This window comes from Bos indicus, chromosome 6 (assembly GCF_029378745.1).
Source record: "Bos indicus isolate NIAB-ARS_2022 breed Sahiwal x Tharparkar chromosome 6, NIAB-ARS_B.indTharparkar_mat_pri_1.0, whole genome shotgun sequence".
Taxonomy (NCBI): domain Eukaryota; kingdom Metazoa; phylum Chordata; class Mammalia; order Artiodactyla; family Bovidae; genus Bos; species Bos indicus.
In genome coordinates this window covers 105,198,644-105,462,951 of record NC_091765.1, presented here as the reverse complement: position 1 = coordinate 105,462,951, position 264,308 = coordinate 105,198,644, and the positions used below count along the sequence as shown (strand labels likewise).

At 47.0% G+C, this 264,308-nt stretch overlaps 2 protein-coding genes across 5 annotated transcripts; one reads left to right on the top strand and one right to left on the bottom strand.

The window, feature by feature from the left end:
- The first annotated feature begins 48,273 nt into the window (after positions 1–48,273).
- On the top strand, positions 48,274–100,485 carry NSG1 (neuronal vesicle trafficking associated 1). Of its 3 annotated transcripts, XM_070791793.1 has the most exons (6): positions 48,691–48,939; positions 49,340–49,495; positions 54,016–54,132; positions 72,194–72,304; positions 79,926–80,162; positions 96,399–100,485. In XM_070791793.1, the coding sequence occupies exons 2-5, from the start codon at positions 49,367–49,369 to the stop codon at positions 80,124–80,126; spliced, it is 558 nt and encodes a 185-aa protein (XP_070647894.1). In that variant the 5' UTR covers positions 48,691–48,939; positions 49,340–49,366; the 3' UTR covers positions 80,127–80,162; positions 96,399–100,485. The 3 variants fall into 3 exon arrangements, with proteins under 3 accessions (XP_070647895.1, XP_070647894.1, XP_070647893.1); XM_070791794.1 differs by lacking the exons at positions 48,691–48,939; positions 96,399–100,485 and adding an exon at positions 48,274–48,383 and having other exon boundaries at positions 79,926–81,769; XM_070791792.1 differs by lacking the exon at positions 96,399–100,485 and having other exon boundaries at positions 48,693–48,939; positions 79,926–81,769.
- STX18 (syntaxin 18) lies at positions 81,050–199,421 on the bottom strand. Of its 2 annotated transcripts, none has more exons than XM_070791791.1 (11): positions 199,254–199,421; positions 126,700–126,767; positions 118,817–118,932; positions 116,916–116,993; positions 116,690–116,756; positions 103,794–103,909; positions 94,314–94,402; positions 87,793–87,851; positions 85,998–86,067; positions 83,325–83,405; positions 81,050–82,657 (listed from the first exon to the last, which is right to left on the bottom strand). In XM_070791791.1, the coding sequence occupies exons 1-11, from the start codon at positions 199,419–199,421 to the stop codon at positions 82,562–82,564; spliced, it is 1,008 nt and encodes a 335-aa protein (XP_070647892.1). In that variant the 3' UTR covers positions 81,050–82,561. The 2 variants fall into 2 exon arrangements, with proteins under 2 accessions (XP_070647892.1, XP_070647891.1); XM_070791790.1 differs by lacking the exon at positions 199,254–199,421 and adding an exon at positions 155,155–155,672.
- Positions 199,422–264,308: the final 64,887 nt, after the last annotated feature.

Genomic DNA, 264,308 nt, shown 5'->3' with positions numbered 1-264,308 from the left:
ATCAGGAGGTGGGGACCAGGCTCCCCTGGCTCCTAAGGGGTGGCCTCAGTGAGCTCACCTGCAGGATCCCTGGACACGTGAATCGGACGCTGACACTGCCTGCCCTCCTCCTTCTGCCTTCAGGACAAAAGAATCCTGTGTCCTGAGCCCCAGAGCCGGCCTCACCATCTCCTGAGAACCCTCTAAGCCGCCTGGGCCTGGCCCATGATGTGCTGACAGAGAAAGGAATTGTGAAAATCCCGTCTCTCTCACAAAACCCTGGCTTTTGAATCTATTGTCTGGCTGCAGAATTCATTCTGCATGCCAGAGTCAAAACACGACCTGGAGCTTTTTCTCTTCACTTCCTCTGTGACATTCCTAACCCCACCCCATCCCCATCCCCACTCTAGGCAGATGTATGTTTTTGATCATCAGGGAGGAAGTTCTCAGAGGCGAAAGAGAAACAAAATGAATAATTTTCCGAATAATATCTTTTAAACATACATGATGCAAAAGTATAAACGTGATTCAGTCTGGGGCCAACAGCAATGCAAAATAATTGTTGTCTATAGACAGACCCTCTCCTGTCCGGCAGAGGTCCAGCTGGCTTCTCCCCTGACGTAAGAAGCCAGTCTTGCCTCCATTTCATTTCAATATTCCTGACCTGAAAATATGTCTGTTCTTTGGATTCTCTGTTGAACCAGTAGGACATCTGCCCAGCTCCCTCCCTGATTAACGTGTTAAATAAAATCTTCAACACGTATTCATTCTCACCTCTCTGTGAGAGGTGTGATTTTTTTCCTTTTTTTTGGAAAATTATTTCTGACAGACTTCAGAAAGAAAAGGTTGGTCCAGACATAGACAAAATTTTCTCTTGTTTATTTTGTGCCTGAATTTGGTAGATTTCCAAGCCTAGAGTGTATTAGTTTGCCAGAGCTGCCAAAACACGGTACTGCAGACTGGGCACTCAAACAACAGAAATTGATTTTCTCCCGGTTCTAGAGGCTGGGAGGCTGAGATCAAGGGCTTGGTGGGGTTGGTCCCTTCTGAGGCCTCTCCCCTTGGCTTGTAGATGGCCATCTTCTCCCTGGGTCCTCACAAGATCACTCTTCTGTGCTTATCTTTTCCTGATCGCCTCTTCCCATAAGGACACCAGTCCTGTTGGATCAAGGCCCACCCATATGACCTCATTTTACCTTAATCTCCTGTTTAAAAGCCCTGCCTCCAAATACAGTCACATTCTGAAGTCCTAGAGGTTAGAACTTCAACATGGATTTGGAGAAGAGGGGATCGTAATTCAGCCCATAACATAGAGCAAGAAACAGGACAGGTTGGAGTTCATGGCATGGAGGGGTGGCCGGGAATCGTGCTGGGTGACGCAGCAGAGGGAGCTGTGCCCTTGCCCCCAGGGGCTGCAGACAGAAGAGTGCTGAGGTACCCACTCCATTCGTCTGCCTGTGATTCCCAGAGACCACAGCAGCAAGGCCAGTGCCAGACCGGTGCTACTTCTAAAGGAGGTGGGTCGTTTTACTTTTGGTCCCTGAGATTCTCCAGTTCCTGGGTGATTTTATCAGGGTCCTTGGCTGTAGACTGCCTGACCCTTCAACTGTAGGAAAAAGAAATGGGACTTATGGGCTTTGAGGACTGACGCTGCTTCCTGCCCGCTGACCTGCTGGAGCTGGTTTGGCTTCAGGGTTTCAAGCAGTCTTGGCCACGAGATCTTTAATCCATCACATGGCAGGTGGATGCCCAACCCACAGAGCGGAAGAAACCGAAACACTTTGATTCATGCAGGGTGGAGCCAGAACCCTGTATGCTCAGTGCCTCATCCTTCTATGCCCCACCAGCCTTGACCCTGAGGGGGCTCCCTGAGATCCCCAGGGACTCCAAGAAGCACACTGTGCAAACTCCTGCCCTTGGGGACACTGCTGGGCGTGTCACCACATTTCCTGCCACCTGAGCTCTGCAAATCAACACAGTGTAGTTCCATTATCTCATTAGTTATTAAGACTTGCCTTGCTTCAAGAAGACTATAGAAATACAAATAAATTTCTAAAATATCCAAGGAGACTGAGACAAAGGGAAAATAGAGGCAGGGGATATGTGTATATATGTTACATACATAGAAGTGTATACCATATAGCATAGAATGTATAACATGTAGTGAATAATGTATATATGTAATATAACAGATAATGTATAATGTTAATAGGTGCTATGAACTGAATGTTCATGAAAGTGAAAAGTGAAAGTCACTCAGTTGTGTCCAAGTCTTAACAACCCCAAGGACTATACAGTCCATGGAATTCTCCAGGCCAGGATACTAGAGTGGGTAGCCTTTCCTTTCTCCAGGGGATCTTCCCAACCCAGGGATCAAACCCAGGTCTCCTGCCTTGCAGGCAGATTCTTTACCAGCTGAGCCACAAAGTCCCCCTTCCCAGTTCATATAATGAAGCCCTGACGCCTAATGTGGTTGTATCTGGGGATGGGGCCTCTAATGAGTTGATTAAGGCTGAATAAGGTCACAGGGGAGGGGCCCTCATCCAATGGGATTAGCGGCCTCATGAGAGAAGAGACACCAGAGAGCTCTCATCCATGAAAGGCCATGTGAGGACACATCAAGAAGACAGCCACATCCACCAAAATTCTTACGCTGAAGTCCTGACCCCAGGACCTCATATGTGACCCTCTTTGGAAATACGGTCATTCAGACATAATCAGTCGATTTAAATCAGATCATACTGGTGTCAGGTGGGCCCTAATCCAATGTGACTGGTATCCTTATAAAAGGAGAAATTTGGAAACAGACACACAGGAAGAGTGCCATGTGAAGATTACAGTTCTTTTCTTTTTTTTTTTAGTATTTATTTATCCATTTGGCTGTGCCACATCTTACTTGCAGCATGTGGGATCTTTAGTTGCAACACTCATAATCTTCACTGTGGCGGGTGGGATCTAGTCCCTGGACTAGGGAGCGAACCCAGGCCCTCTGCATTGGGAGCACAGAGTCTTAGCCACTGGGCCACCAAGGAAATCCTGAAGATTACAGTTCTGCTGCCACGGCTGAGAAGCTAGGAGAGAGGTCTGGATTCCTCCTTAGCACCTTCAGAGGGGCCAGAGTCCTGCCAATACCTTGCTTTTGACTGTGGTCTCCAGAACTGGGGGGCAATAATGTCTGTTGTTTAAGCCCCTTGGTGGTAGTTCTTAGTTATGGCGACCCTTGCAAACTCTCAATACACACACAGCGCTGCGCTGCCAGTTTATACACATGAGCTTCACCTTCAGCCATGAGATTCCTGGCGGCCAAATGAAAGAGGGAATCCGCTACTGGAATCTCAGCATTTCTTACGGGCTAAGAACTGCTGGGGCCAGGACACTCAGCACAGTGCCTGGAAGCCAGGCAGTGCTCAAAAATATATGTTACCTGGCATTTTTATTTTTTCTTATTTTTAATTTATTAGCCACCAATTTCCTTGAAATCATCACGTTGGGAAGCAATAGACTAGAATCTAAGTTTCTCTCCAGCTCTGTGGTTTTAAGGTTTTATAGTCCTCTTGCAGTGGTTGGTGTTGGTTTTCACGGCAGACGAAGAGCTGGTGTAGGAATCCACAGGCTGTGGGCTCAGGCCAAACCACAGGGCCAGGCCAGCCAGGTAGCAGCAGGAAGGAGCCCCGTCCCCAGGCATGTGCCCAGGCCAGGCCAGAGCGTGCCGCTGCTTGCCCGCTCCCCCCGCTCCTCGCACTTGCACTGGTCTGCACGTCCCAGCATTGTCTCACTAAGCTCATGCCGATTTCAGGGTCTTCTCAACACCATGCTCCAGGCAAACCGGGCCAGCCAGACCAAAGAGGGAGGCTGAAACGATCCCAAGCCCTAGAGGAGTGAATGTTCCAGAATTCCATCATCTGTGTCATGGGCATCCAGACCCTGCTTCTTTAGCCTTCATGCTTTCATTCACGGTCTGGTGGGTCTTAGAGCTGGTCTCCGAGTGTCCATCTTGCACTAGTTCGTGCCCTCCTCAGAGTGGACATGTGAAGGCACCTCACAGTCCCTGACACCGTCCCCCACTCGCTGTGTACCCACGGGCCCCAGGCCTCTGCAGGGTGAGGCCTTTCACAGTGAAACCCAGTGTGGTGTTCCCTTCTCTCCTCCAGCCACCCTGCATGATCCCAAGGTGCTTGGAGCATAGTAAGTGCTCAAAAATATTAATACTTAATGATTTCGTCAAATAGAAAACAAATCTGACCTTACACCCATTAGAATCGCTACTACCAAAAAAAAAAAAAAGACAAACGTTGGTAAAGAAGTGAAGAAATTGAAACCTTTATTCGACACAGGTAGGACAACTATTAGGGAAAACAGCATGGAGACCCCTCAAAACTTTTTCAATTCATTAAAAAAATTCTAATTAAAAAAAAATTTTAAATCGACCTCGCCAACCCACTTGTGGGTGTATATCCAAGAGAATTCAAAGTAGACAAGATATTTGCACATTCATGCTCACAGCAATGTTACTCACAAGAGCTAAGAAGTATAAAATGACCCAAGAGTCCAACAACAGAAGAACGAATCAATAAAGTGTGGTCTAGATCTACCTAGGCCATGGAATACTATTCAGCCCTAAAAAGGAAGAGGGTCCTGGTATGTTACAACACGGATGGACACTGAGGACCTTATGCTAAATGAAATAAGCCAGAACAAAAGGACAAACACATCAGGTTTCCACTAGTCCGGGAACTTGGAGGAGACAAGTTCCTAGAGACAGAAAGTAGAATGGTGTTATCAGGGGCTGGGGGAGGGGACGAGGGGGAGTCGTTTAGTGGGGACAGAGTTGCAGTTTTGCAAGATGAAAACGTTCCAGCGATCATGGTGGTTGAGGTTGCGCAGCGACATGAATGTACTTCACACGACCGAAGCGTACACGTCAAAGTGGTTAAGATGGTCAATTTCACGTTATGTGTTTTTACTACAATTTTTAAAAAGAGAAGCACATATTAAAAAAAAAAATCTGGTCTTAGGTAAAAGGAGACTTTTTCAGATAGGATCTTGGCAACAGCAGGAGGGACAATCACACGAGCCAGGCAAGTTGCCCAAGTCGCCAAAGGCCAGGCTGGGTCCTCTCCAGAGAGGTGCCAACACGCCTGGGAAGAACCGGGTGGGTGGGCTGGGGTGGAGTGATGGGCAATAGATCAGAGGATGTCTTTCCTGCCACCAGCCAAGGGTCCTTGGGAGGACATTGGCAGGCGTCATTGTACACTGGCCACAGGCCAAGGGCAGCCAGACTTCAGGAGCCCAGGGGGGAAGGGAGAAGCTTCACAGAGGTTTGGTCAAGTCGGATGAATGGACATGTCCGGGGGGTCAGTGGGAACAAACTGTTCAGCTATTTTTTTTTTCTTTTTGCCTCACTATCTGGCATGGAGATGATCAGGGATGGAACCCATGCTCCCTGCACTGGAATCATGGGGTCCTAACCACTAGACCACCAGGGAATTCCTCAGGTAATCTCTCATGAGCAAAGGATGAGAATTTGGAAGGTCTGGCCTTGTCACTGGTGAAATGGGGGTGTGGAGAGGACCTGTGAGTCGTACCCGAGTCGCCTGGGACGACGGCAGGTGCTTTGCAGTGAGCTGCTTCTGCAGAACACAAAACAGGGAAAGTTTCTGGGTGTTCTCTGTTTTCCGGGAGCAGGTACAATTCAACATCAATTTGCATGGGATGGAACTGGTCAGCACTGGGGAGGACCTGCTTTTCTGGCATAGAGCAAACCCTCAGTAGACACTAAAGTGAACGAATGACTGAGTGAGTGAATGAATGAGTTGGTAGAAGGGAGCAAGTACCGTGGGCTGCTGGGGTCTGAGGAGGCTCCCCAGATAAGGGGAGATCTGAAGCGAGTGTGATAGATGCACAGGGAATTGGTCACCTTGAAAGTGCTAGTTGCTCAGGCATGTCTGACTCTTTGTGACCCCGTGGACTATAGCCCACCAGGCTCCTCTGTCCATGGGATTCTCCAGGCAAGGATACTGGAGTGGGTTGCCATGCCCTCCTCCAGCAGATCTGCCCAACTCACGGATCGAACCTGGGTCCCCTGCACTGCAGGCAGATTCTTTACCCTCTGAGCCACAAGGGCAGCCCTGGTCACCTTGAGAGTCACAGCAACAAAGCAGTTTCAAGGGACAGGAAGGCAAGACCATGGTTCATTATATATTATACGTGAGGCCCTAGGCAGTTCGGTCAGGAAAACAGAAACCTCCCTGGTTATTTCAAGCAGAACAGACAAGGAATTGACTGCTTACAGAGCCAGAGGACCAAGCTTCTAGGTCAGAAACCAAGAGCCCTTCCAGAAACAGACACATTTGCCCGAGGTCCAGCTGTCTGCCCAGCGCGTTTATTGCCATTGGTACAGGTAGACCCTCCTTGAGTACAAGACTCATATGATACAGATTAAGAGGACCAGTCCCCTCGCTGCTGTTGTTCACTAGACCGGATTTCCTGGGCTCAGCTTGCTTATAATAGAAGCCCAGGCCGGAAAGGAAGATTCCTCTGGATTCCTCACTCTGGTAAGGGGGTGCTGACCTACAGAGCCCTTCCAGGAGAGAGGAAGACAGTGAAACCAGTTTATTGAACAAGAGGCCCCATGAAGGGCAACGGAAGCGAGAATTTGCTTTCTCGTGTCTGCCTCTTTCAGCCTGGTCCCCAGAAGTGATCCAGGCAGATCCCACGCTCCCCCCTCCCCCACCCCATCACTCTCTGAGGATGCTCCGTGTACCATTACCCGGCCGTTAAAGAGCCAGTCCCACCGGCTCTCAAGGCTACAATCTAACATCTAATTTATAAATTCCATTGCCCCAGTTCTCAGGTGTGGAGCCGTGCCCCCAACTTGCCCACTGTTCCTCTCCCCTGTTGCAGGTCTCTGCACCCCAGAAGGTATGTGTGGCTCCCCCAGAACGTGTGTTGGGCGTGCTGGAGAGAAGACAGGACAGTGTCCCTTAGCTGGTGGAGCTGGAGTTCACTCTCAGCTGTGAAAAGCCCTGGGCTGTGGCAGATACCAGGCCTGCAGTGGTTCTGTGCCCATGTGTGCGGCTTCTTAAAAACATGCCTATTCCCGCTGCCTGTAACTGGAACCCATAGCTGCTGGCAACACCCGATGCCTTCTGTGTGCGAGGCCCGGGGGTCAGCTCAGCCATGCCCTGGAGGCCTCCAGGTTCTCACCCCTGGACCCTGGAAATGCCACCTTACACAGCAGAAGGGACTTGGCAGGTGTGATTAAGGAACTTGAGATGGGAGCTTAGCCTAGATTTTCTGGATGGGCCCTAAATGTCATCAGGAGGGTCTTTATAAGAAGGAGACAGGGAGGTTTGACACAAAAGAAGGAGGCGATGTGATGACAGAAACAGAGAGATTTGAAGCTGCCAGACACCCCAGACCCAGCGTGGTGACCGGGACTCAGGTCTCCAGGAGATTACCTTTTAGTGGGAGGAGACAAGCAGGCAAACAATTGTCGAGATATTTTTCAGAGAAGGGTCAGTGCTTCGAGGGTCATAGACCAGGGTGACACGTTACCCACGCTGGAGGGGCCGATGTGGGGAGGGAGCCACTTGAATGAGATGTCAACGTTCCCAGGTCCTGAGCCCCTGCAGGTGGTAGGTCCTCAAGTTCACCTTAGCTACATTCAAATGTGAAACGCAGGCAGGGGACAAAGTGCAGGCTCGCCCCAGGGGCCTGGAGCACTCGTGCAAGGATCCTGAGTGGCTTCCCGCCTTTCCCAGTGTGCTGCCGTTCCCTGTCCATCCATTCTTCACTCAGTCACTCAGTAAACAATGTGCTTCCCTTGTGGCTCAGCTGGGAAAGAATCTGCCTGCAGTGCGGGAGACTTGGGTTCGATCCCTGGGTTGGTAAGATCCCCTGGGGAAGGGAAAGGCTACCCACTCCAGTATTCTGGCCTGGAGAATTCCATGGACTGTATAGTCCATGGGGTCCCAAAGAGTCAGACATGACTGAGCAACTGTCACTCACTAAACAGTTATCTCTTGAACACTCCTCACCCGCTCTGACTGTATCCTAGGCATTTGGTCCTCTGTCCCCTCATTCCAGCTCTGTAGCCTCACCCTAGGCCATCTCTCCCACCAGCCACGGGACTGACAGTGTCAGCAAAATGCCCAGCTGTACACCTCCCCCCACACACACACCCACCCCCCACAGGAGAGCCCCACACTCTCAGGGAAGCTTAGTCCCCAGGTGCTTTCCAGGTCCCGCCCCCCGGCCTCTGTCTCTCCAGGTCCAGGTTGAGAATCTAGGAACCTGCAGTCATAACCCACTGCACGCGCGTGTACTCAGTCACTTCAGTCACGTCCAACTCTCTGTGACCCTATGGACTGTAGCCCGCCAGGCTCCTCTGTCCATGGGATCCTCCAGGCAAGAATACTAGAGTGGGTTGCCATGCCCTCCTCCAGGGGATCAAACCCCAAACCTGCATCTATTACATCTGCCTTGGCAGGTAGTTCTTTACCACCAGCGCCACCTGGGAAGCCTGTTGCCAGAGTGCAAATAGGGGAAACGCCGTGTTTCAATCGAGCCTCTCACAATTTGCCTTGCAGCGGGGCTGGGAGGTGGTAGTTAAATGAGATTCTGGTTCAGCAGCAGCTGGGGGAGGGTGGGAGCCTGCCTTTCTAACTGGCCCCCCGCTGATGCCCACATGGCTGGATCTCAGACCAGTGTTGAGGAGCTAAGGGTTACCAGACTATAGCACTTCACCCTAGAGCCCTTCCAACGTGTGAATAACAGCTGCTTTTCTATAGACCCTTCCTGGGAATCTGGGAATGTGCAAAGGGCTTTGCATCAACCCTTCCTTTGATCTAGTCAAAGCCCCCTTTTACAAACATAGGAAACAGTCATAGGAGGTTAGAGACTTGCCAAGTCATGAAGCTGAGTAACGCAAAGCTGGAGCCTGAACCCAGGAGATCTGATGCCAATACTGAGGTGGCCAAGGAGAGATAACATTTCTGGGCAACTGTGTGCATCAGGCCTTTATCCCCACCTCTAATCCTTACAGAGTCATGTGTAGTAGACTTGCGAATGTCTTCAACTTACCAAAGAGGAAACCGAGGCCCGGGGCAGCTCGTAACCAGCCCAGCGTCAGTCAGTGCCAAGTGGCAGGGCTGGGACTGAGCCCAGCCCCTGATGTCCACGCTGGGACCACTCAGGCCGCCCACCCCGGGTAACCTCTGAGCCGAGCACAGAGCTGGTGCTGCTCAGTGACCTGGCCCACGGCCTGCCTGTCACCCCGCCAGCTGTCCCTGCCCAGCCATAAACCCTTTGCTCCTTTCCTGTGGCTGCTGGGACAAATTCCCACCACTGGCTGGCTTGAAACAACAGCACTGTATTCTCTTACGGTCCTGGAGGCCAGAAGTCTGAGGTCAAGGTGTCCCAGGGGCCCTTCCAGCCTCTGGTGGCTCCTTGGCTGAGGTGCCATCACTCTAGTCCCTGCCTCTATCGTCACATGACTTCTGTGTCCAAATCTATGTCCCTTCTCCTCTTAGAAGGGATTGGGTCAGGGCCCACCCCACTCAGCATCATCTCCTCCTAACTAATGACGTTGTGCAGATCCTATTACCAAATAATAGGTTCTGAGGATCCGGGTGACACCGACCAGGGTTCCTGACCTTCCCCAATCAATAAAAATTGACTAGAGGTCAAACAAGAAGTTCAGGCAAGGCTTTCCTGGGGCCCCTGCTGCCGTAGAGAGCAGCGAGCACAAGTAACACATTCCCTGGCTTGCAGGTTCCAACGCGCGGTGGGTGGAGCTGGTTCCTTATTTGGCGTGAAGGTAGGGGTGGGTCCAGGGATTGGGTGGAAGGGGTGGCTTAGGGGGTTTGCCTTTGTGGTGCTGTGTGCAGAGAAGGGGATACACAATACTGTAACGCTGAGTTGGGGGTGGGGGGAGCCTAATCCAATACCTTGCTCACTACTTAGCTTTTTCTCCTGACCCCTTGCTTTTGCTCCTGGCTCTTCAGAAGTGACAGTGGGGCTTTTTTGGCTTTTTGGTATCTTTCGTCCAGAATCTGCCCAACTTCTCACCCACACAGATATTTTTAGTCCCATACAGTTTCTTTGTATTTTGTTGCTCGAGGAGAGGTGTGGCCAGGTGCAGCATTGCAGCGCTGCGGCAAAGGTCCCCACCTGTCTCACGGGTAGTTGGGAATCCGGGGGAATGTTACTCAACCCAGCACAAGCCCACCATCTGCCCTCAGCCCCAGGCTGCAGCACAGAACACGGAGACCAGAGAGGCTGGGGGAGCCACTGGCGGTCCCTGCAGCGCCCAGAGCGCTGTCATGTGCGGGGCCAGCTGTGCCTTTCCCATCCTGACAAAACAGGGGCTTTTGCTCTGGTTTGGTTTGTTGTCCTTTCTAGAATGTTGCCTCCAGGTCTTTTTCCCCTGCCTGTGGTTGGGAGCTGCCAGGCTGTTGCTGTGTAAGAGGTCAGAAGCAAAGGATGTGGACAAGCGACTCGGGGCGGGGGTTGGTGGGGGGCATGGGAGGTGGGGGCAGGGCAGGAATGTCACCCACAGGAGGAAGTGTCACTAGTTAACAAGCCTGGAAATGCATTCGTCCCCTCTGGTGGTCAAACAAATGCAAACAGACACGGGATACCATTTCTTGTCCTTGAAGTTGGGGAAAGTTTCTTGGGTTTGTTTTTCAATGATAATTGTCAGTGCTGGCAATGATGTGTTCAAAGCGGTCACTTTCAAGCAAGGCTTTTAGCCCCTTTTGGAAAGTCACGTGATCATGCTCCCCAAGAACTGCCAAAAGAGTCATGCCATTCTGTGCAGTGATTCCACCTCTAATCATCTCTCCTAAGGAAATAATCAGAGATGTGGTCAAGTTTTTTGTACCAAGATGTTATTACAATGTTTTTAAAAAATCATGGTTGAAAAAAATAAATTGGAAATAGCTTAAATGTCTAACCATAGGGGACTGACTGAGTAAACAACAGCGTATCAGCTTGATAGAACAGTGTTTACAGAGTTTGTACTAACTTGGAAGAATGCGATGCTAAGTGAAACAGGATACACAATTGTATATCCACAGGACCACAAATGTGTACAAAATTGTGCAGAAAGAAAGGGTTTGATGTGCTTGTGATAATGAACGTCTTCAGGGAGTATACTAAGAGTGGGGGAAGAAAAGCGAGTTGGCAAGGGGACTGTCTCTGGTACAGAGATGGGCCCTGGGGGAGGGGAGGGAGGTCACAGCCCAGAAATTATCCCCCACGACAAGCAGCATATGAATGGACATGAGATTTTGAAGCATTCTGGGCAGGTGTCAGCCTACCCCGGCCCCACCTCCCCACTAGTCTCCTGCTCGCCCCACATCCCTCCATCCTGCACCCCAAAGGCAGAGTGAGTTTCCAAAACACAAATCCAGTCAGCTCATTCCCATGCCATAAACCCTTCAACAGCTCCCCACTGACCAAAGAATAAATCCAGGCCCAAGTTGGAAGGCCAGGTGCTTACCAGTCAGCTCACCTGTCTTCCCAGCCTCACCTTTCTCCCCACCAGCCATAAGCCATGCTCCTTCATCCCTCTGTGAGTTTGCTCATAGTCTTCCCTCTGCTCCCAATCCACTTTTCTTTCATTTCCTCCTAGTAAACTCCTACACATCCTTCAAAACCCTAATCAGTTGCCACCTCCTCTCTGACCCTTTTTCTGGCTGTCCCCAAGTGAGCTGGAATTTCCCTCCTCTGCTCCCACAATCTCTGAAGCTCCCACCCCCATCCCAGTTCTCACTTGCTTTTACACTCTAAAGATTCATTTGGCATCCAGTCTCCTCCTCCAGGCTGTGAATTCCTTAAGGGAAAGGGCGACACTTCTTCATCTAGAATCTCCAGAGCCCAACCATGGAGCCAGACCACAATAAAGACCCATTGATCGTTTGTTGAGAAGTGATTACATGTCATGGCTGACCAAGGAAAAAAAGTTCCAGATGAATTTACTCACTGGAACAACTGTCAGAAATAGGAATTAGGATCCTCATTTAATACCCAGGGAAACTAAGACTTACAGTGCTTAGGGAATTCAGCCAAGACAGCAAGAGGCAGAGCTATCGGAATCCAAGTATCTTGTGTTCTTTCTACGACACCTGTATCAGTTTTCCTGGGGCTGCTGTAACAAAGTACCACAAACCAGCTGACTGAAAACAGTGGAAATTTGTTCTCCCATAGTTTCAGAGATCGGAGGTCCAAAGTCAAAGTGTCAGCACGGCCAAGCTCCCTCCGAAGGCTTGGGTGTTCCTGGGTTTGTGGCTACATCACTCTAGTCTCTGCCTCCATCAGCATGGCCTTGTCTCTGTCTCTCCTCTGGGTGTCTCTTAAAATGACACCATCATTGGATTTAGGGCCAACCCAGGTAATTCCATCTGCAAAGGCCCTTTTCCCAAAGAAGGCCACATTCCCAGGTTCTAAGGATTAGTGGGGACATGGAAATCTTGGGGAACAGTCAGCTTTCACTAATTCAATTCAGTTCAATTCAGTTGCTCAGTCGTGTCCGACTCTTTGCGACCCCATGAACTGCAGTGCACCAGGCCTCCCTGTCCATTACCAACTCCCGGAGTCCACCCAAACCCATGTCTATTGAGTTGGTGATGCCATCCAGCCATCTCATCCTCTGTCATCCCCTTCTCCTCCGGCCCTCAATCTTTCCCAGCATCAGGGTCTTTTCCAATGAGTCAGCTTTTCGTATCAGGTGGCCAAGGTATTGGAGTTTCAGCTTCAACATCAGTCCTTCCAATAAACACCCAAGACTGATATCCTTTAGGATGGACTGGTTGGATTTCCTTTCAGTCCAAGGGACTCTCGAGAATCATCTGCAACTCCACAGTACAAAAGCATCCATTCTTCGACGTTCAGCTTTCTTCACAGTCCAACTTCCACATCCATACATGACCACTGGAAAAACCATAGCCTTGACTAGACGGACCTTTGTTGACAAAGTGATATCTCTGCTTTTTAATGTGCTGTTTAGGTTGATCATAACTTTCCTTCTAAGGAGTAAGTGTCTTTTAATTTCATTGCTGTGATCACCATCTGTAGTGATTTTGGAGCCCAGAAAAATAAAGTCAGCCACTGTTTCCCCATCTATTTCCCATGAAGTGATGGGACCAGATGTCATGATATTAGTTTTCTGAATGTTGAACTTAAAGCCACTTTTTCACTCTCCTCTTTCACTTTCATCAAGAGGCTCTTTAGTTCTTGTTCACTTTCTGCCATAAGGGTGGTGTCATCTGCATACCTGAGGTTATTGATATTTCTCCCGGCAATCTTGATTCCAGCTTGTGCTACCCCCAGCGTTTCTCATCATGTATTCTGCATATAAGTTAAATAAGCAGGGTGACAATATACAGCCTTGACGTACTCCTTTTCCTGTTTGGAACCAGTCTGTTGTTCCATGTCCAGTTCTAACCCTTACTTCCTGACCTGCATACAGGTTTCTCAAGAGGCAGGTCAGGTGGTCTGGTATTCCCATCTCTTTCAGAATTTTCCACAGTTTATTGTGATTACATACACCTATAGTGAGTATATTTATGACCGGTTTTAATTAGTTTCATTTCTACACAGAGGGTTTCATCATAATCCAGTCGGTGCTGGCTGGCAGCTACCATGGACCAGGGTTGGTGAAATTCCACAGATGAAGGATGTGGCCCTCATAAAGGGTCCCCACTTAACAAGGGAGCTGTAATGGGGGAGGGTACAGCTAACTCTCTCTGTAGGCCTGGGGTTGGAGTGGGGGTGCCAGAAAAAGAAACTCTTAGGCCCAGTTGAGTGATTATTTAGGAACAGCCAAGGGACCAGCTTGTCAAGAGCAAAGCATCGTAAGGGACCTGGGATGATCAGCCACGGGGTGGGAGTTGGGGTTGGGGTGTCCGGTCAGCCTGCAGTGGAGGAGGCTGGGAGAGGTGCCAAGCAACCCGACTGGAGATCTGGGCCAGCCTTGGTCATGGAGGGCCCCGGGGGCTGGAGGAGCTGGACTCTGTGAACTGGATGCAGCCTCCCCAAGGCCTCAGAGGTCATGGTCAGCTCCTTCCATCCCTGCCCTCCAAGGGCTGCCTGGGCCCGGTTCTCTGTGGGGCTCAGCTTTTTCTCTTGACCTAACTGATGCCCTCAGCTGTGCTGTCCGGTGATATCCTTGGGGCCTCCCCAGAAAAATGACACTGAGTGCCCCGGGCTCACTCTTTACAATGAAGAGAAATGAGTGCTCAGCCCTCAGCATCTTATTACCAGGATTAAAGGAGGGGATGTCGCTAAAGCCTGCCCCCAATGGCCTTGGTTCACACTTGAGCTATTGTGAAGGTCTTCTCTGTTCTTCCCCCTCCAGCCCTCCCTCCCCAGCTTTGTGAATCAGAAAAAACAGTCTGTAGAGACCAAGGGCAAACCCATAAATATCCCTCCTTCCCTGCCTTTGGGCGAATCCCAAAATGTTCCCTGCGTCTAAATTGAGTCCTTTCCACAAGAGCCACGTTTGGTCAGGGTCTCCCTCCCACCCCACCCCCCCAGAACTCCTGGGGTCTGTTTGTTGCTGGAAGCCCAGCTCCCACACTCTATACCTTTGGACCTTGTCCCTGCCCCCATCCCCTCCCATCCCAGACCTGCAGGGATCTTTCTAACCTGGACAGGTGTGCTCTGCAGGGCCTCGAGCTCTGACCCTGCCCCTTCCCTTCTGTGGGGCCCCTTGCTCATCTGTGAAATAGGGATAAGAGTCACTTTTACTCCACTGTTTTTTTTCATTGAGGTAGGGCTTCCCAGGTGGCTCAGTGATAAAGAACCTTCCGGCCAATGCAGGAGATGGGAGTTCGATCCCTGGATGGGGAAGATCCCTTTACTTCACTGTTTTTTTTTTTAAACTAAGGTGGGGCTTCCCTGGTGGCTCAGTGGTAAAGAACCTGCCTGCCAATGTGGGTTCACTCCCTGAAGAGGGAAGATCCCCTGGAGAAGGAAATGGTCAACCCACTCCAGTATTCTTGCCAGGAAAATCCTACGGACAGAGGAGCCTGGCAGACTACAGTCCATGGGATCACAAAAGAGTTGGACACGACTCAGCACCTGAGCAGTAACAACAACAAAGTACATTTAATGTGGAATTGACCATTTAAACCACTTTAAAGGTGTGAGGGACATTCACACTGTTGTATAACCATCACCACCATCCATCCCTAGAACTTTGTCATCTTCCTAAACTGAAAGTCCCCATTAAACACTTAATCCTCCCGCCCCTCCCCGAGCCTCTGGGCCCACCTCTCTGCTTTCTGTCTCTATGAACCTGTCTCTGCTGGATGCCTCATATAAGTGGAATCAGGCAGGATTTGTCCATTGTGATGGGCTTGTTTTATTTCACATACATCTTTGAGGGTCATCCGTGTTGTAGCCTGTGTCCAGTTTTCTTTTTTAAGGCTGAACACCAATCCATTGGTTTGTTTGTCCATTCATTTGTCAATGTGAGCACGAATGTTTGAGTCAGTATCTGTTGAGACTCATATCTGTTTGAGTCTTCACTTCCAATTCTTTGGAATATACATTGAGAAGTAGAGTTGAAAATATATCCAGAGGTGGGATCGCTGGGTTATGTGCTGACTCCATGTAAATTGTCGCGGGACCACCAGAGTATGTTCCCAGCCATTTTTACCTTCACTGCACAGGGCTTTGTGTGCAAATTGAAAGGGAGAGCAACCCTTAGCAAGAACCAGAGGTTGAGAAACATTGACTGTGATCCCGGCAACCTGCCCTGCCTGTTACCTTCCAGATGGTAACAGACAGGGTGGAGCCTTTGGCTCAGGGTGGAGCTGAACTCCTTTACCTGCATCTAAGACCCCCATGGACTGGCCTTCAGCTTCCCCAGCACCACTTTCTCTCAGTTCAGTTCAGTTCAGTTCAGTCGCTCAGTCGTGTACGACTCTTTGCGACCCCATGAATCGCAGCACGCCAGGCCTCCTGTCCATCACCAACTCCCGGAGTTCACTGAGACTCACGTCCATCGAGTCAGTGATGCCATCCAGCCATCTCATCCTCTGTCATCCCCTTCTCCTCCTGCCCCCAATCCCTCCCAGCGTCAGAATCTTTTCCAATGAGTCAACTCTTCGCATGAGGTGGCCAAAGTACTGGAGTTTCAGCTTTAGCATCAATCCTTCCAAAGAACACCCAGGACTGATCTCACCACTTTCTCTGGCCCTTCCCAAAGCCTGGCTCTAGCAAGTGGGACTGGCTGACCAGTTGGGGTGACCCTGACTGGGGCTCCTTCAAGGAGCCCTGAGTCTTAGTTTGTATCAGTTCCTCTGCCTGACCCTCCTGCTTTGCCAGTAGCCAATATTCAGTTTGTCAATATTCAAGTATGAATGTTCATGTTCAATATGAATTTGAATGAAATTCATTTGAAATTGAAAATGAATTTGAAATTCATTGAAAATGATTTTGAAATGGCATATTCAAGTCAATTCATAATCAATATTCAACTATGGATATTCAATAATATATCAATTATTCAATTGAAATATTCAATTTGATTTGTCAATACTCGATTATGTGCCACCTCCTACAGGGAGACTTCCTGGTTGTTCAGACACTGTTATGTTCTCCCTGTGGTCTTCTGGTGAATTCCTGAAGGTCCAAGAGAGGCAGGAAGGATGAAGAAGGTCTCAGCCCCTGGCACTGGAGACCCTGGGTATCGTGCTCATCTCTTGACGCTGCCAAAAGCTGTGTGGGCACAGGGCTGCATCTGGTCCTTCTGTCTTGAAGCCCTTGGTGGGGCTGACTCATGGTGAGTCCAGTGAATGAATGAACGGATGAATGACTGAATGAACATGTGCAGCCGGGCACTCGCTCCAGGCAGAGGTCCCATTCCCATGTATGGAAGTTGGTCAGGAAGGCAGCCTGTTGGGGAGGCTTGGCGTGAGGAGTCAGCATTCTGACCTCAGGAAGGTGACCCACCCTCTCTGAAGCACACACACCTACCGAGATCTTGTGGGTATCAGAAGTCATGCATGTGATCTCCTGCCCGGGTGGTGCCCTGAGGATAGGCCTGGGATCTTGTGCCCTGGAGATCTCATAGGGGCAGCCCATCCTAGGGGCCACTGCCGGTCTCCTTCCAGCACAGACACCTCCACACAGAGCATGCCTCCCTTACCTAGAGAACATCACCCACAGGGGACAAACTACAAACCCAGAGATCACAAAAAAAGGAATAAAAAATGATGTGGATCTGAGCCCCCAAACGAATGCCACAGTCTGTGGGCACTGCTGGGGGAATACAGCTCCCTAGTTCCTCATAAGAACCTTTATTCTGTAGGCCCGGGTATCATGATCTGGTCCAGCCTTCAACAGATAGGGAGTAGTGAGAGCTACCATTTTCTGGAATTTTCATTTTCCCCAAAGCAGGATTCCAAGTTCTTTCACGTTCATTGCCCATTTAAGCCTTCTCACAACCTCAGGAAGTACACAATTTTATTAGCATCTCTATTTGACACACAGAGAGGTCGATGAACTTGCTCAAGATCACAGAGCTGAGAAGAGCAGAGCTAGGATTTGAACCCAGGCAGGCTGGCTCTAGAACTTACACTTTGACAACCGTGTTCTGGTGAAATAGATGCTAAGGAAGCAGATTTGAGAGCAGCAGGATGTGACAGCTGCGGCTGGGGGACAGAAAAGGTATAAAAAGAAAACGCAAGAACTCAGAAGGTTGGCAGTATGGGGGTCTTTGGTGGAAGGGCCTAGAAACATGAAATCAGGCAGGGCTACAGCTTCTTCCTCCCCCATCCCCACCCCCGTCCCCCTCTCCTTGCTGCTCAGAAGGCTCCCCTCGCGCTGACAAGGTGGCCTCCAGTCCTGCTCCCCCAGGCCCTTTCCAGCAGCCCCAGACACTGTCTCTTGCTGTCCCCGCAGCCTGAGATGGATGCTGCCCAGGGAGCCGGGCTCCCTGCAGCTGTAGGTCAGGGGGTGGGTGCAAGTGGGAGGCAGCTACTGGCATCTTGGTATCATCATCAAGCGGGGCTCAGTGGGCCTCAGTGACCTGTGTTAGAGAGGCCAGGGGAGCTGCAGCTAGTAAGACGGTGGGTCTGGGTGCTTGTTTCTGGGTCCATTCCGGCTACCTGGACTCCTCGGCATGAATATCTCAATAAGGAGGATTGCCACCTGCCCCAGGGATGCAGCCTGGAGGCTTTGCCAAGCAGAGTCTGTCCTGCTGGGATGCTCTGACACGGACCAAGGGTTCTTCGGCCACATTGGGTCGCTGTGAAATTTCAGTCTTCTAAGCACGTGCCAAGAGACTTACCAGCCTTACCAGGGCAACAAGGGTAGTAAACCAGGTTCTTCCTGTGTGTCCCGCAGCCACCCTGAAGTAGACACATGCAGGGAAACTGGGGTTCAGTCTGTGTGTGCCTGTGGGGTTCGGTCGCTCCCTGGGCATTGGGCCCAGAGATTCTATGGGACACCCTGTTCCCCTGTACTCCTCGGGGTCTGGCAGAAGCCTCCCCATCCCACAGAGGGGTTCCCAGCTCCAGACCGTAGATGTAGAAGCTCCCCGGAACCTGCCCTGTGCCCCTTCTGGTCTCAATGCCCCCAAGACCCTAAGGTGCTGGGGTCAGCACCACCCCACTGGGAGGGGGCACCGGGAAAGGCCGTCATTCCACCTCCCTTGGCTCCTGCCATGCTGTGCCCCGCCCCAGAAGCCCTCCGGACCCCGCTCAGGGGCCTGGTTAACCCGTGCATCTGCAGGACCCACAGTGCACATCCTCCTCTCTGAAGCATCCCCTGACTCAGCAGTTCACGTGCCCTCAGATAACACACCAGTGAAACAGACACTTGGGTCCTAGAACACAGCGGGCATCTCTGCACCCCACCAGCCAGAAACACTGCCTGGAATACACAGGCACTCAGTGAGTGCCAGACGAGTCGGGGGTGAAGACACGGGGTGGGCAAATAGTGGGCTTAGGATCCCCCCTTATCTAGAGTTTGAACCCCAGCTCCGCCACTTGCCAGCCAAGTGGATGTAGATTAGCGGCTTTACCTCTGTGAGCCTCTGTTTTCCCATCTGGAAAATGGGTGCAGTGACCCTTCCTTTAGGGTTGGTGGAAGAGGGAATAGAGTAACAGGCATAAAGTGTGCAGCACAGAGCAGAGCTGAGTAAGCGCTGGCCCCCGTTCCGTGCAAAGAATTGGGGCATTTTGTAATGTCACCTTTCCATACCTCTAAGAAAAAAGTGTCACAAAATGAGGAGGCTGCTTAGCGAAAGTTCAGAGCAGGGACTCTGACGCCAGGCTGCCTGGGTCCCTGGGTGGCCACTTATAATCTTAGGCAGATAACTTCCGTGTGCCTACCTCAGTTTGTTTGCAGTAAAAATGGGTCGATAATGGTCCCTCCTCACAGGAGGGTCAGAGGGTCAAATGAACTCATCTTAAATTAGGGGTGGCATGAGCTAAGTTTTGTAGAGCAGACGGGACAGCAGATGGTTGAAGGAAGTGCCTCGGAGTGTCAGAGAACCAAGCTTCCTTCCTGGGCATTTGTTGTCTGGGGTTTGGACCTCGCTCTGTGTTTCCCTCTGCAAAGGGAGAAAGACCTCAGTTACTCTTAACGGAGGACCTTTGTTTCACAGATAAGAGTTTGGATGCTTATTTTCCGTGAAGGCGTCCTTTATGGTCTGTGAGGCCGTCACACCATGGGTACCACACAACGGGGAGGACGGATCTGCAGCACTTGAAGCTAGGTCAGCCAGGCCTGCCCATCACGCAGGATTCATGCGATCCTTCTCCAGGAGTGTGGATGTTGAGCAGCTTCGACATAAACTCCTAAACACGGGCTGTAGCCCAGCCCACATGCCCTGAGCAATCTGAATCTTCTAGCTCTGTAGAGCTCTCACCTTCTCCATGACAGTTTTCTCAGACTTCTGTCCACTTACCTTCCATCCCCCCAACAGAGAAAAGAATCCAAAAGATACAGGTTCGAAAACCACTTTCCCTGCTCACTGCTGTGTGACCTTGACCAAGTTACTTACCCTCTCTGAGCAACTCTCATCTTCCTTAAAGTGGGGATAATGCATCATGCTTTCCATGGAGGAGAACCGAGGGGATTCAGTGAGGTCAGGAAGGAAATGGAACTCAGGTCCTTTCTCTGCTTCATCACCAGGAACCGCTGTTTTCTGAGCTGGCCACCTCTGCCTCAGATTCTGGTTAACTTCATGGGAGCTGAGCACCTCCATTCACAAGTGAGGTCCCCGAGCCAGGATTCAGTGGCATCCTCCTTGCATCCCCCACACCCAGCCGTGCCCAGGAAATACTTGCCTTAAGGATGTGCCACCAAGTGACCCATAAACACCTATCAACATGGATCCTCCCACGAGTGGTTTTTAGACATCTTTGTTAAGAAGCAGTGACTGTTTCTCTCTCAGCTTGTTTTATACTGAAAATATGAGAGGAGTCAGAAAACCCTCCTGGGACCCCGTGGCGGAGCTGGGGGAGCAACACGGAGAAGAGCAGGGCCAAGCTAATGGGTGATGTGGCTCTGGGTCTAGGACCACAGCTGTGCAGTATGTGGGGTTGGGTGGGTGTTCCATGAGCACAGTTGGAGCCCGGCAGGGAGGTGGTGACAAAGCGGGTTCTAAGCCAGCACCAGTGCGATGGCTGGGAGCATGGACACGGCATTCCACACCCGAGGACACTGCTTGTGAGCAGGTTGTGGGCTGAATGTTGCTGCTGCTGCTGCTGCTGCTGCTAAGTCGCTTCAGTCGTGTCGAACTCTGTGCGACCCCATAGACGGCAGCCCACCAGGCTCCCCCGTCCCTGGGATTCTCCAGGCAAGAACACTGGAGTGGGTTGCCATTTCCTTCTCCAATGCATGAAAGTGAAAAGTGAAAGTGAAGTCGCTCAGTCGTGTCCGACCCTCAGCGACCCCATGGACTGCAGCCTACCAGGCTCCTCCGTCCATGGGATTTTCCAAGCAAGAGTACTGGAGTGGGGTGCCATTGGGCTGAATGTTAGTCTCCATCAAATGTGTCCACATGCAAGTCCCTGGACCCTCTGTTGTTGTTGCTGTTTATTTGCTCAGTCGTGTCTGACTCTTTGCAGCCCCGTAGACTGTAGCCTACCAGGCTCCTCTGTCCCTGGGGTTTTCCTGGCCAGAATACTGGAGTCAGTTGCCATGCCCTCCTCCAGGGGATCTTCCCGACCCAGGGATCGAACCCCTGTCTCCTGCACTGGCAGGTGGATTCTGTACCTCTGAGCCACCTGGGAAGCCCTCCGAATGCTCCCTTTTCTGGCAAAGGTCTTTACAGATGTGATTAATCAAGGACCTCCAGAGGGGATAATCCCGTATTAATGAGGTGGGCTCTGAATCTGACAAGTGTCCTTATAGGAGGGAGATTTGAGACAGGAGAAAAAGTGGTGTGAGGGTGAGCCAGAGACTGGAGCAATGGGGCCACGAGCCAAAGAAGCAAGGGCTGCCTTTGCCCCCAGAAACTGGGAGAGAGAGAACACGCCACACCCCCTACCCTGAATTCAGACTTCTGGCCTCTGGAACTGTGAAAGAATAATAAATTCTGCTGAGTACAACTGCTGTATGTGTTCCCGCAGCTTCCAGAAACTAACACGTGAGCTTTGTGACTTTGCGGGAATTCCTTAATCTTTTAAATTTCAGCATCTTCGCTTGTAGATAGCACCTAAGTTATACAATTTGTAAAGGATGAACTGAAGTACTGGGCTTCCCTGGTGGCTCAGATGATAAAGAATCTGCTTGCCCTGTGGGAAACCCAGGTTCCATCTCTGGGTTGGGAGGATCCCCTGGAGAAGGAAATTGCAACCCATTCCAGTATTCGTGCCTAGAGAATTCCATGGACAGAGGAGCCTAGTGGGCTAGGGGGCTACAGTCCATGGGGTCGCAAAGAGTTAGACATGACATTCGGTCCCATCACTTCATGGGAAATAGATAGGGAAACAGTGGAAACAGTGTCAGACTTTATTTTTTTGGGCTCCAAAATCACTGCAGATGGTGACTGCAGCCATGAAATTAAAAGATGCTTACTCCTTGGAAGGAAAGTTATGCCCAACCTAGGTAGCGTATTGAAAAGCAGAGACATTACTTTGCCAACAAAGGTCCATCTAGTCGAGGCTATGGTTTTTCCTGTGGTCATGTATGGATGTGAGAGTTGGACTGTGAAGAAGGCTGAGTGCTGAAGAATTGATGCTTTTGAACTGTGGTGTTGGAGAAGACTGTTGAGAGTCCCTTGGACTGCAAGGAGATCCAACTAGTCCATTCTGAAGGAGATCAGCCCTGGGATTTCTTTGGAGGGAATGATGCTAAAGCTGAAACTCCAGTACTTTGGCCACCTCATGTGAAGAGTTGACTCATTGGAAAAGACTATGATGCTGGGAGGGACTGGGGGCAGGAGGAGAAGGGGACGACAGAGGATGAGATGGCTGGATGGCATCACTGACTTGATGGACGTGAGTCTGAGTGAACTCCTGGAGTTGGTGATGGACAGGGAGGCCTGGCGTGCTGCGATTCATGGGATCGCAAAGAGTCAGACACGACTGAGCGACTGAACTGAACTGAACTGAGCCACTAACAGTGATACTGACTGAACTGAAGTATTCAGGTTGAACCACGTTAAATTGCCATTTTTGCAAGTCAGAAATAATTGGATGTTGGCAGTTTTATTTGAGTCAACCCAGTAATCTATGCAAAGCACTTAGAATAGCATGTGGCCCACAGAAGTGTGCACAACTACGGAAACACACTCCCAGGGCCAGGAGAGATGACTCCTCAACTGGGGCTGATAGCTTTCGGTGAAGGGGCATTCACACTGGGCTCTGAGGGATGCGTAGGAGCTCATGTGGCAGAAAATGGGGATGCTGAGGGTGGGGGAACACTTCAAAAGGTGGCCCAAGAGGGAAAGGGGGCTTTGGTAGGTACTGGTAGGAGACAGAGGAGCTCCCCTAGGGGGAGGGGTACAGGGATGATGTAAGCACCTACTGAATACAGAACCCTCTGTGCCTGCCCAGCCACCAAAGTGGACTCTCCTCCATCCTATCACAGCATAACTTTCTTAAAATACCTGAGTGAGCCACACCCCTGCTCACAGTCTTCACCGAGGTATGTGATCCTGGGGAAGAAAACTTAAATCTCTTTGGCCTGCATAGGAGTTTCCTGTGGTTGCTGTAATAGATAACCCCAGACTGGGAGGCTTAAAATAACAGATATTAATTTTCCTACAGTTCTGGCGCTCAGAAGTCCAAAATCACTTTCATCAGGCCGAAATCAAGGTCAATAGGGCCATATCCCATCTAGAAGTTTCCTCGTCTTTTCCAGCTTCCGTGGCTGGTTTTCATCGAATGTCTTGGCTGGCAGCCCCTTCCTCCATCTTCAAGGCCAGCAGCTTAACATCTTACTTCTTTGTCACATGGCCTTCTTTCATGTCAAACCTCCTTCAGTGGCTCAGTCAGTAAAGAATCTGCCTGCAACGCGGAAGACCTGGATTTGATCCCTGGGTGTGGAAGATCCCCTGGAGAAGGGAATGGCAACCCACTCCAGTATTCCATGGACAGAGGAGCCTGGTGAGCTATACAGTCCATGGGGTCCCGAAGAGTCCGGTATTAGAGTTGTTCGGTTAGTCTGAACTCCGAACGCTAACATTCCCTCTTCAAGGACACTTGTGATTCCATGTAGAGTCTGCCTGTATAACTGAGGATAATCTCCCCATCCCAAGATCGTTGATGTGATCAAATTTGCAAAGTTCCTTTGCCACACAAAGTTACAAGCAGAGGTTCTGGGAACTAAGACCCACATGCCCATGGGGACTGTTATTCAGCCAGCCTGACTGGCATTAAAAGTCCCTCCTTTTGTTTGGTCTCTGCTCCTCGTCTTACCCCCTGCTCCACCAAGCCCTGCTCAGACACACCAGGACCTGCTTCCGCTGGAGCACTCTCCCTGCCCCTCCACAGGGTTCCTCCGTCTGGAGTTCTCCATAGTAACACCCTGTGGTGCTTCCCTCACTGCCCACCTCCTGGTGCCCCCGGAGGAGTGCCTCTGCATCCCTCTCTGGCAGCATCTGTATCCCAGGCCAGTTCTGGACCAACTCAATGGACATGAGTTGGAACAAACTCTGGGGGATAGTGAAGGATGGGGAAGCCATCACTTCACAGACCTGGAGTGCGGCAGTTCATGGGGCTGCAAAGAGTCAGACCTGCCTGAGCAACAGCATGGGAGGGAACAGCAAAACAAGCACATGTCCTGGGAGGACCTGCATGTGATCTCACAGAAAGGAAGGGACAGGTCAGGTGAGAACAGTTGAGGGGGCTGAGAATACCCGGAACACAGACACGTCAGGGATTCTTTGCGAGCCTGTGAACTGTAGCCTCGAGGCTCCTCTGTCCTTGGAATTCTCCAGGCAAGGATACTGGAGTGGGTTGCCATTTCCTTCTCCAGGGGACCTTCCCTACCCAGGGAATCGAACCCAGGTCTCCTACATTGTGGGCAGATTCTTTACTGTCTGAGCCACAAGGGAAGCCCTGATTGGGCTTTTACTATTAATACAGCTCAGCCATGCGACAGCCCTCACAGCGTCTCCACGAAGGAGAAACTCTCATCAGATCTATTCCGTAGATGAGGAAGGTGAGGCACAGAGAGCTTCAGTAACTTCCACAAGGTCACACAGCTGGATCCTTGATCTTGGACTCCAGCTCCCAGAACTGTGAGAAAACACATTTCTGTTGTTTCAGCCTCCCAGTCTGCAGTGTTCTGGCTATGGCAGCCCAAGCTGACAAAGACGCTCTGTGATTCCATTCATATGACCTTCTGGAAAAAGCAAAGCTGTAAGGACAGAGAACAAACTGGAAGTCACCAGGGGCAGAGGTGGGAGGATTTCACTACAAAGGGATCAACACAGGGAATTTTGGGGGGTGGGGATGATGGAACTATTCTCTGTGCTGTAAGAGTGATGATGATCACATAGCTCTTAGAACTCTACTCCCTTATAAAACAAACTTTTCTGTGTATAAATTTTAATTTTTAAAAAATTTATGGCATGCTGGATCTTAATTCCCTGACCAGGGGTTGAACCCGTGCTCCCTGCAGCGGATGCATGGAGTCTTAACCAACGGACCACAAGTGAAATTCTTGTGTATAAGTTTTAAAAGAAACAAAGGTATGCTTTGCTTCACAGACAGAAGGCTGAGCACCGAAGAACTGATGCTTTTGAACTGTGGTGCTGGAGAAGACTCTTGAGAGTCCCTTGGACTGCAAGGAGACCAAACCAGTCAATCTGAACGGAAATCAACCCTGGATATTCACTGGAAGGACTGATGCTGAAGCTGAAGCTCTAATACTTTGTCTACCTGATTCGAAGAGCTGACTCATTGGAAAAGACCCTGATGCTGGGAAAGATTGAGGGCATGGAGGAGAAGGGAGTGACAGAGGATGAGACGGTTGGATGGCATCATCGACTCAATAGACATGAATTTGAGCAAACTCCAGGACATAGTGAAGGACAGGGAAGCCTGGTGTGCTGCAGTCCTTGGGGTCTCGAAGAGTCGGACATGGCTACTGAACAACAACAACAATACCACAGAAAAAAAGAACCCTTTGGCTGCTGTTTGGAGAATGGACTAGAGGGGCACGAATTGGAGGAGGTTGGACATCAGACAGAAGTAGTGATGGTGAGGCTGGGGGGTAGCCAGGGAGGAGGGGAGATGCGGTCAGACTGGGGCTGTGTTTGGAGGTAGAAGTGACAAGAACTGCTGATGGACTGGATGGGGACTGGTCAGGAATGGAGCAGAATCAGTGATGATTTCTAGGTATTGGCTGTGAGTCTGCCTTGGTGGAGAGGATTGGGGATCGGGCTCCAATGGCAGCCCCAGGGTCATTAGATTGGGTTGGTTCTGGTAGACGCTTCTTTAGTAGCAAACTCTGGATTCCAGCTGGAAGCTATGGCCTATGGCTCAGAGTTAGCCATGAGTGAAATGATGCTTCATAAGCAATAAATATCCCTGAGCATGTTAAGCATTTCCAAGAGGCTGGCAGGTGTCTCCCTCTGAATCGATCTGGATAGGCCTCATGGCATCCCTTGCTTTCCCTACCTCCCAATGAGTTATTGTGCCTGTCTTCTTGATCATTTGGAAACACACAGATTGGTCGTTCATGCTTCCCCACTGACTCAGGGTGCATCTGGGTAAGTCCTCTTTTTTAAACCTCATAGCTTGAAAGGAGACTAGACTCCAAACCCTCCTTCCCAGCCCCAAAGTTGTGGTTGAAGTTCAGGGTTTGTCCCCTCACTGGTCCGGCCGGCCCCCCGACCCTGGATCCAGCCATCATCAACCAGGAGCCCCTTGGTTTGAAAAAATTGTTCCTACAGTCACTGGGGGCTGGCAGAGGCCTGCAGAGCACCCCTGAGGGCCTCGGTATCCTCTTCTGCAAAGTGGAGACACTCACAGTCATCCCCACATGTGTGTGTTAGTTGCTCAGTCGTGTCCAACTCTTGCGGCCCCATGGACTATAGCCTGCCAGGCTCCTCTGTCCATGAGATTCTCCAGGCAAGAACACGGGTGTGGGTTGCTAGTCCCTTCTCCAAAGGATCTTCCTGATCCAGGGATCGAACCTGGGTCTCCTGCACTGCAGGCAGATTCTTTACTGTCTGAGCCACCAGGGAAGCCCTTCATCACCTCATGGGAGGTAGTAAAAATCAGGAGAATCCAAATGAGACACCAAGGACAGGGCCTGACCCATGATCTGGGTTCAAAATAGGCTAAGACATTCTACTGCTGTGCTCAGACGCTCAGTTGTGTCCGATTCTTTGCGACCCCGTGGACTGTAGCCCACCAGGCTCCTCTGTCCCTGGGATTTCCCAGGCAAGAATACAGGAGTGGGTTGCCATTTTCTCCTCCAGGGGATCTTCCCAACCTAGGGGATTGAAGCCGCATCATCTGCATTCGCAGGTGGATTGGAGAATCCCGTGGACAGAGGAGCCTGGTGGGCTATGGTCCATAGGGTCGCAAAGGGTCAGACACAACTGAAGCGACTTAGCACGCATGAACAAGCACCACCTGGGAAGCCCAAGACATGCAATTACCGTCCAGAAAAAACCATGCTCCTTCCAGTGGACACTGCTTTTGAGTTTGCAAAGAGCTGAGTAGATAGCATTTCATTCCCTCTGGGTGGTAAGCCTGTGAAGGCAGATCAGATTGCAGTGAGGCCTCTGATTCGGGGAGCAGGGAGTAGAGCTCTCAGCCCCATGGTGGGGTGCAGGCGGATGACCAGGGCTCCCACTTGGAGGCCTGAGATCTTTCCACACTTCTCTGTGGGAGAGACTGGCCAGCCCCTTGGAGATGGAAAGCGGGTCTCTGTGACAGCACTCGGAAAGCAGCGCCTGCACGGACTCACCTCTTTGTTCTTTTTTTTTTTTTCATTTTATTCGTATTATTTATTTATCTTTGGCTGCGCTGGGTCTTCTTGGCTGCTTGAACTTTTCTCTAGTTGCAGCGAGCGGGGGCTGCTCTCTAGCTGTGGTGTGCGGGCTTCTCATTGCGGTCACTTCTCCTGTTGTGGAGTGCAGGCTCTAGGGCGTGTGGGCTTCAGTAGCTGTGCACATGGGCTCAGCACTTGTGGTTTCTGGGCTCCAAAGCACAAGCGCAGTCACTGTGGCGCACGGGCTCAGTTGCTCCGTGGCATGTGGAAGCTTCCCAGATCAGGGATTGAACCTGTGTCCTGCATTGGCAGATGGAGTCTTTACTACTGAGCCATGAGGGAAGCGCTCATCTCTGTGTTCTGATACCACGTGCTGCGCCGGGCTCCTAAGCGGTGAGGCTGTTGTTGTTCTTAATTTTTTTTTTATTCTTTAAAAAAATTAATTTATTTTAATTGGAGGCTAATTACAATATTGTAGTTGTTTTTGCCATACATTGACATGAATCCACCATGGGTGTACATGTGTTCTCCATCCTGAACCCCCCTCCCACCTCCCTCCCCATCCCATCCCTCAGGGTCATCCCAATGCACCAGCCCTGAGCACCCTGTCTCATGCATCGAACCTGGACTGGCGATCTATTTCACGTATGATAATATGCATGATTCAATGTTAGTATCTGTTCTTAATTTTTATTGAAATAAAGTTGATTTACCATGTTGTGTTAGTTTCAGGGTACAACAAAGTGGTTCACTTACACACACACACACACATATATATTCTTTTCCATTATAGGTTATTACAAGATACTGAGTATATTGCTTCCTGTGCTATACAGTAGATTCTTGTTATCTATTTTATATATAGTATTTGTCTATGTTAATCCCAAACTCTTCATGTACCTCTTCCTGCCTCTTTCCCTTTTGGTAACCATAAGTTTGTTTTCAATGTCTGTGAGTCTGTTCTGTTTTAGAAATAATGTCATTTATATCTTTTTTTTACATTCCACATATAAGTAATATCATATGATATTTGCCTTTGTCTGACTTAACTTATTATGATAATCTCTAGGTTCACCCATGCTGCTGCAAATGGCATTATTTCATTCTTTATATGGCTGAGTAATATTCCATTGTGTGTATACACACACACACACACACACACACACACACCCATGTGTGTATATATATATGTGCTTTCCTGGTAGCTCAAACAGTAAAGAATCCACCTGTAATGCAGGAGACCTGGGTTTGATCCCTGGGTTGGGAAGATCCCCTGGAGAAGGGCATGGCAACCCACTCCAGTATTCTTGCCTGGAGAATCTCATGGACAGAGGAGCCTGGCGGGCTACAGTCCATGGGGTCACAAAGAGTCAGACACGGCTGAGTGACTAAGCACACACATGTATATACACACCACATCTTCTTTCTCCCTTCATCTGTCAATGGAGATTTAAATTGCTTCCATGTCTTGGCTACTATAAATACTGCTGCTACGAACACTGGGGTGCAGGTATCTTTTTGAATTAGAGTTTTCTCTGGATATATGCCCAGGAGTGGAATCACCATGGTGGATTTGTTAAGTGAATGAACAAATGAACGAGGGCTCTGTATGGTGATTGAGGCAGGGGTGTGGACTATGAATACTGAGGGGCCAGCTTCATAACACTTACTCTAAGCCTGGTGAATGCTGAGCCAGCCTTCACAGCAATTCATCACCATTAGTGTCATCTTACAGATGAGAAAGCTAACACTCAGAGAGCTTAAGCAACCTGCCAACCATCACTAGGCCAGTGAGTGGTCCAGCCAGAATTGAATTTAGGCCTGACCGATGCCTGTTACCCTTCCCAAACACCTTCACCCAGGAGTAGGTGATGGGAGAGCATAGACTTTCAAATCAAGGTCCTATTTTTTATGTGAATGCAGTTATCCAACTCTTAGAAACTAAAAGCTTATACTATTTCTACCAAAATTGCAACCACCTCTACTTTTGCAAAGCCTAGGATACTGGTTTCCCAGGGCTGCCCTCAGGAAGGACCATGGACAGAAGAGTGTCTTCTCGTGGTCAGAGGGGCTCCAGGTCTGCATTATAGGACTGGCTTTGCCGATGAAATGTGACTAGAGTGATGTGTGTCCCTCCTGAGGAGGCACTTTAAGGGTCGCCATGTGGTCTGGGCAGCTCTCTTTTCCCTCTGCTCCAAGATCAGCAAGTCCCTGAGAGGGGTTGCTGCTGTTTTGTGGTCTGGGATAAAGAAGATGAAGGACAGGACCACAGAGGCCCACGTGGACATGGACAGGAGCATCCCTGCTGATGCTGCTGGGATCTCAGGGTCCCTTGTTACAGCAGCATGACTTGACCTCAGCTGACTCCATACACTACAGACATCATTTTATGAATTTTAGGGTGTTCAGTGTAGTTCTTCACAGAGATGGAGGGAACCCCTCAGTCCTCAGATCCCTGAGATTAAATTCTACTCACTGCAGTGTCCAGGTTTCCCTGGTGGCTCTACCTGTCAATGCAGGAGACCCAGCTTCGATCCCTGGGTAGGGAAGATCCCCTGGTGAAGGGCATGGCAACCCACTCCAGTATTCTTTCCTGGAGAATCACTTGGACAGAGAACCCTGGTGGGGTATAGCTCGTAGGGTTGCAAACAATCGGACACGACTAAGCAACTAACACTTTCACTTTTCACTTCACTGCAGTGTTCATCTATTTGTCTTCGACAATATAGCATGGCAACTGAATCTCTGAAACACCAAGTGGTGCCCAGGCCTCAGCATTCATCAGGATGCCACTTGCCCCGTGGCCCGACGGCAATCAGAGGCTGGCCACTGCAGGCTGCGCTTTGGAAAGAGACCCAAATTCCCACCTTTGTCCTTCCTACCAACCTGATGACCATGAGGCAGTTGCCAAATGGATTGGTGGGTGAATGTGTTAGTCTGCTTGGGCTGCTATCATAAAATTTCATAAACTGGGTGGCTTAAATAATAAAAGTTTATTTCTCACAGTTCTGGAGGCCAGATGTTCCAGATCAAGGTCCAGCAAGATCAGTTTCTGGTGAGGGCTCTTGTCTGCCTTGCAGGTGGCTACCTCCTCACTCTGTCCTCATGCGGTAGAGAGAAAGAGAGCTCTCTAGGCTCCTTTACTCTTCTGACAAGGTTACCAGCCCTATAGGATAAGCCCTACCCTTATGACCTCAGTTAAGATTTATCACCTCCTCAAAGGGTCACATTGGGGGTCAGAGCTTCAACATTTGGGAGAGAGAGACATAGCATTCAGTCCATAATAGTGTGGTAGGCTGAGTAAAATCCTCCCATGACCTAGTTTCTGGAATCTGTGAATGTCACCTTAAATGGAAAAAGAGATTTTGCAGGTGTGATAAAGTTAAAAGTCTTGAGGTGGGCAGTAGCCCTGAATTATCAAGACGGTCTCATGTAATCATGCTGGTCCAAGCTGGAAGAGATGGGAAGAAGAGAGGACAAAGTGATGATGGAAGCAGAAACTTCAAGAGATGCTCTGAAGGAAGAGGGAGGGGCCATGAACACAGGAGGCCATGAGAAGGTGAAAGAGGCAAGGAAACACATTCTCCTCCAGAGCCTCCCGAAAGAACCAACTCCGCCAACCCAGTGAGGCTGATTTCAGACTTCCGATTTCCAAAACCCTAAGAGAGGAAGTTTGTATTGTTTTAAGCCAATAAGTCCTTCATTGGAAGGACTGATGTTGAAGCTGAAACTCCAATACTTTGGCCACCTGATGCAAAGAGCTGACTCATTTGAAATGACCCTGATGCTGGGAAAGACTGAGGGCAGGAGGAGAAGGGGACAACAGAGGATGAGATGGCTGGATGGCATCACCGACTCAATGGACATGGGTTTGGGTGGACTCTGGGAGTTGGTGATGGACAGGGAAGCCTGGCATGTTGCAGTCCATGGAGTCACAAAGAGTCGGATACAACTGAGCGACTGAACTGAACTGAAGCCAATGAGTGTATGATACCTTGTTACAGCAACCACAGAAAACGAATACAGCTGCTTTGGGTTTGACTGTGACAGAAAATGCCTCCTAAGAGTGGCTCAAAGAGGAGAGCTGGGTACAAAGCCTGGGGACAAGTAGGTCAGGGCTGGGGGCAGGGCTCCGCCGTGAGGCCCTTCGAGCCAGTCCCAGCTCCTTCTAGCTTCCTGCTACACCAACCTGGCCAGGGCCCTTATCTTCATGGTCCATGGCGACATCCACAAAGCAGGCAGCGGGAGGGAGGAAGGGGCAAAGGCGACAGAGGCAAGGAGTGCGCACCAGCTGCCCGGAGGAAAGGTTACTAGGAGCTTCCACACAGCGCTTCCTCCTGTTTTCCTTCCTGCCAGGACTTACCTACGGGCCACACCTCACCACAAGGGAGGTGAGACAATTGTTTTTGCTCTGAGCAGACACGTGCCTGGAGGGAACAGAAGAAGGGGAGAATGGGTGTGGGAAAGGTCCGCATCTGGCACGCTGAACCTGCCTGTGAGTCAGGAAGGCGCTCACCTGAAGGAACAGAAGTCCTGCCCTAATAAGGCTTCAGCAAATTAAGCTTTCCCTTTCCTGAACAACACGGAGCATTTGGTTGCTCATGCAGTGTAACAACTGCAAAGATGACCACGCTGTGAGGGTTGGTTTCCATCCTGAGACTTGGAGCCTCATGGACAGAAAATGGCTGCTGTGGCCCCAAACATCATTTTCATGTTTAAGGCAGGAAGAAGGATGAAGAGTACTGCAGTCTGTGTTCCTCTTCAGCAGGAAAATGAGAGCTTTCTTATAGACACTCCCAGAAGACTTTGTATAACAATCATTGGGCAGCACAGGGTTTCATGGCCTCTCTAGCTCCAAAGGGGTGTGGAAAACCAGGCAGTTAGCTTTCCAGCATATTAGACAATAGATCTGGCATGCTTAACTTGCATGCCAGTTGTTATTCCATGCAATTGTTATACCAATTGTTATTATCATTATTGCGCACAGACCTGTATATGCCCAGAGATGTTCACTACAGTGTCACTTACCACTGAAAAATCGTAAACATCTCACATGCTCAACTGCATTGTTTGGGTCCCAATCGATGAGTTGATCATTCAGTGTCTGGCCCCAGCACCTGTGTTACTTCATCTGGAAAACAGAAGAAAATATAACTTACCTGTTAGGATTACGGAGAAGACCAAGGATAGGCACGGAGCTTGTCTGGCGCTTAGCTGGTGCTCTGTTGGTCAGTTGCTAAGTCACGTCCGACTCTTTCCTACCCCATGACCTGCAGTATGCTAGGCTTCCCTGTCCTCCACTATCTCGAGTTTGCTCAAACTCATGTCCATTGACTCAGTGATGCTATCTAATCATCTCATCTTCTGCTACCTTCTTCTCCTCCTCCTCCTCTCAATCTTTCCTAGCATCAGGGTCTTTTCCAAAGAGCTGTTGCTTAGTCAATGGTAGTGTATCCTAACCTCCAGCCCTTCCACCATCTGCCCCAATGGTGAGTGCAGCCATGAAATTAAAGATGCTTGCTCCTTGGAGGAAAAGCTATGACAAACCTAGACAGCTTATTAAAAACCAGAGATACCACTTTGCTGACAAAGGTCCATCTAGTCAAAGCTATAGTTTTTCCAGGAGTCATGTACGGATGTGAGAGTTGGACCATAAATAAGACTGAGTGCTGAAGAATTAATGCTTCTGAATTGTGCTGCTGGAGATGACTCTTAAGAGTCCTTTGGACCGCAAGGAGAACAAACCAGTCAATTCTAAAGGAAACTAACCCTGAATATACATTAGACAGCCTGATGCTGAAGCTAAAGCCCAATACTTTGGCCACCTGATGCAAAGAGCCGACTCATTGGAAAAGACCCTGATGCTGGGAAAGACTGAGGGCAGAAGGAGAAGGGGACGACAGAGGATGAGATGGGTTGGATGGCATCACTGACTCAATGGACATGAGTTTGAGCAAACTCCGGGAGGTAGTGAAGGACAGGAAAGCCTGGCATGCTGCAGTCCACGGGGTCACAAAGCATCGGACACAGCTGAGTGACTGAACAAAAACAACTCCCCAGATGGAGAAATAATCAGTTACAGTGTTTTAAGGCATCTTGTTAGAAACGTTTCTGGTGGGTTTAGCTTGTTGATCTCAGGAGAGTGAAACACCGCCCTCCGACTCTCTGAACTCGGGAGGGAGAGGTGCCTGTGTGGCATGGGGCTGCGGGGGTGGATGGCACCCGCTTGGGAGTAAGCTGTGCCTTCCTGTGAGGATGACTTTCACTCTCCTCTCTATCAAGAGGAATAGGGCTGACCTCCCAGGCTGTTGTGAGGTTTCACAGGACAAACTACCCCTGGCTTCGGTGTCTACAATCTAGCAAACCCCAAACAAGCGCTAGTCCCCTGCTCCTGACGTGAAGCATTGGAGGAAGCCTGTTGTCCCCAGGCCCCGGGGCGTCCTGACATTAGCAGTGGGAATGCTGCGCACGCTAGGGGCTTCTAATCGAGTTTAAGTCTCCCTGGCCTGGCCCATCCAGGGCTCCTGGCTAAAAGGCGACCTAATTATTAACGAAAGCCCCAGAGATGAAAGCTCAGACATAATCCACCCCTGAATGGATTCAGAAGGAGCAGATAATGTGACAATAAAATTAATCTAGTAGAAAGACACAATTAGCTGTATCGTTTATAAATCTCCTCTCCTTCCTCACGGGGTGAAGTGGGGAACAGCGTAGCCTGAGTGTCCCAGTGTCCCGTTTCACTTGGATGGAGGCATCTTTGGCTGGGAAAATATTTTCAATTCACATTCACAGCGCCTTGTTAGAGGTTTGAAAACAGTCTTCAGAAGCCAGGATGACCCAGAGGACAAAGTCAACATGATGGTCTGTCATCACCTGCATCCCTTCTCTTGCCTGTTTCAAGTCATTTCAACACAACTGAAGCTCCGTTTATGGAGAATATACCCACAAGGGGCCCATGCCAGGCATGAGGGCGTTAAATGGATGAGCCCCAGCTTCTGTCTCCTCAGGGTTCACGGGAGACACAGACCCACCCCCAGCTCCCCACCCCCACCACCCAGCGAGTGACCTTGGGCAGGTACTTCATGTTAGCAAGACTCCGTTTCCGTACAGGTAACATGCAGCAAATGAGGGTGCCTCCTTCCTCCCGCGGCCTGCCGAGGATCAGGTGGACATCTGCAGAGCCCTTGCCCAGGACTGGCCCACGGCAGCCTCAGCGACCGGAAGCCGGGATGACTCCCACGGCGGGGAGTGTCATTTATTGAGCACGTGCTGTGTGCCAGGCACTGGTAGCTGCAGAGACCTAAGGACACGGTCCTGGACATTCACGAGGCCCCCTCATGGTTCAGAGAAGGGAACTGGGGCTCGGAAAGGGAAAATGACCTTAGATCTACAAAGTGAGCAAATCCAGGTTTGAGTCTGGCCCATCAGGCTTGGAAGCCTAAGCTATTTTCTGAAACATTGCTCTTTGTGGGGGCAGGTTGTGAGCTGAAGTCTGTCCCCCACATTTCATATGTTGGAGCCCAAACCCCCAGCGCCTCAAAATGTGGCTGGACTGGGAGACAATGCCTTGAAGGAGGTGATTAAGGTAGAATGAGGTCACTAAGGTGGGCCCTGATCCAATGTGACTGGTGTCCTTTTAAGAAGGGGAGATTTCTTTTTTTGTTTCCCCTCCTGATTTTTCCAGATCTGTGGGGTAGAGGTAGAGGTAATGAGGTAAGTTAATGTTGGTCCAGTTAAAGGCTTTAGGATGCTCAAGTGCTTATGTCATAGTCTTATGCGCTAACCCCTGCTGGCCTCCTTTTAATTAGTCACTAAGTTAGTCACCAGTGGGGCTTAATCAATGTCCTAAGTTTCTGAGATGGGAAACCAACAAGTGAAGGTCAAGTTCAAGGTAGTCCTCATTCATTAAATCAATATTGAGTCACTGTTGACAGGACTTCACTTCAATAAGTAGTTTACTTTAATAAGATGTTTGTATTTATAGAAAATATCTGGGATGATAAAAAGCATATGAGACAATACGCTTTTAAAAAGAAGGGGGGGGAGATTAGGACACAGACACACACAGAGGGAAGACCATGTGAGGACGGAGGGAGGACCACTGAGGGTGGAGGGAGGACCACTGAGGATGGAGGGAAGACCATGTGAGGATGGAGGGAGGACCACTGAGAGTGGAGGGAGGATCACTGAGGGTGGAGGGAGAACTACTGAGGGCAGAGGGAGGACCACTGAGGGTGGAGGGAGGGTCACTGAGGGCGGAGGGAGGACCACTGAGGGCAGAGGGAGGATCACTGAGGATGGAGGGAAGACCATGTAAGGACAGAGGGAAGACCATTGAGGACAGAGGGAGGATCGTGGAGGGAGGACTACTGAGGGTGGAGGACCACTGAGGGCGGAGGGAGGACCACTGAGGGCGGAGGGAGGATCACTGAGGATGGAGGGAGGATCATTGAGGGCGGAGGGAGGACCACTGAGGGCGGAGGGAGGACCCTGTGAGGACACGGGGAGAAGGTGGGCACCCACAGCCAAGGAGAGTGGCCTCAGGAGAGACCATCCATGCCCACAACTCATCCCTGGCTGCAACCTCCAGGACCGAGAACACAGCGTCTGTTGTTTAAGCCCCAGGCTGTGGTGCTTTGTCAGGTGGCTGAGACGAAGGAGGGAGTGAGCTTCAACCTGGGGAGTGGGGTCAGGGGGTAGCGGAGCTGCCCCTGGCTGGGTGGTCTCAAAGTTCACTAGGAGGAGCCGGCAAAGGCAGTGCTGCTTCTGGTCCCCAGGCCCAGCCTCTGTCAGTCCGTCTGTCTGGCCCTTAGGCACAGGCTGACTTCCTCAGGAGATTTTCTTCTCTCAAACCAGTTCCATCTCGCCCTGGGAAAGGACCCAACCAGGAGACAGAAGGGCTCCCTCACAGGCCCTCAAGTTCCTTTCATGGGTGTGCGAGATACACAAAACACACTCACATGCACACAGGCATGCATGTGTGTGCATACCCAGGTATACGTACAAACACACATATGCATACGCACACATGAACACATGCACGCACATACATACGCATAGATGGACTCGTGCGCAAATAATACACACCTGCTCACACAGCCACAGTGTCACAAGCCAGCTGACAGCGTGGTAGAGCGGGTGACTCCTTGGGTTTGAGTCCTGGCCCTGCCTCAGTCTGACAGCTGCAAAGGGGCTCTAACCACAGTAGCTGCAGTACTTCACTGCAAGTGCGGTACTTAACGAAGTCGGTGTACAAGTCAAGGTAATTAAGTCTTAATACAGTGCCTGTTGTGTAAAAGCTTTAAAAGTGTTAGCAATTAATAGCATTGTACTCAGAATCATTCTTTTCCCAACCCAACTGCTGATTCACCAACCATTTTGTGACCTGAGCATTCCCTCCGTATTTTGAAATGTAATTCACACACCATAAAGTTTGCCATTTTTCTCCTTTTCTTTTCTTCCTTTTTTTTTTTTTTTTTGCTGCATGTTATGCAGGATCCTAGTTCCGCAGCCAGGGATCAAACCTGCATCCCCTGCAGTAGAAGCATGGAATTCCAGCCACTGGACTGCCAGGGAAGTCCCAAGTTAGGCAGTTAAAGTGTACAAGTCACAGGTTTTCAGAATGTCCACAAAGTAGTGCAGCTACTCAGCTGGTAAAGAATCCGCCTGCAGTGAAGGAGACCCCGGTTCAATTCCTGGGTCAGGAAGATCCCCCAGAGAAGGGATAGGCTACTCACTCCAGTATTCTTGGGCTTCCCTGGTGGCTCAGTCTGTAAAGAATCTGCCTGCAGTGCGGGAGACTGGGTTCAATCCCTGGGTTGGGAAGATCCCCTGGAGGAGGGCATGGCAACCCACTCCAGTATTCTTGCCTGGAGAATCCCCAGGGACAGAGAGCCTGGTGGGCTGCATCCATGGGGTCACAAAGAGTTGGACATGGCTGAGCGACTAAGCACGGTACACAGCACAGAACAGTGCAGCTCTCACCACTGTCTAATTTCAGAATATTCTCATCACTGTAGAAAGAAACTCCATTCTGTTAATAGTCACCTTCTATGCTCTCTCCCTATTCCCCATCCCCAGGCAACCACTAATCTTTCTATGTGAACACTGTCTACCAATGGGATGATACTAATGGGATGATACCAACTGGTAAGATACCAATGGGATCATACAATATGTGGGGTTTTGTGGCCAATTTCCTTCATTCCACATCATAAGATTTTCATCCATGCTGTAGCCTGCATCAGTACATCATTCCTTTTTGAGGTTGAGTAATATTCCAATCTATGGGGAGACTACATTTTGTTCGTCAGTTGATGGACGTTTGGGTGGCTTCCACTTTTCAGCTTTATGATTTGTGTTAGAATGAACTTGGGTGTACTCATTTTTGTGTGAGCATGTGTTGGGAGCATTCCTAGGCATGGAATTGCCCGACCGTCTGTTCATTCTACATTTAAATTCTGTATCATGCTGTTTCCATGGTGGCTGCACCATTCTGCATTCCCATTGGCAGTGTAGGAGGGTTTCAATTTCTTCTCAACCTTGTCAACACTTGTTACTGTCTTTTGTAGTAGTAGTAGCTGTTATAGCCAGCCCCCCACCATCTCTGCGTCTCTCTCCATGACCTCACCCCTATCTCACCTTCACCTTCCCCACGTGGCCCAATGTGCTACCGAGGGCTTCTAATAGTAGGGCTGACTGCCAGGACTGTAGTTTTTCGCAGGTGCCCCTGATGAACCTCTGTGTTTGCCTAAGTACCTGCAAAGTCTTCCAAGCTGCCCAGGTCACCCAGCAAATATGTTGGAAAGTGCTCTTTCCCTTGTCTGTTCTTCAGTGTCCCCACGTGTAAAATGAGGTCTTAGCATCTCAAACTCTAGCACCTCCAAGAGCCAAGTAGGCAATGTAGCAGAGGTGTAAGGAGGATGGGGGCATGGTATGGAGGATGGGCGTTATTCGTACCCAGCTGATTTCTGTCACGTAGGAATGCCTCTGTTCTTAGATCCCTCAATTTTCCAAAAGAAAGCAGGAAATCTGGATGTTTTGCAAAATTTCCTGGTTTTCCAATATTTCCAATGAAAGCATTTTTTAAAAGGGCACACAAGCAAAACACATCTGTGTATCTAGCCTAGCCCAGCCTGCAGAATTCCAGTTTACAAAGCTGGAAGCAATGATTCTGGAACCTGTGTGTACCTGGGAGTCACCTGGAGGGCTTGTTAAGCCAGAGTTTCTGAGCCAGCACGTCTGGGGGGTGGGGGAACCCGAATATTTGCACGTGTAACCAGTTCCCAGGTGAGACCCATGCTGTTGGGCCCAGGACCCCACCTTGAGAATCACAGCTCTGGACTAACGCTAAGTTCCATCCCAGGTCTGAAAGGCAGGTTCAGGATTCTACACCCCACAGTGCAGGGTCTCCCCTCGAGGAGGGGAAGCGCCACATCGTGGATCGGACTATGGACAGGAGTTAGCAAGCTCCTGCAATGACCACCCAGCAAAGACAGCAGCACAGAGCAGGCACCTCCATTCTGTCAAGCTTTTGTTGTTCAGTCGATCAGTCGTGTCCGACTCTTTGCGACCCCATGAACTGCAGCACGCCAGGCTTCCCTGTCCACCACCAACTCCCACTGTGGAAATTCGTCCCCATGAAATGCTTTCAAAACTCTAAATCAGGGGTCCCAAACTTCCAGGCCAAGGACCAGTACCTCCTGTCAGATCAGCAGTGGTGTTATATTAGAAATGAAATGTATAATAAATAGAAAACTCTTGAATCATCTCAAAACCATCCCCCTGCCCTGGTCCATGGAAAAAGTGTCTTCCACAAAACCAATTCCTGGTGCCAAAAAGGTCGGGGACTATTGTTCTAAAGGGCTTTTTTAAAAATGCATATGGTACTAGTGGTAAAGAAAGTGAAAAGTGAAAGTGAAGTTGCTCAGTCATGTCCAACTCTTTGCGACCCCACGGACTGTAGCCCTCCATGCTCCTCCGTCTATGGGATTCTCCAGGCAAGAATACTGGAGTGGGTTGCCATTTCCTTCTCCAGGGGATTTTCCTGACCCAGGGATCGAACCCAGTCTCCTGCATTGCAGTCAGATGCTTTAACCTCTGAGCCACCAACCTGCTCGAAAATGCAGGAGACGTAAGAGACTAGGGTTTGATCCCTAGATCGGGAAGATTCCCTGGAGAAGGAAATGGCAACCCACTCCAGTATTCTTGCCTGGAGAATCCCATGAACAGAGGAGCCTGGCAAGATATAGTCTATAGAATCCACAGAGTCGGACACCACTGAGCACACACTCCCACAGTCCTGTTTCTCTCTTTTTAAAAATTTATTCTAATAAATTTGGCATTTTAGATATTTTGCTCACAGCAAGTTGGATAGAGGTAATGGGGTGAGTGGTAAGGAGGGTTACCAGCAGCCCCCCCAATGGGACAGAGGCCACAGAGATGTCAATAATTAGCCCTACACAAGCCCAGGAACTTGGAGACACCCAGTGTGGGAAGGTTCCTGACTCTGTACTCCCGGTCCAGTTCGTGCAGAAAGCTGACCCCATTCTTCTAGAAGCAGTACGCTTCTTTTCAGCATCTCTGTTTTGGAAGACAGAGTAACATACTTTGCACATTAGAGTCACGGTGGTCGAAAATGAGCAAATTTTTAATCTTTGGGAAAACCCGCCCCCATTCCCCAGCTGGACCAGAGAAACAGGGGAGCCTGTCCGACATAGAAAGGGTTATAAATTATGGATGTAAAAAAATAAAATCATACCACAGCCAGAAGTCCTAGGTCAGCTCAGAGCCTGTGGATCGGCTCTGTGCTAATTTCACTGGGCTGCAACTACTCAAAGCACAGCCCAGCCTCAGGAAGGGACAGATTCTGGACAGAACAGCTCCATCAGGTCATAGCTGAGCTGCCTGCAATGCAGCTGAGCCTGGCACTGCGTAATCTCCAGCATACTCTGAGGATGCTGTGAATTTTAGACACTCTCCCAGGGACCCTGGCTCCACGGAGCGTGGAATGCGTTGCACTCAGCCATCTGTGGGCTTTTTAAAAATTCAATAATTAATTCCAGCATACGGTGGTCTTACTGCTATTAGGATTTGGTCTTTTTGTGGTTCTTTGGTAAAGGGCTTTTCTAATCATTTACCAGCTAAATAATTTAATATGAGTTATTGCTACAGGCTGCAAACCTGGCACTTAGCTAGTGCTGGGTGATATGAAAATGCCTCTGAACGGAGCAGGGGAAGAGCTGAATGGAATTACGTGGCCCTGGTAATTTATTCCCCAGGTCGAGTGCAGTACCTTGCTTGACCTCACCATGCCCTCAGTAATTTTGCTTCTGATTTATCCCCGGGGCATTCTTGTCATGGGGAGAGTGAACTCAGTTGGGGCAGCGGTGTCTCTGAAGCAGGAGGGGAATTATGTTCTAGTCCATTTTATGGAAGGGGAAACTGAGGCCCAGGCAGGTTGGTGGTTTGCTGAAGGCCATGTTGCTAGGATGACTGCTGGCCAATGAGGAAAGGGAGTGATGGCACGTAACCTCTGGGCCACAGTTCAGGGTTTCAGATTTAGGGGATTTGTCCTCCCCCATTTCAGGTCCTAAGTGGAAACTGAAGGCAGTTAGGGGAGAGCAGAGACAAGAACATCTGGGCAGGGGCTGGGCTTGGAGCAGAGGGCGGGCTGCAGTTCTGTGGTGCTCAGTCGCTCCAGTCCTGTACCATTCTTTGTGACCCCATGGACTGTAGCCCACCAGGCTCCTGTGTCCACGGGGTTCTCCAGGCAAGAATACTGGAGTGGGTTGCCAGTTCCTTCCTCCTGGAGGAGGAAATGGTAGTTTTGGTGGAGAGTCTACATCTTCACTAGGTTCTTCTGAGCTTTGTCTTTTTTTTTTTTTTTTTTAAGCTTAGCTTTTCCTTATTTTATTATTATTATTTTTAAACATTTTACAGCTATACCGCCAGGTATGTGGGATTTTAGTTCCCAGACCAGGGGTGGAACCCACACCCCCTGCAGTGCAAGGGCAGAGCTTTAACCACTGGACTGCCAGGGAAGTTCCCTGAGCTTGTCTTAGTGACCATATCTCGTCTCAGACCCAGTGGTTTTGTCTGAGAGGTGGAATAATAGAACTGCACACAGTGGTTTGCAGGGATTGATAGCATTCCCTGCCCTGTTGGCTCTGGTTGATACAGTCTTTCTGCCTATTGTTACAGTTCCTTTATCTGTAAAACGGGTATACTTCGAGACTCAATAACAATGACTGCCCCCACCACTTTGGTATTGATGCTTTCAAATGGTAGTGCTGGAGAAGACTCTTGTGAGTCTCTTAGACAGCAAGGAGATCTAACCAGTCAATTCAAAAGGAAGTCAACCCTGAATACTCAATGGAAGGACTGATGCTAAAGCTGAAGCTCCAATACTTTGGCCTCATGATGCAAAGAGCTGACTTATTGGAAAAGACCCCGATGACTGGGAAAGACTGAAGGCAGGAGGAGAAGGGGCGACAGAGGATGAGATGGTTGGATGGCATCACTGACTCAATGGACATGAGTTTGAGCAAACTTCTGGAGATGGTGAAGGACAGGGAAGCTTGGAGTGCTGCAGTCCATGGGGTCGCAAAGAATCAGACATGATTGGGCGACTGAACACACAACAACTTTGGAATTTTTGAGTAGTGAGAAAGAAAAGGATAATGGCATACAGTTCTTCACCCAAGACGAGGTCAGGGCAGGACATGGGGGTCTTTCTGGAGGCTCCAGGAAGGGTCTAGGCAGGAGCAAACACTTTCTCCACTGCCAATTGTATCATGAGTCAAGACAACCAGAGGTAGCAGGTGGCCTGCTAAATGGGATTGTTTGAAGAGGGCTTGTCTGCAAAGGTGTGACCCAGGTCTGGGGCCCAGAAGGTGTGGTCCAGCAGCCTGAGCCGAGGTTGGGGAGCAGGAAGGCAGGGCAGGGGGTGGGGCTCCTCCTGAGTGGCCTTCTTTTAGGGACAGGGACACAGGATCCCATTGGTCAGAGGGCATGAGGATGTCTGCAGGATTAGAGAGAGGATGGGACAGTGGGAACGGGTCTGGAGGAAAAGGGCAGGGGGAGGGGTGCCCAGCATATCCCTGGGGGTGCCCCCCGCGCAGTGGGGGTGCCTGGAAGGTGAAGGAAAGGGATGGGGGAGGGAGTCCGCCTGGTCTGTGAGTTCACTGCCAGGGCTCCCAGGGAGGATGAGCTGCCAAAAGCCCCAGGGACAGGTTCTACTTCTCTGAGAGGCTGGTGACAGTGCATGCAACTCCCCCTGGGCCTCAGCTTCCCTGGATGAAAAATGTAAACCCAGGGTGTGGAGCTAGAGGACGATTCAACCTCTGAGAAGCCCTTGATCCTAAGTTACATCGTCACTTGATCTGCAGTTCCTCCCCAGTCAGGACTGTGTTCTGAACTTGCTCCCCTCAAAAAACCACATTGGATGTTCTTAGAATGCGCTGCTCCCCACCCCTAGCCCCTTATGTGTGGGGGGTAAGCATGGGCGGGGTGGTGGGGACAGGGGTTGCAGAAAGGGGAGGATGGAGCATAGGGTGATGTGGAGGTGCTGCTGCTCCTCCTTCCCCCTCCTTCCCTGCAAAAAAGGAAAATCTTGGGGTGGAGGATGGAGGGCTCAGTGCATATTGTTTTAAGTCCCCTCTGCTAGACAGTGACAGGCCTTGTCCTCAGTATCTTTCTACTCTACTGTCCTTGATTTCAGGGTTGGACAGGTTTGAACATTTGAAAGCAGCCTGGGTTGTGCAAACCATAGGAATTTGGAGCTACAAGCATTTCTTGGAGACAATTCAGTGAGTGAAAGTTGCTCAGTCGTGTATGACTCTTTGCGACCCCGTAGACTATACAGTCCATGGAATTGTCCAGGCCAGAATACTGGAGTGGGTAGCCTTTCCCGTCTCCAGGGGATCTTGATCTCAGGGATCAAACCCAGGTCTCCCACATTGCAGGTGGATTCTTTACCAGCCTAGCCACCAGGGAAGCTCAACTGGAGGCTCAACCAGGGAAGGCTACTGGAGTGGGTAGCCTATCCCTTCTCCAGAGGATTTTCCCAACCCAAGAATCAAACTGGGGTCTCCTGCATTGTAAGCGGATTCTTTACCAACTGAGCTATCAGGGAAGCCCCCCCCCAAAAAAAAATCAACTTCTGCTGACTTTATGCCCATCAGTCACCCAAAATTGCAATTCTCTGATGGAAAATGCAAACATTTGCAGGACTCAAGTAGGAAGCATTTTAAAAATCGTATTTTTGGGACTTCCTTGGTGGTCCAGTGGTTAACACTCCATGCTTCCACTGCAGGGGGCATGGGTTCCATCCTTGGTTGGGGAATTAAGTTCCCTCATGCCACAAGATGTGGCCAAAAAATTAAAAAAAATTTTAATTAAAAAAATGCAGAATTAAAACAAAAAACAGAAAACTTCTTTTCTTATATCCCAAATCAGGATGAAAAAAAGAAACCTCTGTGATCACTCCCATCATGTTAGATGAGGACACTGAGGATGGAGAGAATCACTCCCCGGAGCGCTGTGTCTTTCTTGTTCACAGCCCCCCATCCCTGCAGCCCTGCCAAGGTCAAGGACCTCAGAGCCAAAGTGAAGTGGATCTAAGAAACATTTGGGGAAGATCAGGAATTGTTGAGTGGTTCACTAAGGCTATACAGGCAACAACAATCAAACAACCCCCCAGCTTTCCCTGGAGACCTCTAAAACCCCAAATACCATCAGTTCAGTTCAGTTTAGTTGCTCACTCGTGTCCGACTCTTTGCGACCCCATGAATCGCAGCACGCCAGACCTCCCTGTCCATCACCAACTCCCGGAGTTCATTCAAACTCACGTCCATCGAGTCGGTGATGCCATCCAGCCATCTCAACTTCTGTTGTCCCCTTCTCCTCCTGCCCCCAATCCCTGCCAGCATCAGAGTCTTTTCCAATGAGTCAACTCTTTGCATGAGGAATACCATAGTTCTGTTTAAAATGTAACAGGTAACCTAATGACTTGGAGCCCCTTTAATCCTGTTTATTTAGTTCCTCCAAGTACAGAGAAAGGAACAAAAGTATCGCTCATTCATTTTTTAACCATTCATAGAGTCCCTAGTGTGTGCCAAGGGCTGGGGACTACAAAGGTGAGTGAAACAGTAAAATCATAAAAATGACCGTATTTATGATTTTGTCTGTACGTCATATATTTTAAAACAAGGTCTGGCATTTTCCAGAAATGAGCATTGGCAGCAGGGTTAACCCTAGGAAGCGGAATGTCTCAGTGATGCTACAGGCCAGCTTGCTTTCAGCTTGAATTAGACCGTGAATTTTCTCAAGACACACTTGAGCTTGGCTTTACAAACCTGACATTAGGATGTCTGGATCTACTGTGAATGTAAGATGAGTGGGTGCCTATTTCATTTAACATCTGACTCCTGTGCAGTTGCTGTGCGCCAGGCCTTGTTCTAGGCACGGGGGATGGAGAAATGAGAAATTGAGTCCTTTTGCAGGATTTGCTCCTATGCTGGGGACCAGGCTGGTATGGGAAGCCAGCCCAGTGAGCCCAGGGCTTGCCCCACATTTGCCCAGAGCTCTGTGGCCTGGGACTAGGCATTTACTTACCTGAGCCGCAAAGAGGCTCATCAGGACCCTGAAAGAGTCTTCTTAGTTATTCTGAGCCCTCATCCTACACCCATGACAAGCCTCGACCACCTCTGCCTGGCTCCAGCACACGCTACCGACAACAGAGACCACCTAATGAGAGGTCAACGCTGTAATAAGAGTTGAAGCAGGCACTGTGGGCTTTACAAATAATGGCTCATTTGACCCTCACGAGACAGTGATGGAGGGACTATTATCATCCTCCCCGTGTATACAGGGGAAACTGAAGCACAGAGAAGTTAAGCACCTTGTTCAAAGTCACACAGCTAGAAATGGAAGAGACAGGACTGGAAATCAGGTTGGGTCAGCCTGCCTCCTGCTGTGGCAGTCTGGGCTCCAACAAAGTGGGACAAAAGAAGTTGCTGAGAGGCTAGAACCTGGGAACAGGGTCTCGAGTGTTGGGGAGCAGCAGCTGGCTGCCCTGCCCCGTGGAAGGTGGGTGGGGTGGCAGTTACTTCAGCCACCTGCAGTGATGGGTCTGTCCCCAGAAGGGAACATAAACCTAGAAACGCCCCTGAAAGAGTCATCTGCAAAAACCAAATCTTTGTCAAATATCCTGTGAGGCACCAGGAATTACAGACTGCTGGTGTGAGGATGAAACTGGGGTCCCAGGGAAGAACACGGTGTATTCCACACAGATTTCATGCTGTGTGGACTGTAAAAATACCTTAAATCCGTTTGCCCTAAAACCACCAACACAGCGTCACTGATCCCCAGTTCTGTGACTGTGGCCTCTTCAACTGACTCTCTAGTCCAGACCCTGCCCCTCCCAGAAAGCATCTGCGACCCTGAGTTCCCCAGTTCCCTGCACCCCTAAAGGCTTGAAGCTTATGGTGGGCTCCAGGGTGCTCTCCCCAAACACGTCCAAATCTAACTCTCGGAACCTGTGGATGTTACCGTATAGGGCAAATGATGTGACTGAGGATTTTGCAAGAACATTAATTTGGATCATCCCAGTGGCCCCGAAATCCAATGACAGGTGCCCTAGCAGGGGACACACACAGGAGAGGAAGGGGCGGGGCGACCATCGAGGCAGAGACTGGAGGGATGTGGCCACAGCTCAAGAAGCGGGGGCCACCAGGAGCTGGCAGGGGCAGAAGAGATTCCCCCCACAACTTCTGCAGGGAAAGTGGCTGGCTGACACCTTGATGTCTGACCCTGGCGTCCAGAGCTGTGAGACCAAACATTTCTGCTGTTTTGAGCCCCCCAGTTTGGGGTAATTTGTTACAGCAGCCCTGGGAACGGATGCCTGCACCTCCACCCCTACTTGTGAGGCCTTCCGCCTGCTCTGCTTCCCCTCCCACCCCCCTCCAGGATTTCAAATGTTGCCCAGAGTCTCTTGCACCCTCCCCCTGGCATAGGACATGGTCACTTACTCCCGTGGGCGCTCTGCTTTGTCCGAAGGCTGTTCATTTCATTCCCCTCAGCTGCTGATGGGCGGGCTGTGTGTCTTGTGCGCTGCCCTGCCCATGTGTGTGCCCTGCAGGGGTCTGGTATGGCCTGCTAGTGCTAAGTCGCTTCAGTTGTGTCCGACTCTTTGCAACCCCATGGACTGTAGCCTGCCAGGTTTCTCCATCCATGGAATTTTTTCAGGCAAGCACACTGGAGTGGGTTGCCATGCCCTCCTCCAGGGGGTCCTCCTCACCCAGGGATGGAACCTGCGTCTATTACGTCTGCAGCGTTGGCAGGTTCTTTACGACTAGGACCACCTGGGAAGCCCTGGGCACCCAACAAAAAACCCACAGAACCAAACTGCAGAGACCCAATGACCCGCGCAGGGCCAAAATCCTTGACAAAACGAGAAAGCAAGCAAACGCACGGCAACTGTTCCCTGCTGTCTCTGGGACAACCATGAGTTCTTGTCTCTGTCCTTCACAGGTGACAGAGCCTTGAAGGGGCTTTTGTCACACGGGGTGAGGAGGCCCACCCTGAAGCTCCCTGTGTGGGATTCTGACTGGTGTGTGTGTGTGTATGTGTGTGTGTTGGGGTCTGTAAAATGCTGGTACCTAAGATGGGGCAAAGCTTCCGTTGCTTAAGCCCACAAAGTTTCTCATGATCTGTAAGCTTAATCTGCACCTACACCAGGACCTGAGCAGATTCTGGCCACTCTTGCTCACCCACTGCAGGAGGTAACAAAGTGTCAGGAAGGAGGCTGCCCCGGTTCCATGGAAGAACCTGGACCACACACAGACGCCTTATCGAAGTACCAGGCCTGCGTTCAAAGGCTCTTTGCCCAAAGGATGCTAAGGTCAGGCCCCCAAGGCCAGTGGCAGGGGCCAGCACCTGGGACCTGCCCCCTCCCCCGCCCCGCCCCAGGGTCTGCCCAGGGGTAGTGTGCGCCAGGAGCCTGGACCCTTTCAGGCTACACTGTGGTCAAAGGCCCACTTGGACCCTGGTGACGACTTGGAGCCATGTAAGAGGTACCTCACCTGCTGGTACCCTCCTGGTGATTCTGGAACCAAGGTGCCCATGGCCAGGTTCCTAGATTGAGCCGGTGGCTCAAGGCTTGGCAGGCAGTGGCTGCTCCTATTCTAGAGGTAGACTGGGGGCCAGGAGGTCTTGCGGGGCTGGTTTGCAGGCAGCTGATGGAAAACGCTGGGCTTCAGGGCACCAGTCAAGCAAAGCAGAAGCAGGCAAAGTGTGTTCAAGTAAGACTTTAGGGAACACCTACTCTGGGTCCTAGCAGGGCCCCAGCAGGACACAGGGGCCTGGGAAGAGCCCTTTTTTCCTTGAGCCCCCTTCCTCGGCTCCGGGTCTTGCTCCCACACCCCGGCAATTTCTCTCTGGGGAAGTCCTAAAGCCAGAGTTGGTTGGACGTCTGTAAAATGGGGGCCCTAATCTGGGCAGCTGCGACAGTGGCCCCGCTGCGGAGAGGGTGGGCCAACGGATCGTGTTAGAAACCCCCTCTTTCTTTCCAGGACGATCCCTTTCTGCGCCCTGGAGGCCTGAGGCTGAGCTGCCTGAAGCGTCCCGAGCTTTCTCTTCGGATCGGGACCAGAGAAACCCTCCGACGCGGCACGCAGCGCGCTCTCTTTGCCCTGAATTTCCTTTCCTCCAGCTAACCTGGGCGTCCCCCCAAATCCGGGCCCCCCTCCCCGGCTCTGGAGAACGCCCCCCAAGCCTGCACCCCCCCCAAAAAAAAACTCCCCCCGCCCCGCACTCCAGCCTCGATTCCCATCCGTGCCTCCTTCCACCAGGGACACGCCCTCTCCCGCACCCAGCCACGCACGCTAACTGGACGCTCCCGTCTCTGCCGCCCTCTACCGCCTCCTGGAACCCTCCCCGTCGGACCCTTCCCCATTCTTCAGGACTCCCAGATCGACTGCAAGGTGGGGGTGGTGGGGGGAGCACCTTTTCCCCTACTTTTGGGGACTGCTCCATCCTTAGCATCGCCCCCCGCCCCTCTCTAGCTTTCAATTGCCTCGAGCCCGGGCCGCCGCCCCGGGATTGCGCAACCCGCACCTCTCTTGGCCGCCCGCTCCGCTCCCCATTCCCTGCTTCAGCCCTGTGGGCGCCCTCCCGCCGCTCGGAGCCTCCCATCCGGGGCGCGATCCCACCCCTCCCCTGTTCCCCCGCCCCCAGGTCCTGGCGATCGCGGGGTCCCCCGGGGAGCGCTCCCCGCTGCGCCCAGCCCGCGCTCCTTTGTGCGGCCGGTGCGCGCGCTGCGTCAAGGCTGCCGCCGCCACACGCACGCACTCACCGCGCTCAATTAACCCCCGGGAGCGGCAGGAAGGGAGGCGGCGAGCGGGAGGAGGGAGCCCAATCGCGCGGTGCCCCCGCCCCGGCCCCGCGCGGCGCCGCCTCCGCCATTGCTGCGAGCAGGAGCGGGCGACGCGGAGGCTCGGAGCGCGGCCGGAGCCCAGACCTGCCGGAGCCGGGCGTGGGGTGAGTGCCGGCCGGAGGGACCGCGGGGCGCCCGGGCTGGACACTCCTGCCCGGGAGCCGGGTCCAGGGCCGCGCATCACCCCTCGGTGGGAGGGCCGGGACTGGGGGTCCCCGGGCAGGTCTCCGGCGCAGCCGCGCCAGGACCGGGGACGCGTCTAGACCTCACGGGCAGGGGCGGCGCCCCCTCTCCGGCGGCTGTGCGCCCCTGTACTCGGCGCTTTTGTCCAGCGGGTGGGAGTCCGTAAATACACCGCGCCCGCCCCTCACCCCTAGAGCCGCGACCTCTGCATCCTCACGACCCCTCCCCGGAGACCAGGCGTGGGGCCGGAGAGCTCGCCGACGCCCGGGACAGCGGGTGGGTCCGGCTCGCGGTGACTCCCGCCCGGCCCTCGCTCCGCAGGCTGGCAGCCTCGGGTCTCCCGGAACCATGGTGAAGTTGGGGAACAATTTCGCGGAGAAGGGCACCAAGCAGCCGCTGCTGGAGGATGGCTTCGACACCATCCCCCTGATGACGCCCCTCGATGTCAATCAGCTGCAGTTCCCGCCCCCGGATAAGGTGAGAGGCCCCCCCCACCCCGGCACCCCGCACGGCCGGGTGCGCACCCCCAAATCTCGGGTGGCGGCCGAAACAAAAGGATCGCGCCGCGTGTGTGCTGGGGACGGGCTTGGGCGGGGTGGAGGACGCGCCTCGAGGGACCACGTACCCGCGAGGGATTCTGGAGCGGGCGGTCTGCGCCCCCCATCACCCCACCCTCCGCGCCCCGCCTTGGATGACAGCTTCGTGCTGACCCAGGAACTGCGCGGTCCGGGAAAGATCCTTTCTTAATTTTCGTGGGACCCTGATCCGAGAAAGGTCCCTGACCCCTCCTCCGCCAGCCCCGCTCTGCGCCTGCCTGCCACGGGGTACCAGGGGCTCTGCTTTGGGGGTGAGCCCAGGAGCGGCTCGGCTGCCCCTCGCGCCTTCCGGGGGTGGTGCAGTTTCCGATTTGCCCCTTTGCGGTGGGGAGACCCCTCTCCTTGGCCAGATGGACCCTCCCTTGGGGGCCTTCTCCTCTCCCCCCGCACAAACACACCGGTGGTAGCTGCGGCAGAATGCGCGCTCCTTCGCCGCCACCTTCCTCTCTTTGTTCCTTTTGTGAAAATCTCCAAATAAGCTGAACACTCGCGCTCCTCAGTGTTCGTGTAACTGGGGAGAGCCGTTCACCATCCTCTCCTGGAAGTGGGATTTTTGCGTGTGTGCTGAATTTAAAGAATCCCCTCTTTTCTTAAATACAGCTTGCAGTCGAGTGCTTTCTGTCCCTTAAGATTAGTCTTTTCAAGAGTTAACGCTTAGAAAACGTTTAAAAGCCTAGACAACTGTATCGTGAAACGGAGACCTAAAATTGGGCACTCGCATCCTTTCTGCCCGCCTTGCTGCTCTTTAGAAGTCACCCCAGCCACCAGGAAGCGCTCTCTCTTCCCCGAAGTGTGCAGGCACTTCTTGTTTCATTGAACGCCTGGCAGGGCGGTTCTGACTCAGGACTTGGCCTTTTTTCCAGCCTGTTGGCGATGACGGGTGACGGGGCAGGGGTGGGGATGTGGGGAATATCCCTGCCATGGATCCATCCTCTCTGGAGGATTCCTTTATTCACATGGTGGGCCCTTTGATAGGCTTACTCAGCTCCTCCAGGTGATTCTCATCCTCCCAACTCTGTGTTTGGGTAGGTAGGCAGGGGGCAGAGGCTGGAGGGAGGCTGAAACAAGTGTTTCATTTCAAGGAAAAGGATCAGCTGATCTCGCCTGTGCGCCTGGGGAGTGTGGGACCACTCTGGGGCATTGATGGTCCAAAAGAGGCTTTGAGGGAGGGGCAGGGCTGTCTGAGGCCTTGGCTCCCACCTCCCTTTTGCCATGTAGGTTTCAGACTTGCCGGGTTAGCACAGCCTGGCACCACCATCCCCACCTTCCCCTCCTGCCTCAGCCCAGGAGCCATGGCAGCCTGTGCCAGGAACGCTGCATGCCCAGGCAGCACTGCCGTCAGGTCCTTCCCTCCACTCAGCCTCCTCTTGCGTCCTCAGTCTGTTCCATTTTGGAAACGTCTGGCACACGGTTGGCTTATAGCAGGGAGGAGGTTTCAGGGAGGTATGAAGTCTTGACCAACCAATTGGGCCGTCCAGGAGCAGCCTTGTTGTTGAGTCACTCAGTTGTGTTCGACTCTTTGTGACCCCTTGGACCGCAGCATGCCAGGCTTCCCTGTCCTTCACTATCTCCCGGAGTTTGCTCAAACTCATGTCCATCAAGTCAGGGATGCCATCCAACCATCTCATCCTCTGCCACCCCTTTCTCCTCGTGCTCTCAATCTTTCCTAACGTCAGGGTCTTTTCCAATGAGTCGGCTCTTTGCATCAGGTGGCCAAAGTATTGGAGTAACCTAGGCTGCTCTGAAAGGTGATGAATCTCCCATCCCTGTGATGCTCCCAGCTGGGGATTCTAGCAGAAAGTGATGGTTGGGCCAGAAGATTTCTAAGGTCACAGATGAAGAAACCGAGTCTCCGGGAGTTTACAGGACATGCCCAAGGTCACTCAACTGATGGCCACCACCCTCCAGGATGTGAAGCTCCAGCAAGACTTCTTGCTCTGCCCTCTTGGAGCCAGACTGTGCTCACATAGGATGTCTCTTAACCCAAGCAGTGGTACCGTGTTGCTCCCAGCCCAGGTTCAGGGAGGTGATGTCACCTGTCCCAGAGGACACGTGTCTGGGGGCAGATAGTGCAGATAGGGTTGTCAATGGGCTGTGTGCTGCGTGCCGAGGTTCTGGAGGTGCGACAGTGCGGGTAGTCACAGAGCTGGCAGCCGCTCTGTGCCTACCCGCTACACAGTCTCCGCTGACGTGTGTTGAATGCTCATTATGCGCCAAGCCCTTGTCTGCATGGTTTACAGCTTTCACTTCCTTTCGTGTTGCTGACGTTAGACAGTAACCACCACTGTTGCCCCATTTTACAGATGTGGAAATGGAGGCACAGAGAGTAAGAAACTTGGCTTGAGGTCAGCCTTGTAGCGGCAGAGGCAGACTGCATCTGGGCCGATGGGCTACTGAGCAGGTTCCCACCGGGCTGAGGGTCCCAGGGATTCCCTCCTCCTCGCAGTAGCCCAACCAGATGGGCCTTGTTCCCATTTCACAGGCCAGGACACTGAGGTTCCAAGTGGCCAAGGGTGTGCTTAGAGTCACGCAGCTAGTCAGGTACAGTTGGGGTTCGAGGATGGCAGGGTTAAGCCCTAGTGCTGCCCTAGAGACGGTGCCCCTGGACTGGGCACACAGGCTGTCAGGCTGGGCAGAGGAGAGCTGCATGCAACTGGAGGGAGGGAGGAGGGGGCCAAGGGTGTGCTTACAAGTGATGCGGCCCTTGGATCAGTTTTTCAGTGTCACGAGGTATGAGCCAATTTCTCCCTGAGGCTGGGTGCACTGTCACAGCTCAGTGTGGGATCCCTGCAATCTCCTGAGTCCTTGTTCTGCCCTGGGTCCCAGCATCATGCAAGGCGGTATGTCCCACCCAGTGAAGGGCACTGCCACCTGGGTGAGGAAGCAGGTTGGCAGCGAGGGGCTGGTCCTCTCCAGTCAACAGCCACTTCCTGGCTCCTGCTTTGGGGTGGGGGTGGGCGTTTGGGGATTAGAGACGTGTAGCCCCTGGGTACCTCGCCGCCTCGTCAAGTCAGGACAGAGAAGGAAACAATCTCAGAAACAGGGTATGAGGAGGGCAGTAAATGATGCAGAGAGGCTGAGGGTGGAGGCTGCAAGATTGGGTTAGGGTTCATCTAAAGCTGGTGGGGATGATGGGAACAGATTTACCCTGGAACAAAGGCAGAATAGGTTTCCTGGTTGGAAAAACATCTCCTGCTTCACAGTAGAGAGTGGAAGGGTAACAAGCAAGGAGACCATTTAAGTGGTAAAGAACCTGCTGGCCAGTGCAGGAGGGCTAAGAGACATGGGTTCGATCCCTGGATTGGGAAGATCCCCTGGAGTAGGAAGTGGTCAACCCACTCCAGTATTCTTGCCTGGAGAATCCCATGGACAGAGGAGCCTGGCGGGCTACAGTCCATGGGGTCACAAAGAGTCAAACACAGCTGAAGCGACTGAGCACGCAGAGACAGGGAAGAGAGGAGGATGGTGGGGGTGAGACAGACTCCCCAAAAGTGATTTGCTTGAAGGCTGGTTTCCTGTTCCTTCCTAATCCTGGAGGGAGATAGTGCACTTGAATCTTCTTATTTTACCCCTGGCAGCATATAAAAAATAAATGTATCCTTCCTTCCCACTACCCAGACCATGAAGCTCTGGGCAGTGATCAATTCAGTCTCTCAGTCGTGTCTGACTCTTTGCGACCCCGTGGACTGCAGCATGCCAGGCTTCCCTGTCCATCACCAACTCCCAGAGCTTGCTCAAACCCATGCCCATCGAGTTGGTGATACCATCCAACCATCTCATCTTCTGTCGTCCCCTTCCTCTCCTGCCTTCAGTTTTTCCCAGCACCAGGGTCTTTCTCAATGAGTCAGTTCTTCTCATCAGGTGGCCAAAGTATTGGAGTTTCAGCTTCAGCATCAGTCCTTCCAATGAATATTCAGGACTGATTTCCTTTAGGATGGACTGGTTGGATCTCCTTGCAGTCCAAGAGATTCTCAAGAGTCTTCTCCAACACCACAGTGAAGGGAGTTCACTGTGAAGGGAGCACCAGATAAGGCGGCGGGAGCCCCAGGTGCTGGGGGAGCACTGCATCAGGAGTCTGGGGCCCTGCTGACCCCTAATAGGCCTGCTGCCTATTAGCTCCGTGGCCTTGGCTTCGGAGCTTAACTTCTCTGCCTCTCTGTTGTCATACTTCCCTCCTGGTGCTGCTTTCAGGATTACCAATGGGTAATTTCTCTGCTAGTCTTGGCACAGAGGAGAGTTGTAATAAGTGGTGACTGTACTCATTCTTTTTGTGAAATACTTCCTGGCAAAATGGTGACTTTGAACACTAGAGTCCCCCCCTACAACCTGTCCTCTTTGGACAGGTGTGTTGGAATGCATGTGGCCATACTCCTAACTGTTTTCTTCTGTTTCCTGAACAAGGTGGTTGTGAAAACTAAGACTGAATATGAACCTGACCGCAAGAAAGGCAAAGTGCGTCCTCCCAAGATAGCGGAGTTCACAGTCAGCATCACTGAGGGCGTCACCGAGAGGTTCAAGGTGAGTGGCCCTGGAGACAGGTGAGATGCTGCTTTTGCCCCAGGACAGGTCCACTGGGCTCCAGAGATGACCTGTGGAATGATGGGAACAGAATGAGACGCTAATATGGGCTGACCCCAGATATGCAAAATTGACCTTGTGGTTTTTAAAATTTCTTCTTTCTTTTTTTATTTTCAGAAAATGATCAGTATTACCAAGTTTTAATAATAGGGACAACCCACTCCTCTACTTTCTTTTAGACAGAGGTATATATGGCTTCCTGGGTAGCTCAAACAGTAAAGAATCTGCCTGCTATGCGAGAGGCCTGGTTTTGACCTGTGAGTCTGTAAGATCCCCTGGAGAAGGGAGTGGCAACCCACTCCAGTATTCTTGCCTGGAGAATTCCATGGAAAGAGAAGCCTGGCGGTCTACAGTCCATGGGGTCACAAAGAATTGGACATGACTGAGCAGCTAACACTTTATAAATAGTAAAATCTTTACCTTAAGTGCAGAAGAGGGGCAAACAATAACAAAAAGGCAACCATTGCCTTTAGTTGGTGCAAGACCCAGTCTGAGCCATCTGAGCATCCCTCCCCAGGGGGTCAGTACTCTCCATGTAACCTGTTTTGCAGATGGGGAAGTTGAGGCACAGGGCGGTCACAGCTGTCCCTTGCAGGGCCAGGAGTCAGAGGTGGTCCACTCTGGAGCCCTTGTGTTCACACTTCACCTATCACCACCCTTGACAGGATGCGGAGGTGTGGGGCCTGGCCGGCTCTGTACACAGGTTGCCGGACGTGCTCACTTTGGGGAAAGAAGCTGCTCCAGACCATTCTTTAGGGAGAGACAGCTACTGAAAGGGTCAGGGTTCCAGCCAAGCCTGGGGACAAAGCCTTCTCCACTGAGTCTGTGTGGCCTCTGAGGGTGGAAGCAGCTGTGATGGTTGAGGAACAAATTAGGATATTGATACTCTGGAAACTTTGTTTCTTTGGCAAACATGAAAGATAATAAAATGGAGGCCCTCACCTAGATTCAAAGGAATGATTTAGGAGACATAAGTCACCCAGGCCCTGAAGGGTGGCCTTGACTGGCCACCCTGGTTGTCACCCACATGGCTGCTGGGTGCATAGACACCTGCCCACCCCATGCGCTGCAGTTTCCAAAGCCCCTTTGCATATTGCATCCTGTTCTCTCTCTGTGTCAACCCTGCAAACTGGTTAAGAGATGAAAGTCAACCCCAAAGGAGTGAGTGGCTTTGTGGGGTGATTGGGTATGCCAGGACATAATCTAGCTTTAAGTCCTTCTTCCCCTCCCTTGGTGCTGCCTTCCTGGGCTGGAGGAAGACCATCCAGGGGCTTGCCTGAAAACCAAACAGCAGGTCCCATCAGAGTCACTGTGTCTTTTGTGTCTGTAGGGGTGTTTACTGGTGTCAGCTCATCTAATCCTCCTATCAACCTTCTGGAGAAGCAAGTACTATTGTGCAACTCATTTTACAGATGGAGAAGTTGAGGCATAGACAGGCCTGCATCTGTGGTTTCTGCTGGTATCCAGGAGGGTGTACAGGTGGAGATGGTCTTCTGGCGGTTCCTGGCTTGGTGGCTCATCTGTGTTGCGAGGTTCATGGGGGACCAGGTCAGACTGACCTAAGGTCACCATCTGTCTCCTGCTTTGGCCAGCCGCTTGGCATGTGCCTCTTCTGGGCCCACTTGCTCATCCTGTCCTGTCCACACCTGGGGCTCAGCCCCTGGCTGAGGCAGAGGTGACCTCATTTTCAAGGTCATGATAACCATCACCATCTGGATCTCTGAGCATGGCTGGGTTTGTTATCCCTGCTTTGAACCCTGCCTCTTCTGGCCCTGGCATTTTGTGTCCCTACAAGGCAGTACACTTTGTGGCCCTTGAATGGCCATCCCTTCATCTGTGAGTTGCCTGTAGGCTCTGACCCCACCTCTGGGGTCCTTTGCTTGTGCTTTTTGCTCACCTGATGCAGGTCCCCAGGTCCCTTATTTAAGACGTGGATGACGCACCAGAGCCTCCAGGGCTCTCAGCCACAGCTGGGCCTTTGTGTGGTTACCAGGCTCCGGTTGTCAAGAACCTGGGCCCAGAAGATCAGTGCTATCCCAGGGGGTGGGCTGTGGTGGCAGAGGTCCTGCCTTCTCTGCTCCCACCTCCCAGGGATGTCTAAGAGGTGTTGTCCACAGTTGGCACTCAGCGGATTTTTTTTGCACTGCAGTGGCCTGTTTCCCAGGTCTATGTGTAAACCAGGCATGTCTGTACACTTTTTTTGTGTGGCCTCCCTGTGATTTGTGGCCTCCCTGTGATTCAGGGCCATCCTGAAGGGAGTATCAGCCCCTTTTGCAGCTGAGGCCGTTGAGTCCCAGAAGGTCACCGGGGGGGCTGGGGTCCTCCCCACGACTCTCTGCCTCTGAGTCCAGTGCCCTTCCATCACCCCTCCTGCCACGCGCAGCGCTCCGTGGGCCCTGCTTCCAATTTCTAGGCCCGGTTCCCCTTCTGTCACCTTCCAGTACTAGCTCAGATATCACCTCTGCCGAGAAGCCTCCCAGGATTAACCTCACCCTCCTGGTGGTTCTACTGCCCTTTTTAACAAGGCAATGACGGCCTCTCACAGTAATGGAGTGCTCCCAGGAGCCAGACTCTGGGTCAGGCTCGTTATGTTTATGATCTCATTTTATACTCAGAAACCTCAGGGGACAGGCACTGTTATTATCTGCGTTTTGCAGTTGAGGGGGAATTGAGGTGGAAATCTTGACCCTGAGCAGCCTGCCCTTGGCAATAACACCTGAGGTCCAGGCGGCTTCTCCTGCAGGACACATTGCACAGGATGCTCTGAGCCCAGGGGACCCATTGCTGCTGGACTGACTTGCTTCTAAGAAGCCTTTTCCTTTGTTGATTCAAAACCCTTCCCAGTGCCTGCCGCCCTGTGGCCTCTGTCTGAACACCAGTCACCCTCCTTTCCAGCAGCCTTCGGATATGGGGGTGCCCATGTACCTTGAGTCCTCCCCATGTGAGCCTCGAATTTCAGCTTTTTATGTTGCGGTGCCCTTCCCTGGCCCATGCTTCTCTTCGGGTGTGAGGCCTATGATCTCATGCCCCAGTGAGTGGGGTGAGTCTGTCTAGTGGGATGACCCTGCTAATAAGCAAAGGCCCCTTGACCTGAGTTGGTGACCTGGGGAAGGCAGCCGGAGTTTAGTGCCCCCGAGCCACCGTCAGGCAGAGTGAAGGTGCGGGGCTCTGGGTGCAGACAGAACTTCCCAGCCCCTCTGTGTCAGGCAGGAGAGGAGCTCCCCGATGCCTTCCGTCTGGTGCTGGACACACAGGGTGACAGCTCCGTAAGTCGGGGTGACAGACCAGGCTGCCGGCCCCGAGTGATGGAGACTTGGCGAAATTTCCAGGGACCCTGGCTTGTTGGGTACGTTTGATGGTAGCTCCCGAGGAAGCTCCTCTCTGGGCCAGGTGGGGGTGTGAGTCTTTATAGGTGGTCGGGTGGGGGTGTGAGTCCTTATAGGTGGTCATGCAGTCAGCAGGTGACACGCCCAGGGTCCCACAGTCAGTGTGAAGCCACCTGGCCAGCTTGACCTGGAGGCCTGTGGTCCCAACTTGCTCAGCTGAATGACCTGTATCCTGCACACTTCCTGCTTTTGTTCCCAAACAGGTTCCCTGCCTGCCTGCCCTGGGGCTCTGGGTGTGGAATGTAGCCTCCAGGTGTGGCCTGGGGCCACCTCTGTTGGAATCACCTGAGGTTTGATTGTAGCAGTGGGACCTCGGACCCTAGGGTATTGTAACAACCTCTCCAGATGATTCTTTTGGGTTTGTGACCTTTTGTGGGTGGGGCTGCGTTCTAGCACGTGGGCAGGGCAGGCTCAGAAAAGCCTGTGCCTTTTGAAGACGCTGAGGGTTTTAGCCCTTCTAGAATGTTCTCTTGGCTTTTTCCTGCCCACTTATGTTTCTCGCATCTCTGAATGCACGCAGACAGTGAGGCGTGCTTCCCTGGTGGGTGGTGTCAGCTGGCTGAGGGCGGGGGGCTCTCTTTTGGAAAACTGGGGTGCATGTGGGCAGCAGAGAGGAGGACCTGCATGCACCCCCCCAACCTTGAGGGTCAGTCACAGCTCTCCTGGGACAGAACATCTTCCTCATCCTGCCGGTGACCGGGCAGCTTCCATGTGGCTCCCCAGCCCAGCCGTCTCTTCATTCTTTCCGGCCCCGTGTGTGAAGGGCCAGAATGAAACCATGCCTTTCAGCTGTTGGAGCAACAAGTAAATAACATGGCCCCCTTTTGTCTGTAACTTGTGTAGTTCAGGAGCGGGAGGCCGCTGCTCTGAGCCTCATCTTTATATACCTTTGGATGGCATCCTCGAGACGAGATGTCTTTTTGGATGTTGCTTTATGATTATCACCCGGGGATTAATCTCTTGGCTACGAGGTTGCTAGGCTGGTTGCTAGGTAACCGCTGGCTGGGGAGAGGGTTTTCTGAGGCTCCTTCATATGGGATTGCTGGATGAGCCACCCAGCGGTGGCCCAAAGTCTAGGCTTCCAAAGAGGTTGGTGTCAACAAGGAAAGCGGTTGCTTAGTTAATTGGAGGTGTGTTTGTGCCGAGAATAAACATGGGCCTAAGATGTTTCTCAAATGAACTAAACCTAAACACTGTTTTAATTGCGTGGTCCTGCTCACCCATGCAGAGCAGCATGTCATGGTGTTGTGTGGGATTCTGGAGAGCGGAGGGGCCATAATGAGGCAGATTAAAGGAAGATTTCTGCTTGCGACTGCTGTGATGGAGGGCTGTTGACACCTCTGACATCCACGCGTGTTCTCCTTGTGAGTTCAGGGTTCGGGTGAACAGGCTGCAGTCCCAGCCCTGCTGCCACGTTGCCTTTGGGCCTTTAAGAAATTCCAAGGTCAGCCTCGCCCAGATGGCGCAGGGCTGGGAGAACGTCCTGGGAGGAGAGACTGGATTTGTTTGCATGGGCCCTGTGTGCTGCACTGGGGGGTCCCTTTGCCTTCTGTCCACAAATGAATCTGTTGGTAGGGACTTCCCTCGTGGTCCAGCAGTTAAGACTGTGCACTCCCAAATGCAGGGGGCAATGGGGGGGTGTTGTGTGTGAGCAGTTAGATCCCTGGTTTGGGAAATAAGATCCTGCATGCCACACAGTGTGGCCAAAACAAGAGAACCAACCAAATGAATCTGTAGGTGGTTTGTATCTTTTCTCACATCCTTAATGACCTTGAGCTTCCTGTGCCGTCAGTCAGTCTGTTTTTCCACCCTCTCCAATAATCCCCTGGTGTGTTTCAGGATGCATTTGTTAAATATTTATGAACGGTGACACCGTTTCCTTGGCACTCACCGGTGGGGGCGGTCTTCACGAGTTGGCACTAGGGATCCTAGAAATACTTGAACAGCTTCAGCGCCCTGTCACCTTCAGCAGAGCATCAGATGGGGTTCCCCTGCCCTGTTTTGCGGTTTCCTGGCCCAGCTGTACAGTGGGGGCTTCACCCAGAATCGAATAATTAAGTGGATTGAATCATCTGGGGGGGTGTGTCTGTGTGTTCACTTCATGTGGGTTACCTAAAATATTTAAGTGCTGTAAATGCTTGGAGATGTCAGGATTCATCTTATGTTTCCAAGATCTTTTTTTTTTTTTTTTTAAACTGCATTACTCAGCAGAAAAGCACATTTCTCTACCCCCTCTCCCAGCCCCAAGGGTGGGAGGGCAGAGACAGCAGAGCAAGAATGACCCAGCTACCATCGACCCTGTGCTGCCTGCCTGCACTCTTACTGTTTTGAAGGTTGGTCTTCTGTCCTGGTTTTAAAGGTGGGGAATTAAGGTCAGAGAGGAACCCAGTCCAAGGTCAGCCAGCTAACTGGGGGGTAGCAGTAGGATTCAGACCCACGTCCACCTGACACAGAGCCTGCCAAGCTCTGTTTTCCATACTGGCAGCTACGTGGGGTTCATGGGATGACTCTGCCCTGCTACAGACGCCCTACTTCCCACCCCAGTTGAGCAGTGACCCCTGGGAGGGCCCCCAGCAAGAGAGGAGACCCCAACCAGAAAGAGCAGGTGGGAACACAGCATATTCAAATGCCCTTCAAGCCCCTTGTCTGTGAAATAGGGTGAACTGCCAGTTCCCAGCTCATGGTGAACATTTAGAGAACTGGTACAGCGGCCAGGGCCTTGTAAGTTGCATGGCTGTGTAATTAATGGCCCAGAGTGGGATACTTTTGGGAGTGGCAGTGGGCCCTGTGCATTTGGGATGCTGGGGCAGGAACCGTTGCCAGGACTGTCCCGAGCAGGTCTGGCATATGATCCTCTCCTTATAAATTCCTAATAAAGTTCACCCTGAGGCCCATAGCCTATTTGCTTCCATTCCTGGCTGTTCTTTCCAGAACACACCCCTGGGACCCCTCTGTTCTCTGGGGGTAAGGCTGCTCTGGCTTGGGGTTCCCATCTGTCTCTCTAAGACCCCTGCCATAGTCTGGCCTCCTATCTCTGCCTCACCCAACTGTGTTGGTAGGACTGATGCTGAAGCTGAAACTCCAATACTTTGGCCACCTGATGCAAAGAACTGACTCATTGGAAAAGACCCTGATGCTGGGAAAGATGGAAGGCGGGAGGAGATGGGGACGACAGAGGATGTGATGGTTGGATGGCATCACTGACTTGATGGACATGAGTTTGAGCAGGCTCCAGGAGTTGGTGATGGATAGGGAAGCCTGGTGTGCTGCAGTCCTTGGGGTCGCAAAGGACAGAACTGAGCGACTGAACTGATACATAATATACAATTTACAACTTTAAAGTGTTCAATTTAGTGATATTTATTACATTTCCAGTGTTGTCCAACCATCACCACTGTCTACTTTCAGAACGTTTTCAGTCACCTCCAGAGGAGACCTCATACCCATTGGCAGTTACTCCCCGATTCCCTCTGCCCTTTGCTCTAAGCAATCACTCATCTCTTTTCTGTCTCTGTGGATTTTCCTATTCTGGACACTTCATAGAAATGGAATCATAGAATATGCGGTCCACATTGCATTTACCTCTTCACCTTATCAGTGGGCATTTGTGGTGCTCCCTCCTTTTGGTTAAGTGTGAATAGTGCTGGAATGAACATCCGGTACAAGTTCCTGTTTGAGCACCTGTTTTGCCTTCTCTTGGGTTTGTACCCGGGAGTGGAATTGCTGGTTCACGTCTTGATTTTTTGTTTAACATACTGAGGAACCGCTGGTTTCCACAGTAGCGGCATCATTTTACATTTCCACTCACGGTGCGCAAGGTTTTCGTTTTATATCCTCACCAACAATCATTATTTACTTTTATTGTAGCCATTCTCGTAGGTGTGAGGGCGCATCTCACTGTGGCTTTGGTTTACATTTCCTCATAATGGATAATGATGTTGAATATCTCCTCCTGTGCCTGTTCTCTATTTGTTTATCTTCTTCGGAGCGATGTCTGTTCAAGTCCTTTTCCATTTTTAATTGGATTGTTTGTCTTTCTATTGTTGAGTTGTAGGAGTTTTTTATATATACTCTGGATACTAGGTCCTTACCAGGCGTATCAATTGCAGATATTTTCGACCATTTTGTGGGTCGTCTCATCGTTTTCTTGCTTGTGTTCTTTAATGCACAAAATTTTAAAATTTCGGTCAAGTACGGATTATTTTTGTTGATTGTACTTTTGGCGTTCTATCTAAGACGTCATTGCCAAATCCGGGGTCATAAGATTTGCCTCTTATGTTTTCTTTTAAGAATTTTAAGGCTTTAGCTTTTATATTTGGGTTTTTATTCCATTTTGAATTAGTTTTTGTAAATGGTGTGTGGTCAGGGTCCAACTTGATTCTTTCATGGGCAGATAGCTAGTTGTCCTGACGCCACTTATTGAAGAGACTCTGCTTGCCCCGTTAAATGGTCTTGGCACCCTGAGTGAAGAGGCAGTTGGCCATGAACACAAGCTTATAGTTCTGGACTCCTCCACTCTATATCATTGATCTATACAGCTCCTCTTACACCAGCCCCACACTGGTTTTGATTACTGCAGCTTTGTAGTACATTTTGGAATTGGGAAGCCTGAGTCCTCCAACTTATTCTTCATTTTAAAGATTGTTTTGGCTATTCACAAACCCTTGCAATTTCCATTTCTGTGGAAAAACTCTGTTGGGATTTTGATAGGGATTGTATTGCGTGTAGATCAGTCTGGGAAGGATTCCCATCTTAGCACCGTTGTCTTCCCATCCGTGGTGTCATTCCATTACTTGGGTCTTACTTTAATTTCTTTCAGCAGCGTGTTATATAGTCTGCAGTGGACACATTCTTTCACTTGGTACAATCAGCTGCAGAAGTAGAAGTCACACTTTTGACTCACCAACACGAATCACAGGTGTTCTATGGATCACACTGCAAGTGACATTGAGATTTCGGCAAGTGTTTAGTCTCATCATTCCTTTGAAATCATAGTATTGTAAGAGCTTGTTGTTTGATGTATTAATAAGGAAGCATGTATATATTATATCACAAATCTACATTTTGGCAATATTTTCATATTAGTATTTCAATATCCTTGGTTTTCTTTCCTGTGTATCATGTCTTACGCATTTTTAAGCGTGAGTCTGAGGATTGATAGGCTTCATGTGACTGCCAGGGGCACAAACGTGATGGAAACCCTGCACCAGGCTGTTCCCTGACCCTTGCTGTTCCCACGTGCTGTCCCTTAAAGCCACAGCCCACATCAGGGGGTGAGGGCCACCATGGGGGGCATCTGGCAGAGAACCGGGGCGATGAGTGCAACCACGTACAGTAGCTGTAATTTTATCCCATTATCTCCTGCTTTTGAGCTTTTACTGGCAGCTGCACAAAAGTGATGTCAATTTAGGGAACATGTAGAATCTGTTCTCACACACACACACAACATGCACACGTGTAAACTGATGGCAAACATCTGTCCTTCAGGCAGCTAGTGACACCTCCCGGAGCTGTGAGAAATGCTAATTCAGGGTATAATAGAGGTGCAGCCACCTCCTGGAATCCTGCAGTACCCAGGATCCATTTGGGCTCCCTCCTCTTGGTATGACAGGCTGCCCAGGTGATAAGGAACCTACCTGCCAATGCAGGAGACGTAAGAGATGCGAGTTTCGATCCCTGGGTTGGGAAGATCCTCTGGAGGAGGGCACAGCCACCCACTCCAGTATTCTTGCCTGGAGAATCCCATGGACAGAGGAGCCTGGTGGGGCTCCAGTCCATAGGGTTGCACAGAGTCGGATGCAGCTGAGCGGCTTAGCATGCATGCACTCTTGGTATGATGCATGGGGTCCTTTATCATGCAGCCTGTGGCTCCTCTCCCGCAGGACACGTGATGCTGTAGCCACACCAGCTGAACTTGCTGTGTTTGGGGTCTCCAGGCTTTGGCGCAGCCTCGCTTTCCCTATGACAATAACCCTCTTTGCTGAATTCTCCTTGGTCAGCTCCTTATCCTTCAAGCCTAGACCCCTCTCCTGGACATCTCCCCCCAGGAGTGTGTCTGCTCCTACCTTTCCCCTCCTAGTTCTCACCCTGTGTTGTAACGAGTTAACACCACTCTGCAGAGACCAGGGCTGACCCTGCTGGCCAAGCTCACTCCAAGGTGGCCGCTGTCAGGTCTCCTGGGAACATCTGCCAGCCACTGGGAAAGCTGATGACCAAGGAAGGCAGGGTCATGGGGCACAAGGTGCTTTTCTACCTTAAAAAAAAAAAGTCTCATGATTGCCTTGGACCAAAGATGAATATAATCCAGGCTGGATTCATTATTGTTTATTCATTATTTTTTATTTTCTGTTTCTTTTAAAAAGCAAAAGTTAAAACCATTTTCTGGGGTCACTAAAAGCATTGTGGGCCCCAGCACTGTGCACCCAATAAAGTCATCGGCCCTGAAAGAAAGGCCCTGTCTCTGAGGAAATGCCCTTCCACGAGCCAAGGGACTCCCTGGCCTCCATCCCTGGCCTTCAGGCCTGAAGCCCACCCCAGAGAGGACACCGTGGGTGCTGCCCATCCTCCTGGGTCCCAGAACCACCTGGGGTCCTGCCTCCTTCCCATGCACCATCATTTCTATAGTAAAACCCAGGCAGACAGTCCTCCACAGGCTGCATGTATGTTCTGTTTGAGGTGTAGACATCTGGCTTGCTCTGGGTCCCCAAGGGTTGCCCTGTGACTCCTCACTGCGGGGACGGGCCACCTGCACCCACTCACTCATTGTTCTCTGAGTTCGGGAGGCTCCTCTGTCTGCCTGGTGCTTAGGTTTCAGCCTTCCCTGCAGGGGCTTGGTCTTTGTAAGTGGATGGGCTTGAAAGGAGGTGAATTTGTTTCCTGGGGCGGCCATGACAAGGACTGGCAGCTGAGAGGCTGGTAGCCACGCATATCTGGAGGCCAGAAGTCCTGAGTCAGCCCTCCTGGCTGCGCTTCCTCTGGGGCACAGTCTCCGTGCCTCTGCAGCCCCTGGAGCTGCACTGCTCATTTTCCTTGCCCTTCAGCCCCTTGTCCATCTCCATAGCCTGCAGCACAGCCTCTCCAGTGTCCCATTGCCTTCTCCTCTGTAGCCGAGTCTCTCTCAGTCTCCCTCGCAGAAGTTCACTTGCCTGTGACTCCACTCCTGGACAATCCAGGAGAATCTTCCATCTCGAGATCCTTGACTTGATGCCACCTTCAGAGTCCCTTTGTGCATGTAAAGTGGAAGTGTGAAAATGTTAGTCACCCCCTCGGATGTGCCCCCAGATGAGGGGCCTTCCTTGCCTCTTCTGGGCCTGGGGGGCGGGGACGGGGGGACCGGGGCGACCGGGGCTTGCCAGCAGTCCTTGGCTTGTGGCTGCACCACCTCCATCCTCCGTCTTCACGTGGCCTCCTCCCTGAGCGTGTGCCTCTGTGTCCCAACGGTCCCCTTTTCGTGACCCAGTCATCCTGGATTAGGGCTCGCTCAAATGACCTCAATTAATGTAATCACACCTGCAAGGACCCCTATTCTAAATAAGGTCACATTCACAAGTACCTGGCTTAGGGGGGCACCGTTCAGCCTTGACAGGGGCCCAGCACGAGGGGCTGGCAATGTGCTCTCAAGCCTGAGCACTTACCATCCTCTTGGTAAACCTGTCAAAGCGTGGGGCCTTGTTCCCTGCTTCAGAGGGGAGATGCACCGGGGACCTGCTGTCACGCAGGTGGTGGGTGGCAGAGCCGGGCCCAGTTCTGAGCCAGGTGGGGATCTTCCTGGAGAGGCCCATGGTTCTCTTCTCGGTCAGTGGTGACCACGGGGTGGGCACCGTGCCCGAGTAGTGAAATGTGAACTCGAGTTGTGAAATGTGAATCGGAGTAGTGAAATGTGAACCTGTATTGCTGCCTCCACCCTCCCCATAGGGTGCTTCCCAGGTCTGAGCAGGTTCTGGAGCCCAGGAGAGGTTCAGGGTTCACAGAGGTGTTGAGGGGGGTGGAGCGAGATAGCCTATGGGTGTGGGAGGCTTTGCCATGCCCCACGCCTCATGCTTCCCTTGTAGCTCAGTCAGTAAATAATCTGCCTGCAATGCAGGAGACACAGGTTCAATCCCTGGGTCGGGAAGATCCCCTGGAGACAGGAATGGCAACCCACTCCAGTATTCTTGCCTGGAGAATCCCATGGACAGAGGAGCCTGGTGGGCTACAGTCCATGGGGTCACAAGAGTTGGACACGACTTAGCGACTGAACCACCACCACAGCTCCTGCTGATTCTCTGGGGATTTATTCCTTTGCCTTCTTCATTGGCTGCTCCGGGGACTGTTGTGTTCTCATTTCTCAGTGCTGTGAGCACCTTGGCCATCTAGCCCAGGTATCCTGGGTGAAAGGTCCAGGCGTCCTCTTTCCTGGGAGGAGAGCCCTTAGGAGGTGCTTCCCCACCGCCCCTCGGAGAAGGGGTTATTTTTACACCTAAACAGATGGGGCGCTGTGAACCAGACTCCATGTGGCTTCCAATCCAAGGGAAAGATTCAGAATGTGTGTCTTTCCAGGACTTAGGATCATCTTATTTTTTTTAAAAAATTGAGATGTAATTGACATGGAGAGAGCATATTTGTTTCAAGTGTGCAACAGACTGATTCAATATTTGTGTGTATTGAGAAATGATCACACTCAGTCTAGTTAACATCTGCCACCACACATAGTGACACATTTTTTTTCCTTGTGATGAGAACTTTTAAGAACTCCTGTCTCAGCAACTTTCAGATATGCAACATAGTGTTTTTAACTACAGTCACTGTGCTGTATACCACATCCTCTTGACTTCATTTTGGTTCAGTTCAGTTGCTCAGTCGTGTCTGACTCTTTGTGACCCCATGGACTGCAGCACGCCAGGCTTCCCTGTCCATCACCAACTCCTGTAGCTTTCTCAAACTCATGTCCATCAAGTCGGTGATGCCATCCAACCATCTCATCCTCTGTCATTCCCTTCTCCTCCCATCTTCAATCTTTCCCAGCATCAGGGTCTTTTCCACTGAGTCAGTTCTTCACATCAGGTGGCCAAAGTATTGGAGTTTCAGTTTCAGCATCAGTCCTTCCAATGAATATACAGGACTGATTTCCTTTAGGATTGACTGGTTTAATCTCCTTGCTGTCCAGGGGACTCTCAAGAGTCTTCTCTAACACCAGGGTTCAAAAGCATCAATTCTTTGGTTCTCAGCTTTCTTTATGGTCCAACTCCCACGTTTATAAATGACTATTGGAAAAACCATAGCTTTGACTAGACAGACCTTTGTCAGCAAAGTAATGTCTCTTCTTTTTAATATGCTGTCTAGGTTGACTTATTTATCTTTAATTGGCAGTTTGTATCTTTTGACCTCCTTCACCCAGTTCTCCCACCCCAACCCCCTGCCTCTGGCACCACCAGTCTGTTCTCTGTTCTCTGTATCTTTGAGGTCAGTTTTTTTCCTGTTTGTTTTTTAAGATACCGCACTTAAGTGAGTTCAAAGCACTGTTTGTCTTTCTTGGTTTGACTTATTTCACTTAGCGTAAGGCCCTCAAGGTTTACCCGTGTTGTTGCAGATGGCAAGATTTCCTTCTTTGCATGGCTGAATTATACTCCATTGAATATATACACCACATCTTTATCCATTCACCCATCAATGGACACTTCGGTTGCTTCTGTATCTTGGCCGCTATAAACAATGCAGTAAACGCAGAGGTGCAGATGTCTTTTCAAGCTAGTATCTCCATTTCCCTCAGATAAATACCCAGAAGCAGGATTGCTGGACCATATGGTAGTTCTATTTTTAATTTTTTTGAGGAACCTCCATACTTTTTCCATAATGGCTGCCCCAGTTGACATTCCCACTAATAGTGTAGGAGAATTCCCTTTTTCCCATGTCCTTGCCAACCATTATTTCCTGTCTTTTTGAAAATTGCCATTTTAATTGGTGTGTGGTGATATCTCATTGTGGTTTTGATTTGCATTTTCCTGACTAGTGATGTTGAGCACTTTTTCATTTACCTGTTGGCTATCTGTATGTCTTCCTTGGAAAAATGCCCATTCAGTTCCTCTACCCATTTTTTTTGGATTGTTTGGCTTTTTGCTCTAGACTCATATGAGTTTTTATATATTTTGTACATTAGCCCCTTATCAGATACATGATTTACAAATATTTTCTCCCTTTCAGTAGGTTGCTTTTGATTTTGTTGATGGTTTCCTTTGCTGCACAGAAGCTTTTTAGTTTGATGTTGTCCCACTTGTTTATTTTTGCCTTTGTTGCTTTTGCTTAGTTGCCAAGACCAATGTCAAGGGACTTATCACCTATGTTTTTTTCCTAAGAAAACTCATGTTCAAGTTTTTAATCCATCTTGGGTTAATGTTTGCATATGGTGTTAGGTAGTGGTTGAATTTTATTCTTTTGCTCAAGGCTCTCCAGTTTCCCAAGCACCATTTATTGAAGAGACTGTCCTTCCCCATTTTATATTCTTGGCTCCATTGTCATAAATTAATTGATCATATTTGTGTGGGTTTATTTCTGGGCTCTCTCTGCTGTTCCATTGGTCTGTTTCTGTGCCAATGCCATACTGTTTTGATTACCATAACTTTGTAATATTGTTTGAAACCAGGGAGCATGATACCTCCAGCTTTGTTGTTCTTTCTCAAGATTGTTTTATTTATTTGGAGGCTTTTGTGGTTCCATACAAATTTGAGGATTGTTTGTTCCATTTCTGTGAAAAATGGAATTAGAATTGTGATAGGGATTGTATTGAATCTGTAGATTTCTTTGGGTAGTGATAGTATGGACATATTAACAATATTAATTCTTCTAATGCATGAGAACAGAATCTTTCCATTTATTTGTATCTTCAGGTTTTTTTATCAATGTCATTTTTAGTGTATAGACCTTTCACCTCCTTTGTTAAATTTATTCTTGGATATTTTATTCTTGGGGATGCAATTATAAGTGGGATTGTTTTCCTAACTCTTCTGATAGTTCATTTACTAGTGTATAGAAATGCAAAAGATTTTTGTATGTTGATTTTTCATTCTGCAACTTTAATTTGTTGATAACTTCTAACAATTATTTGGTGGAGTCTTTAGGGTTTTCCATAGAAAATTTGTCATCTGCAAATAGCAACAGTTTTACTTCTTCCTTTTTTAATTTGATGCCTGTTTTTTTCTTGCCTAATTGCTCTGGCTAGGATTTGTAATACTGCGTTGAATAAAATTAGCAAGAGTGGGCATCCTTTTCTTGTTACTGATCTTGGAGTTTAAGTTATCAGTGTTTCACTATTTGAGTATGCTATTAGCTTGGGCTTATCATATTTGGCCTTTATTATGTATGTTCCCTCTATACCCACTTGATTGAGAGTTTTTATCATGAATACATGTTAAATTTTGTCAAATGCTTTTTATGCATCTATTGGGATGGTCATATAATTTTTATCCTTCACTTGGTTAATGTGATATATCACGTCTGCGGATGTTGAACCATCCTTGCAACCATGGGATGAATCCCACTTGATTGTGCTGTATGTAGTTAATATGTAGTTGAATTCAACGGGGGTGATATTTTATGGAGAACATAGTCTAACAACGCTTGTTAACCTGTTGTGTGACATAGACCTCCTTTCGGAATAATTTCAAGTGCCCCAAAAGAGAATATAAAGGGTTACGGAGGACAGTTACTTTAGATACAGCTCTCCCTACGGACAGCCCTGCTGTTCTAGACTGTGGGAAGAGCTGCCCTCACTGCTCCCAGGGGCCGCCAGCAGGTAGCCGGGTCCCAGGCAGGGCAGATTTGGGCGAGCAGTAGCCAGGTGAATGTGAGGAGGGGGGCTCGGGGAAGATCAAGCATCGGGCCTGGGTAGGGGGACTGCGTGTCTGGACTGAGAGCCCAGCTCCGCATCTGCTGGCCGTGGTGACAGCTGCAGCAGCAGTAGCAAATGCCTCCTTCCAGAGCACCCACTGTGTCCGGTTCTGTCCTCTCATCACTGCATTGAGTCAGTCCTCCACGGTCCCACCAGCCCTGGGTGTGCGTCCTCTCACTGCTATTGGCTGGCAGGAGCCTGGGCCCGGAGGAGCTGGGTGACTTACTCAGGGTCTGGCTGCCTCTCCTGGGCACGGTAGGCAGGCAGGGTTGCCGCTCCTGCTGGAAAGCCGTGCACGTGCTCCATTGCTGCCTCTGCTGACACAAGTCCCAGGGCCACTGCGCTACCTCTTCCCACTTCCTTCATCACCCAGCTCCATGCTCGTCCGCCTCCGCTGTCCCGCTAGGCTGCCCTCCTGAGCCAGGTGGTCTTGTCCTTGCCTGTGTGTAGCCGCCACCGGGATCCCCGATGGCACCTTTCCTGTGGCTCTTTGGGTCCCGAGGCAGCCGTGGCTCCACCCTGTGTTGGAGATGGGGACTCGTGGCTGGGGCCCGCATGGCCAGTGGCCAGGGTGGCTGTGTGGGGTGAAGGGAGGGAGCAGTGGATCTGGGCCAGGGACCTGGGCACGGCTCCTGGTCACACCTCCTGACCTGACACACAGTGCCTTTGCATGCCGTTTCTGCCCAGGATGCACGCTCACCCTGCCCAGCGGCTCCCGGGCCTCCAGGGCATGTCTTCGAGGCCCAGAGGCAGCATCATTTTGTCTCCCGATCCCTGGACCCTGCAGCAGGGGACGTCTCATCACCCAGCCCAGTCTCCTCAGGGACTGTCATGTGTCCACCTGCAAGACGTTCCTGGGCCCATCCCGCGGTCCGGTGCTGGTTGCTTTGCAGAATGCGGGGCAAAAAGTCAAGTCCTGTGCTTATGGGGACCACCCTCTGGGGAGGGGCAGGCTCTCCCTGAACACTCTTGTCCAGGGTGGAGGTGATGGGGGCCCCGGAGGGTCTGCCGTGCTCAGCTGGTCTCAGCTCAGGGGTGGGGTTGGCGTCTGGGACTCAAGGGCATCTGTGAGACAGATGATTAGCCAGTGACTGATGCGTCACCAGGGTGACTGGCAGTGTCAGAAGGGCAGCCGCATCCACAGCTCCATGGCGTGTCTGGCGTCCCTGAGGCCCAGTCATAGGTGTACCCCAGGCTGTCTACACTGGGCCCAGAATACAACAAGTGGCCAGTTTACAAAGAAGGTGATACGTGGATGTGATAAAAAATGAAGATGGTACAGAAATTGTCCAGTGTGGGGAGACTGTGCGACCTTCATCCCCAGAGGCCTCCTGGGTCTGTGTTCTGCACCTCCTTCCAGACACAGTGCCTGTGTGCCCTGGCGTGGGCTCGTGTGTGTGCATCTGTGTGTACGTGTCTGTGTGTGTCTGTGTCTGTCCATGTCTGTGTGCATGTTACTGTGTGTGTGCTCATGTCTGTGTATATGTTACTCTGTGTGTATGTCCGTGTCTATGTGTATGTTACTGTGTATGTCCACGTCTGTGTGTATGTTGCTGTATGTGTATGTGTCTATGTGTATGTTACTGTGTGTGTGTCTGTGTGTTACTGTGTGTGTTTATGTGTCTGTGTGTTTGTTACTGTGTGTATGTCCGTGTCTGTGTGTATGTGTCTATGTGTATGTTACTGTGTGTGTGTCTGTGTTACTGTGTGTGTGTGTGTGTATGTGTCTGTGTGTACGTGTCTATGTGTATGTTACTGTGTGTGTGTCTGTGTGTTACTGTGTATGTGTGTGTGTTTGTTACTGTGTGTGTATGTGTTTGTGGGCTTCCCTAGTAAAGAGTCCACATGCAACGCAGGAGATCCTGGTTTGATTCCTGGGTCAGGAAGATCCCCTGGAGAAGGGATGGGCTACCCACTCCAATTTTCTTGGGCTTCCCTGGTGGCTCAGACAGTAAAGAATCCACCTGCAATGCGGGAGACCCGGGTCTGATCCCTGGGTCAGGAAGATCCCCTGGAGGAGGGCATGGCAACCCACTCCAGTATTCTTGCCTGGAGGATCCCATGGACAGAGGAGCCTGGTGGGCTACAGTCATGGGGTCGCAAAGAGTTGGACACCACTGAGAGACTAAGCACAGCACATGTGTGTGTTTATTACTGTGTGTGTGTATATCTGTGTGTATGTGTCTGTATGTATGTTTCTGTGTGTTTGTATCTGTGTGTATCTGTATGTTTCTCTGTGTGTATCTGTGTATGTGTCTGTGTGTATGTATCTGTGTATGTGTCTGTGTGTATGTATCTGTGTATGTGTCTGTATGTTTCTCTATGTATGTGTGTTACTGTGTATGTGTCTGTATGTTTGTGTGTATCTCTGTGTATGTGTATGCATGTGTCTGTGTGTGTCTGTATGTTTCTATGTGTATCTGTATGTTTCTCTGTGTATCTCCGTGTGTCTGTATGTTTCTCTGTGTGTATGTATCTGTGTATGTGTCTGTATGTGTCTCTGTGTATGTATGTATGTTACTGTGTATGTGTCTGTATGTTTCTCTGTGTATCTCTGTGTACGTGTATGTATGTTTCTGTGTGTCTGTATGTTTCTATGTGTGTATGTATGTTTCTCTGTGTATCTGTGTGTATATGTATGTTTCTATGTGTGTCTCTGTGCATGTTTCCACGTGCATCTGTGTGTGTGTTACAGTGTGCGCACACACTACCTCATCAGTTGCCCTAATCCCCCACCCTCTGCCGCCCACAGGTGTCCGTGCTGGTCCTCTTTGCCCTGGCCTTCCTCACCTGTGTCGTCTTCCTGGTCGTCTACAAGGTGTACAAGTATGACCGCGCCTGCCCTGACGGCTTCGTCCTCAAGGTAAGCCCCCAGCCCCTGGGGCCCCCAGTGCTTTTGTACCTTACCCCCCTGCTTGACTCACGGCTCCCAAGGGATGGGCCTAGAGTGGTGGGAGCTCCCGGTGGGGGCCCTGCGGGCAGGGCAGGGGGTGCAGTGGGGATGTGGGGTGAGTCCCCTGCCTGGCAGGCCCAGTGCAGCCCCTGGGGGTGTGGTGAGGAAGTGGAGGTCCCGGGAGAGGGAGACCTGCACTGCCACGCGGGGGTCGGGAGCCCAGCCCCGAGAACGTGCGTCCCTGGTCTGCCCGCCGCAAAACACGGCTGGACTCTCTCTGGACGGATGATGCTCGCTTTGCTGAGCCGTGTGACGACTCTTTCCACAGAGGCTGCACGGAGAAGCAGATGCGGGGGACTGCAGGACTAAAGGGAGAAGAACAAGGGCGGGGCTGGGGTGAGGGGACACGCAGGAGGTGGTGATGCACACGGGCCAAGGGCTTGCTCCTGAGTCCCCCACAGTCAGATCTGGGCCCCGTTTGGTTCTGAACTTCCTGGAGCCAGTATGAGGAGGAAGACCCTGTGGGTTCCAGGACTTGGTGCTGCTGGAATGAGGCAGGACCTGGTACTGAGCAGGAGCCGACCCAGCCTGGTCGCCGCTGTCGCTGGGCGCCCGCGCTTTGGCCGATGCTAATGTGAGGGCCGTGGGGCCCTCGTATGGGCTCCTCCTCTCGCAGCTCCAGAGCTCCTAACATTCTGTGCCCATCACGTGGGAGGTCTGTGAGGGCGCCTTGCAGGCCCCTGGGGAAGGACTCCGGGCTGGTGGAAGCCCGCCTGCCCCTTCCACCAGCCCCTGTGCGCACTCTGGTGGGGCCCAGGTTGGAGGAGTTGATGGTCTGTTTGGAGGCTCAGAAGATGCTGGGGTTTAAAGGAGGTGGATCCAGAGGGCTGGGAGCCAGCAGGGCAGAGCCAGGTGGGTCGGTGGGGTGGTAGGCAGCTCCCAGGTACCTGCTGGCTGGTCCATACATGGCCCACCTGGTGGGGGAGCCAGCCGTGGCTAGACTGGAGTGTCGGCCAGAGACCCCCGGGGGACGGGGGAAGTGATGGGACAGTCATTTGGGTGGCTGTGGAGGCTGTGGGTTGGAAGGGAGTGATGGGGGGCCAGTGAGATGACCCAGGAGGCTAGTAGAGGGGAGCAGGGGAGAGGTGGGGGTCTGGACAGGTCGGGGTTCTGAGGATGGAGCAGGAGTGACTCTGGGAGGCAGGGGTGGCAGGGCAGGAGGGGAGGACCCAGGGGTCACGGAGGAGCCAGGGTGACACGGGAACTGTGCCCTGATGGAACCTGGGTGTGCGGAGCATGACTTCCTGGGGACCAGAGCCCTCATCCAGGTGGACTGCTCACGCATACCTGAGGCCACAGCCCGCCTCGGGGCTTCCTTCTGGCTCATTCTCTGTGACCCCGAGTGCAGAGGAGGGCGGGTCCGAGCTGTCTTCTCCATCTTGCATGGCCAGGTTCTGCTAGATTCGCTGGTCCAGGTGGGGTCAGGGAGATGAGGGCCAGTCCTTGGGCTCACCGCACCGCTGGATGGGGCAAGCGTGTGCCTGTTTAATAGACTCTGTAGGTTGATGCTGGGCTCAGCCAGCCTTGGGGATTTAGAGCCCCAGGGAGATTGTTCTGGATCTTCGTCCGCTGGGACTTGGCAGTCTCCCCTGGCATCTGAGGGGCGGTGTCTTTCCTGGATAAGGGGAGCCTGGAGGGCCGGGGAGCTGCTGCCCTCAGGCTACGGCCGGAGCAAGGAAGGTGTGAGTGTGTCTCCTTCCTCCCTTTCTGCATGTTCGCGCATGTGATCAAATGCTGCCACCCAGCAGTTTACAGGGGCTTTTACCTCAGATCTTTGATGCTCCCAGAAACCCTGTGGGTTAGATGTCATTAGACCCCATGATACCAACAGGAAATTGAGCTCAGACACGTCCGTGGTGCCCAAGGTTAGGCCCTGCCCTTCATTCATTACTCAGTGCGTATGAAGGGCCCCCTCCTGTGTGCGTGGTGGGGTGCTGGGCGTGCTGCGGGGCGGACAGGCAGTGCTGGGTGCCTGCCCTTGAGCTCCCGTTCTAGCAGCAAGCCAGCAGACAGATGCCCAGACGATGTGCGTGCTGCCAAGAGTTAGGAAACAAGGAATACAGGGTGACTGAGTGTCTGTGGCCACCTCTTCCAGGAAGACCACAGGGCTTGTCCGGCAGGGATCTAAATGAGAAGGGGGCATTGGTGTGGACCAGCTGTGGGCAGTGCTTGTGCTGGGGGGACAGAGTGGCCTGGGCCCCCGAGGGAAGGGCTGATGGGCACAGGTGCCCAACTTCTGGGATGCGTGGAGGGGCGGGGACCAGCCCCTTGCTGAGGCTGGCCCCAAACTGAGGAGTGTCACAGGAGATCTCAAAGGGCAGACATGCGCTGCAGAGGACACTAGGTCTCTAGCTTTTTTTTTAAATCATGAAGTCACTGTGCGAGCACTATAGAAAGGTCTTAAACATAATGGGAACCGCCCCAGACCCCCTTGAGGTCTTTACGCTTGGGTGTTCCTTGTACACTTCCTCTTGGGGAGCCTCCATGTGAGCTTTAATAGCTGACCAGGGCTGTTGGGACACTTTTCCTGGACTCCCTCACCCATCTGGTTGTCGTTTGATGTTTAGAGGCTCCGTGACCTCCCTGCGCTCACCCCTGACATGTGGCTCTGCTAGGGTCTTTCTGGCCCAAGAGGGCAAGGTCACAGCTTCCTGAGAGCCCTGGCCCCATCCCACTCCCACGTGGCTCCCACACGCCTCCTGGGGTCTTGCCCACCACCGGCTCGCCCCTCCCCACCCCTGCAGTGCCTCCAGAGCATCCCTGTCTTGCCACCTTGCTGTGTCGGCAGCAGCAGGACCGTCTTGTTTTCTTTGGCCTGGGCACCTGGAGAAGCGGGAATACCCTGTCCTGTCTGGAGGCCCGTCTCAGCCTGGAACAAAGTCACTCGCTGCCCAGCAGGTGCTGGTGGCTTCAGAAGGTCGTGCCAGACCCTGTGCTGGTGGCATGGACAGAGTGGAGGTGAGGTGGCAGTGCAGAGGGGCGGAGGGTGGCTGCTGGCTCTCTGGATGGGGGCCAGTTCACCTGCAGGGCTGGCCTGGGAGTGAACAAAAGGTTCAACCCTGCAAAGCATCCCTGCTCCCCTATGCCCAGGTGTAGCTAGAGGTCAGGACACTGGTGAGAGGTCAGGACATCAGAATCTGCCTGCAATGTAGGAGACCCAGGTTCGATCCTTGGGTTGGGAAGGTCCCCTGGAGGAGGGCATGGCAACCCACTGCAGTATGCTCATCTGGAGAACCCCATGGACAGAGGAGCATGTACAGTCCATGGAGTTGCAGAGAGTCAGACACGACTGAGCAACTAATACACACAGTGAGCACAGCTGTTCTGGTAAACTTTTGTGGCTTCCCTGAAATATCAATAACCTCAGATATGCAGATGACACCACCCTTATGGCAGAAAGTGAAGAGGAACTAAAAAGCCTCTTGATGAAAGTGAAAGAGGAGAGTGAAAAAGTTGGCTTAAAGCTCAACATTCAGAAAACGAAGATCATGGCATCTGGTCCCATCACTTCATGGGAAATAGATGGGGAAACAGTGGAAACAGTGTCAGACTTTATTTTTTTGGGCTCCAAAATCACTGCAGATGGTGACTGCAGCCATGAAATTAAAAGACATTTACTCCTTGGAAGGAAAGTTATGACCAACCTAGATAGCATATTGAAAAGCAGAGATATTACTTTGCCAACAAAGGTCTGTCTAGTCAAGGCTATGGTTTTTCCAGTGGTCATGTACGGATGTGAGAGTTGGACTGTGAAGAAAGCTGAGCACCGAAGAATTGATGCTTTCGAACTGTGGTGCTGGAGAAGACTCTTGAGAGTCCCTTGGACTGCAAGGAGATCCAACCAGTCCATCCTAAAGGAGATCAGTCCTGGGTGTTCATTGAAAGGACTGATGCTGAAATCGAAACTCCAGTACTTTGGCCACCTCATGCGAAGAGTTGACTCATTGGAAAAGATCCTGATGCTGGGAGGGATTGGGGGCAGGAGGAGAAGGGGATGACAGAGGATGAGATGGCTGGATGGCATCACCGACTCGATGAACATGAGTTTGAGTGAACTCCAGGAGTTGGTGATGGACAGGGAGGCCTGGTGTGCTGTGATTCATGGGATCGCAAAGAGTCAGACACGACTGAGCAACTGAACTGAACTGATAACTCAGTTGGTCTAGAATCTGCCTGCAATGTAGGAGACCCCAGTTCGATCCCTGGGTTGGGAAGATCCCCTAGAGAAGAGATAGGCTACCCACTCCAGTATTCCTGGGCTTCCCTTGTGACTCAGCTGGCAAAGAATCTGCCTGCAATGTGGGAGATTTGGGTTCAATCCCTGGGTTGGGAAGATCCCCTGGAGAAGGGAAAGGCTACCCACTCCACTATTCTGGCCTGGAGAATTCCACGGACCATATAGTCTGTGGGGTCGGAGTCAGACACGACTGAGCGATGTTCGTTTCACTTTACTCCATCTTCACTAAACCAGCAACAGTGAGTCTCGCATCTCTGAGGCGAGGCAGTAGCTACGGCAGCCGCAGCAGGGAAAACACCCATGGAGCCTGCCTGGGCTTCAGAGGGGCCTGGTTGGGGAAGAGGTGGCTGGATCTGCTGTCAGAGTCAACTTACTTACACAGCTCCACCAGACCCCAGAGCTCTCTAGACCTCCTGCCCCCGACTATGTCCCATCCTTCACCCCCGGCCCTCTTCTCAGACCCGGAGTGATGAAGCCACAGCTTGGCGGTCCGGGCTGGACGACGAGGCGCAGTGCCTTCCCCCTGCCGATTGCCCATGTCCGCCCCTTCTTAGTGTGGGTGGCGGAGCGGAGGCTGTGTGGCAGGCGTGGGGCTGCAGGCCTGGGCTCGGCAGGTCTGTGGATCCCCAGTGCCTGGCCCTGAACTGGCGTGGTGGCTCTGAACCCCATGGGCAGCCCCCACCGTGGGAGAGCCCCCGACCCTCGGGCTGACAACGCCTCTTCACAGATGCAAGGCTGGTGTCCTCTGTAAGAACCGTTCAACGTGGAGAGGGAGCCCTGGGTCACGCTTGTTCAGGCTTCTAAATGGGCTCAAACAGGAGCCTTTGTAAGACCCCCGTGTGGTCCCTTTTCCCCCACAAATCACCTGTTGAGCCCTCTGTGACTGCTCCTGACACCGGGCAGTGGTCCTGAACAGTGGGAAGGCCTCTGGGTCCTGAGGGTGGCATGACCGCCTGGTGCCCAAAAAGGGCCTCGTGAAGGCTGTGGCATTCGCTGGGTTCCCGTGGTTCCGGCTGTAGGAGCAGCTCCTCCTGCCAAGCCTGCCCTCCCCACCAAGCCCTGCAGAGCACCGCCATCCCCACCTCTGAGGAAGCCGAGGGCCCAGCGGGGACCAGGCCAGTGGGCTGCAGGGCTTGATGAACGCTGGTGGAACTTGGGGCTGCTGGGGGTGCAGCCCTGCCCTCGTGCCCTGGGGAACTTGCTGCCTTGTTTCTCACTGTTCTGCCTTTGGGCAGAGTGTTGACCGTCGGCAGCTTTGTGGGTGGAGTCCAGAGTTCCCTGAGCAGAGGCCCTGGGCTGGAGCTGGGTTCTCACCCAGGTGGGTCTCGCTGGCCACATCTATGAAATGGAACTAACGGATCCCAGCTCACAGGGAGATACTGTGCCCACAAGGCGCTCGGCGGCTTACTCAGAAGGAACCAGTATGGTGGCTGGGCCGGGGTCTGGTGATGGGCCTTGGGTCTGCAGGATAGACCCCACAAGGAACAGCCCCTTAACAGGGAGGAGCTAACCTGCCTTTAGCTTCTGGAGGCTGAGGAAGCCTGCACTGGGCAGGGACGAGGCTCTCAGAGGAGGTTCCCCTTCTGTGTCCCAGGCTGGAGCTCACGTCCACTGGGCAGCAGCTGCCATCGGCCATGCAGGTGACCATCGGAGACCCGTTGTGGTCTCCATGCTGGGCCCACGCAGGGAGGCACAGGAGCGCTTTGAACAGCCGGGGTCTTGCTGGGCCCTAGGGGGTTGGCGGGATCCCGCCAGTGTGCTTGCCCGTGAGGTGGTTGAGGCTGAGACGCTGCTCCAGGGTTATCTGAGCGCTGGATCCTGCGGGCGGGGCTGGGAATCCGGTTTAAAACCCTCCCTGGTGACCGTGATGTGGCCGAGTCTGGAACCCCTGTCACTTCACGCTCCCTTCACCGTGTGACAAGGAGACGGTGGCGGTGCTGTGATGCTTCTGTCGTTTGGAAACACAGATGGTGTGTCCCGCCAGATGGAAGGCTCTTCTCTTGTTAAAGCCGCGGCTGGCAGGCAGTGGGGCTCCGGGAGGTCTTCCTGGAGCCCCTGTTCTGTCTTGGGCAGCGCTGCCAGCCCCTGGGGGTGTTGTCCCTTTCCTGGCAGGGACCAGTCTAGGAGGTCAAAGCCGCTGAGAAGGGGCCGCGGGAGCAGTGGAGGGCAGGCAGCTTCTCTGTGGGCTCCCCTTCCAACCTGCCTGTGCCACACCCCTCACATCCCACTGGCCAGAAGTTAGTCCCGCGGAGGGGCACAGCTCTCGCATCCCATTGGCCAGAAACTCCCGTGGAGGGACTCATCCCATTGTGGACGGACACACCCCTCACACCCCATTGGCCAGAAATTGGTGCTGGGAGGGCTGGGAAATGTCCTGAGCTGGGCGCTCTGTACCTGCTGAGCTCTGGGAGAGGGGGCTGGTGCCGACCGTTGGCAGCCCGCCACCCTTCCTCGAGGGCACGTGTGTGTGTGTGTGGGTGTGTGTGGGTGACAGTGGGTGGTGGCTTAGCCCGGCTTCTGGATGGAAGACAGGCAGCTTTTGGCGGTGGGGGTCGGGGGCGGGCTAGACTCTGGGTTAGCTGACGAGACAGGGATTCATGTCTCCACGCCCAGCCTGCCCCGGATTCTGTGGTCGGTGGGGAAGCGCCTCTTCCCTAGTGGACAGCTTCCTCGGGACAGCCTCCCTCTCAAGTGCCCTGGTGGGGTTCGCGTGTCTTCCTGCTGCTCTCTGGTTCTCAGGGTCACACCAGTCCCTCCCAACCCCCTGACCCTTGCCTTCTCCCTGTGTTTGTCCTGAGGCTCCTCGCCCTCTGCTGTGCCACGGGCCTCTCTCCAGCCTGTGTCCCGGGTCCTCCTGCCCCCAGGCCCAGCTCACGTGCCCTCAAATGTGCCTCCCCTAACCCCCCTGCCCCCAACTGGCTCACAGAAGCCTTTCTTCACTGTTGCGTCTGGTGGACATGTCAGAAGTTCCACTGTATTCTAGTAGATTTAAAATGGTCTTCCCTGATAACTCAGGTGGTAAAGACTCCAGCGGCAATGCAGAAGACCCTGGTTCGATTTAAAATAAATCGCGAGTGTAAGGTCTTTAGAGCAACAGGAAGGACCGCTAAGTCCCTTCACTGTGGCCTTACAGACGCCCCTCCTGTTACGATGCCATCAACGCCAGGCGGTCAGCTCAGCACTGAGTCTCTCCCAAACCCAGGGAGGTACTTGGTGACCACGGGTGTTACCTGGAGACTCACGGGCCCGCCTCCTGCGTCAGTGTGTGTGTCTCAGGGGCCGCTTGTCTTGCAGAACACCCAGTGCATCCCAGAAGGCTTGGAGAGCTACTATGCCGAGCAAGACTCCAATGCCCGGGAGAAATTTTACACCGTCATTAACCACTACAACCTGGCCAAGCAGAGCATCACCCGCTCCGTGTCGCCATGGATGTCCGTTCTGTCGGAAGAGAAGCTCTCGGAGCAGGAGACCGAGGCCGCAGAGAAATCGGCTTAGCGAGATGGGCAAGTTCCTTAATGGTGTCGCTTGAAGGTAACAAGGGGACTTTGAGGGACATTTCATCAAATATAATTACTGATAATTTATAGAGGTGACTCATGTATGGTGCAACTGCTTCTGTTTGCTAATTGCTGCTTTGCAAATACAACTTGCTGCGGACCATTCACGGGCGTAAAGTCAAGTGCGTATCAGCACTGCTTAGGGAGCTCTGCCACCACTTTCCATGTTAGGGAATCTTAATTTAGTGACTTTCCTGGGATTTATTGGATGCTGTCAAAAAAAAAAATTTACACTGGATATGCAAGGGGTTTGAACTTCAGATAAATAATAATGCATTTTGTGGAATTTTTTTTCCTTTTAAACCACCTTGCTGTTTCGCAAACCTTACTCTACAGCCACATCTAGAGTGATCCCTGCTGTGCTAAGGGCAAGCTGTACTTCACGTTTCTTCCCACCTCCCAGAAGGGTACTCCGATAGGCCAAGAAGCCCATGCCCCATAGTGAATGGTGGAGGACGGTGGGAAGGAAGCAGAGAGGCCCGGAGGCGGGGGCGGCCATGCCCTCCTCCCCCGCGCTCACTGCCGAGTGCGCAAGCGCTGCAGCGAGGACGTGGCGGCCTCTCTGTACAGAGGGCGCTGGCCGGGCAGAGGAGTCAGTGTGGCCCCTCAGTACCTGTGAACTGGGTCAGAGCACGTGAGGTGGGGACTCTGGGAGGAGGGGACCCTGGGCCACAGGCTACAGATCCCCGTCTCCCTGTAGGTAGTCTTGTCTGTTCTGTGATGGGCGGAGTAGGAATGAAATCCAACCAGCCCTTTTGTCCACGTCTATTACGAACAAGTTTGCACCGACATGCCCGTGTTAGCAGGTTAGTTTTGGAACACTTAGTTGGGTGGGAAAAGTGAACAGTGTAATTGCTGGTATAAGTCAAGACTATGTTGATTTTTATTTTGTGGGACAGATGTAACTCCTTTGATGTAAGAAACAGGCTGGAAAGGCTGGGAGGGGGGGCTGCAAGTCCAATTATGACATTTCCATTCACAATCTTTGTAAGACAATTACGTTTCAGCCTGAATCTTGACATTAAAAGTATATGTTTACAGAATTACCAGTTAGATAAACCAAGTGTGTAAGAGGATTATATAGAAAAAAAGACATTCACAGACATTTTCTTCCGTGTTATTTGAATGTGTTGTTTCTGGTGGACATGTCAGAAGTTTCACTTTTTTTTTTTTTTTTTAAATCAAAAATAAATGACACATAGTGCAAGCTGTGTTGTAAACAAGCATGGTGGTCATGGCCATCTCCATTACTGTTCCCTGAAATGTGCTTCCAAAACATAAACAGTGTATTTTATCATTAAGGGTGTCTGGAAACAATGACTGTGGCCTTGGAGCGGTGGGTGGGCATGTGGAGTTGTGGACGTTGTGAGGCTGTGGGGGACGCAAAAGAGCAATAACTGTGCCAGAAGTCCTCCTGTGTAGAGAGGATCCATCAGCCAATTCCAGCCCACGTCAACGCAGTGCCAAGGCAACCCTGTTTGTGTTTTCTAGTAGGCGTGTATTTTATAGACTGTAAACTCGTTCATGTGTAACTTTCGACATTCTCAGTCTGTGCAAATAAAGAACACAAGGATCCCTGTGGAGGCCCTGGCCTGTCTTGTGGAGAGCCCTTGACCATACCCTGGGGCCCACGAGTACCAGGGACTTTCTGCACAGATGTGGTTGCAGATGCTTCACGAATCTGTACCAGTGGGCGTTCCCAACTCCTGGGGCCTGGGTGGGAGGAGAGGCCCAGGCCCTTCTCTGGACGCAGCTTCTGGGGGGCCCCAGGGGCAGGAAGTCAGGCCTCCCCTGCCCGCCCCCCTCTGCCGCAGGAAAGTGCTGGGAGGAGCCAGGCCCCTGCTCACATTTCTTCCCCGACAGGAGGCAGGTGGCCCGCAGTGACATCCTAACCTTGGACCCACCAATAAGACAGTAAGTGGCCGCGGTTCTATACTAGTTTCACAGGGTGAATGAAGGCGAGCTGGCTTTTCCTCTGCTCAGGAGTCTGTGCATCAGTTGCTCAGGCACACAGGAAACCACAGGGAGCGCAGGTCATCTGCCCTGAGGAGCGGCTGACCGCGTTCTTCCTGCTGGGGTGGGGAATGGCCGCTGCCTCCTCTGAATTGGAGACGTTAGTGGAGCAGGAAGCCCACCAGGCCCCCTCCCTGGGGCAGCCCCCGCCCCCCAGCAGCCCCATCAGGTGCAGGAATAACCATCCCCCCGCTCCTTCCCTCTGGCCTCAGGATTGCAGCGCAGACCAGTTTCAGTTGTGTGGTTTTCTTTTTCATTACTGAATGCTTAAGCCACAGGTCTGGTGTCCCTTCTGTGAGCACACGTCTCAGCCCCGCTCCCATCAGTGGCTCCGGTGTGGGGCGCCGTCCCCCGGGCCGCCTAGCTGTCGTACCAATCGAGGAAGAGCAGGGAGAAGGAGCACATCACCAGGAAGAAGAGCACCCACACCCGGAAGCCTGCGTTGTTCTTGATGGCCTGGGGGAGGAGGGGAGGGGGTTGGTCCGAAAGGCCCGCGCGTGTCCACCGGCGCTCCCCCTGCAGGGCTGGGACTGTGGGGGCAGCTCCAGCCTGTCCCTACCTTGCACGGATGGCTTAGTTTTTAAGCAAAACCGAAAGGTGGGTTTAAGATCTATTAGAAGACAGGGTGCCTTGCCCTCGCTGGCTAGCCACCATGTGGTGCCTCTGCACGAGTCCCCCAGGAGAAACGGCTCACGTCCGCCCAGGGTTAGACCCACACAGGCAGGCTCAGCATGCGTGTCTGCTACCCTGGCCTGTGTTTCCTGGCAGTGCGATGGAGGTGGTGGCCCAAGAGTGGTCCCACATCAACCCAAACCTGAGGACTGCACCCAGAAAATAAAGTCCACTCGACAGAGTCGACTCTGGTGGTCCCGTCGAAGACCAGGGCTCTGGTCCAACAAGCTTCTCCAGTGGCACCCAGCCTGGACTTAGGGAGTGGCCCCTGCACCGCAGAACGCTCCTCTGCAGGGCAATGAGTGGGCCCTGGGCTGGGCAGGATGGAACTGTGGAACCGGTCCATCCAGTGCATGGTCCTGCGACCTGCCATGTGTGTGCGGCCTTGACGAGGCGACCACCACCCTGGACTCAGTGCCTCCAAGTCATTCTCGGGACCTAGAGTACCCACCTCTCTGATGTCTTCATTGCCCTCCTTGATATTCTCAGTTGCTCCAACTACTAACTGGTGAATATTGTCAATCTCGGCTTCCTGTGGAGGACAAAAGCAGATAAATATAACTGTCCTCCTTCCCCAAGTGTCTGTCACAGTAGAAACAGCAGCTGCTGCATGCAAAGGGCAGGGGTTTTACACACGTGAACCCACATGTTCTCACAGCACCCAGGAGGTAGGCAACACTCCCATTTTACCAAAGGGAAACTTCCAGCTCAGAGAAGCTTAGTAACTTTCCTGGAGAAACAGCACCCAAGTGGCAGGACTGGGACTGGATGGGGGCCTTGTGCTCCCTCCACCCCAGCTTGCCACCTTCCCATCCACTCACCGGACAGGAAGGGACAAACGTACGAGCCTGATCACAGAGCGGCTGCCACACACCAGGGCTTTTAAGGTGCACGTGGCTTTAAAACACACACAGTAGCTTCAAAATGGTGCTTTGGTTGCAAAATTTTAGTCAGAATACTTGGAAACCTTACATGTGGGCTCCTGGGCTTACACAGAAGCGTCTGGCTAATAACCCATCCTGCACCCCAACACTGCCCTCTAAGGGGCAGGGCTGGCTGTCCTTCCCCCTTCCTCTAGGGGGTGGGAATGTAAACAAGCTCGGGTTTTAGGGAAACCAGACTGACATGGAACCAGTACCGCAGAGAGGAAAGCGACCTTCAGCCACCCGCTTCCCAGCAGTGAGAGCCACACAGTGGAAGACCCGAGGGCCAGGGACCGCCTTGTTCTCTAACTGCGTCCTGGAGACGCTCCCAGTGGGGGCAGGTGCTCCCATGAGTGTGTTGTGAGAGCCACCTTGCAACACAGATGAGAAATCTCAGACACACTCAGCTCTTTTCAGGTCTTAGAAATCCTGGGAAGCCAGGTGCGGCTCAGTCTGTGCTCTGCAAGACCCTCCCAGGTCAAGCCCCGGAGCCCTGGGTGTGACGCAGGCTGGGCCTTGCTCCCACCCCGCGGGGTGCCTGTCCAGAACTCCAGGACAGCTGCTTCCTGTCTGAGAAGCAGCCCCCTAACCAGAAGCAACTGTGAATGGCAGTCAGTGCCCCTCGGTGGCTGGGCTGAGGAGCAGACACAATGGCTGTGGAAGTAAGTGCTGCTAGTGCACTCAGCCACTCAAAACCTGAGTGCTTCTTGCTGCACATAGGCTCTGCCTGCTGGTGAAGCTCTGGCTGTGCCATGAAACAGGGCATCACCCAGGTCGGCTGCAGCCACACCCACAAATAACAACGGTTCCTAGTTCAGTTCCGGATGGAGAGCCCAGGGCGGGCCGGGCACTTCCTATTCTCCACCCAAGAGGGACACGCGTGACCTGGGCCCCGGTCTGCAGAGGGGGAGGGGGCTGGGGAGTACCGCAGGTCATACAGCGAGCAATGGGGAACCAGGTTGGAGCTGGCTGTCTGGCTCTGCTGGGGCTCGGAGAGCGAGACATCTGATTGAGCTGTTTTCTGTGTTAGGTGGCTGAACTGATGCCCATTAGCCTTCTAAATGGAGGCTTAACATATATGGACTAGAATAGTTCCTGCAATGTGCTCATGAAAAGAGCAACTCTTGCAAACCTGAACAGCCTCGTGTGCCCAGTGTGCAATGATCTGACTCTGGCTGTGTGGTTTAGGGGACATTTTGTGAGTGGAGTCTCTTAAGTCAAGTGGCCCAGTTTAACACAGTGGAGAAAAATGATTTTGTCCTTCAAACCTTCCAGTCTGGGGATACTGAATACAAAAGGGAAATTTTATCAGGTGTTTTCTAAAAATTTTGTCGGTTAGTGGCTAGAAGAACTTCCAACAGCAGGCAGGTAGAAATGAAATGAAAATCCACTTATGAGAACAGTCACACTTCCTGTGAGGACGGGACACCCGAGGTGGCAGGGACCTGGCATCTGGGAGGGCCGAGCCTGAACCTGCACTGTGAACCTGAACTGAATTGCTGAACTGCTGATTGTAAAGCTACTACCCATCAGGCACTGTGCTGGGCACTTTCCATGGGTTATGTCTGTGCCTTACGACAACCATACAAAGGCTGCTCCATTTTATAGATGGAAAAATACTGTGGCTCAAAGAGGCTCCCCAGCTTTCCCGAGGGCACCCAGAACCGCAACCTAGCTGTCTCCCTTGCCCAGGGGCTCTGCCGCATGGGGCTGGGGTGCGTGGAAAGCTGTCCCACAGTCCATGGAATTCTCTAGGCCAGAATACTGGAGTGGTAGCTATTCCCTTCTCCAGGGGATCTTCCCAACCCAGGGATCCAACCCAGGTCTCCTGCATTGAAGGCGGACTCTTTGCCAGCTGAGCCATCAGAGAAGCCCAAGAATACTGGAGTGGGTAGCCTATCCCTTCTCCAGGGGATCTTCCTGACCCAGGAATCGAACCGTGGTCTCCTATTGCAGGTGGATTCTTTACCAACAGAGCCAGCAGGGAAGCCCAAGAATACCAGAGTGGGTAGCCTACCCCTTCTCCAGCAAATCTTCCCAAGCCAGGAACTGAACCCAGGTCTCCCGCACTGAAGGCCTATTCTTTACCAGCTGAGCCACAAGCAAACAGTTGCAGAGCCCTGATGACCTCAGAAGAAATGTCCCAAGTTCTGAGTAGATGCCCCTGTAAGATAAAACTGAAAACAATTATTTTTTCTTACCTGCTGTAAAACCTTCTCTGTGAAGATCTCTTGGAGTCTGGTGATTTCAACCACTTTCCCTTCTATTTGCCTTCATTAAAAAAAAAGAAAAACAGATACACATTAACTGTTAGTACCTGGTGATCTTAACAGCAATGTCACACATTTCTAAAGAAGTCGTCTCTTCTAAGTGAAGGCATGGGAGGGAGGGAACACCATGGTGACTCACAGTGGCCTGCTCAGGACACAGGCTCAGGAGGGCAGAGGCTCATGCTCCTCACTGGTTCCCCTTTAATGCCCTTCAGCTTTCTGGGTGTACTGGATGGTTTGGAAGCCCACCCCTACCACTTCATAAGCTGACCCCTGGGACCCCTGACTCCTAAGTCAGTGCGGGGCCAGGAGCACATGGCTGTACCCAGTAGTTACAAAAGGCAGAGTCTCCTTTAATGCCGAGCCCTGTCCTAGCAACACAGTCATACGTGGTGGGGATTCAGAAGAAAACGCCAGAATATGCTGTCACCCAAAACCCTGTTACCACTCAGCAGGTTAGAGGAAAGGGTACATTCGCCATTCAAACCAACTCTCTGTGGAAAGGAAACCTCCTTTGATTCTGGCTGAAAATATCCCATCTGGGTTCAGCACCGGAGCATGTGGGCCTCTCCTGGTTGCCTGGACAGCACAGGCGACCCTGGGGTGGTCTAGCGGGTGTGCGTCTAGAGGCTGAGCTCCCAGCCCAGGAGGAAGCAATGTTCGGTGGGGAGATGACTCCTCCAGACCAGGTGAGGGAAGCAGAAGAGAGGAGAGTGAGGAGGGGCCAGGGCAGGAAGAGCACCATCTTGAAGAAGGACTGGGAGGCCCGCCTGTGAGGGCAGAGGCTGCAGAAGAACCCAGGGCAGTGGTCAGGGGAAACCCTGCACTCAGCCTCCAGGGCTGCAAGGCTGACATGTCAGGACGAGTCTTCTTTTGGGAAGTGGCCACGATGCAACAAGAGTTTCAGCACGTCCTTTCAGAACACTCCCGGCATTCCCAGGGCAGCAGGCCCGAGCGCTTTCACTGGAGGGCTGGGCGGTGACCCTACTCACGTGGGCCACAGCCATGGGCCTTCTGTGTGGCTGATAGCCTGGTCAGGGAGCAGCAAGACCCCAGTGGAGCCCTCTGCAGGGCTTCCCTCTGCCAGCCGTCCCTGCTGCTGCTACTGCTGCCGCTAAGTCGCTTCAGTCGTGTCCGACTCTATGCGACCCCATAGATGGCAGCCCACCAGGCTCCCCCATCCCTGGGATTCTCCAGGCAAGAACACTGGAGTGGGTTGCCATTTCCTTCTCCAGTGCACAAAAGTGAAAAGTGAAAGTGAAGTCGCTCAGTCGTGTCTGACTCCTAGCGACCCCAAGGACTACAGCCTACCAGGCTCCTCTGTCCATGGGATTTTCCAGGCAAGAGTACTGGAATGGGGTGCCATTGCCTTCTCCGGCCAGCCGTCCCTATTTATACTTAATTAACCCCTTTCATCTTAGGGTAGCTAGGTACAGACAATCCCCTCCTGGCAGCTGTCATGACATGTGCCATCATGACCTTTCAGATGGGGCTGCAGCACCTGGGAGCCTGGGAGCGGCCCACAGAGGGTACCTCGCAGGCCCACAAGTTGAGGGGCAGTGAATTCGCGCAGCTTCCTTACGGGGGGCTGGAGGCAGGGGTAGCTACATTTGGCCCAAGGGCCACATGTGGATGCCTGAGCACCAAACTAAATGAGTGAAGTTTCTACTTTCTGGGAAAGTTGTAAACTAGGCCATTTGCTCACCCGGGAACCCCACAAACATACCTGACTTCGTCAAACAGGCTGTTCATTTCACCAATCAGGCGCTGATTTTCTTGTTCAAACTGTAAGGAAACACACACATTAACTCGAATCTCAAAGCAACCCACCCAAAGGCAAGTGTCTAGCACAGTGAGTCTGCGCAGAACTCTTTGATCCACCCTCCGAGAATCACGCCGGAGCCCCTCTTTCCAGCATGGAGTGAGTCAGCGTTACTGGGAGACCTTGAGCATTCACGTGAGGATAGCCAGGCTGCAGGAAGAAAATGAAACCCCGCAGTGCAGTGGGGCTGCCTGAGGCTAGACTTCTCAACTCGCTCGTTTGAACCGCAAGCGTACAAGCTGACTTTTATGACTGATGGCGAGCGTGGAGAAGTGTGGGTCATCCCCGTGATGCGTGTACCACGTTGTGTGTGTCTCCAACCTTCTGTGTGACTGTGAGCTGCCTGGACCCACACACCTGTTCCAGCTGCAGTCACACATGCAAATGTCCTGTGAGGCACCTCTGTGCCGGGCACCGCACAGGGAAGAGAAGGGAGCTCTTGGCCTGCAGAGGCTGGAAATCCAGCTGAGGACCAGGCCACCCTGCCTTAGTACAGCAGCAGGGATGAGGAAGATGAGGGGCAGGGGCTCGGTTCACCTGGGTGCGCTGTGCTCTGCCTCTGCCCCTGCAGGGGAGCAGCCTTGCTATCCTGGCTGGTGCCTTCCCGTGCTGCTCTGCCAGGTTTCCTCAGCACCCTTGCTGGCTTCATGCCTTCCCTGCTGTCTAAGGTCTGCCCTCCCTCCCTTTTGGTCTAGGTGATCTGGTCCATTCCATCCCTGCACCATGAGCATGGGGCCACTCCACACTGAGGCCTCCACTCCACCCCAGACCCACCGGGTCAGAAGACAGAGAGGGGGAGCGGCAGGGGGTTGGAGGAGTGCTGGGGAAGCCCCCCCGAAGGGCCACCCCAACCACAGCAGGCTGCCTTGCTGGCTGCTGAGATGGTACTGAGATGGCCCTCCTAACTGTGCATCAAAAAGGCGATTCAAGGGAATATAACTTCACTCCTGAGTTTGAAAGAATCAGCTCCGTTAATTGTCAGCAGTCCAGTATTCAAGAAAAAAATATTATTACTTCAGCATGTGGGTGCTAATTTGACTAATTCTCTCAGGTACTTTACTCAGGTTTTGGATTTTTCCTTTGGGCAAGGGGCATTTTCTTTGAATTCTTCTAATGACAAAATATGGCCCCAACCTTTTAAATCTACAGTCCTTTCATGCTTTTGAACTATTCCTAAACAAAATTAACTAGTGGTTTGAGGTGGTTTATTACTGGAATGTTCCTTGAGAACAAAGCTTGCTTTTTTCCCTCCCCAGCTGAAGGGCATGTGGCTTCCATTCAGGCCTTTGTGTTACTGTTCCTTCTGCAGGGCTCCCAGTTAGCAACGTCGGGAGTGGATCACATTCTGGCTCTGACTTCCTGCCAGATGGGTTCTTGCAGTTACCTGAGAAATTCCCCATCCCTGGAGGAAGTGAGAGAAACAAAGGCCTGAAGGGATCAAGCAGTAAGGTGGGATGAGGGGAGAGGTGTGTCTATGGCCAGCCTTAAGGAGTGCAGGCTCCATGCACGGGGTGGGAGTTACAATGAAACTGCATTAACAAAAAAACAACACAGCAGAACCTGTTTCCCACAGCCCAGTGCCCAGGAGCCTTCTATCTCGATGGCCGGTCGATGGCCGGTCGATGAGGCAGAGGCCAGACTGCTGCCCGCAGTCCCCTGCACAGGCAGGGTGGTTTCCGAGGTTGTCTGGGCAGCAAACCCGTACACCTCCTCTCTCATCTGCCGAGTGAGGCAGGGAGCCACCAACACCAGGGGAGGTGGGGGATACGGCAGGGGCTCCAATGACCCATGTCCTGTGTCCTCAGGGGGACTCCCTGGCTGACCCTGGGCCGGCCACTGGCCTTCTGTGTGGCTGTCAGTTTCTCTGTGTGAACAGACATGGTGGGTGATTCCTATCCTTTCCTGCCTGATCCTGAGGGTAGGGAGGGAAGCCTCCTCCATCTTCTAAGCTGTTTGCCCTTGGGTGGGTAACACCCTCTCAGTGCCTCTGTCTTCATCACTAAACTAGGGGAAACTAGAGTACTAATAGAGTTGGTAACAACTTTACCTCTATGAATGTTAATTCTTGTTATGTCATTCTCCAGGACTCAGATTCTGGATATGCAAAATGAGTCATTAAATGCTTTGGAGGCCCCTCCCTGGGATTCCCTGGTTGCTCAGTCAGTAAAGAATCTGCCTGCAATGTGGAAGACGTGGGTTCAATCCCTGGGTTGGGAAGATTCCTTGGAGGAGGGCATGGCAACCCAGTCCAGTCTTTTTCCCTGAAGAATCCCCATGGACAGAGGAGCCTGGCGGGCTACGATCTACAATCCATGGGGTTGCACAGAGTTGGATATGACTGAGTGACTAAGCACGCAGCACAGAACCCCGGTTTCAAGTTCAAGAGGACCACACGGCTCTGGGTCCCTTCAGTCTCTCGGGTGTGAGGAGTCCACGCACAGCACTCTCAGCGGGGCTCCCTGGCACTACACAGGCACCGTGCAGCTGCAGCCCCACAATCAGCACCAAGGACAGGGGGGCCTCCAGGCCCTGGGAAGACACACCTGCCGGCGTCTTCCTCCATCTCTGTCCCCCTGAAAAAGGGGCTGAGAGGCCTAGATGACGGGGAGGGTGGGCAGGCCCGTCCTGGGGAGAAATGACAGCAGCCAGCCGGCCTTTCTGGGCTGTTCCACGCTATACTGCTTAGGTCTCACCCCAGAATACGGTGCTTTCCCTCAGTGCAGACCCCCAGCAACTGCCAACAACAGTGGGAGGTGTCGCGGTTACAAGTCCTACCACATGGGGCGTCTAAACTAATAAAGCTCAAGTGCTCAGACGCCGCTGGACAGAGCAGGTGACATGATTTAACTGCTTTATTCCATTTAGAAGTCGGCCAGACTTTCGAACAGGACCTCCCAAAAGGGTTTATAATCTGGTTTAAAGGCTGCAGATCCACATTGTGCATACGCTGTTATAGAAATCCTTTTCTAATCCAGAAAAAGAAAATCACTCCTCCCAAGGCCTCTGAGTGTCAAATGAGGAGAAATATCTGCGCTGCAAAGACCTAAGAAGAGTTCACTAGAGCAACACAGTGGACCCACGGGGGGCTTGGCCCAGAGGGCAGCCTGCCTCTCAGCTTGGAGCCCACTCCCCAGACCTGCTCAGGGCTCTTCCAGTTATGTTTTATTTGTGCCAAACACCTTCACACCTGTGGCTCCGTGCCCCTCACCCTGACCTCCACCTGTGCCCCAGTGAACCTTCCCAGGGTCTAGACCCCAGCTTTCACCCGTGTGGCGCTCAAATTCTATCAACAATGCTCATGTTCCCAATGTGTAAGCCAAGCGTGGCCACAGACCACAGGCCCTGCCAGCCACCCACCTGGTGCTTCCAGGGGCCTGCCTCACGGCACAGGGGCCGTGGGACACTTTTCAGGCAAACTGAAGAACTGAAGAACAGGAGTCACTTTCATGTCTTTAAAACTTACCCCAAAGAAATAGATTACTAAGTGCAGTGGTTTCACTGGAGGCAAGTAAAGTGAAGGTGGGCTCAGAAAGGAGGTGTTTTTCTCTGTGTAACATCAGAAAACAATTTGGTTCCACTCAGCCTGACCACAAACATCTGCTTATATTAACCCAGGGGTATTAATATACCTGTATCACGAGTGATGAATGGAAATGTGCGAAGAATTACATAATGCTCCGCAGCCATTCTGGAACAAGTATCAACAGCTCATGTGGGTGAAATAATGGATTAAATTGCTATTATAGAGCTTAATTCATTATTTTACCCTGAGGAAAAATTCCAAAACAATGACTATGAATTATGACCACAATTTGCTATTAACGCTTTCCAATTTAAAACCAATAGTGTGGCATTTCTTTTTCTTCATTTTCAGGGTTGAGCCTTTTAAATAAGATTCGGGTCAGTCGGACTGTAAGGTATGGTACTTGGCTATGAGCCCCCGTTAAGAAAGGAGTGAAGTGAACATCAAACAGCCTGTCATAACGGTGCTGAATGGAACAGCCTCCTGCCCCATCCTCTTGCAATAACACAATAAAAATTAGGGAGGGATGCCCTGCTGGCTCTGATCGCTAGGGTCACCAGTCTCATGACACTGAGGTAGCTAGCATTATTGGGACTGGTCGCTGGCACGTTTTTGGACGATGCTTCCGTCAAGACAGCACAAGGAAAGGCACGCATGGTGCTCCAGCCATCATTATGGAAAGACAAGCCTCACGATGTGAACGTGTGTTTCTCATACGCATCGATTACATCACCCTCTGAACATGCAGGGAACGCAGGACCCCATGGGCCCAGCAATAATCTCTCACTGTTGGCGAGGAAACAGCCGCTGAGCAGCTGCTATGTGCCCTGCACTCCGCTGGGCGCTCATATATACATGACCCCATTCCTGACAACCCTGTCAACCTCCCAAGCTCAGGTTCAGTGAGGCTCAGCTTCTTGCCCCCAAATTACAGAGGCAGTAAGTGACACATAGGATTCAAAACTTGCTCTGTCTCACAGCTCACGTTGCTGCATCATCTCTCACTGGGGCCGAGCATCTGCTGATCACAGATATCCTTGCTGCCAGCCCTCCTCTGGTCCAGCCCCCGTGCAGCCGACAACTTCTGAGCCCACGTCTGTGGACGTTCACATGCTGCTGCTGCTCACCGCTGCCCAGTTGGGGGGAGAGGCAACAACTGGCAAACAACGGCCTGCCATTCCTCTACCTATTTCCTTTATGAAGTGGGGCAGCGTACTTTTAAAAAATCCTTAAATAGAAGCTACGTTCTGCCTAAACACAAATGTATTCTTTCTTAATGAAGGGACAGTGCTGTACATATTTTTATCTCTAGCAAAGATAGGGTGGTCACGTTACATGATCTGGGGGAACACATGACATCATTTACAGTTATAAACTTATTTTGTATAAACTGAAGAAGAACTATGAGGTTTCAGGAAATTTGGCCATCATCTAGCTATAGGGGAGCATGATCAAACTGCCCTTCAGTCTGCTGGCTTCTCTGCCTTGACCTGCTCTGGCCCTGTGTCCCAGGTGGTGTGTGTCTCTCTCCACCCTGGATGTGCTTTCAAACACCTGCTGTCAGGGGTCTCCCACGGTCACGTCTCCAGCTGGAGCCCCAGGCCCGGGATCCCAGCACCCACCAGACACCTCCCAGGACCCACACCTGCCCCTGATGGAGGGCATCACCCCGACTGCCGGCATCCTGCGTCCCCAGGTTAGAAAGCTCCCGGCTCTTTCTCCTCCCTCTCTCTCACGCCCAGCTGCCCTCCCCGATCACCAAGTCCTGCCCACTTCCCGTTTCTCATCTCTGCCCTCACTGCCCGCCCTGGCCATCACCCTCAACCTCTCCCAACTGGACTGGCTAGCAAGGACTGCTGCTTGGAGTCGTGTGCAGGCCTCTGGGTGGCATGCTTGCTGGACTGGGGAGCACTGAGCAAGTATCCCAAATTGGAGGTGTATCTGGACCATGACAGAAGCAGGGTATCCTATACCGCTTTAAGGTATCTGAGTTACTTCCTGGGCTCAGAATTATTTTTGTCTATCAAGGACACAGGGAGCTCTGCCTCTTGTTCCACAGCCTCCAAGGGAGTGCCCCAGAGCAAGTCCCAGGAAAATCGAGGCTAATGGTATCATCACTGGAATCAGTGTCACGCTTCTGAGATGATTTAAAGGGGAAACTGCTCATCCGAGAGAATGAATGTTTGTGAAACAGCCCCGAGTACAAAGCATGTATGAGGCTCCAGTGAGCAGCAGCTACCACCCAACGTGGCCCTCCAATCCTGCCGTGAGTGCAGCACACACATCACAGCCCTTCCTCTGCATTCATACATGCGCGCATGCACACACACACACACACACACACACACACACACACACACGAGGGCATGCCCCGCTCCCCTCCCCTGCCCCGGGCCCTGCTAGAAACGGACCAGACTGGGGCTCTGACCAGGTCTATCGCTTTTCTTCTGAAATTCAACCAGAGATGATAAGCTGCAGCTGGCAACTAGGGCATGGGTGACTAAAAGGTGACACTGGCAGTTAAAGTGGCACTCGTCATTCGCAGTCATTACTTACGCTTTCTTCACAGTATCATGTACCAGCAATTCAAACAATTAAAAAGCACCATAGCAATGAGTATAAAAGAGTCATTTAGAAGACTGTTTTACTGCTGCCAAAAAGACATCTAATATTAGTAATGTTATTCTAAGGCAATTTCTTCCTTAATTATGCTATTGCAAATTTAAAGCATATGAAAAGTATACTAAGAATTAGGAAATCAAGTGGAAAATTGTATCTAAACTATAATTTTTAAAGCTCAGCATAAAAATAAGGGTAACAGCATTTAGGATGACCTTCTATTCAATGAAATATTCTTACTAAAACTAGTTAAAAACACATGATTAGGAAGAGACTAGCTTACCATTTGTATTTCTTCTGGGGACAATTCATCTTCACCTTTGCCATCTCCCCAGCTTCCCAATTCAGGTTGTGCTTCAACTGGAACCTTTTCTGTTTAAAAAATAAATAGAAAGCAAATTAGTCACTTTAGAACAGGTTGGTTTAGGAGGCAAGCATATTAAAAAAACCCGAGACGAAGCAAAATTGTAGGGCTTTGTCCATCCATATTTGATTATCTCTCAGTTAATATTCAAGTACTGTGGTGTGATCCTTTACAATGTTTGGACCTGTGCTGTGTGTGCTGTGTGTGTGTGTGTGTGTGTGTGTGTGTCAAAAGGGGACCCTCCATACAGTTTCGGTACTGCCGTGATCTCAGCAATGGTCACAAACCAAATGGATGTTTTTCAGGACCAGTTTTCAAGTGGACTTTACTTCAAAACACATACTCACACACTTACATCCTTCCCTCTGCTTTTTAAAGACTGTCAAATGTACGGGCAATTTCATTAAAATGTTTCCTGTATTTCATTAAAATACAGGAAATGACACACCACCCCTCATGCCCTTCCCCCCCAGAAGTAGCCACTCATTGGTGCTGTGATGTGGCCTCGCAGGCTCTCTCTGGCATGTTCACATACAAACAGATAAGCAATTCCCTGCCTTCCCTGCCCCCACGCCAGCCCAGAAATAATTTATAGTTTTGCGAGTGTGGTATTAATTATTTGCTTTTCACAGGTATATCAACGGTAACATGTTGTTCTAAAACTTGCTTTTTATAACTTCACAGTGCATCCTGGTGATTTTCCTATGTCACTCCACATAGATCTCCCTTGTTCTTTACTTTTTAAGTATTTATTTATTTAGCTGCAGCCTGCGGGATCTTTAGTTGCAGCATGCAAAGTCTTGGTTCTGACACTTGGGGGGTCTAGTTCCCTGACCAGGGATGGAACCTGAACGCCCTGCACCAGGAACATGGAGTCTTAGCCACTGAACCACCAGGGAAGTTCCTACTTCGTTCTGTTAAATTGCTGCATAATATCCCACTGTAAGGAATTCTCTGTGTAACTAACTCCACTGATAAACCTTGTACTTCTGCTAGTACGTGTGCCAGGACACACTTTGGTGCAGTCTGATGTATTCCAGGACAGCAACCTGGGAACAGACTGCTGATGGGTGGTGTAGGAACATTAACCTAGAGAATGTTTTCGTCATGATCATAAACATGGACTAGACCTCTGAGACAGCAGACCAACAGCACAGCTCCCAGAAGGGGCTGTGCCACCTGGAGCCCTGAGGGCGAGGCCTGTGTGGCTCCTCGGGGGTGGGTGGATGCTGGAGCTTCGCCCTTAGGTGGAGGCTGTAATGGGTCTTCTTCCTACAGGTGACTCTGTCTGCTGTCTCAGCAGTGCTTCTGGGCTTATCAGCGGGTTGCCAAGTACTTAAAAGGCAAATACCGCTTCTTTTCCTCCCCGATGTCAGTTAAATTCCCATGGCTGCTCTCAGTCCCATGAGGGAGGCAGAAGTCCAGAGTTTTTGTCTGGAGACTGATAAGGGAAAAGTACATAGTGATGGTGTCAGTTTACAGACAGCAGATTAGGCAGACCTGTGTACAAAGTACAGTTATTATTCTGGATATGTCATCACAAAAAAATAAAATTAAATGTGCATTAATTTTTTTAAACACCATCCTTGTAGAGAAGGGGGACAAAAAGAAGCAAATGTAGAAAAATATGGGAAACCTATTGAAAATATGTCCATGACTTTGTGCAAGTTTTTAGAAAATGGCTGTTTTTTTTTTTTTTTTTTGCCAGAACCATCATTGTATTTATAAATGACACATGTACATCCCACCCCCGCCAGAGCCCAGGCTTCTCTGTCCATGGACTTCTCCAGGCAAGAACACTGGAGCGGACTGCCATTTCCTTCTCCAGCCTCTACCTTGTACTTGACCTCATTATGGTATCCATCTTGAGCTTTCACTTCTATGTGTTTAAGGATAAGAACACCAAAATTAGAAACAGAAACATCACTCACATCAGAATCAAGTATAAACCACTCTGAGCTAGAATGGGAAGTCTGTTAACAGAACTCACGCTCTCCTTTGCAGCCACCTGGAGCCATCCTGACCTGCAGCAGTTAAGAATCAACTTGAAGCATGGTGCCCCGAACACCGGTGCTTTGCCCAGACCTCCCGCCTGCCCCGATGCCGAGAGACTCAAGTCCCGATTCCGTGGTCCAGCACTCAAGGGCCTCTGCATTCCGGCCCCCCTGACCTCAAGACCCACTCCTCCTCCCCTTTCTGTGAGTTTTACTGACCCAGAAGTGCTTTCCTCCACTGACTGCATTCCACATCTCCCCTGTGCTCTGTGGCCTCTGAGTGTTTACTCATGCTATTCCCTCTGCCTGGAACATTCTAAGCTTCCCCCCTTTTCAGGTCCAGACTCACTTCTCAGGACCACCACCACCTCCTGAAGTCCACTTTGCCCATTTAAAAATTGGGTTATCGTTTTCTTACTGACTTGTAAAAGTCCTTTCCACGTTCTAGATACAGATCCCTTATTAGGTGTGTGATTTTCAAATATTTTCTCCCATTCCATGGGCTTTTTTCACTTTCCTTCCTTGTTAATTCTTTGCCAAATCTGAGATCAGGAAGATTTAGCCCTGGTTTTTGTTGTTGTTGTTGTTTTTTTAACAAGTTTCAGGGTTTTAGCTCTGTAAAGGCCTTTGGTCTTATTCTGAGTTAGCGTTAATAAATGGTGTGACTCAAGTGTCAATCTTTGTTCTTCTGCATGTAGATATACAATTTTCCCAGCACCAATTGTTAAAGAGACTGTTCTTGCCCACTTGAAGGAAATCAACTGGCCAGAGCCACATGCTGTTATTTCTGGATTCTCAGTTCTGTTCCATTCATCCATGCCCATCCCTGTGCAGGCATCCCTGTCCTGATTACTGCTGCCCTGCTGTCTGTTTTGAAATTGGGAAGTGTGAGTCCTCCTACTTTGTTCCTTTTCATGACAGTTTGGTTTTCTTGAGTTCCTTGCTTTTCCTCATGATTTTAGAATCAACTTGTCAATTTTCACAACGAAATCAGCTGGGATTCTGATAAGGAATGCACTGAAATTGTGGATCATTTTGGGGTGTACTACCATCTTAACAACATTAATTCTTCTGATTAACTTGAGATGCTTTTCTATTTGCGTGTGAGTCGCTCAGTCATCTTCGACTCTTTGCGACCCCATGGACTGCAATCCTCCAGGCTTCTCTGTCCATGGGACATTCCAAGCAAGAACACTGGAGTAGGTTGCCATTTCCTTCTCCAGGGGATCTTCCCAACCCAGGGATTGAACCCGTGTCTCCTGCGTTGAAGGCAGATTCGTTACCGTCTGAGCCACCAGGGAAGCCCCCTTCTATTTGTTTTGGTTTAGTTCAGTCGCTCATTCTTGTCTGGACTCTTGGCGACCCCATGGATGCCAGATTTCCCTGTCTATCACCCACTCTCAGAGTTTACTCAAACTCATTTCCACTGAGTCGGTGATGCTATCTAACCATCCGATCCTCTGTCGTCCCCTTCTCCTCCCACCTTCAATCTTTCCCAGCATCAGGGTCTTTTCAAATGAGTCAGTTCTTCGCATCAGGTGGCCAAAGTATTGGAGTTTCAGCTTCAGCACCAGTCCCTTCCAATGAACACTCAGGACTGATTTCCTTTAGGGTTGATTGGTTGGATCTCCTTGCAGTCCAAGGGACTCTCAAGAGTCTTTTTGACCACCACACATTTCAAAAGCATCAATTCTTTAGCACTCAGCTTTCTTATAGTCCAACTCGCACATCCATACATGATTACTGGAAAACCCATAGCTTTGACTAGACAGACCTTTGTTAGCAAAATAATGTCTCTGCTTTTTAATATGCTCTCTAGGTTGGTCGTAGCTTTTCTTCCAAGGAGCAAAAGTCTTTTAATTTTTATGGCTGCAGTCACCATCTGCAGTGATTTTGGAGCCCAAGAAAATAAAGTCTCTCACTGTTTCCACTGTTTCCCCATCTATTTGCCATGAAGTGATGGGATTCGATGCTGCGATCTTAGTTTTCTGAATGTTGAGTTTTAAGCCAACTTTTTCACTCTCTTTCACTTTCATCAAGAGGCTCTTTAGTTCTTCTTCGCTTTCTACTATAAGGGTGGTGTCATCTGCATATCTGAAGTTATTGATATTTCTTCCGGCAATCTTGATTCCAGCTTGTGTTTCACCCAGTCCAGCATTTCACATGATGTACTCTGCATATAAGTTAAATAAGCAGGGTGACAATATACAGCCTTGATGTACTCCTTTTCCTATTTGGAACCAGTCTGTTGTTCCATGTCCAGTTCTAACTGTTGCTTCTTGACCTGCATACAGATTTCTCAGGAGGCAGGTCAGGTGGTCTGGTATGTCCATCTCTTGAAGAATTTTCCACAGTTTGTTGTGATCCACACAGTCAAAGGATTTGGCATAGTCAATAAAGCTGAAGTAGATGTTTTGCTGGAACTCTCTTGCTTTTCTTGATGATCCAATGGATACTGGCCATTTGATCTCTGGTTCCTCTGCCTTTTCTAAATCCAGCTTGAACATCTGGAAGTTCACAGTTCATGTACTGATGAAGCCTGGCTTGGAGAATTTTGAGCATTACTTTGCTAGCGTGTGAGATGACTGCAATTGTGTGGCAGTTTGAGCATTCTTTGGCATTGCCTTTCTTTGGGAAGTTATTTCTCCACTGATCTCCAGTAGCATATTGGGCACCTACTGACCTGGGGAGTTTCTCTTTCAGTATCCTATCATTTTGCCTTTTCATACTGTTCATGGGGTTCTCAAGGCAAGAATACTGAAGTGGTTTGCCATTCCCTTCTCCAGTGGACCACATTCTGTCAAATCTCTCCACCATGACCCACCCATCTTGGGTTGCCCCACGGGCATGGCTTAGTTTCATTGAGTTAGACAAGGCTGTGGTCCTAGTGTGATTAGATTGACTAGTTTTCTGTGAGTATGGTTTCAGTGTGTTTGCCCTCTGATGCCTTCTTGCAACACCTACCGTTTTACTTGGGTTTCCCTTACCTTGGGTGTGGGGCATCCAGTCCCACCACTTCATGGGAAATGGACGGGGAAACAGTGGAAACAGTGTCAGACTTTATTTTTCTGGGCTCCAAAATCACTACAGATGGTGACTGCAGCCATGAAATTAAAAGATGCTTACTCCTTGGAAGGAAAGTTACGACCAACCTAGATAGCATATTCAAAAGCAGAGACATTACTTTGCTAACAAAGGTCCGTCTAGTCAAGGCTATGGTTTTTCCTGTGGTCATGTATAGATGTGAGAGTTGAACTGTGAAGAAGGCTGAGCGCCGAAGAATTGATGCTTTTGAACTGTGGTATTGGAGAAGACTCTTGAGAGAGTCCCTTGGACTGCAAGGAGATCCAACCAGTCCATTCTGAAGGAGATCAGCCCTGGGATTTCTTGGGAAGGAATGATGCTAAAGCTGAAACTCCAGTACTCTGACCACCTCATGCGAAGAGTTGACTCATTGGAAAAGACTCTGATGCTGGGAGGGATTGGGGGCAGGAGGAGAAGGGGACGACAGAGGATGAGATGGCTGGATGGCATCACTGACTCGATGGATGTGAGTCTCAGTGAACTCCGGGTGTTGGTGATGGACAGGGAGGCCTGGCATGCTGTGATTTATGGGGTTGCAAAGAGTCAGACACGACTGAGCCACTGATCTTCTTTGGGAATGGAATGAAAACTGACCTTTTCCAGTCCTGTGGCCACTGCTGAGGTTTCCAAATTTGCTGGCATATTGAGTGCAGCACTTTCACAGCATCATCTTTTAGGATTTGAAATAGCTCAACTGGAATTTCATCACCTCCAATAGCTTTGTTTATAGTGATGCTTCCTAAGGCCCACTTGACTTTGCATTCCAGGATGTCTGGCTCTAGGCTGGTGATCACACCATCGTGGTTATCTGGGTCATGAAGATCTTTTTTGTACTGTTCTTCTGTGTATTCTTGCCACCTGTTCTTAATATCTTCTGCTTCTGTTAGATGCATTTGGATCATGTTAAATTTCTTTCAACATGATTTGTAGCTTTCAAAGTATAAGCCTTACACTTCTGTTTAGTTTATCCTTTTTGATATTATCATAAAGGAATTCCTGCTTTTTACATTTCATTTCTGGATTGTTCATTAAGTATATAGAAATGAAATTTTTGTTTAATGGTTTTGTATCCCAGAACCTTGCTGAAACTCATTTACTACTTGTCTTTATTGGTGGAGCTCTTAAAATTTTCTGTATACAATACCAGGCTGTTTATGAATAGAAAAAATTTCCTTCATAATTGCCTCTGCTATCTTGGCCAGTCTATTAATCGACTTCCAATGTTCAACTGATAAAGAATCCTGCCCAACCTCAGTGTCAAGCAATGGACTGCTTCATAGTTGGCTCCACAAACCAATGTGCCAGACACTGCTTACCCCTTTATCCTAGGCTCCTGAAGTGCTCACAACAAACCGCAGCTACGTGATACTGTAAAAAAGTGGTGGCTCAGAGTTCAAGTAACTTGTCCAAGTGGAGGACAGCGGCCAGACTGAAACCAAGGTTCACAGTCCTTCCATGACATCATGCTGCAACCAAATGCTTCCCCTTCCCTTACCTCAGAAGGAGGGATGGCACACCTCCACACACAGGAAATAGATAAAGGTGGGGTGCAGCAATGGTAAAGCTTTCTTTCAGGAAAAACAGACAAAATGAAGCAGAGAAAGCTTGTTATACATGCAGCAACTTGTACATCAAGTGTGCACATTTTTAATGAGCACCAACTCAGATTTTATGACCCTTTGGGACTCTATGTAACCAGGAAAGAGATGACTGTGAAATAAGCATCAGCTAACGACCATGGAGGAAAGGGTGGCTGGGTGGAGCTGTGGGGACAGTGAGGCCAGTGGCAGCAGGGGCCGGGATGCCTGGGGGAAGAGAGAGGCCTTACCCAGTGGTGGTGGGGGGTGGAGGGGGGAGAGTCCTGAGACGCAGGGGTCTGCATGTAGAAAATGGGGGAACTGGTGTTTGGCAGTGCCACTAACTGCTGCAGCTGGGATGCTGACGGCCTCCAGAGAGACACTCTTCACACCACTCGGCTCCTGTATGTGCTGGTGAGAAGCTAAATGGGAGCACGCTCTCTGAATATTTTGTGGGGATGGCTTAGTCAGGAGATAATGGCATGATTATAAAGTATCCAAATAGTGACTTTAAGATAAACACATAAACTGTGAGGAATGACGCTCTTTCACTCTGACCATTTGTTTTCTACCACCCAGAGACATTAAGTTCCTTTGCTTCAGGCAGTAGTTCCACAGCAACTAAAAGCAGTCAGTGTTCATATAGAGGCTTCATTCATTCCTTCATTTACTCATTCGTTCATTCATTCTTTTCAACAAAGATTTAATGAGCACCTCCTATGTGCCAGGTATTGTTCTGGGTACCAGTGTTACAGCAGTGAACAAAGCACATACAGAAATTTCTGTCCTCGTGGGACTTAGGTTTAGCTCGGAAGACAGAGCATAAAGAGTATAAATGAGAAAAACATATAGAAGGGTAGAGACCAGTGCCAGGGAGAAACAGCAGGGAGGACCGCAAGTGGCAGGAGGCACAGCCCTTCATCCTCCTTCTACCAACCCTCATTCCTTGGGGAATCCCAGCCTGTCTCAAGTGATCTACAGACCTGTCCCCTGGCCTCCAGATGCGCAGACCCAACTCCCTGTTCAACCTCTGTACCGGGCAGCCCCTAGCCTGTCCCTCCTCAGCCTCCCGCATCTCAGTGAAGGGCAGCCACCTTCTTCCCGCTGCAACAACCACTGCAGCCTTCCCTGACCCGTCTCCTCCTCATGCCCCACATCCAGGAAGCAGATTCTGTGCTCAACTTTCAAAATATATCCAGAACTCTCCGCATTCTCTCCCATGCCCTGGCTACCCATGCTTGGTATAATCTGCCATCATCTTGTTTCTGGGAGACTTTAGCAGCCTCTTAACTATCCCTATTTTGCTTCCTAAGCCCCCGAACAATCTGTTTCAACAGAGCACCCGGAGGGACCCTGCCCAAACGTAGTCCTCTGTGCAACGGTCTTCTCAGAGTCTTTCAGAAGGCTCATCTTAAGAAAAAACAAGTTCATGAAATCCATCTGAGAGGGCTGCTGTAACGATGGTGGTGACATCTATGAAGGTTCAGGACAGCACCTAGGTAGCACCCCGGAGGCGTACAGTAACCGAGTGCCACTGTGAGAGTACAGGAGAGGAGGTGAGGGGGGGAGGCGGGGAGGGGAGGCGAGAGAGGACGTGAGGAGGGGAGGTGAGGAGGGGAGGCGAGAGAGGGGAGGCGAGGAGGGGAGGCAAGGAGGGGAGGTGAGAGAGGACGTGAGGAGGGGAGGCGGCGAGGAGGGGAGGCGAGGAGGGGAGGCGAGGAGGGGAGGCGAGAGAGGACGTGAGGAGGGGAGGCGAGAGAGAGAGGACGTGAGGGGGAGAGGCGAGAGAGGACGTGAGGAGGGGAGGAGAGGAGTGGAGGCGGGGAGGGGAGGCGAGAGAGGACGTGAGGAGGGGAGGCGAGCAGGGGACGCTAGGAGGGGAGGCGAGCAGGGGACGCTAGGAGGGGAGGCGAGCAAGGGACGCTAGGAGGGGAGGCGAGGAGGGGATGTGAGGAGGGGAGGCGAGGAGGGGACATGAGGAGGGGAGGCGAGGAGGCGAGGCGAGAAGGGGACGTGAGGAGGGGAGGCGAAGAGAGGACGTGAGGAGGGGAGGCGAGGAGACTCGCGGGCCTCAGCATCCTGGGATCCACACACAGCAAGTGCTCACCCCATTGCCCAGCTCTGAGGTATGCGGCACACTAAGCATCCATCCCCTACACACGCAGCCGCCCCGGCCAGACACAGGGACTTAAGATGTCCCCAACGGCGCTCTGTACGTTTGCCTGTGTTGCAGGCTGTACAGAGACACTGTGTTTATCCAGCATCCTCCGTGTGTCAGGAGGTGCTCTAAGTTACAGGCCGGCCAGCAAACATGAAGACAGGAAGCATATAAACCCAGACATGCATTACACTGGCTCAGTTGGCTGATGGAGCCTGCTGATATCACACACCCTACCCAAGGCAGGATGGTCAGGTCCACATAAGGTCAGCGCTGACACGGGCACAGGGTAGGCAGCGCCCTACCGCTCCTGAGACTGACAAGCAGAGATCTCTGATGTTTCCTCCGGGTTCTAAGGCTCCAGTCCCCACCTCACTGGTGTGTGGAGACTCAGGCCCTTTCTTTAGACCCTGCCGGCCCCCAGGTGTCTGGAGGACCCTCCCGCCCCATCCTTGAAGTGGTCATTAAGATCCAGCTGTGACCAAAAAAAGGCTGCCGCTTCCATGTTTCCTTCCCTTCGTGCAAACGCAAGCACCACAGGTCATAAAGAAGAGACGCAAGGCACGATTTTGATTTTAATTCATACCTGGATATTCTTCAGGGACAGGTTTTTCTTCAGAGTCTTTTGATGGACTCTGTGAAACTTTCTCAGAAGACATGGATTCTCTTGTCTTTGTGTTTGGTTCTGGTTCCAGCTTAGACCTAAGGATGAAAAATCAGCAGTTACATCATTTACTTACACAGCAGGATTCTGCCTGAAAACAGAGGAGTCAAAGATGAGCCCTACACCCTTGCCTTGCGCCCTCAGCTGGAGAGCAGAACCATGGCCTTGGGCCCAGCGACCATCCTGACACAGTTCAAGGGGGTGGCGCTTATTACAGGGCAGTCGGCACACCCCCGCCAGAGCCCACAGCTGAAAGAGTGCTGTCAGCAGGTGTCAAAGGAAAGGACGCAGGAACCCACCCTACCTCCTGACCCCACACTCGAGACGTGGCAGCAAGGGCCAGCCCACTGCTCCAAGTTCAACAAACCCAAGAGCTGGTCGTGCACCAATGCAGAAGTGGGGTTGAATAAATACACGCACATGTTACATAACACACGATACACAAGTAACATCTTAAAACTGACCTGTAAAAGCACGAGTCTTCACACACCCACAGGGAGCAAGGCCTTGTCTCAGGTCTCTTAGCCTCATCACCCGCCCTGGCCCGGGGCTTGCTCCCACAGAGTATTCTCTTCCACCCCCAGGGCCAGGCGAGATCTCGCCCACCTCATCTCACTCTCCTGCCTGCAGAAGGCCTCCTCTTGCCACTCTGTGCCCCAGCGCCTGTCTTTTTCCCAGCAGTCACTGCGGGCTGAGGTGACCTTCCCCTCTCATTTGGTTACTGTCTGTCTTGTTCCACTGCAGTATGTGCTCTGGGAGCAGGGCCCCTGACTGCGTAAGTCATGGCTGCTGTGCAGCCCTGGGTTCGAGATGAGTGTGTGGCATTCAGGGTTTAATAAACATAGGGTGAATGAATGGATGCTTTATAATTCTCAGTGCATTGTTAATAAGAGGGAAAAAAATTGGTTATGAGATAAGGGGCCTTGTATTGTAACTCACAGAGCACTATGAAAATTCTAGGCAGATTGCTAAAAAAGACCTATGATAACATTATGAGGCAGACTCAAAAAGAACAATGCAAATGCATATCAGGATGATATTATCAATGCCAGCTAATATTTATTGAGGGCTTCTCAGGTACTGGGCACTCTTCTAAGCACCTTTATACACATAAGCTTAAGTTAATGCCATACATCCCTATAGCAGTTACTAGTATTAATGGCCTTTTCACAGAGGAGGAAAGTGAGGTGCAGGGAAGTCAGGAAACTTGCCCGGGCCAAACAGTGAGTACATGGTGGGGCTGGGATGTGGCCTCAGGGAACCCATCTTGGAGGCCACACTCTGAACAACTAACTGCCCCGTGAAGAGGAGGTTCTATCCACCAGGTTCTATGAGAAGGGACTGCAGTGACCCAGAGAGGCTGAGAGAGTGGAGTCAAAGCCAGATGGGTACTTGACTCTGCAACTTTCCAGAGCCGTATATACCAAAATACACACTGAATTTCCAAAAAGGATGTCTCTTCCAAATAACCTGACCACAGAGGCCATTTTCATGTTTTTTTTTTTTCCCCAAAAAGATAGTGTTCTAAGAAAGGGTGTTTATAGGAACTGCTCCTCTACAACAGTAACAAAAGAATTGTCCAGTAATTATATGATCAACCAGGCTAAGGGCTCCAGTTACTGAGGCTGAATAATAGCTACTCTAAAATGTATACACTTTGAAACAATAACAACCACTTAAGGTGGCTCAGTGGTAAAGAACCTGCCTGCAGTGCAGGAGACCTGGGTTCAATCCCTGGGTCAGGAAAACCCCCTGGAGAAGGAAACGGCCACACACTCCAGTATTCTTACCAGGATAATCCCATGGAGAGAGGAGCCTGGTGGGTTACAGTCCATGGGATTGCAAAGAGTCACACATGACTGAGAGACTGACATTTTCACTTTCACCATCTATTGGTGTTTCTGGGGCCAGGAATTTGGGAGCAGCTTGGCTGGGCGGTTCTGACTCACGAGGGCACTGCTATAGGGTAGAGGGCCCCACCACCTGAAGGCTTGCCTGGGGTTAGAGGAGTCCCTTCCAAGGAGTCTCATTCTCACGGCTGTGAGACAGTGCTGGCAAGAGCCTGGTCCCTTCCTTATGGGCATGTCAGTGTGTCCCTGGGCATGGTAGCTGGCTTCCCCCAGAGCAAGCAGTCTCAGAGACCACGGCAGAAGCTTCAGTGCCTTTTTATAACAGTCTCAGCCTCTGTTTACAACAAACTGTCATTTCTGCCATACCCCACTGTCCAGGCAGTTGCGATGGTCCACTCAGGTTCAAGGAGAGGGAACACAGACCACATATCTCCCTCTCAGTGAAGCAAGAACAAAATCACATTTTAAATAAGACCATGTGGGATGGGATGTTTGAGTTCAACCATCTTAGAAAAATATATTTGACATTGTAAGTACCACACATATGCACAAAGATGAACAGAATTTCACAGAAGACATACAAATGGTCAATAAAGCAGAGGAAAAGTGTCCAATAACATGGAGTAAAAAAACCATAGTGAGATACTGTGACATTGCCACTAGAATGGCTTAAAAAAGTTACCATCTCCGAGCCCTGGTGAACACAGGGAGCAACACTGACTCTCACACATTGCTGGGAGGAGGGTAAAATAATAAGGCCACTTTGGAAAACCTAAGACAGTTCCTTAGCTTAAGAAACATCTCCACGTTGACAGAGCAGCTCCACTTTTAGGTATTTAAACAAGAAAAATTTCAGCTTCTTCAGTGTTACTGGTTGGGGCATAGACTTGGATTACTGTGATATTGAATGGTTTGCCTTGGAAACGAACAGAGACCATTCTGTCGTTTTTGAGATTGCATCCAAGTACTGCATTTTGGACTCTTCTGTTGACCATGATGGCTACTCCATTTCTTCTAAGGGATTCCTGCCCGCAGTAGTAGATAAAATGGTCATCTGAGTTAAATTCACCCATTCCAGTCCATTTTAGTTTGCTGATTCCTAGAATGTCGACATTCACTCTTGCCATCTCTCGTTTGACCACTTCCAATTTGCCTTGATTCATGGACCTGACATTCCTCGCTCCTATGCAATATTGCTCTTTACAGCATTGCACCTTGCTTCTATCACCAGTCACATCCACAGCTGGGTATTCTTTTTGCTTTGGCTCCATCCCTTCATTCTTTTTGGAGTTATTTCTCCACTGATCTCCAGTAGCATATTGGGCACCTACTGACCTGGGGAGTTCCTCTTTCAGTATCCTATCATTTTGCCTTTTCATACTGTTCATGAGGTTCTCAAGGCAAGAACACAGAGTTCCAAAGAATAGCAAGAAGACATAAGAAAGCCTTCCTCAGCGATCAATGCAAAGAAATAGAGGAAAACAACAGAATGGGAAAGACTAGAGATCTCTTCAAGAAAATTAGAGATACCAAGGGAACATTTCATGCAAAGATGGGCTCGATAAAGGACAGAAATGGTATGGACCTAACAGAAGCAGAAGATATTAAGAAGAGGTGGCAAGAATACACAGAAGAATTACACGAAAAAGATCTTCATGACCCAGATAATCATGATGGTGTGATCACTGACCTAGAGCCAGACATCCTGGAATGTGAAGTCAAGTGGGCCTTAGAAAGCATCACTACGAACAAAGCTAGTGGAGGTGATGGAATTCCAGTTGAGCTATTTCAAATCCTGAAAGATGATGCTGTGAAAGTGCTACACTCAATATGCCAGCAAATTTGCAAACCTCAGCAGTGGCCACCGGACTGGAAAAGGTCAGTTTTCATTCCAATCCCAAAGAAAGGCAATGCGAAAGAATGCTCAAACTACCGCACAATTGCACTCATCTCACATGCTAGTAAAGTAATGCTCAAAATTCTCCAAGCCAGGCTTCAGCAATACATGAACTGCGAACTTCCTAATGTTCAAGGTGGTTTTAAAAAAGGCAGAGGAACCAGAGATCAAATTGCCAACATCCGGTGGATCATGGAAAAAGCAAAAGAGTTCCAGAAAAACATCTATTTCTGCTTTCTTGACTATGCCAAAGCCTCTGACTGTGTGGATCACAATAAACTGTGGAAAATTCTGAAAGAGATGGGAATATCAGACCACCTGACCTGCCTCTTGAGAAATGTGTATGCAGGTCAGGAAGCAACAGTTAGAACTGGACATGGAACAACAGACTGGTTCCAAATAGGAAAAGGAGTACGTCAAGGCTGTATATTGTCATCCTGCTTATTTAACTTATATGCAGAGAACATCATGAGAAACGCTGGACTGGAAGAAGCACAAGCTGGAATCAAGATTGCCGGGAGAAATAGCAATAACCTCAGATATGCAGATGACACCACCCTTATGACAGAAAGTGAAGAGGAACTAAAAAGCCTCTTGATGAAAGTGAAAGTGGAGAGTGAAAAAGTTGGCTTAAAGCTCAACATTCAGAAAACGAAGATCATGGCATCTGGTCCCATCACTTCATGGGAAATAGATGGGGAAACAGTGGAAACAGTGTCAGACTTTATTTTCTTGGGCTCCAAAAATCAGTGCAGATGGTGACTGCAGCCATGAAATTAAAAGACGCTTACTCCTTGGAAGGAAAGTTATGACCAACCTAGATAGCATATTCAAAAGCAGAGACATTACTTTGGTAACAAAGGTCCGTCTAGTCAAGGCTAGGGTTTTTCCTGTGGTCATGTATGGATGTGAGAGTTGGACTGTGAAGAAGGCTGAGCACCGAAGAATTGATGCTTTTGAACTGCGGTGTTGGAGAAGACTCTTGAGAGTCCCTTGGACTGCAAGGAGATCCAACTAGTCCATTCTGAAGGAGATCAGCCCTGGGATTTCTTTGGAGGGAATGATGCTGAAGCTGAAACTCCAGTACTTTGGCCACCTCATGCGAAGAGCTGACTCATTGGAAAAGACTCTGATGCTGGGAGGGACTGGGGGCAGGAGGAGAAGGGGACGACAGAGGATGAGATGGTTGGATGGCATCACTGACTCGATAGACATGAGTCTGAGTGAACTCCGGGTGTTGGTGATGGACAGGGAGGCCTGGCGTGCTGCAATTCATGGGGTTGCAAAGAGTCTGAGACAAGTGACTGAGCGACTGAACTGACTGACTGACAAGAAAAATGGAAAGATATATCCACACACAGATCTATCCAAGAATGTTCATGGCACCCGTATCCATAACAGCAAAATAGTAGAAACAACTCAAATGTCCACCAATAGGAGAACAGATGGTCCAACTGTGTGGATAGAATGGAGAGACCAACAATTCATGCAGTATAATGCCATTCATTAATAAAGAAGAAAAAACTGGATAAACACAACATGGATAAAAAATTGGTTAAGCGATAAAGCCAGTTGAAACCATAACTGAAAAGAAAAACACAAAACAAGGGTCTATCTTGTTTAACATTAAATGTATAAATATGATTATTTATTACTTACTTCCTAACATTTTACCTCAAAGATTAGTTTTGGGATTCAGTATGTGGCAACCTGACACCTTGGGCTGCCCAGGTGATGCGACTGGAAAAGAACATGCCTGCAAATGCAGGAGACATAAGAGATGTGGGTTCGATCCTTGGGTCAGGAAGATCTCCTGGAATAGGAAACAGCAACGCTCTCCAGTATTCTTGCCTGGGAAGTTCCAAGGACAGAGGAGCCTGGCGGGCTAGAGTCCACGGGGTTGCAAAGAGTGGGACACGACTGAGCTACTGGGCATGCATGCACCCAACCTGACATCTTAGCCATGTTCAAACTAGTATAGCATGAATAAGACATCCATTTGCAGAATTTTCAGTTTTTTTTTTCCAGTAACTAAATAACAAGTGACAGCATTTCTTAGCCTGTTTTCTCCTCTGTAAAATGGGACTGTAAAAGCATCTTTCTACTGGTTTATATGTAAATCTTGAGCACAGTCTGGGGCAAGGGATGAAAAAATTAGCTATTACTACCACTCTTGCATCACTGTGTAACAAGAAAAGGCAGAGGGGTTAGATAGTATTGAGAAACCCTAAAGAAATACACTTTTTTTTTTATTCTGTCAAGATAAAAATCAATGGAGGAAAAGATGGAAACAGCTGGCACAATCCATCAATAATTCAAAAAACTCAGAGACGGGAGAACACTGCTGCTCTCAGTGTAAGGGACTCAGTAGCGTCTTCAGTCATGGGCCAACTAGTGCTCATCTTCCAGGCTGGTGCTGTGGAGAGGGAAGGATCTGAGGAGTCTTGGTAGATCAGCAGAGGAGAGGTCTCGGGGTGGTGGCCATGCCTCGGGGGCAAGGCAGCCTTGTCCTCGGCCACATTCCTTGGTAGGACTGGCCTGATGTCCTCCTGGATGGTCTCGGGTGACAGGCTACTCCAGTAATTCCACAAATCTAAGGCGGATGGGGACACAATCCTTAAACTATTGGCTGACTGCCTGTCTGTCTGAGAAAGATATGCTCAGGAATCTGTTTGGAGACAAAAAGTGGGTTTGGAGTCTAGTCTGCCACTTGTCTGCAATGTGACAGTTTCCTGTTATGTTTTTTTCAATCCTCTGAATTTTCGTCATCTGCAAAGCACTTTTCTACAAAGAAGAATCTTGCAAACACTGCATGAGGTCGCCCGTGACAACGTACTTAGCACAGAGGTTGGCGTGAAGCACGTACTGCTCTGGCTCACCTTCTAAGTACTGGGCCTCAGCTTCCGCATCTGTAAAGTAGCTTCTGGTATCTTTTGTTCTGGCCAATAAAACAAGGTTCATTCTGCCTTTCTCCTTTCACTTCTTTGAGAATGAGAAACCCGGCTTTTGGTACCCTTCCAATATTAACACTCAAAATCATTGCAAAGACTAAATGACGCACTAGACCAAAAAAAAAAAAAAAAGTATTATGTAAAAGGTAAGTACTTTAAAAATCTAACTGCTATTAATTCAAAGAGTAGAAATACCCAGGGGCTTCTCAGGGGAGGTATCACTTAGGCAAACTCTTAAAAGAGGAGTAAAGTTTTGCCAGGCACAGAAGAGCAGAAAAAATATTCTAGGCATAAAGAACAAAGGTGTGGAATTGCTGGGTCATCAGATGGTCATTTAACTTTGGAGAACTATTTGGCTGTTTCTAATACAAGGCTTTCCTGGTGGCTCAGATGGTCAAGGATCTGCTTTCAACGCAGGAGACCCAGGGTCGATCCCTGATCAGGAAGATACCTTGGAAAAGGGAATGACTATCCACTCCAGTATTCTTGCCTGGAGAATCCCATGAACAGAGCGGCTTGGCAGGCTACAGTCCATGGGGTTGCAAAGAGTCAGACAAGATTGAGTGACTAAGCATGCACACAATACAGAGTTACTTTATATTCCCACCAGTCATAAACGAGAGTTCCAGCTGCTGCACACCCTCCCTGAAGTGTCACTTTTATTTTAGCCTTTCTAACATGTGTGAGATGGGATCTTTTAGCGTTTTATTTTGTTGGGAAATAAATATAGTCACAGGCATAGTAATCTGAAAGATAGTATCAAGAATGCTTTTTACTGAACCACTGGAGAGTAATATGCCAACCTGATGCCCCTTCACCTCTGAATATTTTAATATTTCCTAAAGATGAAAGTTGAATATTCATTGGAAGGACTGATGCTGAAGCTCCAATACTTTGGCCACCTAATGCAAACAGTTGACTCACTGGAAAAGACCTGATGCTGGGAAAGACTGAAGGCAGGAGGAGAAGGGGTGGCGGAGGATGAGATGGTTGGATGGCATCACTACCTCAATGGACATGACTTTGAACAAACTCCAGGAGACGGTGAAGGACAGGGAAGCCTGGCCTTTAATTTGTCTTTAATTTGGTCACCGGCAGCTTTCAAACTGGTTTATGTCCTTTTTACAGGTCCCCATCACTCTCTGAGCCTTCCCTTGCTTTCTGGTACAACAATATGCTCCAAGTTCATTTTACACTTTCCCTGACCCAGCCCCAGACTCAGGCATTTCTGCAAGGAGCCCGGTTCCTGGAAGCTGAAATTGCTATTTAGAAGCCAAGATCTGAGTGCTAAACATGCTTATTGCCTCTGGGATGTCAGTGTGTCCAGGCTCTCTTGGCAGACAGAGCCAGAAAAATCTGTCTGCTTTTGCAGACCTAGACACGCACACACGTTTATGACCACATTTCATTTCTATGTCCACCTATGTAAACTGAGAACCATGAGTTCACACCAGTCCTTTTCATTCTAATCCAATTTCCCTTTCACTCACCTGAGAGTCTGAACCTGGCTTCCATTATCCTTCTATGTTTACTACTTGATCAATCCCCCTGCATACAACCAATCTGCCTCTTCCACTGCTGCTCCTCCCCTGTCCTGGCTCAGGCTCTTACTGCCCACGCTGAGCCAGACCTCCTCAGCTCGCTCAGGCTCTGAGCTGCCCCGGGAAATGTCCCCATAGCTGTGGACATCCCCCCTTACTCTGACTCACTCCATGCCTGCAGGACTTAATTGTTCAGGAAGGAGAGGGGCTTAACTGACTTTTAAATAAAGGGTTCCATTAATATCTGTCACCCTTTGTGTCCAGAGTATGCTAATATGCCAGTTTTTAATTTAAAATGAACAAAGGACTGCAATGCAGCAGACTTAGATGAAGTTGAATGCTTTTTTTTTTTTTTTAAGTGATAAAAACAGATCTAATTATACACAGAATGTCTATTGAAATCCTCAGGGAAATTACAAATTAACTAGTTGAAGGCAATTTGAAAAAAGCAATTTTTCAAAAGTCATCAGAAAGATCAGTTTATGCTCGATAATTTACTTTAATTGATTTCTCTAACTGAAAGCTGAGTATTTCATAACTGCAATCAAAACAGTTTCCACCTGGTCAACATCTGTTTCCAGGTCCCTTATTTGAAAAACTCTGGGATTTTATATAAAATTTGAGAAGAACAGAAGGATAGAGAGGAGAGGGAGAGAAACAGTTTTTCCAGGTCTGAAACAAGAAATTACATGGAAGAAGTTCTTTGAAAACCTTAGATAAAGCCCTATACAAATATGAGAGAAAAGTGATAACTATTTCAGAGTGCAAGGAGATCAAAAGAGTCAATCCTAAAGGAAATCAGTCCTAAATATTCATTGGAAGGACTGATGCTGAAGCTGAAGCTCCAATACTTTGGCCACCAGATGCAAAGAACTGACTCATTGGAAAGGACCCTGATGCTGGGAAAGATTGAAGGCAGGAAGAGAAGGGGACGACAGAGGATGAGATGGTTGGATGGCATCACTGATTCAATGGACATGAATTTGAGCAAGCTCCGGGAGTTGGTGATGGACAGGGAAGCGTGGCGTGCTGCAGTCCATGGGGTCGCAAAGAGCTGGCCATGACTGAGTGTTGTGGATAACAACAATCTCTCAACAAAGGCTCTAGGTAGAAAGGACACAACCCACACTGATCCCTAGTACTGTAGTACTCTCATTTCAAGGATGGCTGTCGAACTAAGGTGTCCACCAGGGCACAGGTCTCCTGGATTCCCCCAGAGCAGGAAATTCATCACATCATCTAAGCCATCTTCACACTTACAGATATTTACTGGGCATGTACTTCATACTGAGTGATTTTCAGGCCAGTGTTAATCAAGTGTGATCCACAGACCAGTATGAGACTATGAACTGTTTGTTACTGGTCTGCTATGAGTAAGAACAAAAATGAAGAATAATCATTTAGAAACATTTATGGCAATTTGATAATGCTGTTTGATCAGGGGACTCCTGTCTCCAAACAGGGTCTAGACCACTTCAGGTGTTATCAAACTACAGTGGTGGGTCACCTGAGTGGGGGAAGAGGGACAGAGAATATAAGTGTGTACGTATGAAGGGCATTCTAGGCAAAGAAATCAGAAAGGATGAAGGCACAAGAATGTCAAAGGACACAAGCAGTGAGCTTTGGTCAGAGCATAAATCCATGGGGACCAACTGAAAAAACAAAGTATTATGGGCCTGGAATGTCACGCTGCAAAGGTTAGCTTTGTAAGACACTGGAGAAAGGGAGGGCTACAAGTATACATGTGTTTTAGGCAGGTGCCTTCTGGGGTAAGGAGAGGAAAGAACCAGAAGGGAGGGCTGGACTACACGAGGTGGCTCACACAGTTATTTTCCTCAAGGTCCTCTGCTCAAAGTAATTGGCACAGGGCAGCTATCTGACAGGAGATGAGGCTGAACTTCACAGCCTAAATGAGAACAATTCCCATCTGACTGATCTTAATTTGTCCAAACCTCTGCTGAGAACCAGGAGCTGAGGAGGCAGCAGCAAGAGCCCCCTTCTTACCTTACTCAAGGGACCAGCTAGGTCTCAAGGGTCAGGGACCGCCTGGGATCAGGAAGCAGAAGTTATTAGCATCTCTTTCTGGCGGGCGTGAGACCCAGTGACCACACCCCATCTCGACAGCACAGGGAACACCGTCAGAGCCTTGTTTCTTCTCCCAGGACCTGCTTTGGGCAAACACTCTGCCTGCCCTCCTGCCTGAGCCATTCTTCCTTTCTGATCCTTTACCCAGATTATTTTCATTCAACCTCCAACACAAAGTCCATCGTTTGAGATAACCCTGGTTAATCTGACGTTCAAATCTGAGTTCAGCTGTATGACACTGGGCAAGTAACCCAAATTTCCCGAGTCTCGATTTCCTCTATAAAATGAGATACTAATTAGCAAGCGGGGGCTGGGCAGGGAGGTGCGGCGCGGGCTGCATCGCAAGAATCTGGCCTGAATACCCCGAGCACTATCTGAGCGAAATAATTTGGGCTAGCAAAAATGAGATACTAGTAGTTACTAATAAAGTGGCTGTGAGGATTACATGAAATAAACATACTGCCTGACCCATGGCAAGTACTTAATAGCAGATAACAGTACAAGTTAACATGGGTTAACCACTCACTACTCCTTGGAAGAAAAGCCATGACAAACCTAGACAGCATCTTAAAAAAAGAGAGACATCACTTTGCTGACAAAGGTCCATATAGTCAAAGCAACTGTTTTTCTGGTAGTCGTGCACAGATTTGAGAGTTGGAGCATAAAGGCTGAGTGCCAAAGAACTGATGCTTTCCAATTGCAGTGTTGGAGAAGACTTTTGAGAGTCCCTTGGACTGCAAGAAGATCAAACTAGTCAATCCTAAAGGAAATCAACCCTGAATACACTGAAAGGACTGATGTTGAAGCTGAAGCTCCAATACTTTGGCCACATCAACTCATTGCAAAAAACCCTGACACTGGGCAAGATTGAGGGCAGGAGGACAAAGGGGTGACAGAGGATGAGATGGTTGGGTGGCATTACTGACTCAGTGGACATAAGTTTGAGCAAATTCTGGGAGATGGTGAAGGACAGGGAAGCCTGGCGTGCTGCAGTCCACGGGGTCGCAGAGTCGGACATGACTTAGGGACTGAACAACAACACAGGATATCCAGTGGTTCTAGCACTCACGTTAAAAAAGACCATCCTTGTTCCACTAAAATCGCTTTGTACCTTTGTGGAAAATCAACTGACCAATATATGTCTCTCTATATGGACTCAAATTCCAGTTCTGCCACCTCCTGGCTAAGGGACATAGGTGAGTCACCCCACTTCCCAAGCCTCAGCCTCCCCATGTGTAAGATAAGGGTCATTGCAGTACCTGCCTCCTGGGGCTCCTGTGAGCTACAAAAGTGTCCAGCACGGAACGTGCCCAGGGAATCCTGGTCACAGCAGTTCGTGAGGAAATTGAAGCTTCACAATCATCAAGCTCTACAAACTATGGGCTTCCCTTGTAGCTCAGTTGGTAAAGAATCTGCCTGCAGTACAGGAGACCCAGGTTCGATTCCTGGGTTGGGAAGATCCCCTCGAGAAGGAAATGGCAACCCACTCCAGTATTCTTGCCTGGAGAATTCCATGGACAGAGGAGCCTGGTGGGCTATAGTTCATGGAGTCACCAAGAGTTGGACACAACTTAGCAACTACATCATCATCATCATCATCATTTACAAACTTTAGCTGCTATTATTATGATTCAGTTCAGTTCAGTTCAGTCGCTCAATCATGTCCGACTCTTTGCAACCCCATGAATCGCAGCACGCCAGGCCTCCCTGTCCATCACCAACTCCCGGAGTTCACCCAGACTCACGTCCATTGAGTCAGTGATGCCATCCAGCCATCTCATCCTCTGTTGTCCCCTTCTCCTCCTGCCCCCAATCCCTCCCAGCATCAGAGTCTTTTCCAATGAGTCAGCTCTTCGCATGAGGTGGCCAAAGTACTGGAGTTTCAGCTTTAGCATCATTCCTTCCAAAGAAATCCCAGGGCTGATCTCCTTCAGAATGGACTGGTTGGATCTCCTTGCAGTCCAAGGGACTCTCTCAAGAGTCTTCTCCAACACCACAGTTCAAAAGCATCAATTCTTCGGTGCTCAGCCTTCTTCACAGTCCAACTCTCACATCCATACATGACCACAGGAAAAACCACAGCCTTGAGTAGACGGAGCTTTGTTGGCAAAGTAATGTCTCTGTTTTTCAATATGCTATCTAGGTTGGTCATTAACTTTCCTTCCAGGGAGTAAGCGTCTTTTAATTTCATGGCTGCAGTCACCATCTGCAGTGATTTTGGAGCCCCAAAAAATAAAGTCTGACACTGTTTACACATCTATTTCCCATGAAGTGATGGGACCAGATGCCATGATCTTCGTTTTCTGAATGTTGAGCTTTAAGCCAACTTTTTCACTCTCCACTTTCACTTTCATCAAGAGGCTTTTTAGTTGCTCTTCACTTTCTGTCATAAGGGTGGTGTCATCTGCATATCTGAGGTTATTGATATTTCTCCAGGCAATCTTATTATCATTACTATTGTTAACTAAAGAACACCAATGAAGACAATACTCACAATCTTTTCTTGTCCACCACTCGCTTGACTCGGATGGCTCTTTGTTCTGAGTAAAGTTTACACACTCCTGTCCAGGGGAAAATATCAGAGACCATTTAAAACTGCTTCTCAGGCAAAAGTATCATTATATACAGTGAGACATTACAGTCTTCAGCTAGCAAAGCTAAAGGTTGCATCCCACCTATTGTGAAATGCCACATGTGATCTTTAAGATAAAATGAAATACTTTTTAAGTAATCTTCAGTGAAATCCAAAACGGCAGTCCTGTGCTCCTTCACTTGCTGAGAGTGTATCCCCTTGTGGGCTGAAACAGAAAAGGACAATATTCAGGGCTCTGTATTCAATTACACTGAAGAACAATTCATCAGCTTCCTTACAACAGCTTCTTTATTAGATGTATTCTTAAAAACACAGCTATAAAACAAGTCCTGTGTCAAGTGACATTTCATTTTTAAAAGAGTGAGATTTATGAGGTTTTGCGAGAGTAAAAGATTAAACCTGCTGAAAACTACAGTCAAATAATTTATGGTTTATTACTAAGGGATCGTGTTTGACGTGGGCCATTTCTTGAGAGCTGACCCCGTGCGTGTTAACAGGATCCAATGCTCAAGCTGACCTTCAAGGACCGTTTTAAATCAAACTCAGAGCATACACTCCCCTCTGCCTGCCCGGCTGCCTGTCAGCTTGGGCTGCTCCGTCCTCTTCCCTCAGCCACTCACATTCACCTCCGACACTGAGTGAAACCTTCCTTCTCTGGGAAACCTTGACTCTCTGAGCCACAAGAACACCTTTCTCCTGTGAATCATCACTTCTTCTTAGAGTCTGTGCCAGTTGTATTTTGGTAGAGGCTGGGTACCTACAGTATGAGGCACCCTGCCAGTACTTTACACAAATTACTGCTAATGGCCCAAACAATGCAGAAGGCGATTATGATTATGCCTGTTTTACACATGAGGAATCCAGAAGGAGCCCAGGATCACATGGTTTGTACTTATTTATCATTGTATTAACGTGCATGTATTTTCAAGGTATCTCAATGAATGTCCTTAAGGGTAGGGGACATGATCTGTTTTCACTACAGGGCTGCTGCTGAACCTGAGGTTCACATGGGGAATTCAACGGATCCATAAAATTATACACAAAATCTGATGCATCTGCGTATTTTTTGTGTGGCAGGAAAGTCTACAGTTTTCATCACTCTCCAGGTGGTCCATCAGGGTTCAAATGGAAGCTACCCAAACAAAAGTCTGGGTCGAGCACAGCAGCATCTGACCACTTGAATTCCATGCTATGTAACGTAATCTGCATCTGCTTAAGCAAATTAAAAGAGAATCAAGGTAGACACCTAACTTGGGAAGCCGTCTCAGTGCCCCAGTAAAAATTTAACATCAATGAAAGTGAGATGATGGTAACCCTAAGGCTAGCTATTGTCCTGAGGGTGCTAGGAGAATTTAATTCTCATGATGATCCCAAGAATGGGCTTCCCCGGTGGCTCAGATGGTAAAGAGTCTGCCTGAAATGCAGGAGGCTTGGGTTCAATCCCTGGGTTGACCCCAAGAAATATGCCATATAATTGTCTCCATTTTATAGATGAAGAAACTGAGACCCAGGGCGACTAAGTGACTTGCCCAAGGCCATATGGCCTGAACATGTGGAGCCGGTGTGCGTGCATACGCAGCCAAGGCTCCAGAGCCGTCCTCTTTACCAAGAGAGTCTGTCACTACAGTTTAATGCTCCAAGTAGAGAGCTCAGAGTACCTTCATGCGTCCTTGTTCACGTGCCATCAACCGCTGCCCTACTCAATGCCGCCCAGAACACAGGCACACCCGCACACACCTCCACACTCGAATCACCTTCTCTGACCCTGGGCCCAAGGTAAACTCTTGGTTCTGTCTGGAGAGGTTCTTTCCACCTCCCTCTTCCCATCTGTTTAACTTGAATCATGGCCTTTGCATGATTTTTAACGGCTTAGGTTAAAACACTAATGAGGAAAAAGAAGACTTTGAAAGTTCTGAGACTGAAACCTAAATAAGAGCACAAGAGAGAGCTTTAACTGGCTGTGCCACACGCATCCTGTGAGTACTTAATCGCGAAAAGGCTGCCGGCTGCCCCTTTCAAGGCACACACCTTGTGTTCTCAGCTGCTGGATCGCTTCTGAGCAGGTCCTCATGAACGTCTGAGCATCCTGGTCTATCTGGTCTCGTTCTGTGTCCGTCATTCTCCCGTATTCAGACATGACGTGACTGACGGAGAGAGAGAGGACAGCATGAAGGGGCAGCAGCAAATGCCACACCTGGAGTCTGGATGGGGTGTGAAGGGGAGAGCAAAGCTCCCTGCTGAAATGACCACTAAGCTGAGACTCGAAGAATGAGGAGGAGCTAGCCAGGCTAAGAGGTGGGAGATTGCTCTAGACAGTGGAACCAATGCATATGAAGCTTACAGACCCGAACTCCATTTTCCTGACCATTCTCTCTAGACCCCAAACAGCCTTTTGCCCTCACCACCCCCCACTGTAGTCTTCACTCTCCAAGGTCACCACTGGGGTCATCCTTCCCCTCAAGGTACTTTCCACCTTTGGACAGTGCTGATGGCCCCCCCTCCCTGATCTGCTTTCTCCTGTCTCCTGACTGCATTCTCTCCTGGTTCCCTCCCACCTCCCTGGCTGCTGGTTTTCAGGTTTTTTGTTGACACCTTTTACTCATGGGTTTCCCTGGTGGCTCTGACAGTAAAGAATCCACCTGCAATGCAGAAGACCTGGTTTCCATCCTTGGGTTGGGAAGATCCCCTGGAGGAGAGCATGGGAACCCATGAGAAACCCCATGGACAGAGGAGCCTGGTGGGCTACAATCCATGGGGTTGCAAAGAGTCGGACACGACTGAGTGGCTAAGCATAGCACACCCTTAGTCCCTGAATATTTCTGTTGTCCACACTGCTCCCTTGGTGAGTTCGGCTAGGCTAGTGGGTTTTTTTCTGTTGTTAGTTTTACACTGATAAGTCCCAAATTTATATCTTCAGCCCGAACCTCTCCTTGAACTTGAAATGCATATATCTAATTGCTGGCTCAGTATCTCTATTCAGATGTTTAATCTGTATTGCAAATATGCCCAACACTAAGCCCGCAGCCACTCCCAAGCCCGCTTCCCACTTGTGTTGCGGGCAATTCCATTCCTTCTAGCTGCTCAGGCCTCAAAAGGTCATCCTGGCACCTCTTTTTCTCTCTCAGTTCACAACTAATCCATTAACAAATCTCCTTGGCTCTACCTTCAAAACACTTCCAGAATCTGACCTCTTGTTATCCCACCCACTGCTAACCCCTCTGGGCCATGTCACTGGGATCCCAAGGCTGGACCGTTCACTGCAGCCGCCCAGCTGGCCTGTTGTGTCTGGCAAGCTCCTCCTCCGATGATTCAAATGCACCAGCCTTACCGTTCCTGTTATACAGTCAGTCAGATCCTATCAACCCTCCATACAGATGTCCAGTGCTTCCCACCTAAAAGCAGAAGCCAAGGCCCTTACAAGAGCTGCACGAGCCTTAAGGTGCCTCACAAGCTCGGACTCCTGCCCTCTCCGGGCTTATCCTCAGTTGCCCACGTCCCGCTGCTCCAGCCGCCTTGGCCTCTGCACACTTCCTGGAACGCTACAGCCGTACCCCTGCGCCAGGACGTACACTAGCTGGCTGCCTTCTCCTTTGGAGATCTCCTTTCCCTGGATGAGATCTCCATGAACTGACTGCTTACTTCTTGTATCTGTTTATTCAAAGTCCCTGCATCTTAATAAGTACTTCCCTAAGCTACCTTTACACACTTGTATCCACCCTGACAGTTTCTATTTTCCCTTCTCCACTCCCCCTAAAAACATTTACTAAGCTCCAACATTCTATGTTTTACTCATTTTGTTTCTTTTCTATCTTCCCCTCCAAAATACACATTCCATAAAGGTGGGGGCATTTGTCTGCCTGTTCACTGCTGTATCCCCGTCATCACCAGCAATCCTAGGATTTAGTAGGCTGATAAATCAATGGATCAATAACCAACTACTTTCAGAATGACCTCACTTAGTGTGTGAGGCCGATGTGAGAAGCCTGACACACAGCTACAGCTGTGCTCCTTAACAGGCCCCTCCTGGTCTGATTGCACCCCTTGCCCTGAGACCTGCAGACATCCCACTTCCAGAGCCTCCCCTGGAAATACGGAGGTACAGAGGCCCCGGGAATGTGTCCCTCCTAGAACAGGCCCCCAAGAGAAGAGGGAGGAGGCCAGTCTCCTCTCCTCTCCCACCTCGGCACGGCACCCCCTCAACACCCCCAAGCCCAGCGTCCACACTTTCTGGGCGAGCGCTGGAAGGAGAGAAGGCAGCCCGTAGATTTCAGGGGAAGGGATGGCCTCGCCTTGGTGAGTGAGAGACGGGTATTTCCCTAACCCCCAGCCCTCCGCAGGGTCTTGTTTCCTTAACTAATTTGGCTTAACACGGTAATCCTGACAGAAATGTTCTCTGAGGAGAAAGAGCCCAGGGAGGGGAAGTGGGGCAGGGGCTGAGCAAGCAGGTTCATCAACCCTCTCCGCAGCTCCCCAGTCCGGCGCAAGAGGATGGAGAGAGGGGAGGATGAAGAGCTGTGAGCACATGGGCGCAATCTGTACCGCCCCTCAAGAAACGGGCTCACCAGAAACCGGAAACGGAAATGGAGGCTAACGGGGTCAGGGGCAGATATATGAGACCGGCGCTCACTTCCGAGTGACGAGGCACCCCATGGACAGAGTCGATCTATAAAAGGACCAATTTCAGGAATGTGATATTAACGTCCTCCTTCTCTATTTTGACTTAATGGAAACTCAGCTCAGTGAAACTGAAAAGGTCTAAAGGTTAATTTGATAAAACTGATTATACTCAATTAAAAGGTGGTGTTCCTTTAGGATACATTATATATTAACCTTTTAAATTGGAAATTGCCAGTATGGTCATTCTAGTAGTAACAACGACAGAAACCAAGAAAGTTTCTCCCCCAGGTGGTACTGTTTTGTCGCCAGGATATTGAGGAAAAGGTCTATCTACCAGAAGTGGAGAAATTATTTTTAATTAAAATCATTCAAGAGATCTAGCCAGAGGCTACTTAGGTTTCTTGCTGTTCTGCTTTAGTAAAATGTCATTATTTTTTTTTTTTTAATTAAATGGGTCAATAAAGTCTGAGTTCTACATTATGGGAAAAATTATAGCTTCCTAATTATGTCAAACTAACATAGCCTTGTGGGTCTGAAGGCAGTATTTCTCTCAATTCCACGATCGCACTCTATCCACAATGTTCCCAGTGAGGCAGGAGATAGATGGGCCCACCAGGGTGAATAGCTGGAGTCCTTTCCTGACACTTCAAGATGAAAATAGCAGGAAAATAGGGAGAGGAGGCTGGGCCCTGCCCAGATGACCACAGATTTCTCATTCTCAAAGTCAAGGAGACCTTCCCAACTATAAAGTTCCTTGGCGGTCAAAAGGGGAGGCCTATGGGTCAAGGTTAACCACAGGCTTCTTCGCTGGAATCCATCTTGGCTGTGAGATGCACGTGCATACATGGGAGGATGTGGAGATGCACCAAAGGTAGACTCAGAACCAAAGGAAATCTGGAAGAAATGTCCCATATAAGTGATTTAAACCACCACGAGGGTGGGACATTCTCTGAGTCCACCCATGTGTCTATCCACAGGTACTGTATTCTTCTCCCTCCTGATAAACACTTTCCTTGTTTCTACTTCCACCTTTGTGGGAATTCTTTCCTGCAAAGCAAAAGGGCCAGGGCTTTGTCATTGGCCACTGGTCTAGTGGCTAGGATTTGGCATTCTCAATGCTTCGGCCTGACCTCAGTCTCTGGCTGTAAACCCAAACTTTGCTTCACGCCACTGAAGAGCAGGAGGAGAAGGGGATGACAGAGGATGAGATGGTTGGATGGCATCACCGACTCAATGGACATGGGTTTGAGTAAACTCCGGGAGTTGGTGATGGACAGGGAGGCCTGGTGTGCTGTAGTTCATGGGGTCGCAAAAAGTTGGACATGACTGAGCGACTGGACGGAACTGAACTGAAGAGCAAGGCCGCCAGAGATCACTAGGAACAGGCCACAGCCAGAACCCTGCACTGGGAGGCACAGCAGTAAAACAAAGAAAAGACTTTAAATAGTCTACCACCTTTGGGAGGGAGAACGTGATGGGAGAAGATAAGGGTGGCCCTTCTCCCTCTGGAGAGAATGTAGGGTATGTGTGTGTGGGAAATGTTTATTCCCTGGTCCTCCTGTTTCTACCAGAGAATCCACACCTCTCATGACACCCTCCCTCCCTCCTCAGTCTCCACCCTCCTGCCCTTCCCTTGGAGCAGGGACTTCTCTGACTGGCAGCCTGGCAGAAGGACCTGAGCAGGGACTGAACAGGCCTCCAGCCACAGCTCTGCTCTCTCCTCTCCTCTGGGATCTCCCTGTTTAGTGGCAGCAGAGGTTCTGCTCTGCTTCTTCTCTCATACGCTCTCAAGGGCCTCTGTGCTCTGTGCTCCAGGGCTGTGACCGTTGCATGGCACTAACCGCTGAGTGCACCCGTCTAATTCAGGAGCCTTCAGCAAGGCCACCCGCCCGCAGATCTCACCTGTGCTGCTACCCCAGATTTCACGGGTGAGCGAGCTTTGACCATGTCCATCTGTGTCACGCTGACTTGACTCCGGCATCCTCTCTCTTTCCCTCCCTCCTCTCTGGCAGGAAACAGAGGTGCTTTCTTTCTTTTTTTAAAAATTATTTTACTTCTTTTAGGCTATGCTGGGTTCACTGTTGCTCAAGCTTTTCTCCAGGTAAGGTGCTCAGGCCTCTCATCGTAGTGGCTTCAGTTGTTGCAGAGCACAGGCTGCAGGGTTTGCGGGCTTCAGTAGCTGCAGCACATGGGCTCAGTAGTTATGGCTCCCAGGCGCTACAGCACAGGCTTAGTAGTTGTGGCACATGGGCTTAGTTGCTCCGCATAACGTGGAATCTTTTCAGATCAGGGATCAAATCCGTGTCTCCTGCATTGGCAGGCGGATTCCTTACCACTGAGCCACCAGGGAAGCCCTTGAGAGGTGCTTTCTTTATCAAATGGCCACTGCACCACAGGTTAAATGGGGTTCCAATTCAATAACCATTCACCAAGGGACTTCCATGTGACAGGAACTCTCACACACATCTCATTCAGTCCTCATAAGAACACTGCGTGTGAGTGTGCTCAGTCATGTCCGACTCTTTTCGATCTATTGACTGTAGCCCGCCAGGCTCCTCTGTCCATGGGATTCTCCAGGCAAGAATACTGGACTGGGTTGCCATTTCCTCCTCCAGGAGATCTTCCCGACCCAAGGATCAAACCTGCGTTTCCTGTGCCTCCTGCATTGGCAGGAGGATTCTTTACCCACTGAGCCACCTGGGAAGCCCCTTATCCACATTATCCATACTTTATTTAAAAACAAATGAAAACTAAAGCACAAATATCTGAAGTGAGTTGTGTTTACTTACATGACTAATACTTGGTGGAGCTGGGACTAGAATTCAGGTGTGACTGACCCCCAAAGCCCTGCTCTTTCAGAGGAGCTAAAACAGGGGCAGGAGGGAAACTCGGAGTCCTCCGGCTACTGATGAAGTACAACTGGGAGGAGGACTCAGTGGGGTAATGACCTGTCAAGACTCAGGAAGCCTCAGGAAGCCTCAGGAGCACTAGTTGTGCTGATGCTGTAGCCACACAACCACTGCGTAGACAAGAGTGGAATGGGCCCTGGGGACCCTGGGCTTCCTCCCAGCGTGTGCTGCCACAGTAGCTGGGAAACGGGGAAGCCGAGGCCAGCTACCTGCTGTCTTGAGAAACATGAGGACTTGGAGTAAGTCCACGCCATGCTGCTCTGGGAACACTGACAGGCAATGTTGTGGAGCTGATCTGTGCTGTTCGAGGAGAAATGTCTTAATCCCACCCCTATAGTCAAAAGTTTAAAACTACTGCAAAGTTACAGAATAGCTGCCTTATACAATAATCTTTTTATAAATCCACTGCTTTTTTTCTTTTCTGCACAGCATTTCAGCTGTACCGTCTTGTCTGAATCTAACTAATAGGCAAGTGAGCATCACTCTCAATATTTAGAGCAGGACTCCTCAAAGGTTTTCTGAAAAGGGCCAGAGTATAAATATTAGACTCTGAGGGCCATACAGCCTGGGCACAGCCACTCAGCTCTGCTGCTGAGGTGTAAAAGCAGCCATCCATACATAACATGTGAATGAATGGGCATGCTGCTGTTCCAATAAACTTTATTTATGACACCAAATATTTAACTTCATTTAATTTTCTTATGAGGTAAAATATTATGATTATTGGCTCAGATGGTAAAGCGTCTGCCTGCAATGCGGGAGACCTGGGTTCGATTCCTGGGTCAGGAAGATCCCCTGGAGAAGGAAATGGCAATCCACTCCAGCACTCTTGTCTGGAAAATTCCATGGATGGAGGAGCCTGATAGGCTACAGTCCATGAGGACGCAAAGAGTCGGACACCATTGAGCGACTTCACTTCATTATGATTATTATTACTCTTCCCATAGCCATTAAAAAATGTAAGAACTATTCTCAGCTCACAGGCTGTACAAAAATAGGCAGTGAGCTGGACTTGGCTTATAGGCTATGGTTTGCTGACCCCTGGTTTAGAGGAAGACATTGCCTTCTGCAAGTTAAGTGAATTTCTCAGGTTCGCATGGCTAATAAGGAGGCAGAGTAGCTTGAACTAAACCAACATTTAAAGCATTCACTTTAGCGGATGCCTTTTGAAGGCAGAGGGAAGTTAATAATGGATTCCATGAGAGATCTCCACAACCACTTACGTAACCTAAGATGGCAAGTACTAAACAAAGGAGCTGGAAAATGGTAGGCTTACACCAGTTTTGTTAAGCTTTCCAAAACAACCGTCACTTCCATCTGTACAGACTATAGTATTAGCATCTGATGTACATACAGACCTTTAGAAAGAAAATGCATACTGCCATCTAGTGTTGACCAACTATTCCAACTGAGAACTTTTTTTTTTTTTTTTAACTAAGAACTTTAAAATAAGGCTTACTTGGTATGAAGCACTAGAATAATAATTTTACTATATTCCAAAATTATGTAAATGAAATACACTTAAAAGCATAAAGTAGACAAAGTGGTATAGATTATTTAAAACTCACCTGGGGCATAATTATTTTCTCTGTTAAAAAACAGATATGAAATATTTCCATTTTTGCATATATATTGATTAAAGTCCTTTTATAAATTCAGAAGATTTATTCCATATTTTCTAACTGTGTGATAGGAAGGCTTCCAAAGGGCAAAACCCCTTATTCTATAATGATGAAATCCTAAACAGATGCTTCTAATGATGTCATTTCCTATGTCTAGTCCAACTTTTCCACTGCTTAGGCACTACAGTTGAAGCTGAATCCTATGGGAGCTATGCCACACTAAAGCCGGGTGCGAACAGAGGTCAAGGAAGAGCAGGAGGCACTGCAGTATAGTCCTGAGTCTACTGAGAGCTGGAGTCCATTCTAGAAGTCCTTTTGGAGGTCGCAATCAAAATGCTTTTTCTTTTTAAAAATCAACCTAACAAAAACCCTCAGGGAGGCAAGAGTTCTCATCTCTCCAAATGGCATTTTTGTGTGACTGGCGTGATCTCTTCATTTGCTCAGTAGTATGCATTCAGTGAGACACTGTCCCATCCTCTCTGCATGCTTCACGCCATGTTTGTCACATACAGAGCTGCAAACACGTGTGCACCTCAGGGAACACTGCTGCGGGGCTGTGGTGACTTTAAGGACATGGGATATGGCTGCACTTACCCTGGCTGGGAGCCCCTTTCTGCTCTGCAGATTTTCTTTCACTGTCAAACTGATCTTCCCCATTACAACCCAGAGTTAGTATACAGTGAGGACGAAAACCTCACAAGGAATATAGGTATGGTAAATAACAGTCACCAAAATCATGATTAAAAAAAAAAAAGACACTTACCTATAAGCATTAATATAATTTTTTCTGTGTTCCAGAAGAAAATCTCTTAGCTTGCCAATGTGCGAAATCTGTCATGAAAAGAAAGCAAATGGTTTATATGGATAAACATGTTACACCCATATGCAACAAATTTTAAATTAGTAGAGAGAGAGTGGAATGCTCTCTCTCCAAATCTTCAAAAGATTCTGAAGCTACAAACTGGACACTTCTGATTTTAGACTCTTGTATAATCACTAACTTCTCAAAGTCACCCACATTCCTAGGCCTTGGTCTCCTGCTTAAGTCACAGATCACAACAATTACAGGAAGAAAGAAAGAACCAACAGCAATGAAGAGATGACTTGAAGGAACTTCGAGATTCTATGAGATAATGCATGTCTAGTAACTGCACAGCATATGCTTAATAAAAGCCAATTCCCTTCCTTAAGCATTTTCTACCTAAAATTTTATAGACAAACATTCCTTCTTCCAAGTGTTCTAGGGGATGGATTCTAAGGCTGGAGCTATTAAGTTTATAAACAGGGTCCATGCAGAGCAGCAGAATTAAACAGATTCGGGAGCAGTGATAAATTCCTACACAGCACATCTCCATCTTCTCCACTTCTGAGGATGAACAAGAGAGGACACAAAAGTACAGGGGACTGAACTCCTGGTGGCTCATTTTTTCGGGCGAAAGCCCCTACCATGTGTCAGGTGCTGTGTGTGGAAGGAGGGATTAAGAAACAAAACAAGAAGAGGTAGGAAGAAGCCTGGGAACATGGTCGACACGGACAACAGTGCTTCCAGAAGGAGAGAACGATTAGCTAAGCCGGGGGCCCACGCGGTCCTTTGACCACGGCTCACGCTCGCTTCCTTCTAATGCCCTTTGTATTTATTTCAAACACACGCAGCCCCGGTCTCAAAGGATCTGCTGAACTTTCATCTTTTGCATGAAAGTTTTTCTGTCAAGGCCAACTCAGGCCAATTTTCACTCCGCTCTGAACTTAAAAGCATGTCTGCATCCCACCCACCGGGCACTCAGCTACACACGGCCACGTCCACTGGCTTCACTTTTGCGCACACGCCTCTCAGGGGTTAGGAACCATGTGAGGAGGAGGCTGCCCAGCTTCTCCCATGGCCCTACACACAACATGGAGCCCGGCGTGGGGTCAGTCAGTACTTGCAGACCGAGTAAACGTCTAAATACAAAAACAGTATTTACCACTGAAGAAATGTTCAGCAACTGTCTGGGGATAGGTTAGTCGGGGTTCAGTTACATTTCCCAGGGTCTAGACTAAGAACAAATACAGTTCAGAAAAGCACCCTCAGGCATCTTAAGAGCATGAATTAAAGAAAAAAATGAACTGTGACCACATATTCATTTATTTACCAGATTACAAAGATTACTGAGACTGTTCGGCAACCCTGGCTCCATAAGGAACCTCCACACACACACACGACCTCCTTCTTCCCCAGCGGCCCGTCGTGGGCACTGACGTCACTGTGCTCACAACCAGGCTGGGAATGTGAACCTCGCAGAGGCTACGTGACTTGCCCACAGTTACACGGTTAGTGTCTGGTGGGGGTTGGAGGCAAGCTCAGGACTCTCTTGAGTTCATTTGGCCTGTCTTCCACTAAACCACAGCTGCCTGCTTCCTCCTCTTATTCCAATTTTCCACTTACGCTGCATTTTAAAATCTGACTTTTAAGACTGTTGGGAAAAAAAAAACTTAGATCTGCAAACTAGGTGCTTATTATACCACATATGAGATATAATCAAATTAACTCTCCTGTTTAATATGCTTCAGTGGTTCCCAGTATCAGGGTCAGGGTCCTCGATGCTAGGAGAGATTTAAGGGCAGGAGGAGAAGGGGGCGAGGATGAAATGATTGGATGGCATCACTGACTCAACGGACAGGAGTTTGAGCAAACTCCGGGAGATAGTGAAGGACAGGGAAGCCTGGCGTGCTGCAGTCCACGGGGTCACAAAGAATTGGACACGACTTAGCAACTGAACGACAGCAACGAACAGCAATGGTTCCCATTCCCTTCCCCAGCCCCTGCCTGCAAGGGGCCAGGTAGCAGTGAGTGAGTAAGGCAACGTGAGGGGAGGGGACAGGGCACTGCGGAGGCGTGAATTCAGTCAAAGGAAGCATCTCTCCCAGTCGACTTGCCAGAGGGCAGCTAACTGTCATCTCTGCACCTAATCAGTGGGGTCAAGTCCAAGCCCCAAATGCAGCACTTGCGGCCCTACACAGTGCAGCTCCAGAAGTCCCAAGGGGCCTCAGTCCTGCCACGCTCCCCACCGACCACAAAGACCACAATGACTCCTTTCCGACTAGCTTCCCTTCACCAGAGCGCCACAAGCTCCTAGAGGGTAAATGGTCCTCCCCTTTCCCCAGAGCCTGTCAGGCACAAAAACTTCCACTGCCTGTTGAATAGATAGTGGGCACTGAATAACGCGGGCTTCCCATGTGGCTCAGTGGTAAAGAACCCGCCTGCCAATGCAGGAGACGAAGATTGAATCCCTGGGTCTGGAAGATCCCCTGAAGGAAGAAATGGCAACCCACTGCAGTATTCTTGCCTGAAAAATCCTATGGACAGAGGACGGGCCACAGTCTCATGGGATCACAAAGAGTTGGGCACGGCTACCACTGGAAAAGACTCTGATGCTGGGAGGGATTGGGGGCAGGAGGAGAAGGGGACGACAGAGGATGAGATGGCTGGATGGCATCACCGACTCGATGGACGTGAGTCTGAGTGAACTCCGGGAGTTGGTGATGGACAGGGAGGCCTGGCGTGCTGCGATTCATGGGGTCGCAAAGAGTCGGACGCGACTGAGGGACTGAACTGAACTGAACTGAAGCACACATGCAATGAATAATACCCTAAGGATTATACCTACTGTGGTAGGCAAGGGAATGCTATATACCCTCCTTCCAAAGATGTCCAAGTCTTATCCCTGGAGCCTGTGAATTTATTATGTTACATGGCAAAGGGGAATCATTGTGGCAGAAAGTAATAAGATGCTCATCAGCTGAGCTTAAAATAGGGAGATTACTCTGGATTTATGTTGGAGTATCCGGGGAGGTAGGCCCTATATAACCACAGGGTCCTTAAAAGGAGGCAGAAGAGAGTCAGAACGATGCAACGGGAGGACTCGATCCAATATTGTTGGCTTTCAAGACAGAAGAAGGGAGCCAAGGGATGAACACCACGTCTGCATGCTGGAAAAGGCAACTTAGTGGATTCTCCCCTAGCGTCTCCAGAAGAGAAAGCATCCTGCCCACACCCTGATCTCAACCTAGGGAGTCCCACTTTGGACTTCAGACTCACAGAACAAGAACACAATACATTTTTGTCATTTTAAGCCACTAAATTGATGGTAACTTGTTACAGCAGCAGTAAGAAACTAACATACTATGTCTCAATTTGGGCTGCTGTAACAAAAGACCACAGGTTGGGTAGCTTACATACCCAACGCTTGTTTCTCTCAGTTCTGGAGGCGGGGAAGTCCTGGCCAAGGTGGCAGTATATCTGGGGCCTGGGGAGGGCTCTCATCCTAAGTTGTAGACAGCTGCCTTCTTGATGAGTCCTCACGTGGTGGTCCTGCATCTCTTCCTCTAAGGACACCGATCCGAAGGCCTCACCTCCAAATACCATCCCATTGGCTATCAGGGCTTCAATTCTGTGCTGACACAAACATTCAGTCATAGTGTATCTGACACAGCATAAAGCCTTATCTGAAATAGCCTTTTTCTTTTTAAAGGAGTCATAATGTTTTCAATAAAGGTTTAAGTGTCCAAAGGAGTCTACTGCACAGTCTAGACACAGAAGCTCCCCTCTTTAAGTTCCCCTCCTGCATCATTAGCTAGTTTTAGTCTATCAGGGTTGGAATCATGTGTGGGGGTGAGTGCCAGGAACAAGAAGCCCCTCAGAAAACATGATTACAAGAAGTTTCACTTAAAGTGTAACAAATGTGATCCCTATTTCTTATGCTGTGATACCTGGGCTTTGCTTCAATATAACATGGGATGGAGAGTAACATCTGAAAGAGGATCAGTCATGAGTTGACAGCTGAGTGTGGGACTCCTTATAAATACTGTCTACTTCAATACATACTTGATAGCTTTCTTAACAAAACATTATTTTTCAAAATCTCCCATTTTTCACTCTCTTTTAACATGTTTGGTGATTCTGAAGTACAGATTTTCTGCTGCCAAACTAGTAATAACCCATACTTGAACAAACAACTCAACCCCACCTCAAATCTCTAGCTACTTTATTTCTAAATAGACTTTAGCAAGTTTTTGCTTAAAATTCCACTTAAGATGATCAATACCACTTAAAAAAAAAACAACCCTACCAACCCCAAAACCTTCACTGAGAGTTTACTATGTGCCAGGCTCTATTCCAAGATCTCTGCATGCATTAGCTCATGGAACTCTCCCAGCAACCCCGAGATGAGTAATATCATCATGCCTGTTTTAACAGATAAGGAAACTGAGTCAGAGAGCTGGTAAGTAATCTGCTCAGGGACACATGGGGTGAAGCCTGGATGGAACCCAGTATTCTAAGTTATCAGACTGTAGTTCTTAACCCCCAAATTTATGCACAGATTCTTGGCAGGTGGCAAGTTCAGTTTTTCAGTATAGTAGTCATGAAGAGGGATGCCTGGGAATTGAGAAAAACACCCAGTGAGCAACGTCAGGCTGTTTTCGTGCGTCTGTATTCAACAGTGTGCTACACATCTGACGTCACCCCACAGTGACGGGCACTTACAGAGCACCGCTGTGTGTGCCAGGCAGTGTGTGAAGTGCTTGCTTCGTGCTGGCGTCGGCTCCCTTATAACCAATCGGATGAATTAGACATCGCCCCCATTTCTATTTTATACACATGGAAACTGAGGCCCACGTGAGCTCACAGGCTAATAAGGGGCAGGACTGGCATGGATCACAAGTCTATATGACTCAAAGGCTAAGTTATTTATATCATCAAAAGGTCAATAAACCATTACTACTTAGCTTATTTAAGTTTGAGGCTTTTTTTTTTTTTTCACAGAAATATAAACTGGGTTTCATGTGAGAGTTATTTATAGACACTGATTTTTAAAATGTTTTCAACTACAGTGGATACAGAAAGCTCTACAAGAGAGATTTTTTTGAATGTTTCCACACAGAGCACTCATTTTAAAAGTCACTCAAAGTAGAAATATGCATATATCCAAAGCAACTGTTTTCCCCACTAAAGTCTCCTCCTCCAAGCCCGGCTGTTATTCCCAGTCTTGTCAACACAGGAGGCTTGGAATTGGTGAGTACTGTCAGGATGCTGCGAGGAAGGCCCACAGATGTGTGCCAGGAACCAGGACGGTCACAGAGACTGGTGGTGCCACGATGACTGTTCACCCTGAGTACCAACCATCAAACTGCCATCAAAACACGGTTTAAACAAGGAATGAAGGCAACTTCCAGGGCTGGGTCTCTTCCCCGTGTCTGAGTTCATCTACCTCCACCCACAGTGTGGGGCAGGGTATCAGCAGAGGAGCAGACTCCCGGCAAAAGACTGTGGAGTTTGGGTGGAGCAGGGAAGACAGGAGAGAAATGGGTAAGAAATCCAGGGAGTTGGCTGAGCTTCTTGGTTCTCATCTCTGCTCAGTCTCTGCTACTTCCTCGGAAAGGGACAGTGATGCCCGCCTCGTTAGGCTTCGAGGGACCCCAGCTGGATGAATATCCTCTTCTGTCTCCCGACCCCTCCGTCACATGTCTGAGGGAAGAGGACTGGCTGGGGTAGGGTCTGGAGAGGGCAGGGAGCAGGCTCCGCTCGCTCGTAGCCAGGCAGCAGAGAGGGTCTGCTCCAGCTCCACCCGCATCTGGCCACAGAGCTACAGTCCGGTTCTCCGTTTGGCTTTTTCATGTTCTGACTGCTTATTTCTTTCAGGTAGCTCCAAAACTTGCTGGGGGAAAATGGGTGTTTTTAATAAACTCCCTAAACTCTTAACCTTTGCCAACTGAAATTTTGAGCAAGTTGCTTAATCTCCCTGAGCTTTACTACAAAGGGAGGGCAATAAACATGATTCTTTAAAAGCAGAGTAGCAGCACGAGTTAACAGCAAACTCTTATTACGCACATGCTGTGTGGCAGGCACCAGTCTAAACGCTGTCCGTCCACCAGCTCATTTGTTCGCTCCTCCTGATAACCTCGTGGGACAGGTTTCGCTATAATCCCACTTAACAGATGAGAAGACACTGAAGTGACGCATTTCATATAAATGGTTCAAAATAAACGGGGGACTGTGACGCCCAACCCAAGGACCTGTGTGCTTTCAGCCTCTACAAGTCCACCTGTGAAGACAGCCCTACCGTCCCGTCCGAGCGCAGGGCGTCTCTGGGGGCCGCCTTCATCACAGGGCACACAGAATGTTTTGAGATCAAAAGTACTCAACGCTGAGATGCCCTGTTCAGGTCAAACGTGATGTCAACAGCTATGGGTCAGTGTGGAGCCAACTGCCACCCTCCAAGGCCTGCTGGGATCTGGCTTCTCCACAAAGTTGATACTCAACCAAGCAATTGTTTAAACTCCATTCTAAAACGACAGGCATTCATCTGGCCCATCCTTTTCTTTCTCTGAAGATAAACCAAGTTCATTTTTAAGTGACTGCATTTTAATAAGGCTCATTTCAAAAGTCATCAAGACACTGGACTTCCCCACACAGCACATCTACCATATAGACAGACTGATTATAAAACAGTAGCAGTGGTCCCAATGCATCCGACAGGGAAAAACATTCTCACATTACCTGATGTCACACGTAAAGCTTTTACTAGGAGAGACCAAACAAAAACACCCCAATACGTGCAGCCGTGAGACCTGCTCCTGCGGGTAAATGCGTGCTGTTGACATGGACTCGGCCCCGGGGACTCAACCCCATGGATGGTTGCCCACAAGTATGCTGGTGAATGGGGTTGGAAAACCAAGGTTGCCCTCAGCATGTACTTATGTAAAATATGTAAAATGCAGACCTAAAGCTGTATCCATACAGAGAGGGGCATCTAAAAGACTGCTCATCAAAATAGTGATGGTTGGGTGGTAAGATTTAGAGACTGTGCTTTTTCCTATTTATAAGACCTTTTCATACCTTAACACTTTTGTACAATTTGTATGTATAATCCTTGTATCAGACAGAAAAGTATTTTTAAACAAAAATGTAAATCTTCCTACATCCTTCCCTAAGAGTGTATACGGACCCCTGAGACCCCCACAGGACCAAGGCCAATTCTGTGAGCCCAGGGTATCACCGACTCAACGGACATGAGTTTGAGCAAGCTCCGGGAGTTGGTGATGGACAGGGAAGCCTGGTGTGCTGCAGTCCATGGGGTTGCAAAGAGTCAGATACAACCGAGCAACTGAACTGAACTGAAGGAGGGCCCACCAGTGTCCCTGTCCCTCCTGACTTCTAGGGGCTCAGAGCCCTCTCCGATCTCCCAATCCCAGTTTCCTGACTCACTCCTACTCTGCTCATGGGGTACACCTCCCAAAAGTCTTCTCTGCCATTTCAGGCCAGGCTAACAACCCCTTGCAAGCACTCCTCTTTCAGTGATGTCAGCCTCTTGTTTTGAAATGTTTTCATGTCCATCTGACGCAAGCTGCTCAGGCATAAGCTTACCCAAAGCAGCTCTTCAAAAAACGATTTAGTGCTCCTAACACAAGTAAGCAGGCTACATATTTTGCATTATCCACTAGATGGCAACACAACTCTTGCAGGAATAGAAATACTAGGAACTCTCAAAAATATCAGTTTGGTCTTTTTTTCCCCAAGGGCTTTACAATTTTCTCTGGTTCTGTACTTCTGATCTGGAATTAAAGGATTATTAAAGGCTATAACTGTGTTGCTCAGGCCGAAGCTGAAATGACACTATTTTGAAATAGACATGTGCACTTGGACAAGACCAAGGTTTTAAAACACTGCGTTCCCGGCAGGTTGGACACAAAGGCAGCTCCCGGGCATGGCAGCCATCTGCCATCCCCAGTGGCGGGGGGCCCAGCTTTGTTCACCCACAGCACAGACCTGCTAGCTGCTCCTTCCTGGGTTCTTTGTGAATTACCCAGAGCAAAATAAGACTGTATAACAAAAAACTCTGGTATAAAATGGAGGACGACTGCATTTTCACAGTAGGGGGAGTTTGGAGCAGTCACCGGTGTCTTTAGCAGATCACAGCAGCGGTTGGACTTGCACACCCCTCCCCGCCCGCCAGAACCCCCATGATAGGAATTCTCTTCTGGCACTCACAACACTTCCAACAAAGACCTGATTGAGTATGAAACACCGAGTACCCATTTGCATAATGTGCCTCTGCAAGAAACAGCCATTGTTCAAGATTAAAGAGACTCCAGTACGGCCTCTGGCATATTGTAAAAAGGTCCCTGTAACACAAAATCATTATTTTTTTTAGTTCAATCAGTGGACACAGCTTACTGTTCAGTTTAAGTAGGCAGCCAAAGGCACAGTCAGAACAACCGCTGTTGTATAAATGTTTGCCAACCACTGATAAGCTGACATGACTTTTCACAGGGGTCATGTTCCCAAGTCTGATTTGGAGGCCCGCTAAACTAAATTCTGAATCCACTCCCTTCAGTCATGATTGCAAAGGGCCTCAATACCAATTACGGCCGAAGGTTCAGAACAGGCTGCAGCTCTGGAGCGCGATGACCCTGCTGAAGTCACAGTGGGGGCTGTCTGAGTCCTTGTGCTAGGGAAGCTCCCTGTGACCAGTCACCCACAAAAGAGCCTGGCACAGCCACAGGCATTCCTTTGGTTTTGGGGTCACAGCAGGGAGGGTGTTAAGGGATTACACGTATGAACTGTGCCTTCTCGCTTTGTCTCCTTTCAGCAATTGTTTAGTCGTAAGCTGAGCCTCCTCCCATCCCTCCCTCCCTAATTCCTACTGCTGGAGGCCACCCTTCCAGCAGGCACAGGGCCTGCCGTGGGCAGCCGCTCTCCAGTCCTCGCACAAGCCCCTCCTGAAAGCACGGTCCTGCCAGGATCTCTTCCTAAACTTCTGACAACTCTGCGTCACCTTCTTTCCTTGCCTCCTCCCACCTCTGCAAACCTCTGAAACTTCAGGAAGCTCAGCCCTGACGCACACTTGCTAAACCCACTCCTTCTACCCATAGCTTTAATGTACCATCTACAGAAAATTTGTCCACTGGCCCCTGCTTCACTCCTGTGTCCTGAGGGTGAATTCAACTGTCCACTGCGTGTCCCACAGGTGTCTCAAAACCCATGTGTCCCAAAGCCTGAGTCATCCAACCACACCTGCTCAACCCCTCTCTCCCTGCCATGCTGACTTACTGGGTGTGACTTACAGGGAGAACCATGGCCTCCCTGTCCCTGCAAAGAGAAAGAGCCTCTCTCTTCTGATTCCAAGTTAGAAAACCCCAGAGCATTTTGACTCTCTTTTTCACTCCACAAATTAAACTGGTCAGCCAGGCCTGTCCACTCCACTGGTTGAACAGCTGCCAGAGGAATGGGCACCCATGGACCAGCTTCTCCTCCTGTTTACCCATGTCCACCTGGGAGTCCAGACCCTCGAAGCTTTTCCCAATCTGGCTTCCTCTTTCCACTTCTGCCTTGGGCACTACTATTCTCTCTGCTTGGAACATCTTTATCATCCACCAACCTTCCACTCAAATGTGCTGGGCCCAGTTCAGTTCAGTCGCTCAGTCATGTCCGACTCTTTGCGACCCCATGGACTGCAGGACACCAGGCCTCCCTGTCCATCATCAACTCCCAGAGTTTGCTCAAACTCATATCCATCGAGTCGGTGATGCCATCCAACCAACTCATCCTCTGTCATCCCCTTCTCCTCCCACCTTCAATCCTTCCCAGCATCAGGGTCTTTTCCAATGAGTCAGTTCTTTGCATCAGGTGGCCAAAGTATTGGGAGTTTCAGCTTTAGCTGAAGCCCAAGGAGGTTTTAAAATACAACATTCTGACTTCACTTTCCACTTTCTCTGTATGATGCCTTCTGGGAGGCTTGCTATAAGTGTCTGTTAGCTGAGTGTTATAGATGTTAGCTGCATGTATATATGTTATATACATTATACTCACACACACATATGTGTACATAGTATAAATGTTAGTTTGAATATATAAAGTACTCTACCCCATCAGTCTGGGAACTTAATTAGAAAAAAAAAAGGCAAAGCCATTCTTGATCTAAGGAAACTGTCAAGTGTGGGTGTGTGCGCAGTTGCTCAGTCATGTCTACCTCTTTAGGACCCCACAGACGGCAGCCCACCAGGCTCCTCTGTCCATGGGACTGTATCGGCAAGAATACTGGAGTGGGTTGCCATTTCCTACTCCAGGGGATCTTCCCCACCCAGGGATCGAACCCGAGTATTTTGCATCGCCGGCAGATTCTTTACCGCTGAGCCACCCACTGGTTAAGCCCTAAGGAAACTCACTGGTAGTTAAATAACCCATTCTGGAATTTTTCTGAGAACCAGTACCAACCTTATTGGTTTGCAGTTTCCAGAATTCAGAGTATGTTTTTTAAGAGAGAAAGAGAAATCTTGTGTACGAAAGAGGAGAGAGGCCTGAGGAGCAGACGACAGGGATGGTCACACAGAGGGGCAGGGACAATTAACACAAGCTGAGGTGAATCCACTCCACTGTTCTTGCCTGGAGAATCCCAGGGACAGGAGAGCCTGGTGGGCTGCCGTCTACGGAGTCGGACACAACTGAAGCAACTTAGCAGCAGCAGCAGCAGAGGTGAATTCAGCGGTTTAATTTCTGATATTAGCAACTAATCTCCAAACAACCTGATGGGTATTGTTTTCTAATATTAAGCCCCTGTCTCCTTTTAGGAAATTCAGAAATTAAAAACCTAAAATCTTAATTCTTAGCGTTAATGACATAATGAAAGAACTTAAAACAATTTCAAAAGCGGAGCAGCACCATGGGGCTTAATAACCCATGAAGCTCACTCTATGCAATTCCATTTTAAAACAGGTCTAGGACCCTTAACCTCAAGAAAGAGCAAAAACCTATCCTGTTCTCAACCTTTTCCTCTTCAATCCCTCTGCCACAGCTTTCTCTTGCAATTCCATTTTAAAACAGGTCTAGGACCCTTAACCTCAAGAAACAGCAAAAACCTATCCTGTTCTCAACCTTTTCCTCTTCAATCCCTCTGCCACAGCTTTCTCTTTCCATCTCATGGTCTCCATGCTCACACTTTAACCTCAGGGCTTCCCTTGTAGCTCAGTTGGTAAAGAATCTGCCTACAATGCAGGAGACCTGGGTTCAATTCCTGGGTTGGGAAGATTTCCTTCCTGGGGAAGGAAATGGCAACTCACGCCAGTATTCTTGCCTGGAGAATCCCATGGACTGTAGCCTGCCAGGCTCCTCTGTCCATGGGATCACAAGAGTTGGACACGACTTAGTGACTAAACCACCAACCACCACCACCATCACCACCAAACACATTCTTCTGGCTCCCCCAAACTGCACTGAGGTAGCTTTGCTGGAGCACACCCTCCAATCCCAAAGCTCGGTCCACTCCCGGCCTATTTGACCCTCTTGTTTGCTCGCTGACACTCAGAGTATAACCCTGCTCCACGTGCATGGAGGGAGCCCCTGCGTCTTTCAGGCCCTGGACTCTACTTCATAGGTCACAGTTCTTCTTCACTCTGCTCGAGTGCAGCTATTGTGTGGCCCTGTGAGGAGGGTCTTCTCACTTCTGTAAGCTACATGTCTTCAATCCCTTCCAGAATTCTTTACATGAAATGCACTTGGGGCTGCTGGTCATACTTATTACTTTCTGAATGCAGGAATTTATCGGCCTCAAAAATCAAATGTGGTTCCGAGAATGGACTCAACGCTCTGTGTCAACAGGAGGTGGAGAGCAGGCAGAACCTTCACCTACACTCTTTCAGCCTCTGGGCTTTTAGTAATGCCACCTAAGAGGGTGTTCGGGCTTCCCAGGGGGGCTCAGTGGTAAAGAACCCGCCTGCCAATGCAGGAGACATAAGAGACATGGGTTCGATCCCTGGATCGGGACGATCCCCTGGAGGAGGGTATGACAACCCACTCCAGTATTCTTGCCTAGAGAACCCCACGGACAGAGGAGCCTGGCAGGCTACAGTCCATGGCGTCACAAAGAGTCGGACATGACTGAGAGACTGAGCAAAGCACAGCAGCAAGAGGGTGTTCACTTTCAAGTCACCGAGTCAAACTGACTTACCATCAACTACAATTATTTTTTTCATGAAGACCTATGTCTTCACTATATTCATATTTCCCCCCTAGCCTCTTGCCATTTGCCATTCTGATCATTCTGCCACTAAAGACATCTGTTAACTAAAAATTATCAGTTTAAAAAACAGAATGAATATTGGGCTGAAAAAGCAGCACAGAGTTACAGACCCCTCCCAGTGGACAGCCAGCTCAATGAGCCACAGACATCCTTGCAATCCAAATATTCAGTCCATTTAAAAAAATGTTTCCTTCAGACTTCCCTGGTGGCCCAGAGGTTAAGACTCCGAGCTTCCATTGCAGGTGACACAGGTCTCATCCCTGCTCAGGGAACTAAGATCCCACATGCTGTGTGGCACAGCCAAAAATAAATAAATCAATAACAACACAACATTGTAAATCAACTATCCTCCAATAAAATTTTAAAAAATTAAAAAAACTGTTTCATCCACAAAAGCAACACAGTGAGATCTGCTAACTACCCTGTGAAATCAGATCTCCTCACCTGCAAGTGATTCAAAAGTGCACAACAAGACCGGGGGGCTGGGTGGGGGTAGGGGTGGTGCTCCGGGAATGTACTGGTTCATTATCACTACTTTCTTTTCTGTGGGCTTGGAAACCTCCCTTTTATTTGTTTTCAGTGAACAGGTTAAGAGCAGGTACGGGGCAAGCACATCAAGGAGGGAGGTAATGAGGCAGAAGGGAGGAGGGGAGGTGGGCGGACAGAGGGGGAGTCCCGACGCGGGGCTGACGCGGCTTCGCACTGCTTTTCAGACCCCAACCCAAGCCCGGCTGGTCTGGAGGCTGCGTGCAGAGTGTGTGTGTGGAGATGGCACGTATCTTGCTCTCTCTCCACACCCTCTCCGCGGGGTAATGCAAAGCATGAACTCCAGAGTCACACAGACCTGTGTTCAGATCCCGGCGCCATCCCTGACGACCGGAACTCACTTAACTTCTCTGAGCTTTAACCTCTGATTTGTAAACTTGAGACAGTAACTCTGAAGGTGACACAAGCCTTCAATGAAACGTCGACAGTCTGACACTGTATCTGGCACAGAGCAGGTGCTCAGGTGTATTAGGTCCCGCACCTTCCCCCACCCCGACTCCCCTTCATCACTGTCTGGGTTCTTACCCATGAGGCCAGGTCTGCCTGGACGGGGGGCTGTGCTGGGTCAGCAGATGGAAAGGCAGACAGAGGAACCTGGGCCGTGCTAAAGGGCTGTGACCTTTAAGGTCATTCACAAGATTGTATTGCTGAGGAGAGCAGAGAGCTATGGAGTCAGACAAAGAAAAGAAACTGGATTTGGCACCAATCCAGCACACGTGGAGGACAGGAGGTGGCAACACCAGTAGCTAGTATTTATTGACTGCTTACTACATGTCAGGCACTGTTCTAGGAGCTTTATGTATATCTAACAATGAAGGCGGGAGGAGAAGGGGACAACAGAGGATGAGGTGGTTGGATGGCATCACCGACTCAATGGACATGAGTTTGAGTGAACTCTGGGAGTTGGTGATGGACAGGGAAGCCTGGTGTGCTGCAGCCCACGGGGTCACAAAGAGTCAGACACGACTGAGCAACTGAACTGAACTGAAGTGAACTTATTTACGACTGAGCGACTGAACTGAACTGAAGTGAACTTATTTAACTCTGCTGATGACCACATGAGCTAGGTACTGTTACTACCCTCTATGAAAAGAAGCTGAGGCCCAGAGGGGTTATTTCACTGCCAAAGGCCCCACAGTGAGTCTGTGACTTATCACGATTTGGACCCAGAGGGTCTGGCTGCAGAGCCCAACTTAAACTGCCACGGTGGCAACGGGAGGCCCCCATGGGTACTGAGGTTAGGAGCAGAGAGTGGAGAGAGGAGTGGCAAGGACCCCCTGACACAGATTCAACCCCAGGGTGGCGGGGCACCTGGAAGGCCTTCTCAAAAGCAGCTTGGAAACAAGTCCCGCCCTCCCTCAGGCACAACCAGCTCCTATAAAGGGCTGGCTGTGGACAAGCGCTCTGCTGCCCACTGTACTTGGGTGCCTCCAAAGTGGAGTGCACCTCGCAGCGGCCTAACTTCTGAGCAGGGAGTGAACCTCATACACACCCACCCACACCCACACCCACAATCTACATGGCATTTACAAAGCCCACCCTGGATCCCAACGTAGGCTCCTACACTAAGTTCAAGACTGTTCGTTCCACCAGAGCTGGAACGGGTGCTGTCTCTTCAGCTGTGCATCAGAGGATGTGGCTGGTTTGAGTTTTTAAGAGCCACAATGAGAGCAAAAATGCTTCTTAGATGCTAGACTCACAGTCAGTGAGGCAGAACTCTTCTTGTTGCAAGAGGCCCCAGGAAACCACCGAGGAGAGAGCAGCAATGCCCTCCCACCCTCACTGGGGCCTGCACGTGCAGACTGGACAACAGGCACTGATGAAATCAGCATCTCTTCCCTGCCAAGCACACGGAGCTAACTCCTGCCAGGTCGGTATCTATGAGATGCGCCTTGAGGTTGTAGGCAGCTCCGTCATCCCACTCACTCTCCTTTGCATCTTCTCTCCACTCTGTGGTCAAAGAAATTAACTGCGGCCCCAGTGCCCACCTCCATGGCTGATGAGGGGGCCTCCAACTGCACATCTCTGGACCAGGTCTTGACACACTGGCCTTGAGTGTGAGGGAGGGTCCCCCTCCTCCCTTCTATCCACCTATCAAACACTAACTGGGAAGTCATTCCTCTACTTAAAATTTACCTACAACCTCTCTGACCTTGACAAGTAATAAACAATGTGTGCGTGCTCAGTTGCTAAGTAGTCTCCAACTCTTTGCGACCCCATGGGCTGTAGCCCACCAGGGTCCTCTGTCCATGGGGTGGGTTGCCATGCCCTCCTCCAGGGGATCTTCCCAACCAAGGGATCGAACCCAGTCTCCCACATTGAAGGTGGATTCTTTACTGTCTGAGCTGCCAGGGAAGCCCAGGAATACTGGAGTGGGTTCAGTTCAGTTCAGTCACTCAGTCAAGTCCGACTCTTTGCGACCCCATGGACTGCAGCACGCCAGGTTTCCCTGTCCATCACCAACTCCCGGAGCTTGCTCAAACTCATGTCCATCGAGTCAGTGATGCCATTCAACCATCTCATCTTCTGTTATCACCTTCTCCTCCTCCCTTCAATGTTTCCCAGAATCAGGGTCTTTTCCAATGAGTTAGTTCTTTGCATCAGGTGGCCAAAGTATTGGAGCTTTAGCATCAGTCCTTCCAATGAGTATTCAGGGTTGATTTCCTTTAAGATTGGCTGGTTTGATCTCCTTGTTGTCCAAGGGACTCTCAAGAGTCTTCTCCAACACCACAGTTCAAAAGCATCAGTTCTTCGGCACTCAGCTTTCTTTATGGTCCAACTCTCACATCCATACAGGACTACTGGAAAAACCATAGCTTTGACCAGATAGACCTTTGTCGGCAAAGTAATGTCTCTGATTTTTAACATGCTGTCTAGGTTGGTCATAGCTTTTCTTCCAAGGAGCAAGCGTCTTTTAATTTCATGGCTGCAGTCACCACCTGCAGTGATTTTGGAGCCCAAGAAAATAAAGTCTGTCATTGTTTCCATAGTTTATCCATCTATTTGCCATGAAGTAATGAGACTGGATGCTATGATCTTAGTTTTCTGAATGTTGAGCTTCAAGCCAGCTTTTTCACTCTCCTCTTTCACTTTCATCAAGAGGCTCTTTAGTTCCTCTTTGTTTTTTTGCAATGTGGTGCAATCTCTGTTTCCAACTGGAGTGGGTAGCCTAATCCCTTCTCCAGAGGAATCTTCCCGACCCAGGAATCGAACTGGTGTCTCCTGCATTGCAGGTGGATTCTTTACCCGCTAAGCTACCAGGGAAGCCCGGGAAGCCCTTACATAGTACTTAGTCCATGCCAAGAAGAGTCCCAAGGGCTTTGTCCAGATGACTCCATTCGTCCCCGGTACAGCCCTCCAGGGGAGGCACCTTCATTAGCTCCCTTTATTGGGGGGGGGGGAGCTCACCGACTGGCTCAAGGTTTCGTTAGCAGACGACAGCGCAGGATCTGAAGCCAGGGCGTCTACTCCACAGCCTGAACTCCTAATGTTTCCTTGCTCGTATTGTTCTTCAGAACCTTGACAAGATGGGTGAAGGGGAAAATGGTCCATCTATATTTGAGTTCCTCAAAATAAAATCTCAGCTCTATCTTTAACATTCCAATTTGAGTTACGTTTTATAGGAGGGAGTTAGAGTATCTTTCATTTCATAAGTGGGCTTCCAGAAAGAATCGTGAATTTCAAAGGTACAGGTCTCGCTTTCAGGGGGCACGGATGCCTTTGAGACACTAACCAAAGCTACGTGTCTGATCTGTTCCCTTAAGAAAATGAATTTTCCCACAGACACAAAAGAAAACTTCCTGCCCACCGTTCTGAGCTTTAGAGGCTCTTGGCTCACTGGAGCTCAGGTTAAAACGTAATTCAACAAACAAACAGACAAACACAGGAGGGCACAACTTTTCTGTAAACCTCTTGTGCGTAATAAAGCACTTTCAGCTGGACACCTGGGGGCAGCTGCCGGCCGTCCATCAGCAGAGTCTGTCTGCATGGTGGTAACTGGAACCCGGGAGGGTGGGGGGCGGCAGGGGCATGAGGCCTCCAGGCATCAGGGAGAGACCGAGTGCACTGTCATAACCACTCACACGCTGTATGCCTCACAGCATGGAGCAAAGGCCAGATGAAGAGAAGCACTGACTGAGCATGGCCACCGTCAGATGATCACTGTCATCATCAGTGCTTACCATTGGCTACGCTGCTGCACAGATGATCTCATTTAATTACTCCTAACACATGAGAAAACGGAAACTGAAGCACAGAGCTGTTAAGTAACTTGCCCAAGGTCACACAGCAAGCACGCTGAAAAGCCAAGGTCCGTTACTTCAAAACAGGTTCCACGGCCTGTGATCTATGTCTCCAAGCTTAGGCTTTTCGAGCTAAAAAATGTGAGCTGAACATCCAAACCAAGGAAGAGTTACCAGCGTCTTTCGAAACCTCCCACACACCGAGCTCATTAAAAGAAAAGCCATCGGTTTTATTTATCAGCTCCTCCAAAAGTCCTTTCTACATGTCTTTTAAATTCTTCCAGTCACAGCAGAAAATACCAAGCAAATAAACACATTTATACCCCATCGTAGTACATGCCACATCTCAGGAATATGTTCCCTCTCTTCTGTTGTAAAGAATTAAAAGAATTATGTCGTGTTTGTTTCAGATTCCCAAAGTCTGGCAAGGATCCTAACTCAACAAGTGTCTGTAGAACAAGTGAGGCATCTTATTAAGAATTTGTCCTTCTGAAATAAACATTAAGGAAGGAACAGCTGCATCTATAACAGGTGGTTATGATGCATTAAAAAGTGGGTTTTTTTTTTAACATAGATTTTTCTCACACTGATTTTGCAGATGTGTTAGTACACTCTGAAGGCACACACTCTCTGTAACAGGCCATGATTTAGGAGCCAGTTGATAATCAGCAGCAACTCCTTTCCTCCTAAGGGGAACCAATTCTATCCAACCAGTTCCAGCCAAAGGGAGACTCCTATCACTAAGGTTAAACACATACACTCCAAAATACAAACTCTCCAAAGACTGACTGCTGCCCTAGTGACATTTTAAAAAAATGATCTTTATTTCGTAAAAATATCAACTATGAGGAGAGACTATGTTTGTGAAGATGGCAAAGATTAGCACGTACACCTACACGTGTGGGGAAACCACAAATAAAACCGACATGTCACAGCTTCTCCCAATCTCATTCTCCTGGGATCCTTGCCCTGGGTAGAAATTATGAGCTGGGAACAGCATAAAACCTCACTTATTTGCAAACCAAGGTCAAGAGTCAACACAGACTCGCTCTCTAAACTCTGTACCCAGAGCAGCAAGCGCACGTCCCGTCCACTAGGTGGTGCTCTCTACCACACTGTGCCTCACGAACAGTACAGTATATCAAAATGACAACAGCCTGGTTTTAAGATGATTTGTCTCTTGAGGATATACATTTGGTTTAAGTTTCCACTGCAACGTTAAAGTTCTTAAGATAGGTCATGCAGATCAATTGCTCCTGTAATCTGAAACTCAAAAGAGCAAGTAATATCTAAACAAGGGGAGGGGGCGGCCCTGAGCTTATAAGGTTCTCTAAAAGCCAGGAGACAGTCAGCCTGGCTACCTCTAATCTCATCATCAAAACTGTTACCTTGTCCAGTTTCTGCTTCACATCAGCAGGGAGAACAGCGAAATCAACTGTGGGCGGTACAAAGGGAAAACATACATTCAACTTCCATACCAATAATTTACACTCAACAGAAAACACTGCTTGATGACATTTGAACCCGCAAAGTGTAAGTGCTTTGCTCTATTAAAACACATCCCCCCCCACCTTTATTAGTGAAAACAAAAGTAAAGGAATCAATGTGCGTTTTATCACGAAGCTCTGCGAAAGACGGCTTGGTAACAAGATACACAATGTCGCCTCCAATGTCATCTTTCAACTGAGCGAGTGGGAGTGAAATGCAGAGCATGCCGGCCTCGAGCAAGAACACAAATGTCCAAATTCCAAGCAAAACCCAGGGCCTGGTTTCATCACTCCCAATCCTCCTAAAAATACAGATTCTTTTCCCTCATCATGGTCTTCTTTGGAGTAAATAAGACATAAAACTTAAAGTGAAAAAAAGGCAAAAATATTTTTTCAAGGAATAAGATACAAAACATTCTAACAATCTCTTTGCTTGAAAAAAAAAAATAAAATTGAGTTGTTTTCAGGATTTGAAAAAACTGTAGCAGATTAGCTAACTGTTAAGTTTTATAAAACGGGGACAAGCCTGATAAAAACTGATTATTAAACTTAAATGTTCAAAATAGCAGACAATATGTAAGTTTCTAACATTGGGCTGGCCAAAAAGTTCATTAAGGTTTTTCCATAACATGTTATGGAAAAATCTGAATGAATTTTTTGGCCAACTCAATACAACATTTGCTAGAGAAAAATCTGTGTGTAATAATAACTAGAAAAATAATGGTTAGATCCTGAGCTGTATATATAGATTTTGATTTTGAGAATCAAATTATACCTTTTCAGTCTACTTTTAAGATTTATTTACTGTTTTATACTCAGACACCTAAACATTTAAAAGCTATACTTGAGTTTTATATTGAGAACTCAGTTGAAAGTTTTAAAAGTAAAACAAGTATATATAATTTAAATTCCTTTTAAACAGTTTTTCAGATCATTAGGTAAAGCATTTGAAACACTATGCAGAAAGAATTTTCCATTCTTATCCTAGCAACAAGTTTCAGTTAAAATCACATATCAATTTGTAAGCAATAAAATTGTCATCAAAATGTAATACTAACCATTCCCCACCCAAACACATACACTTTTAAGGGATATATATAGTAGTGCATCAAAGAAAGGAAAGCAAAAATGTCTATATGTAATAGGTGCTAAAGTGATATCTTTTTACACTTATTGTACCATTACATTAAAAAATGGACAAATTTCCCCAAGAATTTGTATGAACAACTAAAAAATATTATAAAATGCCAATATGCAATTGTGAAGTTAATGTAATCAAATCTTAGACTAAGGTTTTTATATTTTATTTGTATTTATACTGCATATTGTGATATATCTCAATAATTAAAAGAACTAAAATATTTTCCCGCCTTTCAAAATTAGGAATCTCCATATACACTAAAATTTAATGCTTCTTTTGTAAAAATTAGTTTAAAGTTTCCTGGCAAGTATGTACGCACTTTGTGTTTTAAACAAAAATACATATGTAGTGTTGGTGCCCATAATTGGAGGGGGACATTTTGGGGACTCCCAAACAATCAGTATGGTTCTTAAACAAGAAAAAAACCCAAAATTTCATACATATTGAAGAATTCATATTTAGGCCTTATTTTCAATTATAGCCAGTCTTTATTCTAGAGCCACATAATAACCATTCTTCTCCCTGAAAATGAGTTTTCAGAGACAACATTATTAAATGTTACATCTGACTTTAATAGAGTTTCCCAATTTGCTTTTGCATGTTTATTATCAAACTCCAATCATGACTTTCCCAAACTTATTTATACTTTCACACAAGCTTCCAAAGTTTTCCCAACTTAAATAAAAGCCCACAAAAACTGTGGGAAATGTTTTGCTTGAAAGATAAAAGGCAATTGGTTCAAATGTACATTTGCAGTAATCAGTGTTTACTTTCATTGCTCAAACATTCAGCTTAGGGCACTTTCAATATCTTCATTCAACTTAACTTTTTTGTCTCGTAAAAAAAAGTGGGGGAGGGAAAGTAGTTTCCTTTCCTCTTATTTTGCTCTCAAAATATAAACTCATTTAATGCAAAGCATTCCTGAATCAGGCACGTTTTATACTAAAAGCATATCTAGTCCCAACAGCATTTATATTACATACGAAACACTATTTCTCTCAAAACTTGTCTGAATATTTTATAAGTCTAATTTCACCTTTCTTAATAAAGTGAAGACATTTTACTATGTAAGACCTTCTTAAAAATTTTTAGTAAATGAAAATACCAAAAGAATGGATACTACAATACTAAAGTCGAAGGAAGATAAGTATTAATTCATTTACTTGGAAAGGTGAAGCGTTTTTCTTTAAGTGTCCCTACTATAGATTTTGCACTATATTTATTAAAATATGACAAATCTTTAACCTGGGAACAATTTACCAGTTAACATTATCTATTGAAAGAGGAAGTCTACTTTGGATAAGTAAAACACTGGAAACTATTTGTGCTGCCCTTGTTTAAAGTTGCTCAGAAAACTGGGCTATGTACTTTTAAAAATAATCATTAAAAAGAGCCTAAAGAGTAACTGTGATACAGTTAATCCACAAGCCATTGAGGCCACTTAATTCTAGAGACAGAAGTCTGTCTCTCAAGGGGGGATCTAAGACATCCATACAGTAATACACATTAAAGGTAATGAAACTATAAAGACATACTTCCCAATAGAATGAACATATTTTAAAGTCTGTATGACCGGCAATAGAAAAGTTTTGATTTTTTTTTTTAACCGTTAAAAAAAAATATCCAGACAAGAGAATCTGGTTTTGAAGTATGTCACACCTCAGTTCCCCAACCACGAATCCCAGTTCATTTTTTAAAATGAGGTCTATTTCCTGTAATTTTAGATATTTTAGAGTACAATTATTTTACATTTTTATGATGCCTTTGGGGTATCATTACAAATATTTTTATACGTTTAAACTTAGGAAAGTAAAATTAAGTAATAGCTTCTCTTAAAGGGAGCTGTCAACTCTCTCCCGAACAAAAATCTTTGTTTTAAAGCAATCTAGAGATTTATATCCCCAGTAACCATAGAAATTAATCTTAAGCTTTAGGGAAAAAAAAAACTGCATAAAATGCTCTTTAATTAAAATCAGAGCTCTGCTCTTAGAAATAAGGACCCTCTTTTAAAAGGAAAGAACTTTCCACAGAGTAGAATTGTTTTTACTCAAGGTGGCACTCTTTGTGATAAATTAATCAAACATGTTTAACTGACTCATGAATCTGTGTGCACAGAAAATTAAACACTTTGTTGGAAAGGAAAGGATTTGCCGAAAACTTTCAGCTAAGAAGAGAAAGTGAAACACATAGGATCCAAACAGTATTTGTAGATTATCTAAGTGTGAGCAGGAAAAGAGACAGCAGAGCAAAAGAATTTAACAATAACAATTAGGAGAATCACTCAGAGCGGAACTCAACTTTGTTTTCATAAGGAAACTGAAAGTATCATTTATGGTGCCTTAATATGAAGATCTGTCAACACATCATAACTCAAATTTCACTCTTGTGAGCACGATCACTTTCTATTTCACACGTGCTAAAATAGAGACGCGTTCTGAATTCTGCTTATCACACACAACCAAGAAGTTTCTTTCAGTTTTAGAAACCAGTCAGGGGTGCCTCGGGGAGTCGGCAATGCTCTTCCAAGCACTTTCTTCCTGAGTGGTCTGAAAGAATGCGTGCGTTTGAGGATGGGAAAGGCAAACTCCTCAAACATTTTTAAAGCGTCAGAGTTTTCAAGGCTTATGAAATTCAGGTTTTGATGAAGGCTGTGCACAACCAAATCTGATTAACTTTCATGAGATTTACATTTTATAGTTTCGGGTTTTTCTCTGTATAATGAATCATTTTAAAAGCTAAGCCACATTGTTTCCATTACATTTTTAAAAATCCACCCATTTGGACTTTTCTAAAAAAGAAGACAAAGACAAAAAAGGATCAGAGCTTCATATAGAATCAGGAAACAAAGATACTGATTATCATGTCAAAAAATAAACATTAAATACTTGTAAAGTGCTCATACAGTATATTGTAAATCCTAAGTAAAGTCCAAACTACAAATGTTTCTGCTTTTAGACAACCGAAGTCTTTGAAGAGGCCTGAAATAGGTGTTTTTCTGCATGAGTTTCGGCACTGCTAAGAATGCTAAACATTTATCACCATCTTCTCTAAGCAAACCCACTTTTTGGAAAAGACACAGGCATTTCCTCTCTGCACTGTCCACGGCTAATTTCAGGGTCCTACAAAGAAAAACTTTCCCAAGCATTTAAGGGAATCAAGACCTCTTGGCGTATGTAGTAAGCTGCAAAACAGGACAGAAAAAGATGAGGAAATGTAAATGATTTGACACCACAGTGTGCTCACCTTGGTTGTTCCAAAAACTATCCCAACAACAACAACAACAACAACAATTGTGTTTTTGCAGGAGGTAGAGGGGGAGATGACAGGAGTCAAGAATTTGAGTTCAGATACTAGAAAATGACACATCTTATTATCTTCGTATCTTCACTACAGGCTGGATACTTCCCTAGCAATTACGCCCCAACTTAACAAGACATATTATATGTCAGTGAGCTGAAGCACTTTTACTTCAATCTGTAATAATCAACATTAATAGAAAGAGTCTGAGTGAACTCCGGGAGTTGGTGATGGACAGGGAGGCCTGGCATGCTGCGATTTATGGGGTCGCAAAGAGTCGGACACAACTGAGCGACTGAACTGAACTGAAAACATCTATTCTAAGGCATCAATAGGAGATGATATTTATAATGGTTTAAACATTATATCAAAGCATGATGCCATTTTGAAGCTTTTACAACTTGATGTTGAGTAAAAACAAAATACCAACATTCTATTAGAAGCATACTTGGAATAACTTCATTCCCCTCCAATATCAACCTTATACCTGCAAGAACTGATGAAAGATAAAAGAGCCCCATTTTCCTGGAAAACAGAGGAACTGGAAAGAGGTTCATGGGCTTTCAGCCATTCGCTATTTGCATATTTTTAACTCTTCTCCTTCTTGTTCACAAACATCAAGGTAAATACATACTCTTTCCTTGTACCCCCTTAACCCCATAACCCATGGTGGCTTGTTTAGGACTTTATCCAACAGGCAAAGCCTTCCCCTGGGGTCAGGTGCTGGAGGCCGGGGAGTTGCTCTGAGAGCTCCGTAACATACACGAGAGTGCACTGAGGCGACAGTGCAAACACTAGGAAGCAGAGGTGATGCCAGTCACACTGGTAAGACAGCGTTTGGACGGCATCTGGGCTCACAGTGTGCCCCTGGTCCAGTCCTTTCTTTACGCTTCCATTTCCTCACTTGTATTTCACATGAAGGGGCTGCATTCCCTGATCCCGAAGGTCTATTTGAGCTCCAAAAACTTCATGACTTCTTGCATTTGACTGAAAGCTGAACAGCACATTTTCAAGTGATTTTTCCTATTCAAACTGTGCTTACTTTACAAAGAAATAATTCAGCATTTATTTCTGATTTCCTACTACAGGGCTTCCCTAGTAGCTCAGATGGTAAAGAATCTGCCCGCAATGCGGGAGACCTGGGTTCGATCCCTGGGTTGGGAAGATACCCTGGAGGAGGGAATGGCAACCCACTCCAGTCTTCTTGCCTGGAGAATCCCATGGACCCAGGAGTCTGGCGGGCTACAGTCCATGGGGTCGCCAAGAGTCAGACACAGCTGAGCGACTAAGCGCAGCACAGCACTACAGGACAGAGCATAGTCCGTATTTTCACATATCTCATTTCATCTTTACAGAAGTCTTCTAATAGTACCACCTTTACAATTTTAGAGGTAACAAAACTGAGGCTCTGATATACTAGAGCTGGCCAAATTAGATCCGCCCAGTTAACTATCCACACTCTTGCCATACATCCTGGGATCTCCCCCAATGTGGTAAAAGTGATAAATAAAGTGATGTGATGAAGTGGTAACAGTACGTGGAAGCATCCACTGAGGGTTAACACTCAAGTCCTGTGTATGTCTGTAACACTGTGCTGGGCACCAGACAAGATATACACAGGGAGAAAGGATGTCCCTGTCCCCGTGGGCCTTACCTTACAGAGTCAAACCATAGAGCTCTATGCCCATCATTGTAAAAGGCCACTAAAAACCCTACTAAGTGTTAGTCAGTCGTGTCCGACTCTTTCTGACCCCATGGATTGTGGCTCTGCCAGGCTCCTCCGTCCATGGGATTCTCCCGGCAAAAATACTGGAGTGGGTAGCCATTCTCTTCTCCAGGGGATCTTCCTGACCCAGGGATCGAACCCAGGTCTCCCGCATTGCAGGCAGATTCTTTACCATCTATACGTCATGAAAAGGGGAAAAGGAAAGAGCCTAGTAGATTAGAAAAACAGGGAGAGTGATCTTTTTTTCTATAAAAGGGAGAAGATGGAAGATTTGATTGGGTCTCCGGAAGGGCCAGGTAAAATGTCTCTCTCTGCCCCCGGCCCTCTTGGCAAGCTCTGCAGATAAGTCTAACGGACAAGCAGGCTAAGAACCAGCAACGAAGAGGGGGCACTGGTGAGCAGAGTCTGCACGCAGACTGCCTGGATCCAATACTGGCTCTGACAGTCACCATGGGGAGGCTCTGCCCAGATTACTTAACCTATCTTTGCCTCAGTTTCTCCTTTTGTAAAAATGGGAAAAATAATAGTATTAGTACACACCACACATATATGAGAGTGAAATGCGTTATTTTTTGCTCAGAAAAGAACCTGGCATATGAGAAGGACTATGCAAAGACTTGGAGAAGGAAATGGCACCCTACTCCAGTGTTCTTGCCTGGAGAATCCCAGGGATGGGGGAGCCTGGTGGGCTGCCGTCTATGGGGTCGCAGAGAGTCGGACACGACTGAAGCAACTTAGTAGTAGTAATAGTATGCAAAAAAGGCCTTTAATGCCCAGTGAAGGAACTTCTGGAACCCAACAGGGTTAAGATTCTCCCATACTGCCAAGGCAAATTAGCTTGTATCTGAGAGGACCTAATAACGCCTGGAAGAACCAAGACACAGAAATGAATTCCATAAAACCAGCAATTGAGTCAGCACAGGGCTGTGGCGGTTTCTGAGGACTGAGGTAGGGTCTGCCATCCTAGATACCAGACCGAGAAGGCTGGCAAGGGGAGTGGATGATCACAGATGTGCAAGTGGACCACTCACTGCCCTGGCGCCCCCTCAGGCTCCCCAGAGCCAGGGGAGCCACAAGGTCGACAAGACCCCTCCAACCCCCGCCCCCAGTACCTGCCCCAGAAGGACAGCTCAGAGAGGCTTTCGGAGGGCGTGACCTCTGATTTAGCTCCCAGGGGCTCAGGCCGAATTCCCGGGATTACTGCACAATATGCCAATAAAGAGCACAGACTTCCAGTTTCTAAGATGTTTATAATGAACCATCAGTGCAGAAAAACTGGGGCACCGCAGGGGATGAGTAGGACTAAGGAAAACCAGAAAAAGCTACATCGCCGTTCAACTCACGCAGTGTTGGCCAACCAGCCCCCGGACCTATGAAGGGCATCTTATGATTCAGAAACATCAACCGGTGTCAAGACACCCATCACACACTCACTAGTGTCCATACAGCGCTCCACACCAGGCATGGTTTGATTCTACAGATGTTAGCTCACTTAACTCTCCTTAATCTATGAGGTGAAGAGTAGTATTATCCCTATTTTACACATGAGGAAAAGGAGGGGGGCAGCAAGGTTGAACACTGTGCCCATGGTCACTTGGCTAATAGCATAACAAGATTAAAACCTGGGTAACGTGGCTCCAGAACCTTTGCTCTTAACTAACATCTATACTCCCTATTTGTTAGAATTTGTAAGATCTGTCAATCAGAAATGAACACCAGCCCTCAGCATCACCCTGTCATAGATAGCTTCCTGAGATACATCTATTATACCTAGAACAAAATGTGTATTGTGCCTGCTGAGTTAAACGAAGACTAACTTTATCTTCTAAGACACAAGAGCATAAGGAGAGAACATGGTGTGGTCTGAACTGAACTAATGCTATGGTCAGGAAAAACTACTCCTAGGTGTTCACATCTGAGGGTCTATGCTGCTGCCAAGTCACTTCAGTCGTGTCCGACTCTGTGCGACCCCATAGATGGCAGCCCACCAGGCTCCGCCGTCCCTGGGATTCTCCAGGCAAGAGTGCTAGAGTGGGGTGCCATTTCCTTCTCCAATGCATGAAAGTGAAAAGTGAAAGTGAAGTCGCTCAGTCATGTCCGACTCTGTGCGACCCCACAGATGGCAGCCCACCAGGCTCCTCCATCCATGGGATTCTCCAGGCAAGAGTACTGGAGTGGGGTGCCATCGCCTTCTCCCTGAGGGTCTATGGTATGTGTCAAAGAGAGGTGTGATCACTAGTTGCTGTAAATGAACAGATGTCTTCTACTAATTAAAATAAGTCACATAAAACTTCAGTAACAATATGAACTGGGAAAATCCAACTCAATCACTCTTTTCTATAAAAGGAAAAATCTTGTTCCATAGAACCTCATATTGTTTTCACCACATAAATTTACAACTCATTTATATATGTCTTCCCTAAATCTGCAAGCTTTTTTAGAATGATTTTTCTCTGGAGGGAAGCACTTCTGGGTTTGGGGGGGTGGGGCAAAAAGCAAATAGATCTGAAGCCACTTTTCAACTTCTCTGCAAAATAATACTGGAAAATAAACCCATTAACAGCAATAAACCCCAAATAATGAATGATACTATTACTGCCAATATATCGGAAAGGTCTCCCTACTAGACTTGCTCTATTCTGAAGCACTTAATCTCATCCTTTTTTTGGGGTGTGGGGGGTGGGGAGTGGGCAGTATCTTCGGTCCCCAGTACAGGGACTGACACAGTCCCGGTATCACACAGACATCTAGTAAATTGCTAAATAAATGTAAGCTTATGTGTCTGGACTATTTAAATCACTGGCCCAATCCATTATCAAAGACTTCCTAGCCTTTCCAAGAAAAATAGTTCTGTGATAGCAGCTCACTGGTACATGATGCTGTTGTTAGGACGAAACAATCAGGTAATACACAGTCAGTCAGAACATTTAGGAAGGATACTAAGAACAACTTGTTCATATCCATACAGGTATAGATTAGTACTCCAAAATATGCGGCAAATAGCAAAACAGCTTAAGTTTAAAGAAAAAGATCTATGTTTCACACCAGATGGAAAAAAAAGGAGAGAGAAAAAGATAATGGTCAATCAGAAACACAAAGCGCTGGAAAGACTGCGAGACGTCCTTCTCTGAAGGCCTTTAAGAAAAGACACTCATCAAAGGGCTTCAGGTTATTTTTGCAAAAGACAGAAAGCTCACCAAGGCACCTTATTCCAGCTCTAGAATTCCTTGGCTATTGCAAATGTGGCAAAGTAGACAACTAGGCCGAACAGGCAAATGAGCGGAACAAAAGGTGCCACTTCTTGGCAGGAGAATAACAATTTGAGGCTATCATGAACTTACATACAACAAACATCTAAAAAATTAATCCCAGAGCCTAACAAACTTTCCTTAAGAGATCTGTTCTTTTAAATTAAAAACAGTAGCTTTATTAATGCTCAACCCATTGCGAATTTGAAACACAACTCTAAGCCATACCTTGTGGACTGGAAAGCCATAATTGTAATGTGGAATGAGACCAACTGAAATCAGTATAAGAAATTTGAAGTAAGTAAATACTTTTCTTCCCCTCCTAGGGGGGTTAGTACGAAACGTATGAAATTACAGTAGTAAGAAATTATTAATTTTAAATTATAAAGTGGAATCGAAGACTTTAAAATATTCATAGATTTTTTTCAAAGAAGTTTGGAAGCAAAGAAAGCCATACCATGCCTTAGGAAAGCTCACCTTTCAGAAAAACAGCATTTAATTTGCCCTGCTGCTTGACTATGTTACACACAAAGCCACAGCAACATGGATCCCACCAAGACATGCACTGATTATAAAGTGGTGTTTTCAAATTCACAGGTATTAAACTGACTGGCTTCTCCACAAACATGCATTATTTAATAGCTAATCCCATTTAATTATTAAACCTGAACCAGGTAAGAACAGGAACTGTGTCAAGTTACCTGTATACCACAAGACTCTGGCAGAGAGAGTTAGGAACATTTCAACAATCACTGGGCAAAGAATCACTAGCAGTAGAATGTTACCTTCAAGTCAGAAGAACTAACTAGTGGGCACTCAAAAATGTTTGCTAATGAAAGAATAAAGGAATGTTCGTTCGATAGGGGAAATTGCTTTTCAAATTTTTTTCCAAATAAAATGACTGCTGATTAAAACAGCAGTTACTTGTGGATTCCACCCCATTGCCCACATTCCAGATGGGTCACTCCCCCTGCCATTAGGATTCGAGCCACGGGGATGAGGGTGGGGCAGCTGTATGTGACTTAACACAGCACAAGCCCCAGAGACTGTCAATGAGCCTGACCTTGGTGGGATTTTAAACTGGGGTTTTCCAACCCTTGGCATTTGAAAAAAAAATTTGCCTCTTCAACTACATTTTAAACTCCTTTTTTTTATAATCTTATTCTCTGCTAATCATGGAGTGGGTGAAATAAGTAAAATAAAAAGAAAATAAAATCAACTCATCATCACCTAGAAATACAAACTCTTTTGCCACTTTGACATATGATCCATTTTATACACAAATTTCCTTTACGTAAGGAATCATATTATATATGCAATCTTATATTCTACTGATTTCCAATGACACTACAAATAAGCACTTTACCACATAGTTAAAAAATCTTCTAAAAATTACTTCGATGACTATATAACATTTCATTGTTTAAATTTACCATAATCTATTTCTCTACCACTGGATAACTGAACTGCTCCTTCTGATTTTCCACAGGATAAATTATGCTGTAAAGAACATCTTTCTGCTAAACCATACCAGGCTATTTTTGTACAGTGAATCTTTATCTGATTTTGTAATTCCTTAAGACAAAGTCTTAAAAGAGGAACCGTGAGCTTGACAGTTACAAAATCTTTTAAAATCTTGAGGGATCTTGCCAAATGGCTTCCCAGACAGGGAAAGGAGTTACTGGCCTCACGTGGCACCCCAGCCTAGGCTAGGCGCACAGCAGTCCTCCAGCAGGCCTGCCGGGACTCCCCTCCCTCGGTCCCCTTGTTCAGAACGACTGCCTTTAGAACACTAAACAACACGTTTATCTTAATATCATTAAACCCGATTTCTTCTGCCTCAAGTCAGTGATCATTTTCTATATACAGGGCAAAATAAGACCTTGGTTTCCTCATCTAGAAACTACAGAGTCAAGACTAACCCATCTGTAAGGTGCTTGCTGAGCACCAACAATTCTTATTTTGCAGTTCTTATCTGTCCCTAGGCAGACACCATGTGTGTAGGTTCACGGGACACGAGAGAAGAATAAAACGTAACCTACTCACTTAAAGCTGTTCAGCTGTTGTTCAACCTTGTTTCTCTTGGAGCAAATCATGAACAATAACGCTGCAAATTGGAAATACTTATATACAATTGCCATACTGTTTTAGAAAAAGAAAGATAACATTCACTTCTGTTATTTAAATACATAACCTAGTTTTTGATTTTCAATTCAGGCTCCATAAAACAAGATGCCAACAGCTGGAAATTCTGATTCAAAATTATGACTTCACAGAAAACCAGATGCTATAGCAAAGATAAGGTTTCCTGGAGAAGTGTAGCATTTTAAGAGGCAATCGAAAATCTGTATTAGATTTTCTGCAGAAAAGCAGAAACCTCCAGGATACTAAGCATTAAGAATCTGCACATTAACAGAAAGGTGAAGCTGCCAATCTGCGGTTCTTATTTCTCAGCAGCAATATAGCCTATTTGCATGTTGCAGGCACACAGACCTCTATTGCCCTATAGGTGTAATATGCCTAAAAGCATCTCCCAGATACCTCAAAACCACTGCAGGTAAAAAGAAAACAAATGACAATTACTTTTTTTCTAAGCTTTGAAAATTACATTAGGATAAAAAGTGCCCCCAAAAATTATTTCCATGGAGAATTCAAGCAGAACCTTATTACTTGAAGAACAGTAAAAGTTTCTTTTAACAACAGTGTAATTGGGAAAACGGAGAAAAAGGATTTAAGGTAAGTGGTATAATCATTGTTAGCAAGACAGCTACTGAGTCAAAAACTTTACTTGTAAAAGAACATTTTATTCTTGAAAATTAATAATGAGTTCCAAAGCATACAATACTATTCAGGAATAAAAACATTTTCCCTTTGTGTCTTTTCAAAGAAAATATAAAAGATGAGCAAGTTCAGATTTTACACAAAAATTTTACATGAAAAAAAATTTTTTTTTTTCTGGATCAGTGAGAAAATATATATTAAGTTCTTCTTGATAGGAGTTCTGAGTTGAGAAGATGGGGGCTGGTTCTTTGCCTCACGAATCCTGAAGCAATAGTCCACGTGGCAGACGGATGGATACTAGGAAACACAGGATGGACTTCTAAGGGGTATCAGGCACACATGATTTTAAGGAAGTCGATTTCTAGAGTTCGACATCTATGTATACTCTTTTCTGAAGCGACTCTTCCTGCGAACCTGTTGCTGATCCACATCCTGCTGGTCTACTTTCCCACAAGCCCTTCACAAGGACCTTTTCCGCTTCTTAAAGTCAGAGCTCCACCACACCTGAAGCTTATTATGGTGCATAGGCCTAGACATAAAAACTTCTAACAAAGGGACACTTAGAAATCCTGGGAATGACGTTTATGACTGAACAACAAACCCTTCCACAAGCTTGGGGGTTGGCGGGAGGGGACGGTTTCCAACATTCCCCACTCAACAAAATTAACAGAGGATCTAACTCAGTTTTCATCTGGCAGATCATATTTAAAAGTTTTGATGACAGTTTGGGCTTGTAACGCAGAGGAAGTTCAAACAACAGAGAGGAGTGGCAGTGCGAACACAAAACTCCTTCCATTCGTGTCTGTTATGTATGCAAACAAGGTTTCCAAGGTTTCTCAGCTCTTATGTCATAAGAAATGAAAACTAAGAATGCAGTTGATATAGAATACTCTTATGATCTAGAAAAAAGTAACATTCATCTACTTGCACATAATCCAGTTTTAAAAAAAATCTGTTTCCTTAAGAGTCTTTTCATGTCAAATAACATATTTTTTTGGTTTTAATATATGCACATTGATAATTACTGCCAAAGTAACTAAACACAGAATAATTCAATACAATAATTCAACAGAGAACAATTACAGCCTTTTGGTTATCACTGGAAATACTTTAAAAATTAAATTTCTACTTGCATACCTATTTCTGTTGCAAAGAAGTAGAAGAGAATGAACAATAAAAGATTTCAGCAATAACCAAGGATAGGATATTATGTAGGGGAAATGAAATGGAGTTTATGAAGAAAAAGAAAGATTGTAAAATTTATGACTATAAAAAGGAATTTTTAGGGATTTCTTTTTCCAACAAATGATGGTGAGCATCATATACAGTATTTAGATTTCATGGGATACATTTAAAAGAGTGACCAAAAGTTTAACTTTAAAATGTCAAGTTTTATAGCATGCTGGAAATTATATCCTTTGCAACTATTTAAAGTTATAAAGAAAAAAAGTGTAGATGTCAGCTTGAAATATATATACAAGGTTGCTTGGCTTTGTCCAAAATTCTTTTAAGGGACAAATAAACAAAAATATTTAAAGGTCATTGGTTTACGGTCGGTATGGTGAACATACTTAATTATAAATAATTAAAGTTTTGTTAAGTAAAAACAGGGACACTATGAGACAGAGACGCCCAGCCTAGACTGGGGCAAGGGGGAGAGGGTTTCTGCCATGAAAGGTAAGCCTCAAGAGGATAAGGGACTGTGTTTGTCTTATTTATTCTTATATTCCCAGAGTCTAGATTGAATGAGCAAAGGCGATGCTTGAACTAGGAAATAAATAAATTAGCCTGGCAAAGAGAGTGGGAGGAAAAGTGCTCGAGACAGAAGGAACAACACCTGTAAAGGTTATAAGGCCGAGGAGAACAGGAAATGTTCAAGGAATCAAGCTGTATCATGACAGGCTTTACAATCTATATTAGAGATTTTTTTTTTTTTAAAGAGTATGTATAGAAAGGAAATATTTTAATCAGGTTTACTTTTAATATATTATTATCTCTCCAAAAAAAAAAAAAAACCTGTTGCTAATCAGTAAGAAGGGGGAACTCATTCATTCATCCATCAAATATTAACTGCATATCTGTTTTATGCCAGATATTTTATGCCAGATATTAAGCACTGAGGGTACAGGAGTAATCAGACAATGAAACCCTGAGAACTTGGAATTCATCAAGAAGTACTGAAGAGAGAAAAAAGACGAGCTAATCAGGAGAGGAAGAGAAAATACTTGCAAACCACATATCTGACAAAGGACTTGCATTCAGAACATATCAAGACCTCTCAATCTTCACACTAAGAAAACAAACAACTCAGTCATAAAATGAGCTCAAGACATGCACAGATTCCTCACTAAAGAAAGCAGATAGGCATATGAAAACTATTCCATATCATTAACTAGGGAAATGCAAATGAGTAGTGAAATATCACTACACACCTATTAAAAGTAGCTAAAATAAAAAATACTGACAATACTAAGTGCTGGTGAGGTTTACATGAACACCTAGACCTCCCACGCTTTGCCGGTGAGAATACAAAAATGTACAGCCACTGTGGGAAAGAAGTTAGCAGTTTATTATTTTTTTAAACAGCTTGTGTGCTCAGTTGCTAAGTCGTGTCTGATTCTTTGTGACCCCACAGACTACAGCCCACCAGGCTCAGACTCTGTCCATGAGATTTCCTACGCAAGAATACTGGAGTGGGTTGCCATTAAACAGCCTTACCAAGATATAATTCATATAGTATACAATTCACTCATTTAAACTGTGCTATTCAATGGTTTCTAGTATATCCACAAGTTGTGCAGCCATCACTTCAATCAATTTTAGAATGTTTTCATCACTCCAAAGATGCGATATCCATCAGCAGGCACTTCCCATATCTACCCAACCTCCCAGCCCCAGACAACCATACTACCTCCTGTCTCTACAGATACGTCTCTTCTGGACATTTCACAGAAATGGAATCATACAACAAGTGGTCCTTTGTGACTGGTTTCTTCCATTAAGCATATTCTCAAGGTTTATCCCTGTTGCAATAAGTATCAGTACATCTCTTTTTACTGCCAAATAATACTGACTGTATAGATATATCAGATTTTATTTACCCATTCCTCAAGTTGATGGACATTTGGGCTATTTTCACTTTTTCCTCGTTATGAATAACACTGCTAAGAACATTTGTACACAGGCAGTTTTTTATAACATATAGTTATCATATGACCTAGCAGTCCCACTTCTGGCCATCTGCCCTAGAGAAACAAAAATTTATTCTCACACAAAAACCTATACACAAATATGCAGCAGCTCTATCATAATTGCCAAAAACAGGAAACAACCTCAATGTCCTCAAGAAGTGATGATCATGGTGCCTCCAGATACTGCTGCGCAGCAGTAAAGAAGGAGCTCTGAATAAACACACAGCTTAAAGGAATCTCAAAGGCTTTATATTAAGATTGAAGGCTTTGTACTTGAGAAAAGAAGTCAGTATCAAAGGATTACATACTACATGATTCCATTTACATAAAACTCTCAAAAAACCAAAACTACAGCAAGAAAGGACCGGTTATGGCTGGACGGGGTTGGCTACAAAGGGATAACATGAGGGAGATTTTAGAGGTAATTGTTCTGTATTCTGACTAAAATGGTTATACCAAAAGAGAATACATATGTATGTATATATACATTTATGTTGGTAAAACATATATGCATATGTGTATTAAAATTCACAGAGCTGAACAGTTTAAAAGTCAAATTTACTGTATGTTAATATTAAACTAAAATTAAAAAAAGAAGCCAACTAGAAAGATACACAGACTCTCCTAGCACGTTATGCTCCAGTCCCCAAGGTAAGCACTGGTGGCTCAGACGCTAAAGCATCTGCCTGTAGTGCGGGAGACCCGGGTTCCATCCCTGGGTTGGGAAGATCCCCTGGAGAAGGAAAAGGCAGCCCACTCCAGTACTCTTGCCTGGAAAATTCCGTGGACTGAGGAGCCTGGTAGGCTACAGTCCACGGGGTTGCAAAGAGTCAGACACGACTGAGCGACTTCACTTCACTTCACTTCCTGTCTATCAGCCACCATGCCAGAGAGCCGACCACAGAACAAACAACTTTGGCCATCCAAACACAGATACAGAAGTCCAAATGGGGGGTGTTTTTAATTTAAATACTAGCTGGCCTCCCATGACTGCTTGGGAGAATTATGAGTTATCATCAAGTAAATGTGTCACAGCTGCCATGCCTTCTAGACTATAACATGTAGAAATGCTCAAGTGAAAAGCACCTGCTTCTAGGACTTTCAACTTGGGGGTCAAATCCCAAACCACTGTTGTCTTTGTTTTTGTTTTCTGTATGTTCATGGTGTCTTAAGAGTCTGTCATTTGGGTCTCTCCATTCCCCACTGATGCGACTCTGGAAGAAAACTGCCTCTTCTGACTACACGTTCTCATCTCTTTTATGCTACGTAGCCTGTATTTCCCTTTAGATCATCCCAAACATAGCCTCCAAATTCGGTAAAAATCCTAGAGGTTTTGGTGTTGCAGTCAGAAACAAACGTCACTTTAATTATGTAGGTTATATAGGCTTCTCTGGTGGGTCAAATGGTAAAGAATCTGCCAGCAATGCAGGAGACCTGGGTTTGATCCCTGGGTTGGGAAGATTCCCTGGAGGAGGGCATGGTAACCCACTCCATTATTCTTGTCTGGAGAATCTCCATGAACAGAGGAGCCTGGTGGGCTACAGTCTGTGGAGTCACAAAGAGTCAGACACAACTGAGCGACTAAGTACAGCACAGCACATAAAGAAAATTAATTATTTTGAAACAAAGACTAAGCCCAACACTTCAGGAGACCAGAAATATCAGGCCATTCTGAAGTCAAAACAAAGAAGCTGGTTTGTAACAAAAACTGAATTAAATTTGGGAGTCAAAAGATCCCAGTTTGAACGATCTTGGCTCTGCTTACAATTGCTGCTGCTGCTGCTAAGTCGCTTCAGTTGTGTCCGACTCTGTGCGACCCCACAGACAGCAGCCCACCAGGCTTCGCCGTCCCTGGGATTCTCCAGGCAAGAACACTGGAGTGGGTTGCCATTTCCTTCTCCAATGCATGAAAGTCAAAAGTGAAAGTAAAGTCGTTCAGTCATATCCAACTCTTAGCGATCCCATGGACTGCAAGCCTACCAGGCTCAGAGTCTAAACAGATAATAAACAATAAATATAATAAATATATTAAAAATAACATATAAAAATAAGTTTGTCAATAAAGTATATTACTTGTTCAGTCACTGAGTAGTGCCCAACTCATTTGCGACCCCATGGACTGCAGCATGCCAGGCTCCTCTGTCCATGGGATTTTCCAGGCAAGAATACTGGAGTGGGTTGCCATTTCCTTCTCCAGGGGATCTTCCCGATCCAGGGATCAAACCCTTGTCTCCTGCACTGGCAGGCAAATTCTTTACCCCTGAGCCACCTGGGAAGCCCCAGTAAAGTATATCAGATGGTGATGAGTGTTATGGGGAAAAACAAGAAAAAGTAGAGTAAAGGAAGGGAAATCTAAGTAGAGTGTGAGGGAACAGGTGAATTATAATTTTTAAATAGAGGGGTTAAGATGGCCTCACTGACAAGATGACATATAGGACATGCTTAAGGGAGGGGAGCTAAGAGTTCTCCTGACAGATACTCTGGGGGAAAGCATTACAAGTAGAGCGAACAAGTACAAAGCCCCTAAGACAGGAGTAGGACAGGAGCAGACCTAGCATTTGCCATGAAAAGCAAGGACACCGAGGGTCTACCGGACCTCTGAGCAAGCACGTCAAGTAGGCAGTAGAATGTAGTGTTTGAGGAGAAGTTTGAGCTGGAAATCAAAATTTAGAAGTTAGTAGAATTCAAAAACAGATATGCATTGTTCTTCGAGCAAACATTTAATGAGTCAACTATGTGCCAGGAGGAGTGGGAGAGGGAGAGAGGCAGAGAAACTCACCTCACAAAATGCTCTGCAATTCAACCCCGTCTTAACCAGAGCGATGAGGGAGGCCAAGAAGAAAGAAACTTAGGGCGAATTCCCAGTCACGGTTTTTAGAAGACATTAGTCAAAGAAAGATTTAGTGAAAAATGTAAGAAATATTAAATCTGATTCCTAATCTACAAGATGAACTGGAGGGCTGTGCTTAACACCTCGAATTCTCGCTGTGAAGTCATTACTAACATTCTTTTCATTGAGTTGTCATTGAGAAACTCCTGTATATGAGTCTGAAAATGAATCAGAGGTACCTTACTTTGCAATAGTTTCAAAGAGGGAACTTCATTTGCCCAGCCCATGTTAATACAGATGCTGTAGCTCCCTGTACTTACCAAGCATGATCAAGGCCCTTATAAGATGGTGTTTTGTTCCACACAGTTACTCCTAAAAATGGATATTTCATCCCTAACATGGGCTGAATATAAATCTCAAAAGAAATCTTAGGGAGGACAGCATAATTTTGATGCAATCCTAGCAGCAATTTATATGAATAGGTTATGCATCAAAAGTTTGCAAGTTTAGATACGTCGCTTGGGTACACAAGACAGGCTATAAGTGTCCATCTGAACCCCTGTGGTAGGTGAATCAACAGTCCCCCTAAATCTGAGTGATGGGGTTCATCGGGTCACTTGTGTACTGAAATATCTTAAATATGGGACTAAAATGTGTACCAATAACAAACAACATTCACAATTAGTTCATATATACCCCTAAATTAGCTAAGGGTCTCTTGAATAGAAACTAGTTCTAGCTAGCGTTCCAAAAATGGGGAGTGGGGACTGAATGGATGCCAATGTTATCCAACATGTTTGAAAGAAGGATTAAACTTCAGGGTTTATCACCCTAAGCTCTACTGACATTTTGAGCCAGATAACTCTTTGTTGTAGGGAAATTATGTGGGGAGTAGGAGCTGTCCTGTACATTGTAGGGTAGTTTAGCAGCATCCCCCAAGCAATGTCTCTAGACATTGCCAAATATACCTAGGAGGCTGAACTGCCACCAGTTAAGGACAACCGTTTAATGTTAAGACATGGGAAGGGCAAAGACACAGCTGGCCCTCTGAGACAACTGGAAGTAGGTATTTAAAAACTTCTCTGTGAGTCTGCCTGAAGGTTTATCGATTCTGCTTATCTTTAAAAAAAAAAAAAAAAAAAAAGACCACCACCAAAACAAAAGAAAAAAAACCAGCTCATAGTTTAACCAATCTTTTCTATTGTTTGTTTTGGTGTCTATTTCATTTATTTCTGCTCTGATCTTTATTATTTCTTTCCTTCTACTGACTCGGGGTTTACTTTGTTCTTTTTCTAGTCCTTCTAGGTGTAAAGTTAGGTTGTTCATTTGAGACTCTTCTTGTTTCTTAAAATAAGGCCTGTATTGCTATAAACTTCCCTCTTAGAAAGGCTTTTGCTGCATCCCACGGATTCTGGAAAGCTGTGTTTCTACTTTCATTTGCCTCAAGCTACTCTTTGACCTCCTCTCTGATTTCTTTGCTGACTCACTGGTGCTTTTGGTAGCACGCTGTTTCGTCTCCATGGATGTGTGTTTATTCCAATTGTCTTCCTATAACTGATTTCTAGTCTCATGCCGTTGTGGTCAGAAAAATGCTTGAAACGGATTCTTTCTTCTTAAATGTATTGAGACTTCTGTGGCCTAATGTGATCTATCCTGGGGAAGGTTCTGTGTGCACTTGAAAGGAATGTGCATTCTTCTGTTTGGGGATGGAATGATGCTCATTATCAGGGAAATGACAAGCAAACCCCAGTAAGATGTCACCTCACACCAGGTAAAATGACTGTCATCAAAAAGACAAGAAATAACAAGTGTCCATAAGGATGTGGAGAAAAGGGAACCCTCAGGCACTTCTGATGGGGATGTAAATTGGTTGCAGTCACTGTGAAAAATAGTATGGAGGTTCCTCAAAAAATTAAAAACAAAACTACCATACACTCCAGCAATTCACTTCTGGGTATTTATCCAAAGAAAACAAAAACAATAATTCAAAAAGATATATGCGCCCCGATGTTCGCTGTAGCATTAATAGCCAAGTCATGGAAGCAACCTAAGTGTACCCATCAACAGATGAATAAATAGAGATGTGATACATACGTACACACAATGGAATAATACTCAGTTACAAAAAAGAATGAAATCTTGCCATCTGTGACAACACAGATGGACCTAAAGGGTATCTCACGCTAAGTGAAGTAAGTCTGACAGAGAAAAACAAACACTATATGTTTCACTTATAGGTGGAATCTAAAAAACAAAACAAACAAACATAATAAAAAAGAAACAGACTCACAGGTACAGAGAACAAGCTAGTGGCGGCCAGAGGGAAGGAGGCGGGTAGGGGTGAAATAGGTGAGGGAGACGGAGGGGTGCAAACTACCCACCAATTGTAAAATAAAGGAGTCGGGGATGCAATGTACAGGACAGGGAATACAGGCAATAATACCATAAGAACTTTGTACGATGTGAAGTCTATAAAGATATCAAATCACTATGCTGTATATCTGAAATTAATATTACGAGTAAACTATACTTCAATTAAAAATAAATTAGTTTTTTAATTAAAAAAAATCCCTCGAGAGCTCCCTTGATTTCTAACCCGGTTTTCCTTCTGTATTTCAGCTTTAATTCTCTTACTGCAATTCAGCAATGGGAACATTGTCAACAGCTCCTTTTATTTGTTAAATCAGGCCTCTGGACAAAGAATGACTCTTTTCTCAAAACCCAATTTTTAAAAAATGTTTGTTGTTATTTTAATCGCTCAGTCATCTCTGAGTCTTTGGGACCCCAGGGACTGTAGCTCGCCAGACTCCTCTGTCCGTGGGATTTCCCAGCCAAGAATACTGGAGTGGGTTGCCATTTCCTTCTCCAGGGGATCTTCCCAACCCAAGGACTCAACCTGCATCTCCTGCACTGCAGGTGGATTCTTTACCACTGAGCCACCAGGGAAGCCCAGGAAATCTTAGGGAATGAGTCTTATTGTCCTGACTGGAGCCTGATCCCTGCCTATGGTGTGTGACCTGAAGGGTGGAGGATGTTACATGGAAGAACAGCAGCTTCTGCTGAAACTACGTTCAAAGTCAGAGGCAGTATCAGCTTCCAAAAGGAGGAAGGTGCTATTGTTGATAGAAGAGTGGTTTGGGAACAAAAAAACAAACCAGGCATCCACCACAACCATTTAATAATGAATAATAAACGTATCACAGGGCAAACAGTCAGCAAATTAATATTTCCTCATCATATTGGACTGGGTTTCCTTTACTACATTTGAGGCACGTTTGTGAGCTGAGTATTCTGGGAAGCATCTGAATCCACCGGGAGATGAGTAGAATTTTTAGGTAGGTGGGCAGGCATAACATCTATGCCTGGCTATTTTGTCACTAATGTATTTTACAGTGAGTTTCTAGATGACACATTTAAGTAATCCACAGATGAAATCCTGGAATAGTACTACTACTGTGAGATTACTGCCCACAGGCAGACATGACAAAGGACTGACAGTTGGTATGCTTTGTGGGTTACTAGCAAAATATACTTCTAACATGTGACTCTGCCTAAGTCAACGGCAGACCATAATTGAACAACCATTGCCCAATTTGTGGGCTAACAGAAAACCAAATGTTTGCCTTGAAACTTTCCAACTCGGTTCAAGAATAAAATCCAGGAATATGATAATATACACATCAAATGGACATGAATGCATTCAACTCAAAAATTTAAGGAAGGACGCAGTGTAAGTTTAAAATTTTTAGAAGTTTCCCAAAGACTAAGAGGAGATAGGAGACAGGAAAGCTTTCCTTAGTTCTCCCATTAGCAAATCCCAGAAATTACATTCCATGTTAGTTCAGAAGCATTTGCACCTTGAGAGTAAGATCAGGAAGAACCTAGACGCCAAATCCCAGCTGTAGGCACGCCAGACCTCTCAGGGCCTCCCATTCAGCTATGATCTCACAGAAAGTAGGCTCAAAGACCTGACCGCAACATTACCCTAGAAAAAGCAACCCTGCATAGAGCCACAGGCCAATCCTAATCAAAGGAAGGACAGAGAAAAAGGTTGAAGTGACGGAGGAGTGTGGGGGACTTCAACCTGCAGAGTCATCTCAGTCAGCTTTCTCTCCTCAGTTCCTGAATCTTACTGTGTTAGAGCTGACTTTAGGGGCTACATTTGCCAGCAGAACATGGGAATGCTGATATTAATATTTTCAAAGTCCATCAGTAGATTACTTAAACATGGCACCTTGAATATCTCTAAATATTCCAAGGTCAATAAAAAATCACATTTCTACGTTTTATAACAGGCACCCAACAGAAAGGAATAACTGCTGAGATTCTTAATCCTCTGATGAGTAAAAAGTACCCCAGCACTCACGACAAAGCCAGAGGTCTGCAGTGTCTCCTTGCTAGCACAGTAATAACATGCTGGTTGGCTACGATGAAGACAACCATAAACTTCTAACTTTTCTTAGAAAAGACGGATGTTCAATCATTGCTTCTATAAATGACATAATTTTTTTTCTTTTTAATGTCAATCTGAGGGCAGGGCTATGATGAAAACATGGAGGACCTGGAAGAAAACCATCCAAATACGTAAGAGTTGACTACTGGAGGGAGAACTCTGAGATTCCAGCTTCCACTGAGGGAGAGAAGGGGCCCGAAGGAGACATGATGATCAAAGGAGCCATGATTATCAGCCCTCAGCCTTCACGATCCATGAGGCCAGGAGTTGTCCATTATGACGTCTCTGCTTCGAGCAGCACCTTGAAAGTGCTCAGGAACTCTTTACTGAGTGGTCAAGTAAAGGCTTCAAGGCTTCTCTACAAATCAGGAGGACTCGTAGATACACAAATCAAAGAAATCTTTCTCAGTCTTTTCACTGCAGATGAGGAAAGCAGTTGCATAAACATTATCATAAATTAAGCAATCAATTTGTCGAACACAGCAACAGACAGTGCAGTTGGAATGGAAAGCAAACTCTGTGAATGAAATTCATCCTATCATTGTTCTCATTTTAAAAAAACTAGAGTAAAAACAAAGTTCTTTCAGCTATTTGGTTATGGCAGAAAGAGAATTTCAGAGTTAGATATGATTTCTACCTTTTAAAGCTCTTTCACTCCTGTCTTTCAATATTAAGAACCCTGAATGGATGATTCACTTTGCCCTGATTTTTCAAGACACTGATTTATCTATTCTTAAGCTCTCTGACCTGGCTTCTCTCAACTAAGTCTTCAACGAAACTACTCTCTACATGATAACCAATTAATACAGACAACCCTCCTGGTCTTCCCTCTGTTGCATGATACTTAACCAATTATTTAATCAAAATTCTCTCCTCCTCACGAACCAGGATATTCTAATCCATATCCTTTACTCTCTGAGGGCATGGCCCAGGCATTGTCCTTAGCTCCCGTCTAAAGGAGCACCTCATAGCACCCTTCTCCTCTGAACTTGACATGCGGAATATGCAGACATCATACACATCCACGTGGCAGAATGCACAGACAACGCTGGGCATGTTTTGCTGCGTGAACGTTCTCCTGCACACCAATGCTCGGCTCCTCCACTCAGCGTTCTTAAGCTGCCTTCATGCAATGTGAGCTGCTCAAATTACGCAGCAACTCCTTAAGAGTTTTCCACTATTTTTACTGATATGAGAAGGAAATGGCAACCCACTCCAATATTCTTGCCTGGAGAATCCCATAGACAGAGGAGCCTAGTTGGGGGGACTACAGTCCATGGGGTCGCAAAGAGTCAGACAGGACTGAGTGACTAACACACACACAACAATCTCAATTATATTTATATTCATTTTTGAATGCCTATCGTCATGGCCCAGTGGTCCTATGTGGTCTGTTTAAACTAAAGCTAATATATATTGAGCATTACTATGAGTCTGATACTATTCTGAATGTGTGTGTGTGTGTATAAACATCCCTACAAGGCAGGTAGGATTATAATCCCCACTTCAGATGAGAAAATTGATGCGCACAGAGGCAAAGTAATTTGCCTGGGTCACATAGCAAGAAAGTGCCACAGCCAGGGCTTGAAATCTGGGCAGACTGGATTCTAGCCTCTCTGGTGTTCACCACCACGCCATACTGCCTTTGTAGCAGAATGTTTTAGATATTATCTATGTCAGTTAAGGACTTATTTTTTACTGCATTTCTCTCACTTGATACACTATGCATGCTGCATCACTTCAGTAATGTCCAACTCTTTTCGACCCTATGGACTGCAGCCCGCCAGGCTCCTCTGTCCATGGGATTCTCTAGGCAAGAATACTGGAGTGGGTTGCCATGCCCTCCTCCAGGGGATCTTCCTGACCCAGGGATCCAACCTGCATTTCCTGCAACTCCTGCACTGCACGTGGATCCTTTACCTCTGAGCTACCAGGGAAGCCCTGATACTGTATATTCACTCAACAAATGTTCTTTGCATTTCTATTATGACTACACATTGTGGACTGAAAATAGAATAAGATGTGGCCAGTGCCCTTAAAAAGCAAAAGTCAGGGAGACAAACAGTCACCCAGCTGCAGTGAGCTCAGTAAGTGATACAACAGCCATAACTACGGGCTGCATCAATTCAGTCAGTGAACAAACCAACAGTTTCCTATGTGTAAAGAATGTCTGTAAAGACAGAACATATTTTCAAATAATCTTGATGTTCCACAAAGAGTTTATAGAGTGACAAAACCCTGATCTGAATCTTTGTCCTGCAGCTTTGGGGTTTATGAGTCAACCTGGGTTCTCTGAAGTGTATGTCTCTGACTCGTATCTCTGAAACAGGAAGGACTTCGTAAAAGGATTGTGAGAATTGAGTGAAAACAACCAGTGAACTGGAACGCTGTAAAGAAATACTAGGTATTATTCACACTTAGACCTCATGTGGGCCCCATAACAACACAGCCCAACACAGACTAACTGCTCTGTATCAACAGATCATAAAGAAATGTCCTCAACCATAAAAATAACTTTTCCAAGGCTATGTGTAAATACCGGACAAGTACAAGTATATAAGAGGAGGTATAACTCGGAGCAATAGTGTTTCTGAGGAATGGATCACCTTGTAAAAAGAAGAGTAATTGGTTGGCTGCAAGGGAAATGGTGAGAAGTTTTTCAGGGCAGGGCACCAGCGTGGCCAGAGTTATTTGGTAAGAGAAATAAGATCTATAGGAGGAAATGACACAAAAAGAAAAGGAGAGAAGACTAACGCTGGGTTGAGAGAGGCTTGGGTGATCTGAGAAAGAGTGTGGATATGGTGACTAAGTCAGGGAGAATGGGACGGAAGTCGGCAGCCGGTGCATTCACCCATCATTCAGCCAACAAGAAGCAAACGTCAGCCACAAGCAGCACTGTGCTTGGTGCTGGGAGAAGACAGAACATAGCACACCTCCAGCCTGTGATCCGAAAGAGCTTACAGTCCAGTGGGAGTGCCATTAAACAGGTTAGTAAACAAACACAAAAATCCAAGTCAGGCTAAATGCCATGAAGGAGGGCACCTCAGTGGCCCAAACATCACATAATGAAGCAGGAACTAGGAGGGAGTGCTGGTCTAGGAAAATCTGGGTGGAGACAGGAACATTTTAAGTAGGATCAGATCAGGGAAGGAATGAGACAGGATCTAAACAGTGTCTCTGTTAAGCTCCTACTTAGAAAGACTAATCTTTAACCTTCTCTGTGAGGACCCTAAGAAGTATGGGGACCAGAAGAAGGTAAAGATATCACACTGTTCTAGAGTAACTGAGCAAATGTCTTACGGAATTATTAAGCATACGGTATTTGTAATTCTCTTCAAGTTTCATTTTCCCATATAATTCTCAGAAAGTTCATTCACGCAACCAAATAAAACTACTTCCCTCCCCTACGACAGAATCTTTAAAAACATCCCAAGAATGGTAAGACCTAAATGAACTTTAAAAAAAAAAACAAAACCCACACTAAGAACGGTCATAAAGTTTCTAGAAAAATTCACGATACAATATGCAATGATGACTCCAATAAATACCTCAGAACATTGGTTTCCAATGCTAACTGGAATGTGAATGACTGGAATACTAAATAATGGTGGGGGGTAGGCGGGGGGGCGGGGAAGAGCTTTGACTATTGCATAAGCATTCTAAAACCTGTGGTGATCTTTCGTCTTGTGTTTTATGAAAAACTTTAAGTGCCAAGATTCCTGGATAATATTTGAATATTTTGAACTAGCTGTGGCTGCTCATGGTTAATTCTCACACAAAGATTCATCAAATCATAAACTGACTTGAAATGGTCTGAAGTGGATTTTGAAATCTATACAATGTCTTAATAATAGATACCTGCCTGATGGGCAAATGCAATAAAAATGTATAAAGAGAAAAACAACTGTAAAATACCTTTGATAAAGGAAAGACAGATTTTAGCAGTTTACATGTATTTTTCAAAACATCTTACTAACTGTATAAAGCAATTTAAAATTATCTCAACTATAGCTTTCTAAGTTTAAGAGGAAAATAAATTATCTTTTCCTAGCACATAAAAAAAGTTAGAGTCAGCAGCAACATTTTAACAGCTACTTTTAAAAAATACTACTCACGAGTATAACTCTCTCCCCCCAGCCCATGCAGTCTTTTCTCCAGTGCAAATTATTGATTTCCAGACAAAAGTATTCCGAAAACACACATCTGACTATAGCATAAGCTATCTATGATACACAAGCTTTTGTGATGAGAAAAGGCAGTACCTCAAATCTAAGAAGGTAGAACACAAGTAGCAAAAATGAATCCTTTAAGAACCATCAAACCAAACAAAAAATAAAATTAGATATAAATTCAAGTTTTAGACTGTGGTCAATTGAGGTCTAGACAAACCCCTATGTTTGTTCACTGCCTAGTCTCCAGTCTGCTCCAAGTTTGAAAAGGTAATTGAACACAGTCTATAATTACTGGATTAGACACAGATGGGCTCTGTACATTTCAGGGGGAAAAAGCACTGTTTTGATTCATTTTATGATTGCCTGTAAGGTCAGACTTTTCAAAATGTACTTTCATCTGTTAAATGGTTTCTCAAATTCCCTAGGGTAGATCTTCAATAACTGTGATGTTTTAAGCAATTTGGGCCTATCAGATCCTGTCTTTGAATGTAACTAGCTGCCCATTTTCTAGTATTATAAATGTGCATGTAGGTTAATTGCTACATCTCTTACATATTTTCTGAAGTTGCAGTTTTGGGGAAAAAAATGAAAAAATTGTGCCCCTTCTCTGACAGGAATTGGTCATATTGATGAGGATTTTCACGTAAGAAAGAAGAAAAATTAGCTTTTTAATTAAGAAAGAGTTTACTGTCATCTAAAGTCCATGAAAAATATTTTTCTGACTCAAGTGAAAAACAGAAACAAGGACTTCTACATTTTGGACAAAAGTTGTAAGCAAAGTAAGTTTAGATTCCTTCCAACTGAGTAATTTGTAAAACAAGATAACACACACTTGACTCTTCTTAAGCATTTTTATTTTAATAACTGCAAATGACTAGGAAGTATGTTGTCTGTGCAAACACACACACAAGGAAAAATGATTTCCTAATCTAAAAAAAGAAAACCCCTAAAGATAGCAAATCTATATCACTTACGATAATAATGATGCCATGATACAGCAACGTATCATCAATTCTCAGAGGAAAATAATATCTAACTTTGAGAAGCTGGTATTCGGTCCTTTCAGCGTCCTGCCTATCCTATTCCCAACCATCTCATGTTAGAACAATTTAGTCAGTAGAGCTAGACACAAAGTTTTCAATTATAAAATTTGTGGCATAACCAATAGCTTCAGTTAAAATGCCACAAAAAGTCCTCCTTGCTTAGTGCACTGAACCACAGAAGATAGATTCTCAGGCTAAAGACTTGGTCACAGGGGCTCCCCAGTCCCCCACAGGAGCCGCAGTCCCGACAAGAGCTGGAAGGCCGAGGGCAGTCCTGTGGCAGCGGCAGCGAGGCTCCAGGCCTGTCAGGGCAGCCTTCACCTAGTTCCCACCTTGCACGGCATCACATTAGACTCTCCTGTTTCTTATTAAAATCTCCTTCATCTTCTATTTCCCAAACTCATTTAGTTGGCTACTCTGCAGCCTAGATAGTATAGAAACACCTCAATAATAGAAAAATTAAAAAAAAAAAAAGAGGGTACAGTAAGAAATAATTCCAAATAGTTTTGACATGTTTTAGGAAGTTGGTTTTGTGTATGTTTTAACACACATGGACAAGAAGAATTTACAATCACCTAATAAAACCTAAGTTTTATTATACATGCAAATAGGAAATTATACATGCAAATAGGAAGTATTTATACTTACAGAAAGATAAACAGCCATGTTCAAGAGAATTTAGCAATTTTCTGATGCTCTCTTCAAGATGCATAAATATAATCCACTTATAACCTCCTCTTGTCACAAAACCAAGGAGTTGCTAAACCACCCAGATAATCTTAGGCTTTTAAAACACACTAATATAAACAGAAAATTTTGCAGAAGCAAATGTTTATGTGACTATCTACATGAACACGGTAATCATCATTTCATTTATAAGTGTTCCCATAAATGCTGTTGCAACTGTAACAACCTCACATGTACTGAGGAAGTGGTTTTTTAAATTAAATCTATTCTATATTTGTTCTATCTTCATGCAAAATGAACAGCTGCCTCTATTTTATATTTCACATATGTATGGATTTTCTTACCAAAATTTCCTAAACATAAGATATATCTGTATTAAGTGACTAGAAGCTCAGAGTACCATGTAAATGCTGTAGAAAATTATTAACAATTTCCGTCCTTGCTCTCCATCGAGCTCGTACACAAAATCAAGATAATATCGGCATAAGGCATTTGTACAGAAAACCATGACAGAACTCTGGCCCTGTTACTGTGCTGCTCTATGCTTCCTTCGTAAGGGCGTATATAAACTGAGTGCAACAAGCCAACCGAAATGGTGAAGCTGCCAAGGAGGGAAGTTTCTCTAGGTAAATCTGTTTGTGAAATTAAATATGCGTTTCACGAGGCTGGTTACCAAAAACTGTGCCTTAATGTCGACCACAGACACACAGCTACTTAAGAGAACACAAGGGTTTTTTAAAACAAGATGTACATGCGGTGAGTTAATTCCCTCCTTCCTTCCCTTCCTCCTTCCTTCCTCCCTCTCTCTTTTCCTTTCTTCCTTAATTTCATTTCCAAAGTCACATGAAACACATTTTAAAATATTACAATGTATTTGGTACATATTATTCTGCATCAACACCCAGTTTTAGCCCAGCCCTAGCTCACAACCATCTTTACTCACATACTCGTGCATTTTATTTTTTAACATTAATGCTTTAAATAAACTGAGCTTAAAATCATGAAGCTAACTGTAAGAAACAAAGCCTGGAAAGACTTTTTCTTAGCCGTTCTCAAAAAAGGCCTTTCCCTTTTTAAACAATTTACATGATGTTTTATGGTCCTTTTAGAAGAGATTATAGTGAATGGCACTCCAAGTGGGTTGTGTGAACCCACAAACCACTCCTCATAAAAACTGCTATAATTTTCCAGGACAGGGACAATAAAATATCATACATAAGCCAAAGCTACATCACGGTGTGACCACAGTAACAAACACATTATTTTCATGAAAATTAAGCATGATAAAGCTAACAAAGAAATGACAAAGAGAAAGTTTCTGACAGATTCTTCTCAATCTGCACTTACACAAGCGTTTACAGATTTTTCCCCCATTTCCTAAGTGGCTTGAAATGCAGGTGCTAATTCAGTTCCCAAGTTATTGTATGTAGTTCATCTATTTTCAAAGAGATTAAGAAAATAAGTAACTACAACTATAGCTCAAAGAACACTATAAATAAGCCAATCAACCTACCTAAAATTATTAACGTTTTTGTTTCTGATGAAATGTTAAGCTTTGCAGAAAGTTCAAATGAAATTTTCCAGAGATGCATTTCTCATTTCAGACCACTAGGGACCAATGAGGGTCTTCCATTTCCCAATCAGTAACTTCACAGTTAAGAGAATGAAGGCTGCAAACACTAGCAATGTACTCTGTCTCCCGAACAGAACCAAATTCATTATCTGTGAAACGGCTGAGAAGATCCAATCACTATACAGAGAAAAAGGGGTGATCGAATGAAATGTTTAAAAGATGGAAGGAATTCAAACGGTATAATTCTTTCATCATCACCTATCTTGAAAAGCTTCCCACTTTCCTTTTCCCTAAGACAATTATTAAACATTAAAACTGAAAAACAATATGAAGACCATGCTATTCTACCTCAGAGGTGGGAGAAACTGCAATACCACACTGCCACAGAAAATAAAGCCTGCCTAATACAATTCACTGTAGCTGATCATAGCAGCTTATTGCTAAGTCAGGCATAATACTGAAATTAGGATCGGTGAGCCAGGCCAAAATATCTATAAAAGAATATCATTTACAGAGAGTTAGCTTATGATGCAGTAAGAATGGTAAAATGAAACAGCATTTTCTACTTACATCTGGTGGTATTAATTCTGGTTAGACAGAACTATTTAAAATATTTACAACTCTCTTTCACAAAAAAATATTGGAAGAGAATTGGAATGAAATAATACAAAGCTCTGAAACAAGCTAATTGACAGAAACCTTAACAGATACGTTTTACTGCTTTTCAGAGTCTTACGATAAAAAGGATGGCTGTAGAATAACAAATTATGCTAAATTTATATAGTACTTGTGCACATAGCTTAAAGTTCCCAACTCTTTCTAAAAGGGTACTGTTAATTAGCATCACAAATTTCTAGGAGAATATGGCAATGATTCAATTAAATCTGCTAAGACATCAAACACAGAAATTTGCTCTTTCTCCCACACACAAAATAGAAAATAATACTTCCAAAACAGCGATCCAAAAAACAAAAGGCGAACACCTGAAACACATACTTGTCAAATCCTTTCATATAAAAATGCACTTTTTATAAGAAGAAAATTATTGCTATTAAATCCAACTTTAACAAACAGAACATTTAAAAATGATTTACACTGTTAGATATTGAGAACAACAGTCATGTTTAGATAGTTTGCTATTAAAGCTAAATTCATTATTTTTGAGCTTAAAGTTTTGTATGCTAAAATATGTCATTATATTTGTTCAGACAGTCTAGTGAGCCTTTGTGTTTATTGGAAATGCCTTCCAAATACTAGGCCCCAAAGCAGAGCTTCCCAAATGGAATCTGCAAAAAAAAAACACTGATTCCAAAAAGAAGACTGTGCAAACAATACATAGTTCCAAGATAAATAATTCTACCCAAACCAACTAGACTGTTCTCCAGGTTAATCAGAGACTCCTGCCCTGCGACATGTATCTTTCAGAAAACTTAAGCTGTCCACATGTCAGACTTAACAATTAAAATGATCTTCAGAACTAAAAAATTTCATCGGCCCAAACAAAATGAACTATTTATCTAGTCTTGCAAATAGATATGAAGAAGCTTTGAAGATACAAAACATCTTCACCTCATCCTGCAAAATCTGACCTGACTCCTCCTCCATTTACCGAAGTCCACCTACCTGCCCAATCCACCCTTTCACCTCACCCCACCCCGCCCACTGCCCCTACTACATTCTAGGTCATATGGCGAAATTCTTGTAAGCAAAAAGAGGAGTGTACTGAATCTCATTTCGCTCCATGGCCTTGTTTCCTTTAGGTCCCCTCACTGACATTTCTTTGGCCCCACAGCACGGGGGTACGGCCGGATCTGCATGGCTGGCTCTACAGACGTATCATGCGTGAAGCCTTCACGACTGACCACACAAACACAATACCACAAGGTAGGTCGCACGCAAATGCCAACGTGAAACTTATACAGGAGTAAACTGCAGACATAAATCTAAAAGGGTAGAATTCCACTCAGTGATCCTAAAATTATTTCAAGGAATCAATCTACAAGAATGCATGATCAAATCAGAAGAGCCCAGTTAAGCTTTAAGACGAGGAGCTGGGGATGATGAAGAAAGAAAGAAAAGGAAAGACTTCAGAAGAGGAAGCAAAGGTTTCACCAATCATTATATCACTGAGAGGGCTCAAACTACAGATGAAGTTAGAATACAGAAGATTGTAGAAAGGGCATTTAAAATTATTAACTGATCAAAAATTTGTAGTTGTCATTTTAAAAAAATACAACTTAGCAATTCAGTTCAGAAAGAAGAATATCCCCAGAAACATACACATCTGTTTAATATTACAAGCCAACTGTCAACATCCTAAGTGAAGTTTTAATTTAATATTTTTTCTTTCTTGATGTTTTACCTTTAATCAATGCCTCATGAGAGTATCAGTTTTCTATAAGAAACTGTTAAATATAAAGAAATGTTATTGTAGCATGTTTATAAAATCATAGTTCGAGAACTTTTTATTTTTCCAAAGCCTGACCACAACTTAATTATCTGCAGGACATTCCAGGCTCACAATTGCAAGCTCCAGTTCCCAAGCAATTTTAAACAATATCTACTGTACAGGACAGAGGGTACACAACAGACCACAACATGGTTATATTTCCAAAAGTCAGCATTAGGCCCTTTAGACATGGTTTTTATTTTCATTAAACAATATTTGTTTCCTCACTAATCATTAAATGGTTTTCATCACTATCGCCTGTTTTCCTTTCACATGTCAGCTGTTAGCATCAGTGTTTGTGTTCATAATAAATAAAAAAGTGATCCACCCAGTTATTTAAAAATGAACACACAAGATGTCTGGTTCAACAAGTGTTAGAGATTGCATGACAAACTCACGCTTTTCATACTGTTCTATTTTAATCTAGACTCTGAAGGACTTTAATGGAGTAACAGTCTGTACAATACTGCTTTAAATCAGATTTAAGCTTCATGCCTGCTTATGTTATTGTGGGCACATAGATCTAATCAGTGGTTCAAGACATTTACTTGGGAAAATGCAAAAGGAAGAAGAAAAAGACAGCGAGGTCGTATTCCTGACCATAATGGAGAGGAGTTGAAATTATTGCCAATTTCTACAGATGGATGAAAAAAGTAGCCTGATTAAAAGTAACATGCCAGAAACTGACCAAAATGCGGGGGTGCAACTAAAAGAGCATTCCAGAACTTTATAAGAATGATTCTGGGGGAGAAAATCTGAAGAAAACAAGAGAGAGAGAAAGAAGAGAAAGTTATATGCAGTGAGGTTATTAGGAACAATTTTAAAACACATCAAGTGTGGAAGAAACAAAGTACATCAAAGTTAGAGGTACATCAAATTAATAGCCAGTATTATAATAATAATAATAATCCAATAAATAATCTGGAAAAACTTCAAGAAGTCAGATATTTGCACTGTTTACATTGGAACCACCAGAGTTTTCAGAAGAATAAATTATTTAGGTCCAAAACAAAGTTTGGATTTCAGATTAACTGGCCAGTAGGTAAGTAAATTTAGAGGCAGACAGATCACAAATGCAGGGCACATGCACTGACTGATTTCTATGTTTATTTATCAAACACTTATTAACATTTTCTATGTGCCAAGCACTTTCAAAGTGATTAAGTGATTTACTCATTTAATCCTCTAAAATTTTTTCTTCAGGGGCTTCCTTGGTGAATCAGATGGTAACAAACGTGCCTGCACTGCAGGAGACCCGGGTTCGATCCCTGGATCGGTAAGATCCCACGGAGAAGGGAATGGCAACCAACTCCAGTACTCTTGCCTGGAGAACTCCATGGACAGAGGATACAGTCCAAGGGGTTCTCAAAGAGTCGGACACGACTGAGCGACCAACACTTTCACTTTCACTTATTCCCACCTTATAGATCAGGAAACGAAGTAATCTGCCCACAAGTCACACACCAGTAGGTGGTAGAGCCCAGGGTCCATGTGCCTAACCAACCACCTTGGCATCAATCTCCCAGGAGACACTGCCTTTATCAAGGCAAGAGGAAGTCTATTATTTGGAGAGACCCAGATGCCTAACTTCTCCACGGCCTCCTTCTCTGATCCCTTAGCCTCTCCTAGACTCTCAAATGTTGCTCTTCCCCATTCCACAGCCCTCTTTTCTTCTCATTTGAAATTCCCCTTGGGTAACCTCACTCCTTCTTCAAGGAAGAAGTGATATCTATACTCCACCTGTACTCGGATATCTCCCATCTATGTCTCTGGCTCAGAGACTTTTCCCTGAGGTCCCCTTCTGTATTTACCATTGCCCGATAGACATGCGCCCCTTGGGCGGGTTTTCAGCAGGCACCTCAAAGAACCACAAAGCTGAACTCATGTTGAACTGAACTAAACTCATCTAGCAGTCACCCACAGCTGAAACCTTGAATTCATCTAAACCGACTGGTTTTCATCTCCTACACTTAACAAGTCCCAAACCCTGTCAATATATCTTAAACCTATCCTCTGTCCCTATAGTCCCTGACTCAGTTCAGGCCTCCACTGGGTCGGGCTCAGACTTGATTATTCCAACAGTCAATGGATCTTTCTCCTCCCTGCCAGTACTTCTCGCCTCCACTGAATCGACCAATGGCCAGCAGAACCATCTTTCTAAAATCCATACCTGATCCTGCCAGTTCCCTGCTGGAAACTTTTTAATAAGGTTCACCATGGCCTTGAGGATAATGCCCTTCTTTCTCCATTCTAGGGAAATCCTTTCTACCCTTCAAGGCTTAGCTCAAAACTGACCTCTCCTGTGAAGCTCTCTCCCCCTTCAAGCCCCTCCCACTGAGTCCCTCATTTCTATTAACACCCCTGTATCCACATACATTCTGATAACAACACTTATTATAACAGGTTTTAACTATTTGCCTATTCATCTGTCTTTTCCGTAGACTAAAAGTTTCTCCTGGTCAGGGATTGCCTCACTCGTGGTTATACACACAATACCTAGTTGCACGCCTGGCATACTCTATCCAGAGTGTTCAATAAAGACTGAGTGAAGAGTTCATGCCAGAAACATTTCCAGTTCAAAGCAGTATTAATAATCTGTCTAAGGCAGAGTGAAGAAGCACAATTTCAGAGCGATACACATCGATGGTTGGTCACTCACACCCACTGCCCTCCTCCTGGGAACAGCTCCCCACATTTCCTTGGAACATTCTTCCCCTGTTCACAACCATATGTGACACTGCTCTGGCTGCAGAGCTGGGTCCTAAGCAGGCCTCTGGGGATGGGTTTAAGGAGCAGCATCCGCCTCAGCCCTAGGATTCCAGCCGGTCTCCCAGGAAAAGTGTTTCTCTCTTCCTCTGGGTGGGGTAGTCTGGCAAGTAAGCTCTGCATGTGCAGCAGATCCACAGCTACCACGGAGCTGGAGCCTGGAGGGGCCTGAAGGGAGGTGCTAATACCACTAACAGAGAGAGTGAGAAAACAGTGCTCCTGGTGACACTTGTTTTGTCCCCGGGGCACAGCCACGCTGGAGGTTAAGTCATATTACCAGACTTTTCAGTGATATAACCCAATAAATTCCCTTCCATCATTTAAGCTAATTTGTCCTGGGTTCTCTGTAACTGGTAAGACTACTGATACAGCAAGTTAGCGTTCTGGGGAAGAAAATCAAGCTACACATTTGAAGAAATGCACTGAAAAAGGAAACAAAACAAGGAGAGGCTGAGAGTAGACACCAAGTTAAATCTCACAGGCAATGGGGAGAAAGGTTAACAGGATATTCCAAAGCGCAAATGAGAGGAGATCCAAGATGGCTTCCTTTCCAGACAGCATTAATCAGTTACTTGCAGGGGTATTCTATATGGTATATTTATGAAAAGAATAAAGTTTTATAAAGAGTTAGAAAAAGAAATAAAAATAACAAATGCTTCTTTCTGAAAATGCCTTTATGAGAAAAAGAAAAGGCTTTGGGATAATTTAATCTAGAGAAAGCAAGTCCTAGAGGCAATTTAACTTGTTGAAGGGTTATTTATATGGAGGTGACTAAACAGCTGTTCTCCGATTTCACAGGGGAAAGAATGAGAGGAAATTGATTTGCATTTCAGTATGAAGCAAAAGGCAGGCAAAAGGAAGAAGTGCTGGAGGGAGAACTGTTAATGGTGAAAAAAGCTAAATGAGAAACTGGATTTTTATGGCTTTTTGAAGATGGAAAATCACCCATGTTGATTCATTTAGCTCTGGGTCAAACTAGTAAACAAATATTTGAGAATGTTTTCGATTCATTTAGTCACATACCATGGACTGACTCCCCACCATGGGCCAGGCGCTGGGCTGGGCGCTGGGAAGGCAAGCCTGAGTAAGTTGGGTGACTATCCTGCCTGATAGCTGCAGCCCTAGCTACACCAAAGCCACTGAAGGAAATATTTAAAAGACATCCAGTCACTCGTACCCTTTCCTTTTCCATCTCCTGTGCTCAAAAGTAAATAACGTAGTTTGGAAGACAATACAACGGCACTTGGAAGGCTAAGCATCGATGCAATTATTAAATAACAATATGTGAGTGCCTCTCAGGTAGACAGGATACTGCCCGATTCATCTTCAAAAAGTAATGACAACAACAAACAATAATGCAAAGGCTGTCACAAGCCTCCCAGACTTGCTGGGTTAACAAGTAATACAAGCAGCAAATGCTCTGAATTCAGAAGAGATTCCTCTTCCACCCTTTTAAGATGGGTAGCATATGAGTTAAGTGAAGAGGAGTGAGCCGTCGAGGCAAGAGAAAGAGCAGGAGTTTCAGACAAGGAGACAAGAGAGCAGAAGAGCGTGTGAAGAGAGCCCCTTGATTAAAGCTGGTGGACGGTACAGGGAGGTGTGGGATGTTAAACTGGAGAAGTGGGTGGGGCTAGCTTTATGAAGCCCTTTGAACACCAGCCAAATAACCGGATCCACCTTGTGAAGGAGGAGCAGTGCTGAACACTTCCGAGTGTGGGAACATAATGAGCGTGGCACTTTCTGCACAGTGGCATGGCTCTGAGAGAGGGTGGAGGTGCGGGAGCCCTCAGACCTGCTGTTGCCTCAGCTCAGGCTCAAGAAGGTGAGGGTGGGAGCCCACGTGGTGCTAGTGGGATAGATGAGAAAGAGAGGAAAGGCAAGGCGCTAGTTAACGTCACAAACAGTGCTGACCTCCACACCGTGTTTGCAGGGGCGGGGAGCAGGACCCAGTCTGTCCTCTTGGGCCTGAGATTTCACCAGGCAGGGGAGGCCAGCAAAAGAGAAACTGAGATGACTGCAGAAATGGCAGTCAGCATGGCTGAGAGCCCGGGAGGCTCTGATTCCTACAATTTTAGTCACATGAGCCGAATAATAACACAAAGTCAAAATATAAACAGAAAAACCAATCCTCCCAAAATATCACCTCCTCTGTGTATCTGGGAGATGCTGATTTTTTTTTTACTGCCAGTTGAGTCATGGAAAAGTATAGAAGCAATGTGCGTGTACTGACTGAACTGTACCAAGTAATGAATACCAAAAAGACTTCAGAAAAGAGAGAGAGTTCTTTTTTAGGACTGAAATGTTTCCAGATTTCATCCTTTGACACAACTGAGATACAGTCACAGATCTCCTACTTACCCACAGATAAGTATTTAGAAGCCTTCAGAAAATTCACCACCTCTCCTGATATCTCTTTTTTTTTTCTTCCTTCCCTTAATTTAATTTTGATTTAACTTCCTCTTGTCACTGCTTGCTTACAAATCACGGCCTCTATGTCTGGAGTCAATTAGGGCTATAAAGGACCCCACCACGCCTTCATCTGGGGACCCATTTATATATATTTTCTTATTTCAAGAGGTACAGCTAAAAGCCTCTAACTCCCAAAGCTTCCAATCGACCATCACATTCTATTCTTGGGAAAAGTATGTTTCTCTCCACAGTTAAGAAGACGACTATCAAACTATACTTTGTAAGAATATTTCCTCTCCACCTGTATAAAGATGAATTGTGCTTTGGGAATTCATTTGCAAAAAATGGGTTGAGTGTGTATACTACATGCTTAATAGCAATAACATTAAAAAATCTTTCTATCATTTAAAATTAAATGTAATTTCCTTATTACTTTAATGGAATCCTTTGGAGTTGAAGTATTTAACTAGTCCCTCTCACATCAAGTATTCATTATATAATTCCCTCTTAATATTAGGTATATTAGGTATGTAAACTGTCCACTGACAGAGTAAAAACACACATTTCACTGAAACAAAAACAGGAGAAAGACAAGGCAGATTGATTCGGAATCTGATAATGGGTTACAGATTCCATTCCAGTTCAGATTTATAGTCAAATTGCCATGAGAGCCATTTACCACCTCTAGCCTTTCAGGTCATTTCTGGAAGAAAAGTATGAACAGCCACATCACTAAGAGAAAATCTGTTTGAGCCTAAAGTTTGTGACATTTCCCTATTGTAATGCTGAGCGAGAGAGAGAAAGAGAAATATATCACCTTTAAAAGCTACCTTAAATAAAATGGCAAAGATGAACCGTCCAACATTCTATACAAGGGGATGAATTCCCTTTGTCACAATCATTCAGGGTCACCCCTCAGTGGAGCTGCAGTGCAATCCTGTCTGTTGCTGGCTGGTACCAGACTATTTGCTAAACCCATTCTAACCCATGGGATGCTTGGCATACATGGGTAAAAAGTGCTGGGGCTGGTGGCAGACACCTATGAGTAGACACCTGGCCCTTGTGGACACAAAGCCCCGCTACCCAGTTCCCCAACCAACTCCTGCCACTTCCAGCCCTCCAGCCTCCTGCTGGAGCCTCGCACCGACTGCACCCAGTCAGAAGCCAGAGAACAAGGACACCGGCCACGCACTCCATACAGATGGGCCTCCTGAGGCATGCCGAGAGGAAAGGATAGACAGGGGCCGATGGGGTAATATAGGGCACACCCCACTGCCTACTTCTCACACTCTCTCCAGAGAAATGAGCTTTCCTCAGACTTTACCAATCTAGTGCTTCCCGCCTCCTGGAGCTTTCATCACGCGTTCCATTCTACATCTCCTCTCTGTTTCTACATGTGGAAAATCTGGGAGGCCCACCTGAATGTCATCTCTTCCATGACACCTTCCCTCCAACCTTACCCAAAAGTAACCTCTCTGCTCTCTGAAGTATCAAAGTTTTTCTTCTGAAGATTTCTATAATTACCTATGAGCATGTCTGATGAGTTTCTTTATCACTACCTGACACCAGTATTTTTTCATGTTTACTTGTTGACTCTAAGTTTTCCACTAGAATATAAGCTCCACAGAAGTAGGGATTTTTGTCTGTCTGGTCTTTGCTCGGGTGGCTCCGTGGTAAAGAATCCACCTGCAGTGCAGGAGATGCAAGAGACACAGGTTCCATCCCTGGGTCGGGAAGACCCCCTGGAGTAGGAAATGGCAACCCAGTCCAGTATTCTTGCCTGGAGTATCCCATGGACAGAGGAGCCTGGCAGGCTACAATCCATGGGGTTGCAGAGAGTCAGACATGACTAAGCACACACACATCCCCAGGATCAAAGACAGTGCACAGCCTTACAGCAGATGCTCGATAAATATTTGTTGATTGAATGAATGCCTTCTTCTAGATTGTTAGCTTATTAATGAGCAAAACAAAAGTCTCCTTCATCTTCAGAGTCCAAAGAGCAATCTAAGCACCTTCCTTGTTTATGGGCAGGTACTCAATAGATATAAGCTGATAATAAAGCAGTTGCCATTTAATGAGTATCTCTAATGTATCACATACAATGATGGCAGTTTTACATGAAATATCTCATTCAGTCCTCAAAACAACTCTAAAATAGGTAGTGTGGCAGAGCTGTGCCTTCAGGATGAAGGCCCTCATTGCCCCAGCCTCCAGAAAAACTGCTTGTCGATGCCTCACAGCTGAGTCTCTCTCAAGGCACTGTTCTCAGCAGAATGAAGCTGTCCCATCCAATTGGAAGGCCTCTCCCTGGGGAAGCCCTCTGCCTGGGGGAAGCCTTCATCCAATGACTGACCAGTGGTTCCAAAGGCCCGGGCCCTTGCCTCACCTCAACATTTCTGGAAAGTCATCTCAGCTTGAGTCCTCCATGGGACTCACTGTTGAATAAACAAATAAATAACAAAAGACTGTCCCAACAACAGAAAGGGGAATTATACTTTCTCAGATGTATATAATGTATAAATTGGGTCTCCTTCCTTCTCAACGATTTCACTAACTAAAACCACAACCCTTTTCCCCTTTGCCCCAAAACAGACCTCAACACTGCCTCTAAGAAATACACAGTTACTACTAACTGTTGACTAAAAAGAGAGTTTGCTTTGGAGGCAGCTGTATTCCCCAAAAGCTAGTCAGGCACTTTCAAACACCTGAGATTTATACAGCAAAACATGCTCCCAAAGACAGCAGATGATATGACAAAATGCTAGGAGAAAACCACCAGAGATCCGGCCTGTGCAATGCCAAGTGAAGCCCAGCTCCAAAGCCCCGGGACAGCACTCACATGCACACACAATCCTGTACTGAGAGGTGTGTGCATGGAGAGGTGGCAGGAGATGCCAGGAACAGGGCGCAAGCCCATCAAGGTGACACCACCCTGGGCAGGGACTTATGCTCCTGAACCTTGGTTTCTTTATGAGTAAAGGAACCTAACTTGCAAGGATAGCCAACCAAATGATAACACTCTTAGCAGAGTGCCAGCTAGAATAGGTGCTCAACAAGTGGTAGCTATTATTATAGGTTTATTATTTTTTAGAATGACAACCAGAAAGCTAAGACATCAATGAAACATTTGTGGATGATTTTCTTGTACAGGTTAAGAAAGTCTCAACTGAAAATCCAGCTGAGTTACAGGAAAATTACTCCCTTTACAAAAGATTTACCACAGACTTCCTTTAAACAGGGGCCCTCTCCATTGTGCATTTAATATATAATTAGATACTGCTTATTCATGACATTTTTCTGATCAAAAGATATTAATTCTTTTCCATTTCCTTTCACAGCAAATAAAAACTCATCGGCCTGGAGGTTTACTTGTTCTGTTTTGTTTCTCATTTCAGGAGTAATATGTGCTCATTAAAGAAATTCAGGAAGATAGAAACAGAAAAATAAACCACTCATCATCTCATTAGCCAGAAACAGCCATTGTTAACATTTTAGTGTATTCTCGTCTAATCAATATTTCCATGCCTGGAGTTTTTTGATTTGGTATATAAAGTTTTAATTGTATGTGGTTTTGGTAGTAACTTTTTAATATTAGCATTTCTTCTCATGCCATGACAAACTCTTCAGTATGCCATATTTACCTAATAATTTCTTATACTTGGGAATAATGCTATGGTGTCTCAGTGTAAAGGTCTTGTGAGAGCTGCCATCATCAAAATCAATGCCATTATCAAGTCCAGTGCTATGAATTTTTAAACTCAGAAAGACCTCCCACTTTTAGAAGATAGGTTAATTTTTGTTTTCTTCAGTTTGGCTTTTACAAGTAAATCTTTAGTCCATCTATAAATTTAATGTGTCCACAGTAAAAGATAAGGACCTAAAAAAACAAAAAGCCTTTTTTTGCAAAGCGCTAACCAATTATGCCCAAATCACTGAATGAATCTTTTTATCATAAATCTTAGTGATTTACAATACAAGATAAAAGTTACACACACACACACAAATAAATCATACATGATCCATACATGTATACACTCGGTTTTGGCTTTACAATGTTTTAATATTTGGTAAGGCTAGTACACCCACCCCAACATGTATGCTGCTGCTGCTGCTGCGTCACTTCAGTATACTCTTCGTCAAAAATTAATTAGCTATTTACACACATCTTCTTTTCTAGATGAATTTCAAAACAACTTTCTAGACAAATTTCAGAACGACTTTCTGTTGGAATTGAGGTTAAAGCCGCACTAAACCTGCAAATTAATTTAGGAATAACTGCTATCTTTACAGCACTTCCTCCCTTCCACATATACAATATGTGTTTCTATTTATTCAAGTTTTCTCTCTGTACAAAACTGTGAAGTTTTCTTCAAACGGGGCATTTACATTGCTTATTAAGGTTATTTCTAGACGTGCTTTTTGTTACTACCATAAGTGATTTCACTAGATTTTAAGTGGTCATTAGATTTGGATGGCCACTGATTCTTGTACATTTATTCTGTATAAAAGCTCAGGGGGCCTTCTATAGTCTGTAGGCCATAAAGCACCTCCCCAAGTTTGTTTCACACCACCGACCAAGAAGAAGCTACCTGGCCCCGTTATCCGTGTCCTTACTGTCGCTGAAACGCACCACACTCATGCTCACCACCTACCAGTTTTACTTGCCCTTCAAGGCTCTGGTCCCATGTCAAAGTTTTCCTGATTAGCCTGCTCCTCATTATCACCTACCTACCCCTACCCCTTTTCTATTCCCCCCACGCCCAGCACCGAAATAAGTTCTAATACATTTAGCATTTCTCCCCAAATTAGGGATACTTTTCTTTTTATCATATTGGGGCATCCAAATCTTTATATTTGAGAAAAGATTAAACAGAAAACAAGTGAAATGATATACATTTTGCCTTTCATCTTGAGAGTTTATAAATTCGAAACAAATTTGGTAAAAATGTACTGTTTAAAATAGTGATAAACTAAAAGCAGCCTAAATATCAAATAAATTATGGAATAGAATTATTTTTTTAGGTAAGATATTTTTATTCTGTAGTGTTATTTTTAATGGTTATGCAGCTAAATAAATTGGCAGCAAGAACAATATGTATTGACATAGAAAAAATTTCACAATATGTTATTAGGTAAAGGTGGCAAAAAAGTACAAAAAAGATCTTCATGACCCAGATAATCACGATGGTGTGATCACTCACCTAGAGCCAGACATCCTGGAATGTGAAGTCAAGTGGGCCTTAGAAAGCATCACTACAAACAAAGCTAGTGGAGGTGATGGAATTCCAGTTGAGCTATTTCAAATCCTGAAAGATGATGCTGTGAAAGTGCTACACTCAATATGCCAGCAAATTTGGAAACCTCAGCAGTGGCCACAGGACTGGAAAAGGTCAGTTTTCATTCCAATCCCAAAGAAAGGCAATGCCAAAGAATGCTCAAACTACCGTACAATTGCACTCATCTCACACACTAGTAAAGTAATGCTCAAAATTCTCCAAACCAGACTTCAGCAATATGTGAACCGTGAAACTCCAGATGTTCAAGCTGGTTTTGGAAAAGGCAGAGGAACCAGAGATCAAATTGCTGACATCCGCTGGATCATCGAAAAAGCAAGAGAGTTCCAGAAAAACATCTATTTCTGCTTTATTGACTATGCCAAAGCCTTTGACTGTGTGGATCACAATAAACTGTGGAAAATTCTGAAAGAGATGGGAATACCAGACCACCTAATCTGCCTCTTGAGAAAACTGTATGCAGGTCAGGAAGCAACAGTTAGAACTGGACATGGAACAACAGACTGATTCCAAATAGGAAAAGAAGTTCATCAAGGCTGTATATCGTCACCCTGCTTATTTAACTTCTATGCAGAGTACACCATGAGAAACGCTGGGCTGGAAGAAGCACAAGCTGGAATCAAGATTGCCGGGAGAAATATCAATAACCTCAGATATGCAGATGACACCACCCTTATGGCAGAAAGTGAAGAGGAACTAAAAAGCCTCTTGATGAAAGTGAAAGAGGAGAGTGGAAAAGTTGGCTTAAAGCTCAATATTCAGAAAACGAAGATCATGGCATCTGGTCCCATCACTTCATGGGAAATAGATGGGGAAACAGTGGAAACCATGTCAGACTTTTGTTTTGGGGGGCTCCAAAATCACTGCAGATGGTGACTGCAGCCATGAAATTAAAAGACACTTACTCCTTGGAAGGAAAGTTATGACCAACCTAGATAGCATATTCAAAAGCAGAGACATTACTTTGCCACAAAGGTCCGTCTAGTCAAGGTTATGGTTTTTCCATATGTCATGTATGGATGTGAGAGTTGGACTGTGAAGAAAGCTGAGCGCTGAAGAATTGATGCTTTTGAACTGTGGTGTTGGAGAAGACTCTTGAGAGTCCTTTGGACTGCAAGGAGATCCAAGCAGTCCATCCTAAAGGAAATCAGTCCTGGGTGTTCACTGGAAGGACTGATGCTAAAGCTGAAACTCGCCACCTCATGCGAAGAGTTGACTCATTGGAAAAGACTCTGATGCTGGGAGGGATTGGGGGCAGCAGGAGAAGGGGACGACAGAGGATGAGATGGCTGGATGGCATCACCGACTCAATCAGTTTGAGTGAACTCCCAGAGTTGGTGATGGACAGGGAGGCCTGGCGCACTGCGATTCATGGGGTCACAAAGAGTCGGACACGACTCAGCGACTGAACTGAACTGAACTGAAAGAAGGCAAGATAAGACAAAAAAAAAAAAAAGAGGAGGGGGGGCTAGAAAACAGTATTGTAGAAAAATTCTTTTTTTTTTTTTAATAAGAAAAATGTCTGAAAAAAAATATACTAAAATTAAAACAGTGGTTATTTCTGGCCATAAGTAGTATATGTGAACTTCACTTTCTTTTCTATCCTGTTCAATGAGCATTTACTATTTTTATAGTCAGATTTCAAAATCAGTCACCTTGAAAAACATACCCCACTGATAAAACCCATTACAAGAGTACATAATCACTACTAAATCAAATACGTTTGTGGAAACATACCAAACGAGAACTCTGAAAAACAAATTTTTTTTCTTTTAATCTAGGTGAAAAATTCTAAGTACACAGAAAGTCAGGGAGGAATATCACCAGGTGCTATAAAAAGCATTTAAAAATATATTCTGGGACTTTCAGAAAGAAGAGTACTGATCATGGAAAGATTCTTAACGATAATCTAGTGAAAGTTCCTCATTAAATAAACAAGTAAAGTGGGGGGGGAAAAAAAAGCAAACAAAAAACCAGAAATAGAGGTTAGGTGAGTTCTCCAAGATCAGATAATTAATTATTGGCAAAGTCCCAAAGTATTTATAACTCAAAACTTATGCTTTTTAATTCCTTTCTCAATTTCTCCCAGCCAAGATATGCAGCAACCTGTCATTTCTACTTAGGCTATAAAAAACAAACGTTGATTTTAACCAGGATTTTCTTATCATGTGTCCAAAAAAGTGAACAGGAATGTGTACAATATTATGAAATGAAAAGACTCTCTTCTCTTGGTTAAACATAGCTTACGAGCTCCGTAAGAAAGTTCTGACAAATAGGCGTATGTTAGACTGTGGCAAGTAGAGGGCAGATTCTAGTATTTATAGACTCTGAGAACCTGAAAGTCAGGAAGAAAAAAGTACTGCTGAGTTTAAAATTACAAGTGTGCGGCAAGCTTTTCATAGCCGAGTTATATGAGTTCATTCAACACATTATACTTTCACTTCTCTGGTTTATTCACTTTCTTTTAGAGGGTTCTGACGGGGCCTCTTCTTACATCAACTTTAAAGTTAATATGTTTAAAACACAGTAAGTTTTTCATAACACAAGCCATAATTAACCACTGTAAACGTCACTGATACTTTGCCACCAGAGGGAGCCCATAAAGATTTCCATGTAACAAGAAACCTCAAACATCAAGTTCGTATGAATTCTAGAATTATATTATTCATGAAACAATCAACATTGTAAAATCACTTAATAATATTATACTTCTGTCCCTCTAAACAGAGAAAAATTAATTGAGATCAGGTATGTAAAGCCCTCAACAGAGTTCCGGACCTATAGAAGTTCAAAAATAATTGACTTTCCAAAATTTGGATCCTTCTGAGTATTAGTTATAGCACTCAAAGTAAATGAACAATCTAGTATTCTGCTTGTACACAAGCTGGTGTGAGCTCTGTTGATACCTGCCCTGAAAATGGTTCTTTCCTTGGTATGTGGACAAATCTCTTTCTCAAGTCTGCAAGACAGAATCAGACCCTGGACAGAAGAACTCATTCCAAAGGTCACCCTGAGAGGACCTGTTTGGGCAGCCCTATCCTAGTAGGTCACACACTGAACTGTTTACCTGCCAACGACAAACTGAGAAGAGAGGGAACTCTTTGACCCTTTCCAGATTTTTCTTGGAATAAAGAAGAAAGTTAACTGACGACTATCCCTGAGAATCAAACTTCTACAATATGTATGTAGAATACATAAGTGATACAATCATTACCACAAAGATGAATTTCTTTCAAGAAGAAAGAGCACACTATTGAAAACAAGTCTATATAAGATCCTGGAGTCTAAATGTGAAAGTCGCTCAGTCATGTCCGACTCTTTGCGACTCCATGGACTATACAGTTCATGGAATTCTCCAGGCCAGAATACTGGAGTGGGTAGCCTTTCCCTTCTCCAGGGGATCTTCCCAACCCAGGGATGGAACCCAGGTCTCCCACATTGCAGGCGGATTCTTTACCAGCTGAGCCACCAGGGAAGCCCCTACTGGGCCCTGCTGAATAGCCCCATCTGCAGTCTGGTGCCGTGGACTTGCCATGTGTCTGCCGCCATAATGAGGCACAGCCCAGTGTTTGCTGGATTTGTGAGGTAATGGCTGGGCACACGTACTAGGTGTCTATTTTAAAGATTCAACCATCTCCACGTTCTAAGTATGACAAAACTAGAGGACCCCACTTGGTTCCAGCTATGCTCTCCAATCCAGCTTTTCCAAGAAGCAATGCCACTGGGGAGTCACCCACCACCTGTTGTCTCAATGGGCTTCCCTGGTGGCTCAGCAGTAAAGAATCCACCTGTAATGCGGGGGACCTGGGTCCCTAGGTCAGGAAGATCCCCTGGAGAAGGGAACAGCAGTCCACTCCAGTATTCTTGCCTGGAGAATTCCATGGACAGAGAAGCCCGGCGGGCTACAGTCCATGGGGTCACAAAGAGTCGGACATGAGTGAGCGACTAACACTTTCACTGTTGTCTCAATAAAACTTCCGTCCTCTGGGCTCCGCGGATCTATTCCCCACTGTTTAGAACTGAGAAAGTAAAGCCATGAGTAACTGGCATCCGACTCTAACCTTGAAGAAAACGTTGTTGTATCTATCACCATGAAACTTTCCAACTAGAAAGCTGGGAATTGTTCTACCTCTTCTTTCTAACCCCACCAACGGCTACATTTTTAAAAGAGCCACTTTCTAGATATCTCCTTCATCCAGTCATTACTCCATCCACTAGCTCATCAGCTCTCACCTGAATCACGGCAACAGCCTCCTAATGAGTTTTTCACTCCAAACCCATCTGCAATATTGCTGATCATCTTAAAATACAAATATGAACTCTCCTGCCTCTGCTCACACCGCTTAGAGCATAAAGTCCAAATTCCTCAGCATTGCTGACGATGCTGTTGCCCAAGGTCTAGCCAACGTTCTATCTGTCACTATAGCACAAAAGCATCCATAGCCTAAAATGAATATGATTGCATTCCACTGAAACCTCATTTATAAAAACTGGCTGCGGCTGGATGTGGCCTGTGGCCCTAAGCTGGTCGACCTCTGCTCTAACCTCATCCAGCACAGCCTCTTCTCCTGCCTCCCCGCCCCTCTTCCAGGCCCCCCAGGAACGGGCTCCAGTCGCACCAGCATTGCCCTTGCTCCCCCTAGTCACCCTGCTCTTGAACACCAGCGCCCTCACTCACAGCCCCTCCTCTGCCAGGAAGGTGATTTAATCCCCTTCCTTTGTCTGGTAGAATGGTTCTTGTCCTTCAAAGTCTGGTTTGTTTTTCCACTGATTCTCCCTCAAGGAGCTTTAGTTACCCTTCATCTGTATTTCCTCAGAGAAGGCAATGGCACCTCACTCCAGTACTCTTGCCTGGAAAATCCCATGGATGGAGGAACCTGGTAGGCTGCAGTCCTTGAGGTCACTAAGAGTAGGGCATGACTGAGCGACTTCACTTTCCCTTTTCACTTTCATGCATTGGAGAAGGAAATGGCAACCCACTCCAGTGTTCTTGCCTGGAGAATCCCAGGGACAGGGGAGCCTAGTGGGCTGCCGTCTATGGGGTCACACAGAGTCAGATGTGACTGAAGCGACTTAGCAGCAGCAGCAGCATCTGTATTTCCTAAAAGCCAGGACATAGATGTCATAACTTTTTAATGTCCTCACAATGACTGACACGTATCAGGAGTCCAATGATTACAGGAGATGGAATAAACCAATTAGTATTGAATAAATGTAATTTCAAAAGCTACAGTCTTCATAAGCGCTGGAAAAATTCATAAGTGCAGTCCCCACAAAGGATTCACTATTTATATCATAGAAAGTCTCTGGCACTGAGTCCCGCTTAGTTTACACTTGGTTATTAAGATCCATAAAAACACCGCATCATGAAGTTAAAAGAGGCCCTGAAGAACACTAACACAGTGAGACTGTGTCTCTCTGAGCCCTACAGGTGATTCCAAAGAGGATCCTCAAGGAGAAGGGGGGGACGGTGGAGAGGCAGCTGACTAATTAACTTCTCTTTTCCCAGCCCTCTCATCCCAGCCTTAGACAAAACAGCTCTTTAAATCAGTTGCAAAAGGAATTCTGCATTAATTTTTAAAAAGTCTATGTGATTTAACAGACTACATTGTGTTTGGAGCCTGCCTCCTAAATCTACACTGTTTCCTGATCTATTCCTGTCCTGTGAGGCCCTATCTCAAGCTTCTCACTGACTGTAGCACCTGTTGCCTGATACTGCTTCTTTGAACCATGCTCTCCTCAACTGACACTCTATTTACGTAGAACCATATTCAATCCTTGAATAAAGTCTATTTCCAGCTACTCTGGATAATAATAAGAATACTCTGGATAATAATCCTATTCCCAGATTCACTTATGGCTCCAAAGACTGGCACACAAGGTCAACACTACATCTCAGAAGAAAACTGAGAAGGCCCTGGGGTATCAATGTTTGGTGTTACAGTTCCACTTCCACTTGAGTTGTTGTGGTATTTATGTGTCCGCTTCTCCATTTGACTATAAACTCCCTGAGGTAGGAACTAAATCTTAATAATAAAAGCTACTATTTATTCAATGTTTACTCCAGACACTGGATTAAGTTTATGTGTGTGCACGTCAGTCACTCAGTAATATCCGACTCTTTGAAACCCCATGGACTGTGGCCCACCAGGCTTCTCTGTCCACAGTATTTCCCAGGTAAGAATACTGAAGTGGGTTGCCGTTTCCTCCTTCAGGGGATCTTCCCAACCCAGAGAGGGAACCGGAGTCTCCTGCATTGCAGGCAGATTCTTTACCATCTGAGCCACAAGGGAAGCCCTAAGTGTGTATATACATGCTATATAATATTAAGGAATCATGTTAGGCTCACACATTTTCTGGAATTGGAAGGAGCCTTAGACAGAGATCAACCAGCTCCAAAATTCAAAGCAAAGTGACACAGTAAATAACATTCATTCATTAATTCAAGAAACATTTACTGAGAACCTATCTTGCACTGCTCTAAAACTTAAGGAGTCTTTGTTTTCATGAAGTATATGTTCCAGTGGATAAACAGGTCGATGGATACACGGTATGTTAAATAATAGGAATAAAGCAGAGTAAAGGAGAGAAAAAGGATGCTATTTCACACAGGGCAGTGGAGGGAGGGATCACTGAGGCAACACATGAGCAGAGGCCTAACGACCAATCACGTGGCATCTGGGAGAGAAGCGCTCCAGGTCGAGGGCACGCACAAAGGTCCTGAGGTGGGGATGTGCCTGGAGGCTGTGAGGAAAGCAAGGCGGTCAGGGCAGCTGGTGCAGGGTAAAAGGAGAGGCGCTCGGGACGGTAGCGGGGAGCAGACCATTTGCCTTTGGGCTGCTGTAAGAAGTCTGATTTGAAGTCAGGAACTCAAGATAATGCACTCCTACAAAAATAAAAAATAAGTGACACTTGGCTTTCACAAAAGCAATGTATAATGAACAAAGAAAAACTCACGGGCATGCTTAATCTGAAAACAGAATTCCCAAAAAATACTCAGAGCCGATGTTTATCTTAAGTTATCTCTGCTTTATAAGAAATTGCTACAGTCATGGGCTAAGCTGTCAGTTTTACCAAGGTGGACATTGAGGCGCAGAAAGACTAGGCTGTCTGCCCCTCGTGGCTGAATGTGGGCCAGGACACAGGTCTCCTGACGTCCTGTAGGCTGGCTCCTGCTGTTCGTGCACACTTGGTTTGGCTGCTTAGAGGTGTCTTGTTTTACTGCATGTTGCTTCCCCTGGCCTCTGTAATTTTTATAAATTAATAAGAGAATTAAAGAGCTGCCCCCTAGGAGGCACCTCAGGACACATTCCCGCATGAAGCCTGTCATTACAAACTCCCACAATTCTAGTGTTTTTCTTCCCCACGGAGCTGAAGACCAGACACGTAACGTGAAAGCAGGTCAGGCACTGTGCTAGGGACCAGAAAGAACATCTGCGTTGGTTTTGCCTGCCCAGTATCCCTTATTCCCTGATTTTTAGACACAGTACTCCCTTTTCCAAGGTTCTGGTGGGGCAGCCATCACAGCATTCAACCCATCTATTGGCCAAGCCATAAGGAGGGCTTCCCTGATGGCTCGGACGCTAAAGAATCTGCCTGCAATGCAGGAGACCTGGGTTCATTCCCTGGGTCGGCAAGATCCCCTGGAGAAGGGAATGGCAACCCACTCCAGTATTCTTGCTTGAAGAATCCCGTGGACAGAGGAGCCTGGTAGCCTACAGTCCATGGGGGTCACAAAGAGTCAGACACGACTGAATGACTTCCTAACGAGGGCTCAGGACCCAAGCAGAACCAACTAGAGCCCCTTTCTGGAGTTTTATGGATAAGAGCTAAAGAAAGAAGCTCCTTCCTATGTTTCCCAGGTAGATAAGCCAAAACTTTTCTATTTTCCTCGGGTTGGTTTACACAGTGCTGGGTACTCAGTTGCTCAGTCATGTCTGACTCTTAGCGCAACCCCATGGACTGTAGCCCACCAGGCTCCTCTGTCCCTGGGATTTTCCAGGCAAGAATGCTGGAGTGGGTTGCCATTTCCTCCTCCAGGTAGTTTACACGAGGTCACCCTTACGTGCAACCAGAACAAGTCACACTCATGCAAGCACTTGCACACCTTTTCTCATTTCATCTGCATAACCACCTTATCAAGTTGCTATGATTCGCTCTATTTTAGAAGTGAGGAAATTGAGGTCAAATAACTTTCCCAAGGCCTTGCGGTAAATAAGAGGCATTCAAATTCAGGACTTTCTGATCCAAATCTTATTCAGTATCCAGTTATGAATTCAGTATTAATTCAGGAAGAAGAAACTCAGCTAAGGAATTTTTGGTTTAAAATTAGAGTGGAAATGCATGTATGGGATGGGAAATAAACAACATTCAACTGGGGTTAAAGGACCTGGCTTCTTCCTCTGGCCCTGCCCTTTGACCTCATTAATTATTACTCTGGGCAAGGCATTTTACTTACCTGAGTATTAGTTTGCCCATCTACAAAATGAGAAGCCTGAACAACACAAACTTCAGGTCCTTTTAAGTACTAAAGAGAAAAAAAGCCCATGGTTCTGCTTTAGGCATACAGATTCTATTTTTACTATTAATATATATTAGATAGGATGTCAGTAAATTTCAACTTGAATGTCAGATCCAACAACTGGTAACAGCTGCCTGGGGCAGTGTTGCACGGGATTCTGAGCAAAAGGGATCTGCTGGGAAATTAACACGAGCTTCCACGGTCCCAGGGATGGGGAGAGAGAGTAAGAGCTGTCCACTTGCCACACATTTGCTATGGTGGAGAGACAGGAAAGCTGCTGTCTCCTCTAGTGATGCTATCAGCACCTGCACAGGATTTTCAGACTCCTTTATGAACTGACTTGGTTTCCCTTTGCAAGAAAGAATGAAAGTACATGACAGGTAAGTGGTGTAAGGAATAAAGTTTCATGACACTGATGAAAATACGTCTAAACAGTCTACCTGGCAACAGGGTAGGGGGTGAAGAGGAACAATAATAATCATTATAGCTCTTTACAATATGTACAAGGTCTCATAAGATCCTAATAATTAGCTTACCGGTTAAGTAAGGTATTATCATGCCCACTTTATACAAAGGGGATGTGAGACACAGATACAGGACTTGCCTGGGTCACCCACTTCTAAATAGCAGACTGGAATCCAGTTCTTCTAAATTCAAGACCCAGTTTCTACTCCCAATATCCCCATTAATCCCACAGTCCAAATGAGTCAAGCTCCCATTGCCAAGAGCCATAATTATCACTGTTTGGAGCTGTTCAGCTATGAAAAATTCCTCCTCTGAGAATCTGAAATGCCATTACTAATCTGTCATTCAACCAGTAGACACACATTGAGTATAAACAAGTTGAGCATAACGTTATCTAGCTTCACACCTTTGTGCACACGCTTCTCTTAGCCTCAGAGGCCCTTCTCCACCCTGTCTGCACTGGAACCAACTACTTGTCCTACAAGATTTTTTCAGGCATCATCTCCTCTGTAAAGCCTCTCTTGGCCCTGAGGTTTAACTGAACACACTCTGCTTTGTGTCCCACATGACATCTACAAGGCTTTGTGGCATTTCTTTTGGTAATATGTCTGCCCACCATTCCTTTTAAATCACATTATTCTAACACAATGGTGGTCAGAAAGTAGGCACTTAATAGATGCTTTCTGATGGACTGAATATATACATCTGGACCAACTTTCCTTCCAAGGCTTGAATATCCTTTGCCAACTGCCACTCCCTAATTCATGCATACATATATTCATTGAAAACTGTGTCTACAAAGTACCAGACACTGCATGCACTGTGTATCAAACAGAAGTGGATTTACCAAGAAGTTTAAGCCTCAGGGCCCCTCCCTTGCACCTCCTAAAGTTCTGAACCTTTTATTGTAATTTTGGATTTTTATTTCTTAAAGAGGACAGACAGAACTGTATAAGCTTCAAGCTCCACAAAAACGAGATCCATCCTTGGTGGCATGGAGACAAAAGTGAACCTGGCAACTTTCTCTCTCCCCTTACAGAGTTTCCAGTGTAGCGGGGAAGACAGACCACCATTTGTTCATTCATTCCTTCAACAAACACTTACTAAGCAATGTTACGAGTCAGGCTTTGGGGATTCTGCGGTGAAGTCAACACTGTTCCTGCCCTTAAGGAGCAGGTCACGGCTCTTCTGAACCTAAGTCGGCTGTGTTCAGGAAACAGAAAGGAGTTTAGATGACTGGAATAGAGCATGCTTGTGAAAGAACACCCTAAACTAGCCCGTTCCTAGCCTGAGTCCTGAGTCCATGAGAAGCAAGGAGAAGTGAGAGATCAATTGAAAGCCACCTGCGATCTCAAGGCGGGGCAGGGAAGGGGAAGGCGATGAGACGGGTAAACCAAAGAAGTAATACACCGCGGTCAGTGCTGCGACAGGAAAAGCAGAAAACTATGGGGGAAGCCTCGCCGGCGTTTAGGTCTGCAGAGTGACAGCTAAATCACTACCTCAGGAAGAAGCCCATGAACTTGACAGAATTCCGAGTTCCCAACATGCGTCCCCATTCTTCGACCCATAATGAAGTGAAGTTCACTCTGCGAGCCCATGGACTGTAGCCTACCAGGCTCGCTCCTCCGTCCGTGGAATTTTCCAGGCAACAGTACTGGAGTGGGTTGCCATTTTCCTTTCTCCAGGGGATCTTCCCAACTCTGGGATCGAACCTGGGTCCTCCCTCATTGCGGGCAGACGCTTTACCGTCTGAGCACCAGGGAAAACCCAAGACTGTTCGTTTCCCGACAGCCGTCAGCTCTCCGGAACTAACTCTCCCGCCCCCCTCTTCATACCACCTTCCCCAGGCTCTTTGACACACTGCTCTACCAGACACAGTCGGGTTTGGGATCCGCGCCCTCAACTCTCCAGCCCGCCGTTTCCATAGCAACCAGCTCACCACTTCGCGCGCTCGGCTGGAGAAGTCGTCTTTGGGCCTGGGGCTCCGGCGAAACAGCTCGTCGCGGCTGCCCTCCACCCCGCCGCCCACTGCCACTCCCAGTGCTTTGTTGCGCGTCTTCACGGTCTTGACGCTGGCCCTGAACAGCAGTGTGATGTCCACCGCCATGGCGACCCGCGCCCACCGTTGCCCCACCAAGCCGGCCCACGTCAGCAGCCCGCGACCGCGGCGCGACGACCCGGCGGCTGGAGGACCGTTCCGTTGTCCGCACCCTTCCGCCCGACAACAGCGACGCGAGAAAAACAGTTCCGAGCAGAGCGGGGCTGCCGCGGAGAGAGGAGAAAGGTTCCGGCCTTCGGCCGCGGGCGTGGACCGATTTCCTCACCGACGCTCACACCAGCGCCAGTTTCCCCTCCCGGCAAACCTCGGCGGGCTTGGCTGCGCGAGGAAAGGTCCCGGAGTCCCGAGCTCCCCGAGCTCGCTTGCGGCGTTCAGGCCCCGGGAGCTAGGGGATCGAGAAGCTGGATCCCTTCTCGTGGCTCCGGGCATTGCCTGAGCCCGGCCGCGCGGGTTGCCGGGGTAGGAGGCGACTCAGCCTGACCTAGACCTCATCGACCCACCTTGTGCGGGACCGAAGCACATGGATGGTGACCACCTGGGTGCAGTAAGTGGTAGGGCAGATCAGGTGTGCAGGGCACAGAGCTAGAGGCCTTTCTTTTCCAGTCTTCACCCACCTGATCTGTAAAGAGAAGCCAGCACCTTCCTTAGTGTTAGTGTGAAAGTTAAGCGAGATAACACGTGCACGGTTTTGACATTGCTTGAAATAAAAAGGCGGTTACTCCTTGGAAGAAAAGTTATGATCAACCTAGACAGCATATTAAAAAGCAGAGACATTACTTTGCCAACAAATGTCCGTCTAGTCAAGGCTATGGTTTTTCCAGTGGTCATGTATGGCTGTGAGAGCTGGACAATAAAGAAAGCTGAGCGCTGATGAATTGATGCTTTTGAACTGTGGTGTTGGAGAAGATTCTTGAGAGTCCCTTGGACAGCAAGGAGATCCAACCAGTCCATCCTAAAGGAAATCAGTTCTGAATGTTCATTGGAAGGACCGATGCTGAAGCTGAAACTCCAATACTTTGGCCACCTGATGCAAAGAGTTGACTCATTTGAAAAGACCCTGATGCTTGGAAGGATTGAAGGCGAGAGGAGAAGGGGAGGACAGAGGATGAGACGGTTGGATGGCATCACCAACTCAATGGACATGAGTTTGAGTAAACTCCAGGAGTTGGTGATAGACAGGGAGGCCTGGCGTACTGCAGTCCATGGGATCGCAAACAGTCAGACACGACTGAGCGACTGAACTGAACTGAACTGACTCCTCAAGACCAATGACAGCTAGTTACCTTTATTAATAATAACATTATTTCTATCATTCTTGTTATTAATTACAGTGGGGAAAGCTCTATAGAGAAGCCATCACTCTATAGAGAAGGCATCACTCCACAGAGAAAGCAGATTTGAAGAATGAGTAGGAATTTATGAGTTGGAGACAAAGATGGAAGAGTTTGGCTGGTTTCTGTTCATCCTCATGTATGCTTTTTAAATATACCATCTTAAGTCTTAGTTACTTAAGTTGACTGCACGTTAGCCAATGAGTTCTTTCTACAGTTTGGTTCAAGGTTCAGATTTAATTCAAGGACTCTTTGGTTTCATCGTTTGTTTTCTTTTTGAGAGGATGTGCAACTAGAATATGTATTAAAATGTGGTTGCCATAGTGGTAGGCAAAATAAAAATTATTTTCATCAGTTCAGTCGCTCAGTCGTGTCCGACTCTTCGCGACCCCATGAATCGCAGCACGCCAGGCCTCCCTGTCCATCACCAGCTCCCGGAGTTCACTCACACTCACGTCCATCGAGTCAGTGATGCCATCCAACCATCTCATCCTCTGTCGTCCCCTTCTCCTCCTGCCCCCAATCCCTCCCAGCATCAGAGTCTTTTCCAATGAGTCAACTCTTTGCATGAAGTGGCCAAAGTATTGGAGTTTCAGTTTTAGCATCAGTCCTTCCAAAGAACACCCAGAACTGATCTCCTTTAGAATGGACTGGTTGGATGTCCTTGCAGTCCAAGGGACTCTCAAGAGTCTTCTCCAACACACAGTTCAAAAACATCAATTCTTCGGCGCTCAGCTTTCTTCACAGTCCAACTCTCACATCCATACATTTGTCTTTTAGTTCTTTGTCTTGCATGAACTGTGCACAATTGGGTTTCCTGGAGGCTGGGTGGCTTGTGATGTTGCAAAACACTGTGCAAAACAGCTGTCTTCTATTAAGCCAAACTTTAAAAGAGATTTGCAAAAATATAAAACAATTCTCACTAAGTTGTTTTGGTAATATATTTGTTTCACCAAAAAAAAAAACCAAAAAAAACCAAATGCCGCTTGTATTAAGATGTATGCATCCTTTGTTTTTAACTGAATGAATATTTGAAAGTTTTGTTTTCATTTCTAATATGGTAGGTATCTATAGCTAAAACCCACATCGACACAAATAGTTTTAGAGCCCTTAGGAATTTTTTAAGAGTGTGAAACATTGCTGAGACCAAAAATTTAAGGCCCTCTGTGTTAAATAAGTTTATCGCAAATAGATGTCAAGAAAGTACATAAGTACCTAAAAGGAAGAGGGAAAATAGTATTTGAAACCCAAACTGTAGCCACTTCAGCCCTCCTGTATGATGAAAATAAATTTTCATATGGCTTTCTTCTACCAACAGAGTAAGGGAGAGAAATTGAGAAAGAAATTACAAAATCTCTACCAATGATTCCGTCTCACAGAAATCGCCCCTTGTTGTATTGAGACACTGAGTCTCTGGCTTCTGTGAAGGTAAGCCTGGGGCAGAGTAGAAGGAAAGAAGAGTTAAAGCACGCTGCGTAATAAAATGAACGGGATTGAATTAAGAGTGGGAGGGAGGAACCAGAACCCAGGGAAGGGGCCAGGAGAGGGGAGAGTAGCCCATTGTGTAGGGTTTTCGAGTGGGAGGGGCCAAACTACAGCAAACCTTCAGTGAGTAGTGTGTTGGGGTTGGGTTTTTTGGTTAAAAGTTCTGGAGAAAAGTCTAAGTTTTTTTGTCTGCATTGCAAAGAGCAAAGGGGATTATGGAGATGAGACCCAAATGAGCTCAAGACATCAGGCTCTAAAGCCACAAGTGACCACAAGCACATCAAATTCCTAGAAAAGTTACAAAGATCTTTTGTATCCCACAGACCATAGGATGAAAGACGTTGCATTTTTATTATTTTACTCCTCTAACCTCAAAGAGCATGGTCACTTCAGTTGACCACGGACTTAATAACTATTCGAAACCTCGTAAAGCCGAGAGATGTGAATAAAAAGGAAGAACAGAAGCATAGTGGAAGTGTATTACAAACTGCTGAGTGTGAAATGGTACCTAAATTATGTTTCATTTGTAACAATGCTTCATTCATTAGACTGGGCTCTCTTCTCTTGAAAAACAGTGAGGCATATTGAAATTCTTGAAGATAATCAATAGTTCTCTGTAACAGCACCCTCCATACAATTAGGATAGATGAAGGCAACTTAGAGTCATTTGGGGACTCTCATAAAAGTCATCAAATTCAGCCTCTGCCAAAAGGAGGATAATCTGGCCCATCCACATACCCAAGTCATGACAAGACTGTGCTTTGAGTGAGAAATAGACTTGCTGTCAGCCACTGAGGCTTTGTCATTCTTGCATCCTTTATAGAGATGTTGGTTTTATTGCCCTACCACCCTAGTAAGCAGGCATTACTGCTGTATGGAGGGTGCTCAATGCCTGGAAGTATAAATCCCTACAAGGCAGTACAAAGAGACCAGTTTTATGTGTATATGAAATCATAGACTTGCCACAGTTGCTATTAATATAAAAACAGTAACTGGAACCCTTCTGTTTTATTGTTCAGTCATATTCTTGGTCCCTCCGAGGGGAGGATTATAGCTCCTTGGCCTATTGATGACTAACATGATCAGGTAATTCCTTTTAGCTTTGAAAAGTGACATGTGTTGGTTCTGGGCAGCAAATTTAAGAGTTAATGTGTGATACACTGTTCTCTCTTCTCCCTCTGCCATGGCAATCTGTGACTTACCGCTGGGTCACGAGTCTGGGTCCATGACTATAGAGGATGCAGAGCACAGCCAACCAAGGACGTGTGCTGGCAGTGGAAGTAAACCTTTGCTCTTGTTGTCCACGGAGATGTGTGATTGTTTGTTACTGTAGCATAATTATCTTATGCTAACTGATACAGCCTATATCAAGATATCTTGTAAAAGAGTCTATAGGGTGCATTCGTCACTTACCATCATTACAGTGTTATCTTTCAGTAGGTAAAGGACAGAGAAAAGGACCTGTTAGGTTATCAGATCAGATCAGATCAGATCAGTCGCTCAGTCGTGTCCAACTCTTTGCAACCCCATGAATCACAGCACGCCAGGCCTCCCTGTCCATCACCAGCTCCCGGAGTTCACTCACACTCACGTCCATCGAGTCAGTGATGCCATCCAGCTATCTCATCCTCTGTCGTCCCCTTCTCCTCTTGCCCCCAATCCCTCCCAGCATCAGAGTCTTTTCCAATGAGTCAACTCTCCGCATGAGGTGGCCAAAGTACTGGAGTTTCAGCTTTAGCATCATTCCTTCCAAAGAAATCCCAGGGCTGATCTCCTTCAGAATGGACTGGTTGAATCTCCTTGCAGTCCAAGGAACCCTCAAGAGTCTTCTCCAACACCATAGTTCAAAAGCATCAATTCTTCAGCGCTCAGCCTTCTTCACAGTCCAACTCTCACATCCATACATGACCACAGGAAAAACCATAGCCTTGACTAGACAAACTTTTGTTGGCAAAGTAATGTCTCTGCTTTTGAATATGCTATCTAGGTTGGTCATAACTTTCCTTCCAAGGAGTAAGCGTCTTTTAATTTCATGGCTGCAGTCACCATCTGCAGTGATTTTGGAGCCCAGAAAAATAAAGTCTGACACTGTTTCCACTGTTTCCCCATCTATTTCCCATGAAGTGATGGGACCAGATGCCATGATCTTCGTTTTCTGAATGTTGAGCTTTAAGCCAACTTTTTCACTTTCCACTTTCACTTTCATCAAGAGGCTTTTTAGTTCCTCTTCACTTTCTGCCATAAGGGTGGTGTCATCTGCATATCTGAGGTTATTGATATTTCTCCCGGCAATCTTGATTCCAGCTTGTGCTTCTTCCAGTCCAGTGTTTCTCATGATGTACTCTGCATATAAGTTAAATAAGCAGGGTGACAATATACAGCCTTGATGAACTCCTTTTCCTATTTGGAACTAGTCTGTTGTTCCATGTCCCGTTCTAACTGTTGCTTCCTGACCTGCATACACATTTCTCAAGAGGCAGATTAGGTGGTCTGGTATTCCCATCTCTTTCAGAATTTTCCACAGTTGATTGTGATCCACACAGTCAAAGGGTTTGGCATAGTCAATAAAGCAGAAATAGATGTTTTTCTGGAACTCTCTTGCTTTTTCCATGATCCAGCGGATGTTGGTAATTTGATCTCTGGTTCCTCTTCCTTTTCTAAAACCAGCTTGAACATCAGGAAGTTCACGGTTCACATATTGCTGAAGCCTGGCTTGGAGAATTTTGAGCATTACTTTACTAGCATGTGAGATAAGTGCAATTGTGCGGTAGTTTGAGCATTCTTTCGCATTGCCTTTCTTTGGGATTGGAATGAAAACTGACCTTTTCCAGTCCTGTGGCCACTGCTGAGTTTTCCAAATGTGCTGGCATGTTGAGTGCAGCACTTTCACAGCATCGTCTTTCAGGATTTGGAATAGCTCAACTGGAATTCCATCACCTCCACTAGCTTTGTTCGTAGTGATGCTTTCTAAGGCCCGCTTGACTTCACATTCCAGGATGTCTGGCTCTAGGTCAGTGATGACACCATCGTGATTATCTGGGTCATGAAGATCTTTTTTGTACAGTTAGGTTATACCTAGGTCTAACCAATAGGACATGAGTTTGAGTAGGCTTCTGGAGTTGGCCATGGACAGGGAAGCCTGGCGTACTGTAGTCCACGGGGTTGCAAAGTGTCGGACATGACTGAGCACTGAACTGAACCAATAGGAAAGACCTGATTAGGAGGATTGGAGTGACAGACCCTGGAAGGCTGGCCATGCCGAGGTGGAACTCACTATGCTGAGAGCAGAGAACTTGGAGTGTGTGTTTTCACTTTAGGATGTGGACCTAAAGAAATTCATCAAAAAATATTTTTTCTCAGGGGCTCTAAAAAGGACCATGACTCTAGGTATGGGAAACTCAAAGAATAAACTTTTGTTCCTAAGAAGGAACCTAGCTAAAGAAGTCAGGATGATGGAGAAATTGGAACCCTTGTACACTGTTGGTTGGTGTGCAGAATGGTGTAGTCACTATGGAAAACAATACGGAGTTTCCTCACAACATTAGAAACAGAACTACCATATAATCCAACAATTCTAATTTTGGATATTTAGCTAAAAGAATTGAAATTGGGATATCAAAGAGATAGTTATACTTCCATGTTCATAGCACTATTTGCAAGCACTCAGACATGGAAGCTATCTAAATATCCATTAATAGATGAGTGGGTTCAAAAAAGGAGTATGATATATACATACAGTGGAATATTATTCAGTCTTAAAAAAGAAGGAAATCCTGCAATATACAACAACACAGATTAAACTTGAAGACATTATGCGAAGTGAAAGAGGCCATTCACAGAAGAATAAATAGTTCATGATTGCACTTATATGAAGTATCTAAAATAATCATGGGCTTCCTTGGTGGCTCAGATGGTAAAGAATCTGCCTGCCAATTCAGGGGATGTGGGCTCAATCTCTTGGTCATAAAGATCCCCTGGAAGATGAAACGGCTACCCACTCCACTATTCTTGCCTGGAAAATCCCATGGACAGAGGGGCCTGGTGTGCTTGCAGTCAATGGGGTCACAAAGAGTGGGACATGACTTAGTGACTAAGCAAGAATAACAACAACATGGTCAAACCCATAGAAGGAAGAAAAGAATAGTGGTTGCCAGGAGCTGGGGGAGGGGGTTTGCTAATTAACAGGTATAAAATTTTAGTTACACAAGATAAATAGGTTTCTGACAACTGCATCACTTTTCTTACAAGCTATCATGTGACACCAGCTCTGCTCCTCTCTCTTCTATGTTTAAGAACATGTGTAATTATATTGGGCTCACCTGGTAGTCTGAGATAATCTCTGTATCTGGAGGCCAGGTGATTAACAACCTCAATTCCATCTGCAATCTCGGTTCCCCCTTGCCAAGTACTCTCACATTCCAGGGATTGAGACTTGGATATCCTTGGCGGGCTATAATTCTGCCTACCACGGGGCTTCCTGGTAGCTCAGTTGGTAAAGAATCTGCCTGCAATGCAAGAGACCTGGCTTCAATCCCTGGGTAGGAAAGATCCCCTGGAGAAGGAAATGGCAGCCCACTTCAGTATTCTTGCCATGGGAAATCCCATGAACAGGGGAGCCTCACGGGCTACAGTCCATGGGGTCACAAAGAGTCGGACACGACTGAGTGACTAAGCCCAGCACAGAGCAGGGGGTTCACTCCAACAGAAAAGAGAGCTAATTATGAGCTGAGTAGACACCTCTTTCTGTCTTCCTGGATGAACACAGAGATCCACCTCTTCTTTTTCCATTTCTGGAGCAATGTTTCTAGCCCTGTTCCTAACACTCCAAGGGACTACAGAAATAAGGAAAACAGAATCTCTACCCTTAAAAGCTCTAATCTAACAGGAGGCTTTCAGGTATCTCAAGTACCAAGATTTCCTCTGAAATCTTCTAGCCTCTTTTACCTCTTTTAAGGAGTGTCCCACTTTGCTTAACCCATTTCAGAGGATGCAGCTTGCAGCAATGTAATGAACAGCTACCAAAGTTCAAGCCCTCTCTCTCCCCTCTCCCCCACAGGGTTGTATGGTGGTGCCACTGCCTCCCAGTTCTCCCTCCCTCCACCCCAGGAGTTTCATAAATCACTTCATAAAAACTCATTTACTGGTTTTCCCCACGTAATGGCAGAAATAAACTGCTCAATACACACTTGGAAGCTCCTTCCAGAAAACTCGCGCATCGTGTTGCTGGCGTGGTATCTTGGTTTCCAACCTGAATTTCCACCGCCTTTGCTTTTCTGACAGTATCTTCTGTAATTAACATGGCTGAATCCTCCCCTTTTTATTGAGTTGGACGGCAAATCACAGAGTAAATGCTTTCCCTTGCACTTTAAAAGGATTTAATAGGAAAATATTTTTCTTACATCCTGTTTCAAGGGGAAAATGTGATTTTAGGGGACATTTTATAGTTCACAACAGGATATTGAAGGGCATTTGGTTTTGCTTAGTCTATTATGACTGTGTTTCTTCAGCATGAAGTGGTGTTTTTTGTGATTATTTAGATAAGTCTGATTAAGGTAGGTAGATAGCCATAGAATTATGGGAATTTAGGACAGAAAAGGGGCTCAAATACCATCCAGGCCATTCCCCTCATAATTCAGATGAGAAAACAAGTGACTTGTGCAAGGTCACACATTGAGTTACAGGGGGAAATGAGATTCAGTTCTTTATCTCTCAACTGTTCGATGCTCCCAAACCAGCTTTGTGGAGAGGTTGGAAGTGGAGGTAGAAATAGAAGAGAGGCATTTATACAAAGGGGCCCATGTGTTTCTAGACTTATATGTATCATATAAGTACTTTTGAGAATTGGGGTGATTAGTAAGTATGGATTTGTGTGTGTTACATCCACTCATCCATCCATTCAGACAGATTCTGAACACATTTTTAGTGTCTACTCAATAAATGGCACCATGCTAGATACTGAAAAGATAAAAGCAAAGCTGAAGTCTCCACCTTCTGTTGTTGTTTAGTCACTAAGTCGTGTCCGACTCTTTGCAACCCCATGGATTGCAGCACGCCAGGCTTCCCTGTCCTTCACCATCTCTCAGAGTTTGTCCAAACTCATGTCTATTGATTTGGTGATGTCATCCAACCATCTCACCCTTTGTTGCCCTGTCTCCTCCTGCCCTCAATCTTTCCCAGCATTAGGGTCTTTTCCAAAGAATTGACTCAGCATCAGGTGGCCAAAGTATTGGAGCTTCAGCATCAGTCCTTCCAATGAATATTCAGGGTTAATTTCATTTAGGATCAATCAGTTGGATTTCCTTGCTGTTCAAGGGACTCTCAAGAGTCTTCTCCAGCACCACAATTCAAAAGCATCAATTCTTTGGCGCTCAGCCAAAGTCCAAGCCTCCCATATGTATATGACTACTGGAAAAACTGTGGCTTTGACTATACAGATCTTTATAATTAAATGTAGCAAGTGCAATAACAGAGTTCATTGTTTTAAACGAGATGTCTGAAGAATGAAATTCTCCAGGGCTAGGAGAAGATCAGCATGAGTGAGAAAGGGGACTCAGTTCCAGGAATAGGGCAGTAGAGAAGATATTCTTATGGTCCTCCTTTCTGGCCATTTCAGTCATCCCAGTCTTGATGAGACTCTTTGGAGCAGAAAACAGATCTTAGCCTGGCACTGTGGCAAGAGTCCAGGCTCTGAGTCTTACACTCTCATGTTTAAATCCCAGCCACTTATTAGTAGTGAGATCTTTAGAAGTTATTTCTTCATCTGGGAAATAAAGATAAAAATATCCAACAGAATTGTTGCATGAGAGTCATGTCCAACTCTTTGTGACCCCAGGGACTATAGCCTGCTAGGCTCCTCTGTCCATGGGATTCTCCAGGCAGGAATACTGGAGTGGGTTGCCATGCCCTTCTCCAGGGATCTTCCTGATCCAGGGATCAAACCCAGGTCTCCTGCATTGCAGGCAGATTCTTTACCAACTGAGCCACCAGGGAAGCCCAACTGATCTATATGAAATGTATAAGGCAACATCTGGCACAAAGCTGGAATAAAAGTTCAGCCATTATGGCAATAAGATTGTTGAGGATTAGATTTCATGGCTCATGGGGTTGGGGCAACTGGAAGTCGTGGCGAGTCTTCTTCTAGAATTGGAAGGAGCCTTGGTTTACTTTCCAGTCTCTGCATCACCCAGCTAATGGGCACTATTCAAGGTTGAATAAAGGCCGAGATGGTACCTTGGATCAGTGTTGGAATTAAAGGAAGCACTCAGAAAGTAATTGGACACTGTGGTTTGGGTCAGTCTCAGAGAATGTTTCTGGGAGTTCGACTATTTATTCTGGAGAAGAGAAGACTTAGGGAATGGATGAAGTAAAGGTCCTCAGGAGCATGAACCAATGGATGGAGAGCAGCTGTTCCCTATTTCTGTTTTGGACAGAGTGAGAGGAAATGAGCTTACACTGAAGCATGAGGGACTTAGGCTAAACATCAAGAAGCATTTCCTGGCTGTGGGTGTTGTTGGACTTGGGAACGAGTTACCAAGGTGTTTAATATCAGGACAGTGTCTCTTCCGGCCACAGATTTTTACACGCGGGAAGATCAGCTCCATGTAGGAATGGCTATACTCTCAAGCTCTTTCCAAACTGAGGAGTCCATGTCCCTCACAGAATCCTTTAAGACAAGAACAGGAGTCTCAGCCAACCTGAAACCACTGTCCTCCACCTCAGCCTATCCTAAGAAACAGTTGTGATACAGGCTGAGTGATCACCTCCAGCAATCTGCCGTTTTGACATTCCAGAAATACCACAATTGCTTATGTAGGCTACTCCAGCGACCAAACACCTCCCCTCTCTGAAATTTATTAAGAAATTCTCTGTAGGGCTTCTTTTACCAAAAGTGCATTTAATAAAGCTTGGAATTTCCTCACAACACATTTATTCCTGATGATGTATTTTAGGTCTCCATTATTACTTGTCTTCACCTTTCCTTGCTTTGTAGGCGTGAGGCAGGCCAACCCAGCAGGATTCCAAAAGTTATCAATAACCAGGAGTGGGCCACACTGCTGGAACTCTCCCCAAACCCAACTAGGAAAGCCAAGTTTCTCAGTGTTAATTTAGGAAGCCTTTAAGTCAGCCACTGGTTTTAATAATAGCTCATTAAAAGGGCAGGCAAATTACAATTCCAAGTTAAAATTTGAACATGAAAGTCTCACTGTGAGCATCAATGTTGAAGTAGTTTTGAGTTATTTCCCAAAAAAACCTGTGATGGGTTAAGTTTGTGTTTTAAGGGATTTAAAGTCAAGTGGCTATAATCAGGAAGAGGTTTTTAAGAAAGAACCTGTATCAGTCAATTACTGAACAGTTATCACATACATCCCTATACACTCCAGAGTGTTATGTCAGAAATGTCAAATTCATTATAATAATCCACTAATTCAACTTATGAAGTCCTTAATTACAACCAAAAGACTTTCACATGTTAGATGCGTCCTGACAGACTCCCAGGACTCAGCAGTTTATGAAGAAGCCAGGGCTGGCCTTCCATCCCCCCACTGTAGAAAGAAGAGTCATGGTTTCCATCACTGAACAGATGATGCTCACATCATCTTCCACACCAGGTTCTCACCCCTACGGGCTGGCTGAGGGAGGAGAGGCAGTGGCAGCTGTTTTTCCCAGTGTGAATCCAGCCCACCATAGCCAGCAGGACCTCCGCTTTGATGGCTGCCCTCTCAGGTCTGCAGAGAGACCTCCTCCCCTCAGAACTTTCTGTTCTTCCCTCTCTGACTCCTTAGTCTATTGAGGCCCTGGAGGTCCCCCGGGGTCCTTCCTCTTCTAAGGCTGTCATTCATCTTTGCTTCTGGGGCCCATGCAAGGACTTAAGGGATGTCTCCTCTGCCCCACTGGGGGCGGGGAACCGTGTAAATGACAGACAAACGTTTCATTTGCGCCTCTGGCATGAGCTCTGCCACTTCCTTCTCTACCTCAGGTCTCCCTCCTCTTCCACCTTGAGTGGTAGTGCCTTCATTTGTCTTGGCCTTGGAGAGTGTAGGTTCCAGGAAATTCGGGATGAGAGTGGAATGGGACATCTATTCCCCACAAGTAGATAAACTGACCTTCCTCATTGCCATGAACAGAGATTTGTTGTTCTTTCACTTGCTAAGTTATGCCTGACTCTTTTGTGACCCCTTGGACTATAGCCCACCAGGCTCCTCTGTCCATGGATTTCCCAGGCAGGAATATTGGAATAGGTTTCCTTCTTCAGAGGATCTTCCAGATCCAGGGAATTAACAGAGACAGAGGATGATCACGATGCCGGTGATGAGAGCAAATCCTTAACGTACCACTTACTAGCTTACTTATTCTTATCATTCCCATTTTATAGATAGGAAAAATCAAGGTACAGAATGGTTAAGACACTTGCTAAAAGTCACACAGCCAGTAAGTAAAGAGCAGAAGTGAAACCCAAAGAGCCCAGATCCACAGTCTGAAATGCCACCCACGGAGAGAGCAGTTATGCCGGAAATGCCTGCAGGGGCCAGACAGGCGGAAGTACAGAGCAGCTGCAGGAACTCTGGCTTTGAGACCAGAAGTGGATTCAAAACAGTTTAGGAGCTATCTCTCCCCCTGGGCTCCTGGCCTGGCCAGACTTGCCCACGAGGCCACCCTTCTAACTCTGCCTTGTTGGCTGGACCAACATCCTCTCTTTTCTCCCCTTCACTCACTCTCACCCACGCATCCTCCTTAAGTCACTCAATCTCATCCCAGGCATCTCCAAGCTTACTTTATACAATACTTTCTGTCCTTGGAGTTATTCCAGGTGCCTCACCACCATTCTGTTGCCTGCCCATCAAATTTCTGGCTCCCCCTTCACATGGGCATCCCCAAAGTTCACCTTTACATACAGCTTCCCTAAGAGGAATTTGATTTAGAGTTGAAAAGCAGATGCAGTGACAATAACCATCTCCTTGGGCAGCAGTATTTTTCCCAGGCAGTTGTTTTCCTCCATCTCTGCTCTAGCTCGTGGAGCTGGAAAATGTGAGGGCTCCACTCAAAGAATATAATTTCCATAAAATACTTTCCAAATTTATTAAGGGAGCAGACAGCAAAAGGAAACCCACAATTAAGGAGTTTTTGCATGCACTCAGTATCTTTCCACTGGCTGGAGTATCATCTTCCTGAAATAATGAGGTCTGGCAAAAACTGTAGTGAAATGTGCTCCACTTTCAAGACTTCAGGGGGTTTGCAACCCTGGGTGGGGCATAGAACTGGCAGGGAAGAGTTAGAGGCCAATCTATTTGGTTAGGATGTGTTGCCAGACTAAAATTGCCAGGCTGATACTATAGGTACAGACAGAGAAGGAGCCTTTGTGTGCAGTTGACTATTCACCCATCAATTTCACTGTCCATCTTCCATCTGTCATTTAGCTCACTCTTTATCCACCCACCCACTTAATACTTATATCCTACCTTGTCTTCAAAAGCATTGAAAAAGGTAGCCAGAGATCTGGATCCAAGAATAACTAGGGGAAGATCGGATTGGGCAGGTGGCAGGTAACACCCATGCATGGCTTGTTCTGAATCCAATATTCAGTTACCACCACTGACTAGTTCCTTCATCTTATTTCTCTGTGTTTAACATCAGACTCACACTTAACCATTCTGGTGTTGGTGTATGAACTAGTACTATTAATAATGTGCTCCTTGTGAGATATTTATCACTGAAGCAGACAGTAACGATTCTATCCATTCTCTATTTACTGAGCCTTTACTATGGGTTAGGCACTGCTTTAGCGGCAGGAACTGTGATAGGGAATAGAGAGCTCCCCGCCCTCCACCACCACTGAAATTTCTTCAAGCACTTTTTCCCCTCTTGCTCATTAAAAACTCTTACACAAGGACTTCCCTGGTGGTTCAGTGGTTAAGACTTCACCTTCCAGCGCAGGGGGTGTGGGCTCCATCCCTGGTCAGGGAGCTAAGATTCCACATGCTTCAAGGATGAAAAACCAAATCATAAACTAGAAGCAATATTGTAACAAGTTCAATAAAGACTTAAAAAAACAAAACAAAAACCCTTACACAGGGAATTCCAGTGGTTAGTGAGCGAAAGGGAAGTTGTTTAGTCATGTCTGACTCTTTGTGACTCCATGGACTGTAGCCTACCATGCTCCTCCATCTGTGGGATTTTCCAGGCAAGAATACTGAAGTGGGTTGCCATTTCCTTCTCCAGAGAATCTTCCCCACCCAGGGATCGAACCCAGTCTCCCGCATTGTAGGCAGACACTTTACCGTCTGAGCCACCAGGGAAGACACCAGTAGTTAGGACTCTGCCCTTTTCTTTTTCAAGGGTTCAATCCCTGATGGGGGAACTAGGATCTTGCAGGCTGCAGGGTGGGACCACCACCGCAACAACAGCAACAACAATGAAAGCCCTTATACACAGCACAAGATCAATATACAAGTTTTCTAAACCCTGGAGACCAAAGCAAGTAAAATAAAGGCTATCAAGACCCAGAATCTCAGAGGTACGTGCTCACATGATTTCTTTACAAAGAAGTAACAAGAGGTTTTGCTGTTTGTTTTTTGTTTTTTAGGAAATGTATAGTTGTTTACAGAACAGCCAGAGTAAATGCAACCTGATGTTTCAGCTTCAGGCATCATATCCCAGACATTTCTGAAACCCACAGAGGGTCGTTTTTACTTCTTCAGAATGTCTCCCCACCTCCCACCCCATCTGCCTTCCTTTTTCCTCCAGTGGAAGAGTATACACAAACTGTACCTAAGAATATTGTATAAATGATATGCCAGTGTAGAAAACACATTCCTAACACAGTCTAAAGAGTGCAGGATTCATACATCCATTCATTCAATGAATGTTTACTAACAGGTACTGTTCAAGCAGCACTGTGTGAGTGTTGATGGCAAAATGGTACAAAGCAAATGCAGCCAGACCTCCGGGATGAGAGGCTGTTACACGTGAACCAGGCAGAGGCAGGAAAAATGCAGCACAATGAACGCTCTTAGTGAAGGGGTGCACTGGGGGTGGGGCCAGGGAGGGGTGCCTTCCTCTTGAGAGTGGGGAGAGAGGGGAGTAGTTTCAAGGAGCTGACAGCCCTCACATTGGCCACTCCTCTGTTCTTCATCCCTTCCTTCTCTTTGGGAATCACTGATGAAAGAGAAATACAGCCTGAGAGGCAGACCTGGTGAGGACTTTAATATCTTTGTTGTTGTTTAGTCACTCAGTTGCATCTGACTCTTTGTGATGCTGTGGACTATAGCCCTCCAGGCTCCTCCATCCATGGGATCTCCCAGGCAAGAATACTGGAGTTGGTTGCCATTTCCTTCTCCAGGGGATCTTCCCAACCCAAGGATTGAACCCAGGTCTCCTGCATTGGCAGGTGGGTTCTTTATCACCGAGCCACCTGGGAAGCTCTTTAATATCTAGACTTATGGAGTAAGATGCTCAGGACATAGATCTTTAGCATCTATTCCAAGCCCTTATTGGATGCTTGGATCTCTCCTAGGAAAACTCCAGCAAGGGACCATCTATTTCGTACAGATAAACCCTCACGGATGGGGAACTCTCCTTCATGGGAAGGCTCTTTCGTTTTGGGATGCTCCAGTTTGTTCATTCAGGAACTGTTAACAGAGCCATGAACGTATCTCTGGCTCTGCATCAGGCACTGGGAATACCGAGCTGAATCAGACATAGTCCTTGCTCTCCAGCTGCCCCCCGCAGCCTTCCTGCTTCTCTGAGGCCACATCTTCTGCCCTGCTTGCCACCCCAGTTCCCTTTCCTGTCACGTGGCTTTTCCTTTGGTCACCTTTTGCCTGTGTTTTTTCCCAGAACTGAGCCCTAGACTTCAGGTGTGGTCTGACTCTCATGCCTCTGGGGTCTCCCGTTCTGAAAACTGTGCTTGTGTTACAGCGGCTCAGAAACTCATTAATATTTTGGCAGCCAGGCCCTACTCTGGATTCACAGGAGCTGGAGACCACCAGCCTCCCCTCTCCCTTTCCTTCCCCCACGCCACCCTCATCCCCATCTTTGTCATCCTTGCTGCTATTAAGCCTTGCCTTTCCCATCTCCCCCGTGTGAGGCAATTGTGGACAAATGCTTAGCATCCGACATCTGCCTTTGGTAAACTTAGTCTTATTACATTAGCACCCTTGTTTTCACCTCTCGAACTTTTGAAGTTTGTTTCTGCTACCTAAGACCTCAAAAGCTTCGCATCTCTTGTTAGAGAGTTTGTGTGTGTGTATGTGTGTGTGTGTGTGTGTGTGTGTGTGTGTGTGTGTGTGTACGTACACACCTGGGTTAAGCTCCTCAGCCCACCAGTAAGTTTCTGAGCACTGCTTTATGAATGCAGCTCATTCATACACAAGCATATTCGTGCTACAACATTTATTCAACATCCCCTAATAAAACTTCTTTTCTTTGAGAACTTTTTGCCTACATCTTACAAAATGGAAGCAAATAATCCATACTGAGGAGTGCAGCGTTGATAGTATTCACCTTCTTCTTCATCTCCCAGGATGTTTGCTTGTTAACCCAAATGACAACCTTAATGGTGAACTAGCAGACCATAATATCAGAAGCAAGTGGAGGTTTGTATCATTTGACTGACTCTAATGGGGAGCTTTGAAAGCACCACCCACCCTGTCTTCCATTGGAGCTTCTAGAGAAGGAGACTGGCTCCCCCGGGGTCCCAGAAATGTTCAGAGAATCCTCACCATGCCTTCTGCTTATCCCCAGTATCCACCAGTAAACTGCATCAAGTTCAGAACGGCTGTGGCAACCCCAGAACCCTAAGATCCCCAGATCTTTTTCCAGCTCAGCTCACCAATTCCTCCCTTGTTATTGGATGGAGGTGGTGGATTCTGGCTCACATCTGTTTCTCAAAGCAATTTCTTGCTTAGACCACATCTGGGTAGACTAAAACTCCAACTTACTGTGTTGGAGTGAGTGCAAATGGACTACGGTCTGCTTTTCAAGAGTCTGGGTAGAACTGCAAAAGCAGAGCCTTAGCAGATCGAGCTTGTGAAAAAATTCTTACATGGCAATAAAACCACTTTCTCATAGGATTAATACAAAGATTAGATGGCATGATGGTTATAAAAGGCTTGGCCAACACAAAACCCTCCTAATAGTGGCTTAAACAGTGAGTGAAGTCGTTCAGTCGTGTCGGACTCTTTGCGACCCCATGGACTGTAGCCTACAAAACTCCTCTGTCCATGAAATTTTCCAGGCAAGAGTACTGGAGTGGGTTGCCATTTCCTTCTCCAGGGGATCTTCCCGACCCAGGGATCAAACCTAGGTCTCCCGCATTGCAGGCAGACGCTTTAACCTCTGAGCCACCAGGGAAGCTTAAACAGAGAGCAGGGGTATTTTCCTCAGGTAGTAAAATGTCTAGAGATAGGTCATAACAGGCATTGGTTCAGCAGCTCATGATGATGGGGTCACTGTCTGTGAAATTTGGGGCTATTCCCTCATAAATGCAAGGGAGCTGCCGTAACTCCAGCAATCACATCCTTGCTCAAGCCAGGAGAAACAGGAAAGACTGGATTAACCACATATGATCTCTGTTTTCAGCAAAGGAAAAGCTTTCTCAGACATTCGTGAGAAGATTTCCGTTTAGAGTCTGAAATGGACAAGAAGCGTTCCATTATTGGCCGGCTTGAGGGGAAGGCGTCCCCCCACCTCTCACCAAAGGAGCTGACGTTCACCCGAGCCCCGACTCCCGCGCCCCCTCGGTGTCCCGGGCGCGGCAGGGCAGGAACGGCCTCCGCGCCCTCTGGGACCGCGGGGCTCGCCTTCGGAGCTGGACGGTCGCGCACACTTTGAAGTGCGGCCAGGCCTAATGAAGGGCTTGCTGGGCGGCTGGATCAAGTGTCAGGGCCGCCCCCAGACTCCGCTGGGCGGACAAAGGGCTCTCGGCGGCCTCGGGGCGCTGGGAGGAGCGCGCGGCCGGCCGCGCGGAGCGGGACAAAGGCGGAGACGCGAGCGCGGCGAGGACCAGCGGGTGGCCGCGCCGGCCCCGCGCGCCCCCGCCCGGCTCCCCGGCGCCTGGTCCGGTAACCCCGAGCCCCTCAAGTGCCTCCTGGGGCCGGGAGTTGCGGCGCGGGCCGCTGTCAACTGCAGCAAGGTCGCGCCTCTGCCCAGCCCTGGCGCAAACCAAATTTTGGGGACAATGTGACCTTGGCTTTCTCCTACGACGTGTGAAGTTCCCACCGAACGCAACGCTTTCTTTTCACCGTAACAGTGAAGACTTAAAGCGCCTACCTGCCACGCACTGTTCTAAGTCCTTTAGTAGGAATATTAGTCGCTCAGTCGTACCCGACTCTTTGAAACCCCATGGACTGTAGCTAGCCAGGCTCCCCTGCCCATGGGATTCTCCAGGCAAGAAAAACTGCACTGGGTTGCCATGCTCTCCTCCAGGGATCTTCCCGACCCAGGAATGGAACCGGGGTCTACCGCATTGTGGGGAGATTCTTTAGCATCTGAGCCACCCCATTTCTGCTCCTCCAAATTCCTCCAGTTGGGAAGATGATTAGCCTTGTCCCTCAGATAAAGGAACCGAAGCACGGAGGAACTGTGCCACCAGTTAGCAAAACTAAAATGGTCCCTCAAGAATGGCCAGCCCTAGTATCCCCGAAAGATCGTACTTTCATATTTAGTATTTTGCTTATCTGCCTTCTTTGGTGTGTGCATTAATTTTGCTTTGAAAAAGTCAGTTCAGTTCAGTCACTCAGTCGTGTCTGACTCTGTGACCCCATGGGCTGCAGCACGCCAGACCTCCTTGTCCATCACCAACTCCCAAAGTTTACTCAAACTATGTCCATTGAATCGGTGATGCCATCCAACCACCTCATCTTCTGTCATCCCCTTCTCCTGCTTTCAATCTTTCCCAGCATCAGGGTCTTTTCCAATGAGTCAGTTCTTCTCACATCAGGTGGCCAAAGTATTAGAGTTTCAGCTTCAGCATCAGTCCTTCTAGTGAATATTCAGGACTGATTTCCTTTAGGATGGACTGGTTGGACCTCCTTGCTGTCCAAGGGACTCTCAAGAGTCTTCTCCAACACCACAGTTAAAAAGTATATTGCACTAAAATATTATCTTGGATACTAAGCTATTTTGCCACCCGTTTAAATTTTGCTTCCCAACTAGTATCCATATCTCTCTACTGCCTGACATGAATTCTCACAACAGGCTCCCAATGTTGGGGGTTCTGACTCCCCTGAATGTTTCAGAAGCTCAGAGTTGCCAAGTGACTTGCCCAGGGATTTGTGGCAGCCTAGTCTGCCACCAGCCCTGAGCCGGTTAACATTCCAAAGTACGCAGGCCCTTAAGTACCCTGTTTTGGATGTCTCAACCCTCATCATAGCAAACTCTTAAAAAAGCAACATCCCACACATTATGCAGAGCTTTACTGTGATAAAAACTTTGAAAGAATTTTTTTAATAATTTTAATTTTGCTTTACTTGGTTACAAGGCCCTAATTTATAATGGCTGCCACTTCTTAGGACTGATTGGGTGAACTGGGACATTCTTGCAAAGTGAGAAAATTGAAATCGTTTTCACATGTAGTGAAATTTTTAGGAATAATTAATTTAGCAACTTAATTATGTTGACACCGCGCTACCTTCTACAGACCTTTAATTAAATATTTATTAGTTTTGACTTTGCCGCTTGCTTTTCTCAAGGTGGAGCCAAAAATTACTTTTCCAGGTCTCCAACATTTTTATTGGAAAGCTGTCCTCCAACCTTGAGAGCTGACTGCTCTTCCCTAGGGTACCCACCCCCTAGAAAGGTCCCACCCGCTGGACGCCCTGCTCATTCCAGTCCCACCCCACACGTTGCAGGGGGTGGGGGTGGGGGGAACCGCCTTCCATCCTTGCACTATTGCAACTTTTTTTTCTTTTTAATTTACTTTTTAATTGAAGGATAATTGCTTTACAGAATTTTGTTGTTTTCTGCCAAACATCAACATGAATCAGCCATAGGTAGACATATATCCCCTCCCCCCTGAACCTCCCTCCCATCTCCTGCCCCATCCCACCCCTCTAGGTTGATGCAGAGCCCCTATTTGAGTTTCCTGAGCCATACAGCAAATTCCCGTTGACTATCTATTTTACATATGGTAAGTTTCCATGTTACTCTTTGCATACATCTCACACTCTCCCCTCTCCCCATGTCCATAAATCTGTGCTCTATGTCTGTTTCTCTACTGCTGCCCTGTAAATAAATTCTTCAGTGCCATTTTTCTAGACTCCATATATATGTGTTAGAATACAATATTTATCTTTCTCTTTTTGACTCACTTCACTCTGTATAATAGGTTCTAGGTTCATCCACCTCATCAGAACTGACTCAAAAGTGTTCCTTTTTATGGCAGAGTAATGTTCCATTGTGTATAGGTACCACAACTTCTTTATCCATTCAACTGTTGATGGGCATCTAGGTTGCTTCCATGTTCTAGCTATTGTAAATAGTGCTGCAATGAACAATGGGATACATGTGTCTTTCTCAACTTTGGTTTCTTCAGGGTATATGCCTAAGAGTGGGATTGCTGGATCATATGGTGGTTTTGTTCCTAGTTTTTTAAGGAATCTCCATACCGTCTTCCATAGTGGCTGTATCAATTTACATTCCCACCAACAGTGCAAGAGCATTCCCTTCTCTCCACACCCTCTCCAGCATTTATTGTTTGTAGACTTTTTGATGATGGCCATTCTGACTGGTGTGAGGTGATATCTCATTGTAGTTTTGATTTGCATTTCTCTAATAATGAGCGATGTTGAGCATCTTTTCATGTGTTTGTTAGCCATCTGTATGTCTTCTTTGGAGAAACGTCTGTTTAGGTCTTTTTCCCACTTTTGATTGGGTTGTTTGTTTTTCTGGCATTGAGTTGTATGAGTTGCTTGTATATTTTGGAAATTAATCCTTTGTCAGTTGTTTCATTTGCTATTCTTTCCTCCCATTTTGAGGGTTGTCTTTTCACCATCCTTATAGTTTCCTTTGCTGTACAAAAGCTTTTAAGTTTAATCAGGTCCTACTTGTTTACTTTTGTTTTTATTTCCGTTACTCTAGGAGGTGGGTCATAGAGGATCTTGCTTTGATTTATGTCACTGAGTGTTCTGCCTATGTTTTCCTGTAAGAGTTTTATAGTTTCTGGTCTTACATTTAGGTCTTTAACCCATTTTATCTTTATGTATGGTGTTAGGAAGTGTTCTAATTTCATTCTTTTACATTTAACTGGCCAGTTTTCCCAGCACCATTTATTGAAGAGGCTGTCTTTGCCCCATTATATATATTCTTGCCTCCTTTGTCAAAAATAAGGTACCCAGAGGTGCATGGGTTTATTTCTCAGCTTTCTATCTTATTCCATTGGTCTATATTTCTGCTTTTTGTGCCAGTACCATACTTTCTTGATGACTGTAGCTTAGTAGTATAATCTGAAGTCAGGAAGGTTGATTCCTCCAGCTCCATTCTTCTTTATCAAGAATACTTTGGCTATTTGGGGTCTTTTGTGCTTCCGTATGAATTGTGAAATTTTTTGTTCTAGTTCTGTGAAAAATTCCATTGGTAATTTGATAGGGATTGCATTGAATCTATAGACTGCATTTGGTAGTATAGTCATTTTTCACAATATCGATTCTTCCTACACAGGAACATGGAGTATCTCTCCATCTGTTTATGTCATCTTTGATTTCTTTCATTAGTTTCTTATAATTTTCTGTGTATGGTTCTTTTGTCTCCTTAGGTAAGTTTATTCCTAGATATTTAATTCTTTCTGTTGCAATGGTGAATGGGATTGAGTCCTTAATTTCTCTTTCTGATTTTTCATTGTTAGTATATAGAAATGCAAGTGATTTCTGTGTATTGATTTTGTATCCTGAAACTTTGCTAAATCCTCCAACATCTTTGTTGGAAAGCTGTCCTTCAACCCTGAGAGCTGACTGCTCTTCCCTAGGGTACCCACCCCCTAGAATGGTCCCACCCGCTTCATACCCTGCCCACTCCAGTCCCACCCCACACATCACGGGGATGGGGGTGGGGGGAACCACCTCCCATCCTTCCACTGTTGTGACTTTTAAAAAAAATATATTTATTTCTTTAATTTTGCCTGTGTTGGCTCATGATCGCTGTGCAGGTTTTTCTCTAGTTGTGGCAAGCAGGGGCTACTTTGGTCGGGGTGCTCGGTGTTCTCATTCTTGTGGCTTCTCTTGTTGTGGAACCCGGGATCTAGAGGACCCAGGCTTTAGCAGTTGTAGCACGTGGGCTCAGCAGTGGCCACTCTGGGCTCTAGAGTGCAGCTCAATAGTTGTGGTGGCAGAGACTTGGTTGCTTTGGGGCATGTGAGATCTTCCTGAATCAGGGATGGAATCCATATCTCCTGCATCGGCAGGTGGATGCTTTACCATTGAGCCACCAGGAAAGCCCATGATTGTGACGTTGAAGTAAGCAGAGTCTCCTCTGACTAAGCCCCTGCTACGCAGTGAGCTTTCGCACATCAGGAACTAACCATAATCAAGTCTCAACCACCTTCCTACCTCCGATAGAGGGAGGACACGTTGTCAGTCAATATTGAATTGTGACTTTAGTCTTAGAAGAGGAGTGGGGAGGATATGAGATAGGAAGGGTTGCAGACAAAGGGGTGGAGAGTCGGGATGTTACTGCTAATGCTGTGTGTCCCCTGGGAGGCCTCTGCCCCTCTCTGGGTCTCAGGTTCCTCTTCTGGGAAGTGAAGATGGAATGGTAGGTTTCTAACTTGATGCCTTTTTCAGTGTTGTCATTCTTCAACTGATACGGTTCATGGGAGAAGCAGTTGGTGTCACCCAAATGAACACCAGGGGAAGGGAAATCTCCAAAGGTTGGCTTTGGCAAGTGGGGCCCAAGAAATGTTTCCAACAGTGGCGGCTTGTGATTCTCTGTGTTTTTTCTGGGTGCAGCCTTCCCACTGCCTCCCACTTTTCCTTGTATCCTTAGCAGACACGGAATGACCTTCCTGTGTCTCGTGAGCCCCAGGCTTGGAGGCGCGTGTGACTCTTTACAGAGGACCCAGTACCAGGCCGTTCAGGCACATCATCACTGTTGTCAGAGGACAGCTCTGATTCCAAATGGGGAGACCGAGGCCCAAAGAGAGGAAGTGGGCCATCCTAGGAACAGCCCAGCTCCTGTGATGTTTCTGTACCAGCTTCTTGGGAAGAGGAGGATTTTTTTTATGTCTGCAAGCTGGGTAGACTTTGCAATCTGTACCCAAGGCCCAAGCTCAGTGAGGTCACCGAGGGGCCTTGTTTTCCTACCAGGACAGCTTTCAGGAGAGAAGACAGAGAACTTTTCTCTACTTGGGAGGCTCAGCCCCATTCCACTTCCATCCATCTTAACCAGAGGCTTCTAGCTAAAAGCAGTTGTCTGGGAGCCCTCAAACCTGGGTTCTGGCGCTGACTCTGGTGCAAACATGTTGGGATTTGGGGCAGTCCCTCACCCTCTCTGTGCCTTTGTTTCCGGCAATAAATCAGCAGTCTGGAGTAGAGAAGTGGTGCTCAGGCACGTCATCTGAGGTTGCTGTTAAAACCCAGGCTGCTGCTGTTCAAAGCAATCTCGGGCGGGTGTTTCTAACAAACTCCCAGGTGATGCCATTGCTTCTGCCAATCTTTGGATCAACTTTGAGTGGCAAGGACCTAGAGGGCTTTGGTGGTCACTTCTGGTTTTGAAAGACCAGACCTTGAGCCCCGCCAGCATTAGGCACCTGGAGACTGACAACAAATTGCCTAGATTTGGGCCAGCGAGGGCAGTGAAAAATGGAAAATGATGCCAAGAGTTCTTTCAATCAACAGTTACAAAAATCGTCATGTCATCATTATCATCATCAACAGCAACAAGAACAAATATTTGTGCAGTGCGTTTCATGTCCAGAGCAGCTGTCACATCCTTGAACCCAGTTGACCTCTGCTTGCACCCTGATGGGAGAGGAGGACACGGCTGGGGAACTCCATTCAGACCTAGCCAGAGGATCTGGGCCAGAACACAATAGCCCCCAAACTATTGTTGCCCAGCGGCCCTTTGATTTTCTCAGCATTTTTTTTTTTTTGGTGTCTGCTCTCTGACCCCTTCCTCTTTTGTCTCCAAATGCACCTCTTCAAGGTTCCTAATTCTCCCCTCTCCCAACACACTCAAGCACAATGTCAGGCGGAGAAAACCAGTGCGTCCACCCCCAAATTTCCCACTTTTGATCCTCTCTCCCCTCTGACCGGACAGAACCCAGCTTCAGGGACTGGAATCTTGGCTCCTTTCAGGCCAACCTAGGACAAATCAGTTTATCTCCTTAACACCCCCTCTTCTTATTTGTAACAATTGTAACTTTCCATAAAGTGACATTTGTTGAAAATTTATGTATCTGGAGACACTAGGCTCAGTGACTCCATCCTTACTATAACCCTAGGAACTATCTCCACTTGGTGTATGGGGAAGCTGAGGATTGAGGGAGTTTACCAGCTGGCTTAAAGCTCAACATTCAAAGAACTAAGATTATCCAGTCTCATCACTTCATGGCAAATAGAAGGGGAAAAAGTGGAAACAGTGACAGAATTTCTTTTCTTGGTCTCCAAAATCACTGTGGACAGTGACTGCAGCCATGAAATTAACAGACATTTGTTCTTTGGAAAGAAAGCTGTGAGAAACCTAGACAGCATATTAAAAACCAGAAACACCACTTGGCTGACAAAGGTCCATATAGCCAAAGCTATGGTTTTTCCAGTAGTCATGTATGGATGTGAGAGTTGGACCATAAAGAAGGCTGAGCCTTGAAGAACTGATGCTTCTGAATTGTGGTGCTGGAGAAAACTCTTGAGAATCCCTTGGACAGCAAGGAGATCAAACTAGTCAATACTAAATGAAATCAATTCTGATTATTCATTGGAAGAATTGATGCTGAAGCTGAAGCTCCAATACTTTGGCCATCTGATGTGAAGAACTGACTCATTAGAAATGACCCTGATGCTGGGATTGAAGGCAAAAGGAGAAAGAGGTGGCAGAAGATGAGATGGTTAGATAGCATCACTGACTCAGTGGACATGAATTTGAGCAAACTCTGGGAGATAGTGAAGGACAGGGAAGCTTGGTGTCCTATAGTCCATGGGGTTGCAAAGAGTCAGATACAACTTAGCGACTGAACAACAACAATCTGCCAAAAGTTACCAGAGCATCAAACCTTGGCTGATTAACATCAAAGATCTTTGTAGATTCACGTGCAGTTCCAAGAAATCCTACTGAGAGAGCTAGTGCAACCTCTTTCCAGTCTTCCCCAGTGATTTTGTTGTTAGGTTGCTTAGTCTTGTCAGCTCTCTGCAACCCTGTGGACTGCAGCATGCTAGGTTTTCCTGTCCTTCAAACTCATGTCCATTGGGTCAGTGATGCCATCCAACTATCTCATCCTCTGTCATCAGCTTCTCTTCCTGCCTTCAGTCTTTCCCAGCATCAGGGTCTTTTCCAATGAGTTGGCTCTTCACATCATGTGGCCAAAGTATTGGAGCATCAGCTTCAGCATCAGTCCTTCCAATGAATATTCAGGACTGATTTCCTTCAGGATGGACTGGTTGGATCTCCTTGCAGTCCAAGGGACTCTCAAGAGTCTTCTCCAACACCACAGTTCAAAAGCATCATTCTTCAGCACTTAGCCTTCTTTGTGGTTCAACTCTTATATCCATACATGATTACTGGGAACTATGACTATCATTTGGAGATAATGTCTTGCACAACTATCCTACAATATCAATAAAAATACTGACATTGATGCAATCTACCAAGCTTATTTAGATTTCACCTCAGTTTTACATGTACTCAAGTGTGTATACAGATACACACACACATATATATTTAATTCTGTGCAATTTTAGTGTATTTGTAGGTTCATGCATTTAGCATTGCAGTCAAGATACACAACAGCTCCATCATCACAAGGCCCCTTCACTATATACAGCCATACTTACTTCTCTTCCCTTACCCCAAATACCCCACCCCTCCAACCACAAATTTGTTCTTCAGCTCTGTAATTTTGTGATTTCAAGAATGTTTTATAAATGGAAGCATACATTTGTATGATTTTAGGATTGGCTTTTTTCACCCAGCATTACTCCCTTGAGACTCACCCAAGCTGTTTCATGGAGCAATGGTTCGTTCCTTGTCCTTGCTGAGTGGTGTTCCAAGGTGTGGAAACATTCACCTGCTGAAGGATGTTTGTGTACAGATGTTGGTGTGAACACAAGTTTTCATTTTCCCAGGACAAATGCCTGAGGGTGTAAGGTCTTTGCTTTTTGGCCCCAGCTTTGTGTGGCCCTCAGATTGGATGCAAAGATAATAACACCAATGGAAAAAAAAAGCAGTAAAATCTTATTAAGATTTTACTATATATTTGGCTGCTGCTGCTGCTGCTAAGTCGCTTAAGTCGTGTCCGACTCTGTGCGACCCCAGAGACGGCAGCCCACCAGGCTCCCCGTCCCTGGGATTCTCCAGGCAAGAACACTGGAGTGGGTTGCCATTTCCTTCTCCAATGCATGAAAGTGGAAAGTGAAAGTGAAGTCGCTCAGTTGTGTCTGACTCTTAGCGACCCCATGGACTGCAGCCCACCAGGCTCCTCCATCCATGGGATTTTCCAGGCAAGAGTACTGGAGTGGGGTGCCATTGTTGTAAAAACTTTGCCTGGATCAACTCATGAGTCTTCAAAACAACCTTAAACTTGGGTACTGTTAATAGTATTATCCCTTTTGGGGGGCTTCCCAGGTGGTGCAGCGGTAAAGAATCTGTCTGCCAATGCAGGGGATGCAAGAGACGTGGGTTCAATCCCTGGGTTGGGAAGATCCCCTGGAGAAGGAAAGGGCAACCCTCTCCAGTATTCTTGCCTGGGAAATACCATGGACAGAGGAGCCTGACAGGCTGCAGTCCATGGGGTGGCAAAGAGTCAAATGCGACTGAGCGTGCACACACACACACACACACACACACATTATCCCTATTTTACAGATGAGGAAATTGAGGTACAGAGAGGCTAGTCTCAGAAAACACAGGTTATAAGTGGTTGAGCCAAGATATGGACTTGGGGCTGTCAGACTCCACATCTGTCTCTTTAACCTCTACCCTGTGCTGTGCTGTGCTTAGTCACTCAGTCGTGTCCGACTCTTCGTGACCTCATGGGTTGTAGCCTGCCAAGCTACTCTGTCCATGGGGATTCTCCAGGCAAGAGTACTGGCATGGGATGCCATGCCCTCCTCCAATTAACCACTATCCTACCGGCCCAGAAATTAAAGTTTCTACTTTTTGGGAGTGGGGGGCAAACTTTTTATAGGGTTAAAACATATATCCAGCCAGTTTTGCAAACCTTAAGTGTGAACTTTAAGCTCTAAAGTTTTTTACAAAATGTTGGATGCTCCCTGAAAACCACCACTCAGATCAAGATACAGAGCACAACTGATTCCTGGAAGTGTCCCTCATGCCTGCTTCCAGTCTTTATCCCCCACTAAGTGGAGCTGCTGTTTAGACAGCTGCTTCTGTCACCATAGATTATTTTTACTCGCTTTGGCATTTTACGAAAATGAAAACACAAGTGTGTTGTCTATGGTATCTGGCTTCCTTCACTCATCCTTGTGTCTGTGAGACATCCATGTATAGCTTTGTTCTTTTTTTCTTGCTGTGTTGAATTCTATCGCACAGATATAATGCAGTTGGCCACCTGATGTGAAGAGCCGACTCGTTGGAAAAGACCCTGATGCTGGGAAAGATTGAGAGCAAGAGAAGGGGGCAACAGAGGATGAGATGGTTGGATGGCATCACAGACTCAATGGAAATGAGTCGGAGCCAGCTCCGGGAGATAGTGAAGGACAGGGAAGCCTTGTGTGCTGCAGTTCATGGGGATGCAAAGTCAGACATGACTTAGCGACTGAACAACAACAACACATTTGGTGTCTTTTCCATTTGAAGGCTGTGTGGTTTGTTTCCAGTCTTTGGCTTATTGTGATTAATGTTGCTAGAAGTATTCCTGGCAGTCTCTATTGGTGTGCTTATGTAATACATTCTTGTTGGATTGATACCTGGGGGTGGGGTTGCTGCATCTTAGGGTACGTTTTTGTAGATTCTGCCAGTTTCGCAAAGTTTTGGTACCACTTTATACCGTCACTGGCTGTATGAGAGAATTTCAGTTGTTTCACTTTCTCATCAACACTTGTATTACCACTTTTTACATGTTAGCGAATCTGGTGGATGTAATTGTGGTAACTCATGGTTTTAATTGCATTTCTTGGTGGTTTATAACATTTAGTAGGTATTCATACATACACTAGCCATTTGAGTTTTTTTATTATATGCATGATTTTTATTTCCAGTTTTAAAATAGTTTTCTGTAGGTTTTAAATATTTTCACTAAATATGTACAGCCATTTTAAGCAGAGAAACAAAGTAAAATGATTTTCTATTTACTTCTTTGAGAATTTTTATTTTAATTTTCAGCTCTGTGTATGATTTAAATTTTTTTAAATTTTACATTGGAGTTTCTTTAAACTGTGTATTCTATCCTCACAATGTATCTCATATCTTAAAAATTTTTTTATGAAGTATAGTTAATTTACAGTGTGCTGATCTTCTGGCAATAAGCTTTCTAAATTTTTATTTGTATAAGTGAAAGTCACTCAGTTGTGTCCAACCCTTTGTGACCCCAAGGACTGTAGCCCACCAGGCTCCTCTGTCCGTGGAATTCTCCAGGCAAGAATACTGGAGTGGGTTGCCATTTCCTTCTCCATATTTGTATAAATGTCTTTATTTTCCCTTTCTTTAAAAAGTGATATTTTCCCTGGATATGGAATTCTAGTTAGGTGCCCAAAAGATGCCATGATATTGTCTGTCTTCCATCATTTCTATTGAGAAGTCTTATCATTGCTCTTTGAAGATAAAGCATCTTTTAAAGGTTATACTCTTTGCTGTTACTTTTCAGTAGTTTGACCACAATTTGCTGTCATAGAGTCTCTTTATTTTGATGTTTGATGGGCCTCCAAGCCACCTCTCCCTCTTCTTACTTTGCCTCACATCTGGGCAAGCTCAGAAAACCTGGGTGCATCTTCCGTCTGTGCCAGTGGGAAATCTGAACCACACAAATCTGAACCATACAAATCTGAACCTGCATGGGAAGCCTCATCCCAGCTCCATCCTCTTATAACCATAACAACTGGAGCCAGTGTTTCCCCCCACCCCCCCTGACTTTCTTGGTCTTTTTTCTTTGTATTTATCCTGCTTGGCATTTGTAAAGTTTTTTGAATCTGTGTGTTGATATCCCTGTAAAACTTAGGAAAATGCTGAGTCATTTTCTCTTCAATGATTGATCTTGTCTGTATTAGAGTTCTGCAGAGAACTCTAATATCTATACACAACATATATATTCCCTATCTATATATCTATATATATTTATAGATACAGATTTATTGAGAGGGATTTTTTAAGGAATTAAATCACATGATTGTCAGCACCTGTAGTCTATTGAGGGAAAACTGGCAGGCTTTGACTCTTTTTTTTAATAGGTGCCAGTTTCTGGTGATTTTCTCCATCATTTCTTCTATTTTCTTGGGCATATTAATCGTACCTCTTTTAAAGTTTATGTCTGCAAACTCCAACATCTGGTTCCTCTGTAATCTGTTTTCACTCTTTGTTTTTCTATTTTTGGCATTCAATGCTGTTTCTATCCTGCCTGGTAATTTTTTATTGCATGCTGAAAATTGTGTATGAAAAATTGTAGAGCTTCTGGATGAAGTCTTATTCTTCCAGAAAGGGTTTAATTTTCTCCTTATTGATGGATAAAGTATGGGTACATCATCTTCATTGAGTCATGTCTTGCCTTACCATATTCTTGGAGGGTAGCCCTTTAGGATTTCAACTGAAAGGCTGAGGTGTTTATTAGGAATCTTTCTTTTGATTTACCGTGAATTCCAAATTTTGTTTCCCCAAACCCATGAGAGTGCCAGAGTCTGTGTTCAGCCTCTGAGCAGGTGCTTTCCATTTGCGTTCTCTGTCTCTCTCCCTGTGATCTCATAGTTTTAAAATTTGGTACATTTCTTGCAGAGAAATTCAGTGTGGACTACAGCACTCACTTCCTTGCGGTTCTCCGTTCTCCGGTACCTTGCCTCTCCATCATAGGTGCTTGTTACTCAGATCTCTGTTTCTTTTTCCTTATCCTTCTGATCTAAGTAAGTAGCTGCCTGATGTTCTAGACCCCTGCTTTTGATTCGGCTTCTATGACTCACATTGTGAAAAATACCCCAGGAGTTAAAATCAGCAGAGGAGATAACACTTACTTCAGTGTGTTCCTCTGGGGTTTGGACTGACTGGGATATTTTTGAAGGCCTTTCAAACAGCTCTTTTTTAAAAAGAGATTCAGCCTTCATAGTTGTTCTCAGTGAGTTTAGTCTGAATACTTTCGTATAGCTACTTGCTTATAGCCAGGAGCAGAGGAAGTCTGAGTTAAGTTTTGGATAGGATTTGCATAAGAAAGTTTCTAACTCCGTGTGGGTCCTCTTCTCTAGTGAAAAACGGTTAATGGTTTGTCTGACGGTGACTGAGAGACCCCAGTGTTCTTTGCTTGCTCGAGATAGCAGTTAATTGTTGAGAGGGAAGAGGGGAGAGTTTCTATGTTAGTGTGTAAGACCAGGTGGGGAGACTTGAGGCTGGCAGGCACTACTGAGACCAGCTGGGCTTCAAGGGCTTCTCATGACTGTTTCTTAGTGGGCAGGAGAGGCCTCTGACATGGTGTTTTCCACCATCTGTGGTTTTATCAGATTTCTAAAGGGGTTAGGGATAAAAAAGGCAAAGATTCAGTGACCTAGTTGGAGGACTGAAGCAGCCCGAGAAGAGGTGTATTAGTTCACCCAAGTCACCACAACAAAGTATCATGGACTGACTTAAAGGACAGTTATTTTCTCATGGTTCTGGAGGCTGGAAACCCAAGATCAAGGTTGCCATTAATGTTGGTTGCTGGTGAGGCCTCTCTTCCTGGCTTGTAGACGGCCCCCTTCTCACTGTGTCCTCACACGGCGTCTCTGGGCTTGGAGACAGACAGCCAACTGTTTGGTATCACTTCTTCCCAGATGGTGCTGGTGGTAAAGAACCTGCCTGGCAATGCAGGAGACATGAGACATGGGTTCAATCCCTGGGTCAGGAAGATTCCCTGGAGGAGGACATGGCAACCCACTCCAGTATTCTTGCATGAAGTATCCTGGTGGCCTAGAGAGCCTGGCGGTCTATAGTCCATGGGGTTGCAAATGGTCAGACATTCTTAGGGGATGCATACTAATGGAAACCGCCCACCCTGGCCAGGCACCATAGTAACCATTTGCATAAGTTGTTTTACGACAGGAGGTCCTGGTAAGGAACACAGAACTAATAAGCCACCACCAACCAGAAGAATTCGGGAAAGGTCTAAAGGAGTCACCACATGTCCGACCACCTCCCTGAATCCTTCTGTCCGGCATCCATGTTGGCCGAACAAAGCGTGCACCACCAGGAGGGACTCTGAGTCAGAATGATTGGCTAAAGACAACCCGGAAACTAATCCCATCACCGTAAACCCCAAGACTGTGAGCCACGTGGCAGAGCTGTTCTCCTGGGTTCCCTTGCCCTACTGCTCTCCACTCGGGTGCCCTTTCCCAATAAAATCTCTTGCTTTGTCAGCACATATGTCTCCTCAGACAATTCATTTCTGAGTGTTAGACAAGAGCCCAGTTTCAGGCTCTGGAAGGGGCCCCTCTTCCTGCAACAACATGACTGAAGTGACTTAGCACACATGCACGCTTCTTCTGATAAGGACACCAGAACTACCAGATTAGGGCCTCAGCCTTATAACTTGGGGCTTCCTAGTGGTGCTAATGGTGTAGAACCTGCCTGCCAATGCAGAGATGCAAGAGATGCAGGTTTGATCCCTAGGTCAGGAAGATCCCCTGGAGAAGGAAATGGCAACCTGCTCCAATACTCTTGTCTGGAAAATTCCATGGACAGAGAAGCCTGGCAGGTTACAGTCCATGGGGTTACAAAAGAGTTGGACATGACTGAGCATTCACACTTATAAATTCGTGCGTGCACGCTAAGTCACTTTCAGTCGTGTCCGACTCTTCTCGACCCCATTAACTGTAAGTGGCCAGGTTCCTCTGTTCATGGAATTCTCCAGGTAAGAATACTGAAGTGGGTTGCCAGGCCTTACCTCCAAGGGATCTTCCCAACCCAGGGATCGAACCCATGTCTCTTACATCTCCTGCATTTGCAGGTGGGTTTTTTACCACTCACACCACATTTAACCTTAATTATCCTCTTAAAGACCCTATCTCCAAACACATTTACATCCTGAAGTTCTGGGTGTTAGGACTTCAATGTGTGAACTTGGGAGGGATACTTCAGGCTGTAATATCAAGGCTATCCAAATCATGGCTCATGATAGACCTGAGGATAAAGATGGAGCATACTCTGGTACCTCCCTGATGCCCAGTGATGAACTTCTCATCCCAAGACTGCGTCTGCTCATATCCATGGCTTCTGTGCATCTCAGAGCAGTTGCTCAACAAATATCTTATAGAACTGAGTGAACCCTAGGGGTTCTAGCTGGGATCTCTTCTCAGTACAAGATGTCACTCTTCCCTTCCCTAGTGTAAAAACTAGCCCAGTGAGGGTGGAGGGTTCACCTGTGATCACAGAGTGAGTGAGCAGCAGAGAATGGCCCGGTGCCCAGGTGCCCTGCCTCCAGACTCATGTCTACCCCAGGTGGGCCTCTTCCACTCCTGGAGTCCTTGCTAAAGTCAGAGAAAGTGGAGCGAATCTGCGAGTCGAGGAGTCGACACCAACTCATTTCCTCTCACAGGATATTTGTGTTTAAATCTCCATGCCAGGCCGAGGAAGACAAATCTAAGCCACGTGTGTGTGCATGCATGGGCTCCAAAGGGCTGGGTAGGTGGCGTGCTGAGGTCTGCAGACAGGTCACCCAGGGGAGACCTGATTTGCTTGGCCTCTCAATTTTCCTGCCTCCAACCCCAACTTCGTTTTGCGATACTGGTGAGTGTATCCATGTGCATGCAGAAATCTTGAAATAACTGGACTGAATCTGTCTCTCTAACCCTATAGTGTTCCAGACCCAAATCCCAATTGAAAAGCAGGCCAAATTAGCTCATGTCTTCATATCCAAGTTATAATTTGCAATAATAAATGAAAGTGAAATGTTCCTTAAAATGTTAAGAAAAAAAAAAAAAAACTATCTTAGTTTCCAGGAGAGAGTTTAAAACAAAACAGCCACAGAGAGCACAACTTTCCATGAAAAGGAATAGATTTTTTACTGATGGCTAAAGTTGCTGAGAAAGCTTCTGGAAACTTCCGGGTCTGGCTCAGAATGCTATTTCTGACCTTGGCAGCCACTGGCTGTCTGGTATTTGGCATATCCCTTGTCCTCTCTGGGCTGTAGTTTTCTCATCTGCACAAGTTTATTGAGAGGTCTCTCTTTGCATTGCGGCACTTTATCTATGCCCACCTGTCACATGGGTATCATGACCTCCCTTTAATAGGAGAGGGAGGACGTACAGAAAGGTGCTGAGCTATGAGCAACATAGCTGAAAAATAACACCAGAGCTTCAGATTGCATGGTGGTCTTTGCACCCTTTGAGTAAGGCGGGCTGTGTGGCCTTGGACAGGCCTACCAACCTCTCTGTTCTTCTGTTTCCTGCCTGTAAAGGGAAACACAGTAGTGTCCACTCTAGACGATTGTCATGAGAATCAAATAAATAAGGCTCTGATGGTGCTTGCTGTGTTCTCAGCCTGGCCGAGAAGTCTCAAGAAACTTTCTTGGCAACTAGAACCACCAGATCTGCTCCCTTTCATGGAAAGTTCTTAGCTTTGTGGCAGTATTGTTTTAAAATGTATCCTACAAATGGAAATAAGTTTCTCTTACCATCCAACAGATTTTCTCTGCTTGGGCTCCAAAATCACTGCAGATGGTAACAGCAGCCATGAAATTAGAGGACGCTTGCTTCTTGGAAGGAAACCTAAACAGCATATTAAAAAGCAAAGACATCACTTTGCCAACAAATGTCCATATAGCCTCTTCCAACAACACAAGAGAAAATTCTACACATGGACATCACCAGATGGTCAACACCGAAATCAGATTGATTATATTCTTTGCAGCCAAAGATGGAGAAGCTCTGTACAGTCAGCAAAAACAAGACCAGGAACTGACTGTGGCTCAGATCATGAACTCCTTATTGCCAAATTCAGACTGAAATTGAAGAAAGTAGGGAAAACCACTAGACCATTCAGGTATGACCTAAATCAAATCCCTTATGATTATACAGTGGAAGTGAGAAGTAGATTTAAGGGCCTAGATCTGATAGATAGAGTGCCTGATGAACTATGGACTGAGGTTTGTGACATTATACAGGAGACAGGGATCAAGACCATCCTCATGGAAAAGAAATGCAAAAAAAGCAAAATGTCTGTCTGGGATGCCTTACAAATAGCTGTGAAAAGAAGAGAAACGAAAAGCAAAGAAAAGGAAAGATATAAACATCTGAATGCAGAGTTCCAAAGAATAGCAAGGAGAGATAAGAAAGACTTCCTCAGAGATCAATGCAAAGAAATAGAGGAAAACAACAGAATGGGGAAGACTAGCGATCTCTTCAAGAAAATTAGAGATACCAAGGGAACATTTCATGCAAAGATGGGCTCGATAAAGGACAGAAATGGTATGGACCTAACAGAAGCAGAAGATATTAAGAAGAGGTGGCAAGAATACACAGAAGAACTGTACAAAAAAGATCTTCATGACCCAGATAATCACGATGGTGTTATCATTCACCTAGAGCCAGAGATCCTGGAATGTGAAGTCAAGTGGGCCTTAGAAAGCATCACTACGAACAAAGCTAGTGGAGGTGATGGAATTCCAGTTGAGCTATTTCAAATCCTAAAAGATGATGCTGTGAAAGTGCTGTACTCAATATGCCAGCACATTTGGAAAACTCAGCAGTGGCCACAGGACTGGAAAAGGTCAGTTTTCATTCCAATCCCAAAGAAAGGCAATGCCAAAGAATGCTCAAACTACTGCACAATTGCACTTATCTCACACGCTAGTAAAGCAATGCTCAAAATTCTCCAAGCCAGGCTTCAGCAATATGTGAACTGTGAACTTCCAGATGTTCAAGCTGGTTTTAGAAAAGGCAGAGGAACCAGAGATGAAATTGCCAACATCCGCTGGGTCATCGAAAAAGCAAGGGAGTTCCAAAAAAACATCTATTACTGCTTTATTGACTATGCCAAAGCCTCTGACTGTGTGGATCACAATAAACTGTGGAAAATTCTGAAAGAGATGGGAATACCAGATCACCTGACCTGCCTCTTGAGAAAACTGTATGCAGGTCAGGAAGCAACAGTTAGAACGGGACATGGAACAACAGACTGGTTCCAAATAGGAAAAAGAGTTCATCAAGGCTGTATATTGTCACCCTGCTTATTTAACTTCTATGCAGAGTACACCATGAGAAACGCTGGGCTGGAAGAAGAACAAGCTGGAATCAAGATTGCCGGGAGAAATATCAATAACCTCAGATATGCAGATGACACCACCCTTATGGCAGACAGTGAAGAAGAACTAAAAAGCCTCTTGATGAAAGTGAAAGAGGAGAGTGGAAAAGTTGGCTTAAAGCTCAACATTCAGAAAACGAAGATCATGGCATCTGGTCCCATCACTTCATGGGAAATAGATGGAGAAACAGTGGAAACAGTGTCAGACTTTATTTTGGGGGGCTCCAAAATCACTGCAGATGGTGACTGCAGCCATGAAATTAAAAGACGGTTACTCCTTGGAAGAAAAGTTATGACCAATCTAGATAGCATATTCAAAAGCAGAGACATTACTTTGCCAACAAAGGTCCATCTAGTCAAAGCTATGGTTTTTCCAGTGATTATGTATGGATGTGAGAGTTGGACTGTGAAGAAAGCTGAGCACCAAAGAATTGATGCTTTTGAGCTGTGGTGTTGGAGAAGACTCTTGAGAGTCCCTTGGACTGCAAGGAGATTCAACCAGTCCATTCTGAAGGAGATCAGCCCTGGGATTTCTTGGGAAGGAATGATGCTAAAGCTGAAACTCCAGTACTTTGGCCACCTCATGTGAAGAGTTGACTCATTGGAAAAGACTCTGATGCTGGGAGGGATTGGGGGCAGGAGGAAAAGGGGATGACAGAGGATGAGATGGCTGGATGGCATCACTGACTCGATGGACATGAGTCTGAGTGAACTCCAGGAATTGGTGATGGACAGGGAGGCCTGGCGTGCTTCGATTCATGGGGTCGCAAAGAGTCAGACACGACTGAGCGACTGAACTGAATGATGGTCTTTCCAGTAATCATATATGAATGTGAGATTTGGACCATAAAGAAAGCTGAGCACTGAAGAACTGATGCTTTCGAACTGTGATTCTGGAGAAGACTCTTGAGAGTCCCTTGGATTGCAAGGAGATCCAACCAATTAATCCTAAAGGAAAAGAAACCTGAATATTCATTGGAAGGACTGATGCTGAAGCTGAAGCTCCATTATTTTGGCCACCTGATGTAAAGAACTGACTCATTTGAAAAGACCCTGATGCTGGGAAAGATTGAAGGCAAAAGGAGAAGAGGACAGCAGAGGATGAGATGATTGGGTAGCATCACTGACTCAATGGGCATGAATTTGGGCAAATGTAGGAGACAGTGAGGGACAGGGAGGCCTGACATGCTGCAGTCTGTGTGGTTGCAAAGAGTTGGACATGACTTAACAGCTGAACAACAACAACAACATCCTAAGCACTGAATTCAGTGTAAGCTATGGGCACCACTTCTAACTGTTGTTCAAATCAGCACTTTGGAGACAAGGCCCTTGGGTTGCAAGCAACAAGCACCAACTCTGGCCAACTGAAGCAGAAAGGCCACTTCTATGATGATGACAATCGATCATGGCTGAGGCAGGCTCTGGATGGACAAAAATCAGGGCACCTGTGGGGAGGCAGGGCATGTGAGTCACGGGAAGCAAGTAGCCAAGCTGATGCTGGGGAACTGGCCGTAGCCCCCTTCTGTGTTACCTTACTCTCTTCCAGATTGAAGTTTGGGGGAGGGAAAAAGTGTCTATGGTAACAAATTACCACAGACGAGGGGCTTATGTGTGTGTGTATGCTGAGTCACTAAGTCGTGTCCAATTCTGTGTGACCCCATGGACTATAGCCCACCAGGCTCCTCTGACCATGGAACTTTCCAGGCAAGAATATTGGCGTGGGTTGCCATTTCCTTCTCCAGGGGATCTTCCTAACCCAGGGATTGAACCCACATCTCTTGCATGTTTTGCATTGGCAGGTGGGTGTTTACCAGCTGTACCACCTGGGAAGGCCTAACTAGTGGCTTAAGTCAACACAAATGGAGGGATGAATAGATGGGGCGCAGAGGATTTGAGGGCAGAGACTCTTCTTGTATGATACTGTCATGGTGGATACATGTCACCATCCACCTGTCAAACCCATAGAATGTACAACTCCAAGAGGGACCCAAGTGTAGACTGTGGACTCGTGGCCACAGTGGAGTAATTTGGTCCACCTGCCTACCTCTAGTATTGGCATATGATGGAGCCACTGTGAGGGCTTACCAAAACGCAGCTCGTGGGCCCCAGTCCCAGGCTTTCTGATGCAGCAGGTTTGGAAGGGCCCTGAGAATGTGCATTTCTTACAGATTCCCAGGTGATGCTGATGCTTGCTGCTGGTCCCAGAATCCCTCTTCGGGGTCAGAGGAGGCAGAATCCTGTGACTGACTTTGTCACACAGCCCATAAATAGTGGGAAGAGAAACTTCCTGAACGATCATGGATGCAGATGCTGGGCGTGATGACTGCCAGGTGGCAGGGAACACAAATGTCCAGGTAGTTAGGGGCTCCTGCTCTGAATAAAGTATGTGATGCAGTCACAAGGAAGGTGTGCTCAGAACTGACGGAGGAATCAGTGTTCATTGCAGCACTGTTTGCAATAGCCGAGACACCGAAGCAACCTAAAAGCCTGTCAACAGAAGAATGGAGACAGATGTGGGACATATATACCATGAAATATTCTTCAGCCATTAAAAGGAAGGAAATAACGCCATTTGCAGCAACATGAATGGACCTAGAGATTGTCATAGTGAGGGAAGTCAGTCAGACAGAGAAGGAGAAATACTGTATGACATCCCTTTTACGTGGAATCTAAAAAGAAGTGATACAAATGAACTTACTTACAAGACAGAAAGAGACTCACAGGACTTAGAAAATGAATTTTTGGTTGCTGTGGGGATGAGGGGGAGAGTTAGAGAGTTTAGGATGGACATGTACACACTGCTTGCTGTATTTAAAATGGATAACCAACAAGGTTCTACTGTACAGCACATGGAACTCTGCTCGAGGTTATGTGGCAGCCTGGATGGGAGGGGAGTTGGGGGGAGAATGGATACATGTATATGTATGGCTGAGTCCCTTGGCTGTTCACCTGAAACCATCATAACATTTTTAACTGGCTATACCCCAATACAAAATAAAAAGTATTTTAAAAGGAAATGGTGGAGGAGGATAAAGAGAGGCTGGCAGAGGTCATACTGGCCGTTGAGACCCACAGGCTGGTGGGTCCGCACTCCTGCCTGAGTGTCTAGTGGCCTGGCCACAAACAGTTCCATGGCGGGGACAAAGACTCAGCGGGCCTACATAACATGTGCTCCCAGTAGGGGTGCCCGGGTAGGGACAATTTTACCTGGATCTTGGAGCCAGAGAGCAAGCTGGAGGGAGAATCTGCTTTTCATTCTCAGAAACAAGGAGCCTGGATCAAATGACCTGTGGGACCAGCTGACTGGCCCCGTCTGCCATCCTCTGCAATCTTGTCCCGAAGCTAATGATGTCATAGCCCTGGGCTGCGTCCGATCTGTGTAGTTAGGTTGATGGGATTAATCAGCTCATGTTAACATGCTGATGATCATGAAATAAAGACGACCATTTCAATAGGATACTTGGGGCTGGCGGGGACCAAAGTGAAATCATTTGGACATTCACAGAGGTCACGGTTGAATTATCACAAAACTTCCTTTACTCAAAGCAGATGCTTATTAAGATTAATTTAGTGTGAAAAGTGAACCAGACTGAGTCTCAAAGACATTGTCTCCTCAATTATGTAACAGGACCCCTCCTCATTGTCCTCTGCTCATTGAAGATGATTGTGTGTTTCCTCCGGGGACGGTTCAGTACGCCGATTGCAGTCCCTCTTTGGGGGATGCTCAGTGAGATCTCAGCATTCACACAGAGACAGAGCACATAGAAACAAAAGGGAGCAGTGACTGCAGACAGAACCCATCTTTCTGCTAAAACCATGTATTCAGCAATTTCTAGAGATGTGCCTTGTCTGAAGACGAGAAGCAGACATGGGGAAATGACTTCACCTTCTTGAATGGTAGTAGATGCTTGTGCGAGGATGGGTCCTCCTGGTGACCATCCAGGTTGTTTGGGTCCAGAGGAGGAGCTCTGAGAAGTATAACTGGTGAGGATCACATTTATTGGATCTGTGAAGGGTTTAACCTTCCTCCCAGATGCCTGCAGAGCTGTCATCATGTCCAGCCTTCTTTCTCATTTAAGCAAATGAGATCCAGTTCTCTAGTTTGTCTGTCAGTGGTAAAGAATCCGCCTGCCAGTGTGGGAGACTCAGGAGACGCGGGTTCGATCCTTGGGTCAGGAAGATCCCCTGGAGAAAGGAATGGCAACTCATTCCAGTATTCTTGCCTGGAGAATTCCATGGACAGAGGAGCCTGGCAGGCTTCAGTCCATGGGGTTGCAAAGAGCTGTACACAACTGAGCACGCATACACCTTGTTACAAAAATATTGTGAAGATTTTACATTCAAAATTTTGCATTGTAAATTTACATTTTTTTATGAATTTATTTTTTATTGAAGGATAATGCTTTACAGAATTTTGCTGTTTTCTATCAAACCTCAACATGAATCAGCCATTACACTTACATTTTAAAATCTCCCAATTTAAGATCTTTTCCTTTGGTTTCCAAGACCCTCTGGAGCCCTGATCTGACCCTATGTCTGATCCTTTCCTATTGTCCTTTCTGCCTCCTCTTCCAAAGGTAATTTCTTGACTGTTGCTCCTCCCCAGGGCTCAGCTCTCTGGAAACTCATTGGAAACCCTCTCTTCCCAGAGTTAGTTCATCCAGTCCCATGTTTTAAATGATCACTTAAAGCCTAGAGATACCAGGAAAGCAAGGCTATCTGCCTTAATCAAATCAAATCCAGAGTCTCCCAGATTAGCCCAGAGAGGAGAATTTTCTGATAGGAGGGGGCAACTGGCCACACAGCCCTGTCTGAGTTTTCTTTTCTTTGGAATTCTTGCTTTCTCCTCCTCTGGGGAATGTCAGGAAGGGCCTGCTTTCCTGCAAATCTCTGACCTAAGAGCGAACAAATCCCGTCCTCTTGGTTTTCCTAAAGCACAGCTGACACAAGAAACTTTCTTAATATTGCTATGGCTCCATCCAAGGACTTCTTTAGTGGCTTAATGGTAAAGAATCTGCCTGCAATGAAGGAGATGCAGGAGATGTGAATTTGATCCCTGGGTGAATTTGATCTTCCTCCAGGAAGATCCCCTGGAGAAGTAAATGGCAACCCCCTCCAGTGTTCTTGCCTGGAGAATCCCATGGACAGAGGAGCCTGGTGGTCTACAATCCATGGGGTCGTAAAGAGCTGGACTTAGCTAAACAACTAAACACCAACAATGAATGAAGGAAAAACTCAAGGGGAATAAGGGTAACAAGACCAAAGAAGGTAAACAGCTTGGCTTACAAGGTCTGAACCAACAGAGCTGTGTAATTTTACTGCAGATGGTGACTACAGCCATGAAATTAAAAGACGCTTACTCCTTGGAAGGAAAGTTATGACCAACCTAGATAGCATATTCAAAAGCAGAGACATTATTTTGCCAACAAAGGTCCGTCTAGTCAAGACTATGGTTTCTCCTGTGGTCATGTATGGGTGTGAGAGTTGGACTGTGAAGAAAGCTGAGCACCGAAGAATTGATGCTTTTGAACTGTGGTGTTGGAGAAGACTCTTGAGAGTCCCTTGGACTGCAAGGAGATCCAACCAGTCCATTCTAAAGGAGATCAGCCCTGGGATTTCTTTGGAAGGAACGATGCTAAAGCTGAAACTCCAGTACTTTGGCCACCTCATGCGAAGAGTTGACTCATTGGAAAAGACTCTGATGCTGGGAGGGATTGGGGGCAGGAGGAGAAGGGGATGACAGAGGATGAGATGGCTGGATGGCATCACTGACTCGATGGACGTGAGTGTGAGTGAACTCCGGGAGCTGGTGATGGACAGGGAGGCCTGGCGTGCTGCGATTCATGGGGTCGCAAAGAGTCGGACACGACTGAGTGACTGAACTAAACTGAACTGAAGTTATCTCATGCTAGGTAACAAATCAACTCAAGCTGTAGTGGCGTGACAGTATCATTTATTACAGTCATAGTTTCCATGGGGCAGGAATAGAGGAAGGCATCTCATGGACAGCCACTTGTGAGCTCTCTTGTGGTTGCACTCATGTATCAGCTGGGGCTGCATCATCTGAAGGCTTGGCTGGGGCTGAAGAATCCACTTCCAAAGTGGATCATTCAGATGGCCGGCAAGTTCTTTCTGGCTATTGGTTGGGGTTGGAGGGGAGCTCTCAGTTCCTCTGCCAATGTGCTTGCCACAGGACTGCTTGAGTATCCTCCTGGCATGGTGGCTGGTCTTCCCTCAAGCAAGTGGTCATTGTAATGCTTTCTATCTAACCTCAGAAGTCACACTTTTCCAATTCCTTAACATTCTACTGGTCACCAAGAGGCAGCCCTGGTTCAATAAAGGGGTTGACTACATAGGGACTTGAGTGCTGGGAGACATGGATCCCAGGGGACTGTCTTGGAAGCTGGCTACCGCAAGGGCCAATCTGTTCTCCAGGATTTGTGGGACTGTGTCATGCCATGAGGATCCATATAAAGAGGGTTTTAGGGACCTTCACTTTTTGGCTTCACCCACTGCCTTAGATGAAGCACTGACTTGGCAAGAGCATACAGGGCCACCCCTCTTCCAGTTTTATCTTAAGAAGTCAGAAGTGGAGAATTTAATCCTACTCCTTAGTTCATGGTATACATTTATCATTGCCCTATGGGAGGCTTCTTTTTTGCTTTATTGATTTATTCTCTTTTTATCTCCATTGCACATCTTCACTCTCTCCTCTACACCCCTTCCCCATGACCACCACAGGCAAGCACTTTAAAATGTTTGTTGAGTGTCTTAGCCTACTTGGGCTGGTATCACAAAATGCCATAGACTGGTGGTTTAAACAATAGACATTTATTTCTCATGGTTCTGGAGGTTGGGAAGTCCAAGACTAAGTTTTGCTTCTTGGTGGGGTCCTTGCTTGAAGACGGCTGCCATCTCGTCATGCCCACACATGTCTCACTGTGTCTCCTCTTCTTGCAGGGTCACTAATCTCATCCTGGGGCCCCAGCCTCATGACCTCATTACCTCTTGAAGCTCCCATCTCCAAATACCATTACATCAGAAGTAGGCTTTCAACATGTGAATTTGAGGGGCACAAAAACATTAGGCTATAACAATGGGTATCCTTATATTATTATGTATACTTGGAAAATATATACTCGGAGAAAGCAATGGCACCCGACTCCAGTACTCTTGCCTGGAAAGTCCCATGGATGGAGGAGCCTGGTAGGCTTCAGTCCATGGGGTTGCTTAGAGTTGGACATGACTGAGCGACTTCACTTTCACATACTGGAGAAGGAAATGGCAACCCATTCCAGTGTTCTTGCCTGGAGAATCCCAGGGATGGGGAGCCTGGTGGGCTGCTGTCTATGGGCTCACACAGAGTCAGACACAAAGTGACTTAGCAGCTTAGGATACTTGGAAAATAGGTAGTGTTATTTTGTCTGTTCATGGATTTTTAATCTCCATAGAGGTTATCAGACCAAAGAATTTGCTCTGTAAATCACTTGACTCATGTAGCATATACCTCCTCTGAGGCGGATTTCTGCCCCCTTTTAGTTATCCATCCTCCTGGTGATGAATAGACACCCAGATCACCTCCAATCCCTCCACCACAAATAATGTTTCAAAGAAACCCTTTTCCCTTTAGTTCTGAATGAGAATTTCCATGGAGTCTCCATGTAGGTAAAGGTCCCTGGGTCATGCTGCTGCTAAGTCGCTTCAGTCGTGTCCGACTCTGTGCGACCCCATAGACGGCAGCCCACCAGGCCCTGCCGTCCCTGGGATTCTCCAGGCAAGAACACTGGAGTGGGTTGCCATTTCCTCCTCCAATGCATGAAAGTGAAAAGTGAAAAGTGAAAGTGAAGTCGCTCAGTCGTGTCCAACTCTTAGCAACCCCATGGACTGCAGCCTACCAGGCTCCTCCATCCATGGGATCTTCCAGGCAAGAGTACTGGAGTGGGGTGCCATTGCCTTCTCCCCCTGGGTCATAGACATACATAAATGTACTTAATGTGACTACATGGGAGCAGGTAACTCTCCAGGGCACGTTTTAGTCTCCTAGACTCCAGGCCAGAGAGAAAGTGTGTCGTCTTATCTCCCTTCTTCAGGAATTCCTGCCCAGGTCCAAGGTTTTGATTGATAAACCTACTGCTTTCCAGGAAGCCGGATGAGTTGTAGCCCACACTTACAGGTCCATCTGCATAACATAGCCTAAAGGTCCATTTAGTCAAGGCTCTGGTTTTTCCAGTGGTCGTGTATGGACCCAAGAGTTGGACTATGAAGAAAGCTGAGCGCCAAAGAATTGATGCTTTTGAACTGTGGTGTTGGAGAAGGCTCTTGAGAGTCCCTTGGACTGCAAGGAGATCCAACCAGTCCATTCTAAAGGAGAACAGCCCTGGGTGTTCTTTGGTAAGACTGATGCTAAAGCTGAAACTCCAGTACTTTGGCTACCTCATGCGAAGAGTTGATTCTTTGGAAAAGACTCTGATGCTGGGAGGGATTGGGGGCAGGAGGAGAAGGGGACGACAGAGGATGAGATGGCTGGATGGCATCACTGACTCAATGGACATCAGTTTGAGTGAACTCCCGGAGTTGGTGAGGGACAGGGAGGCCTGGCGTGCTGCGATTCATGGGGTCACAAAGAGTCGGACATGACTGAGCAACTGAACTGAACTGAATGTTCCAAAATAAAAAAAGGTTGGGATCGCATGGTCTGAAAGGTCATGTCATTGCACAGCCCAGTTCATGTCTCTATCCTTCACCTTCTTTCGGAGCATCAGATCTACTTACTCTGTTACCTGCAACACACCCCTCCTTGGCTGTTCCAAAGGCCCCCTCCAACTCAGCTTGTCTGTACGCTCTTTACTTTCATGACCACTGCCTCCTTACCAGAATGGTACCACCAGCTCCTGCTCAGTCACGTGGTCACCACTGATGTCACCACTGTGTTCTTTCTCTGCTTCCCTTGGTGAGGTTCTGCTGGGATCATCCCCTAGACACTTTTGGGGTCTGCTATTCCTTTTCCATCCAGACACAATTATTCTTGGCTTAGATTATTTCACCAGTCTCCTGGTTCAAAGCCACATCACTCATTCTGGGAGCGGGAGCCATGTACCACGTGGTCGCCAGTGTAGGTTCCTGACCTTGACACACAATTGGATCCCTGCACCAGGAGAGGAAAGTTGAATCAGTTGAATCAGAACCTGAAAGCAGAGTGGGAAGAGAAGAGAGGCTGGCATTTCTAGCTTTAAAAGTTGCACAAGCTTATGGTCACCAAAGGGGAAAGGTGAGGGGCGGGGGATAAATTACAAGGTTAGGATTAACAGGTACACACTACTATATTTGGGCTTCCCTGGTGGCTTAGCCAGTAAAGAATGCACCTTCAGTGAAGAAGACTCCAGTTTGACCCCTGGATCAGGAAGATCCTCTGGAGAAGGGCATGGTTACCCACTCTAGTATTCTTGCCTGGAGAGTCCCACGGATAGCGGAGCCTGGCGGGCGACAAAGGGGAAGCAAAGAGTTGGACACGACTTAGCATCTAATACACACACTATTATATTTAAAATAGATAATCAGCAAGGAAAGAACTCTAGCACAGGGAACTCTACTCAATACTCTGTTATAACCTATATGGGAAGAGAATCCGAAATACACATACATACATACACATATGTATGTGTGTAACTGTATTACTTGGTGGTACACCCGAGACTAACATAACACTGTAAGTCCACTGTACTTTAATGTAAACTAAAAATTAAATTAAAAAATAAGAAGCTGTACCCTGATGCTGGGAAAGATTGAAGATGGGAGGAGAAGGGGATGACAGAGGATGAGATGGTTGGATGGCATCACTGACTCAATGGACATGAGTTTGAGTAAGCTCCGGGAGTTGGTGATGGACAGAGAGGCCTGGCGTGCTGCAGTCCATGGGGTCACAAAGAGTCAGACTTGACTGAGCAACTGACCTGAACTGAACTGAACAAGTGATTTGAATGAACAGTCTCGGTTGTACTCACTGCTCTCATGAAGTGCTTCTCAAACCTTACTGAGTAGATGAATTACTTGGGGATCTTGGCAAAATGCAGCTTCTGATTCAGGATGTGTGTGGGTGCTGTGTTTCTAACGAGCACCCAGAGGCTGCTGATTCTGCTGGTCGGCCGACCACACTTTGCGGAATACATTCTAGCTCACACAGGGCCTAGCACACTGCCTCCATCATACCAGTGCTTGAGAAGTGCCTGTTGGATGCTAATGCATGAGTGAATGAGGGAACACCAGGCACTTAGGCGTATTATTTCATGCCATTTTCACATCACACTGAGTGGCTATATTCTTTATTACTCCCGTCTTACAGCTGGTACGTGAGAGGCAAATGGCTGTAGCAATTGGCCTGTGTGCTTAAGCTGAATGATCATGGGCACACCTGTTCACTCTCTCAGTATTTGTTATAAAAGAGGGAGAATAAAAGTAATTGCTTCATGGCATTATTGAAAGGGACAAATGACATAGTGAGTGGAAAATTCCTGGCAGAGTTGCTGATGCTTTCTAAGAGACCAGTAAAGGGTAGTTTAAAAAATGGTGCACAATTTCCCACCTATTGGGATGAGTAGAGTCAAAAAGACAGATAATGACAAGGCTTGGTGAAGATGTGGAGAAGTTGGAACCCTCATACACAGCTGCTGGGACAGCAAATGGTGTGGCCACTGTGGAAAGCAATCCAGAAACTCCTCAAAAGTAAAACAGAATTATCATAGGACCCAAAAATCTCACTCCAGTCTACCCAAAGGGTGGAAAAAAAGATGCCTACTCCAAAACAGGTATGCATATGCTCATAGCAGCATTGCTCATAATAACAAAAAAGTGGAAATAAGCCAAACATATATGGCTGGTGAATAGATAAACAAAATGTGGTCCATCCGTACTATGGAATATTATTCAGCTATAAAAAGGACAAAGGTGTTGATTTATGCTACAACATGGATGCACAGTGACAACATGTTAAGTGAAAGAAATCACCCATTGTATGATTCTGTCTATGGAACATCTGTAAATGGTCATTGCCTTTGGTTGGGAAAGATGGGGGACTAGGGCTAATAGGCAAAATATGTTGGGTTTCTTCGTAGCGATGATAAAAATGTTCTAAAGTTGATTGTGGTGAAAATACTAAAAACCATTGAATTATACACTTCATTTTTTAATTTATTTTTTGAAGTATAGTTGATTTACAAAGCTGTATTAATTTCTCATGTACAACAAAGTGGTTCAGTTTTATATATGTATACATTCTTCTTCATATTCTTTCCTATTGTGATTTATCAAAGGACATTGAATATAATTTCCTGCTCTGCACAGTAGGACCTTCTTGTTCATCCATCCTGTATATACTAGTCTGCATCTGCTAATCTCAAACTCCCACCCATCTCTCCCCACCCTGGATTATACACTATAAATAGTTAAATTGTATGGTGTGTGTAGGATGTCTTAATACAGGTGTTACCCGAAAAGTGGTATGGTTAGGATTCAAGCACTGGTTTGGGACTTAAACCTATGGCACCTGATGGAGCTATTTATTTAATGAATCAAGACTTGGATGGACCTAGAGACCATCATACAGGGTGAAGTAGGTCAAAAAGGGAAAAACAAATATTGTATATTAACGCATATATGTGGAATCCAGAAAAATGGTACAGATGAACCTATTTGCAAAGCAGAAATAGAGATACAGATGTAGAGAACAAATGTATGGATACCAAAGGGGAAAGGGAGGGCGGGAGGAACTGGGAGATTGGGGTTGGCATATACACACTATGGATACTGCGTACAAAATAGATAACTAATGAGAATATACTGCATAGCACAGGGAACTTACGTGATGCATTGTGGTGATCTAACTGGGAAAGAAGTCCAAAAGGAGGGGATATATGTGTATGTATGGCTGATCCGTTTTGCCGTACAGCAAAACTGACGCAACATGGGAAAGCAGCTGCACTGCAATAGAAACTAAATTCAAAAAAAGACCTCTTTGAGGGTCTATGATGCTGACTTCCAAATCTTGTGACTCTGTGCCCTCTGCTCTACCCAGAGAATTAGACATCCTGAAGGATTCTTTACCCTTCCTGCTGCCCGAGTAGCAAGCGTTGGCTCTCCATGTAATAGTTGCTCAGTAACTGCCTAGTGAATGGCATGGAATAGGTGTTTAAGAAATGTCAACATATTAAGATGACTCCCCTAATATTAAGTATTCAGAAGTGGAAGGTGCCTCGTGAAGAAGGTATATGTACAGGCCCACAGACAGCATAGTGAGAACTGCCTTGCAGTCATGGAGGCCTGGGAGGAAGGAGGCTGTGGTGAAGTCACACTCTGGGCTGGGAACGCCATAAATTGAATGGAAAAGCGACCAAAGAGCTGATGGTGTCGTTCCAGTCCAAATCTGAAGGTCTGAGAAGCCGGAGAGCCAATGGTTCCAGTCCAAGTTCAAGTTCAAAGGTGGGAGAAGATGGATGTCTCAGCCTGAAGAGAGGCAGAGAGAATGAATTTTTTGTTAGTAAGCCTTTCAGGCTAGTTAGGCCTTCAACTGATTGGAGAAGGCCCATCCACACTGTGGAGGGACTCTGGTGGTAAAGAACCCGCCTGCCAATGCAGGAGACTTAAGAGACATGGGTTCAATCCCTGGGTTGGGAAGATCCCCTGGAGAAGGGCATGGCGACCCACTCCAGTATTCTTGCCTGGAGAAACCCATGGACAGAGGAGCCTGGTGGGCTACGGTTCGTGGGGTCACAAAGAGTCAGACACGACTGAAGCAACTTAGCCCACACTGCTTTACTCAGTCTACATTTGAGTTTAAGCTCATCAAGAAACACTCACCCCACCCCCCACCCTGATATACCCAGAAATAATGTTTAACTGGGCACCTGTGATCCAATTAACTTGACACATAAAACCAGCCATCACAGTGAGCAAATGTGCACGCCGATGTCTAACACTAATGTGTCTGGGTCCTTCTTTATTTACTGAGTTAATAGTTCTTGACTGTTTGATGAATGACCAGATGCTCCAAGGGGTAGGTGTAGCAGTCACCAGATGCTGTTAGGATGTGGAATTTGAGACAGACAACCTCAGGGTAGACTGGGAGTAGGCCTAGTCCTAGGAACCAGTATGTCTCTGTACTGATTTGAATAGTGTACCCTAAAAGTTCATGTCACCTCAGAACCTAAGAATGTGGCCTTATTTGAAAATAGGATCTTGGCAGAGGTAATTACGATTCTCTGGACGCTCAGTGGTAAAGAATCTGCCTGCAATGCAGGCAATGAGGGTTCGGTCTGTGGTCTGAAAAGATCCCCTGGAGAAGGAAATGGCAAAAGACTCCAGTATTCTTCCATGGAAATCCTTTGGACAAAAGAGACTGGACGGTTGCAGTCCATAGGGCAGCAAAGAGTCAAACAGACACAACTTAGTGACTAAACAGAAAGATCATACTGGGTTAGGGTGGGCCTAAATCCAGTCCTTGTAAGAAGAAGTTGCACAGATATTCAGGAAGAAGAGGGCTGTGTGAATCCGGAGGCAGAGGCCGGAGTGATGCAACCACAAACCAAGAACACCAGGAGCCGCAGAAGCTGGAAGAGGTGGGAAGGAATCTCCTCAAGAGCCTTAGGAGGGAGCGTACAAAATCCGAGACACCTTGATTTGGTACTTCTGTCCTTCTGAACTGTGAGAAAATAAGTCTGTTGTTTTAATTATCTGGATTATGGTAATTTGTTTGGGAGCCATAGGAAACTTTTATTAGCCTCCCAGGTAACACTAGTGGTAAAGAATCCACCTGCCAATGCAGGAAACCCATGAGATTTGAGTTCAATCCTTGGGTCAGGAAGATCCCCTGGAGGAGCGCATGGCAACCCACTCCAGTATTCTTGCCTTGAGAATCCCATGGACAGAGGAGCCTGGTGGGCTACAGTCCATAGCGTCGCAAAGAGTCAAACATGACTCAGGCAACTTAGCTAGCACACACTGTCTTGAACAAGAACCTCCCGGGCCTTTCTGCCACTCAAGGGTGATTGCCGGTCTCTGCTTCTCTTTCTAGAACACTCAAGTCCCCTCTGGTGACACTGTTCTGCTAACTATAAATGATCAGGTCCTCATGGGCTTTGGTAGGCCCTCTTATTTTTTTCGCTTAACTATTACTTACTGAGCCAGGAGGTTCAGATTAACTTTAAAGAACTCATTTGCATTTCAGATAAGAAAGGCCTGCTTACTGGGATGGCTGCAGGGGGAGCTGAGAGGAGAGCTGAAACTCAGTTCATCTGGGCCACTGACTCAGAAGTCTTTCTTCCACTGGGCCTCTGCTGGGTGAGACCCTGTGACCTGGGGGGTTTATGGTGCCCGCTCTGCAGGAGATGTCCTGCACAATTCCCTGGAGTTTGCAGGTTTCCTGGCCTTCCCTGAGTGTAGAAAGTTCGGTTATTTTTTTCTAATTACAAAATTTATATGCATTCACTGAAAACAATTCAGACAATAAGTAAAGCACAATATGGCAAAAGTGACCCTTACTATCTTCCTGTGTGTGTTCGTGTGTATTAAGTCACTTCAGTCGTGTCCGACTCTTTGCGACCCCATGGGCTGTAGCCTGCCAGGCTCCTCTGTCCATGGAATTCTCCAGGGAAGAATACTGGAGTGGGTTACCATTCCTTCCTCCAGGGGATCTTCCTGACCCAGGGATCGAACCCACACCTCTTATGTCTCCAGCATTGGCAGGTGGGTTCTTTACCACTAGCACCACCTGGGAAGCCCTACTATCTTCCTGCTGCTGCTGCTGCTAAGTCACTTCAGTCGTGTCTGACTCTGTGTGACCCCAGAGATGGCAGCCCACCAGGCTCCCCCGTCCCTGGGATTCTGCAGGCAAGAACACTGGAGTGGGTTGCCATTTCCTTCTCCAATGCATGAAAGTGAAAAGTGAAAGTGAAGCCGCTCAGGCGTGTCTGACTCTTAGCGACCCCATGGACTGCAGTCCACCAGGCTCCTCCGTCCACGGGATTTTCCAGGCAAGAGTACTGGAGTGGGGTGCCATTGAACTGTTATTAGTGAAAGTCACTTAGTTCTGTCTGACTCTTTGCGACCCCATGAACTGTACAGTCCATGGAATTCTCCAGGCCAGAATACCGGAGTGGGTAGTCTTTTCCTTCTCCAGGGGATCAAACTCAGGTCTCCCACATTGCAGGTGGATTCTTTACCAGCTGAGCCACCAGGGAAGCCCCTGTCAACTCTTCTTCATTCTTTCTTAGGTGTTTTTGGACATACACACACACACACACACACACACACACACACACACACACACACACACACTGTTTTCTTTGTTTATGTTTACATTTTATTTTTTATTAAAATTTTTTTTTTTTTGGTTTGGCTGTGTGACTTGTAGGATCTCAGTTCCCTGACCAGGAATTGAACCAGAGTCATGGCAGAGAAAGCCCAGAATCCTAACCACTAGGCCACCAGGGAGCTCCCTCAGCTGCACTTTATGAGAATTCTGTGCACTAGACATACCATTCTGTAAGCTGTTTCTTCACTTCACAGCACTGTGCACATTCTCCACATGTATCATGCTGAACTGATATGGACATTTTATTATCTTTTTCACTGAGGTATAGTCAATTCAAGTGTTGCTTTAGTTTCCAGTGTGCAGCAAAATGACTCAGTTATGCTGTGGACCTTGCTTTTTGGCTGCCTTGAATCTTAGCCGCATCATGGGGTTTCTTTCGTTGCAGCACATGGACTCTCTAGTTGTGATCCATGGGCTTAGTTTCTTCGAGGCCTATGGGATCTTAGTTTCCTGACCAGGGACTGAACCCATGTTCCCTGCACCACAAGGCAGATTCTTAACCACTAGACCACGAGGGAAGTCCCTGTGCATTTTAAATGACTGTGTCATTGCTGGCATCCCCTCCCCTGGACATGCCCCTGCTGTGCAGCATGTGGGTTAGAGTGGCCAGGTGCGAAGGACAGAGGACCTGTCTGAGGATGAGGGTGGGGTTCCCACCCTGACCCAGACACTATCAAGTCGCTTTCCCTTGTGACTTTGTTCTCCTAGACACTGAATGTGTGTAAAGATCTATGTTGTTGCCCTAATCAGATCTTACCGCAGTGTAGAAATGAATGAGAGGTAGCTTATGAATTAAAGTCCTTAGAGGTGGGACTTCCCTTGTGGTCAAGTGGTGAAGAATCTGCCTTCCATTGCAGAGGACATGGGTTCGATCCCTGGTTGGGGAACTAAGACCCCCACATACCGAGAGGCAATTAAGCCTGCACGCCGCAACCAAGACTTGATGCAGAGAAATAAATAAATATTAATTCCTTAAATGAAAACAAAATGTTGGAGGCGCTCGTTCCTCCTATTCTTTCTGTGGGGACTTGGGAAAGGATTAGGAGATGCAGTCATCTTCAGGCATATTGTTTATTGTTGAGCTCAAAAAGTTTATGTGATATCTGCTGATGGCCAGGTAGGGACTGAGGATGCCTCTGAACCCTGAAGCCCACCAGGGTCTCCATCTCAGCTCTGCCTACCTGCTGTGCAAACAGGTAACTTACCCAAGGCTGGCTTTGCTTTAGTTTCCCGGGATTGCTATAACAGATGACCACGAACCGGGTGGCTTAAGACAACAGAAATGTAATCTCTCATAGTCCTGAAGGATAGAAGCCCAAAGCAAGGTGTCAGTGGGGCTGGGATCCCTTTGAAGGCTCCAGAGAAGAAGAATCCTCTGGCCTTTACCAGCTTCCGGAGGCTCCAGGCAGTCCTTGGCTTTCCTTGGCTCCCGCTGTGTCATTCCAAGTTCTGCCTCTGTCATCCCAGCGCCGTCTCACCTCTGTGTGCCTGGGTCTCAATATCCCTCCTTTATTTTTTTTTCTTTTATGAGACACGAGGCAGGGGCTTCCCTGGTGGTCCAGTGGTGAAGAATCTGCCTGCCAGTGCAGGGGACATGGATTAAATCCCTGGATTAGGAAGATCCCACACGCCTTCGGGCAACTAAGCCCACAAGCCACAAACTACTGAGCCTGTAGTCTAGAACCTGTGCTCCACAAGAGAGACCACCGCGATGAGAAGGCCGCCCATCACAACTAGCAAAAGCGCTCACCCAGCAATGAAGACTCAATCAGTCAAAAATAAATAAGTAAATGAAATGTTGAAAAGACACCAGTCTCGGGGTTGAGGGTGCACCTTTATCTCGTATAGCCTTATCTTACCTTGATTGCATCTACCAAGACCTATTTCCAACTAAAGTCTCATTTAGCAGTTCCGGGTGGACACAAATTTTGGGGGGACAAGATTGGTGGCACTAGTGGTAAAGAACCCATTTGCCAATGCAGGAGACATAAGAGATGTGGGTTTGATCCCTGGGTCAGGAAGATCCCCTGGAGAAGAGCATGGCAACCCACTCCAGAATTCTGGCCTGGAGAATCCCATGAACAGAGGAGCCTGGCAGGCTATGGTCCACAGGGTCACAAAGAGACACCTGAAGCGACTTAACACACACAAACCCATCCTTTAGGAGGACATGCAATTTGTGTTTGGAGGAATTTGTTAACACATATGTATCACTTAGAACAGCAGCTGGCCTGGTGAAGCCCTCACAATGACAGTCATTATGAAGCAAGCATGCTATATGCTAAGTTGCTTCAGTCATGTCCAACTCCTTGTGATCCCATGGACTGGCAGGCTCCTCTCTTCATGATGCAAGGGACCTTTGAAAAAGCTCTGAGAAGAGATTATGTATAAATGCGAAGTGAAGCCCATATCCCACCCAAGCAAGCCCCCGGCCCTGCCCCAACCCTCTTTTTTAGTTTTGCTGTCTCCTATGCCAAAATATCAAGTTTTCCTCTTGCAATCCTTCCATTAAAGAATGGTTTATCTAGCCATTTGTTTATGTGTGGAAAATGCATAAAAATTTATAAAATAAACCCATTTACTTCCAGACGAAAGTTAGCATTTTTGCCTGGAGTGAATTTTTGTGGCCGAGTTATAAAATTCTGAAAATAAGGGTTTCTAATGAAACGGCACTACCCTTTAATGAATCTCGCTGCCCTTGCTCTAATAAAGAATGTACAACATTTGGCATGATGAACTCTGGAAAAATCGCCTAATGTGTAATATGAGTGATCGCCCTCTTTGTGAGCCAAGTTCTGTTTCCATTTTGTGAGGGTAATTCAGCTCAACAAATATTTATGGAGCAACTACTGAGTCTCCAGTGCTGGGCCGGGTCGGGGGGATGTACAGATGGCATGAGTGTGAGTAAGAATGACCTCCTGACCGGAAATGTGTTGAGCACTGTTGTAAGTGCCTTGCGTACGCATGCTCAGTTGCTCAGTCGTGTCCAGCTCTTTGCGACCCCATGGACTGTAGCCCTCCAGGACCCTCTGTCCATGGCATTTTCTAGGCAAGGATGCTGGAGTGGGTTGCCATTTCCTACTCTAGGCAACCTTTCCAACCCAGGGACTGAACCCACATCTTCTGCATTGGCAGGCAGATTCTTTACCGCTGAGCCACTGGGGAAGCCCTTCTGAGAGCCTTCAGTTTAGTTCAGTTCAGTTGTTTAGTCGTGTCCAACTCTTTGCGACCCCATGGACTGCAGCACTCCAGGCCTCCCTGTCCATCACCAACTCCCAGAGTTTACCCAAACTCAGGTCCATTGAATTGGTGATGCCATCCAACCATCTCATCCTCTGTTGTCCCCTTCTCCTCCCACCTTCAATCTTTCCAAGCGTCAGGTTCTCTTCTGATGAGTCAGTTATTTGCATCAGGTGGCCAAAGTTTTGGAGTTTCAGCTTCAACAACAGTCCTTCCAATGAACATTCAGGACTGATCTCCTTTAGGATGGACTGGTTGGATCTCCTTGCAGTCCAAGAGACTCTTAAAAATCTTCTCCATCACCACAGTTCAAAAGCATCAATTCTTCTGCACTCAGGTTTCTTTATAGTCCAACTCTCACATCCATACATGACCACTGGAAAAACCATAGCCTTGACTAGATGGACCTTTGTTGGCAAAGTAATGTCTCTGCTTTTTAATATGCTGTTTAGGTTGGTCCTAACTTTCCTTCCAAGAAGTAAGCGTCTTTTAGTTTCATGGCTGCAGTCACCATCTGCAGTGATTCTGGAGCCCCCCAAAATAAAGTCTGCCACTGTTTCCACTGTTTCCCCATCTATTTGCCATGAAGTGATGGGACCAGATGCCGTGATCTTAGTTTTCTGAATGTTGAGCTTTAAGCCTTATCTACCCTTATATCCTAACAGGGCCCCATGAGGGAGGCACAGGTCTGTACCTCATTGACAGAGGGCACACAGGAGGCCCAAGTGATTCGCCCATCATCATGCAGATGGCAAGTTGGAAGTCAAGGTTCACACCCAGGCAGCTGGGGTCCAGAGTTCACCCTCTTAATCACTGTCGTGGGAAACCTCCTCCAAGAGCTGCCTTGCAGTGGGTAAGTTCAATGCTCTGGGGTCAGCCCAGGTGCTATGGAAGCCCATGATTGGGGGGCACAGTCTGGGAGGGCCAGAGAAGGCTTCTTGTGGGGGGTGTCCTTGGGAAGACTTGGAGCTAGAGCTGACGAAGGAGAGAGAGGATGAGCAGGTGCAGTCCTCGAGCTTGGAGACAGCCCGGTGTGCTCACACCTGTGTCAGGTGTGGCTGGAGCCACATCACAGGAGACAGAGCAGCAGGAGATGAACCCAGAGACTTGGACAGGGATCAGTGGTTGGGGAACTAAGGTCCCACATGCTGCTGCTGCTGCTGCTGCTGCTAAGTCGCTTCATTCGTGTCTGACTCTGTTCGACCCCATAGACGGCAGCCCACCAGGCTCCACTGTCCCTGGGATTCTCCAGGCAAGAACACTGGAGTGGGTTGCCATTTCCTTCTCCAATGCATGAAAGTCAAAAGTGAAAGTGAAGTCGCTCAATCGTGTACTACTCTTTGCAACCCCATGGACTGCAGCCTACCAGGCTCCTCCGCCCATGGGATTTTCCAGGCAAGAGTACTGGAGTGGGTTGCCATTGCCTTCTCGAAGAGCCCACATTTGGCTTTTTGGCCACAAGATCCCACATGCCTTGTGGCCAGAAAACCAAAACGTAAGACAGAAGTAATATCGTAACAAATTCAATAAAGACCTTAAAAAAAAAACAACTGTGAAAAACCAATACCCTTGGAAGTGTGCACCTCAAGACAGACACTCAGGGCCTGGGATCCAGCTCTGCCATTCATGGGCTCTGCATAACCCCAGGCATATTCGATGCCTCTGGACCTCGGTCTTCTCATCCATAAAATGGGGTCATAATACCTACCTCTCATCACTGATGTGACATTTATGGGACATACCACAGTAAAGTCCCTGCTGGGTGGTTAGTAATAGTGGATGGAACATTAATACAGAATTGGCTCTCAAGCATCTACTCCACTCATCTCCAAAATTCTCCCTGGCTGTCCCCATCCATTCCCACTCTGCCTCGCATGTGCTAATGGTGGCTCCTGATTTGCATTACTTGCTGACTTGCCCACCTGCCTCCCAGATATGCAGACAGATCATTTTCGTACAAAGGGCTTAGGGGAGAAGTAGAGGGATGGGAGAAGGCTGTGTACGTGGCAATGAAAAGAAGAAAGCTCATGTCAGAAAGATGCATAAGGTCACGCAAGGATGCTTGTGGGGTCAGGAAAAGAATGGGCAGGGATGCTGGGTATATAAGAGGAAAGTTCAGGCAGAAGATTTTGGGGTGCAGAGCACTGGGACACAAGGGTGGTCCTGAAGGGTTTTAAGCAGGAAGAGGCTTGTTCAGATTTGTTGAAGTCTAGACAGGACCCTGTTGGCGGCATGGAGATGCCCCAGCATGGGTGAGCCTGCAGAGAACCAGGGAGCCTGGCACGGCAGAGGCTGACTGTGACCTGTGGACCATGAGGTCTGAGCCCCTGCCCTTTGGCTGGCTCAGAGTCTCAGCTGCAGGATCGGGGTTGTTAACACCCTCACAGGAAGACGGGCTTTCCAGAGAGCTGACCCTTCTCCCCCATCCGCAAAGGTGAGATGGGGAAGCTGGCGCTGGAGTCGGGAGGCTTACTTCCATTTTTTTGTCCCATGATCATTAGGTTTGCTGATAAGCAGGGATTATTAATTAAAGGGATAAAGCATGTGCTTCCAAGGGTGATTACCCGTACTGTAAATCAGACTTAATGGTGGCAGAAATTCATTAGGGATTCATTTCCTAATGATAACGAATTGGTTTGAGTAGATGTCAGATGCAGCCGTGACAGTAATTCTAATTCTGGTCTCCGAGAATGGAAGGTGTCCAGAATCAAGGAATCCAGGCACTTTTCAGAACTTAGCAGTGCATCCAGTGCTGGGTGGCCACTCCAAGTGGCCTTCTCTTGACGACCTCTGAATCCGTGCCCTTGCTGTGTCTTCTTCCAGGAACAATAAGGTCCTTCTATCTCTTTTCTGGATGATCACCTCCCTCAGAAGTCTTCCCTGACTGTGCCTGGGCAGGGTGGGGACCCCTCTGGGTATGAAGCTCTGACCACGTTGTAGTCCCCCAGGGGGAGGAGGGCATTGGCCTAATTCCAGCTCTGCTTCCGCAGCATCTGGCACATAGTTGGTGCTCCAGGTGAGAGCAGAATTAATGATAAGTGAGGGTAGGGGAGGTGGGAGATTGATGGAGGCATCCAACGTGGCTTAACCTGCCGCAGACCTATGGGGCTGGCCAAAAGGTCTGTTCGAGTTTTCCATAACATCTTATGAAAAACTTGAATGAACATTTTGGCCAACTCAATATTTGGAACTTGGGGGCCAGAGAGGAACCCCTGGGACAGACAGGGTGGGGCCCCTGCTTGCCTAGAGCACTGAGTCTCCCCATGAGGACCAATGCAGGAGATGTAAGAGATGCAGGTTCAATCCCTGGGTTGGGAAGATCCCCTGGAGGAGGAGGAAATGGCAACCCACTCCAGTATTCTTGCCTGGAGAATCCCATGGACAGAGAAGACTGGTGGGCTATGGTCCTTGGGGTCGCAAAGAATTGGACACGACTGAAGCGACTTAGCACACACGCACGCATGAGGATGAAGGTGAATTGAGGCTCTTCCCCAAGGCACAAGGATGCCTGGCCTAGAAGGGTCCTGGGTCCTGTGAAATTTACAGGGGATTACAAGGCAGCAGGAGGTCAAGGTCCATGCCCATTTCTTCACCTGTAACAGTGGTTGCTGTGAAGAGTAAATGAACTAATGCACATCAGGTTCAAGCCCTTAGAGAAGTGCTTGGCTCCTGGTAACCATTCAGCAAATATATATCAGTATTGTTATTATTTTGGTGAATTGATGAGGTTGACTTGCCAAACTTGTGACAAGGAAGAGAGCAGTGTCACTTGTCAATGAAGACTGACCTCCAGTGTGGCAGACCAGGCCTTGGAAGGATGCAGCGGGGTACAGATGGGGAGGCAAAGGACGGGCAGACAGTGGTGCTCAAGAAGGGCCCATCCTAGGGAAGGACCAGGCATGCCGAGCAGGCTGGGAGGAAGGATAAATGGGGCTCGGGGACACCGCCCTCCAGAGCAGTGTGGTCAGGAAGGTCAGCTCAGGGGATGGGAGAATCGTCCCTGACATGTCACGTGACCCTCTGTGTCTGGTCTCTCCCACCAAGTGCTTGCAAGGTGAGTTGGACCAGGTCTGGGTCCTCTTCAGATGACGATCCAGACTCAGCGAGGTTGAGCAACCTGCCCACGGACACTCAGCCAAGACCCAGGCCATCTGGCAGCTTATTTCCCTGCCACCTAGAAACCACCTGGCTAGCTGGTCTCAAAGGAACTGGGGCTTTCTGCAGACACGGAGCTAGCTGTGGACTCTGAGGGAAAGTTTCTGATACTGTATTTTGCTGGTGGGACCAGGAGTTATTGTTTGGGTCCTTGGGAACTAGCAAGGCCTCTTGGGAATGTCATCTGTAAGAATCTGTTAACACTTAGAAACACACATTTCCTTTGGTCCTGCCATCCCACACTGGGAATCTCCTCTGCAGAAATGAAAAGCCTATATGTCAGGCCACAGGAATGGCTTCCCAGGTGGCACTAGTGGTAAAGAACCCGCCTGTCAATGCCGGAGACTCAAGAGACACAGGTTCGATCCCTGGGTCCCCTGGAGGAGGAAATAGCAAGCCATTCCAGTATTCTGGCCTGGAAAATTCCATGGGCAGACAGCCTGGCGGACTACAGCCCATGGGGTTGCGAAGAGTCAGATACAACTGAGCACACAGACACGAGGCCGTAGGAACGGGACTTGACTGTCGTGCGTTTGTGGTGGCAAAAGTCTAGAAGCAACTGGAAAGTCTATCAGGACTGGAAAGGTTGCGTAAGTTATGATTATTCATCTTTTAAAAATTAGATTTTTTTTTTGAGAATTTATTTTTTCTGAGCCGCATGGCAAATGGAATCTTAGTTCTCCAAGCTGAGATTGAACCCATGCTCCCTGCTTTGCAAGTTCAGTTCAGTTCAGTCGCTCAGTCGTGTCTGACTCTTTGTGACCCCAGGGACTGAAGCACTAGGCTAGCAGAGTCCTAATCACTGGACCAACAGGGAAGTCCCTAAAAATTGGATTTCTATGTAGAGAGAAGATGAGGTGGTTGGACGGCATCACTGACTCAATGAACATGAGTTTGAGCAGGCTCCGGGAGTTGGTGATGGACGGGAATGCCTGGCGTGCTACAGTCCATGGGGTCGCAAAGAGTCAGACATGACTGAGCGACTGAACTGAGCTGATATAGTGGTCTGGGGTGCTGTCCTTGATATGAAAGCGATAGTTGGTTAGTTGCGTCCGATTCTTCATAGATATTGCTAACTAAAAAACAAAAACTCCAATTTGACCAGTAATGTGAGTTGTTGTTGTTTAGTTGCTAAGTTGTGTCCGACTCTTTTGTGACCCCATGGCCGCCCATGGAGGGTTTTTTTTTTTTTTTTTGTCCATGGAGTTTTTCCAGGCAAGAATACTGGAGAGGTTGCCATTTCCTTCTCCAGGGGATCTTCAAGACTCAGGATTTGAACCCAGGTCTCCTGCATTGGCAGGTGGGCGGGTTCTTTACCACTGAGTCACTAAGAAAGCCCAATGTGACTTAGGCAATGGCTTAAAAATTAATTTAAAAGCACTGGGTTTGAGCTCCCTGCATCATACAGCAAATTCCGCCTGGCTATTTTAAATATGGTAATGTATATGTTTCAATGTTACTCTCTCAATTTGTCCCTCCCTCTCCTTCCCCTACTCTTCCACAAGTCTGTTCCTGTCTGTGTCTCCATTGCTGCTCTGCAAACAGGTTCATCAGGACCATCTTTCTAGTTTCCGTAACAGCAAGAGGGGTGCGATAGGGTGGGAGGTGGGGGACATACGTATACCTATGGCTGATTCATACTGACGTATGGCAGAAACCATTACAATATTGTAAAGCCATTACCCTCCAATTAAATATTTTTAAAAATTGTTTTGAAGGGGAGAGGATGTGAAAAAAATAAAAATGTCCTACACGTGTATCTGTATGAGTCTACTTGAGCTGCCTTAACAAAGCACCGCAGACTGGAGGCCTTAAACAAAAGACATTAATTTTCTCAGTTCTGGACATCCAAGATCAAAGTGTTTGCGAGACTGGAGGCTGGGAGTGGCTTGGTGTTCCTAGATTTTGGGTGACTGTACATGGCAGGAAAATACTAGGGAATGAGACTGGAAGGGGACAGGGGCCTGGTAGTGTAGAGCCTTTTGTTATGAAATAAGACTTGGATGGGTACTTCCCTTGTGGTCCAGTGGCTAAGACTCCATGCTTCAAATGCCTAGGGACCAGGTTCGATCCCTTGTCAGGGAACTAGATCCCACATGCCACAGATAAAGATCCCTCATGCTGCAACTAAGACCTGGCACAGCCAAATAAATAAACAAATAAATACTGAAAAAAAAAAAAGACTCGAAGAGAGGACATGCAGATAACCCTTCTAAGAGCCTTCCCCATTTTACTTCAATGAGCTCTTACAATTGAGTGGACTAGTATTATTTCCATCCTACAGATGGGGAAACTGAGGTATGCAAAGGGGAAGTGACTTCCGAAAAGTGGCTCAGGTAGTCAGCTGTAGAATTAGAATTCCAACCCAGGCAGCCCTGTTCCAGAGGTTCTTTGCCCTGACTGCCTCAGTATAGAGGAGTCTGTTCTGTTCTTAGGGGCAAACTTGACCAACATTTTTAAGCCCCAAGACAGCAACTGCTGCATAATGCTGTGTTTTGGTGACCCTTCTGGTACCTAGTCTTAGCCCGATACCTGGCAGACACTCTCCATTCTTCAGACTTGGAAGAATGACCGAACTCTGGGAGACAGACAGGGAGTGCTGTGCCCATTTAACAGATGAGGAAGCTGAGGTTTGGGATGATTCTCCCCCAGGGTCATCCAGGTGACTCCACACCGGGATTTCTCCCCTTCACCTATGCTTCCTCGTAAGCCTCATAGGACCCTTGTAACTGCAGAGGTATTTATTCCCCTCCCAGGTAGGGGAGACTGAGGGCCTGAGAAGAGAAGAGCCTGCCAGATCTCTCACGGTAAGCAGAAGCAGAGAATGCTCTGGTTCAAGATCCTGGGTCTCACCTAATTCCTAAGAGGCACATTGTTCTCATGACACATCTGGATGTGGTTGGCAGAGGCCCCTCGTGCCGAGGGTTTTCTTTCCGAGTGCCTTTTTATAGACTTGTAATGAAATTCTCTTGTGCTTTGCAGATCCCAGCTTGCCGCTGTAAAGATAATTCCTGCTCCAAGCGGAAGACAGAGGCTTCTTGTTTGTTTTCCTAACAGTAGTAGAGGCAGGTGTACCTCTCTTAGACCTCTTTGTTGCTATTTGAATTTGTTGCTATTTGAAAACGTATCCTTCTATAGTGGGGGGCAGGGGTGGGGAGAGAAATTGTAGCAGAAGAAGTATTGTGCTGTGTGTTTTCCCTTGATCTCGCTGAACACTCCTGATATCTCTGCTGGATCAGTGTTATCCTCTCCTTTTGGGCTCTTCTCTTATGGCTCAGCTGGTAAAGAATTTGCCTGCAATGTGGGAGACCTGGGTTTGATCCCTGGGTTGCGAAGATCCTCTGGAGAAGGGAAAGGCTACCCACACTAGAATTCCATGGACTATATAGTCCATGGGGTTGCAAAGAGTCGGACACAACTGAGCGACTTTCACTTTCACTTTGACTGAAGGGACTGAGGTTCAGAGAGGAGATGGTTTGTGCCCAGGGGGAGGTGCTAAGTGACGGCGACAAGACTTGCTGTTGGACTGTGTCTTGAGTCTTGCCTTCCTTAGTTGTTTCCTATGTGGGCCCTGCTTAAGTCTAGGATCCTCACCATCTTCTTTCTTCTGGACCATTTCACATCCTAGGCTCTGGGCCTCAAATCCTGCCGCTTCTCCCTGCTGCCTCTAGCTTTTCCTAAACCACAAACCTCTTCAGACTTTTCCCTGCTTAAAACACCAATGGGTCCCAGTTGGCCTTGGGAAGAAATCCAGGTCACCTGGATTCACTTCTCTCCTCCAGTTGGAATATTTTTTACAATGAGTTTTCACAGGAGTCTTCTTTTGAGACGATATTGTTGTTGTTGTTCAGTTGCTGAGTAGAGTCTGACTCTTTGTAACCCTACGGACTACAGTATGCTAGGCTTCCCTGTCCTTGATTATCTCCCAGAGTTTGCTCAAACTCATGCCCATTGAGTCGGTGATGCCATCCAACCAGCTCATCCTCTATTGCTCCCTTATCCTCCTGCCCTCAATCTTTCCCAGACTCAGGGTATGGTGGACCAATAATCATACTGGGTAGAGTGGGATTGCAGCCTTACACACCACCTCACACACAGGAAAAGGAAATGCAACTTCCATGGTTTCTGAAAATGACCTTAACTGTGGTTTTGAGTAGCAACAGAAAGTGGAGAGGTACCCACAACTTGTTAGTCTTGGAATCTCAGTCTCATCCACAATTGCATGTCTCAGTAGCAGAGTCCCTTTCAAGTACCCGCTCAGACTATAAGGGTCTCCTCCTTTCTTGGCATCTGCAAGAGGTGGGGATGATGCTTCCATGACCCTATGGAGGCGGGGGGTTGCAGTGTCCTTGGGTCTGTTTGATTTTGTGGTGACAGGTCCCATTTGGGCTGATCTGGTCCCTGGACCCCCGTGTCAGATTTAATGAGGGTCAGCTGGGCACAGCTAGCCTCCAGGGCATCATCTGGGCACACATTGCAAATGGTGTTGGCACTGTACTTCTGGTCTCAAATCTCTGCATTCTGTGGCTCCTTCCTTCTGACTTGAGCCTCGACAGGTCCCCTTGTGCTTTTTGCCTCTCACCAAGGCATTTGGGAGAAGACTCTTGAGAGTCCCTTGGACTGCAAGGAGATCAAACCAGTCAATCCTAAAGGAAATCAGCCCTGAATATTCATTGGAAGGTCTGATGCTGAAGCTGAAGCTCTAATACTTTGGCCACCCGATGTGAAGAGCTGATTCTTTGGAAAAGACCTTGATGTTGGGAAAGACAGAGGGCAAGAGAAGAAGGGGTCGACAGAGGATGAGATGGTTGGATGGCATCACTGACTAGATGGACATGAGTTTGAGTAAGCTCCAGGGGTTGGTGATGGCCAGGAAAGCCTGGCGTGCTGCGGTCAATGGGGTTGCAAAGAGTTGGATATGATTGAATGACTGAACTGAAGGCATTTGGGAAATTTTGGATGCTCTGTTGATCATGGGGAATGAGCCGTGCCTCCTTCGGGTCATGTATCCAGACATGCCCTCTGTTGATGCTTCCTATTGCCCTTGACTGCCACGGTGGTAGTTGGATCACATGCTAGGCACAGCTTCTCCTAGCAGGTTGCAGCCTCCTCTGGTGCTGCCTCGGCTGGTGGGTTATGCACCTGCTATCCTCCAGTTTCTCCAAATTATGTGGATATTTCTACTTCAAGGTCACAGGCAGGTCACTTCTCCATTCTACCTCCTTCTCTCTTCTCTTCAAGAGCTCTCTTTTCTTCTGCCACTCTCCTTCTTGTCTACTAGGGCTTCCCTCTGTCAATCTCTCTTCACTCCAAGGTGGCATTCTTGTTCTTCTCTTTCCTGGGACCCTAAAGCAGAATGGCTAACAGAGAATGAGATTTATAATAAGGAAGAGGAGATAGAAATATTTATCTGTATAATGTGTCCAAACATTATTCATGTTACAGTAAATGAAATGAACCCTTGGGCTTCTCAGTAACCTTGCAAGGCTTAAGACAAAAGAACAGGCTCAGAGATGAGGCAATTTCTCAAAGTCAGAAAATTAGCAAAGAGTCTGAAATTGACCGTAGGATCTTGACTCCCAGGTCAATGCTTGTCTCAATAGGCAGAGACAAAGACATATGGGATGTCATGGAGGGCACAGACTTTGGAGTCAGACAGACCTAGGCATGAATTTTGTTCCCCCAATTCTGGTAAATGATATTGGGGAAGTTACTTAACTAAGCCTGTTTCATCAGCCCATAACTGATGGAATTAATACTTATCTTTCAGTCTTATTGTTGCAAATAAATAGAATGATGCAAAGTACAGACTACATGATAAGTTAGGATGCATTTGGCTACACGTAAGAGAACACATCTTGAGAAACCTATATACAGGTTAGGAAGCAACAGTTAGAACTAGACATGGAACAACAGATTGGTTCCAAATAGGAAAAGGAGTACGTCAAGGCTGTATATTGTCACTCTGCTTATTTAACTTCTATGCAGAGTACATCATGAGAAACGCTGGGCTGGAAGAAGCACAAGCTGGAATCAAGATTGCCAGGAGAAATATCAATAACCTCAGACATGCAGATGACACCACCCTTATGGCAGAAAGTGAAGAGGAACTAAAAAGCCTCTTGATGAAAGTGAAAGAGGAGAGTGAAAAAAGTTGGCTTAAAGCTCAACATTCAGAAAATGAAGATCATGGCATCTGGTCCTATCACTTCATGGGAAATAGATGGGGAAACAGTGGAAACAGTGTCAGACTTTATTTTTGGGGGCTCCAAAATCACTGAAGATGGTGGTTGCAGCTATGAAATTAAAAGATGCTTACTCCTTGGAAGGAAAGTTATGACCAACCTAGATAGCATATTGAAAAGCAGAGACATTACTTTGCCAACAAAGGTCCGTCTAGTCAAGGCTATGGTTTTTCCAGTAGCCATGTATGGCTGTGAAAGTTGGACTGTGAAGACAGCTGAGTGCCAAAGAATTGATGCTTTTGAACTGTGGTGTTGGAAAAGACTCTTGAGAGTCCCTTGGACTGCAAGGAGATCCAACCAGTCCATTCTGAAGGAGATCAGCCCTGGGATTTCTTGGGAAGGAATGATGCTAAAGCTGAAACTCCAGTACTTTGGCCACCTCATGCGAAGAGTTGACTCACTGGAGAAGACCCTGATGCTGGGAGGGATTGGGGGAAAGAGGAGAAGGGGACGACAGAGGATGAGATGGCTGGATGGCATCACTGACTCGACGGACGTGAGTCTGAGTGAACTCCGGGAGTTGGTGATGGACAGGGAGGCCTGGCGT

What these genes read in the sequence shown, in the direction of transcription:
- NSG1 (XM_070791793.1), top strand. Translation starts at nt 49,367, where the DNA reads ATGGTGAAGTTGGGGAACAATTTCGCGGAGAAGGGCACCAAGCAGCCG. An exon ending in GCGTCACCGAGAGGTTCAAG is followed by an intron (nt 54,133 to 72,193) that starts GTGAGTGGCCCT and finishes TGCCGCCCACAG; the next exon opens with GTGTCCGTGCTGGTCCTCTT. An exon ending in CTGACGGCTTCGTCCTCAAG is followed by an intron (nt 72,305 to 79,925) that starts GTAAGCCCCCAG and finishes CTTGTCTTGCAG; the next exon opens with AACACCCAGTGCATCCCAGA.
- STX18 (XM_070791791.1), bottom strand. Translation starts at nt 199,421, where the DNA reads ATGGCGGTGGACATCACACTGCTGTTCAGGGCCAGCGTCAAGACCGTG. An exon ending in CACTGAAGATTACTTAAAAA is followed by an intron (nt 116,757 to 116,915) that starts GTATTTCATTTT and finishes TCCCCTGGACAG; the next exon opens with GAGTGTGTAAACTTTACTCA. An exon ending in CCCCAGAAGAAATACAAATG is followed by an intron (nt 87,852 to 94,313) that starts GTAAGCTAGTCT and finishes GTTTCCTTACAG; the next exon opens with TTTGAACAAGAAAATCAGCG.